This window comes from Dromiciops gliroides, chromosome 2 (assembly GCF_019393635.1).
Source record: "Dromiciops gliroides isolate mDroGli1 chromosome 2, mDroGli1.pri, whole genome shotgun sequence".
NCBI classification, from domain to species: Eukaryota; Metazoa; Chordata; class Mammalia; order Microbiotheria; family Microbiotheriidae; genus Dromiciops; species Dromiciops gliroides.
Genome location: NC_057862.1, coordinates 33018623 through 33306980, shown reverse-complemented (window position 1 = coordinate 33306980; position 288358 = coordinate 33018623). Strand labels below are relative to the sequence as shown.

General features: G+C 47.0%; 5 protein-coding genes across 5 annotated transcripts in view; 2 read left to right on the top strand and 3 right to left on the bottom strand.

The window, feature by feature from the left end:
• The window catches only part of ADAMTS14 (ADAM metallopeptidase with thrombospondin type 1 motif 14), a 122896-nt gene extending 76824 nt beyond the window's left edge, over nt 1-46072 (bottom strand). Inside the window, exons 1-3 of the mRNA XM_043990175.1 lie at nt 45796-46072; nt 41604-42043; nt 1240-1384 (exon numbers count right to left, since the gene is read on the bottom strand). Coding sequence (XP_043846110.1) covers nt 1240-1384; nt 41604-42043; nt 45796-45877 — 667 coding nt within the window. The 5' untranslated portion in view covers nt 45878-46072. The remainder of the gene's footprint in view (nt 1-1239; nt 1385-41603; nt 42044-45795) is intronic.
• Nucleotides 46073-89284: 43212 nt separating this feature from the next.
• Nucleotides 89285-94861, top strand: PRF1 (perforin 1). The gene is made up of 2 exons (XM_043981117.1): nt 89285-89975; nt 91924-94861. Exons 1-2 carry the CDS (start codon nt 89407-89409, stop codon nt 93050-93052), a joined length of 1698 nt encoding a protein of 565 aa, XP_043837052.1. The 5' UTR covers nt 89285-89406; the 3' UTR covers nt 93053-94861.
• Nucleotides 94862-116281: 21420 nt separating this feature from the next.
• Nucleotides 116282-212981, bottom strand: PALD1 (phosphatase domain containing paladin 1). Its single transcript, XM_043985395.1, has 20 exons — nt 212470-212981; nt 175195-175415; nt 171627-171729; nt 169467-169646; nt 167622-167786; nt 166709-166869; nt 164281-164356; nt 163720-163871; nt 162489-162588; nt 162191-162292; nt 158173-158292; nt 156046-156180; nt 155476-155592; nt 155162-155344; nt 154618-154800; nt 150705-150845; nt 150209-150280; nt 146952-147092; nt 124316-124471; nt 116282-116558 (listed from the first exon to the last, which is right to left on the bottom strand). The coding sequence occupies exons 2-20, from the start codon at nt 175383-175385 to the stop codon at nt 116409-116411; spliced, it is 2628 nt and encodes an 875-aa protein (XP_043841330.1). The 5' UTR covers nt 175386-175415; nt 212470-212981; the 3' UTR covers nt 116282-116408.
• Nucleotides 212982-238705: 25724 nt separating this feature from the next.
• NODAL (nodal growth differentiation factor) lies at nt 238706-245026 on the top strand. The gene is made up of 3 exons (XM_043980271.1): nt 238706-238871; nt 242844-243559; nt 244874-245026. The coding sequence occupies exons 1-3, from the start codon at nt 238706-238708 to the stop codon at nt 245024-245026; spliced, it is 1035 nt and encodes a 344-aa protein (XP_043836206.1).
• A 3981-nt stretch (nt 245027-249007) lies between these two features.
• Nucleotides 249008-274009, bottom strand: EIF4EBP2 (eukaryotic translation initiation factor 4E binding protein 2). The gene is made up of 3 exons (XM_043981666.1): nt 273821-274009; nt 257006-257182; nt 249008-255598 (listed from the first exon to the last, which is right to left on the bottom strand). Exons 1-3 carry the CDS (start codon nt 273990-273992, stop codon nt 255567-255569), a joined length of 381 nt encoding a protein of 126 aa, XP_043837601.1. The 5' UTR covers nt 273993-274009; the 3' UTR covers nt 249008-255566.
• Nucleotides 274010-288358: the final 14349 nt, after the last annotated feature.

Here is a 288358-nt window from a genome sequence, read left to right as displayed (position 1 = left end):
ACTGGGCCACATCACCAGGATCTCAGCTTCCCTCTGCCTGAAGCAGATGATGGTTTGTCTTTTTAGACCAGAATGAGACTTAAACTGGTTTAGCCCCAGGAGGCAAACCACCAAGTCCCCTGTTTGGCTCTAAGCCTGCACGCCAACCTTCTGGAAAAATTTCAAAGTGAGCCACCCTGCCATCCCAAAGAGACAAGACCAGTCCGTGCAGGCTCCCCCTTCACCCACCAACTGGAAGGCCTTCCCCACAGTCTCCGAACTTTTCCCTCTTTTATTAGCAGCTCTTAAAGAGCAGCTGGTGTCTTGTGAAAAGCCTTCTATTTTGAGACAGCTGAGCCTTGGGGTTTCCATGAGTTTCCCAATCCCATCCTCAGCCACTCCCAAGCTACTGGTTTCAAGAAAGAGCATGCCTGTTCTAGAAGGCTACCAGCTCCCTATATAAATAAATCTTCACACCTTCTTCTGGCCCAAAGGCACCTCCTGGCCAGGTACAGTCAGGGGTGAGCATTTGGCCAACAGCCTCAGAGCAGGATCAAATCTAACTGACAGGACCAGTGAAATGGACAGCTCCCCAAGGGATCCCTTGAAGGATCTGTGAACTTGTTTAGCGGCATGACCAACTCTCACCTGCCAGGACTAAAGGGATCAAGGGACTGCAGAAGGAAGATGAGGAGAGGACCAAAGAACAAGAGTCCCTGAGGCAAATGGTGATGGGAAGGGGCAGCACATTCCCCAAAAACATGGAGCAGAACTAGATGAGAAGCAGGGCTTAACACAGGGCCTGGCACACAGTAAGCACTTAATAAATGCTTGGTGACTGACAAAACATTTATTGATGGATGATGGTAAGAAGGCTGGTCTAGAGTGGCAGCATGGAGGAGTAGAGAGCATACTAGACCTGAGTTCAAATCTTGCCTCTGATGCTTACTTGCTAAGGGATCATGAACAGGTCCCTAAATATTTCTGACCCTCGGTGCATTTCTGAAAAAAATGGAGCTATAGTTATTATAATATTTGTATCCTTGAGCCCTGAGCACATCACTCCACAGGGTCTCAGTTCGCTTTTCTGTTGAGTGAGAATAATACCACCGGCACCACCAACCTCCAGAGCTCTCATACAGATCAGACGAGCTGATTTCTATGAACCACTTTGGTGGTTCATGGAGCACAGCTGTGCCTAGAGCACAAGGGTCTGTTATTGCCACTGTCTCCCCTTGGGCTCTTCTCCCTGGCTCCTACCTTCATTGTGGAGGTCTCCTTCCTCCTGCCTGATGGCTGCCCGGTGGTAGACGATATGTGTCCTCCCGGTCTCCTCCTTCAACTGCTGACCCCTCTCCAGAGGTTCGATAAAGTACTCACTGCTGTCAGTACGGATTAGGCCGGCCTGAACACCATGGGGGAAAATCAGTGAGAGGAGAGAAAAAAATGAACATGTAAGTATGAAGCCTCAGCACATACACACACACACACACACACACACACACACACACACACATACACCTACACCTGTTATGTGGAACATAGACACATACAGGCATAGAGTAGCACCCCGGAAGCACAGTATTAGGATTAGAAATAGGACCCCTCCAACCAAGCCCTAGAAATGGGGCATTTACATGATGACACAGTCGAAGGGTTCCTTCGAGTCTTTTAAAACAACAACAGATGTTAAAGAAATAATCTTGGAGACAAAAGAGCAGGCATACCATAAGAAAGCCTCAGTAAGGGAACTAATAATGATCATTAGAAAAGGTAGTAAAAGGTCAGTCGGTTACTTGGAGGGTGTCCCACAGTCTTAGTGTAGTGCCAAGCTTTAGAAGAAAAAAGCTGTTTTAGATAGCTTTAAACTGCACAGAGATTTTTGGGACACCCTGTCTACAGTTTGACATGACTGGTATTGTCATGGGATGGGATGGGGCAATATGGCCACACATTGACTTAGAAAACCGCGGGTTAATACTAAATATGTTGTGCTGTATTTTGATTTATTTTTGTTAAACATTTCCCAAGGACAAATGTCCCGGTTGAGGCCTCCCTCACTGGGGTTGGCAGGCTCTCCTTTGAGGAAGGCAGCGAGTTGGACACCTCTAGCTAGAGAGCATGGTGAGTCAGTCTTGGAATCAAGAAGAATGAAAATAGCTAACATGCAAACAGCCCTTTGAGGAAAGTGTGCTACCTCATGAAGTAGGAACTAGGAAGAGGGAGCTTTAAGACTCTCTCTCGCACATATGGACTGTTTGATCTTGACCAATCTCACATGTTCCCAGGGTCCTATGGAAGATTATAGATCACAGTATAGCTTCTAAGCTGCCTTGATAAAGAGAGTTAGTTTCCTTACCCAGAGTTCCCGGCACTAATAAATCACAGGTCCAGTCAATAACAACAACAATAACGTGGGGCAGCAGAGCAGGAGCATGGAGAGCCCTGGACTTAGGACTGGAGATCTGGATCGATCATTTACCGCTGTGGGAGTCTGGGTAATTGATTTAACCTGAGCCTGAGGTGTGTGTGTGGGAGGGGGTGATGGGAAGATGGTGATAGTCGCTGCATTCCCTTTATAAAGCAGTGTGAACTAGGTGCCACAGTGGATAAAGCACCAGCCCTGGATTCAGAAGGACCTGAGTTCAAATCTGGCCTCAGATACTTGACACTCACTGTGTGACCCTGGGCAAGTCACTTAACCTTCATTGCCCCGGAAAAAAAAAAAAGAAAAGAAAAAAAAGTCACCAATTCAGAAAATAATATCAGAAGAAATGTTCCAACTGTGTTTCAGCATAGATAACTGGCTTTTAAAAGCTCTGGCATTTCCTCTCAAGAGTAATTCTATGTAAGCAAAACTTTTCAAGGTGGGGCAGGGTGTGCCAAATGCGTATGTGTATATATACATATGTTAATATATTACATATACATATACATGCATACACACATATAAATGATCTTTCTGAGTCTTCCCATCCTATGATTTCATGAACTCCAAAATTAGTTTCCAAACCCTACTTCGATGCAGGGCACCAAAATCAAATCTGTAAAAAACAGACCTAACCTAACATTTTGGGAAGAAACAATCGCAGTCTGTGACAAAATAAATACTGGTCAGTCTGGACAAATACCAACTAGTTGGCAACTGTAATTGTTCCTTTGTATCACACTCAACCCTGTGTGTAACGTGCAGAGCAGTAAACTATGCCCCACCCCCACTCCCAGAGCCTAGACAAGGCAAGCATTATACCCCGGGAAATTAAAGTCAATTACTGGGTTAGTCACCAGAAAAAAAGGGAAAGAATACTTCACATTTATGTAGTATTTTAAGGCTTGCAAAGTACTTTATAAACATTATCTCATTTGATCCTCACAAGAACACAATGAAGTAGATGCTATTATTAACCCCTTTTTACAGAAGTTGAGTGAATTGACCTGTGTCACATAACTGAAAAGTGTCTGATGCTAATCCACTGTTGGTGGAGTTGTGAACGGATCTATTCTGGAAAGCAATTTGGAATGATGCCCAAAAGGGTATAGAACTGTGTATATTCTTTGATCCAGCAATACTACTGCTAGGTTTATATCCCAGGGATATTCCCAAAAAGAGAAAAAGACCTATTTGTACAAAAATATTTATAGCAAGACTTTTTGTGGTGGCTAAGAATTGGAAATCAAAGGAATGTCCATCAATTGGGGAATTGATAAACAAGCTGTGGCACATGACTGTGATGGAATATGATTTTGCTATAAGAAATGACAAACAGGACAATTTCAGAAAGGTCTGTAAAGACTTATATGAACTGATATTATAGTGAAGTGAGCAGAACCAGTTAAACAATGACAATAATATTGTTTGATGAAGAACTGTGAAAAACTTAAACAATTCTCAGCAAAACAATGATCAAAGACAATCCCAAAGGACTAAGGATGAAGCACACTATCCACCTCCAAAGAAAGAACTGACATTGATGGAACACAGACTGAAGCATGCTGTTTTTCACTTTCTTTCATTTTATCCTTTATTCATTTTCTTATACAAAATGACCAATATAGCGATGTTTTACATAATTGCACATGTATAACCTCTATCTGATTGCTTACCACCTTAGGGAAGGGAGAGGAGAGGGAGGGAAGGAGGGACAAAATGTAGAACTCAAAACTTTAAATAAAAATTCTTATTAGCATTATTATTTTAAAAATAAAAAAAAATAAAGAGTAGACACTCAATAAATGTTTTTAAAAAGTGTCAATCAGAATTTGAACCCAGATCTTCCTGGAGTCAAGTCCAGTACTGTACCCAGCATGGCACCAACCTGCCTTTTCCAGAGCACACCGAGGTTGATTAATTGATCCATAAGCATGTATTAAGTCTCTACTGTGTGCATTAGGTACTGGAATTAGAAATATAATGGATGAAACTTTTCTGTCTCACAAGGAGTTCACATTCTAACTGAGGACAGATCCGATGGAAGTGAGGAGCTGAGGAAGATTCCAGAGGGTCAGTCAAAACCAGGAAGACCATGGTGTCCCTGCCTCCAGCCTCTCCAAAACTTTGACCTCAGCCAGAGCTGAGGTCAAGCTAGCCACCTGAGCTCCTCCTCACTATAAGTGTCCCCAGATAAATGGGAGCCAGGTGGAGAGATCAGGGAAAGAACCCCTTCTATACTGAAATCAAGAGATTTAGAGCTGGGAGGGACCTTACCAACATCTCGATGAGAGATTCTGAACCTAGAGATCAGAAATGTGTTTCTTTTAATTATTTTGATAACTGCATTTTAATGCAGTTGGTTTCCCTTATGATCCTAGGCATTTAATTTTATGCATTTAAAAAATATGATTCTGAGGAGTCCAATTTCCTTGTTTTACAGACAAGGAAACTGAGGCAGGTAGGAGTTAAGGGACTTGCCCAGAGTCATACAGCTAGTGTTTGTGAGGCAGGATTTGAAACCAGGTCTTCTTGAAGCCAAGTCTATCTCCTCATGCCCTACACCAGTAGGAGGAATACAGAAAACAAAAGAATTCTCCTCCCCAGGGGCCTTCAGACAGAGGCACCAGGACTACCCAGAGCAGAGAGAGCCAGCGGGCATAGAATTTCAAACTCAGAGAATGGCAGGGCTGGAAAAACTGGAAAGGATCTCCAAAAGGAAAATTCAGAATTCTGGGGGTAGATGGGCCAGCAGAACAGGGAATGCCAAGCCTGGAATGGATATCTGAACAAGACTGTCCCAGCTGGAAAAGGGCCTTAGAACATAGAACATCCCACCCAGAAAGGATGTTGGAACATGGATGGCCAGAGCAGGCAAGGATTCTTTATCAATCCAGCCAATCTGTTCATTTTATAGCCAAGGAAATGGAGGCTGAGAACGGTTAAGAGACTTGACCAAGGTCATGTAACTATGTTGTTTCCTCTACTCCCCACAATGTCCCATCTTGGCCCCAGCCACAGGCTCCCTATGAGAGCAGACTCTGGCCCAAATATGTCCCAGAAGCATCATCACAAGACTGGCCAGCTGTTCTCCAGACGGGCACGGAGCTCCTAGAAAACCCAGTAAGAAAAAGACTCTCTTGCTTACACAAAAAGGAGAAAAGAACCAGCTTCGTGGAGCTTCAGGGTCTGGGACAGAGAGGGAGTCACACACTGAAAGTGTTTCAAAATAGGCATTTTACAAGGGAGGAAACTGAGGCAGACAGAAGTTAAGTGGCTTGCCTAGGGTCACATGACTAGTGTCTAAGACTGGATTTGTATTCAAGTCTTCCCAAGTCTAAGGCTTTATATATTTATATATTTATATGTTCGTATTTATATTTTTATATGGGGCCATCAGCTAGCTGCTTCTGAATGGGAGCATGATTATTTCCATTTTACAGATGAGGAAACCAAAGTCTGTAGCATCGAAAAGGCTTTTGCTCACAGGTATGCAGGACAGAGGTGGTAGAGCTGAATTAGAACTCAATCCTCTTCCTGAGATTGCAGGATGGAATTCCAATGGATTCCAGAGCCAAGGTTCTTCCCACTCCACCCCATTGCCTCTTGACTCTGCTTCTTCCCACTGCTCTCCAAGGTGTCCCTTCCACTGTGGAAAGTCTACAAGTGTGTGGGTCTCACAGGTCTCATGCTTCCCAGGGCCTCTGATGAGTCCAATATGGCAGGCGGACACGCTTTTCCAGAGGACCCTGGAGACACGGGGGTGGAGAGCAAGACCCAGAGATGACCCCGCAGGGTTGTCCCTCCAGCTCCCGCCGGAGCCCTTTTGTCTCTGACTCCGTGACTAACTCGGTGGAAGTGACTTCATTGGCAAGCCAGCCCACCCACCTCGGAAACCTCCCAGCTGTGAGCCACTTTCTCACCCTGGACTCCCTGAAGCATCCATGCAGCAAACCCTTGGGGCTGGGGACGACCTAGGAGACCATGGAGCCCAGCCTCCTCCTTTACCAGCTGGGAAGACTCAGGGGCCGGAGAGGGGGACCGATTTTCCCAGGGTTACATAGCCAGTTAGTGAGTTAGTGGCAAAGCTGACATAAGAATCCAGGCTACAGACCATGCAATATCATTTCCAGTCCTGGCATCCGAGGTTCCCCCAGAGACGGTCATCCTGCTCTGTACTCAAATGTCATTTTAACAAGAGCTAGCTGAGTTGAACTGAAAAAGGCAAGCCAGAAGGAGACTTAGAACTTTGAACACAGAACATAAAACATCAGAGATGGAAGGGACTGAAGAACGTAGGAGTATAGAATGGCAGGGTTGGAAGAGGTCTTAGAAAATTGAGCAAAACATCATAGATGGAAAGGACCTTGGAACAGAACTGCAGAGCTAGGAGTAGACTTATAACTCAGAATGGAAAATGCTGGAGCTGGAGAGGACCTTAGAACAGAAAATATAGAACGTCAGAACTGAAAGGGGCCTTAGAACTGAGAGCATAGAATGCTGGGACAGGAAGAGATCATGGAATATGGAACATGGGATTTCAGAGTTGGAATGGGTCTTAGAACTTGGAATGGAAGAGCTGGAAGGGACTTCGGGACTAGGAATAGAACATGTCAGGGCTGGAAGTATAGAATTTTGGATTTGGAAAGCACCTTAGAACACAGAATGTCAGAGCTAGAAGGAATCTTCAAACTTAGAATGCAGAATGTCATCGGTAGAAGAGGGCACAGAACATAGAACATGGGATGGCAGAACTGAAAGGAGCCTTAGAACTTAGAACAAAAAGATCTCCCACCTGGAAAGGACCTTACAGGCCATCTTGTTCAACCTCTTTATTTTAAAGATAAGGAAACTGAGGCCCAGAGAGAGGGTGTAACATTTCCTATATCCTATTCTTGAAACCAAATAAGTGCTGGGTTTTTTGACTTCTCATCTTAGAAAGGTGGACCATGCTCAGAGAAAGGCAGCCAGCATGCTGAGGGCTCCAGAGACTGTGCCAAATGGCCTGTCGAAGAAACTAGGAATGGTTTAAAGCCAAGAAGAGAAGGGGATGAGGAGAGGAGGGAAAGGACATCACTTTCTTTAAGCATTTGCAGGGCTCTCCTCTTAATTGAAGAAGTAGAAGGAGGAGGAGGAAGAGGAGGAAGAATTTGGGGTAGCTAGTTGGTGCAGTGGATAGAGTGCCAGGCCTGGAGTCAGGAAGACCTGAGTTCAAGTGCAGTCTCAGACATTTAGTAGCTGTGTGACCCTGGGCAAATCACTTCACCCTGTTTGCCTCCATTTCCTCATCTGTAAAATGGGCTGGAGAAGGAAATGGCCAACCCCTCCGGTGTCTCTACCAAGAAAACCACCAAATGGGTCACAGACTGAAAAACAACAGCAACAAAATAACAACAGTGGCTAATACTTACATATGCTACATTCCGGGCACTGTTGTAAATGCTTTACAATTATTATCTCATCTGACCAATTGGATTGAACAATGAAGAAGCGAGAACACTGGAGAAAGAACTAGACTTGCTCCACTTGGAGCCATTGGGCAGAACTGGGAGCAATCAATGGGTGGAAGTTATAGAGAGGCAGATTTCAGCCTGATGGAAAGGGAAAACTTCCCAACAATCAGAGCCATCCCAAAGTCGAAATGGGCTGCCTTGGGAGGTAGTGAGCTGCCCTTCACGGGAGGTCTTCAAAGACAAGTAGGGTGACCATTTGTTGCTGATGCTGGACATGGATCAAATAGGAATGGGTTGGACCAGCAGACTTCCAAGCTCCTTCTAACTTGGCCTTCTTGGTTTCTGGGATTCTAAATTGCTGGGTTGGGATGAGACTCCAGATCTGGCTCCTGGGTCAGGACTCCTTCCACTAGCACAAGAGCTGGAGCTGAAATGAACCTCAGAGAACATCTGGTCCAAAGCCTCCCTGGGAAAACAGAGACCACAGAAAGGAGGCAACTTGCCCAAGGTCACATGGAGATTAGGCAGCTGAGGCAGGATTCAAACCCAGGTCCCCTGACTCCAGTCCAGTGCTCTTGCCACCTACCCATGCCGCCTCTTTTCTGTGATCCAAATACTGTTCTGACGGAGAGGAGAAGGGGGAGAGAAAGGTAATGATGGATGACGAGAGCAAAGACAAGTCCCTCATTGTTGCGCTCGATGTTGTAAGTTCTTGGATTTCCTCCTTAAGCCTCTGTTGTTAAGTCCTAACTTGGAAAACTTACAAAGGAAAATCCAAGGACATGGTGGGAGCTGTTCATGACAGGAGGTGGCAGGCAGGCCCCCACAGAAGCAGCCATCAGCATGGCTCAATCGGGTGAAAGCCAGGGATTCTGGAATGGAATGAGTCAAACCTCACGTAGGTGGCCAGAGGTCACTGGAGCTGCAGGGGCTTGTCAGATCTGCCAGGGCACCAATCCAAGCCCCAAGAGAGCCCACGGCCCCTTATACCCCTTATACCCCTTATATGGGGGTTGCGGGGGAGAAAGGGAAGACAAGGCTGCTGACCCGTTTTTCCAGGACCAACACAGAATCACTGAATCTCAGGTACTGGAGGAGGATGGTGAGTGAAATTCAGATGCCTGACCCAGAACCCCCAATGCCAGGAGCATTCCAAGGAGACATCTCTGGAACCCTAGGTGTCATGCAAAGGCTGATTCCCCCCACCCAAAAAAAGATAATAGTAATGACAATCACTCCCATTTAAGATAGCTGTGAGTGGTGGGAAGTGCTGGATTTGGAACCTGAGGTCTTGGATTCAAATCCTGATCTACCACTTATTAGCTGTGGTCAAATACTTCACTTCTTACTTCCTCATCTGAAAATGAAGGAGGGGTCAGCTAGGCGGCACAGTGGATAAAGCAGCGGCCCTGCATTCAGGAGGGCCTGATTTCAAATCTTGCCTCAGACACTTGACACTTACTAGCTGTGTGACCCTGGGCAAGTCACTTAGCCCTCATTGCCCCTACCCCAAAAAGAAGAAGGGGCTGGACTAGATGGCCTCTGAGATCCTTTCCAGCTCTAAAGGATGATCCTCTTTCTTCTATAACCCCTTAAGGTTTATAAATCATATTCCTCACAACAACCCTGTGAGATAGGTAAGGCAAGGATTGTGTCTTTTATTTTTTAAGAGGCAAACTAAAAGACTGGGAAAGCATCCTATAACACAGACCACTGGTATTTTTGGCTATAAAAGTTCCTTGATTTTTTTTTCTGTCGAACTCCAGTGCTCAACAACTTTCAACGGCTCCCAATTGCCTGCCAGGTCAAGTTCAAACTTCTTTGCCTGGAAAGGGTAACTAGGTTGTCTATATCCTTTGACCCAGAGATCCCACTATGGATCATAGATCCCAAGGAGATCAAAAACAGGAAGGTCCCACACTCCACAAAACATTCACAGCAGGATTTTTTGTGGTAGAAAAGAATTGGAAACAAGGCAGGCATCCATTGGCTGAGCAGCAGATAAACAAAGTTTAGTAAATAAATATGATGGATTATTACTGTGCCATTAAGGAATGATGACTACACTGAATTCAGGGAAGTCAAGGAAAAACTTAGCTGTATTCATACATGATAACAAAAGCAGAATCAGGACAATAAGCTATACAATGAGTACAAAGTTATAAATGAAAAGACACAAAAAGCCCTGTGAAACTTGTAAAATTAGAATGAGCAAGCTCGGCTCCAAAGAGGAGATGAGGGACTGTGGGTAGGAAATATTATAAACACAGTGAGATTGATCTGATAAGCGGATTGCTTTGTTTTATCTTTTGTTTTTATTTTTGTTACAAGGGATAACCCAATGAGGAGAGAAGTGAGGAGGGATATATTTGGAAACTACAGTGATGCCCAAATAAAAGTTATAAATAGGAATTAGATTTTTTTAAAAGAAAGTGAAAAGTGGAAGAAAAGTCCCATCCCTCTTCTCTAGGACAGTCTTTCACATAGTATGGAGGTGACCTGAGTTTTCCAAGGCTGTGCCAACTGACTATAGCATGAGGGTGGGTTAAAGGGCAGCTCTGATGACAGGCTGGTGCATCTCAAGCCTTTAGATGGCGTTTTAAAGTTTTACAGGATTTTATAGACATCGCCTCCTTTGATCCTCACAACAAACCTGGCAGGTAAGTGCTATTATTATCCCATTTTCCAGTTGGGGAAACTGAGGCAGGTAGAGGTTAAGTGACTTGCTCAGGGTCACACAACGACCAAGTGTCTGAGGCAGTGTTTGAACTTCTTGACTCTAGGCTCAGAGCTCTATCCACTGAGCTACCCAGCCTCCTTAAGGATTCATCCCCCTCAAGAGTCAGCAGCACATCAAAGAAAGAAACCCCGACTTGGATTTGGTAGATCGGGAGCTGCGTGACCCTGGTTAAGTCTCATTGCTTTTAAATAGAAATGGGATCCCCAGAGACCCATAGTGACTTGGAACACCACAAATTAACATCACTGCCCATTAGCATTTGATTATATATTGATTTTAAATATTTATTTGTTTTATTACATAATTTGGTTTCCTGTATTTCTATTTATTTTGGTAAATATTCCCTGGTGACATCTGACTCTCGTCTGGGCCTCAAGGAGCCGGCCCAAAGGGTGTTTGTCACCTCTGCTCTAAAACACCCTCTAAGAATATAGAGGCAGAGAAGGTTACAGAGCCGTCCTTATCCCCATCTTAAGGCACACACTGCCTACCTTATGGCATTGTTGCAATGATCGGATCAAATGAGACCAAGCTCTGGCTGGAGACATCTTGGCTAATATTAGTAATATTGTTGCAAGGAAAACACTATAGAAAGAGGAGCTGTTGTTATCATTTTTTCCTGCCCCTCCCCCATTCCCAATAGAGAAATTTAAGAATGAGATCCTTTCCTCAAAGCCCAGAGTCATGTCAGCAGCCCAAACGCCAGCAATAATTAGGCCTTGTCTGCCCAAAGTATCTCAGGCTCTTTGGAATTTTGCTTTCTCTCAGGGGCTCCCCAGTGCCTGCAGAAAACCCTAAGCCTTGTGCCCAGCCTGGACACAAAGACTAGACCTTGCCTCTCCTGGGGCAGCCCCAAGATTTTGTTTGTGCCGGCTGTGGGCCTTAATTCTCTGGAACCTTTTCTCCGTTGTAATGGTCCCAGGCTGTGGGGCTCAGGGCCAAGCCCACTGGCTGGCACAGAATCCTAGCAATCACTGCCCGCCTCAGGACAAGGAGACAGGAAGTAGCAGTGGGATGCCAAGAGTCTGCATCAGCTGCCAGGCCCTTCATCTGAGCTGGAGTCCTACTACCCAGGCACTGAGGCCTCCACCCAAGGCTGGTGACTACTGTGGCAAAGGTAGAAGGACCCTGAGCCCGGAGGCAGTGTGGACCCCAGCCTTGACTCCAGTCGCCTGGCTGGGTGTCCTTGAGCAAGCTGCCTCATCTCTCTGAGCCTCAGCTCTCTCCTAGGTAAAAGGCAGGCAATATTCCTCGTTGTAGATAGGAGTGCAGATTACAACCCATCTACAACTTAGTCAGAGAAGCTACTCAAGAGTTGCTGTGGCAAAAACAACAACAAACAAAATCTCATCACTCCCTCTATGGCTAATATAGCAATGGGCCTCAGAAGAGTTGTCTGGGCCAATGATCATACAGCAGGCACACCATCTATCATTGGGCTCCACACCTGAACATGTTTAGCCTGACAGAATCTGTCTGAGCCTTTGCTCCATTGGCACCGCCTTTGAGATGCCAAGGCCACCTGGAGCCCAAAGCAGGACTTGAGTGGGTGTCAATGTGAGCTTAAGGGAAAGGATGAAAGGAGAGGGGCAAAGTAAACAGAAATGTTGGGGAAGGGGGAGAAGTGAAGGCAAAGGAAAAGCAATGGAAGAAGGGGAGAGGAAGAGGAGGGGACATGGAAGAGGAGAAGAAAGGGGAGAGAGAAAAGGTTTTTAGGTTGGAAGAAAGCCATCCGCAATGGCGTCTGATAGCATCAGGTGCCGCCTCTTTCTGGGTTAGGGCACTTTTCCCTTAAAGAGATAGCTGCGGGGGCAGCTAGGTGGTACAGTGGATAGAGCACCGGCCCTGGATTCAGGAGGACCTGAGTTCAAATCTGACCTTGACACTTACTAGCTGTGTGACCTTGGGCAAGTCACTTAACACCAATTGCCTCACTTTAAAAAAAGAGAGAGAGATAGCTGCGACATAGAAAGAGCCCAGGACCCAGATTCAGAGGATCTGGGTTCAAATCTTGGCTCTGTCACTTACTACCAGAGTGACCTTGGGCAAGCCTCCTCCTCCTCCTCCTCCTCCTCCTCCTCCCCTTCCTCTTCATCACCACAGTAATAATAACAACTCCTCCTATTTACATGGGGGCAGCTAGGTGGCGAAGCAAATACGATGCCTGGTCTGTTGTCAGGAAGACCTGAGTTCAAATCTGACCTCAGTGTGACCCTGAGAAAGTCACCTCACCCTGTCTGGCTCAGTTTTCTCATCTGTAGAATGAGCTGAAGAAGGAAATAGGAAGCCACTCTAGTATCTCTGCCAAGAAAACCCCAAATGGGGTCACAGAGTCAGACACGACTGAAAGGGCTCAATAGCAACATTTATATGGTGCTTAGGGGCTTTTACACACATTGTCGGATTGGTCCTCAAAAGAGGCTAAGGGAGAGAATGTAAAAATAATTATCCCAACATTTTACAGTTAAGGAAACTGAGGCATAGAGCAGTTAATCAAATCCAACAAGATCGGGTTTTGTAAGGATGCACGGGCTGTCTTGCATTCAAACTGGAAAAGCAATCTCACACATACAAACTGAGGGAAGTATAGCTTGCTCACAGATGGGCTGGAAGAGATCAGTGGTGTAATGTGAGGACCAAGGAAGCTAAGACAAGTTCTGGCTGCACTGGGGGGTCAGGATTCCGCTGCCCGGGGCCCTGGGCAACTGCCCAGAAGAGTGTGTCCATTGTGAATATCACATTTTGGAAAGAATGCCCAGGAGCAGCAGCAGCAAATTCCAAGGAGGGAAAGGAGGATGCTGAAGGGTCTCCAGAGCACATCCTGTGAGGATCAGTTCCTGATGAAGCATTTATTAAATGCCTCTGAGGGTCAGGTATCGCGCTAAGCACCAGGGAAATGAAGAAAAAACAAACATGGTCCCTGCTTCCTAGTAGCTCATGATCTGATGGAAGAAAGGATGTTTAACCTGGGGGAACCTGAGAGCAGTCTTCAGGACCCCAGATTATAAGCTCTCCTAGCTCAGAGGTGTCCAAAGAGCCATATACAAACCACTTCTGGGCCCCTTTCAGAGACACAGGCTGGCTCAACATACGCGGCTGCTGGGTTTTCATGTGTTCCCACCATCTCCCTCCCCTGTTGTAAGAAAAAGGTATAGATAGAGTCAAACTGAGTCAATTTGGGATCCAGTCTTGACTCCAGCCCCCACTTCCTGTGGGGTCTGGGATAGGATCCTAGGACCTCAAGCTGAGAAGACCCTTAGAAGTCATCTGGTCCAAACTCCCTTAGAGAAGCTAGGTGGTGCCATAGTGCATAGAGCACAAGGAAAGTTCAAATCCAGCCTTAGACTAGCTGTATGACCCTGGGCAAGTCACTTACCCCTGTTTTCCTCGGTTTCCTAGCTGGAGAAGGAAATGGCAAACTGTTCTAGTATCTTTGCCAAGAAAGCCCCAAATGGGGCCATGAAGAGTCAGACAAGGCTATAATTACAGAACGACAACAAAGTCCAAACTGTTCCCTTTACCAATGAGGAAATGGAGGCCCAGAGAAGGGAAGGAGCTTGCTTGGGGTCAACCAAAAAAGACTGCTTGTGAAACCCAACCTGAACTTGAATCCCCTTTATATGTGACATCCCAAACAAGTCATCGACCAGTGACTTGAATACTTCCAGTGATGGGGAACTCACTACCTACTCTGAGGCGTTTGAGGCAGTTGGACAGTTCTGGTGAAATTTTCCTTGCATTGAACAAAAACTTACCCCTCTGCAACTTCTGCTCATTGCTACTAGATCTGATTAGCAGGACCAAGCAGAACAAGCCCAATTCCTCCCCCTCCATATCACGGCCTTCCAAATGCACTGACTTACTTGCTGTTCCTTGCACATCACTTTGCATCTCCCATCTCCATACCTTTGCAATGTCTGTCCTCACTACCTGAAGTGCCATCCTTCCTCATCTCTGCCTCTTCACTTCCTTGGCTTCCCTCAAGACTGGGCTCAATTCCTCCCTTCTGTAGGAGGCCTTCCTTGGTCCCTCCAGCTGCTGCTTTCCTCCCATCCACTTTATGTACCTGGTTATGGATTAGACTGTGAGCTCCTTGGGGGCAGGGACCATATTTTTGCCTTTCTTCATATTTCCAGTGCTCAGCACTGCACCTGGAATGTAGTGAGTGCTTAATAAATGCTTGTCAATTGATTGACTGACTTGAAGACAGAAAGTACATCTCTTCTCTCTTAAGTCTTCTCTCCTCTAGGCTAAATGTCCCCCAGTTCCTTCAACTAACCCTCCTGGGCAAGGTCCCCAGTCCTTGGAGTATGGTGCTGAAGAAAGCAGCCAGCATCTTTACTCTCCCACCTGCAGAGAAGGGATAATGCCTATTTCCTCAGGTCAAATAAGGGGGTTGGGCTTGATGGCCCCTGTGATGCTATGAGACTCTGACTCAGGCTTTGGGTCTGTTACTCCAGAGAGCAAATCACTGCATCCTTTGGGGCAGGAGGAGCAGAATCAGGCCGACTGACTGGAATAAAAATAAAGCATCCCAAACTCCACCACAAAGAAGTTGTACAGTAAAGACTTGAAAGATTTTGGGTTTTCCACTGGAAAAATAAGAAGGACAAGTCACAAGATTCAGGGATCTGCTGAGTTGAGTTGTCTGTAGATGGTCAGCTCGCCTTAGGGAGAAAAGACCACAGCATCCCAGCTGCAACACAGCCCTGAAGATCCAGTCATGGTTTGGATGTTGAGCAAGGACACCTTTCCACTCACATCCTTTTAGTTCTTCACAAGCTAACACCTTCGGATCGAGCTGTGATTAATAATAAGAATGATAACTTAATAAGAAGAATTCACTTTTTCAGTTGCCCCATCACATTGCTGATTCACATTGAGCTTGCAGTCCACTAAAACCCACAGATCTTTTTCAAACTGCTCTCTAGCCACACTTTCCCCATCTTGCATTTGTGAAGTCAGTTCTTTCAATGCGAGTGCTTATGCAACACATTTATCTATTAATTCTAACCTCGTTTCCTCTGACCTAATCCTACGTGAACACATTTCCTAATGTTGGGAAAAGAATATATGCTGGCCTCTCTTCAGGCTTAATTAGATAACATTTGTAAATCACTGAATAATTTCAAGATTATCAAAGCACTTTCCAGACACCCCATTAATCCAGTTCTGCAGATGAGGAAATGGGGGCTCAGAGAAATTGTCACTTGTTAGTCTGTGTCAGAGGCAGGACCTGAACCCAAGCTCCTGATTCCTACACCAGAGCTTCTTAAACTTTTTTCATCCTTGACCCCTTTTCACCCAAGAAATTTTTACGGGACCCTGGGTATATAGATATATAAAATAGGTATACATAACTTTTTAATGTTACCAAATTTTTCACAACCCCCATTCAATTTTTCAACCCCATATGGGGTCACTTAAGAAGCTAGGCTCTACACCAAACTGCCTTTAATAGAACGCCCCTCTATAATAAACAATGTTCTGGTGAGGATAGACTAGACTTTACCCAAAGGTCCCACCCTGGTAAGGTTTAGCCTGGCTAAAGAATGCAGTATTAAGTTCCAAAATATTAAAGTATCAACATGCTTTTGTTTTGATATGAAACATTGTAAGACGCCCTCCCTTCCTCCCCACCTTCCCCCCCCCCCCCCAACCAGGGTTGGAAGCACTAGTTGGGAAGATTCCAGAGATTCTGGGCTGACTGAGACAGAGCAAATCGGTACTGTAAAACAAAAGGATACATCCAGCCAACTTACACAACTTACACAAAGACAACTTTTAAATACTGGGATTTATAGTTAACTAGAAAGGTGTTCATTGCAAATGATTCTTAATCAAATCTTGAGAGGATTTTCCCCTGCCTCTGGTTCAGCCAGTAGTGTTGTTGTATTAGCATTTTTTAAAAAATCCAGACCAGTGATTTCAAAGATGAGGGGGAGCTCCCAGTATGGATAGTCCCTTCTCCGATGCAGATGAGTCCTTGTGTAATCTTAGAAAGTGACCAGGGGTACAGAGTGGTTAAGTGACTTGCCCTTGGTCACACAGCAGTGAGACAAGTCTTGAGCCCACATCTTTCTGAGGCCAGCCCGCTGTCCTCTATACACCACCCCTTATCAGTAACAGGAATAGCCTAATATCCTTTAAAGGTGTTCTCTACCTTTAGCTGAGTCTATAAACATCCTCCAAATGTTCTGAAAGGGAAAGAGAATCCTAGAGAGAGAGTGTGGGGGCCAAGGTGGAGAAAGCCCCAGACTGAAAGTCAGGAGAACTGCTTTCTCTTCCTGGCTCAGTGTCTGTCTGTGGCTTTGGGCAAGCTTTGACTTCTTGGAGCCTCCTTCTTCTTCGGTCAAATGAAAGTCTTAGTTAGACCAGATGGTCGATCTCTAGGGCCTTCCAAAGCCAGGGACCACTCTTCCTCCCCAGGTTTGTCTCAGATTATACTCCCTCATAACTTCTACCCCACAGTTATTATTCTTTATCCCCTCAAAGACAATACTATTATCTCCAGCCCCTAAGCCTTTACTTCAACTATATCCCCTGCCTGAAATGCCCTTCTTTATTGTTGTCATTGAGTTATTTCAGTTGTGTCTGACTCTTCATGACCCCATTTGGGCTTTTGGGGGCAAAGGTGCTGGAGTAGTCTGCCATTTCCTTCTCCAACTCATTTTGTAGATGGGGAAACTGAGGCAAACAGGGTTAAGTGACTTGCCCAAGGCAGCTAGGTGGTGCCCTGGATTCAGGAGGACCTGAGTTCAAATCTGACCTCAGACACTGGACACTGACTAGCTGTGTGACCCTGGGCAAGTCACTTAACCCCAATTGCCTCACATTCCCCCCCAAAAATCTGTTAATCTTAAGTGACTTGCCCAGGGTGATACAGATAGTAAGTATCTAAGGTCAGATTTGAACTCAGGAAGATGAGTCTTCCTAATTCCAAGCCCAGTGAACTATCTACTGCATTACCTAGTTCACCTGACTTTTTTTCCTACCTGTCCTTCAAAGCCCTGTTCAAAGTGCCACGCCACTTCCAGAAAACCCTGCCTGATTCCCGCTCACCCCAGGGACAATTTTCCTCTCCAGACCTCCCATAACATTTCTATTGGCATTTCTCTATCATGTTTTCATCGAGCAGCTAGGTGTTGCAGTGGATAGAGCAGTGGGCTGAGAATCAGAAAGACTCATCTCCCTGAGTTCAAATCTGACCTCATCCACTAGCTGTGTGACCCTGGGCAAGTCACTTCACCCTGGTTGCCCCAATTCCATATCTAGTTTTCTCATTCTATGACTCTAAGATGGATCCCACGCCCACTGCCATTTGAAAACGCCACATTCCATAGGAAGCCTTCCCCAGCTCCTCTTAATCCTGGTGTCTTCCCTCCGTTAATTACTTCCTATTTATGCTGTCTATTGCCTTGTGTGTAGATTTGTTTGCACTTCGGTTTCCCCATATGATTATAAATTCCTTGAGGACAAGGAACTGTACTTTGCCTCTCTTTGGGATCCCCATTGCTTGACACATAGTGGGAGCTCAGTAGATTTTTCTTTTTTTTTTTTTTTTTTTTGCGGGGCAATGGGGGTTAAGTGACTTGCCCAGGGTCACACAGCTACTAAGTGTCAAGTGTCTGAGGCCGGATTTGAACTCAGGTCCTCCTGAATCCAGGGCCGGTGCTTTATCCACTGCACCATCTAGCTGCCCCCTCAATAGATGTTTCTTGATTGATTTATTGATTCATCCCCACTGCCAAGTCCCAGTCTCGGGGAATGAACAAAGCTCTGATACTCTAGGAATGAGCACACGTGGTCACCAGCATTGCTCAGTAATAATGAGCAAGTCCTGTTTCCACCTTTATAAAATGGGAAGAATACACACATACACACTCACACCTTTGCTTTATGGAGATGGTTGGAAAACGAATGAGGTCATGTTTACAGTGGGTTCCTCTGGGCATGCTTCGGAGCAAGGTGCTGTGTAAATATTATGTTTGCAGACTTTGAAAAGCAAAAGCCACAGATGTTGAAACCCGAAGGCACCACACAGAACTGGCAGCTATTCGAAGCTTTCCACTGAGGAGTCCAAGGAACGCAGAACCCCCCCTACCCCCATGAAGGCTCTCGTCAATCTCCTTCCTTGAACTTGACAGAGTTGCCAGGAAGCTGAGACAAGGGCGGGACTGTCCTTGTTTCTCCCTCTCACAGCTAATATCTCTCTGAGTGCCCAGACCAAGTGCCTTCCAGCTGGGCACCATGGACCAGGGGAGGCAGAGAGCATCCTTGGGACCACCTACCCAGCTCACTCCTTCTTGCCACCAAAAAAATTAGGAAAAAACCTTCCCTGGAATTAACGGGATGACTGGCACTATGCTGGATGAGACACCAGTGAGGTGATGTCTGGAGATTATTATATAGCATAAATAAGTAATTAATTCAGAGCAGAAACCAGGACAGACATTGTCCATGCACAAACATTCAGTCTCATCACTCGGGCCACCTTGGAAACCGTGGAGAACCTCAAGTAGCCCTCAGAGCCCCTGGGCACTGCCACCTTCGAGATTCCACTAGAAACAGAAGCATAGGCACAACAGACACCTTTCTTCTCCTTTACAGAGCAAAGAGGAAGATGGACTGAGAAGCAACCACAGAATCAGGAGACATGGGCCTTACTTCTCTATGCCTCAGTTTCTTACTGTGTCAGATGAGGACAACAATCTAGCTTAACCCTTTCATTTCACAGAAACTGAGCCCCAGAGAAAGAAATCTGTCCCGTGTCACACAGCTAACCCTGGGCCAGACTGGGACTAGAACCCAGGTCTCCTAGGTACCAGTGAAGGGTTTTCTTCACTTCATCTCTCTGTATCAAGGTTTAGGGTTAGATTTTGAATTTCCTAAAAGTGTTGCGCTATTGTTAGTAGCAGACAATCAATGTTTGTTGCAATTGTGCCTTGAGCAAATGGGTACTGGGAAGGTGATGCCATGTCTATATGGGGATCAATCAAAAGCACTAGGGATGCTCAGTCTGGAGAGGAGAGGGCTGGGGGCAGGGGGAGGGTTACAGCTGTCTTCAGTCTTTGAAGGGTTTGTCATATGGAGGGGGCTTAGACTCAGTCCTCTTGAAACTAGAGGGGCATTGGGGCAGCTAGGTGGTGCAGTGGATAAAGCACCAGCCCTGGATTCAGGCAGACCTGAGTTCAAATCCAGCCTCAGACACTTGACACTTACTAGCTGTGTGACCCTGGGAAAGTCACTTAACCCTCATTACCCCACCAAGAAAGAAAGAAAGGAAGGAAGGAAGGAAGGAAGGAAGGAAGGAAGGAAGGAAGGAAGGAAGAAAGAAAGAAAGAAAGAAAGAAAGAAAGAAAGAAAGAAAGAAAGAAAGAAAGAAAGAAAGAAAGAAAGAAAGAAAGAAAGAAAGAAAGAAAGAAACTAGAGGGGCAGACCAGGGCTGGATGGAAGTAAAATAACACCTTAACACCACAATACTAGCAATCCACATGTCAATGGGCCTGTCCAGAGAGGTGGCAGTTCCCTGGAGGTCTTTTCCATGCAATTCAGTTTGATTCAACCAGAAAGAAGCATGAAAGCATGGTTTTGGAGTCAGGGGACTTGGGTTCCTATCCCTCTTGGCCAAGTCCACTCCCTGGGCCTCAGTTTCCTTATCTATAAGATGTTAGGATTGGACTAAATCCTAGCTTCTTTTTTTGTGTATGGGGCAATGGGGGTTAAGTGACTTGCCCAGGGTCACACAGCTAGTAAGTGTCAAGTGTCTGAGGCCGGATTTGAACTCAGGTACTCCTGAATCCAGGGCCAGTGCTTTATCCACTGCACCACCTAGCTGCCCCTAGATCCTAGCTTCTTAAACTGTGGGTCAAGACTCCATATGGGGCCACAAACTGAATGTGGGGTCATGAAATATTTGGCAACAATAAAAGGTTATATATACCTATACATCCCAGGGGTCTCATACAAATTTCCCCGGGTGGAAAGGGGTTGTGAGTGAGAAAAGTTTAAGAAACACTGGACTAGATGCCCTTGGGAGGTCCCTCTGAAGAAGAATGATTAAGTGGTTATTATGTGCTTGGCACTAGGGATAGAAAAACAAAAAGTGAAAGTCTCTGCCCTCTATTGAAGAGGCTGCATGCACACAGATAAATCTATACAAAATAAAGGATAAAACAGAGCTTTGCAAACCCTAAGATATTTTATACTTATCAGATATGATATCAGATTTAGAGCCTGTAAGCAACCTCAAAAGCCAGCAAGTCCAATCCCCTCATTTTACAAATAAGGAAACTGAGGCATGGGGAGGATAAGCCCAGAATCTCACAGCTGCTAAGCATCTGAAGAAAGATTTGAACTGACGTCCTCTTAACTCCAAGTCCAGAAGTCTATAGCTATACAGAGTCTAAGAAGAACCTTGCCCTGACTGGAAAGCAAACAGCTCATTCTGAAATTCCTAGTTGGCAGCTGACTAAGAGAAAGACCAGGTAGGATCTAGGGTAGGAAAGGGTTAGTGGAGGTGGGAAGATGTCGAAATTGGGCTCAGGACTGATTGATTGTTCTCCCAAGAATAAAAGGTTTACTCCATCTATAATCCCTCTTCTCCCTAATCTTCTTCATTCTCTCCCTCTCTGCTGGCTGCTTCCCTTCTGCTTACAGGCACGCTCACGTAGCGCTATCCTTTAAAAAGCAAGCAAACAAAACCTGAACCTCAGTGGGTCTACATGTCCCTGCTCTCCCTCCTACCCTCCCTTGGCTAACGTCCATAAGAAAGCTTTCCACATTGGGCGCCCCTGCTTACTCTCATCTCTTTGAGACCCTCCACAGGCTGGCTTCCGATCATCATTCAGCTGAGGCGGCTCTTTCCAGAGTGACCAGCGACCTCAGAGTTGCCAGATCCAAAGACCCGTTCTCAGCCCTCAGTCTCTTAACCTTTCCATAGGATTGGACGCCATTGATCACCTTCTCCTGCGAGCTCCTCTGCTCTCTAGTTTTCTGACACACTTTCTCCAGGTTCTCCTTCTGCCTGTCTGATGCTACTTCTCAGCTTCCTCTCCTGGACCTTCCTTCAGTCAAAGCCCAGTGACCCTGAACATCCTGGGACCTCTTCTCTTCTCCCTCTACACTATTTCTCTTGGTGGTCTCATCAGCTCCCTTGGGTATTTCTATGCAGATGATTCCCAGATCCATGGATCCATCCCTAATTTCTATCCTGAGCCCTGTTCCCACCACCATCTTCCCAGTCTTTTAGGCTCCCCACCTGGGTATCATCCTTCCTCCCTCATTCGTGCTCACCCCTCCTAGAGCCAACCTGTGGCCAACCATGCTATTTCTACCTTCACGACATCTCTCAATCATCACTGCCCTACACACATGTGTGTGCATACACACTTATACACATACGTGTGCACATATACACACACTCACACACACATATACACACATACTTTCTACCACCTGCTCTGAGCACAGTAATCCAGGCAACAGAACCAAAGGTTCTAGAAGGAGTGGGACAGCCATGGGCTGCCCTTGGTTCCACTGTCCCTGGGACCCTCCAGGGTAAAACTCCTTCCCTGACCAGGACCCCTCTAGGTGTGTTGCCTCCTCACTACAAAAGACAAGGATGACTTTGCTTTGGTCTTTGTATTCCCAGCACTGATCATGATGCCCGGCAGATCGTAAAGTACCTGATCATTTTTTTCTTTTTCATTTATCATTCCTCTAGTCCAACCCCTCATTTTACTGAAGGGACTGAAGCCTGGAGAGTTGAAGTGATTTGTCTAAGGTTATAGAGGTAATGAGCATCGGAGAGATAATTCAAATTCAGAACCAACATTCTTTCAACTGTCTCACAGCTTGTTACATACACAGTGAGGGACACTTTTTTTAAAAAAATGAAAAACAAAGAAATCCCTGATCAAGTAACTCACAGTTTAATAGTATCTAATATCACATATTAGATATTGCAATATCTAATAGGATCTAACATCTAATTGCAGCTATACAAACCATTATGACGCAGGATAAAGAAAAAGAAGATTTTAAAGAAACTGGCCTAAGAAATTTGAGAAAGGCATGATTGATCACCCAAAACTTGGAGAAAGGGGGAAGGGGGAGTCAGGCAGAGAGTGACAAGTCAGGGAGGTCTTCCTGGAGCAGGGGGCCTGGAAGGAACAATAGAGTCTTTATCCTGCCTCCATCTTTTTGCCTGCAATGTCTTCCCTTCTTCCTCTTTGTTGGTTAAATCCCTACCCAACTCAGACTGTTACCTCTTCCAGGAAGCCCTTCTGGTTCCCTATCAAACTCACACCTCGCTCCTCAGTCCTTAGTATGTAATGCTGTGCATTAGTCATCTGTGCATGGATATTACCCATCTATTAGATGGGGAAGTTCCATGAGGAGCTGTGTATCCTCACACACACAAGTGCCTAGAGCAAGAGCTCTACACATAGTAGAACATTTGTTGAATGGATGGATGGATAAACAGGAGAAAAGAGGATTGAATGCATTTCAAACACAAAAGGGTCTCCCCAAGGAAACAGCCAGAGGTCCCTAAATTAATCAGTCAACAAGCACTTATTAAGCACCTACTATGTGCCCAGCACTGCCCTTAGTGCCAGGGACACAACGAAAGGCAAAACCATCCCTGGCTCTCCAGAAGCTCCCATGTTGCCTCTCTCCCACTTCTGGCCAAGGAATCCTCTGCTTGGCGTTTTTAGCAAGCAGGAGCCAGGCTCTTCTCTTTTCTTACAGAGGAGGAGACTGGATTTCCCTGGGTCACGTGGGAGTCGATCCCCTTGCTCCAGGGAGGACAGAACAGACATTTATGAAAGGAAAAGATTTGTTGGAGCTCAGCACATAGAGCCTGAGCCAAACCCTCTGCCTCCTCTTGGGAAAGGCCAGCTTCCTGCCAACTGGGTGAAGCTCACTGTCCTGGCTGATTCATCAGGAGATAGAGGAAAGACACAGATATGTCTCCATGCAAGTTCCCTCTCTGTCAGAAAGGACTCTCTCGAGTAAGGCGGGTGCTCCCCCCTCCCGCCTCAGTTTCCTCATCTGTAAATTGAGGGGCTGGACTAGATGACATCTGAGTTCCCTTCCACCTTTGGCCTGAGATCCTGGGATTTTTGCTATAGGGCCCTATTTGTACCAAGTGCCACCCAGGGTTGGGAGAACAGGATAAATGGTGAACTGAGCGTTGACCTGCCATTTTGTTGTTATTATTATTGGTGGCCCTTGGGTTGTTTTGGGGCTTTATTATCTTGGAAGTGGGGGGGGACAGGGGGAGGTTAGGCAAGAGCTGAGTCAGCCCGGCTTCCAAGGAATTGAATGACTGTGTCTACAGCCCACCTTGCTCCCCTCCCTCAGCTTGAAGACAGGCCCAGGGAGAGGGAGAGGAGGCAGTCAGTGACCCCGGTGAAGTGCTTCCAACTTTAAGTCAGTAAAGGTCCTCCCTTCAGGACCTGACACCCAGAAACCTTTCTAGACATCCCCACTCATCCCTCATATGAATTTTGCAATCTGGCTCAACCGGTCCGCTCTCTGTCCCCAGAAAAGGCCTTGTGCTCCTCCCCTCTGCCAGTGACCACCCTGAACAAATCACTTCACTTTCTGGTTTCCCCATATAGTAAACTGAGGCCTCAGAGGTCCCTTTCAGCTCAGAATCTATGATCATTCTATTATTACTGGAAATAATAATAACAATAACTGACATTTATGTACCATAGGAATTTGGGCTATGAGAGCTTGGACAGGACCTCCACATTCTGCTACTCCAATCGTCTCATTTTACAAATGAGTCATTTCCAGCACAGAATGGGGGAGTGATTTGCCAATGGTCACACAGCAATAAATGGTAGGGCTGGGTCTCCAACATATGTAGATCTTTTGACAAGTCCTGGTACCACTCTCATCACCCATACTGTCTATACCCTCCAGTCAGTATTAACCAGCCTAGTTTTATTGGTTAGCTTTTGTGTGTGTGTGTGTGTGTGTGTGTATTTCTACAAGTTACTTTCTCTCTGAGCCTCGGTTTTGCTCAACTATAAAGTAGGGATGATAATTTTTACATGATCTAGCCCTGGGAGTCATTGAAGGGAAAGTACTTCTTCATTAACTTAGTCAACCCTCAAAGCATTAAAGAAATATGGGTTGAATGCATAGTCCGGGCCAGGGTCACACTGTGATCTCAATAACAGCCCCTCTCACATTCCTGTGACGCCTTAAAAATTACAAATCAGTTTCCCTTAAGTCAAGCCCTTCGATTCTTGTTATTCCCATTTCAGAGATCAGGAAACTGAGGCTCAGAGAGATGCTGATGAAGAATGTAGCCAGCCTGGGAGTTGGCGAACCTCTCCTGCTACTCTCTTTGTGACCTTGGGCAAGTCACAAAACCTCAACTGGGCCTCAGTTTCTTCACTCGTAAAATGAGGAAGACCTCTAAGGTCCCCTCCAGTTCTAAAGCCATGATTTGGTGATTTAGCCAAGGTTCCACAGTTGGTAAATATCTTATCCAGACGTAGAACCCAGTTCTCCTAGTTGCCCGTTCAATGATCTTTCCATCACATCCTCTCTAGCAACAAATATTTATGGATTAACTGAGCCCTGAAAGAGGAGGGAAGGAAAGGGACAGAAGAGTCATCAGTGGGAAGAAAGGTGTTGGTGGGGCTGACTCACCACTCGTCTGTCCACTCCAACAGCCTTTTCCATTCTCAATCTATGGGCTCCCCCGGGACTAGTAGTTAAATGGAGGAAGGCGTGAAGGAATCAGACTCATAGCTTCCATCCCTCCATGGACCTAACTGGCCTTACATGGACTCGCCACCCCTTGGCCCTGGGCTGCATCCCTGACCCCAACCAGAGCCACCCAGAGGCATGCCACTGTCACAAGAGGGACCAGGTGAGAGTGTGTGGGGGACCCTTCCCCACTCCCAAGAAAGCCACAGGAAGCACAAGATGCTAGACCGGTGAAAGAAAGAATGCGGCCAGAGTCAGCAGGGCCCGGTTCTTGTCTTCTTTCTGCCAATTAATATCTGGGTGACTATTGGCAAGCCATTTGCCCTCTCTAGGCTTCAGTTTCCTCCTCTGTAAAATGGAAATAATGAGGGGGCAGCTAGGTGGTGCAGTAGATAAAGCACCAGCCCTGGATTCAGGAGAACCTGATTTCAAATCCAACCTCAGACACTTGACACTTACTAGCTGTGTGACCCTGGGCAAGTCACTTAACCCTCATTGCCCTGCCCCCCCCAAAAAAAAGTGGAAATGATACTTTGAGTATCTCACAAAGTTTGTTATAAGGATCAAATAAAATAGAAGGCTTTGTAAATGACAATAGAAGTATATAGAATGTAATAGAAATGCTATAGAAATGTAAAGACCTCCTGCAGAAGGTACGATTTGAACTGAATCTTGAAAGGAAGCCAAAAGGTTGAGGTGAGGAGGGAGGGCATGTCAGGCAGGAGGCACAACAAGTGCAAAGACCCAGAGGTGGGAGGTGAAGGATCATGTGGGAGAAAAATGTCCTCTAGTTCAACTCCCTTTGTTTTACAAATAAGCAAATTTTGGCCCAGAGGAGTCCAGGACCAATGTCACACAGCTAATATCAGAGATAAGCGTGGGATCTCAGGGTCTCTGTCTCTAAAGTCAGTCCCCTTTGCACTGTTAATTAGGAAATGTGGCATTTCGTAGTCCCTGCTCTGAATGGGAGCTACCATTATGCTGGGGGGGGGGGGGATGGGTCATTGCCAAGGAAGCTTTTGACTCATCTCCCATATGATAGTCCAGAAACCCCATTCCCTGGAAAATGTTGCAAACTAAGTATTCTCAGGGTTTGTTTGTTTTTAATCCAAGAGACTCTCAGAACTGGAAGGAACCTCAGGGGTCATGTCATGCAACTTCTTCATTTTGCAGATGAGGAAATAGAGGCCTAGAGAAATGACTAGTCCAAGGTCATACATCTAGTAGTAATGATAATAGTTAACATTTTATCTGTCACCTACAACGTGCCAGGGACTGTGCTAAGCACTTTACAAAGATCATCTCATTTGATCTTCCCAACAACCCAGGGAGGTACCATTTTACAAAGGAGGAAACTGAGGCATACAGAGATTAAATGACTTATCTAAGGTCTCACTGTATCTGAGGCGACATTTGAACTCAGGTCTTCCAAATGCTCTATCCACTGAGCCAGCCACCTGGTGAATAGCAGAGCTAGAATTTACACGTAGACTCTCCAAGTCTAGATCCAGCATTTTTTCCATCATACTAAGTCCAAATCCCTAGGGACCAGAGAGGGAAGGGACTGACCCAAGCTCACACAGTAACTCAGTAGCTGAGCCAAAACTAGAGTCCGAATCATGTCCTGATTCAGGGGTTCCCAGTTGAGGCTCTGTGGAGAGATTCTGGAGGCTCATGAACTAGGATGGGGGGAAATTACCTCTTTACTTTCATGAGCCCTGTGCCGCATTGTAGCATTTCTTTTGCTTCCTGAGGAGGAGGTGTCAGCAGACTGACTGCCCAAGGGGCCCAGGACCTAAAACAGGTCCCCCCAAACCCTGTTTTAACCAATCTCAATTAGGGTCTTGGTGGATAACTGTGGCCCTCCAGAGGGCTGTGCATTTTCAGGGACTCATGCAGGAGACAGAAGTCTCCACCTGGAAGAGGAAAGGAGATACTGCCCCCCTGGTCAACCTCACACTTTCTTCCCCAAAAGGAGAGAGAGGAAAGACCGGGGAATTTTGCTTTCAGGCAGCTGCCAAACCCTTAACTGAGTCAGTTCTGTCCAAAGCCTTCAAGAAAGACCTAGCCTTTGGAACAGACCTGCCTGTCTCTTCGTGTGCCAGGGCCGGCAGCCTGAGGCAGGGGAAGCAGGGCCACTGTTCTTGGCAGGGACTGAGGACCAAGGGAGAGCCCGGCAGAGTTGGAAGGGATCTAAGAGCTGAGCACAGAGAAGGTCAGGTCTGGGAGGGCCCTCAGGACACCGACTGTTGGGACAAGGAGCACCTCCTCAGAACAAAGAACGTTCAGGCCAAACAGGGCTGCAGAAGCCGCATGGATGGGGCTGAGAGCACTGGCTTCTGCGTCAGTCAGAGCACAGGGTGCCAGGTCTACTGCTTCTGGGAAGAAAGAAGCTTTAAAGTCCAATGAATCACAACGGGGTAAAGAAAGCCTGGCAGCTATTGAGAGAGACAAGGAGAGATAGAGGAAAGAGACAAGAGAGAGGGAGATGAAAGGGGAGTGAAGAGAGGAGAGGAGAGGAAGGGAGGGGGGAGGGGAGGAGAGGGGAGGGAAGGGGAGCGAAGGGGAGGGGAGGGGAAGGGAGGGGAGGGGAGAGGAGGGGAGGGGAGAGGAGGGAAGGGGAGAGGAGGAGAGGGGAGGGGAGGGGAGGGAAGGGGAGCGAAGGGGAAGGAAGGGGAAGGGAGGGGAAGGGAGGGGAAGGGAGGGGAGGAGAGAGAGGGGAGGGAGAGGAGGAGAGGGGAGGGGAGAGGAGGGGTTGGGGAGGGGAGGGGAGGGAAGGGAAGAGTAGGGGAGGAGAGGGGAGGAGAGAGGGGCAAAAAGAGTTCATCTTTCCTGCAGAGAAACCTTTGTTTTATCAACTGCTGTGGGACAACCATTGACTATCAAAGTCCCAACAAAGAAGCTGGGCCTCTTCTCCATGTGACATATATGCCCTCTGCATGACAACAGGGTTCATACACAACAGTGCAGCTGTAAAGAAGTCCAACCCCCTCATTTGAGAGCTACGGAAGCCTAGGCCCAGAGGGGGGAGCTATCATCTCTCTAGAATACCTGTGTATAAACTCTAAGCCCCTTTAAGTGAGTTAGAGAGCATCGGACATAGGTTTGGCCGCCAAGGTCGCTTCCAACTCTCCATTTCTCTAGCTCTGTAATTGACTCAGCCGGGCTATATGAGAAAAGTCCATTGGGATCCACTGAAGTCCCCCCTGATGACTCACTGTGATCTACAAGGATCAGACTTAAAGCCCAAAAAGACCCCCAAGGAAATCTAGTCTCAGTCTCTCAGTCTGACAGAGGGGTGGTGATTGGCCATTTATGAGCTGAATGACCTTAGACAAGTTCCTTCCCCTCACCGGGGCTCAGTTCCCTTACCTGTAAAATGGGAAGGATGGACTAGCTGACCTCTGAGGTCAAGGACACAGAATGATTATTTGTTCACATTCATGGGGAATGTCAGCAAGAGTGTGGGATTCGGGGGAGAGTCAGTCAGTCAAGAAGTATGGTGCCAGACACCATAGCAAGCACTGGGGACCCAAAGAAGAGCAAAAACCACCCCTGCCCTCAGGAAGCTTACACTCTAACTAGGGAGACACTAGCTAAAGAACAATGCGCATACGTGCAATACAGGGTAAATGGGGCAGGGGCGGGGCGGTAAACAATCACAGAAGGGAGGGAACTAGCAATAAGGGGGATCAGGAAAGGCTTCTTGCACAAGATGTCATTATAGCTGACACCTGAAGAAAGCTGAGTTTGCATCATCAGTGTGGTACTGTGGGAAAAGCACCAAATGTGGAGTTATGGGACCTGGGTTCAAATGCTGCCAATACCACTTCGTAGCTATGTGAACTCCACAAGTACCTCAGTTCTCCGGGCCTCGCCTTCTACAATCCTGCCTCTTCAGCTACTACTTATGTGGTCTTGGGTAAGCAGAAGGTGAGCTCCCAGGGAGCCAGGATGGTTATGTTTTTGTCTCTTACTCCCCAGGGACCTATAATAGATATGATAACTGGCATCTCTATGTATCAATCGATAAACATTTATTATGTGTCTACTATGTGCTAAGCACTGAGGATACAAAAAGAGGCAAAAGACGTCCCTGCCCTCAAGGAGCTCACAGTCTAATGGGGGAGAGAACATGCCCACAAATATATACAAACCAAGCCAAGGTTTGCAAAGCACTTTACACGTGTTAACTCATTTGATCTTCACAACAATCCTGTGAGGAAGGTGCTATCATTATCCCTACTTTATAGATGAGAAAACTGAGACTGACAGAAGTTAAGCAAGTGACTTGCCCAGGGTCATGCAGCTTATTTCTGAGGCAACATTCAGACTCAGGTCTTCTTGACTCCAGGTGCAGAGCTCTACCCGTTGAGCCATCTAGCTGCCTCTAGAGCACTGTCTGGCACACAGTAGGCACTTAACAAATGTGTGTTGATCAGTTTTCCTCTTTAAGAAACATTCTTTGTTATAAGAATTATCTCCTTAGAGGGGGATGCGGGAGGAAATGTAGGGCACATAAAATCAAAAGAGAGCAATAAAAATTGGTTGAATTGAACTGAATGGAACTTAGCCCCCAATCAATCTGTTTCCTCCTCTATGAAATGAGTAGGTTGGAAATAACCTTGAAGTTCCTCATAGCTCAGTGCAATCCTAGGCATCCCATGATGGCTAACAAGTTGCTTCCCTTACTACAGCCTGCGAAGTGTATGATCCAGACTCTGCCCATTTTAAGGATGAAGAAACTGAGGTTCTTTAATAATGTTCAGCTAGTAATGTTCACAGTCCCACGGCTGGTGGGTGTCAGGGCCAGGCCTCAAACCCAGTTCTCTTTGCACTTCCTGCACCCCTCCACCACCCCTAAAGCAAGACAACTGGAAAGGCAGGAAGATTTGTTCCAAAGGAGAAGGAGCTTGAGCAAAATGAAGGCCACATGTCTGCATTAATGTGCTAGGCATCTGAGAAAGTGATGCTTCCCCAGACACTCACCCCCATCTCTCAGAGCCTGCGCAGTCGGTTGTGAAGGACAGCAGACTGTAACAGAGGCCTAGAGGCCAGTACTCAGAAAGATGGTGGGTGCCTATCTCCTCGTAGCCTGGTCTGAGCAGGCCCCTCCTTCCCCACCCCATCCATCCCCTTGGGTCTGCCCTCTCCACCAGCCCCTCTTCTTACATACCAGAGTTCCCAGCTCAGTTGTAGGGACCCAGGCCTCTGATTCCTCCATAGGCACAGGCCTTGCTTCCCCAGGGACACCATGAACATCCTACTCCTCCTTCCAAACCCATATAAATGGCCACCTCCTACGTGAAGCCCTTCCTCGCTGCCTTGATCAGACATGACATTTCCTTCCTGGGACCTTCTATCGCACTGGGTCAGTTTTGTACCATGATTGTCTTCATCATAACTCCCTCTACCTAGGAGCTCCATGAGGAGAGGAAATGTGGGAAGCATTCCTTCCTGCTTGCCACAAGGACCAACCACCATACCCTAAAAGACTTAATCCCTTCAGGTCCAGAATTCTGAGAGTGAGCCCTTGGGGCAGCCCAGATGGATGAAAGCTGCATGTGGATCGCCATATTTATTCACAATGGATCCAGCCACCTACTCCTCAGTCCCCTCGCCACTGCAGTTGTACTGTTTTCTGAAACTATAATCAAATCCAGACTGCTAGCGCCATTAGAAAGGGTGGGTGTCAAGATTCGCCACTCCCTGACTCTGTAACTGTCCAGACCAAAAGGCCCTTTCTGGCTACCACTAATGCCCCTATTTACTTTGTCTCTCCATATTATTTTTTTTAGTGAGGCAATTGGGGTTAAGTGACTTGCCCAGGGTCACACAGCTAGTAAGTGTCAAGTGTCTGAGGCTGGATTTGAACTCAGGTCCTCCTGAATCCAGGGCCAGTGCTCTGTTGAGCCAACTAGCTGTCCCCCTCCTCATATTATTTTAACAAGTATTTATTAAGTGCCTATTATCTGCTGAGTGCTTTATAAATATCATCTTTTTTAATAATAATCATAATGTTGTTGTTGCCAAGCACTGTGCTGAGTACTTTACAATTATTACCTCATTTGATCCTCACAATGTGCTATCATGATCCCCACTATGATCCCTAATAATAATAATAATTATTATTATTATTAAACTAGCTAACATTTATGCAGCACCTTAAGGTTTGCCAAGCATTTGATAAATATTATCTCATTTGATCCTCAGAGCACTCTGGGAGGTATAGGTACTATTATTATCCCCATTTTACAGTTGACAAAACTGAGGCAGAGGTGAAGTGACTTGACCAGGGTCATACAGCTAGTAATTAGTATCCCAGGTCAGGGTATCCTGATTCTAAGAACCCTGCTGCTCCTTATCCTATAGTAACAACCCCTCCCTGAGTGCTGAAGGTCTGGGGACACATCTACCAAATTCCTGTTGCCTTAATAGCCAGTCAGTTAGCCTTTATCAAGCACCTACTATGTGCCAGATACTGTTCTAAGTGGCAGGTATCCAAAAAGAGGCAAAAGACAGGCGTTGTTCCCAAGGAGCTCATAAACTAAATATCAGGAGTCTCTAAGGAACCTCCATGAAACATGGCACTATTATGCTGGAGCTGGCTCTGAAAGAAGCCAACTGTGTGTGAGCACTTAAACCTCAGAAGCTGGCAAATGCTCCTACAAAATAAGGGCCTAATTTATTGTTTTGTTAATTGTCTAGACTTAAGAAAGTGATGGAGAATTTTTTTTTCAGAGAGCCATTTGTTAAAAATCAACTACCACACCCCAGAGGCATGGCCAGCTTTCCAACTAAAGCTGATATGCTCAAGCACCATTAAGATATACTATGGGGGGCAGCTAGATGGCGCAGTGGTTAAAGCGCTGGCCCTGGATTCAGGAGGACCTGAGTTCAAATCCAGCCTCAGACACTTAACACTTACTAGCTGTGTGACCCTGGGCAAGTCACTTAACCCCCATTGCCCTGCCAAAAAAAAAAAAAGAGATATACTATGTAGGATGAAGGATAAATCGGACAATATATAATGTTAGAGTTGGCAAGGCACTTAGAACATAGAATATTATAGCTGGGGCAGCTAGGTGGCGCAGTGGATAAAGCACCAGCCCTGGATTCAGGAGTACCTGAGTTCAAATCCAGCCTCAGACACTTAACACTTACTAGCTGTGTGACCCTGGGCAAGTCACTTAACCCCCATTGCCCCGCAAAAAAAAAAAAAAAGATATACTATGTAGGATGAAGGATAAATCGGACAATACATAATGTTAGAGTTGGCAAGGCACTTAGAACATAGAATATTATAGCTGGGGCAGCTAGGTGGTGCAGTGGATAAAGCACCGGCCCTGGATTCAGGAGTCCCTGAGTTCAAATCCGGCCTCAGACACTTAACACTTACTAGCTTTGTGACCCTGGGCAAGTCACTTAACCCTCATTGCCCTACCCAAAAAAAAAAAAGAATATTATAGCTGTGTGACCCTGGGCAAGACACTTAATCCTCATTGTCCCACAAAAAAATAAATAAATACATAAAATATTAGCATGGAAAAAATGCCGAGAGATCATCCAGTGAAGTCCAATCCCCTCATTTTACAAGGGAGAAAATTAAGGCTCGGAGAGGTCTGTCTACACCTTCACATGCAGCAATGTGCTCCGGAAAGGAGCAGAGGGGAATTTTCCTCACTGTGTCTATGGGGAAGCTGAAGCCCTGGAGAACTCAAGGACTCTGTAAATCTGTCCTGGTAGCTGGCAAAGAGATGAGAGCAAATGCTGGCCACAAGGCTTATACCAAAATAAGAAAGAGGACCCAGAAGTTAGCACAACGCCATTGAACAGGTCTAAAGAAACTAAATTGAGTCACACAGGAACGGAAATTACCAGGCGGGTCTAGACCCATAGATCGTATGTTCCTGAAGAGTTCTATCTAAATTTAAATTGTGTAAAGCGAGTTTCCTCTTCTGTAAAATGAGTAGGTTTCTTCTTCCTCTGCCACTATGACAATGTGAGTCGTCATTTAAATAAATGACATTTAAAGAGAGCTTGACAATAAAAGGAAACCTGTGGTGAGTGCCTTTTTTTTTTTTACTCCGAGATTTTTCAGTTCTTTTGAGTAGTACTTCCCTTTCTATTATTTCCTCCTATATTCTTTCATTATGTAGAAATGATGCTGATTTTGTGGGTTTATTTTGTATTCTCAGGTTACTGAAGTTTCTGTAGCAACTAATTTTCTTCACAGATTCTCTAAATCTTTTCTACATAAAACAGCGTGTCGTCAGCAAATAAAGATTTTTTTTTTCCTTTTTGCCTACATTTCTGTCTTTAATTCCTTTCTCTTAATGCTATTGCTAGTATTTCTAGCATTAGGTCAAATAGCAGTAGGGAAAGGTGAAAACTTTGCTTTGCTCTTGTATTTGCTGTGAAAGTTTCTATTATTTCTCTGTTGCATATAATATGAACTTTTGTTTTTATCATATTAAAAAAGATCCTCTTGTGCCTTTATTTTGTAGGGTTTTTAGCATAAATAAGAACTGTGTTTTGTCAAATGCTTTGTCAAATGTAATCATGTAAGTGGGATTCTTTTTTGTTTTGTTTTGTTTTGGTTTTGTTTTGTTTTGTTTTGTTTTAGTGAGGCAACTGGGGTTAAGTGACTTGCCCAGGGTCACACAGCTAGTAAGTGTTAAGTGTCTGAGGCCGGATTTGAACTCAGGTACTCCTGACTCCAGGGCCAGTGCTCTATCCACTGTGCTATCTAGCTGCCCCTCTTTTTTGTTTTTAATATAATTAATCATTTTAATTATAGGGAAATTCTTTGTAAAAGTGAAAATTTTCTCCCTGATTGATATGGTTTCTAATTTGTATTTTCAAATATTGGGATTCTTAAAAGTTTTATCTCTAAATATTTATCCATCTCTGCACCTATCTGGTTTTTTTTTGTTTGTTTGTTTGGTTTGGTTTGGTTTGTTTGTTTTTTTTGGTGGGGCAATGGGGGTTAAATGACTTGCCCAGGGTCACACAGCTAGTAAGTGTCAAGTGTCTGAGGCTGGATTTGAACTCAGGTCCTCCTGAATCCAGGGCCAGCGCTTTAACCACTGCGCCATCTAGCTGCCCCCTATCTGTTTTTTAAATGAACATTTAGATAGCATAAACTATGATTAAAATAAACATTTTTGTTGTTGTTCAGTCTTTTCAGTTGTTTCTGACTCTTTGCAACCCCATTTGGGGGTTTTCTTGGGAAAGAGTGGTTTGCCATTTCCTTCTCCATCTCATTTTACAGATGAGGATCAAAGGCAGACAGAGTTGCATGACTTGCCCAAGGCCACCTAACCAGTAAGTGTCTAAGGCCAGATTTGAACTCAGGAAGACTCATCTTTCTGATTCCAAACCCACTATACTACCTACCGGTCCAAAATAAACATAGGTCATCCCAATTATTCCAAGTGCCCTATCAATGTCTAACTTAAAAAATTCCTTTGCTTTTCTTCCTGGCTATTCTCTCCTCCCTAGTTTTGTTTTGGTTTTTTTTTTTGTTGTTGTTGTTGTTGTTTTTTATGACACTGCTCATTCCTGATTATCCTCTTACCTATCTGACCAATTTTTTTCTGTCCCCTTTGCTGGGCCATCATCCGTGGCCTACCTTCAACATGTGGGTATACCATAAGGTTATCTCCTGAGTCCCTTTCTCTTATCTATCTAATTTTCTCCCTCTTAATGATCTCTCCTGCTCTCTTGGGTTCAACCATCATCTCTATGAACATGATTCCCAAATCTATATGTCTAGCCCTCAGATATCCAGTCCCATATCTCTGACTTTGAGATCACCATCTGGATAGCCTATAGGCACCTCAAACTCAGTAAATCCAAAACAAAGCACATTATCTCTAATTATCTTTGTATCTCTTTTCCTAAACCCACCCTTTCTCCTAACTTCCCAATTCCTTTAGTGAGCACTTCCATTCTTCCAGTTACTCAAGTTTGAAACCTGGGAGTCATCACCGACTTTCTCATATAACCACATATACAATCAGTTGCCAAATTTTGTCTCAGCTTCCTCTGTATCTCTCCAATCTGCCCCCTTCTCTCTATTAATGCCATACCACAACCATTTCCATTGCTTCTCATCTGGACAATTGCAATAGCAATCATCTACAGTTCAGCCAAACTGACTTAATTCCCACACAAGACATTCCATCTCCATGACTTTGCACAGGCTGTCCTCACCTCCTCCCTCCTTTTACTGCCACTTTTTGGGATCAAAAATTCCCTTCACAGGTTATTTCAAGCAATACCTCCTAAAATACTTTTTCCTGATTCAATCAATCAATAAGCATTTATTAAGCACCTACTATGTGCCAGGCTAAGCACTGCTTCCCCCAGTTGTTTGAATTCCTCATTGAATACTTTTTTTTTTTTTGGTTTTGGTTTGTTTTGTTTTTTAGTGAGGCAATTGGGGTTAAGTGACTTGCCCAGGGTCACACAGCTAGTAAGTGTTAAGTGTCTGAGGCCAGATTTGAACTCAGGTACTCCTGACTCCAGGGCGGGTGCTCTATCCACTGCGCCACCTAGCTGCCCCTTCATTGAATACTTTGTATCTATTTTGTATCCACTTATCTACACACATGTTGCTTAGACTGCAATTGAGTTCCATTTTTCTCTTTATGTCCCTAATACCTACTAGAGCCTTGCATATAGTAGATACTTCATAAATATTTGTTGGAACAAAATGAATAGATTGAATTCAAATGAATATATATATAGAAAGCCCCTGAGAATATCAGTCACTGAGAGTAGTAGTACACCTCTGTGAAGAGCACTGCATTGGAGCTGAATCCTGGATCTATTTAAAGTGCGTATGACCATAGGCAAAGTCACTCTCCTTCTCTGGACCTAAATTTCCTCATCTGTAATTGCAAAACCCTGTGACCTCCACTGCACAATTCTACCACAAAGCAGCCTCACCCAGTTCTCTTACTTGCCCTCTTTCCAAGCATACAGCTTTGCCCCTGTAATAAGATGAGCCAGTCTACAGTAAACAGAATCCCTTGGGACAGCAGGGGATGTGTTCTATTCTTCATAGAGCAGACTCTGACCTAGCATTCAGTGGGCACTCAGTGTCTGGGTTTTGGTCCCAATTCTATATTATTAATTCCTGCATGACCTTGAACCCCTCTCTTACTCTGGGGCTTCAATATCCTTATCTGCAAAAACTGCATGATTGCTTTTTTTTCTGTTTGGACTTTTTATTTTAACAGTAAAGAAATTCCTATCACTACAGATTGGCAACTTTGCTGCCAAGTTATGGTGTTAGAGAGTTATATCAGGCACTGCAAAGTTAATGACTAACCCAGGGTCACACGGCCAGTGTATATCCTAAGAAAATCAGGCAAGACTTCTTGGAGGAGGCAGCGCTTGGGCTGATGATAACAAATAGAAAGACTATATAACAGCAAGTGAAATAAATAGCAATGCTTCTTCAAGGTTGTTTTTATTGTACGAATTATTCTCCTGTTTTTACTCACATCACTCTGCATCAGTTCATAGAAGTCTTCTAGGATTTTTAAAAACCATTCCCTTCCTCATTTCTTTAAGAACAATAGAATTCCATCCTATTCATATTCTGATGTGGCCCCAATTCCAACTTCTGGAATCAGCCAATTCAGAGCTGGAAGAAAACTTCAAGGCCCCCTGGTTTGATCCCCCTCCCCCTTATTGTACAGAAGGGGAAATCATGATCCAGAAAGGGAAATATCTTTCCCAAGGTGAAACAAACAACAGGGTTAAGAGGCTAGGATCACAGAGTTAGATCAGAAAAGGACCGTGGAGATCATTAGGTCTAACCTCTTCATTTTACAGATGGGGAAACTGAGGGCCACAGAGGTGAATGACTCACTTGGGGTCATAGAGCCAGTAAGTGTCTGAGGCAAGATTCTAGGTAAGGACAAATGTTAGAAAAGGGAATTATTAGTATCCTGCAGCTACTGGATAAATTAGATTCCTCCTCCAATACTTTGTCAGAACATGAAACTGCCCTGAGGTTCTTTTTTTAATTACTCAAAAGTGATCATTTTAAGGGCTACTACAGATCAAATGAGATCTCTGACTTCCCCTTTCTTTCCCCTCACTACATATGCCAAGTTCTAGGGGAGATGCACAGATGTTTAACATACATCTCTTACCTTCCCACCTAAAAAAAAAAGAGAGAGAGAAAACACAGATACTCAACATTGAAGTAACAAAGGTATAATAGAATCTTAGAGTTATAAGTGACCTTCAGGCTCTCTGGTCCAAATTCCCTCCAAAAGAGAAATATTTAAGGTCCTAATAGAGGGTCTCACATCATGCAGTATGATGCAATGGTCCTAAATTGGCAATCACTGGACATGACTCTGCCACTAAATTCCTATGTGACTGTGGGCAAATTATGTAACTTCTCTTTACCTCAGTTTCCCCATCTGTAAAATAAGGGATTTGGACTAGATGACCTCTGAGGTCCTTTTCAGCTCTGAATTTATGATCACATGATCCTAAGTAAGGGTTGATTACCAAGCTCTGATCTGAAGACACCAATGAAATTGAGACTCTATAAAGAATGAAATAACAGGGTAGGTGGGGCAGCTAGGTAGCACAATGGATAGAGCACCAGCCCTGGAGTCAGGAGTACCTGAGTTCAAGTCCGGCCTCAGACACTTAACACTTACTAGCTGTGTGACCCTGGGCAAGTCACTTAACCCCAATTGCCTCACTAAAAAAGAAAAAAAAAAGAAAAGAAAAGAAATAACAGGGTAGGACTCATCCTTCCCTTGGAATCTGGGTTGGGTTCTCACCTTCATGAGATCATAAAATCATAGATTTAGATCTGGAAGAAAGCCTAAACAACATCAAGTCCAAACCCCTTTTTTATAGATGAACAGAGGAAGCCCAGAGCTGTCGGGCAACCTGCCCAGAGTCACACAGCTAGTAAGTATCTGAGATGGAATTTGAACCCAGGTCTTCCTGACTCCAAGTCCAGTGCTCTATCCATTATACCACATGGCCTCTTAGTCAACTCCAACGTGAAGGTGTTGGTCTTTTCAGGGATGAAACTATTTTTTTTTTTTAGTGAGGCAATTGGGGTTAAGTGACTTGCCCAGGGTCACACAGCTAGTAAGTGTCAAGTGTCTGAGGCTGGATTTGAACTCAGGTAATCCTGACTCCAGGGCCATTGCTTTATCCACTGCGCCACCTAGCCGCCCCAAAACTATTTGTTTTGACCAACATTAACTGCCAGGTCTGAAGAGTAAAGAAATCACTGACCAAAGGCATTGTCTGTCTTACCATTCATTTTCTGTATGCCTCAACCCCACTCTTGGAGAAAGGGGATGGAAGAATATGGGAGCCTCTCCTTATCATCTGTCTGGTGTCCTTGGTCAGTGCAGTCCCAGGGTAAAGTAAAAACAAGAGAACAGTGCACCCACAACTCAAGAGTGCTGGGCAAGCTCTCAGAGGGAGTGACACAAAGTACAACTGAGTAAGGAGGCTAATGAGAGTCAGGGCAGGTCCTGAGACAGACAGAGAGTTAGAAGAGAGACAGAGAGACAGAGAGACAGAAAAAAGAGAAGAGGAGAAAGAAAGAGAGAGAGACAGGGAGAGTCTGACACATGGCATTTCAATCTCCCAAAATGGAGCCAGAAAGTAAGCAGCTATTCCCAGTGCCTGGAGGGGAAACATTTCCAGGACAGTAGATCTGGGGATGGTTCTGGAGACACAGAGACTGAGGGAGGGGAATGAGAAATAAGGATGATTTGGGTTCAAATTCTGCCTCAGACACTTATAGGCCATATGACCTTGAGTGAGTCACTTAATCCTTCTCAGATTTAGTCTCCTGATCTGTAAAATGGAAGCAATAACAGTGCCTCTCTCCCATGGTCATTATGGGAGCAAATGAGATCATTTATGTAAAACCTTTTGCAACAATTCAAATTGCTAAATAAATGTTAGTTATTGTTATTCACTTGAGGGGTTTTTTGGGTGAAGTGACTTGCCCAGGGTCACACAGCTAGTAAGTGTCAAGTGTCTGAAGCCAGATTTGAGCTCAGGTCCTCCTGAATCCAGGGCCAGTGCTTTATCCACTGTGCCACCTAACTGCCCCTTCAGTTGAGATTTTTCTAGATGTCTCCACTTGCTAATCGCATCAAATCCCAGAACCTTCTAGGCTCTCTACAAGGGGAGCCACAGGCACTCAATCCTAGCAATTGGCCTAGGAAAAGGCAAGTAGATAAAGAACACAGACACCGTGGCACTGGATGAGTAGATACATTTCTATATCCAGCTTGGACCAACTTCTCTAAAAGACAATGGGGTGTAGCGGGGAGGCCAGGCTCAGGAGTTGGGAGGATTGAATTTCATACCCCTCTTCTGATTCTTACAAGGTAAAGGACCATGGAAAAGTCACACAGAAACACAAGAGTTAAATCAAGCAAGCACAGAGCTCCCATACACACACAAGGGGAAATGCTCACCTTCATTTACCCAGGGAAAGGCAGCTGGGGGCACAGTGGATGGAGAACCAGGCCTGGAGACAGGAAGACTTCAGCTCAAATATGGCCTCAGTCACTTACTGAGTATGACCCCAAGTAAGTTACTTAACCTCTGCTGCCTGTTTCTTCATCTATAAAGTGGGCATAATAACAACCACCCCTCCCAGGGTTGTTGTAAGGATCAAATGAGATTAAAATTGTAAAGCATTTAGCACAGTGCCTGAAACATAGTAGGTGCTTACTAAATACTTGTTTCCTTCCAGCAACCTGAAGACCTCCAAGGACCCTCCCAAAACAGCATGTTCCATATCTGGACACTACTTATGAGGAAGTTTTTGGTTTTCTTTCTGACATCAAGTCTAACGTTGCCTCTTTGTAACTATCCTTTTGACCCCCATTAGATCACTTAACATCTATCTCTCTGTGCCTCAGTTTGTTCCTCTGCAAAATGGGGGAAATTCCCACTGAATTTACCTCCCAGGGTTGTTGTGGATCTCAGATGACATAATGTTTGTAAAACAATGTGAAAACTCCATCGAACCATAGAGGGCATCCCAAAGTTGTCCTGCAGTTTTAAGCTTTAATTACTATTAATTATTATCGGTCAGGTGCTACTGGGGACACTGAGTCAGGCTCAGAATTGGAGAATGATGATAAATTACCTTTCTCTAGCTTAGCGGTTTTCAAACTTTCTGCACTCAGGAACCCTTTACACCATCAAGAATTATTGAGAACCCCCCACCAAGAGCTTTTGTTTATGTGAGTTGTGTTTATCAATATTTACTATATTTGTGCTTGCCTTCTCAATAAGTGGAGAGGGGAGGGATGGAGAGAATTTGGAATTCAACATTTAAAAAAACAAATGTCAAAAATTGTTTTATGTGTATTTAGGGAACAAATAAAATATTAAATAAATATCAAAAAAAGAACTGTCAAGAATATTTACTATATTAGACATTAGTATTATTGTGAAAATAGTTTGAGCTTTCAAGAGACCCCCTGTCAGGGTCTCGGGGATTCCAAAGAGAATCACATTTTAAGAAACTCTACTGGAAGTCTTTGACATTTTACAAATGACATTTCCTCAAAGCAACCCTAGGAGAGAAATAGTGGGAACACCGCTGTGCCCATTTTACAAATGAGGAAAATGAGACTCACTGAGATAAAGGAATTCAGGGTCACACAGCTAGCTAGTCAGGGTCCCTGGTGAAGGTTCAAAACCAGTGTTCTTTCTTCTTGCTAGGATCAGAGGCCATAGACCTATAGCTGAAAAGGACCTCAGAGGCCACCTCAAATAACCTCATTATTTTATAGAGAAGGAAACTGAGGCTGACACAGCCGAAGTGACTTGCTCAGGGTTACATAGATAGTAAGTGCCTAAGGCAAAGTTTGGACCCAGGTCTCCCTGACTCCTCTCTATCCACTCTGCCACAAACTAAATAAACTCGAAGGCCCAACTTGCTCCAAATTCTGTAGGTCTGTGAGCAGGTCTAATGGGGGGATGGAAAATGATAGAGGGATCACAGTCCCTGCCCTTTCCCTTCCCATCGAGTTGGAAGTTGAATCTGGCAGCCATCGAAGAGCCAGTCTCCCTGGAAGCAGCCCCAGCCCCGGCTTTGGCCCAGGATGGAGGACAGAACCCACAGGAATGCCTGAGCCAGGGAAGCCCAAGAAACCGGCAGGAGTCGGTCCGGGAGAGCCAGGCGGGCGCAGCGGGGAGGCGCAGAAGATGAGGGAGTGAGTCCCTTCCTTACCAATCCGTCACAGTTGCTGATGGCCACGGCGGTGGCCGGCATGCCGGTGATGCTGCCAGTGAAGACACACTCCTGATGGAGCGGCTTCCGAGAAACCTCCCGGAAGTCCTCCTGCCACTGGGTGAAGGCTCCGGGGACCACCAGCCGCCGCTTGGGCTTCAGGCTCAAATGGAACTCCTTCCCGAAGAGGGTGACGTTGAAATAAATGGAATACTTCCCCTCCGGACGCGGGCCAGCCGGCTCTCCGGCGGAGATGGAAGGGCTCCGGGCCACCCGGTGCCGGCTGGAGGCGAGGGGTGGTGGCAAAGGAGGTCCGCCAAACGCACCGTTCCCAGAGGCAGCGGGTCCGGACACCACGTGCGAGAGGAACCGGCCTTGCTGATCGGCACTGAACGGAACGAACACGCCATATTCACTTAACTTTCCAGACAAGAGCAGCTCTGTTGGAACATAGAGACAGAAACGCTTGAGGACTCGCAGGGCAAAGGCCAAGGGGACGGAGGGGACAGTGATCCAATGGCCGTTAGCCACCCTCATTTGGTCCATAAGGCCAGCAACCCTGGACCCCCAGAGCCCAAGTCTCTTTGCTCAAATCAAGTCCATGGTTGAAAGAGACCTCAAAGGCCATTCAATCCAACCCCCTCATTTTACAGATGAAGAAACTGAGGAAGAGGGTGCCCAAGGTCACACAACTAAATGTCACAGACAGAATTCCCCAGCCCTCCAACTCCTGTCAGTATTCCTTCTCTTACCTCCCTAGGTCAAGCTGAGCCTGTTTCCCCATCCGTAAAATGGGAATAAATAATACCTTGTAAGTCCCTACCTCACTGGGATGTTGTGAGGCTCAAACAAATAATATCTGTAAATCACTTTGGAAACCTTCATATGGCAGCGAATGTGTTGTATAGTAACTAGCTGGCACAGTGTTTAGAGCTCTGGGCCTGGAGTCAGAAAGACCTGAGTTCAAATTCGGCCTCAGACCCTTCCTAGCTGGAGGTCCCTGGGGGGGTTACTCAGCCTCTGGTGGCCTCAATTTTCTCATCTGTAAAATGGGGATAATAACAGCAGGAACCAATGAGCTAATGCATTTACTTATATGCTATGTAAATGGTAAATATTAAATCAGTGGTGTCCATGGTACTGATGAGCTCAAGCCTCCAATACCTCTTAGCTTTGTCAGCTTAGGAGAGATCAGAGGCAGATCAGAGCCAGAAGGGACTCCAGAGGTCATCTAATCTAGTCCCTTTGTTTTACAAATGAAGAAACAGAGGCCTCAGGAGGGGAAATAAGAAAATAGAGGGTAGGTGACAGAGCCCGGGTTCAATATAGGCCCTCTAGCATGCAATCCTGACCACTCTCCTTTGTACCCCAGTACCTCTCTGGCTTTTACTACACTATAAGCCTCAGTTTCCTTTTCTGGAAAATGGGGATAATAATGGTGTCTCTACTTGCCTCTTAGGGTCATTATGGGAAAAGTCCTTCATAAACCTCAAAGCACCAAGTACATTCAAATTACCGTCATCATTTTGTTATATGTCCTCACATCTTCCGGTGTTCCACACTTGGGGAATAATGGTCAAGTACTGTGCAGACACCAACATTCCAAACAAAACAATACCTCAATCTCTGGGCCCCCATCAACCCTAGCAGAAAAAATGACTCCCGACAGAGCTTTCGACTCTTTACAAGCCAGCTAGCAACAAGCATGTGAACTATGCATTCCCTGCCCAGTGAGGTCCCCCTCCCTGGGCAGTCAGTCATCCCACCAGGGACAGGAGCCAGGAGGCCACCGTCTGGAGACAGGTCAGAGAGAGCCCTGTGGCCAGAGCAACAGTGGGATGGAGGGCTGCACTGGTGAAACACCCAACCTGCTCCACCTGCCTATCCCAGCCTATGGGATTGCCCGGAGCAGCCAATTGCATAAAAATGCAGAAAAATACACCTGTCAAAACAAACACCTAGCAACCCCAAATATAATCCACCATTCCAAGAAAGAGAAAGTGCTAAAGGAGAAGAGAGAGGACAAGAGAGATGGAAGGAAGGGATGGAGGGAGGGAGAAAAGGAGGGAAGGAAGAGAGAGAGCAAGGAAGGGAGGGAAGGAGGAGGAAGAAAAGGAGGGAAGGAAGAAAGAAAGGAAAGGAAAGGAAAGGAAAGGAAAGGAAAGGAAAGGAAAGGAAAGGAAAGGAAAGGAAAGGAAAGGAAAGGAAAGGAAAGGAAAGGAAAGGAAAGGAAAGGAAAGGAAAGGAAAGGAAAGGAAAGGAAAGGAAAGGAAAGGAAAGGAAAGGAAAGGAAAGGAAAGGAAAGGAAAGGAAAGGAAAGGAAGGGAGTAAGCAGGAAGGGAGGAGAAGGAGGGAGGAAAAGAAAGGGAAGGGAAAAAGGGAGGGAGGGAAAGCAGAGAATAGTGATAAGAGCACTGAACCTGGAATCAGAGACCTGAGTTTGAACCCCAGCTCTGACACTAGCTTAAATCCTAGGCAAGTCCTTTACCTCTCTGGGCCTCAGTTTATGCATCTGTAAAATGAGGGGAGCTGACTCAATAACTTCTGGGATCCCTTCCAGTTCTAAATCTACAGCCCTATGGCTCTATGATCTAAGATCCTTGCATTCTCTACCTTACCAGGTTGTGGAGGGGAAAGCACTTTGGAAATCAATTGCAATATGAATGGAAGCTATTATTAGAAAGGAAGAGAACAGTTCCAAGTTTAGAAAGGCAACTTTTTAAAGTGACAGAGTGACTAAGAATTTACAAGGCCCAAACCCAGGCTAAGTAAATACAGCTAAGGAAAAAAAGAAAGAAAAGAAAAGGCAGGCCTTGCCCCGGTGACATGCGTGCTCCCAGCCTGCAGCAAGCCTGAGGTCAAAGCCCGAAGTGTCAGGCCACTGGCCCAGGCATCAGGCATCCCAAAGTCTCCAGCCCTCCTGCTCTGGCACTGTCAGGATTGCCAGTGACAGTTCCTTGGCTTCCAAGTGGGATGATTCATGGGCCAGAGCTTGAGGAAGAATTCTCCTTTCTACACATCCAGCTCTATCTGTGGCCCCTCCCCCTCACCTCCCTGGCCTGATAAAATCCAGAAATGATGTGTCCCTAAATATCCTTTCCCCTCTGGGGCAATTAAGAGAGGAGGGGAAGAAATGCTCACTTTCCTCTGATTTTGCTAAGCAAAGCAGGAGGGATGGCTACAGACAGGCACCTATTAGGGTATGCCTTTCAAAGCATGCTACACATGTGGCAATTCTGTGCAATGACTGCACACTCTGTGTACACACTGACTTGCACTGGGGGCGTGGTCCTGGCTAAGGACAGAAGTCATGTGTGTATGTGCTTCTGTATGTTTCCAGACACCTCTATTTGATGAACTAGAAGGAGGGAATCTTTGTGCTCTGCCTTTCCCGCCCTTTGTGAAGGTGTGTTTGTACACACCTGTGAGAGAGGTAGGAGCACGTTTGTGTGTTTATGCAGGCAGATGTGTGTGTTGCTTGTGTGCACAAGCACCTGACGCTGCCCACCACCCAGACCCAAGGCATGCCTGGTGGGACCCTTGGCCATGCCTGGTGGGACCGCGGGCTGTCCAAGGCAGGAAGACATGCTGGTAGTGCATAGGCTTTCTCCTTCTCCTAGAGGCAGAAGAATAGACATACAGAGACAGAAAGCCACAGGAGAGATGCAAGAAACATACAAGAATTAGAGAGAGGGGGAAGGAAAAAATGAGAGCTTGGGATGAGAGAAAGGGAAAGAAGAGGAAATAGTGGAGAAAGATGGAGAGCCAGGAGGAACGAGTAAAAGAATGAGAAGAGAGAGATTGGAGAGAGAAGAGAGAAAGAGGGAAGAAACAAGCAAACGGAGAGTGAGGTGTGAGAAAGGAAGCCCAGAGGAAGAAAAAGAAAAGGAAAAAGAAAAGCGAGAAAGGAGAGGTTGGAGAGGAGCTATGCAGAAGAGAAAGTACAGGACACAGTGGAGAGATGAATAGCTCAGCCCAAAGTCTGCACACACACCAAGGCACGCACACATCTCTCTCTCGCTCTCTCTCGTTCTCTCTCGCTATCTTGCTCTCTTACTTTCGCTCGCTCTCTTCCTGCTCTTACACACACACACGTGCGCACACCACACACACACACACACACACACACACACACACACACACACACACACACTCGCTCGCGCTCCCTGGCTCTCCCTCCCGCCAGCCTTACCTTGGGTCCTGGTGGCCGCGACAGCCGAGAGCCAGCAGTTGAGAGGGAACCAGCAAGAGACCATGACACTGAGATACTCCATCTGGAGCGGGAGGCAGCGGGAGCCCGGGGCCTCGCTCGCTGGCTCGTTCGCACACCGGCCGGCCAGAATCTGCCTCGGGGCTCGGGCTAAGCGGAGGAAGTGGACTGAGGGATGCAGAGCGCCGCCAGCTTTCCTGGCTCTGCAGACGCCCGGGACCCTGCGAGACCGATTCCTCAGCTCCTCCTTCTTGCAGCCTGCCCCGGCCCCAGCCCCGGCCCCGGCCCCAGCCTCGGCCCCAGCCCCGGCCCCGGCCCTCGCTCCCGCCCCCCTCTCCCGGAGTGCGCGGCTGTGCAGCCGCCACCACCAGGACCCGCTGCCCCCGGAGCTCAAGAGGCACCCGGGGAAGGGCGGGCGGGAGCCGGGCAGGGAGGAGGAGGGGAGGGGAGGAGCGGACAAGGGAGGGGAGGAGAGGGGAGGGGAGAAGAGGGGAGGGGAGCGAGCGGGAGAGCAGGAGAGGAGAGATGTAACTGACCCAGAGACAGAAACAGACAGAGAAACCAAGGGACAGAAGGAGAGGCAGGGGAGACAGCGAAACAGAGACACAAGAGCCTGAGACCGAGACACAGCAAGAGAGGGAGACTAGGAAACAGAGAGAAACAGAGCCGGGGAGAGAGAGACACACTGACAGAGATAGGGAGAATCCGAGACAGAGACAGCGTGAGTTTGGAGTCAGGGCAGAACAGTGGAATGGGGTTGGGGGTAGGGGTCAAGCTCTTCCCGGGGAGACTAGATACTCCCGAGCCGACGTGGGCACGTGGTGTCCAAATCCCGGCAGATACTGGTCGCTGGGGGTCAGCGCTGGGTAGGTAAGGGAGAGTCTGGGCCGCATGATCCCCATCCCGCTGGCGGACCAGCCCACCTGCGCTCCAAGTTCTCCCATCCCCTCTGCCCTCCTTGAGTTTTGGCCTCCCCGCCTGGCCCAGACCCTTCCTGGGAAAGGGTCTCGCAGCCCCGTCAGGCCAGTGCTAGGCTTCCCTTCCCTCAGAAGGCTGCCAGAGTATAAAAGCTTCTGAGCTGGCTAGACTCCATCTAGTCCTAGCTTCTTAAACTATGGATCGTATAACTGAATGTGGGATCGCGAAAATTTTGGCAACAGTAAAAGGTTATGTGTGAGGGGCAGCTAGGTGGCTCAGTGGATAGAGCACCGGCCCTGGAGTCAGGAGGACCTGAGTTCAAATCCGGCCTCAGACACTTAACACTTACTAGCTGTGTGACCCTGGGCAAGTCACTTAACCCCAACTGCCTCACTAAAAAAAAAAAAAAAAAAGGTTATGTGTGCCTATTGTAGATACCTAATACCCGGGGTCTTGTAAACATTTCTCGAGAGGAAAAGGGTCGCGAGTGGAAAAAAAGTTTCAGAAGCCATGATCTAGTCCACATCCTCCCTCATTTTCCAGAAGGGGAAGCTGAGGCCTCCAAAAGTTGAGTGATTTACTACTCAGTTATAAGCGGGTTATAAGTAGCTGAACCTGGAGTTCCGCCTCCCCGCCCTTCTCCGCTTTGAGCTCGCTGTCCCCAGGGTCTCCTCCTGACCGCCCATGCTTTGCTCCACTACCACAACCATTTTCCTAAGGCACAGGTCTGACTGGGTAAGGTCCCTGCTCGCTTAATGGGGGGGGGGGGTCCCTTTAAAAATAATAAACTCCAAATGCCTTAGCTTGGGCTCACTGCCCTCTACCAATGTGGCTCCAAACTGCCCTCCCAGACTTATTCACAGGACTCTTTCCTGATCAGGAGTTCTCTGTCTCGGCCACACCAGACTAGAGCAGACCCAGTCCTCCCGGGCTGGGCCTTCCTCCTGCACTGGCCTTTGGGCCAGGAATGTGTTCCCGGTGCATCTCCACCAATAGAAATCCACGTCGTCCTTCAAGGACCACCTCAGAGGCCGCCTCTTTCACGAAGCCTTTCCTGATTCCTCCCCAAATAAAAGCACTCTCTTCCCCCTCCACTTCTCTTTGTCTGGGGCCTTGCTTGGTCCTCACTGCATCCTATGCATTCCTGCATATGGAATAAAACGTCAGTTAGAGTGTGGGCAACTTGGGCTCAGGGAAATAAGGCTGGATTTGGAATCAAAAGACCTGGCTTCGAGGGCCGACTCCTCTCAATGACTGTGCGACTTGAGGCAAGTTCCTTCACTTTCCTGAGCCTCGGTTTCTTCGTGGGTAAAATGGGGGAGGAGAAGGTTCTAGGTGGCTCATAAAGCTCCTTCGGGCTCTCAATCTATGATTCAATGATCTTTGTATTCAAGCTCCCAACTCAATAACCCCAAATACCAGGAGCACTTAATGCTTATTGACTTGAACTGGGCCTTTAAGAGAGTCACCAAGATACCCAACTCCTGGCACAATGGTGATGGACTAATATGCAGAAGGAGACACATTTTGGATACGGCAAACCAAGACATTTGTTTTGCTTGACTATGGTCCTTTGTTACAGGAGCTAGTTTTCTTATTTTTCCCCAGTGGGGGGAAAGAGAGGGGAGGAAGAAAAAAATAAATGCTTGATAATTGGGGAAAAAATACATTTTAAGTGAGACAGAACAGTATAGTGAGTCCTGGAACCTTCTTAGCTATGTGGCTCTGTGAGTCAACCTCTCTAGCCTGGGTTTACTCATCTGAGAAAGGAGGAAGCTGGTCATCAAACTTCTAAACTCTAAATCTTTGAGCCTGTGCCCTAGAATCACCTACAATGTTGGGATTAAGTCAAGGAACAAAGGGGAGGGAGGGGGCATATGTATGAGATAGAACATGCATCTGGGTCAGGAGTGTGCTGGAATCTGACCAGACTGGCTTGTAAGAGCCCAGCTTTGAAACTTTGAGTGTGAGTCTTTACACCTTAGAAATCAGTGATCTCCATACACCGCAGGCTTTGAGCAATTGTTTTCCGGATTGTCAGGACTGAAGAAAGGGATGGAGAAAATGTTAATGTAGATGAAACTTCAAAGTGTGTCATGCATACATTTCTTTTTCAAAGAGCTGATCTGCCAAACACTTAGCAACCCAAATTCTGCTTTGGACTAATAAGGGTTATGGGGGGATGATCAAGAGGACATGAAGGGTGAAAGACAAACAAGCTGAAACCCCCTGTTTTCATTCATGTCAGAGTTGGGACAGTCAGAATTTTAAATCAATCAACTAATATTTATTGATTTCCTATCATGTTCCAAGCACTGTGCTAGGGGCTGGAGATAATAACAATAGCTAACATTAATATGATGCCTACTATGTGCCAGGCACCGTGCTAAATTCTTATCTTTTTTGATCCTCACCACAGTCCTGAGAGGTTGGTGTTAATAGCCCCATTTTACAGATGAGGAAACTGAGGTTAAGTGACTTGCCTAAGGTCACATAGCTATCAAGTATCTGAGGCTACATTTGACCTCAGGGCTTCCTGACTCCAGGCCCAGGGCTCAGTCAGCTGTGTCATGTGGCTGCGTACAAAGACTATGGTCCCTGCCCTTGGGGAGTTAACAGTCTAATCAGGGGGACAACATGGAAACATAAATAGATATAAAATCATTGGGAGGGCACTAGCAGCTGCAAAGAGCTGGAAAGACCCATGTAAAAGGTAGCGCCCAATGGACACTAAAGGGAACTCGGGGTTTGGAGCGACAGAGGTGAGGAGGGAGAGCATCTAAGGATTGGGAGACAACCAGGACCAAGGCACAGTTGTGGATATTAAGAGAAGTAAGGGCAGTTTGACTGGATTCTAAGGCATGTAAAGGGGAATTATGGGTAAGAAGATTGGAAAGGTACTTTGGGGCCAGCTTGTGAAGGGCTTTAAATGTCATGAGTTTCTATTCACTCCTAGAGGTGATAGGGAACCACTAGAGTTAGTAGGTAAAGGGAGTGACATACTCGTGTGTCTTTTCCACCTCAGTTTCTCCAGCTGCAAAGTAGGGTGAGGGGCTTTAAAGAGAAAAGGAAATCCTACAACTCACTTCCCCATTAGGGACTTCAGTTTCCTTCTCTGGATAAGGAGAGGTTGTCCTATATGACCTCTGTAAGGTACTTTCCAGTTTTAAATCCTGTGATCCTTACTCAGCCTTCCATCATTGGCTCCTCCTCAATTTACCTTTCTTCTGGGGGGAAGCCTAGAGAGGGAAGTGAAGGAAATACAGTCGCCATGAAGAACACCCTACGTTTGAATCACCGAGGTCTCAGCTGGGGCCCCTTCCAAGATGGCTTGGCACAAGCAGGCAGAGTTAGAAACCTCCACCCTGGTTTTCTGGCACGCAAAAATCCCCTTCCTGGGGCTACAATGACCACTCTTGTTGCCTGGTGTCAAATGTCCGGTGTGCTTTCCCAATGAGGGAACCTTTGTTAAAGAAAAGACTGCTCCCCTCTTCTTGGACTATCAAAATTCTGCCTGTGCCCATGAGGACTAAGGAGAGAGGGGACCCAGCAAGTTTAACCCTGGGCCAGAGAGACCAGAGTCTTAGGTCAGGGAGAATACAACTAGTCCATTTTTGAAGTGACCTGAAATCAGCAAAGTGGGACAGAGAGAAGGGTAAAAGGAGCAAAGGAATGGCTGGTAGAAAGCTGATAAATGAAGTGTTTCTCTAACCGTCTGTCAATCAGATGTCATGACTGGAAGAGACCTTAGGGCATAGAATATTAACATTTGACATAGAATGTCAGAGTTGAAAGAGATGTCAAGACATAGAACCCAAAGCTATATGAGGGACCTCAGACGTCATAATACAACTTTCTTATTGGATAAATGAGGAAACTGAGGCACAGAAAACAGAAGTGATTTGTCCAAGGTCAGTGAGCTATTCAAATGGTAAGCCAAGATTTGAACCTCTGGATCAATGAGTGAACAAATGAATGGCTGAATTAGTATTTATTAAGCCCCTAATATGTGCCTAGCACTATGCTAGGCAATATGGGTATGACTACAAAAGTGAGACTGTCCCAGCCCTCACAGAACTTAGGTTCTAACAGGGGAAGAAGCAATGTATAAAGGAGAAGCAAAGACATGCCCAATTCACATTGTAGTTGGGAGACGAGAGAGAGAGAGAGAGAGAGAGAGAGAGAGAGAGAGAGAGAGAGAGAGAGAGAGAGAGAGAGAGAGAGAGAGAAACACTGAATAACAGAACAGGAGTTCACAAGATCAAAGAACCATGGGATTTGGAACTTGGAAAAGACTCAGAAAGATCATCTAGTCCAATCCCTTTCATTTTCAAAAAAGGAAACTGAGGGAAACAGACCCAGAAAGGGAAAGACCCCCAGTCAAACTCAGACAGACAAGAACAGGATAAGTCAGAATGGTCTTACATAACACAAAAGGATAACAAAACAAAGTAGTGAATGGTAAGTACTCCAGGGAATGGATGAGTCCCTGCTGACAAGACATCTTAAGCTTTACAAAGGAAGGAAACACACATTTGTTAAGTCCCTACTATGTGCCAGGCACTGTGTCAAGCACTTTATAAATACATCTCATTTGGTCTTCACAACAACCGTGGGAGGTAGGTGTCACTGTTGCCCCCATTTTACAATTGAGAAAACTGATACAGACAGAAGTTAAATTGAAAGCAAGTGAGGCTGTATTTGAACTTGGGTCTTCTCCACTTCAGGCCCATCATCTCATTTAATCCTCACAGTACTAGTGTGAGGTTGGTTTAAGTGTATTAATCATTGTTGTTGTTCACTTATTTCAGTCACATCTAACTCTTCCTGACCCTATTTGCAGTTTTCTTGGAGAAGATAATAGAGTGGTTTGCTATTTCCTTCTCTAGCTTAATATACAGATGAGGACACTGAGGTAAATGGGGTCAAGCGATTTGCCCAGGATCACACAGCTAGTAAATGTTTGAAGCCAGATTTGAACTCAGGAAGACGAGTCTTTGTGACTTCAGGTCCGGTCCTCTATCTACTTGCTCTATCTAGCTGCCCTATATTAATCATTATTATACCCTAAATGACTTGCCCAAAGACATAGGACTGATGAGTGGCAGAGTCTGAACTAGAGAGCTAGGTCCTCTGTCTTTCACTCAGTGCTCTTTCCCCTTCCTACAACAGGCTGGCTCTAAAGGTCAGAGGATGACCCACAGACTCACACCACTCAACAAGGAGAAAGAGACCAAAGCTCTGGAACTCTACCAGATGCATCCCTTCTCCCTCAAGATACAGAGGAAGCAGCACATCTCATTGGAAAGAATAACCAACTTGGATTCACAGGCCCATCCCCTGTGTGATCTTGGGCAATAATAATAACAGCTAATGTTTCTATAATACTTTAAGGTTTGCAAAGCACTTACATAAGACATCTCATTTCATCTTCACAACACCGTGAGGAAGGTGCTATTATGATTATTCCCGTTTTACAATTGAAGAAACCGAGTCTTCCAAGGTCAGTAAATGTCAGAGGCAAGATTTGCCTTCCTGACTCCACACCCAGTGCTTGCTCCCGATGCCACCTGCTGACCTCAGCTGCTCTGGGCCTCAGTTTGTTTCCTCTGTAACATGGAGGGGTTGGTCTGCATGACCTAGTTTCAAAGCTATTTGCCTCTGCTCCTTCCTCCCTCACCACCATTACTTAGGGCAGCTTGAGTCCCTAGGCTACCTGTGTCCCACCAGCCATGGGGGCTTCCCACACATCTTCAACTAAGAGGCCCTTTTGTACTATTTGCTCCAGGTAACCCTTGCCCCAGGTGCAAAAGTTCCCTGATCTGGCTCTGCCAAGCCCCTCCACCAAAAACAGGGAGACACAATTCTATGCCTGACTCTGGAGATTATGGGTGTGGGGTGAAAAGTCCCCTGAGGAGCCCATGGCCAGGTACAAAGTGGGTGCTTCGAGGGAAAGAGCTGTCTCAGCAAGACCCAAGGCCTAGGGTGGGAATTTTTAAGCAAGCTTCCCACCTCCAGAGGCTCAAAGGGAAGGAGGAGAGTCCCTGCTTCCTCAAAAGCTCCCACTCCCTTGGAAGCACCAAATGTTTGAACTGGAAAGGCGCTCACAGACCTGCTAGCCCAACTTCCCTTTTCAGATGGGAGGACTGATTTCCTTCTCCCAAAACTGAGGTGAACAGGGGGAAGTGACTTGCCCAGGTCACACAACCAGTACAGTATCTGAGGCTGGATTTGAACTCAGGTCTCCTTGACTCCAGGCTGGTGCTCTGTCCTGGGGAACAAGTTATAATTGGTTAAAAGACCCTTACATCAGAAATAACAAAATCACTATGACCGGTTACAGAGCCAAAGTGTGTGGACAATATGATTGGCTGGAAATTGGAAAAGAGGGGCTAGCAACACCCACCTCCTTCCCTCCTGTGACTAAGAAATGTTCACTGTCTGAGACCACCTGCTAGCCTAGAGATAGTGGACCAGATGGACCTCTTTGGGCAACAAACCAGACATGGTCAGGGATAGCTTGGTGGTGTAAAGATACTAGTTCCTGGTGTCCATCTGCATCCCTCAAGGATAACAGATTTTCCTTGAGGCAAGAATAGAACCATGATTAATAAGAAAACTGGATTTCTAAATTTAACCCATTATAGGTCAACAGGATCTCTGAACTATGTTCAAAGACAAAGAACCGTGACTTGGGCAGGTACAGGACAAAAATCAATCAACTTTAAATAGAATCAATGAAAAGCTGATACAGAATCAATCTGATTGTTTCCACCATAAGATGCAGTCGTTCTGTTTTTTAATTTTGCTCAACAGTTAAAAAGGAAGATTCAGTGAATATTCTGAAGAATCAGTGAAGTTTCAGGAAGATTCATCTCTTCCATCAAGGGGATGAAACCGTAATATCAGGACAAGATATTTTGGCACAAGAAACAAAATGCTTCAATAAAAGGATCTGCTGTTTGTCTTCTGGAGGAGAAGACTCTAATATTATTATAAGATTATGATGAGATTCTTTCTCCTCTGCCTGCCCAGCTCACTCCTACCCATAATCATCTCTTTGGCCTCCTAGAACACTGTCTTTGTGACTTACTAGCCACAATTTTATGCTGCCATATAACTTTCTATATAATTTACCATATATATGTGTGTGTGTGTGTGTGTGTACACATATACATATACATGTATAAATATACACATACACGTACTTTATATATAATATAATATATAATATAAAGTAATCCAGGCTCTGAGGGTGGACGGCCAGGGAAAAGACACACCTATGCAGTGTCCATCCAATCCTCGGAGCCTGGACTACTTTTTCCCTAGCTTCCTATGTGATTCTCATCCACACACTCCCAAATTCCCCACAGAGGGTCTTCCCCTTGTACTTTTTTTTTAATTTTTTTTGTTTTGGGGTTTTTTTTGAGAGGCAATGGGGGTTAAGTGACTTGCCTAGGGTCACACAGCTAGTAAGTGTTAAGTGTCTGAGGCTGGCTTTGAACTCAGGTCCTCCTGAATCCAGGGCCAGTGCTTTATCCACTGTGCCATCTAGCTGCCCCCTTCCCCTTGTACTAATGGCTTTCCTCCATTCCTCCTGAACAGTAGAGCACTCGACTGTCCCCCTAGCATCCTTGATCTTGCCTTGTGACCAGCCTCTCATCCTTCCCTCAATGACACCCTGTATACCTCTGTTTCTTAAATACCTTGATAACTGTATTTCCATATGATTGGTTTCATCAGTAATCCTATGCATTTTATTTTACACATTTAAATACTTTAATCCAAGAAAGGGTCCAGAGACTCCCCCAGAGTGCCCATGGGGGGGTATTTTTTTTTAACTCAAAAATCCCTTTCCTAAGGAAATCATGGTTGGGCAACAGTTGGTACAGAAGACCTGAGGTTTGAGTTGGTGGTTGGGCTTTTTTTTTCCACTGTAAGTCCAAGATGAGTCAGCTCTGTATGACATGGAAGCTAAAAAAACGAATTCCATCATAGACTGAATCAAGAGGGCAGAATGTCCAGGACTAGGGAGGTGATAATCCTCCCGGAAAAGAGGAGACAGATGGCAGGGGGCATGAAGTCTTGAAGCATGTGGATGACTGTCCTATGGGACGGGGATTAAAGCTGTCCCACTGGGCTTCAGAGGGAGGGAGGGAGGGAGAGGAAGATGTTGGCTCCATATGAGGAAAAAACCTTCTAATGGAACTGTATGAACATGCAATGAGCTGCTCTTCTCCAACGGGAAGGAGGCAGCATATGGTGTGGTGGAAAGAACACCAGCTCCAGAGGAGAATAATCTGTGTTCAGATCCTGCCTCTGACGCTGACTATCTGTATGACCATGGCAAATCCCTGCAGCTCCAGGGCCTTGGGCTCAGAGCATATGGCCTCTGACCCTCCCGCCTCCAGACAAAGTCTTTCAAGGGCAGGCGAGATGATCCCTTCCCAGCAACCTCCCTAAAGTACTCAGGCTCCCCTGACTCATCCCTGAGGAGGAACGTGTTTCCTAAATGTCTGCACCCAGGAAAATCCCAAACATTCTCCAACTAGACCACTAGTTCTCCTAAGGCAGGGACTGACTGTGTCAAAAAACCCTTTGGAGCCCCACAGGGCCTGCTGCATTCCCTTTCTATGGAGTAAGGGCTCAGGAAATAGCCTCGAAGTGATTGGTTGGCTGCAGGCAGATCCAAAGCCCTGCTCATGCAAAACATGCACAGTAAAGCAGAGACTGCCCAAGCTGGCAGTGATCTCAAAATTGGGACAGACCTTAAATACAGGACTAGATAGAGTATGAGACTATGTAGAATATAGGAGATATAGGACTACATAGAGTATAGGAGATATAGGACTACATAGAGTATAGGACTACCTAGAATATAGGAGATATAGGACTACATAGAATATAGGAGATATAGGACTACATAGAGTATAGGACTACATAGAGTATAGGAGATACAGGACTACACAGTATAAGACTACATAGAATATAGTAGATATAAAACTACACAGAGTATAGGACTACATAGAATATAGGAGATACAGTACTAGATAGAGTATAGGACTACATAGAATATGCAGAAAAACAAAATGCCAGAGATGGAAGAGAGCTTAGAGGCTGTGTTTAATCTCCTCATTTGGCAGAGGGGGAAGATGAGGTCCAGCTAGGTAGCCAGTGGATGAGCCTGAGCCTGGAATCCAGGAGACCTGAGTCCGAATCCTGCCTCTGGCACTTGCTAGCTACATGACCCTGAGCAAGGCACTTCCCTCTCTCAGGCTCAGTTTCCTCATCTGTAAAATGGTGATAATAATCACACCTACCTCCCAGTGTCCTTATGAGGATCAAATGAGCTAAAAGATCCTTAACACTCTGGAAACCTTGAAGGGCTATATAAATGTTAGCTATTATTGTCCAGAGAAATTAAGTGACTGACCCCAAGTCTCACAGAAGTTTTGTGAGAAATCAGAATTCGATCCCAGGTCCACCGACTCCCACGCCATTCTTCCTTATTTTGCACACCGCCACCTGAAGCTGGTAACATTGGTGGAAATAGCCCCCTAACACTGACTTAAAAGACCCAGGGTCTGGCTCTGTTTTCGTTCCTCGTTGTCTATCTGGCTTTCCTCTTTTTGCGCCTCAGTTTCCTCATCTGTAAAATAAAAGGGTGGGCCTAGAACGTTTAGGAGGCCCCTTCTGTCTCTAAATCCTGTGACCCGGACAGTTCATCCTGCCCTCCAGCGACACCCTTAAGCGCAGCCCTCTGCCAAACTTCTTTTAGTCCTTGACTCCTCGTTCTCTCTCCCCACACATCCAGTCTGCAGTCAAATCGCATCTTCCTACCTCCCTAATAGCTCTCTCGGTATCCCCTTCTCTCCGCTCAGTGGCCCCACCTTAGTTCAAGCCTTCATCACTTCTCACCTTGACTACTGCCATAGCCTGCCACTCTTCTCCACGCCAGTCTCTCGCCCTCTCCAATCCATCCGTCACGGCTGCCAAATGATGTTCCCAAAACGCCGGTCTGACCACGATTCCCTTACCCCATAAACAGCAGGGGCTCCCTATCCCTTATAGGATCAAATACAAAGCCTTATCTCCGATATAAAGCTCTCTGCAACCTGGTCTCATCTGACCTTTCCAACCTTTTTGCACATTATTCCACTTTGCTAGACCTTCCCCAGGCACCTACTGTTCCTCACATAATTATCTCTCCTCCTGCCTCCTTGTCTTTGCATTGGCTGTGCCCCACACAGGACATTCCCTCCCTCCTCTCATTCATTCATCATCCCTAACTTCCTTCTGTCACCTTCTAAATTACATTCTTCCCGATCGCCCCCCCTCAAAAAAATTATCTTTTACCTACTTAGGACATCCCAAAAATCTTAGCAAGCTTTAATAACTTAAAATAATAACCTAATAATTTTAATAACTTAAAAAGGCACTAAAACCTGTGTTTTGTATCTACCCCCTTCATTGTAAACTGTTTGTGGGTAAGGACAGTTTTAATTTTTGTTCTTGTAAACCCTATCCCTAGCACAGTGCATGGCACACATAGGACAATTAATAAATGTTTGTTCATTGATTTTTTCTTTTTTCTTTTGTTCATTGATTTTTAAGGACTTTAAAATCTTGTTTTACAGAAAATGTTGGATGTTGGAGGGGATGTGAGAAAGCTGGGACGCTAATCCACTGTTGGTGGAGCTGTGAAAAGATCCAACCGTTCTGGAGAGTAATTTGGAACTATGCCCAAAGGGCTATAGAACTGTGCATACCCTTTGATCCAGCAATACCACTACTAGGTTTATTATTTTTATTTATTTATGTATTTATTTATTTATTTTAGTGAGGCAATTGGGGTTAAGTGACTTGCCCAGGGTCACACAGCTAGTAAGTGTTAAGTGTCTGAGGCCAGATTTGAACTCAGGTACTCCTGACTCCAGGGCTGGGTGCTCTATCCACTGCGCCACCTAGCTGCCCCCACTACTAGGTTTATATCCAAAGACATCCTCAAAAAGAGAAAAATACCTATTTGTACAACAATATTTATAGCAGCTCTTTTTGTGGTGGCTAAGAATTGGAAATCAAAGGAATAACCATCAATTGGGGAATGGCTAAACATGTTGTGGTATATGATGGTGATGGAATATTATTGTGTTATAAGAAATGACAAATAGGACAATTTCAGAAAGACCTGGAAAGATTTGTATGAACTGATGTATAGTGAAGAAAGCAGAACCAAGAGAATGTTGTACACAGAGGCAGCAACATTGTTTAATGAAGAATTGTAAATGATTTAACTATTCTCAGCAATACAATGATCCAAGACAATCCCAAAGAACTAAGAATGAAGCATACTATCTGCCTCCAAAGAAAGAACTGATATCGATGGAACACAAACTGAAGAATGCTATTTTTTCACTTTCTTTCATTGTTTTTTACTTTTATTCAAGTTTTTGTACACAAAATTACTAATATGGTAATGTTTTACATAATCATACATGTATAGCCTATATCTGATTGTTTGCCGCCTCTGGGAGGAGAGGCGGGGGAGAGGGAAGGAAGGAGGAATAAAAATTAGAACCCCAAACTATAAATAAAAATGTTTATTACTTTTAAAAATTTTTTTGTTTTCGACTTCCATTGCTTTCCCATCTTTCTATTTCTGGATGAAAGTAAAGTGACGTCTGAGGAGGGCAATCCTGCAAGGGACCTAGAGGTCAGGGAGCTCAAAGGAGAGAGTGAACAATGAGCCTGGGGGGAGGTTAGATTGGCCCCCTGGGAGGAAGTGAGATTCCACCCTAAAGAGATAGGAGGAACAAAGCCCAGTCCAGAGGAGGTATTAATTGACAAAGCTGAATAGACCCAGTTACCAAAGCTCTTGCAGAAAGTGGCGCAAACTCTGCCAGAACTTGATTCTCCCCCTTTGAGAGGGGGTGAAAACTCAACCACAGGGAGAAATGTGGGTTGTCAACACATGCGAATTACCCCTGGGGTCTTCTAGTCTTACACCAGCTTGGACCGGCCCAACAGCCCCCTTAACAAAGATCTGGGCGTGGGGTGCCAGTGGACCAAAGTAACAGGAGTCAGCAACGAGGGGGAGCAGTCAAGAAGGCTAATGGGATGCTGGGCTACAGTGAAAGGCAGTGTTTAGAACCAGGAAGAGGAGAGTCCTCTTGCTCTCTGCCCCGGGGCAGACCGCATCATATTCCATTCTGGGCACCATATTGTAGAGAGGGCATTGGCAAACTTGGAAAAAAGCCCAAGGCTTAAGAGCAGGAAGGGACCTCAGAGGCCATCCAGTCCGATCCCCTCGTTTGACAAAGGAGGAAAGAAAAGACAGAGGCCAGAAAGAGTAAGTCATTTGCCCATGGCCACATAGGTAGTAAATATGAGGGGTAGGATTTGAACACGGGGCCTCTGTCTCCAGCCAGAGCTTTTTTATACTGTATTGCATTGCTTTTCTTGGGGGATGAAAACCTAAGCCATTGGAGGATCAGTTGAAAGATACCAGAAGTCCAGGTTCCATTGACAGTGCCAGTTCTGGGTGACCTCACCAGGAGAGAATGAAGGAAAATAAGCTGGCTTCTTCTTCGTACTATTCCCACCAGCAAGCACCACCTAGCTGTCACCTCCTACCTGCCTGTTGACTTAGAGAAATGCCAGGTAAAGCCTGAGGTCAACTGAGAGAAACAGAGGGACAGAGAGACAGACACAGACACAGACAGAGAGACAGACACTCACAGACACAGACAGACACAGACAGACACAGAGACAGACAGACAGAGAAAGAGAAAGAGACAGACAGAGACAGAGGGATAGAGAGACAGAGAGTGACAGAAACAGAGACAGAGGGACAGAGAGACAGAGAGAGACAGAAACAGAGACAGAGACAGACAAAGAGACAGAGAGACAGAGACAGACAGAGACAGACAGATAGAGAGAACCAGAGAAGTAGAGAGAGAGATAAAGACAGAGAGAGCACAGGGCCAAGTTAAGCCTGTGGAATACAAATAGAAGTAAAAAGTAAACCAAGTCCTACCCTCGAGGAGCTTTCATTCCAATGGCAAAAGACAACACATAAAAGGGAGCTGGGGGTGGGGGGGGCAGGGCACCTAAACAGGCAAAGTCCAGAAGAATTTTGGGAGTAAGCATGATTGCTGAGAACCCTTCCTGGGACTGAGGTTCAAGGACAGAGGCCCAGGTGATGTCAGCTTGAAGATTATGGCTAGGATGGAGGTCCAGAAGGAAGATAGGGAGTCACAGGATGAACCAGGTTTGGGGTGAGCATGGGATGGGGAGCTGAGGGGCTGACTCACTCCAAAATTTAGATGGATCCATTTCCTCAACTGTTTGGATGCTCTTAATACCAGTACAGATTACAAGTTCTCCATGGCCCCGCCACTTGGGTGTATTGTCCTCACCTCTCCATAAATCATCTCTCTTCTCTTCTCTTCTCTTCTCTTCTCTTCTCTTCTCTTCTCTTCTCTTCTCTTCTCTTCTCTTCTCTTCTCTTCTCTTCTCTTCTCTTCTCTTCTCTTCTCTTCTCTTCTCTTCTCTTCTCTTCTCTTCTCTCCTCTCCTCTCCTCTCCTCTCCTCTCCTCTCCTCTCCTCTCCTCTCCTCTCCTCTCCTCTCCTCTCCTCTCCTCCTTTCCTCTTTTCTCTCCTCTCTACATTCTCATTTGTTTATTTCGTCACCTCCCAAGGGTTTTAGTCACATTCTCCCACCAATGTTCTATGTCGGGGGTGGGGAGGGAGAGAGTGGGCACACACAGAAACTGGATGGGGAGGCCCATGAAGGAGGAAAACTCACGTTCTCGGGGTTACTCAGGCTTTGACATCCCTGGTCCATTCAGGAACATCTGCAACACACAAAATGACCATCCTGCTAGCTGCCTAGCTTCTGGAGCTCACTTATCATATTCCAGCTGAGCGAATCCTCTTTTCTTATATTCTGGAACTGATCGAGCATGAAAAAGCTCTTTGAATTTACAATCACCATTAACAAGGCATTGGAAAGTGATGCCTCTTAATTTGGTTAACAGTCCCCTTTAAACTGGAGGACTGCATCACTCACGAGGCTGGCTATCTCAGCAATACTGAGCAGCCCTATCAGCTATTCCTTTACTAGGATGCTGGGTTGTCCAACAAAATCGTAGCAAACAAACAGGTCGGGTTGACTTTCTGGGCAAGACAAATCAACTTAGCCAGCTCTTCACTCACCAACATCCTTCATTGTCCCATAGACCTTAACATACTTTCCTATCAAATAAAGCAGCTTCATAACCTGTCTTTCCCCTTTCCTCCTTTCCCTTTTAAACCAGAGGGGACCAAAAAAAGGGACCAGCATTTCTAAGAGGCATCATCTGTCCTAAGCTCTGGGGGGCCCCCTACAGTCCAGCCAAATTGGCCTTCTTGCTCTTCACAGAGAACACCCCATCTTCAGTGTAAGGAATCAACATGCATTTATTAAGTGCCTGGTATCTGCCAAGTGCTGCGTTAGGCTGTGGAGATATAAAAACAATATAAAAATAGGCCCAGTCCTCAAGGAATTTACATTCTATTGGGGCTGGGGAGGAGGGGAGGGTACAACACACACATTAAAAAAATATATGCAGAGTCATTATGTCCAGACTCAATATATGGAATAAGCACAAGCGATTATGTTCAATAAGCATTAATGTAGGTAGTTATTAACTGCTTGCTCACATTCCCAGTGCCTCTGGGTATACTTCTCAGCCATGTGGCCCCAGAAGAAGGAAATCAGGTGGCTGGGTGGTAGGAGGTCCCAAACCCCAACTTCCTGAATAGAAGGCTTGTAGAGACTTCTAGCAGTGACCTTTCTAGGGTGGGGTGCTCTGGGGCAAGTTTCCAGATGGAATCATCCTTAGGGGTACCCCTGGAGCAATCCCAGGTTTAAGAGTTATGGAGAGGGGCAGCTAGATGGCGCAGTGGTTAAAGCACCGGCCCTGGATTCAGGAGTACCTGAGTTCAAATCCGGCCTCAGACACTTGACACTTACTAGCTGTGTGACCCTGGGCAAGTCACTTAACCCCAATTGCCTCACTAAAAAAAAAAAAAGAGTTATGGAGCTCAGTATTTTAGAGAGAGAAAGGGGTGGGGGAAGAATGGACAGCACCAGGCTTTTAAAGAAATGAGGATCCCAGGACCCAGCCTCCTAGGGAGAGAATAGGGAGTTGCTGTGCAGAGCCTGACTTTGGGGGAGAAGGGAATTGTGGCATTTGGCCCCATAGATAGAGGAGCCACAATACAAGGGGAGCAAAAGACCTGGGCTTTGTCCTCAAATAATATCATAGTTACCTGGACAGAACAAGTCCAATGGGCAGGGGCTGTTTCTATAGAAATCTCAAGTTCCCTTGCCTTCCCCCTGGAGACCAGGCTTTTAGGGTAGCACTGTAAGACTGAGGGCCTATGGCATCGCTTGGGTAGGCATGGGGCTCCTCAGAATTGGGAGGAGCTGCCCCTCTATCAAGCCCAAGTTAGTTTCTCTTCTGAGGAGAATCTGGACCACAAAGTGACCTTATAAGTTTTAGAGATAACAAAGGGCTCTGGGAGGAAGGTGGGACTCACTGAAGATGGCAGAGGATTGGATCGGGGTTTTTTGTGTGTGTTTTTTTTTTACGAACTGCCTTGGGTCCAAGTGGGTTGTCCTGTAGTCCAAATGTTTAGTTTCCTTGCACAAGGAAAAGAACTAGGGAGGCCCGTGAACTCACTTCTGTGGAGACCTAGATATAAGCTATGTTCAAGTGAAGCTCTGAGCAGGGGCAAAATGAGCCAGAGTTGTTACTGTTTAGATTTATTGTTTGAAGTTCCCAATATTGAACCTGGACTACATAATCCCAGATTTTCTGGGCCATGGGTTACCCTTGACAACATTTCAACACAGACAGGGACCTCTGAAATCATCCCTCATTTTGCTTATGATGAGACTGGCCAAGGGAAGTGACTTATCCAAGGTCACACAGTGAGTAGTGGCACCAGTGGGACTCAAACCCAGTCCAGTATTCTTTCCACCTCCCCCATGCTGCCTCTGAGCTATAACTCTTCATGCTCCCCACCCCCATTTCCTCCTTTTTCTTTCTATTCAGTGTTCCATCCACATATTTTTGGCAAGTGTCTAACAATCGTAGCCAAGAGATCCTGATGGGTTAAGCTAACCACAGAGATTTGTCATCTGGTAAGAAACAGCTGATACCCCATGGGAACGACTGAAAAAAATGAAATCAGCTAGAAACAATTCTGTTTGCATGCTGTGTGTAGACATTGCGTGGTTAGGAGCAAAAGTGGGGTTTGGGTTTTTTGTTGCTTTTTTGTGGGGTGTTTTAAAAAAAAGACATTTTATTATCACAGACACTAGCAAGTCCAGCTGCTCCTCTGATTCATCTCTTGCAGCCATTCCCTTCCCACCTAAAACCATAATTTTCTACCTAAAACCTCAGTAACCTCCTGTCTGTTGGAACATTCCAAAGAAAGGAGTCGAAACCAAGGTGGAAAAGATGTCATTCAAGGGACAGTCGAGGAAGGGTTTCTGTTCTGGCAGGGGTAAAGTTAATGTCTTCTGAGGTCCTTTTTGTAGCTCTAAAATTCTGGGATCCCACGTGCAGAAGGGACAGATCAATAGCCAAAGAAATCCATCAACCTGGGTGACTCACACGATGAACAAAGCCTCCTCCAGTAATCTGGATGTTGAGTCAAGTTCTAAGGAAGGATCCCCATACCACCATGGATAGCATGATCAGTTTAGAGTCAGAAAGACCAGAGGTAACACTTGTCCTCCGATCGTGCAGCCCTGAGAACCCAGGGCAACTGACAGTTTCTCTGAAGCTCAGTTTTCTCTCTTCCGCAAAATAAAGAAAAATAATAGCCTGTCTTCCCCCACCCCCACCGCGCCACACACACACACACACACACACACACACACACACACACACACACGATGTCCTGATCAGTTATTGACTTTCCGTGTGGCCTTGGATGAACCACTTGACTTCCATGGGTTTTCATCTATAAAAGGGACTGGACATGATGGCGTCTGAGATCCCTCTCAGATATCTGTGATTAGCAATTTGCTTTATTTGGGCATCCATGTTTCAAAGATCTATGATTTCCTTGGTGCAGGGGCTCCCTCCATTCTAGAAGATGTAATGTTGTGGCCAAACTGTTCTTGAACTCAGCACCCTAACCCCTACCCCCATATGTCTGCAGATCCAGTCCACCATGTCTGGAAGAAACTCTCTTTTCTTCATTGCCTTTCAGAATCCTCCTTCTTTAACCACCAATTTCTGGGGTGATTCCTGGGTTAAATCCTGTGCTCACTCTGGTGGTTTGTATATTCCCCTCTGGGCATGGTGGGGGGTGAGGGGGAGGCAACAAGGCAATTCAGTGGATAGAGCACTGTTCCTGGAGTCAGGAAGACCCGAGTTCAAATCCATCCCCAGTCACTAGCTAAGTGACTCTGTGCAAGTCACTTAACTTCTGTTTGTCTTGATCCACTGGAGAAGGAAATGACAAATCGCTCCAGTATCTTTGCCAAGAAAACCCCATGGACGATGGCGATGGCAATCCCTAACCCTAACCCACTGGGTCATGATGAGTCAGAGACAACTGAACAACTCTGGGAAGAAGCACTAGGTAAGCCACAACTTTCTGTGGTTTGCGTAGAATCAGTCACCTTCTGTGGAGCCATGTATGAATTTGTGCATCTTCCCTATTAGAATTTCCCATTTAAATCTGTGAGCCCCCATCCCATTAGCTAAATCACATTTCCATTGTGAACCTCCTATATTTCAGTAAGCCCTACTCATAATGGAGTTGATCTACAGATCTACATGTTTGAATGACACATACAAGCTGGTTTTTTTACTCTTATCATGAATTGCATAAGCAAATAAATGGAACTTAAATAAATAGTACTTAATAATACACATTGAAGCAATATTCCTAGACCCCAGGAGTCTCCTAGACATAGGACTAATATTAAGAAAACTTAAAGACTTCTAGGAAATGTCCAGTTGAATTTTTTTTAGTTTCCCATCGCAACCCACTTACAAGAAGACAATGGAGTCCCCATTTGATGATTACCTCACTAGAGGAAAAGGCAGAATCTATGATCCTGGGGAACCATGGCATATGGAATGGTCTCAGAATCCAGGTAGGCTCAGGAGAAGACAGAAGCTCCCACATCAGGTGACATTCTCCACTTAGTTAACTTGTCCTGTAAGGGACCTCCAGTCTCATCTGATCATAGCTAGTTCTTCATAGTCCAAGGAAGGTAGCCCCAGCAAGAAGCCTCACCACCTACCACCTTTGGTCCTAGAATCCCTTTCTACCTTCCACCCAGCTTCCCTGTACCAGAGATGCATCTCTCTCCTCACAACCAGCTGCCACCTCCAGCCAATCCCCCCTCCAACTCCTGAGTAACAGAATGGAAGAGAGACAAGATGAGAAAGATGGGTGGGTGCTATATTTCAAAATTCAGCTCAACTGCCATTTCTACCATAAAGTCTTCTCTGGTGGTCCTTATTATATCTGCACTCTCTTCCTCAAATTATTTTTTCTTCATTTGTTTGTTTTTATTTATTCATTCATCCTTCTGTTTATCTGTTCATTTGTTTGCTTATTGTCTTTCCCCAACAGAGTGTAAAAACCTTGAAGGCAGGGATTATTATTTTATTTTTGTCTTTCCCTGGCACTTAAGTGAAGCACCTGGCATACAGAAGGTGCTTAATAAACATCTGTTTAATAGAACTGAACACCTGCATGCCTTAGTAGATAGTTTAATAAGTTGCTGTGGCTGAAAAACCCACCCATCATGGGGTAGCTCACCCTCACCAAACTTAGCTAGTCTGGTCCTCAGGCAAGAGATGACACCCCAGCTTCAGCTAGGGCCATCTTGAAGTATTTCCAGATTGGTAGGACCTACTAGAGCTTGTTTTTCACTAGCTTAGTCTCTGATGTTCTGAACATCATGATGGGGCAAGACAGAAGGCAGACTATGGAGAGCTCATTCACTTACAAATAATAGCAGTTGACATTTTTATATCATTTTATGGTTCACAAAATGCTTTCCAGACATCCTCTCATTTCAACCTCATGTAATACCCAATCTGGATTCACTCTCCCAAACCTAAATGGACTAACAGGTTAAAGTTCTCAGATGACAATGAAGATTTAGCCTCCTCAGGGTTCTAGGGTTAACCCTGAGGGGCTGAGGTTTCTAGTACTGTCTTTTTTTTTTTTTTGGCGGGGGAATGAGGGTTAAGTGACTTGTCCAGGGTCACACAGCTAGGAAGTGTCAAGTGTCTCAGGCCGGATTTGAACTCAGGTCCTCCTGAATCCAGGGCCAGTGCGTCATCCACTTCACCACCTAGCTGCCCCTCTAGTACTATCTTTTAAAGCCCCCATTCAGTGTGCTCTCCAATATCAACCAACCAGTTGACATTAATGTACTTTTATAGGAGAGTATAACCTCACGTAGGGGGCAGCTAGGTGGTGAAATATAGAGTACTGGGCATGGAGTCAGGAAGACTCATCTTGAATTGTTGGAGTTGTGGACCGATCCAGCCATTCTGAAGAGCAATTTGGAACAATGCCAAAAGGGTTATGGAGCTGTGCATACCCTTTGATCCAGTAATACCACTACTAAGTCTGTATCCCAAAAAGATCATAAAAAGGGAAAAGGACCCACATGTACAAAAATATTTGTAGCAGGAAGATTCATCTCCCCGAGTTCAAACCTGGACTCAGGCACTTACTAACAGTATAACCCTGGCCAAGTCATTTAAACATGCTTGCCTCAGTTTCTTCATCTGTAAAATGAGCTGGAGAAGGAAATGGCAAACCACTCCAGTATCTTTGCCAAGAAAACCCCAAATGGGATCACAAGAAGTTGGACACGACTGAAAAATGATTGAACAGCGACAAATACACCACCTCAGAGGTAGAAAGTGCAAGTGTTGATACCCCCATTTGACAAATGAAAGAGGTCTAGAGAAATGAAATGACTTACTCGGGGTTATCCAAGTGGAAGTTGTAAGAGCCAGGAGTCAAACTCATCTCTCCTGACTGCAGAGCCTGTGTTCTCATTGCTCATTACAATTGATCTCTGCTGATGTCTTGGAGGATGGCATCTCACGCATGTGTTCCAGCCATCTGGGTGTCTGTGGGGCCCCTCACCATCTCCAGCCTGGGTGAGAGGCTCTGAAAATGCTGCGGGAGAGCCGGGCCTCAGCTCTCATGGAATGAGCATGACCTCATCCCCCAGATGTGCAGTTTTAAATGAGGCCAGAAAGCTCCAACAGCCTGCAGACCTGCTCCAGGCACAGGAAAGTCCCAGAAAACACACACAACCAGTTTGAGAAAACTTACCCTGGGAAAAAAAATAGACAAGGTGTGAGGGAGGAGCTCCATAGTTTTCATGCATTCAACAAGAGGTGAGAAATCCCCCAAAGGGCAGTCTTATGAGACAGAACTTAGATTGTATGAAGAAGGTATCTTATAATACAGGACCTGGGTTCAAATCCCAGCTCTGTTCCTTAGGCAATTCTTAGCGTCAGTTTCCCCACCTGCACAAGGAGGGATTTGGACAATATGACTTCTATGACCTCTTCCTGCTCTAAACCTATGATCTTATTACTGTAGAGAATGATGAGCACCTTAGACATATCACTTTCTCTTCTCTGGTCTTCATCAGGAAAATGAGATTAAACTAGGTGATCTTGTAAACTGCAGAGGGTCGAAATTTGAGGGTGATGGAAAATGCCACAGTAACAAGAGCCGTGATATTCTAGCAAAAAGAATTTTATTAGAGTGATAGGAAAAATAAGTGAGGGGGAATTTATGATTCTAACAGTAGGTGGCAGTCCCAAAAACATCTCTTCAAAGGAGGTTGACTATACACCAAGTTCCCAGAATCATGGGTTTGGTCTAAGGAGAGGCTTCATTGAGATAGGCCAAAGAGGTACTTAAAGAAGTATTTTTTAAAATACATTTTTATTAATATCTTTGCTTTTGACCTCACAAGAATTTTTCCTTAGATCCCTCTACTTCTCCCCTTCCAGAGTTATCTTGTATAAGAAAGATTCCTTTAAAAAAAAAAAGAAGAACAGGGGAAGAAATTTAGCAAAACCATTGGATACATCAAAAAAGTCTAAAATCGTATGCAATGTACCACCCCCTGTGGACCTCCATCCTCTGCAGAGGACTGAGATGAGTTATCTTCTCTCCTCTCTTCTCTGGGGCCATGTTTGTTCTTTGTAATTTTGCAGTGTGCCTTTATGATAGATTTGTGGTCATTCTTTCCATTGATATTGTTGCAGTCATTGTGTGTATCATTTTCTTGGCTCTTCTGATTTTACTATGCATCAAATTGTATAAATCTTTCCACACTTCTCTGCTTTTCTCTGCATTTATCACATCTGTCATTTCTTATAGCCCAGTAATATTCCATTACATTCACAAACCACAATCTGTGTAACCCTTCCCTCCATCAACAGATTCATCTCTACTTTGTTTCCAGTTCTTTGCAACCACAGAAAGTACTGCTGTCTATGTCTTGATGTATATGGGGCTTCTTCTTATCAACAACCTCCTTGGGGCATAAGCCTGGTGGTAGAGTCTTTGAGTCAAATGGTTTGGACATTTGAGTTCTTCTGTTGAAAGAATCACCATCTTTCCAGTCTCCCGGGTTTGGAACCTCAGCATTACCCTCCACTCTGCACTCTCTCTCATGCCACAGTTCCAACCAATTACCAGATCTTTCTGTTCCTGTATCTGTAATATCCCTCACATCTGACTCCTTCTCTCCTCTCACATAGCTCCCACCTTAGTTGGGGATCTCATCACCTGTCACCTGAGTTATTGTAGTAGTCCCCAAATGAGTCCCCCCAGCCTCAATTCACTCACCATTCTAGTCCTTCCCCCACACAGTAATTTTCTTTCATCACAAACCTGGCCACATAATTCCCCCTACTCAATCAACTTCAGTGGTTTCCTATTGCCCCTAGGAGAAAATAGAAATTCCTGTCTTTAACCTTTTTTTTAACTTTTTTTTTTGGTGAGGCAGTTGGGATTAAGTGACTTACCCAGGGTCACACAGCTAGTAAGTGTCAAGTATCTGAGGCCGGATTTGAACTCAGGTACTCTTAACTCCAGGGCCAGTGCTCTACCCCCTGTGCCACCTAGCTGCCCCCTGTCTTTAACTTTTAAAGCCTAAAATGACCCAGCCCCAACCTACCTCTTGGCCTCTTTAGACATTCCTGCCCTTCCCACACTGTATGTATAATGCCCCCCAAACAGGCGTTCTTTCTGTTCCTTACTCATGGCTGTCTAGCTCCCATCTCCATGTGTTCACATTAGCCATTCTGCATACCTGGGATGCATTATCTAATTCCCTCTGTCTCGTGGTCCCTCTCTTCCTTGGAGATACAGCATAAGTCCTATGTTGGGAAGAAGATGAGTGTATTCAAGCATTTAAAGGACTATCATATGGAAGAGGAAAATAGCTGGTTTATTTTGGCCATGGGGGAGGGGCAGAACCAGAATCCACGGATGAAAGGTACAAAGGAGCAAATTTAGATGTGTCAGGAGAACTGACACCTAGAGCTATCCAACAATGAAATGGGCTGTTTTACGAGGTATTTAGTCCCCCCTCACTAGACATCTTCAGACAGAGAATGAATGACCATTTGTCAGGTATACTGTAGTAAAGATAGGCTGAGCTAGATGGCTTCTGGGGTCCCTCCCAATTCTGAAATTCTGTGTTTTTCTCAATGTGAATTCCTTCTCTAAAGGATCATCAAGTTGACATGTTACTAGATCAACTTACTCATATAAGTGGGGTCATGCTCACTATAAATAAAAACAAAAGATCTAAGAATGTTGGACAGACAGTTTGAGAATCAAAGGACTTGACATAGTTGGTTTCACTGTTGGCACCAAAGCCACAACAAAACCCCACATCTTTTCATAGGATACTTGGTAATTTCTCCTTGCAGTGCTTGTGGTACAGAGCATAAATAAGCAAAAAGACCACCATGAAAGTAATTACAGCTTATATAGCAATATATGCCATAGAGGATGAAGAAATTTAAAAAAACTATGAGGAAATCAGCAATATCCTCTAAACCAAATCAACATATCCATTCAAAATGGGTGAATTCTATGAAAAGGTGGGTAGAGGAGACAATGGCACAAAGGAGTAGAAAGTAATGATCTGGATAAAGAAATGTCAGGCGTCAGTGGCTTAAAAATCAGAGGTATCAAATATGGTGGCCCAAACCAGACTAAAATGTAAATAGGAAGGGCATCGAGGCAATAAAGTGGATAGAGCACCGGCCCTAGATTCAGGAGGACCTGAGTTCAAATTCGACCTCAGACACTTGACACTTACTAGCTGTGTGACCCTGGGCAAGTCACTTAACCCCAACTGCCTCACCAAAAAAATGTAAATGGGAAATATTTAATGAAATAAATAAAAATTACAATAGGATATAGATAATGTTAATGTGGTTTTCTAAGTCAACATGACACCTACAGAGATCCTCATATGTGGTTTAATGGCTCTTGTTCCTATTTTACTTTGACACCACTATTGTAGACTACTCAGATGATGATAATGACAGTTAACATTTACATAGAATTTTCTGTGTGCCAGTCACTGTGCCAAGTGCTTTATAAATATTATCTCATTTGATCTTCATTAACAATACTGGGAGGCAGATGCTATTATTACCCCCATTTTACAGATGAAGAAACTGACTTGCTCAAGATTATATAGTAAATACAGGATGGATTTGAACTCAGGTCTTCTTAACCCTAGGCCTAGTGACCTATTCACTGTACCATCCAGTTGCCTCATGCCTTTATCAATCAATCAATCAAAAAGAATTTATTGGACACCTGTTATGTATCAAGCACTATTACAGGTGCTAGTAGTTACAAGTAAGTAGTACTAGTAGTAAGTACTAGTAGTAGAAGTAAGTTAGAAGAAATTGGACATAATAAGTACTAAAACACATTAAAAATAAAACAGATTATATCTTAACTGACAGGAAATCATTGGTCACTTATCAGAGTAATTTCTGAATTAGCAGTCTGTGAGTAGCCAGATCAACTATCTGGAGTGAAGGTCAAAATCATCACCAGTCTAGAAGAAATGATAGAGGATGAGTGGAAAAAACACTGAAGGAAATTAAAAGTTTCAACCTCAGCTATTGAAAATCATCTATATATGCCAACAAGTGATAACTGGGGGGAAAAAGAAAAAGGCACTGGTATTGACAATCAACATAAATCCATCACCATAAAAAAGAGGCCAAATGATTCTAGAAATTAAATTGCCTTATTCAGCAATACTCAAGCCCATCACCAAACAGAGAGACATGATGGTCATGGAAAACATTATAACATCAATTCATTCATAAAATATTATGGAGGAGGAAGATAGACAATTACAAGTAATATTACTTCACAGTACTATAAAAAGCAACAGAAGGGAAACTGAATCAGCAGAAGGACTGATGTGAGATCCAACTCACTCCTAGATCATCCCACTATTATTTATAAATTAAAATAGGAGAAAAAGATGAAAAATGGTACAAATCTGCCAACATTGCTCTAGTGACCTATTTTTATTATCTGTGACCATAGAATCACCACATTTGGACCCTGGTGCTTCAGTCTAAACATGTTAAATGAGGAAGCATAGATAACTCTTTAGAAAATTAAATCAGTGTGGTGGCTAAGAATTGGAAATTAAAGGAATGCCCATCAATTGGGTAATGGCTAAACAAACTGTGGTATATGATGGTGATGGAATATTATTGTGCTATAAGAAATGACAAGCAGGACGACTTCAGAAAAGCCTAGAAAGACATGTATGAAATGATATATAGTGAAATGAGCAAAACGAAGAGAATATTGTGCACAGAGACAGCAATATTGTTTGATGAAGAACTGTGAATGACTTGACTTTTGTCAACAATACAATGATACAAGACAATCCCAAAGGACTATTGATGAAACATACTATCTACCTCCAAAGAATGAACTGATATTGATGGAACAGACTGGATCATGCTGTTTTTCACTTTCATTTTTTTCTTTTAATCAAGTTTGCTTGTACAAAATGACAAATATGGTAATACTTTGTATAATCATACATGCATAGCCCATATCTGATAGCTTGCTGCCTCAGGGAGTGGGGAGGGGAGAGAAGGAGGGATAAAAATTGGAAACCAAAAATATAAATAAAAATGTTTATTACCCAAAAAATCACAACCTTCATAATAAACAAAAATAGTCAAGGAAAGAAAAGAAAATTAAGTCAGGAAGATCCACTTAACTATACTTTAAAAGAAATCTATTTTGGTGATGACCTATTTTTGAAAGCATTGAGATACCAGTTTTCTAGGTACTTAAGAAGAAGGAACATGCCAAATAGTTATTCTAACAGGAACAACAAAATTAATAAAGAATATTTTTTTCAGTTCTGAAGAATGGTTTTTCACCCTGTCTCTGAGATGAATGGACAGACTATAGATATATATCAACAATACATACATATATCTTTGACAGGCAAGGCAAGTGGGCATTAAGCGGGGCACAGAACTTAATAACAGGAAGAGAGTGGTTTGAATTGCCTTTGGGAAATGATGTGGTGCTTTAAACAACTGTAAATTATTCCCTATCTGAAAAAACACATCTTTTAAATACCAATAGTCTTCTGGTAATGCTATGTGGCTGAAAAATTATACATACACACACACACACATAAGATCTTTGGGAGCCTTAAGACAAAAATTATGCAAATATGAGATATTATCATTAATAATACACTTATTAGGGGCAGCTAGGTGGCGCAGTGGATAGAGCACCGTCCCTAGAATCAGGAGGACCTGAGTTCAAATCCGGCCTCAGACACTTAACACTTACTGGCTGTGTGACCTTGGGCAAGTCACTTAACCCTCATTGCCCAACCAAAAACCAAAAACCAAAACAAACAAATAATACATTTATTAAATCATGGAATACCATAATCTCTAAAAACTCAGATTATGGATGACCAAAGGAAAGTAGATAAATGTATGTTAGGTGTAATCAGAATGTTGTCGACTACCAATGGTGATTCACACAAGAAGTGGTATCGAGATATCACACAATAAATCTATAATCATAAAAGGATGTGGGTCTGTCATGAAGCAAGATCTAGGAGATCAATAACCTGAAGGCTGCACTGGTACTCACACACTGTTATAAAATCGAATGCTAGAGGAAGGCGTCTAATGCCTCATAAAGATGCTCCATGGAGGACTTCTGGAAGGACATAGACAAGAATCTCCTGGGATGATCATGAGAATGAAATCATGGTTCCACTGAAGAACAGAAAAAAGGAAACAAGAGGAGTGAAAAAAGCAGAAGGAGGAAGAAACAAAGAAAGGGAAGAATGAAGCAGAGATGTAAGGATAGATGTGGGGTTAAAGAAGGGGCTTCCTGTGCCCTGCCTCCTTTTGGAGTGTTAGAGTGATAGGCAGCTGTAGCGTACAGCCTACAGAACGCTGTCACAGAGTAGGTGGGATAAGGGATTCAGTCAGCCCACCCTCCCACCCCCACCCCCCAAAAATAACTAACCTCATTTCAATTAGGGAACACATTTGGCCTGCCCAACAACAAAGCCAACTTGGCCCACTTCAGCCATGACCAGTCCCCATTCTAGTGCATGCATCCCAACACAAAGATCTACAACACCTCCACCACTAACTACAAAGGTTACAGAGATGGACAGTCACCCCATGTAAATGAGGCAAATGCCATCAGGCCAGATTTAGAGAAAGGCTCAGTTCTGAGGTCTCGAAGGCACCTCTCCCCTCTCCCTGCCCTCACACTCAAAAGCTAACTTCATCTCCAAAATGAAAGCCTTAAGTTTAGCCTTTGAGCTCAAAGCCTTAGAAAAGATCACATCATGACAAAAAGTAAAGGTATAAGAAGTTAGGAGACGGGCAAGTAGGTGACACAATGGATAGAGCACCAGCCCCGGAGTCAGGAGGACCTGAGTTTAAATCTGGTTTTGCTCCCTTATTAACTATGTGACCCTGGGCAAATCACATAACCCCAATTGCCTCCCCAAAATTAATTTTTTTCAAAAAGCAGTTGGGGGCAGCTAGGTGGCACAGTGGATAAAGCACCAGCCCTGGATTCAGGAGGACTTGAGTTCAAATCCAGCCTCAGACACTTCACACTTACTAGCTATGTGACCCTGGGCAACTCACTTAATCCTCATTGCCCCACAAAAAAAGGGGGAGCAGCTAGGTGATGCAATGGATAAAGCATTGGCCCTAGATTCAGGAGGACCTGAGTTCAAATCCACCCTCGAACACTTGACACTTACTAGCTGTGTGACCGTGGGCAAGTCACTTAACCCTCATCGCCCTGCCCCACCAAAATTAAATAAATACAATAAGTTATGGGAACAGTTGAAAGAGTAACTGGCCTCAGCTGAGAAGAATGCAACTGGGGAGAAAAAGGAGAAAAACTGCCTAGAAAGCTCTTATCTGTCTGCTCGGGGCCAGTAGCCTCATACACGGGATCCTAGATTCAGAGGTGGCAGGGATCTTGGAGATGACTAATACAACTCATTTTTAAAATGAGAAAACAAAGACCCAGAAAGGTCAAGTGACTTGCCTGAGGTCACAAGAGGCAGAGTTGCTAATCGAACCACAGAATTACTGAACTTCACAGAGCAAAGGGAAGTTGGTGGCCATCTTGTCCAATCCCTGTCTGAAAAAGAGCCCTCACCATAACATGCCCCAAATGGTCTTGCTGCCTCTCTGCTTGAAGGGGCCCAGGAAGGCAGAAGCTACCAGCTCCTAAGGCAGCCCCTTCCACTGCTGGACAGCTAATTGTGAGCAAATTGGGTTTCCTTGTTTTTTCCTGACATCAAGTTTCAATTGGCTTCTTGACAACTTCTGCCCATTGCTCCTACTTCAATCCCTACTTCACAGGGCATGAATGCAAGGACCTTTCAGATCCTCCTTGTCTTCTTTGGGTTTTTCTCCAGTGTTTTCCCCTTGTTGACATACAATGAGCCAACAGCCCCAGACATGAGCATCACACTCAGTTATGATCAGGAAGTTGGGTGGGAGTAACCATAATCTTACCTTATGAATGCCCCCAATTTCCTGACCAAGAAGACAGTCCTCTTTTTTCACAATAAGCTATTGGTTGGAGGAGGGAAAGAAGGAGGGGAGCATCAGCGATTCTTGTCCTGCTTGTCATGTTTCCCCAACTGCGAAACTGCCGTGACCCAAAGTGACAATAGCACGTGCAAGGCAGAGACCAATTAAATTGGGTAGGGAGTTGACTATGAACAACCATGAAGAACATCCAAAATAATATATTTGGATAGGACTGGACATGTCTCCTAAACCAGGAACAAAGCCCTAGCAGCTCTACAGATTTAGAACAGGAACAGACCTCTCAGATCACTCAGTCAAAAGGTTCTTTTGTGGACCTGGGGTCCACTGACACATTTCAGGTTGTCCAAGAACTTGGAATGGAGTGGGGGAAGGGAGTTTTTTACTTTCACTAACCTCTAACTGAATTTTGTTGTTGTTGTTGTTTTGTTTTTTGCAGGGCAATGAGCGTTAAGTGACTTTCCCAGGGTCACACAGCTAGTAAGTGTCTGAGGCCAGATCTGAACTTAGGCCCTCCTGACTCCAGGTAAGGTGCTCCATGTATGGCACCACCCAGCTGCCTAAGTCCCACAGAATATGGCAGGTCTGAGATCTGAACCCAAGTTTTCTGACTCTAAATCTAGGGCTAAAGCAGAAAACATATGAAGCTGAAGGGTAGTCTGGAATTGTTTTCACTGCCTCAGAATGTTAAAGTCACTAAAAGAAACAGTGTTGCTGCCTCTCACTCCCTCTCACTCATGGACTGGGGGCTCAGTGCTACTCCAGCACTGAGCTGATCGATACACAAGAACAGGCTTCCTTCGCGCTCATAGTTCAGCCTCATGTTTCCCTGCTATCAAACTGGGTAAGGAGGTATTCAGAGTATCAGGTCTAAAGCTGGAAGAGACCTTGGAGATGACCTAGTTCTAAGGTTGCTCACTTTTCAGATGAGGAAACTAAGGCACAAAAAGATTAAAGGACTTGTCCAAGGTCACAGTTAATATGGAGTGGCAAAGGGAGGATTGGAACCCAGGCTTCAAATCCCAGTGCTCTTACCATCACTCCACCATGGAACCCACTTAGTCTTTCACATCTTCCTGGGTTCAAGCCTGACCATCCCAGGCATCTTTGGGGTGATTCCTCCCCTCTCTCGATCCCTCACAACCCCTTAGCCACCAAGTCCTGACGATTCTTCTTTTGCAATATCTCCCTGCGTCCTTTCCTCTTATCAACTTCCACAGCCATAACACCCTAGTTCAGGTGTTATTTCCTCATGCCAAGGTTCTGACCCCGGTTGGGTGAGAAGGGGACCCAAAATGGAGGTTTGGACTGGGTAGGGTTGAAGGTCCCTTCAAGACCAGATGTTCTACAGTTGAGGTTCCTTGCCCTTCCCCACCCCCCACTTAATTCATACTTTATTGTTTCTGGTCATTTCCTTTCCTATTCAGGAAATTCCCCCTTGTCCCCAATTCTTTACATGGAGAAACTCTGACCACTCATCAAGGCGCATCTCAGGGGCAAACTTCTCTCGGCAGCCATCCCTGACCTGTCCTCCACACACTTGAAGGGAATCTCTCTCTCCTTTGGGCTCTTCTTCCTGACTGTAACTCTCTTAGCAATGATGTTCACATCGACCTTTGTACTCTCAATCTCCATTGAGACACATCAAGGTGGAATGTAAGGACCACTAGAAATCTGGATTTCATCCTTGGCTCTATCACTTACTAGCTATTTGACCTTGGACAAAGGTCAGCTTCAAGGCCCACAGTGGCTTCAATCTTCCCAACGGTGTCCTATTCTATCCCAGTTTCCTCATCTGTGAAATGGGCATGATAACCCTCACACCCCCTGCTTCTCAAGGTTTTTGTGAAGGAAAAAAATTAAGGATCATAGGCTCTTACAGCTCAAAGAGACCTCAGAAGCCATGTAGTCCAACCCTCTCATTTTACAGATGAAAAAACTGAGGCATGGAAAGGTGATGACCTGCCGAAGGGTCACAGAAGTAGCAAGCATCACAGACTATAATCTGAACCCAGGTCCTCTGACCCTGAAGCCCTGGAGCAATCCTACACTGTCTCCCCTCTTGAAAACCTCAAAGTTCTTGAGAAATGTGTGGCAGCTCTCTCGTGTCTATAGCTCTGTAAGAGAAGGGTCCGTGCTTTACTCATATTGGTATTGCTCCTCCACCTCCCCCCCTGCCCCTCAAAATGACCAGAATCCAAAGTAGAAGAAGCAGCCCCTCACCGACCACATCAGTAAGAACTCCTGTATGTCATCACTGTGATGTCACACTCATTCCTCCCAAGTCCCATCCAAGGTGGCACATCATTTAAAGAGGGGAGGGGTTCCTAGCCTTTTTGATGTCCCAAACCTTTTGGTGGATTCCTTCTCAGAATCATGTTTTCAAATGCATAAAATAAAATACACAGGATTGTGAAAAAACCAATTACATTGAATTATTATCAAAAAAAAAATTTTAAGGTCATGGACCCTGAGTTAAGAACCCTGGTTTTAAAAAATGCTATTTCATGACAGCCCAGTCAGAGATTCTAACCAGTAAATACCTTCTAAGGAAAACTCCACTCAGGCTGCTCACATCCCACTCAATTGGCAACAACCTGCTTTGGAAAGAGTAGCACATTTGGAATTAGTGGACCCAGGTTCAAATGCCAATTCTCTTTCTCATGGGCTTTGTGTGACCTTGAGCAAGTCATTTCCCTCATTTGGGCTTCAGTTTGCTCCTCTGTGAAATGAGGGGGTGGGACGAGATGACCTCTAAAGATCCTATCCAGTTCTAAAATTCAGGCTCAGTGGGTGTTTGTGAAACCCATGAATAATTTTGTCCCCCTGCCTGGGGCTAGCCCTCCTGGTTTGACTGTGAGAGTGAAAAGGGAACCTCAAGAGGTGAAGGTTCCAGCTGACCAGTGGAAAGGATCAGTCGAACTCTTTTTTTCTAAACTCATTGTCTGGTTTATTCCTTGGTTGTTGTTGGGTTGTTGTTTTTTTTCCATTCAGGTATAGGTTTCTGTTTCACAAGATTCACAACCCTATTTAGATGCAAGTTGTGGTCATTTCTACTAATACTGTTTAAAGAAGATGTAGATTGGGGCAGCTAGGTGGTCCTGGATTCAGGAGTACCTGAGTTCAAATCCGGCCTCAGACACTTGACACTAGCTGTGTGACCCTGGGCAAGTCACTTAACCCCCATTGCCCCACAAAAAAAAAATAAGATGCAGATTAAATCTCTCTCAGGTAATTGCTTTTATTGGTGGAAAGAAATTATTGGCATCAAAGACCTCAGTAGAGATGTGACCAAAGAATATGAACAAGCATTTCTTTTTTTGAAAAAAATGTGAATTATTAAAATACACGTGAAAAAATGTTCCCAATCACTCAAAATAAAAGGAACAAAAGCCAAGCAGCTATGACATATCATCTCTCAGCTAGCAAATTGGCAAAGATGACAAAAGATGAGAATGCTCAATATTAGAGTGGTTGTGATATGACGGGCACACAGAGGCTTCCCATCACTGTCCTAAATGACACCCTCAGATCAGCTGGTGGCAATGTCTGCATCATTGGGAGCCTGGGACAAACTGGACTTGCAGCTCTCCAAGGGGCTCAGAAGAGAGACTAAACTATCCCTGAGGAAAACTTCTTGAGCACCCCACAAATGGGAGAAAAAGATTTCCAGCAACCAGGAACCAGGAAGTTACCTCTTGACCATATGTGCTTTCTAAAATTGAGTCTTCTTTCCCCTAGACTGTATTTGTGGGAGAGGGTACCACAGACAGGGTGGGGCTGGAGGGGGCGGGTTAGACCAAATGTTATTAGTGTACCACCTTAGTAAATGCATTTTTAAACAAATGTTAGTTAAGGCTGGCTAACTTAATGACTCTCAGTTAGTCATCTTCAGGGGGGAAGCACACCAGTGACAGTTCAAGCCAAACCATGAGGAAAAGTCACTTATTGCCCCTTGGGATACTCCTAGCACCCTGAGGACTAGATGTAGCCAGCCTAGCTCTGGGAGTCTAGTCATCCATGAGAATGGGAGTTGGGATAAGGAAGCTTTACATGGGCTACAACTGGATGCGAATTGTTTAAATCAGGAACAAGTCTTCCTCTCAGGTGACTCCCAGCCCTTCAGGGTATTAATGGATCTGTCATCCCATCAGTGGGAACACTCCTCAGTCACAGTCTATCCATCCCAATTCACCCTGGGAGATTCTTTCCATAGTTAGTAGACCAGAACCAGCTGCAGAACATCTGGGAATTTCTACTACATAGCATGCCTTTCTGGAAGCCGGCTCCCCAGCCTCTTCCACGAAGGGCATTGCATCAGGTCCCCTCCTTAAACTCATTTACGATAGAACCACAGAGCATGACAGAACATTAGTTTAATGCCTTTGGTTGTGCCGATTCAGAAGAGATGCTCTCGCCTAACAAAGTTCTCAGGACTAGAGTATCTAGTTAGGTTTTTGAGGCAGGATGAGATTATTGATGGATTGACTCGACCAACCCCCATTATACTCTGATGAGTATGAAATCAGATCAAGCCATCCTTTCGTGGATGTCCTTTCATGGACAGAGGCCCAGAGAAGGGAGGTTACTTGCCCCAAGTCACACAGCTAGTGGAAGAACCCGAATTCAAACCCAGATCTCTTGATTGCCCATCTTTCTGGCACACCACATCGAGTTGAACAGTTGAGGTTCCAGGTGAACCACACAATTCTCAGAAGAGCATAGAACATGGGGGAGGGCAGATTTGGTCAGGGGATGGGGTGGGAAACCAGTGGTTAGGAGGACAAAGCAGCCCACCACATCACATGTGGTCATAAGCCTCAGAGTTGTTTGTTCCTGTCATGGACTCACAGAGAGAATAAGGTGTGAAGACAGCCCTCCATTTGTGACTAGTCCCCTTATGAACCCAAACACCCCACTTAGAACCAGGTGCATTCTCCCAGGGAAATGTTGAAGGGAAATAATTATCTATATCTGTGATTCACCCCACCCCTGATCTCAGTCACGTATTAACAAGCACCTCTTCACCTCCTGCCTCTCCCTTCCTTGGTAGACCATATAACCACTCACCTCCCGTTTTCCTGGACACTTGAAGGTTTATAAAACATTCTTTCCACAACTCTGTGAAGTAGGCACCATATAGATTATCATTCACATTCTCAAGATGAGAAGAAACGTGCTCAGAAAGCATGGTGATATGCAGCTAGTGAGCATCAGGATCTCAATCCACTTGCCTCCCTCTAAATCCATTGCTTACACTGCTATGTCATCCATATCTGTCCTTCCCAAACCTCTGCTTGAAAACCTCCCAGGAGAGAGAACCTACCAACTTCTCCTTGGGGATAGCTTTGACCATTGGGAAGCCTTCCCTAACATCGTGCTTCAATTCGCCTCTCTGCTTCTTCCCCTCACTGCTCCAGGTTCTGCCCTCTGGGGGCCAAAGGAACAAATCTTACCCCCTAGTCCATGTCACGCAGCCCTCCAGAGCCTTGGAGGCAGCCATCACATCACCCCCTGTGTCTTCTCTTCTCCACGAAAAAAATCTCTCGATCCTTCTACTGGTAGTTGTAGGACATGGACTTGAGACCCTTCCCTATCTGGGTGGCTCTTCCTTGGCCCCTCTCCAACATAATGATCATTGACCTTTTTTAACACCATACTCCAGATGTGGTTTGAGCCAGACAGAGAGCAAAGAGGCTGCCAATCTCCCTGTAATCAGAAAGCTGGACCTCTCATTGCATCCCATTGGCTTTTCTGGCCAATTCGTTCATCCTGAGCTTGCCATCCACTGATAGAGCCTCAGGTCACTTTCAGACAAACTGCTGCCTAATTACACCTCCTCATCTGATATTTGAAGAGTTGATTTTTTAAACACAAGTGAGGGTAAGACTTTACATTTATCTCTGTCAGATTTCACCTTCTGAGATTCAGCCATTCATTGCTCTAACCAGCCAAGACCCTCTTGGATCGTAACTCTGTCCTCCTGTGGGCGAGCCAGCCCTCCCAGCTTAGTGTTGTCTGCAAATGTGAGCAGCATGCCATCTCTGCCTGTATCTGAGTCATTTTATAAAAATGTTAAACAACTCACGGTAAAAAAGAAAAGGAGGGCCTTTCTGATGTGATCCTCAATTTCCTCATCTATAAAATGGGGCTAAGACTATCAGAGCTGTACTATATATCTCAGAAAATGTTAGAGCTGGAATTAGTTTGAGATCCTCTAGCCTAGCAGTTCTCAAAGTGTTATCTGAGGACCACAGGGTGGAGAGTAGGGGAGAAGATCCTTTCAAGGGGGTTTGTAAGGTCAAAATTATTTTCATAATAAGACATTTTGATTTTTAATACCATAAATACCATAGCTATAACACATATGAACAAAAACTCTATGAGGTCTTCCATCATTTTTAGGAATACTGAGACCAGAGGGCCAAGTAGGTGGCACAGTGGATAGAGCAGTGGCCCTGGAGTGAGGAGGACCTGAGTTTAAATCTGGCCTCAGACACTTGATACTTACTAGCTGTGTGACCCTGGACAAAAGAAAAAAGAATGCTGAGACCAGGGGCCAAGATGGCAGATTAGAGGCAGCCAGCCAGATGACCTCTCTCAACATTCCCCTCCAAACAACTTTAAAATAACTGCTCAAATCAAATTTTGGAGCAGCAGAGCCAACAAAAGGTCAAAGTGAGATTTTTTCCAGCCAAAGACAACTTAGGAGGTCAGCGGGAGAAATCTTTGGCACAAGAAGTTGAAGTCAGCCTAGAGCACATTAGCAGCAGTTTTGAGAGTTCTCAGCTCAGAGGGGACCAGATCCCACCCCAGTAAGGTGATCAGAAGACTGGTCAGACTACAGGAGACCCTTTGCTGGCACTGGGAGCAGTTGGTACCAATTAGAAATTCTATTGACCATATGCAGTTCCATGATGGAGAGGAGCACTATTGCCTGTGGCTTCAAGGAGAGTGAGGAAGCTGTTCACATTCCAGAGCCAACAAGAGCACAAATGCTTTTAGCTACAGAGGACCAGAGCTCAGACAAGGAGATCAGAGCCCACATTTTTCCTCAGATCACACCACCTTTGAAGCACTGAAAACTCCTTAAGAACTCAGCAGAGTAGGCCAAATGGTCAAAAGAAGAAAATAATTCCTTAAAGATTAGAACTGGATAAGTGGAAGCAAGTGATTCCCTGATGCATCAAGAAACAACAAAACAAAGTCAAAAGAATGAAGAAAAGGGAGAAATGTGAAGTATCTCATTGGAAAAATAACTGACCTAGAAAACAGATCAAGGAGAGATAGTTTAAGAATTATTGAACTACCTGAAAATCATGATCATAAAAAATAGCATAGACATCATATTCTGAGAACTTATCAAGGAAAACCCCAATACTTTAGATATACAGGGTAAAATAGGAATTGAAAGAATCTGCTGATCACCTCCTGAAAGAGATCCCAAAATGAAAACTCCTAGAAATATCATAGCCAAATTCCAGAGTTCCCAGTTAAGGAGTCAGAAAGAAACAATTCAGATATTGTGGAGCCACAGTCAGGATCACACTAGATTTAACAGCTTCCATGTTAAAGGAGTGGCAAGCTTGAAATTGATATTCTGGAAGGCAAAGGAGCTAGTATTACTACTAAGAATAACATACCCAGAAAAACTGAGTTTGATCCTTGGGAAGGTAAGTGGAGAGGGGAATGGACATTTAATAAAATTAAGGACTTCTAAACATTCCTGATGAAAAGACATGAGTTGAATAGAAAATTTGACATTCAAACATAAGACTCAAGAGAAGCATAAAAAAGTAAACATGAAAGACTAATCATAAAGGCCTTGATAAAGTTAAATTGTTTTCATTCCTATATGGGAAGGTAATGCATGTAACTCCTGAAAACTTTATCATTAGTAGAGCAGTTAGAAGGAGTCTACATAGACAGAGGGCACAGATGTGAGTCAATCATGTTGGAATGATCTCTTTAAAGGGGGGAGGGGAGAAAAGGGATGCACAGGAAGAAGGGGGAAAGGAGAAGTAGAATGGGGAAATTTTCTCGTATTAAAGAGGTATGCAAGGAAGAATTTTTATAGTGAAGGTGAAAATGGAGGGGTGGCAGACAATGCTTAAACCTCACTCTCATCAGAATTGGTTCAAAGAGGGAAAATATATATATAGATACACACTCAGCTGGGTATAAAAAATCTATTTTACCCAATAGGGAAATAGGAGGGGAAGAAGAAAAGAGATTTGGAGGGGGACAAAAGGGAGGGCAGATTAAAGGAACCAGTGGTCACAAGCAAAACAGATTTTGGAGGAGGGACAGAATAAAAAAGAAAGAAATGGATAAACAGAAGACAATATGATGGAAGGAAATAGACAGTTAATAAACACAACTGACTATGAATGGGATGAGCTCACCCATAAAATAGAAACAGATAGCAGAATGGATTAGAAACCAGAATCCAACAATATGTTGTTTACAAGAGAAATACTTTGAAACAGAAAGACACACAGAGTCACAAAGGGCTAAAGTAGATTCTTATGTTTCAACTGAAGTAAAAAAGACAGGAATAGCAATCGTGATCTCAGACACAGCAAAAACAAAAACAGGCCTAATTAAAAAGAGATAATCAGGGAAACTAGGTTTTGCTAAAAGTTACCATAGACAATAAAGTAATATCAATAGACAATAAAGACAGTAAAATACAATAGGAAATAAAGTAATATCAAAGATTTCTCTGATAAAAGCTTTATTTCTCAAATATAGAGAGAGCTGAGTCAAACTTATAAGAGCCATTCCCGAAGTGATAAATGGTCAAAAGAAATTAACAAGCAATTTTCAGAAGAAGAAATTAAAGCTATCTTTAGCTATATGAAAAAATGCTCCAAATCACTGTTGATTAGAGAGATGCAAAGTAAAACAACTCTGACATATCACCTCATATCTGTCAGAAATGACAAATGCTAGCTGGGATGAAGGAAAATCAATACACTAATAAACTGTTGGTAGAGTTGTGAACTGGTCCAATCATTCTGGAAAACAATTTGGAATTATTCCCAAAGAGCTATAAAATTATTTATACCCTTTGACCGAGCAATACCCCAAAGACTAGGTCTGTAGCCCAAAGACATCAAAGAAACAAGACCTACACGTACAAAAATATTTATAGCTGCTCTTTTTGTGCTGGCAAAGAATTGGAAACTGAAGGGATGCTCATCAACTGGAGAATGGCTAAACAAGTTGTGGTGTATGATCATGATGAAGTACTGCCATTCTGTAAGAAATTATGAGAGAGGAGTTAGGAAAAACATGGCAATGCCTATAAGAACTGATGCAAAATGAAGTGAGAAGAACCTGAATATCATTGTGCACAGCAGCAGCAATGTTGTAATGATGATCAACTGTGAATGACTTGACTTCTCTGATCAATACAATGATCCAAGACAATTCCAAAGGACCCATGATAAAAAAAAAGTGCTATACACCTCCAGAGAGCTAATGAACTCTGAGTGAAAATGGAAATATAATTTTCTCACTTTTCAGGGTCATCTCCTATTAGAGTCAGGGGTCAGTGGCACCCACAGTGGAGGAAACTTCACTTAAAAATGGAAACAGCCGGTATTTCTTGGTTCATTTCCTCTTGGGCTAAAGACAGCCCCAGTTAACAGTGTTTTTGGACAGGAGGTGGGGTTGTGAAGGGAGAAAGGCGGGGAGGAAAGGGAAGACCAACCACAGCCCCAAAGTGAGTAGAAGAACGAGAAATGATGGGTCTGGTTACCTGGGTGACACAGTCTGTGGTAAGCCTCTCTACAGGGGTGGGATGGGAACGTGATGTCATTGAAGCACCATTTGAAGAGGCCCTGTCAGAGAGACAGGGGGTACTCTGCAGTCCAGGATCAGAAGCAGTCCAGGTAAGATATGGGGAGACAGGAGCCTGAGGCACAAGGGTAATGGGATTTGGGAACTGGTCACTGAGGTTCATGGTGTCCCATTGGAGACCCAGTTCCTTCTGAGAAGGCACAGTATAATCAGAGCTGGAATCCCAGCTGTGCCTCTTACTAATTAGGTGGGGCATCTTGGGCAAGTCTCTTCATTTCCCTGGGCCTCAGATGAAAACATCGACAGAAAAAGGAGATTGGGCTGGATGATTTCTTGGGTCTCTTTGAACTCCGAGTCTGGGATCCTCTTAAGGTTCCATGTCAGTTCTTGAGCCAGTGATCCTAGGAGTCACCCCGTTTGGAGTAATCTAACAAGGCTCCCTAGGGGTTGATCCCCAGCTCCCTCTATAGGGTGACTAAGGGCTCAGCCACCAGCCCCAGCCCCAAACCAATCTCTATCACTTCCAAACCTCCCTTCCCTATTAGCCAAACACAGGAACTGCATTTCCATCACTAGGGTGAACAACACCAGAGGTCCTTTTAGAATACAGGAGTTACTCTTACGGTTGTTTTTGTTACTGTAGCAAGGTAGTATTATATACTAAATCATTGTATACTGTATAGCCTTGAAATCAGAAGCTCTGGGTTCAAACTCTTGTGCTGTTAATTACTAGCTGTTCCTGAGTAGTAGTAGTAGTAGTAGTAGTAGTAGTAGTAGTAGTAGTAGTAGTAGTAGTAGCAGCAGCAGCAGAAGTAGTAGTAGAAGCAGGCAGATTTCAGAAAAACCTGGAAAGACTTAAGTGGACTGATGCTGAATGAAGTGAGCAGAACCAGGAGAACATTGTACACAGTAATAGCAACATTGTGTGATGATCAACTGTGATAGACTTAACTCTTCTCAGTGATTCAAGACAAATTCCAAAGAACTCATGATGGAAAATGTTCTCCACATCCAGAAAAAAAGAACTGTGGATTCTAAATGCAGATTGAACCAAAATGTTTCTACTTTGGGGGGTTTTTTTGAGGTTTTTCCCTTTTGTTCTGATTCTTCTTTCACAACATGACTAATGCAGAAATATGCTTAATGTAATTGTACATATATAACCTATATTATATTGCTTTCTGTCTTGGGGAGGGGGGAGGAAAGGGGGGAGGGAGAAAATTTTGGAACTAAAAATCTTGGAACAAATGTTGAAAACTATCTTCACACGTAACTGGAAAATAATAAAATACTTTTATGATTTAAAAAAAAGAAGTAGTAGTAGAAGTAGAAGTAGTAGTAGTAGCAGCAGCAGCAGAAGTAGTAGTAGTAGAAGCAGTAGTAGCAGCAGCAGCAGCAGAAGTAGTAGTAGTAGAAGCAGTAGTAGTAGTAGAAGAAGTTGAAGTAGTAGCAGTAGCAGCAGCAGAAACAGCAGTAGCCTCCATAGCAAGAATTAATAGTATTTATAGATTGCTTTAATGTTTTGCAAAGGGCTTTTGCATATATTTTCTCATCTGATCCTCATAAAAACCCTGTGAGGTAGATGCTATTATTAACTCCATTATACAGATGAGGAAACTGAGACAGGGTAGTTGAGTGATTTGTCCAGGACCACACAGCTAGGTAAATATCAAAGGCAGAATTTGAACTCAGATCTTCTTGACCCCCAAACCAGCACTCTATTCACTTGTTACCCAAGACAAGAGTCTCCCATTTCTATTTATGAAAGGAAAAAAATTGAACTCAACTGATAGGAAGGAGAAGGTTCTGTGAAACAAATCTCAAAGCCTGCAGAAATGGGAGTGACTTGTATTCTTTATTTCTAATGGGGACTCCCATGGAAGGCAACACCTGTGTGGCATCCCCATGGCCTCTATCACCCAGCAGGGCCCAAGGGTATGGCTCTAGGATATGTCTGGAGAAAAGGCAGTGGGCTGGGCAGCTGAGGACACCAGGGCCAGACCAGACACATATGAGAGCTATGCACAGAGAAAACCCGCCTTATCTCATATTCCTGCCCTCGCTCAACTCTGTGGATCAAATAGGCAGTCATTTGTTTGGCACCCGGGGTTCTTCCCATCTTCCCCCTTCCTATTTTCCCAACCTTCTCACACATTGCCCCCCACAATGAGTTCTCACAATCCAGCCTCACCAACTTGCTGGTTTGGAAATGTGACCCATGTCCCATCTATCTCTCAGTCTTTGCAGTAGCTGCTCCACACCCCTGGGATGCTCTCCCTGCTCAGCTCTGCTTCTTCCCTTCCCTTCTGCAGGAGACCTTTCCCACTCCGACAACTGTTAGTGTCTGCTCTAAGACATTACTACCTTCCACATGCTCTGCATCTATCTTGTACCTAGGCAGTGTCTTCCCCATTAGAAGGTAAGCTTCCTGAGGGCAGGGACAGTGATGTTTTGGTTTGGGTTTGGGGGAGTTTGGTTTTTTGTTGTTGTTGTCGTCATTTGCTTTTCCTTGTATCTACAAGCTTGGCACAATTCCTGGCAAAAAAAGTAAGTGCTTAAATACTTGCCGACCCACTGACTAAACTTCTCAGTGGCCTCCAGCAGTTTTCTAAGACTAGAGAGTTAGAGCACCGCAGCGTTCTCTGAGATCGCATTGCAGGACATTTGCCAATCTGTCTGATTAGAGGGAGTTTGTTTACCAGGTCGGTGGTAGAAAGGGGTTTCTTTTTTTTTTAATTTAATTTAATTTTTTTGTGGGGCAATAAGGGTTAAGTGACTTGCCCAGGGTCACACAGCTAGTAAGTGTCAAGTGTCTGAGGCTGGATTTGAACTCAGGTCCTCCTGAATCTAGGGCTGGTTATTTATCCACTGTGCCACCTAGCTGCCCCCGAGAGGGGTTTCTTACTACTCCCTACACTTAGGAAATCACGGGTTCAGTCCCCACTAAAAAGTACTTATCATATAATATACTGTGTTGTAGGGATTTGTGTTTGAATCTTATTCCCTTCCTAGACCATAAACTCCTTGAGGACAGGAGATTGAGTCTTGGCTAAGCCTTCGTGGGATCAAAAGCTTTGGAGATGAAAGGGATCTTCAAGATCATCTGGTCTAGTCCTAAAGGAAATCAAGGGAGTGATCAAGGCTCAGATCATTCAGGCAGCAGAAGCACAGTCAGTCTTAGAACCCCTTTCCCTTGACTCCACTTTCTCTCCCCCAGGGCCAGGGTCAGTAGTCAGAAAATAGGAAGCACTTAATAAGGGTCTAATGAATTAATGAACTGTGCCATAAATTTCCTTGAGGATGGTCCTACCTGTGTTATCTATGAGTTGTTGTCTTAGTCAGACATGTGTTAGACTAGGTCGGATCTCTGGTTCCTTGCAGCTCTGAGGTTCTAGGATTCCATAAAACTGCTCTTACCCATTCTGGATCCCCAAGTCAAGAGGCATTCCCTTATGTGTCATTTCCACAAGCCTCTGCCTCCCTCCCAGGGCCATACCTAGGGTGGGACAAGTAGGGATTTGTATTAGGGCATCAAAATGTAAAGAGTTTGAAAACTTTAACAGACTCGCCTCGAATAGCTGGAAGTCACTATAGTAACTAAATTCCCCTCTCACTCCCCTCAATTTGTCTTAGTTACTTCTTATATTATTTTCACTTCATGAATTACAAGATTGGCCAGATGGCCCAATTCATGCTGTTTGCCCCAGCTAGGGTATGCTTTGAGCTGCTAGTCCTTGGTGCCAAAATTACTATTTAAGACTGTTTCCTTTCCAAAGCGTTGGCTTTCCCCATTTGCCCAGGCCCCTTCCCAAAACAAAGTCCCTTCTCATAAAATCATGAAATCTCAGCATTGGACTTTGAAGATTTCCAGCCACTTCTTGAGACAATCTGATCCATTCAGGGACAACTCCAACTGTTAGAAATCTAGCCCTTCCTTATATGGAGCTGAAATATGTTTCATCACACCTTCTACACATTGTTCCCAGTTCTGCCAGCTGGGATCAATGAGAACCTGTCACAAATTCATTGGATGATAAGAGCTGGCAATGATAGAGTCTATCAAGGCTAATTCCTTCATTTGATAGAGATGGGAAACTGAGGCCGAGAAAGGTAAAGTTACTTGCCAAGGTCAAAAGCAAGGGCCAGAATTAGGACTTTAACCCATCTTTTGACTTCAAGCCCAGGGCTCTTTCTAAACCCTCTTCTTTGTGACACCCTCCGCATGTTTGGAAGGTCCCCATCCATGTTTGAATCCCCTAGGCAGCAGCCATGATTTCAGCACTCCATCTGCCTTAAGGGCTGGAGACAGTTACCCAAAGCCATTTGGCTGATTCCCCAAGCAGCTGACAGCTCTGTTGAGCTGTGAGAACAGGGGTATAAGCAGAGCGGGGAGCAAAGGTCTGATTGCCAAATGTCATTTACACACACGGGCACCAGTACTGATCTCATTTCAGAGTTTTACATTATGCAATTACAAAGTAACAAAGCACCTGACTTTCCCATGTTCCCACCGCAGGTTCCCATCCCACAGACCAAAAAGCTCATCCCTCCAGATGGAACCTCTGGTCATGAGCTAGCTGTCCTCACACAGCAGACAAAAGAGCCACTCCCACACCCCTGGATTTCTAGCTTCTTCACAGCCTCATTCCTATCTGAAGCCAAGATGGCCTGGTCCTCTTCCTCCTCTGCCTCCTCCCTCCTCGTCCTCCTCTTTCGTCTGCTCACCCTCTTCCAGCTGCCCCAGCCCACACCGGCCCCCTGCCGGACGGCCACCCGTTCGGAGTGCCGCCAACAACAGGACTTTGTGCCAGGCTGGAATCTGGCCGGGGAGGGTGTGGATGTCACCACCCTCCGCCGAACGGGCTACTTCCCTGTGAATACCCACAGATTTGAGCGTCCGGATGGCACCTGTACCCTGTGCCACAATGATCTTCAGGAGGGCAAGCTCCAGCGTCTTCCCTTGGCCATCACGGACTGGCACAGCCAGGGTGCTGAGTGCAATCGGGACATAGCCAAGAACGAGGCCACCTCTGTTGTGGAAGTGGCTGCTGAGGCGGCCAAGAAGATCCAGAATGACTGGAAGGTGGGCCTGGAAGTCGTGCCCAAGCCAGGCGTCAATGTCCAAATGTCTGTGGCTGGGGCCCATTCTGAGGCAGCGAACTTTGCAGCCGCAAAGACCCACAAGGACAAGTATAGCTTCACCATCGAATCGGTGCGGTGTCTTTACTACAGGTAGGAGGGTTGGGAGAAGGAGAGGGACAGGCTGCTCAGGGGAGAAGCCACGGAGTAAAAGGAACAAGGACCACTAAGCACAGGCCAGGGAACATCTTCAAAATGAGAGCCAGCAGCTGCCACTCAAACAGATAGCCTTTGGATGTTTGACACAAGGAAGCAGGGAAGGTGGGAGGGAGGGAGAGAGAGAGGGAGGGAAGGAAGGAGGGAGGAAGGAAGGACAATTTTTGAAGTACCATATGCCAAGCAGAGGGCTAAGTCAGTCAATAAGCATTTATTAAATAGTTACTATGTGCACTGAGGGTGCAAAGAAAGGAGAAGGCAGTCCAGGTTCTCAATGCGCTCATAGTCTACTGAAGGAAACAAAATACAGCTGTTGATCCTGGAGGTGGGAGGGGAGGAATTTTAGCAATTCCATTCAGCAGAGAAATTCAAGAGTGGAAACAGTAAGATGAGCCCCCAGAGCTAAAGTTTGCAAGATCCCCCTTTTCTCCCCATGTTCCTCCTTTGAGATCTTTGACTCTATGATATCATGGGCTGTGTCAAATAGCTCTGCATTTCCCCGATGCCCGGTACGGACCCCTACATGTAACGAATGTCTGTTGAATTGAATTGAATAGTAAGAGGCATGTGTGTATAGCAGTTTCAGTAACTTCGAGTCAGGAAGACCTGCATTGAAACTCCTCCTCAGATACTTAACTGTGTGACCCTGGCCAGTCACAACCTCTGTGAAGCTAGAAATTCTCTCTCCAATAAAGGGGTGGGACTCGATAGCATCTAAGGTCCTTCCCAGCTCTAAATCAATGACCCTATGACATGGCAGCCTCAAAAAGCTAGTTAGATTTGAGACCGCATTGGTGTCCAGAATAGAGAAGGAAATGGCAAAGCACTCCAGTATCTTTGCCAAGAAAACCCCTAATGGGGACACAGACAGTTGGACACAACTGAAAAATGTCTGAACATCAACAAAGTGTCCAGAAAAATGGAAGTGATAATGCTATTGTCCTCTACCCTGGTCAGATCTCATCTACTGCTATTCTAGATACCACATCTTAGAGAGGACAGTGACAAACTGGAAAATACCCAGAAAAAGACAACCAGGATGGGAAGGCCCACAAACGATGAAAAGAAAACAGTTGAAAAAAGTGATTTTCTTTTTAATCTGGAGAAAAGAAGATTTCCCATAGTCACCATTTCCAAGTATTTGAAGAGTCGTATAAAAACCATGTGAATAGAGGGAATATGTTTGTTCTATTTAGACCCACAGGGAAAACCTAGAAAAGTAAAGGGGCAGAGAAGTTATAGGAATGTGATATTGTCTCAATGTAAACCAAAACCCAAACCCTCCTAACAATTGGAGCTGTCCAAAAGGGGTATGAATTTCACAGAGGAATAATGAGTTCCCCACCCTCATGGTGACCCAGCAGGGGCCAATGGACCATTTGGGGGCATCCTAGAATCGCAAGGTGATTCAGAACTGGAAGGAACCTTAGAGACAATGTAGTCCAGCTTCATCGTTTAATAAATGAGGAAAGGAGGCTCAGAGGGGAGAAATAACTTTCCCAAAGACTCACTGGTAACTAAAATATCAAAGTAGGAATTTGAACCCAGGTTCTCTGCTCTAAGTCCAGTGCTACTTGGCCCACACCAGAGGGGACTATACGAGCAGGAAGAGAAGACCTTTAAGCATGGACTAGTAGAAGGAGCTCTGAACCTGGATTGAGGACCAGAGTTGGAATCCTGCCCTGCCAATTACTACATGTGTGACCTTGGATAAACTATTTCTCTACTCTGGGGCTCAGTTTCCTCATCTATAAAAAGGAGAAGGGAATTTGGTTTGATGACGATTGAGGTCCCTTCTTAGTTCTAGCTCTATGAGACTATGTTATGCAATCCCCTGGTCATTTCTATATCCAAGATTCCCTGATGGTTTTCTTTCCACTCACAGATTCCACCTGGTAGAGAAACCCCCCCTGAATCAAGAGTTCCTTCAGGCTGTTAAGGCTCTGCCCCACAAGTTCAACACATCCACTAGTGCCGACTACCATCGGTTCATCTCCAATTACGGCACCCACTTTCTCAAGTCCGTGAAGCTAGGGGGGAGGGCCACAGATATCACTGCCCTTCGTACCTGCGAGTTGGCTCTGGATGGGCTCAAGGCCAACGACGTGAGCACCTGCCTCCAAGTGGAGGCAGCCGTGACTGTGGGTAAGGCCATTGCCTCTTCAGATGTCAAGAAGTGTGAGGAGGAGATGAAGAAACACAACATTCGGGGCTCCTTCCACAACACCTACAGCGAACGCAAAGTGGAGGTGGAAGGAGGGAGTGTGAGCGGGGGCACATCTGAACTGCTCTTCTCAGATCAGGATGGGGTTGAGAAGTTCTCAGAATGGATGAACACACTCCCCAGTAAGCCCGGACTGTTGGCCTATACCCTGGAGCCCCTGCACTTCCTCCTGGTACCCAAGAATCCCTGGAGGGAGGAGCTAAGGCAGGCTGTGAGCCACTATGTGAACAGCAGGGCGAGGTGGCAGAATTGTAACAAGCCGTGCCCTCCAGGGCAGAAGAAAAACCCCAAGGATCCGTGCCACTGTGTGTGCCAAGCATCCACCTTCACCAATGGTGACTGCTGTCCCAGGGAGAGGGGGCTGGCCCATCTAGAGGTAACTAACATCAGTGCCAGGCACCTGGGGGGAGATTACATCACAGCCACTGATGCCTACATCAAGGCCTTCTTTGGAAACAAGGAGCTGAGGACCCCTGTGGTGTGGAACAACAACAATCCCACGTGGAAGATGAAGCTGGACTTTGGGACCATGCAGCTGACGACTGGGGGACCCTTGAGGATACAGGTGTGGGATGCAGACCACGGCTGGGATGATGACCTTCTGGGCTCTTGTGACCATTCACCAGTGGCAGGAGGACAATGGGAGAATTGTCACTTCAATCATGGTGCCCTGAGGTTCCATTACCAAGTGACGTGCTCTCCCCATCTCACAGGGAACAAATGTCTGGACTATGCCCCTCGTGGAGCTCTTGGGGAGCCAGCAGGAAATCGGAGTGGAGCTGTGTGGTAAAAGACCCAAGAAGAGGGTAAATGGCAGGGAGAGGGTTGTTTTCCAGCCATAATAGACTAGAAAGCTGTGTGGTACAATGGGGGAGGAGTGAGTCTGGAGTGAGAGGAGACCTGGGTTCACAGGTTCTTTTCCTTACTACTTGAGTTACTTTGAACAAATCACTTAACCTCTCTGAGTCTGAGTTTCCTCATTTTTGGAATGAGTGTGTTGGACCAGATGATTTCTAAGGTCCTATACAGCCTTGCATTCAGTATTTTACTTCTTTAATAATCCTAATCATCTATTTTAACATAAAATTTTATCCTCCAATTAAGCCTCATCCAATCCAGATCCTGGTAGGATGGCAATGGGGGGGGGCAGGTCTTCCTTTGAGAGAGCAGCAAAATAGATTCTACTGGAATGGGTAATCCCCATTGGAAAGGGGTGAGCTTATGCTAAGACCAGAACCCTGCACATTTGGGTTAGAAAATAGGAGGAAGGGGCAGCTAGGTGGCACAGTGGATAAAGCACCAGCCCTGGATTCAGGAGGACCTGAGTTCAAATCTGGCCTCAGATACTTGACACTTACTAGCTGTGTGACCCTGGGCAAGTCACTTAACCCCAATTGCCTCACAAAAAAAAATAGGAGGAAGATCAAATGCTCATTCAGAGCCATACCTAGGAATTTTTGTGCCCAGAGCAAGCCCCAGAAAGTATGACTTCATTCAATGGGGCACTGCATACCCATGGAGCAGAATGGGGAGCAGGGAGGGTGCTCGCTACCTAGTATCTTCCTGTTTTAGTGAATTATTCTAGCTAACTGGACACTAAGCACCGTTGCTTTTAAGGCTAAAGGACATCAAGGGCTTTCTGCATTCTTTAAAGTTGCGGTCCTTGGCCAATGCTCCAGTTACCCTGCTCTGATTATAGCTGATATCTATTTGGCTCATTACTTTTTTGGCCTTGAATAATTAATTAGCCACTCCATTGAATGTAAGTTTCTCAAGATCAGGGACTGTTTTATTTTTTGTCTCTGTGTACCCAGCTCCTAAAACAATGCCTAGCACAGAGTAGGTGCTTTAAAATGTTTTTGACCCATTGATTGACTTGCCTGAACACACCCAAAACAATAGCATTGTCACAGTTTCTGATTCCTCTGCTTTCAAGAGACATTCCGTTCAATCAACATTTTTTTCAGTACCTACTAAGTGCACCAAAACAGTGCCTGCTCCAGAAAAAAACAAAACTCACTGGCATTGAGAGGTCATACATGCAACCCCCCTGCCTCCACACCTAAACCATTTCAAGCGATTGCATATCAGAGATTACCAGCACCGGAAATGGACTCCTAGACCATCTAATCCAAAGCATGTCTCACAACATTCCTGAAAATCGGGCATTCATCCTTTGCTTAAAAACCTCCAGTGAGACAATCATGAAAATCTAAACAAGAATAAACTAACTGCTTCTGCTCTAATATGAGGAGATGATCCACATGTCCCTTCTAAGCCCTATTATCACCAGGGGTCACAGAGGGAATCCATTTAGACAGAAAGACTGGGAATAGTTCTACCGTGCCTTGATAAACTTCAAAGAAGAGTGGAAAGGGAGGGAAAGGGAAAGGCAGGTTAGGGAGAATCATCTTCCATTATCAAGAGTGAGAAAGTAGAAGTTCATAGAAACAAAACGGAGGAGAGGCTGATAACTTGAATCTCACTGCATCTGAACGGACCGCAAGAGGAAAGATTGATATGTTTTCCTTATGTTAAAGCAAGCCTGCATTCTTCATGTAAATCCCACTTGTTCACCACATATAATCTCTGTGCTATATTATTGTAGTTTCCTGGCTACTATTTTATTTAGAATTATTGCATCCATATTAATTAATGAAATTGGTCAATAATTTTCTTTCTCTTTTTGCTCTTCCTGGTTTGGGTATCAGCACCATATTTATTTCATAAAAGGAGTTTGGTAGGACTCCTTCTTTGCCTACTATTCCACATAATTTAATATTGGAATAAGTTGGGGGAGAATTAACTCGTCTGTCTATCTGGTCTTGATTTTTTTTCCTTAGGAAGCTAATTTATGATATGTTCAATTTCTTTTTCTAAAATAGGATTATTTAGATATTCTATTTCCTATTCTGTTAACCTAAACAGTTTATATTTTTGTAAATATTCTTCCATTTCACTTAAATAGTTACATTTATTGGCATATAGTTGGGCAAAATAACTCCAAATAATTGCTTTGGTTTCATCTTTATTAGTGATATATTCACTTTTTTTATTTTTGATGCTAGTAATTTGGTTTTCTTTTCTCTTTTTAAAAATCATATTAACCAATAATAGTTCATCTATTTTATTGATTTTTCATTAAATCAACTTCTAGTTTTATTTATTAATTCAATTGTTTTCTTACATTCAGTTTTATTAATCTCACCTTCAATTGTTAATATTTCCAATTTGGAGTTTAATTGGGTCGTGCTTTATCCACTGTACCACCTAGCTGTCAGGAGGACCTGAGTTCAAATGTGGCCTCAGACACTTGACACTTACTAGCTGTGTGACCCTGGGCAAGTCACTTAATCCTCATTTCCCCAAAAGAAAAAAAAAAGGTTATTTAGTCTTTAATTAATTTTTTTTTTCAGAGTGATGAGGGTTAAGTGATCTGAGGCTGGAATAATAATAATAACAACAACACATGTATATGGTACTTTCTAGTTTGAAAAGTACTTTCCAGACATGGTTTCATTTTTAGCCTTATCACAACCCTGGGAAGTATAAACTAGTAGTAATGAGAATAATAGAGAAGCAATCAGAGTGACTTGGATTCAGACTGGGCCTCTGACACATAATGGCTGTGCAGCCTTAAACAAGTCACTTAACCCCAAAATGCTAAGTTGCAGGACAGTCTCTGATCTGCTCTGGTTGGAGGGAATTTCCTACACCAGTGAAATCACAGATCTTTCCCAAAAAACAAAAAACCCAACCCTATGAGGCAATTATCATCACTTATTATTATCACTATTTTACAAATATTTTTCTTTACCTTTTTTTAATATCATTTGATTCTTACAACAATCCTGGGAAGTAGATGCTATTATTATCCCCCATTCCCAGTCTTTCTGTCTAAATGGACTCCTTCTGTGACCCCTGGTGATAATAGGGCTTAGAAGGGACATGTGGATCATCTCCCCATTAGATGAAGAAACTGAGGCTCAGATGGGAGAAGGGACTTGCCAAGGGTCACATAGCTAGTGAATGTTAGTCCTGGGACTCCAACCCCAGGCTCTTGACTCCAAATCCATCATCCCCCTGTCACAAGCTCCAGACAAGTTTCTTTAAGAACACAAAAAATGTACTCATTCACACACACACACACACACACACACACACACACATGCCCCTGATCCAATTATTATTTTTTTCAAAGCTTATGGATGGTGGTGACCTATGGGTTCTGATCTAACTTCCTCAGGAGTTCCCTCTCTCATCAGACAGCCCAGTGGGACTCCAAGCCCCCACCGGTGGAGCTCACAATTACTCCCTCTATTGAGGTTAAACCAGATGATCACTGCGGTCTCTTTGAAGCTCTTAGAGCAAGTGGTTCCACCATCTTAGACATCTGAGGGTCTGTGGCCACAACAACAAACCATTGGTCTCCCTGCCTCTAGTCTCTCCCCTTTCCAATCCATCCTCCACTAAGATGACAAGTTAATATTTCTGAAATGGAGCTATGCCACATCACTCCCCAGCTCAAGAAGCTACAGGGGCTCCTTCTTGCTCCCCCAAAAATATCAGTTTCTCTGTTTGATGTTTAAAGCCCTTCATAGACTTTCCCTCACTAACCCTGCCAGGCTTACTGCACATTGCACTCCTTCACATGTAACAGATGCCATCCCCATCTGCTACTTCTTGTGCACACAGGCCGCCTACCCACTCTTGGAATACATTCATCTCATCCCCACCTCCATCTCTTGGAATCCCTAGATTCACTGATGCTCTAAAGTCTGTGACTCTCTATCTTGATTGAGTTCAAACCTTTCTCCACAAATGTTCTCCCCCATGATCTCATAAGAGTTAGCACCTGGAGAGGTCTTGGAACATCAAGTGCCAGAGTCGGGAAGGACCTCAGGTCACCTTCTCCAATCGTCTCATTTTACAAGTGATCTCTCATTTCTCCCTTCAAGTATTAACTGAGTGTGAGCTTTGCCTCTCCAAAAATAAAAGCCCCAGACCCCTCTATCACCCTGGATTGTGGGTGAAAGATCCCAAGTGACCAGCTCTGGAGACCAAAGTCTGCCTATGGGCTGGGCCTCACTGCCCTCAGCCAAGTGCTCCCATGGAGCTGGCTAGGGTGGGGCAAGGTGGTCAGGGCTCTCAGGCTCCTGCCCTGATTATGGTGCTTGGATCCGAGCAAGCAAGCAAGGATGCTTTATATGCACACTTGTCTACTAATAGCAACCTAGAGCCCAGCCCTGATCTTCAAAGCATTTCTGGGACAGCCCATCAGACCTGGTGAGACCAGAGGAGCCAGATAGGGTCTGAGCTAAAGGAGACAATGGTTCAGTGCCCGAGGCCTGCTCCGGTGGGAGCAGGATCAGCGCTGGAGCCAGAGACAATTAGGTCTCCAAAGCTCTAGCTCGGCCCATGCCAGCTCAGAGACAGGCAATACCCACACTGAGAAGGAAAAGTTTTGACTGCAAGTAAATTCTCCCCTGCACATCATCTCCACCCTTTGACCTAGGAAAGACCTAGGAGATAAGAGTGTTGGGCCTATAGTTAGGAGGAAGACCAGAGTTCAAATCTGACTTCAGACAACTGACTAGCTTTGTGACCCTGGACAAGTCACTTAACATCTGTCTGCCTCAGTTTCCTCATCTGTAAACTGAGGATAATAATAGTACCTACTTCCTAGGGTTATTATAAGGATCGAATGAGACAGTATTTGTAAAGCACTTTGCAAATTGCTCTATAAATGTTAACTATTATTATTGTTAAGAGTAGGGACCTGGGGCAGCTAGGTGGCACAGTGGATAAAGCACCGGCCCTGGAGTCAGGAGGACCTGAGTTCAAATCCTGCTTCAGATACTTGACACTTACTAGCTGTGTGACTCTGGGCAAGTCACTTAACCTCCATTGCCCCGCAAAAAAAAAAAAAAAAAAAGAGTAGGGACCTGCTCAATTTCCTGTTTGTATCCTGAGAGCTTAACACAGTTCTAAGAGCAAGACCTCAATAAATGCTTTTTCATTGATCCGTTCATCTATGCCTGAGGCCCAGGGGAATTTTCTCCGCGCCACCCCCCCACAATCCTTACTAAGAACAGGTTATCTTGGGAAGCAGGGAAGGCTTGGTTAAAGGAAAGGTCAGAGGAGGAAGCAGAAGGAGGCAGCAGATGGAAATGAGGCATTGACTGATGTTCTTCTGTCTGAGCAGAGCTCACCTGTAATATTAGTCCGCATCTACCTTAACTCATTTGAGCCTTACAACAGGCCCAGGTGCCATTGTTATCTCCACTTTACAGATGAGAACACCAAAGCTGGGAGATGAAAGTGTCTGGGAGGGACTTTGACCTCAGGGCTTCCTGATTCCAAGGTCTTTCCGGATCTTCCCTCCCTGACCTATTAATGACTGGACTTAAAACCAGCCTACCACCCAGAGGCCTGCTCACCCTGGAGTATCACCCCCACTTTTTCTTATGGTTGAGTCCCATGAGAAGCCTCCATTTGATAGAGGGGCCCAGTCTGGCCTGCCTTCATTCCCCTCCCTGACCTTTCCCAGATGTTCTGGACTTCAAAACCTTCCCCCACCCTGGTGTCCCCACAATTCTTCTCCCTTTGGGGTGCTGCATTCTGTAAGCTCCTTGAGGGCAGGACCTGTCTTTGTTTGTATTGCATTTCTGGAACTTAGTGCACAGTCAGTGCCTAATAAATGCTTGTTTATTTCCTTCGTTCCAAGGCCAGTATTTTATAGATTGCACCAAGCTGCCACCCCCACTCCCAGGCAGAACATCCCTCCTCCTCCCCCCTCCCCATGACAGGCCTCTGAACCCTGGGAATGTTCCCCTTTTCTCTCCACTCCAGCCTTATCTTCCCCAGCTTACAACATTCCCAGGGCCTTCAGACATTCCTTGTAAGGCATGATTGTGAGGCCACTGGGGTAGCAGTCCTTTGGATGCACTCCAGCTCATTAATGTTCTTCCTAAAAGGAGAAGCTCAGAGCTGAACCTAATCCTCCGGTTGTGGTCTGACCCCAGAACAGAGGGACCATCGCCTCCTCCTTGTTCCCGGCCACGCTCCAAGCCAAGCCAGGATGACAGTAGCTTCTGGTCCGCCAAATCACACCGGTGACTCACGCCGAGCTTACACAATCCACACAAACCCCTCCAGGGCTAAGTCAGATAAGCGAATGTCCAGCTCCGCTTCTCCCATTGCCTCCTTCCCGAGCTGACTTTGAAGCCAGGGAGCATGAATGACTGAACAAATGAATGATGCATTTAAAGAGCACCTACTATTGCCAGACACTGAAGATGTAAAAAGTCACATGGTCCCAAATGTTAAAAAGCTCATATTCTAAAAAATAAAATCAAATAAAATAAAAATCAAAAAAACAAAAAAACAAAAACAAAAAAGCTCATATTCTAATGAGGAAGGCTTCGGCTACAAGTCAGATGGAAAAGTCCCATGGTCCTTAGGGGGCAGCAGCAAAACCAATGACAGAACACCAGAAGAAGATGGGTATTAAAAAGATGAGTCTTTGTGGTAAGGAGCAGTTATTATCATAATAATCATAACCATAATGGGGAATGGTAAAAATGATGTATTCTCTGGGTTCAGCTCAGTTCAAGACACTAGCCCTATACCCCCATGTGGAGGGTCAATTTCCTTTAAGAAATAAAACAAATTATATCATTTACAACATAAAATATGAAATATGATTTAGTGATGCTTTTGGGGGAGACTTTAGTTATTTAAATCCATTCCTCTGCACCACCCCCTTCCAGGTGAGACCCTCCCCTGTGACAAATAAAACCTGGCTAAGGGTCAGGGGCTAAGTTTGGGGGTGGGCTCAGTTTTCTTCTTGGGATCAAGGTTTTATCTGTGAGCGAGATTATGACTCATTCAGTGGCCAGAGTCAAGACTTGGCTTGGGCAAGGGGTAGAGTTGTTCAGAGACAGATTTAGGCTCACTATCAGGAAGAAATTCCTAATGATCAGAGCCTTCCCTGGGTGGGATGGGCCATCTCAAGAGGTCAGGGGTTCTCCCCTCACTGAGGTCTTCAAACAGGGACAGGATGACCATGTGTTGGGGAAATTGTCGGGGAGTCCTTGGTCCCTTACAAGTTGGACTAGGATGGTCTTCCTGACTCTGAGGTTCTTCGAATCTGAAATTCATGGAAGCATCACCACCAACTGGCAGCCAGGCATCAGGAGAGGGCCTGAGCCAAGACCCTCCTGTCCATGGTGTGTTCTTCTCCCAGCAGACCTTAGGAGGCATAAAATACTAGTGTTTCCCCATTTACAGATAAGGAAGCTGGGACCCAGACAGTTGAAGGAACTAGCCTATGGTCACAGCTTCTGCACATCAGAATGAATGGAAAGTGAACCAAACTTAGAAAAGGGGGACCTGAGTTCAATCCTGACTCCAGCATTTACTAGCCAAATGACCTTGAGTAAATCATTGTACCTCTCTGGACCTCAGTTTCTTCATCTGTAAACCAAAGGGATTTAAACAGACGATCTCTAAGGTCTCTCTTATACCACACCACCCAGGCCCCTATGCCTCCCATTCTATTTGGACTGTCTGATTAATCACAAAGACAATGAGATAACCTCTCCAGGCTTCTACACCCACCATGAGCTTCCCCCACCTCCTCTCAAAGACTCTGTGCCAAGGAGGGGAGTCCAGGAATGGAATGTTCATTCCTTTCTTCCTTTCTAGGGGAGCAGCTGGGAATATTCCCTTTCCCCAGCCAAGGCTTTGAGGTAAGGTCTAGACAAACCACACAGATACCAGAAATTGAGTTGGTTATGCTCACTGACCTGAGGTTCTACTCTGTAGGACTCACTGAGAGACAAATTTGGGCGACTCAGAATTAGGGGAGGGAAAGAAACAAAACACTGGCCCAAATCATCAAGTATCACAGCTAGAAGGGACCTTAGAAAACGTTGAGTTCCCTCATTTTCCAGCTAGGGCAACTGAAGACCTAGAAGGGGAAATGCTTTACCCAAGGTCACACAGAGCAGAGATGGGACTAGAATCCTGGTCCCAACTCCCAGCACAGTTAGCTGTCTTCATCATCATCCAACATTTAGAGACACAGAACGTCAGGTCTGCAGGAAACCTTAGGACATAGCATGTTACAGTTGGAGGGAACCTTAGAGCATAGGATGTCAGAGCTAGAAGAAACCTTAGGACATATAATGTTACAGCTGGAGAGAAGCTTAGAACATAAAATGTTACAGCTAGAGGGAACCTTAGAGCACAGGATGTCAGAGCTAGAAGAAACCTTAGGACATATAATGTTACAGCTGGAGAGAAGCTTAGAACATAAAATGTTACAGCTAGAGGGAACCTTAGAACATAGGATGTCAGAGCTAGAAGAAACCTTAGGACATATAATGTTACAGCTGGAGAGAAGCTTAGAACATAAAATGTTACAGCTAGAGGGAACCTTAGAACATAGGATGTCAGAGCTAGAGGAAACCTTAGGACATATAATGTTACAGCTGGAGAGAAGCTTAGAACATAAAATGTTACAGCTAGAGGGAACCTTAGAACATAGGATGTCAGAGACGAATGACACATTAGAATATACATAAAATGTCAGAGCTGAAGGGAACCTTAGAATGTGGAATATTACAGCTAAAAGAAACCTTAGAACATATCTAGAATGTCAAAGCTGTAAGGAACCTAAGACATGAAATGTTGATGCTGGAAAGAAGCCTAGAAAATAGAACACAGAACGCTAAAGTGCAAATGGAGAACATTAAAGCAGAAGTATCTTTAGAATACATAGAATATTATGAGCATGAGAAAGACCCCAGATCATCCAGTCCAGGGTTCTTAACCAGACTTGTGTGGGTCAGCTTTAGGAGGCCAGTAAACATGCATTGGAAAGACAGTCTGCTAACTGTAGCCCAGTTCATTGGCTTCCTTTGTAGTCCCAAGTGTTTGGTGTTGTGCATTTCAAGACATGATTGTAAAAAGGGACCTGTGGGATTCTGAAGACTGCCCAGGGGGTCTGGGACACACACACAAAAAATGGTTAACAGCCCCTTGTCTAGTCCAACCCCTTCAATTTCTTTTAATTTTTTTTTCAGTTAACGAGCATTTCTCTTCCTTCCACCCCATCCCATTTGGAAAAGGGGGAAAAACACAGTCAAGCAATTAAATCCCCACATTTTCCATGTGCAAGAATATATGTCTCACTCGGCATCTTGAATCCATCATGTCTCTCATCAGGTGGGTCACGTGCTTCATCACTGATCTTCTGAAAGGGTGCCAGCCTTCCCTCTCCTTTTATAGCCCAGGAGGTGGAGAAGCAGATTGAAGGGCCTTGCCCAAGGTCCCATGGCTAGTAAGAAGCCTGGGAGTTAAACCCAGGGCCCCTGATTTAAAATCCATGCTTTTTCCACTCTCAAGGAACCAACCATCCTATAAGCACCCGCTAGGAAGGGCGGCTGAAAAACACCTTTCCAGATTACCCAGAGGGCCTGTCTTTGCCCATCCAGTTCTCCACAGGGACTCCCAGCACGGCCTGGCCCTCTCATCCACTGCCAGGAAGGCCGGGGACAAGAGGCAGGGATGGAGTGGGATGGGCCTACGTGGATGTCCAAGCATCCAAGTCCACTTCCAGAGAGCCCATCAAAGGACTGAGTCTCCCCCAGGGCCCAATGGGATTGTGCAGATCTGGGCAGTTGTCTTTAATTAGACCTAGTCAAGGACTCTCTCCCCTCCTCCTGTTCCTGCCTCCCTGTTCTTCAAGAGACACATACACCCACCACTACTACCATTAACTCCTACTCAGCCAGTCCCAGAAGATCCGTGAAGGCCAGATCTACTGCTGGTGGATAGAGGAGATCCAAGATGGGCCCAACAGTGCTTGTCTGGAGGAGGCTTGAAGACTTTTCGTGGTTTTTTAGTCATTTCAGTCATGTCTGACTCTTTGTGGCTCCATTTGGGGTTTTCTTGGCAAAGATACTGGAGTGGTTTGCCATTTCCTTCTCCAGCTCATTTGACAGATGAGGAAACTGAGGCAAACAGGGTGAAGTGACTTACCCAGGGTCACATAACTAGTAAGTGCCTGTGGCCAGATTTGAACTGAGATCCTCCTGACTCTGGGCCCCAAGTTCTATCTACTGTGTCACCCAACTGCCCTGAGCTTGAAGAGAACTCCCTCCAAATCAGATAGGGGAGGCAAAGGGAAGGATTAAAAGAAGCTTTCAGCTTGGCCTCAGAAGACCTGGGTTTGGTTCCTGGCTCTGACACCGATCAGAACTCACGGCTCTCTGATTTCATCCTGCCTCTTCCTGCTGTTGTGAGGTCATCCAGTCTGTCCCCATCTGCCTGGACTGCAGCCCCTTCCTCCTCACCTCTGCCTCTTCACGGGAGCCTTGATTCAGAGCTAAAACATTCCTTCGAGCTCTGAGTATCTTCCTGTCCCTTCAAGAAGCATCTTGAAAAAATAGACAGGCCCGAGGAGGTCCGCTGGCCCTGCCTCCCGCTGAAGTACTGAGCTCTACAAAAGGCCCAGCTGGTAATCATTCAGCCAGCTCTTGAAGACCTCTAGAGACAGGGAGCTCATTACCTCATGAGGCAACATATTCCATTTCCAGGCTGCTTAAAGAATTAGGAAGCTCTTCATTAGACTGGATTAAAATGTGCCTCCCTGGAAATGACACAATCCCCTTTTAAACAGTGATCTGACGCTGAACGCGGTCTCTAGAACAAGCTATTACTGTCCCTACAGCTTCTCTAGAGCTTAGGGAACGACGTCCATATTTAAAATCAGTGCTTAAAAATCAGTCCTCCCCTGGCCTCAGTTTCCTCATCTATAAAATGAGGGGTTTGCCATCTAAGGTCCCTACCTGTTCTCTCTATGAACCAAGAATTTTTGTGCTAGGAACAAGGAACACAAACTGCACCTGGAGCAACAGGCACCTTCAACAGAGAAAAGCAAAATGTAAGACCTAAGGACAGGGAATGAAGGCAGGGGAGTAGATTGATGCCACCACTTGGAAAACTGGTCCATGGTGGGGAAGAGGGTGAGGGGAATGGGTAGGAAGCTCCTGCTCAAGTCCAGCCCCCTGAGACAAAGGCCCAGTCGCCCCTCCCTGGTTACAGCTCTGCATATTCTCCCTTGTATCTTTATCTGTGGACACATTGTAATTACCCCTATGATACTGTAAGCTTCTGGAGGGGAGGGTCTATGTTACCCCTGTTATTCAGCACCAGATCTTTGGGCTGACTTTCTACTATATACATTTAGTCTTTTTTTTTCAGTTGTGATCAACTCTTCACGACCCCATTTGGGTTTTCTTGGCAGAGATACTGGAGTAGTTTTGCCATTTCGTTCTCCAGCTCATTTTTTTTGTTTTTGTTTTTGTTTTTGTTTTTTGCGGGGCAGTGGGGGTTAAGTGACTTGCCCAAGGTCACACAGCTAGTAAGTGTCAAGTGTCTGAGGCCAGATTTGAACTCAGGAACTCCTGAATCCAGGGCCGGTGCTTTATCCACTGTGCCACCTAGCCACCCCCCCTCCAGCTCATTTTACAGATGAGAAAACTGAGGCAAATAGGGGTTAAGTGACTTGCCCAGGGTCACATAGCTAGTAAGTATCAAGTGTCTGAGGCCAGATTTGAACTCAGGTACTCCTGAATCCAGGGCTGGTGCTTTATCCACTGTGCCACCTAGATTCCCCAGGAGGCCAGATTTTAACTCAGGTCTTCCTGACTCCAGGCCCAGTGCCACCTACCTATCCCACACATATACATAGACTCTCAATATAGAGTGATAGTGTGTTACAATGAAAAGAATGCTTGCTTTGGAATCAAAGGACCTGGATTCAAATCTCAACTCTGCTGCCTCTTAGCTATGTGACCTTGGGCAAGTCATCATACCTCTCTAGCCTTAGTTTCCTCATCTGTAAGATCTGGCCATTGGAGAAGGCACTAATAATGTCAAGACCCCTTCCAGCTCGGGATCTATGATTCCTTCTGTTGATTCCCTTTGATACAGGCCACAGCCTGTGACACTGACTCCCCTCTGGGTAAACCGTCCCCAGGATAGCCCCAGATGGGGGCAGGGAGCTACACACTCACCCTCTGCCAAGAAAGCTGCCAGCCTCCCTTTGGAAAAAGTTCAGCCAGCTAGAGCTGGGGCTCAGGCACATTGGGGAGAGGAGAAAAGAAACAGGAAACAGCCTAGCGGGATGGGGGACAGAGCAGTCCACGCCTCGACCTCTGCCACAATCCAGACATTCCCCTCTCTTCCCAGGCTGAGCTGTATGCCTGGGTTGTAAGTGGTCCAAGGCCCCTGGGAGTGAGGGCAGGGACAGACTGCAGGATCGCGGGATCCGGGGTCCAGAGCTTTGTTTGGCCCATCTGTAGCCCCATACACCCATCCCAGGTCATTGGGCCAAGAAAAGGGACCTGATTGACTCATACAGGCTCATGGGGATTTGAACACAAGCCTTGGGACTTCCAGTCCATCAATGGTTCTTCCTTTTGTTGGCACCCCAGTGCCTAACAAAATACCTTGCACACAGAAGGTGTTTAATCAATGCTTCTTGGGTTGGAGATATTAGGGTACAGTGGAAAAAGTAGAAAGAATAGGGTTCAAATCCCAACTCTGACACTAATACTAGCTATGTGACATGTAGCTATGATACTTGTATCCCTTACAAATGTTTGGAAGGTACTTGGAAGACCTTAAGGCCTTCCTGGAATACAGTAGGTGGTTAATAAGTGCTTGTTGAGTGACCATGTTTTATGCCATAACAAAGGACTGCTTTTCAACTTCTTTTTTATGTTTAGTTATATTCCTTCCACATCTGGGGGAGGGGGGAGGGGTGCAGCATCTCCACAAGCTAGAAAATCCATGCAAAGTTTTTGGCCTCCCTTTGTGCCAGAAAAGAAATTGTGTATAATTATGGCATTAAAAGATAAAACATGTTGGCATTATGTAACACTATACAGATCTCTTCTGCATTTCTAAGTTTCTAAACTTTTTCTGTGCCACCTATGGCTTCCACAAACTCCCCAAATATTCCCATTTAATTTTTTATCCCAACCTGAGATTTATCAGAAACTATGACTGGGAAAGTCATGATGTGCAAGGGATAACTGCTTTCTTTCCATTGGAATGTAAGCTCTTTAAGGGTAGGCACTGTCTTTCTGCCTTGGCACTGTCAGCATTGAACAAATGTTGTTGACTTGATTTTGCTAGTGACTTTCTCTATAAAGAAAAAAAAAATGGGGCAGCTAGGTGGCGCAGTGGATAAAGCACCGGCCCTGGAGTCAGGAGTACCTGAGTTCAAATCCGGCCTCAGACACTTAACACTTACTAGCTGTGTGACCCTGGGCAAGTCACTTAACCCCCATTGCCTCACTAAAAAAAAAAAAAAAAGAAGTGGGGGTGGGGGAGGAAGAAGGAACTAGACCTCTGGGTTCATTGGTGAAGCAGTATAGTTTCAGCACGGCTCTAACTCCAGGCTTAGAGAGTCACTATGGGCACAGAGCAATAGAGGGACTTGCCCAGGGTCACACAGCTAGTGTCAGGTATCTGAGTTCAGATTTGAACTCAGGTCCTCCTGAATCAAGGCCCGTTCTTTATCCACTGCACCACCTAGCTGCCCCTCCAACTCCCAGTCTTAGAGAGTCACTAGGGGCAAAGAGAAGTTGAAGCACTTGCCCAGGGTCATACAGTGACTTCCTTCAAGGCCTGCAATGAAGCCTAAGTCTTCTGAAGGGCTCCTCCCAGGCCCATGCACCAGAGCTCATTCACTCACAATGGGGAGATGCTGAATTACAAAGGGAATGAAGGGAGAAGAGGAGCAGGCAAAGAAGAGCAAAGAGATGACGTGGCAAAGTGAAACTGAATGGACCCGGCCAAGAGATAACTGCTTGACGTGACTCACAGGAAATTCATGTTTCTTGTGGGCTTGGGGGTGTGCCTTAAGAGAAGACGGGGATCTGAATCCATCAGAGGCAGAAAACTACAAGCCCTTCATCATCATCATCGGGGATTCCCCTGTTTGGGTTTAGGGCTGGCTCTATTTCTCAGGCTGGGGGAGCAAGAAGAACCTGGCCAAAGGGAGAGCTTTTCATCCAGCTGAGGTCACTGTGTCCTGGGAGATGCATACTTCCCATGTCCATCTCCCAGTCAGAGCAGAGAATGTCAGGGGATGGAATTTAGAACATGCAATAAAGAACATCATAGCTGGGAGAGCCCTTAAAACCTAGAACACATGAAAAGCCTTGGGAAAAATGAGCACACCAGTGCTAATGATGGAGCTGGGAACTGGCCCAGCCAATCTGGGAAGCAACTTGGAGGTAGGCCCCAAAAGGCACTAACCTGTGCACACCCATTGACCCAACAATACCAATGCTAGACCTATACCCCAAAGGGATCAAAGGAAGGTTAAAATGACTGATAGGGGCAGCTAGGTGGCGCAGTGGTTAAAGCACCGGCCCTGGATTCAGGAGGACCTGAGTTCAAATCCGGCCTCAGACACTTGACACTTACTAGCTGTGTGACTGTGGGCAAGTCACTTAACCCCCATTGCCTAAAAAAAAAAAAAAAAAAAGACCGATAACCAGAAAAATATTTATCACAACTCTTCATCATAGAAAAAAGCTCTTGCTATAAAGAAATTGATTTCTTCTGTGAGCTTTAGCCCACATTGGTGATGGCTTCTGACAGTTATAATCTTTCTGTTGGTGCTACATTTCTGTAATATTTTCCTCATAGACTAGGTATGTAGTGACACTAAATGATTACTTGGAGGGTACGGCAGCTAGGTGGCACAGTGGTTAGAGTGCTGAGCCTGGAGTCAGGAAGACAAGTTCAAATCCAGCATCAGACACTAGCTGTGTGACCCTGGGCAAGTCACTTCATCCAGTTTGCCTCAGTTTCCTCATCCATAAGATGAGCTAGAGAAGGAAATGGAAAACCACTCCAGTATCTTTGCCAAGAAAACTCCAAATGAGGTCACAAAGAGTCAAACATGACTGAAAAATGACCGAACAAGGACCAAGTAAAAGTGCTCCTTACCACTGGCCAGGAATATGACATTTATTGGAACCCTACCTGGTTTCAGAGGCCTTGGATTAGGACTCTAGCTAAGCAGCCCTGTGCCGGTCACTTTAACAAGGTCACAAGCCTTCAGTTCCCTCATCTGTGAAAGGAAGGTTGTTGGGTTCAAGGATCTCTAAGCATCTCCTGGTTCTAAATCCTAGGATCATCCAAGGAAGATTGAGAAGGAAAAGGAGGGAGCAGAAGGAAAAGAGAGCAGGAGGGATGGGCCAAGGAGCGATGGGATCATTCTTCCCATTTCTCCAGTGACAAAGCGGCCACCGAGAGGTCAGGAGACTTGACCTGGATCATACAGGGCAGCCAGCTGCACCAGAACCAGGCACTAAGCAGACTGACTCACCCATTCCTGAGCAAATGAATAGCAGTGTGCTTTGGAGAGGGGCATAGTGGGCAGATCCAAGTAGTCCTTGGAAACCCAGCAGCAGGGCCGCCACTTTAAAAAAAACCCTGGGCTCTGCTCTACAGGTGACGGTCTGGTGGGGTGGGGAAGCAGTGCCAAGCACAGCAGAACACTCTCCCAGATGCTGGTTTCCTTGGAAAAAGAAGGCAGGTCAACAAGCCCTCTCCCTTCCCAGCATCGTAAAAATCACCCCAGCTGTTTGGCAAATGGTGAGGGGCTGAATCACTCACCAAGTCGCTCCTGTGCTCAGAATGCCTCGGTTGGTTCACAGGATCCTTGGACCTCAGTTAGAAGAACTTCAGAATCCACCTGGCCCAAGGCCAACCTGTCTGAAAATCCCTTCCACCGCACAGGTGGCCACCCAGTCATTGCTCGAAGACCTCCCATAGAGGGGGCTACCCCTCGGCCTCCCAAGAGATGTTCTATTTGGGGGCACCTCTAAATTATGCTGAAATCTGCCATTCTGTCCTGTAGGGATGAGCACAACCAGGCTAAGCCCTCTACCACAAGGCTGCCTGTATGTCCCCCACCCCAGTCCACCCCCCACTAAGTTTTCCTTCTCCAGTTACTTCAATGATCCTCCAAGGGCATGATCGTGAGGCTCCATCCCACCCTGGCTGCCCTCTCTCCAGATGCTCTCCACTTTGGCCATTATCCAGGCATGTGGTACACACAATTGAACACCCTGGTCAAGGTGTGTTTTTACACAGACAGTCTACAGCAGGGTTCTCACCTCCCTCGATGTCAGGGCATTTCTGTTAGGCCACATTCACTTTTTCACTGGCCATATCATGGGAGACTTTCAGACTGGCTGAGTTGGAAGGGATCCCCAAGGCCATTCAATCCCCTCCCTACCTGTCCCTGTGTTCCCTCTATAATGCCTCCAACAAGTGGTCAAATAGCCTCTCCTAGGAGAAACCCCCTGCCTCCTGAAGCAGTCTATTCTACTTGGAGACAGCTGTAGTTGTTAAAAAATGTTTCCTTAACTTATGAAAAATGCAATCCGTCTACAGAGAAAGAACTGATGCTATCTAAATACACATTGAAGCATAATTTTTGTTAGTTCCTTTTTCTAAAGTTTTTTTGTCTGTTTTCCTTCATAACCTGACTAATGCGGAAATGTTTTGCATGACTGCACATGTATAACTTATATTGAATTGCTTGAGTTCTTAAGGGGGGGTGTGGGTGTGGTAAAAAACAGACATATATCCAATTTTAAATCTCACATGGGGAAGGAGAGAGGCAGAGAATTTGGAACACAAAGTTTTAAAAATCAATATTAAAATTTGTTTTTACATGTAATTTGGGAAAAATAAAATTCTAAATACAATTTTTAAAATAAAATAAAAATAAATATTTCCTTATACAAAGCCTCAGTTGACTTCTCTGCTATTTCCACCCATTGCTCCTGCTTCTACCCTCTGGAGCCAAACAAAACAAATCTAATCCTTCTTCCCCATAATAGTCCTTCAAATACTTGAAGACCACCATCCATGCTGCTAAACAAAGAATCGTGGGATCCTAGACCTGCAACCCAAGGAAACTGAGTGAAGCCCAGAGAGGCTGTGACCTACCCAAGGTCACAAAGGCAGTGAACATCAGAGGCAGGACTTGAACCTGGCTCTCTGATTCCACTGCCCTTCACTACGAGCCCCTTCAACAGATCCCCCTCCATCAAGGTTTCCAGTCCCAGTATCATGCTGCCACCCTTCTTCTGGATGGGCTAAGGTTTGTCAATGTCCTTCCTGAAAAGAGAACCCCAAAATGGTGGGGACCCCAAGGTTCTGGATGTGGTCTGATAAGGACAAAGGAACTTTGAAGTGCCCCTGAGAGGGAGAGCTGTATCCAGAATGGTGGCAGAGGGCACCCCAGCCCTCTCCTAAAGTCATCCACACCAGAGTCACCCACCCCAGATCATCAGCTCCCTGGGGGCATCTTCTGGGTGTGCCTTCTCTGACTCTAAATCTCCTTGCCTGTAACTGTTTCTGTGTAAAGGAACAGGGCACAATGACAATGGCTGGCCTAGGAATTAGGAAGACCTGAGTTCAAATCCCTGTGACCCTGAGCAAGTCACTTCTTTAGCCTCCTAGTATCCCCAGGATACTCTAAGACTATGAGTTCTAGATAAAGGATTGCATCAGTGGGGGGTCTGACCCACAGTTTAAGAAGCTAGGTTTATGATGATCCAATGGCGTGAAACACATAAAGCCTTCTGCAAACCTTAAAACTTATATATAAAAAGGGGCAGTGCCTCTAGTTCAAGTCTTGTCTCTGATACATTATAGCCATGCAGCCCTGGGCAAATCACTTAACTTCTCAATATCCCCAGGGCAACGAAGAGCATAGGCTTCTGAGAAGGTGCCAACCTGCCCTGGCAGAGGGAGTTTCTTCACTTCACCCAAGAATGCCCTGTATCAACAGGTCCCATCCTTATCCCCCATGTGGCCGACTGTGTTGTTGAGTCATTGTTCAGTCATGTCCGACTGTTTGGGACCCCTTTGGGGATTTTCTTGGCAAAGATACTAGAATGGTTTGCCATTTCCTTCTCCAGCTTATTTTACAGATGAAGAAACTGAGGCAAACAGGGCAAAGTGGCTTGCCCACAGTCAGACAGTGTCTGAGGCTGGATTTGAACCCAAGTCTTTCTGCTTCCAGAGCCCATGCTCCAACCACTGAGCCACCCAGCTGCCCTACATGGGTGTGATATATTCATGTATGGAAGCGCAGGCTCATGGGAAAGGGAATATGGAACAGGGATTTAAGCTGCCAACCTCTGAATGTCATGTCAGGGTCTAAGGAAGGAGAGAAGCACCAGGGCAGGGGCTTGAGACAATGACGGGCCCATTTGGCCATCAGTTAGAAGGACAGTGACTTGCCTAGGGTCACACAGCTAGTAAGTGTAGGGGCAGCTATGTGGCACAGTGGATAGAGCACGGCCCTGAAGTCAGAAGGACATGAGTTCAAATCTGACCTCAGACACTTAGTAGCTGTGTGACCCTGGGCAAGTCACTTAACTCCAATTGCCTTAAACCTCCGAGGCCATCTCCAGTCATCCTGATTTATGCCTTGCCACTGGACCCAGATGTCTCTGGAGGAGAGAGTGAGGCTGGTGACCTTGCACAGCCCTCCCTCATTTAAATGCAATCCAGAGCAAGTCATGACATCACCTCAGGATGTCATGGTCCTCTTCGAGAATGAAGGACAAACAACAACAGAAAGTCAGCACCATGTCATGGTCTTGGATTCAGAAATAATAGGGGGAGGGGTCTCCAGCACTGATGGTGTGATCTCGGTTTCCTCGGCTGTAGAATGGGATATTCGCAAAGACTGGAGAAATGGAAGCTATTTACACCAGGCCCGAGGCCCAAGGGGGCTCCAGCCTCCTTCCCCACCTCCCCTCCCTGGCCTTTGGCCTTTTGAATTAGGGTTCACTTAGGATGCCATCTCTGAACCCCAGGGCCTAAGATGGATCTTTTACTTGGCAGGTGCTCAGTCAAGGCCCAGCTGACATGAAAACCCAGAACCTGGAGCTGACTTATTTTCAGTTTTCTGACTCTCAGAGCTCACAGTCAAATGTATTTGGTTTACAAGCGCAGAGTGTTTACACTCCAATGGGGCCTGGCTCTGCTGTGATCTGAATTTCCATCCAAGGATGAAAGCCGAGCCTCTGCCTCCCACCCTCCTTCAGGCCCCTGGGATCTGAGCCCACCCCTTGGTGTTGAACAGCACTCGCTGGAGGGGGCTGAAGAGGCTGCAGATACCACGGGGCTGGGGAGAGAGGCCCAGCCTGTCCCCATTTGAGGAGTATTCTGTCCCACGGGGCCGCAATTCTCAAGGGGTCATTGGTATTTTTGGTCTTTGGGGACCTTTACAATCTTCCAAGTTCCTGAAGACCCCAAAGAGCTTCCGTTTCTCTGTGTTAGATCCATCAATATTTACTGTATTCAAAATGAAAGCATCTTACTATTATTGTGAAAACTGTTTTGACCTCGAGGACCCCTTGACAGAGTCTACCCTTTTCACATCTGTGCTTGATTTGGCAGGAGGAAGGCCTGGGTTCAAAATCTCCCCGATAATTCATACAAACTGTATAATGGCCCTAGGCAAGTCACTTAATTTTTCTGAACCTCAGTTTCTTCATCTGCAAAATCAGAATGATGGTACTGACCTCACAGAGTTGGCGGGACGTACTCAGAAAGGGCTTTGCCTCTTAAATCCCTACAGAAATATTAGTTATTTTTAAATATAAGGTGTCATTATTATTGCTGTCCTTGAGATAAGCAGAATTTTGTCTAAGTTCTTAACTTAGAGCTGGGGTTAGGATGTGACCTCCAGGAAGTCCCCTGGCCTCTGGCCCCAAAAACAGCATCACTCCCCTAGCCTGCTGCCCCCCCCCCCCCTTCCAGGGCCTGCCACACCACCTGAAACCCAGTGTCCTCTGGGGCCTTCCCTTTGAAAAATCAACACTAGAAGCCTCTATTAACCTGTAGTAAATGGGTCTATTCATTCGGTAATGAAGGGGTCTAAGAGGGAAAGGGAGAATGGAAGGAGGGAAAGATGAGGCAGATCTTTGGCTTTTCACACTAAAGGGACCCTAAAAGTCTAAGGTCATCCAGTTCCCTCTTTACATACGAGAATCCGCAGCTCTGCGAGTTAGGAGGCCCACATGACCACAGGAAACTGAGGCTCAGGGAGGAGATCTGCCCAAGATCACAGAGTTCAGAGATGAGACTGAATCAGGTCCTCTGATTCCAGAGTCATCTGGACCCGTTACACGTTCAAAAGTCCAAACCCAAACCACAAGCAAACGGATCCTCACAACACTCCCTGTGGTGTGGGCAAGTATTATTTTATAAATAGGGAAACTGAGGCAATGAGGTGACGTAGACTGGGTGCTGAAGGCCCCAGCACAGCAGCAGGGCCAAGGTTTGCAGGAGAATCCGGAGAGATGCTGACCCCCGTCCCTTCACTCAAACTTTGCTTGGACAGATAAAAAGACATTGAAAGACGAATCCTTAGAATCATCATTTTGCAAAATGAACTTAGCAAAGCCGCCCGAAATCTGCAAGGCCAAGTCCAGGGAAGTGATTGCCCATCCTCCCTTCCTAATGCTCCCCAAAGACACACGCACCTATTTTGTGGAGCACACAGAGAGCAGGTTTGGGATGTACCCCTCCACAAAAGCCCATGGGAGAAGGGTCCCTCCTGGGCCTCCAGATCCTCCTCAGCCCTTCCCGTCCTCCCTCCCGCTGCTCCCACTGCAGGAGCCTTCCTTCTCTACCCCATCCCATGCCCTTTGAGGCCCAGCTCATCCCAGACAGTTCTCTCCCTCCCCTGGTTATCCCCCCCAACTAAGGCCCAAATTGGACCAACTCCACCAGGAAGCCCCTGCTGACCTCCCCTCCCCCTTCTCCCAGCCCGTCACGATGACCTTGCCCACCTCTAAGTTCCTACTGAGCCCACTAGGCCAAGTGCTCTTACACAAGGGGCAGCCTTTGCCACCTCCCTGACACATCTGGGCACCTCCCCCCCATTAGCCTGTAAGCTTCTTGAGGGCAGGAGACAAGTGGAACCAGTCATTTCATGTCGCAGCCTCCCATGGGAGGCCCAGGAGCTCAGGAAATGCGCCTTCCCTGGCCAGACTGTGCTGAAGTTCTCCATAGAGCAGAGGGAAGCCCCTGGTCCAAGCCAAGCAGGGAACTCCGTCTCCTGTGTCCCATCTCCCATCGTCGTGCCCCCCAAGCTTGGAGGCTCTGCCCCATCCCCTCCATCTGTAGGCTCCGCTCAACTCCCCCCCATCTACAGGAGCCCACATGCCCACGCACACACACGTACATACCACACATGCACATCAAACATGCACACACATATGTACACACCACACATACACACATTGTGTGTGCACTATGCCCACACACACGTACACATCACACATACATACCACACACATTTACATGCTGCACACATATACACCACACACTCATCACACGTGTCCATGTACACAATACACTCATCACATGTGCCCATGTACACGCACATGTACACACACCACACATATACACACATCACACACACACATGCACACAGCTAATGTTTTCCCTCTGAGATTCTCCCCTTTACACCTAATAGATCTTGTACATACATGGCTGTTTGTATGTGGTCCTCCCCCATTAAATGGGAAGCTCTTTGAGGGCAGGGCCCACACTTCCTCTTCCTTGGGATCCCCAGGGCTTAGCCCCCTGCCTGGCACGCAGGAGGCTCTGTGTAAATGCCCATGCCCTGCCCCCTCCTCCCCATAAGAGCCTTTGGCCAGCAGGGGCCCCATCAGTTTTTTGAAGACATGGGGTCGGGTTCTGCTGGGCAGGACAGTGGGGGTACCCCCTGGAGCACTGCCTCCAGTGTCGCCCCCACCCTGCCGCTCCCCAATCCGCACTGGCAGATTGAAGCTCTCTGGCAGGCCCACAGATGCCACAGCATGGGGAAGAGGAGAGCAGGAAAGAAGTCTGTTATTCCTCCTTCCTGAGGGGTTTTCCTCCATGTTTTCAATCCTCTCACACCAAGCCTGGCTTCTCATCTGGTTCTCCAAGCTCTCTGCTTGACTGCTCCCTTTCAGTGGAAGATACAAACTGCCATAGCTCACAGCTACACAGCAGTTTAAAGTATTTCATCTGAATCTTCACAGAATAAGGCTTTGAATGCATAAAATAACATGCAGGTCTCAAATTGTGTTTCAATAAAACAGTTCCTGGACTCCAGGCTGCCCCTGGCTGCCTCTACAAGAGAGTCGGTCTCCCTGTCTCATCCCCTGCTCCCCACACACACACTGCAGTGGCACCTTCTCTGGTGGCTGCACTTTGGACATTTCCTCCACCTCCAACAACAGGCTTGTTGCTGCTTTCTGACACCCAAGACCAGTGTCCTTGCCGTCCTCTGACAGGACCATGGAGAAGTCAGAGGCCCTGAGTCCAAAGCATGCCTGCTACTCATTCTGCCAGCTACTTCCCCTCTCTGAGCCTCAGTTTATTCATCTGTAAAATGAGAAGGTTGGACTAGAGGACCACTGGGTGTGTATTCCTGTGCTTCCATGGCCACTCCTGGCCTTTGCACACAGTAGGTCTGCACACAGTGTCTGCAGCCCCGAGTTCAATGAAGGCCACACGGGAGGACTCCTCCCTCTTGAGGCTTCTTCTAGCACTGAAGTTGGGGGTCAGGGCAAGCCTGGGGACATCAAAGGCACCGAACTAAATAGAGACTCAGAGCTGGAGCCAAGTACACGGGGTACTTAAGAACACGCGTCATTTGGGCAGCGTGCTGACAGACAGATGGACGGACAGCGAGCAAGGCCCAGCCAGGCCGGATCCTCCAGTGAGCACACAGCACAGGCCATTCCACAGGGCACCCATCCAAGGGGACTCCTCTCATTTACAATATGGTTTATTGTGTCAAAAATGGTCCCTCTCAAAGCTTCCTTTATAAGTAAGGCAGGTTCCCCCCTCCCCCCCAGCACACTCCCCACCCGGCCCTCCTGGAAAGAGACAGGCCTGTTCCTTCAGGCCAGGGCCCATCCCCCCACTCCTGTTCAAACAGGGAGAAGAGGGAAGGAGACCATCACCAGGCCCGGAGTCACCGCCCAGAGGGCATGGTTGGTGCCGGTTGCTCCCTTCTAGAGGAAGTCCCCCAGGAAGGGCCCAGGGCTGAGGGTCTGTTCCTGCCATCGGTAGCGTAACCTCGACAGGGGCTTGTCTTCGATGGCCTCCAGCTCGGGGAAGCCCAGCTGGTTGAGGATCTCGTAGACACCGGCTTTGGCGGCCACCTGAGAAGAAAGAAAATAGGGTGGGAGGGAGGCTATAGGAGACCACGGGGCAGCCACTAACAAGGAGCTTGGGAGGGCCATGGGGAAAGCAGAAAGTCTTTGATTCTCAAGAGCCAACAGTAGAACCGGAAGACAAAAGAGTGTTGGATAGCTGGAAGCCCACAAGTTACAACGTTCCTGAAGAAGCAACCGGCCTCTCACAAACCTCCTCCATCGGCATCTCCATCCAATGGCGCCATATTTGTAAAGTGGCTTAGCACAGTGCCTGCACATAGTAGGCACTTGATAAATGCTTGTTCCCCTTCCTCCTCCTCCCTTCTGGGCTGGAAGGAAGGGGAGTCCACACATTAGTGAGGGGTCAGTTACTCTGATCAAATTCCCTTTCTCTAGAATGAAGAACTGAGGCACAGGCCTAGGTGAATCCTGAGAACAGCATCTTAGTCCTGAGTTCAGGAAGAAGAAGGATGGGGGAGATTAGACCTTCAACTTCAGCACAGACCCCACCCCACACACCCCAGAGGAGGCTCTCCAAAGCGGCTCTTTGGGAAAGAGCCACCTTGGAGAGCAGGGTGTGATGGGAGGAAAAGGCAAGAAGTAAGAAGACCCGGGTTCAGGTTCCAGTCCCACCACTGACTAGCTGGATGACCCCAGGAGAAACATAGCTGCCAATTCTCTAAAATACAAAGCACATTCCCCGCCACAACCCTGCAAGGGGATATCTCAAGCATCCTCTTTATTTTTTTTTCCTCTTTCTCCCCCTCCCTCCCTCCCTCCCTCCCTCCCCCTCTCTCTCTCTCTCTCTCTCTCTCTCTCTCTCTCTCTCTCTCTCTCTCTCTCTCTCTCTCTCTCTCTCTCTCTCTCTCTCGTTTTTGGCATGGCAATGAGGGTTGAGTGAATTGCCCACAGTCACACAGCTAGTAAGTGTCAAGTGTCTGAGGCCAGATTTGAACTCAGGTCTTCCTGAATCCAAGACTGATGCTTTACCCGCTGTGCCACCTAGCTGCCCCCAAGCATCCTTATTTTATAGCCAAGGAAACAGACTCAAGGAGACTTAGGATGAGACCACAGTGACATACACAATTATAGAGTCCCTGGAAAAGCTGTGAGTCTATCCTGGCTCCAAGTGAGATGGCCTTTGAAAAATAAATCAGTGACTTCTTGTTAAAAGTTTTATAGATGCCTTTTGTTTAGATGGTTTATATAGATGGTTTCATGAGGTTATATAGATTTGTTCATAAGAAGCCTTTTGTTTTCCATATATGTGGTGGTGGGTGTGTGTGTGTCACAGTGATTCTGGATCTACCCTCCCCCCCCCCAACATTCCCTTTGTAACAAAGGAAAATAAAAAACAGGTGAGTAAAACCAGCTGATTGTGTTGGCATCTGGGAACAGACACAACCCTCCACACCCACAGTCCCCCACCTTGCCATGGAAGGAGGGAGGGGCTGGAGCTTTTTCTACAGCACCATTCAGCAAACAGCTCACCTCTCTCAGCCTCAGTCTCCTCTCTTCTAAAACATGGTTAGATCACTGACCTAGCCAACTTTCCAGGCGTAGCTTGTGGAACAGAGCTCCAGAAAATATCACACACAGAGGAGTAAACTGAGTCACTTAATGCTGTGTTTAGGAGTCACACAGAGAATCACTGTTTGCAGATCTGTGTATGTCCATATGCATAAGTAAGATAATAGCTAATAATAATGATGACAATAATCATAGCAAGCATTTATGTGAACACTTTTTAAGTTTTGCAAAGCGCTTTGCAAATAAGATCTCATTCGATCCTCACAACCCTGGAAGATGGGTGCTATTATTATCTCCATTTTATAACTGAGGAAACTGTCAAAGATTAAGTGATTTGAACTCAGGGCTTCCTGACTCCACAACCAGCGCTGTGGCGCCACCTAGCTATACTGATCGGTACAGTAGTGTCTTGGAAAGACCTAAGGTAAGATTTAGTGCCTGATCTGACTCTCACCCAGCTAGCTCGCTACCCTTCCTGGGCTTCAGGTTTCTCATCTATAAAATGAAAGGGGTTGGCCCTTTTTTGTCGTGGCCCCCTCGGGCAGTCTGGTGAAGCCTATGGGCCCCTCCTCAGAATCATGTTTTAAATATATAAAATATATAAAATAAAGATTTCAAAAGGAGCCCATCTTATTAAAATATAGTTGTCAGAATGTTTCCTATCCAGGTTCAAAGACCCCGCCCCCCCCAACATCAGCCTGTGATTTCTAAGGTCCCTCCTGGCTCTAAAAACCTAATTCAATGTGTGTTTTTAAACACAGCATCATCCCTGCCCCTGCCGCTCCTGCCTCCATCCCCCTCACACACTCCTCACCCCTTCCTCCTCCTCCTCTCTCCTGTCCCCCCCCCCCCGCCCCCATCCTCTCTCTCCTCCCCTTCCTATAGACTATCAAAAGGCCTGGCTGTCCCCTCAGAACTCCAAGGTGGGGGGGAGCAGAGCAGGAAAGGGCTCAGGTCTCTTCCTCTACCCCATCTGGTTCTAACAGCCCTTCCTGGCCCTCCTGTACCTGCTGGAGTGAGCCTGGGCCTGTTAGCTTTGGCACTACCCTCCCCGCTCACAATGTGGCCTTGTCTCAGCTGGATGGCTGGGGTGGCCCACAAGCTCGGGCCCCTTCTCTCCACCCCCACCCTGGGAGATCAGGAGGGGCTGGGGGAGTGAGGGGAAGTGGACCAACCCCCTCACACACACGCGCTTGTTTTTAAAAGCAGGACAGAGAACAGAGGGGGTTTCAAGCCCTCAGCCGGCCCAACGCCTCCCCTTGGGGCCCCAGGATGAACTCATTACTCCAGGGGCTAATAACAGCTCCACCCCAACCCCACTCCTGACCTTCTTCCAGGGAAAGGGAGAGAGCTGCCTGAACCGCAGAGGCAGGGACTGAAGGGGGAAGGGCAGGGCCATCTGCTTCTGGCCTTGCTGACTGGCCTGAGGCAGAAAGAGGTCAGCGATGCCCCTTCCGTTCCACCCCAATGCCTGCCTGGACCTTTAGGAGAGAGGGGGAAGGCTGGGCAGGGAAGGTGACCACCTCCCCAAGACAAGAGAGTATCGGGCCTGTCCAAGGGGGACCAGGTCCAGAGGGGGCACTGGTGCTCATGGCCGGGCCTTGCCTGCTTCTGAGTTTGCATCTTCTCTCCATTTTGCATCATGTGGCAGAAGAGAGGGCCGAGTTTGGGGCCACAGGACTGAGGTCCACACCCACTCTGGCCACTTCAAGTCAAATGGATCCAACAGCGCTGATGAAGCGCCTACTATGTGCAAGACGCCGCACTGGGAGATGGAGACCCCGAGACACCACCGTGTGCAGAAAAGGAAACACGAGGTGTCCCAAAAGTCTTAGTGCTGCTTGAACCGCCTAAAACTTCAAACTGCGCTAAGACAAGAGTCGATAGTCAGGCTCTGAGGACACCGGAGGCTAGGGAGTCTGAGGAGGCAAAGTAGACTTGGGCTTCGCAGAGGAGTTGGCAGCACCAGAGCTATGTCTTGAAGGTAGAGGAAGAGTCTAAGAGTGAGCAGGGAGGGCATTTTAGGGAGGGGACCCAGCCGGGGCAAAGGCCCAGAGATGGTCAATGGGTTTGTAATGATTGGAATGACGCCACCTACTGGAGACTTTTTGTTTGTTTGGTGAGGCAATTGGGGTTAAATGACTTGCCCAGGGTCACACAGCTAGTAAGTTGTCAACTGTCTGAGGCCGGATTTGAACTCAGGTCCTCCTGACTCCAGGGCCGGTGCTCTATCCACTGCGCCACCTAGCTGCCTCACCAAACAAACAAAAAGTCTCCAGTAGGTGGCGTCATTCCAATCATTACAGGCTCTTGCCACCTGAATGACCTTGGTCAAGCCACACACTCTCTGCAGACGGATGGGTGATCTCTCCTCCACAGCCCCTCCTCCGCACTCACAAGCAAGCACATCCCTGCTTCTGGGCCTCAGCCCCGGATGAGTCTCACTAAGACGGCTGAAGCAGCTTTCTCATTGTTCTCCATCAGAAGATCAATTGGGTTAACGAGTCTCAGCTTCCCCTCACTCCACTCTATCCTCCACTGAGCCACCAGAGACCTTCCTCAGTCCAAGGTCTGAGGAGGCACCTCCCTACTCAGTTGACTGCAATGGTTCCCCATGACCTCCAGGATCGAATATAAAATACTCATTGAGTCACTTAAGGGTCTGCATAACCCAGCTCCTCCTACTCTCGGGCCTCTCTTTGCTGCTTTTCCATCTAAGCAAGGTCACTTCCTAAGGATGCCTTCTTTCTACCCCATGCATACCTATGTATTTGTAGGTCATCTCCCCCATCCAGACGTAAGTCCTGAGGGCGGGGATTGTTTTGGGGATGGGGGGGCAGGTTTTGCCTTTCTCTGTATCCCTGATTGTCCAGCACATTCTAGGATTCCCCCAAGGGCTTGCCCAGAGCTCTCTGTATATAGTAGGTGCTTAATAAATGTTGGTTAATCCCTGAAACCACCATACTTTGTTTATGCCCAGGACCCGGCCTTTGAACTCTGGTCTGAAGACCTCCCTTCAAGAACTGAGGGCACTTTTAGGCAATGCTGTGACAAATCTGTGCCCCAAGAGCTGACGTGTCCTATGTGGCCACACTGACCACACCCTCCCCATGGCCTGGTCTCAATTTATCCCTGGTACCTGGGCCTCCAAGGAAGGGCACGGCCAGCATACTGACACCCCCCCCCCACGGGGAAGGCCTTTGCTTTTTTCCTCTAGATCCTACTCTCGGTGACGCCCTCTTTCCTGCTCATCCCAAGGTCCTCGACCTGGGCTGGCCAAAGCTAATTCCAGCTCTGGGACGTAAGCCAAGGGTGGCAGGAGCTTGGGAAGTGGGGGTAGGGTGACCGACCTTCCTGCCGACAGGCCCGGCCCCAGGGCAGCCACATTATAGGGTATGAGGATCATTCCGGGAGGCCAGGGCCCCTAGGGACCTCCTGCTCCCCACAATGTGGCTATTTGAGTGGCTGCTGCGGCTCTGGAGGAAACCAAGGGCCCGGAAGCCTGTCTCCCCACCTAATTTAGAGTCAGAAGCCTTGCCCTTCTGGAGAATCTGGGTTCTATTTCTCACTGGGCAACCTCAGAGTAGTTTCTTCCCCTCCCGAGGCCTCGGTTTCCTTGTGTGTGAAAAGAAAGGGCTGAATTAAGGGATGGCTAAGATCCCTGTCCGCTCTGAAATCCTAGCTATAGCAGGCCATCATGGGAAGGCCATGTATACATGGGTCCAAATCCCGGCTCAGAGAAGCACTAGCCGTGTGACCCTGGGCACATCCCTTGATGTCCCTGAGCCTCAGTTTCCTCATCTGTAAAATGGGGATAATGATCATTGCAAAGCAGTCGTAAGGAAAGTTCTTAGAAAACCTCAAGGTGACACAGCCGTGTTCCAAGGACCCGTGAGAGATTCTGTCAAATGCTTGGGTGAAACAGAAATCAGGCAGTACGGTACAATGGTGAGAGCGCTGGATTGGGGCATCTGGGTTCGAATCCCAGTTCTCCCTTTTGCCATTCTGTGACCTTGGGTAAGTCATCTGATGCCTCTGGGTCTCAGTTTTTTCAAATGTAAAATGGGGGATGGGGGCAGGGGACAGACTAGATGACCTCTAGAGTCCCATGGTTAGCATTCCTGGCTCTAAATCCCTGACCCTCCGTGCCCACTTTTTTTTTTTTTTTTTTTTTGTGAGGCAATCGGGGTTAAGTGACTTGCCCAGGGTCACACAGCTAGTAAGTGTCAAGGGTCTGAGGCCGGATTTGAACTCAGGTCCTCCTGAATCCAGGGCCGGTGCTCTATCCACTGCGCCACCTAGCTGCCCCTCGTGCCCACTTTTAGACACCATGTAGGTATCGAGGGGATCCACCCCAGAAGACAGCAGCCCAGGAGCAGAACACCCCGAGGGTAAACTGAGGCAAGCACTACAGAAGGCACTGTTGGTATCGGCAGGAATGAGGTCCCTCCTGGCCCAGGTCCACAAAACTCCATCTGAGGAAGTGCCCATGATGTGCCACCCTGCACTCAGCACCAGGGACAAAGGGGCAGCTTGACATCTAACAGAGAGAGGACCCAGGCACAAGTGAGGATGATGAAAGGGGATGCAGAGAAGTACCGGGAAGAGGACCAGCGGGGCTGTTTAGAGGGAGAGAGCAAGGTGAGCAACAAGCAGGAGGAGCAAGAGGCACCCCCGCTATCGGGGATGGGCAGGAGCCAGGGATGCTGTCTTATGGAGGAAAGAAAACTCCGGGACATGATGGCTACTTTCAAGTACTTAGCTGTAGGGCTGTCACCTGGGAGAGTTTTTCTATTTAGCTCCATAAGGAAGAACCAGAAAAGGCTCTGACCTTGGGAGGCTGAAGTTGGGAGTCACGAGACCTGATTCGAATCCCAACTCTGGCATTTTCTACCTGTGTCAACTGCAATTCTGACCATCCTAGCCATGAGATTCTTGGGTGAATCACTAAGACCCCATTTTCTTCATCTGTAAAATGGAAACAATAACACTTTCTACTCGCTACCTCCCAAGGCTATTATGAGGAAAGTAGGTTGGAGACTTTGAAGTGTTCCAGGTTGCACTGTGTGTGGAGGATGGCCTTGGGAGTCAAGAAGCCCTGAGTTTGAATCCTACCTACAGATACTAGCTATGGGACCCTGGGCAAGTCACCTCTCTGTGCCTCAGTTTTCTCTTGGCAAAATGGGATAATAAAAATGCCTACCTCCCAGGGTTGTCTTGAGGAACAAATGAGATTAACAAGTGATCCAGTGGATAGAGTGCCAGGCTTGGAGTCAGGAGGACCTGAGTTCAAATCCGGCCTCAGACACTTAGTAAACTGTGTGACCCTCTGAGCAAGTCACTTTACTCTGTTGCCTCAGTTTCCTTATCTGTCAAATGAGCTGGAAAAGGAAATGGCAAACGACGCCAGTGTCTTTGATAAGAAAATGCTAAATGGGGTCATGAAGAACCAGATATACCAGTAAAACAACTGAACAGCAACAACAAACCTTAAAGTGATATATATATATATAAAGTGATATATATATATATATCACTTAACCCCAATTGCCTCACCTATATATATATATATATATATATATATATATAGGTGAGGCAATTGGGGTTAAGTGACTTGCCCAGGGTCACACAGCTAGTAAGTGTCAAGTGTCTGAGGTCAGATTTGAACTCAGGTCCTCCTGACTCCAGGGCCAGTGCTCTATCTACTAAGCCACCTAGCTGCCCCAGTGCTATATATTTTTATATATTATATATTTATACATTATATATAAATATATGTATATATTTATATTCTATATGCATATATAATAGTCATGCAAATTTATATATAAATATATTATATGTTCATATATAATATAGTCATATCAATTTATATTTTTGTATATTTTATAGATTATATATAAATATATGTATGTATTATATAGTCATATATAATACAGTCATGTAGATTTATAGTTATATATTATATTAATCTATGTACATATTTATATTCTATATACATATATAATATAGTCATGTAAATTTATATTTGTATATAATATTTATATATGGATTTTATATATAAATGTTATCTATTATTATTCAACATCAAAGATGGATACGAGCAGGCAGCTCTTCCTTAAGGAGTTGCTACGTCATCTAAGCAAGCAGAGCTCAGTGGGTGCCCAGCTCCAGCAGAGAGAGTTCCCCGGGTCCCCAAAGCTACACGTATAACTTACAGGTCAATAACTCACCTGCAGCATCCAGACACTGAAGGGCCGGTGCCAGGAGTCTGTCTTCTCTAGGTGAAGGTAGGCGTTGAAAAGGATCAGGAAGACATATCGCTCCAGGTACTGTAGGCTTCTGAGATGCAGTGTCCGGGCCTCTAGCTCTTCCTTAGCTGTTTTTCCCTGGAAGAAGGAAATGACAAGTTCTGGAGTGGAATTGGACAAGAGGGAGAGTGGGGGAGGAAGTGGTCTATGAGGACCCTTCTGTGCCCTCCAATCTGCCTCTATCTTCTGAAGGTTCAGGAAGGCAACCTGGAATGATGGGAAGAGTTGGTTATTATTTCTGGAGAGTCACAGTGCAGGAAAATGGGCGCTGGGTTTGGAGTGAGAAGAGCCAGGTTCAGATCCCAGAGGGCCCCTGCCCACCTAAATCAAGAGAGAGCTAGACTTCAGAGACGGAGATGGTCTGAGTTTAAGTCCCAGTTTTTCCATTCACTAGCTGTGTGACCTTGGACAAGTCACTGCTCTAGTTTCCTCAACCATAAAATGAAGGTGTTTTTGTACTACCTACTCTGGGAGGCTGTTGTGAACAAAATGCTTTTTTGTGCTTTAAAGCAAGAGGTGAAAGTTGCTATTATTATCAAGATCCACGCCAAACAGCAGAGAAAGCAGAGCACCATCCTCGAAGCCAAAAAGACCCATATTTGCTCGTAAAGTGGGTCCTCCCTGGGAGCTCACTAAACTGATCCAACCAGAGGGCCAGGTCCCTTCCTAAAATGAATAAGCCAGGGTAGCTAAGAGCATCCTGACCCGGACAAACCAACCTGGGCAGCTGTAGGAAGATGGAACAAAGGCTCATTAGGGCAGGGAAAACCTCACTAGGTGATTGGTTAAAACAGACACAATCCCCTCCCCCAACAGGTGATGCCTAGCCCTTCCAGGCTTAGGTGATTGCCACTCTATCCTCAGGCAGAGACCCACCATGCCCAGGGGAGAAGGGACACCAACCCTCCTAGAATCAAAGACTTAGTGTGGGAGGGGTCACTGGGGCCAACTAGTCCAATCCCTTTCGTTCTATGGTCATGCCAGTGGTATGTGGCAGCACCCTTATTCAAACTCAGGGCCCCGACTCCAAGATCAGCCCTTGTTCTAATTCACCACCTCTCTAAGAGTCACTCCCTCAGAGTAATGGCCTGTAGTGGAGGGAAGCACCCCCTTCACCCTCTTCCTCCTGCCCAACACAAATACATACGCACGACAGCACCAGAGGCGTGTTCTTCAGGAACAGAGAGGCCTTGGCTCTCAGTCTCAGTCCCCAGGGCCCACCAAGAAACATCTATTAAGGAACAGCAGGCTCGCTGGCTCTGAAAGTCAGGGAGGGGTGGTCTCCTCCAACAGCTGGGCTGCAGCTGGAAGCCTTCTGAGCACATTCTGTTTCTCCCACTTGGCTTCTGTATGAAGGCTTCTTGCTTCCCACACCCCACTCCATCCCACCTCCTTCCTACCCCCAAAGAGATAAGACCTTAGAGCAGAAAGAGACCGTGGCATTCTAGACCAACTCCTGCATTTCACAGATGGAGAAACTGTAGTCTTGGGAACCCTGGCAAGGACCCACAAGCAATGAAACAGCTGGGTCACTTCACAGTGTCCATAACAGCTGCTTCATCCCTCGGGCATCAGATGTACCCTGGGATTAGCCAATCATTCCTCTACCTCACTCTGAACTCTCTCCGGCTGTTAACAAGGCAGAAAGACCAGTCCCTGCCCCGAGGAGTAAGCCAGGGCATGGAAGGTGAGGCTCGGCCCCCCAAGGCCCTCGGGGACTACAGAGACCATCTGGGAGGGGACAGAACCTCCCAACCACGGCACGGAGGAATCGGGGAGAAGGAGCCAGACCATTCTCCAACTCCCCCCCAAAAGCAAAGAAATCCTGAGCTTGGTTTGGCTTGGTTTGGGTCTCTTGAACAGGTTTAAATAGAAACTGAGCTGGGGAGGCAAGGGGAGGCATCTTGGCAGAAACTCGACCTCTCCCCCCAGCTCCACTCTGTTCTGGTACATTCTTCCCACAGACCCCCGAAGCGCAAAGCTCTGCCCTTGAGGACCTTAGCATTCCTCACTGTCCCCTCCTCACTAACATGCACCCAGGGCCTGGTGGCTTCTAAACCCCTTATAACTGTACAGCCCAGAAGAATCCATGGTCCATGAATCTAAAGGGATACTGAGGGTTATCTAACGCACTGTGTTACTTTTATGTATAAGAGAACTGAGTCCAAAGAAGAAGGGATCAATGCCCATTCTCTCCAACAAGCACTTATTAGCACCCACTGTGGAGATGCAAAGAGTGACACAGTCCTTGCCCTCAGGAAGCTCATAGTCTATCAGGGCAGACCACCCAGGCGACCACTTCTGCCTGCCCTCCAAAGGCCAAGTCAGATGCCTCGTCCTCACTGTGGCCTTCCAGGTTCTCTGCGGGAAAATCAATTTGACCCTCTTTCAATTTCTCGGACCACCCAGCCTGGGCCTCTTGTTTATCCCATTCTTCTTCGGGGTCCTAATTATCTGGGAGCTTGTTCTCGGTAATCTACTGGAAGGCAGGGGCTGGCTTGTACCAAAGGCAAGCACAGGATCCCCATTTACTGCATTTGTTGAACTGAACTGACCCACCCAATAGCCTACAGGCAGGAAAGGACAGAGGGGGAATTCAAAGACTCTCACTCCAGATCCAGGGCTCAGAGAAGGCAGGTTCAAACCTCACGCCGACACTTGTTACCTGAGTCACCCTGGGCAAGTCACAAGCTCCCGAGGCCTCAGTTTCCTGCTCCATAAAACAAGGGGCCGGACCTCATTAGCCTCTACAATTCATGCATGCATTCTGAAATTGCCTGGGCTCAGGGTTAGCCTCCCCCCAACTCCCACCACATTCCTACCCCATGAACATCAAGCCCATGACCACATGTGCCAACCCTACCCCCTGGATGGCCCCGTTCCCGCCATCACATTCCTCAGCCCCCTGACACGGGGGGAGCAGGAGATGGCCAGGACAACATCTGGATTGCTTTGACCCGACCCGCAAGGCTGCAATTCACTTCTAAATTCAGGATATGGTTTAAAATCGGATGGTTTCATTTTTATCTCTCTTTTTTTAGCGTAGTCGGGATGGCTCAGCACACACACATCCTCTTATTGGAGGTAAAAAGGCAATGACCTTTTCTTCCTAAAGGTGGTCTTTGGTTCCTTAAACTTCACCCAGGCTGACATAGCTTAGAGGACAGGGGGGCAAGGCCTGGCCTGCTGCTGATGATAAAAATAACCCGGCTGCTTTTATTCAGCTGTCCTGGCACTGGCTTGGCTGGGTGGTCACTCAATAACCAAGGCTGGGACGGAGTAATATTTAGAACCTTGGGGATCCTCGAGTCCGACCCTGTTGTTTTTCAGAGGGGAAACGGAAGCCCACAGTGGTTAAGCGACTTGCCCAAGGTCACACGTCACACGGCAAAAGGCAGAAGCAAAGGCAGGACTAAGGTAGCCAGCCTGGCACAGGGAAAGAAGCCCTAGGCTCTGGGGTCCCAGGATGCCCGGGCAAATCCCATTTGGAGACCCACACATTCATGCTACTTCATCTCACTATAGTAAGCCGATTCTCCACATCTCCCCAATTGATTCGCTAGCCCCCTCTTCACCGTGGCTTTTCCAAAGCCCTCTTCTCCTCAAACCTCCCACAGCCTGTCTCCCTCTACCCTCCTCCCACCTCGTACTTCAACAAACACATTTACCCTGACCCTGACTCTCACCTCCCATCTTCCCTTGTCTCACACCATTCAGACATCCTGCCCTGCTATCTCCTTCATTTGTCATGCATGAAGAGAGACGGTGTTGGCCAAGGCAAAGGCCCCTCCAGCCAGCCCCAATCCCATCCCCCTGCCCTCCCCAGCAGAGGGCTCGCCCCCATCATTCCCTCCCCCATTAGACCATCTCCTGGCTCCTAACTGATGTCTACAAGTACAGTTGCATCTGGCTCACCCTTAGAAATCTTTCTCTTAGAGCAGCTAGATGGCGCAGTGGATAGAGCACCAGCCCTGGAGTCAGGAGGACCTGAGTTCAAATCTGACCTCAGACACTTGACACTTACTAACTGTGTGACCCTGGGCAAGTCACTTAACCCCAATTGCCTCACCAAAAAAAACAAAAAGAAAAAGAAATCTTTCTCTTGCACTGTCCATCCCCGTCACCCAACCTCCTGCATCTTCCCCATCAAATCCTCAAGAAATACACTGGCTAAAATCACTTTCTTTCCTTCCATTTTCTTCTAAACCCCCTATAACCTGGCTTCAGGCCTCACCCTTCAGGTGCAGCCACCCTCTTCCAAGCTAACAATGAACTCTACTTCCACATCGGAAGCCTTTCCTCAATCACCCTTCCTCATCTCTCCTCTGCAGCATCTGACCCTGTGCGTCACCCTCTTCTGGATATCCTTTCCCCTGGGTCTGCGAACAGGGACCAGAAGTTAGCTTGAACCTGAAAATCACAACCTTGAGACTAACAATGATATTTAATGGAGCAGATGGATCTCGATCTAAGCCAAAACCCTCTCTCCAAGGAGAGCAGTGGTGGCCTCTGGCGTAATCTCCAGCTTCCCCCACCCCCACACAAATTAGTCTCCTTTGGAGAGGGGTGGGGGGACAAGAGGCTAGAGAAGTCTATTCTTGTATCTATCTGAGCTGCACAATCACAGCCCCATGCCACATGTGGGAGATAGACCTCAACACCACCACCACCACCACCATCATCAAACTGGCTTTGGAGTCAGGGGTCCCGGGTTCAAATTCTGCCTCTGCCGTTTAACTTCTCAACCTCAGTTTCTTCAAAGGTAAAAAAGAGGGCTGGGGAGCAGCTAGGTGGCGTAGTGGATAAAGCACCAGCCCTGGATTCAGGAGGACCTGAGTTTAAATCCGGCCTCAGACACTTGACACTTACTAGCTGTGTGACCCCAGGTAAGTCACTTAACCCTCATTGCCCCACAAAAAAAAAAGAGGGCTGGACTAGATCTAAAGAGACAATCCTGTGTCTCTAGGGAGCTGCCAGTGTACACCATTAGCTCCAAGGACTGAGCTCGCCAACCGCCCAGGAACACCACAGGGAAATCTGTAAAGTGCTTTGTAAACATTAATGTGCTTTATTATTATTATCATTAATTATTATTATTGGTCAAGAACTTTGGGGTAGGGGAGGAGGAGACCTGCCATGGGGAAGCCCTTCCCCCCATGAGTTCCCACCCCCAGCCACCTGTCCGCCTTGCAGCAGGCCAACCCACTGCATCTATTTGGGGCTGGGTGTTAGATGGTTTTGGAATATACTACTTCCCTTCCATCGTTTTTATGTGACAGCTCACCACATTCCAGGGCTGCCCTAATTACACACTGCCTTCAAGACACATTACCTGCTGGAGTGAGGTCCTGCTTGAGGAAGAGGCGGCCAGGGGCTGAGGCCGAGTTCATCATATTTAATTTCTATCTTTTTAGAGAAACCCTCCACTGACATCCTCTTTTGATGCCTCCTGAGGACACAGGGAGGGGGCGGGGATGTTGGGGTCACAGTATTGTACAATCACAAATTTAGAACTAGCCTGGATCTTGGAGACTGTCAAAGCCAATCCCTTCATTTTAGAAATGAAAGAAACAAACCAGGGAGGTTTAAGTGAATTGTCCTGAGTCACACTGCTAGTAAGTATCTGAGACAGGATTCAAACTCAATACCCTCTCTACTACACCATACATACACACAAGAACAGGAGGTTCTAATTTGAGCAGGCTTGGAATATAGACCAAGTGACAGACCAATGATCCCACACAAGGCCCAACCCAGCTTACTGTGGATGGGCTCATCCTAAGAATTGGCCAGGAAGTCATGGATTTCCTTGACCAAACAACCCACAAAGCCTACCTGCTAAAGCAGGAAGGGGTCACAATCTGGTGCCTCACTGGGGTGATAATCCATGAAGAAGAAATCAAGGACCCTTGGTTCACAGATGTAAAGAAATCTCATGAGTCCTTGGTGAGCTGCTCTGTGATCCTTCACGTTGGCACAATAAGCACTTATTAAGCACCTCCTCTATGCTAGTAACTGCTCAAGGCACTACTGATACAGATACAAAAATGGGACATTCCCTAGCCTCGCAGAGCTTATCTTCCTTCTAGATAACAATAGCTGACACTTCTATATGGGGCTTTAAGGTTTGCAAAACAACTTTACAAACATTTTCTCATTTGATCCTAAACCCACCCTGGGAGGTAAGTGCCATGATTTTTTCCTCATTTTACAGTTGAGGCTAGAAACTTGTCCAGGGTCACACAGCTAGAAAATGAATGAAGGGGGGCAGCTAGGTGGCACAGCGGATAAAGCACCAACCCTGGATTCAAGAGGACCTGAGTTCAAATCCAGCCTCAGACGCTTGACACTTAACTAGCTGTGTGACCCTGGGCAAATCACTTAACCCTCATTGCCCTGTCCCCCAAAAAATGAAGGATTTGAATCCAGGTCTTTCTCAGTCAATGACATTTATTAAGCACCACTATTCTATGTGTACTAGTCAGGAGTCAGGAGCTGGGTGCAAGTCAGTGCCTCTCTCCCTTCTTGGTTCTCTTCAGTCTGGCTTCCAATGTCATCATTCAACTAAAATGGCTTCCTCCAAATTTACCAGTGATCGCCAAACAAAGGTCTTTTCTTGATCCTTGTCCTTCTTGACCGCTCTGACCTGTGACACTACCCAGCACCATCTTCTCCCGAATACTCTCTTCTCTCTAGGTTTTCAGGACATCAGTATCGCCTGGTTCTCCTCCTACTTGTCTGACCGTTCCTTATCAGTCTCCTTTGCTAGACCTTCCCCAGGTCATGCCCTTTAACCTTGGACCAATGACCCAGAATCCCCAGGCTCCATCCAGAGTCCCCTTCTCTTCTCCCTCTGTCCTATTCCGCTCCCATGGATCCATCTCTTTGCTGGTGATTCTCAGACCTAATCACTGAGCCAAACCTCTCTTCATCTCCAGCTGCCTGTTGGACATCAAAGCCCTTCCCACCTTCCCAGTCTTCTCACTCCTTCCTTCCTTCCCTCCACCTGCCCTGAGATCCAGCAGCAATGCCCTGCTTGCCGCTCCTTGCAAAAAATCCTCACCTTCCAAACCCTGCATTTTCCCCAGCAGCTGCCCTCACACCTGGACATCTCCCTCCTCCTCTCTGTCTCCTGACATCTTCTCATCAGTCCTAGCTACAATCTGCCTTTTCTGATCCCCTTCAATACTGGTACCTTCTTTCTGCAACTGTCTCCACTCCATGCTCTGTGTAGATTGTTTTTACATAATTGTTTCCATATTATCCCCACCCCCCTCATCCTGACCTTAGACTGTGAGCCCCTTGATGGCAGGGGCTGGTTTTTGCCTTTCTTTTTCACCTGCAAGGCTTAGCACAGTACCTGGAACATAGTAGGTGCTTAATAAATGTTGACTGACAGACTGATCCTGGGTTTGTCATTCCACTTTTCTTGGCTTCAGTTTCCTCATTTGTAAAATGGGAATGAAAATAGCATTTACTTTGAAAGGTGGGCAGCTAGGTGGCTCAGTGGACCTAGAGTCAGGAGGACTTGAGTTCAAATCCAGCCTCAGACACTTATTAGCTGTGTGACCCTTGGCAAGTCACTTCACCCTGTTTGCCTCAGTTTTCTCATCTGTAAAATGAGCTGGAAAAAGAAATAGCAAACCACTCCAGTATCTCTACCAAGAAAACCCCAAATGGGGTCAAGAAGAATCAGACACAACTGAAAAGACTCAACCACAACAACCCAAAAGGTGGTTCTCAGGCTCAAATGTGATCACATATTTCATTAGCAAATGGAACTCCCAGGTGAGCACAAATTCCTAACAATGCAGGTCAGCTTCTGCACCTAAAGAGTCTTAAACAGCTTCCCCAAGCAGTATGAGATGAAGCGGCTTGCTCAGCTTCATACCGGCAGTGTGTGTCAGAGGCACACCTTGAACCCAGGTCTTTCTGGTTTAGAAACCAAGTCTCTCGATACATTCAAAGTGCTTTGCAAACATTCCCATTAATAAGATTAACTGGCTGGGGCTCCCAACCCAGTGCAGAGAAGCCCCATCCCCCCTAGGGGCAGGGTCCACTGAATGCTGACTCATCAGCAGCTCAACCAAAGGGAGAAGCAGCGGTGCTGATTTCAAGCTTGGCCAAGGATTTGTCCTTGATGAGGAATGAGGTCACCCCTGGACAAGCCAGAAAGGCCTGATCAGAAGCTGTTCTCGACCCGGGGTTTGTCAGGCCACACTTTATCAGAGCATTCTGGGACATGGGCAGGAGGGAGCATGTTTAACTCACAGAAGGCTGAGGGGAACGTGACTAACGCGCCCTGGCTCAGCTGTGTCCCTCACACCCACCAATGGGGCCCAGGGATGCCTTGATGACCAAACCAGCTGGGCATGTGGCTCCTTGAGAGTCTGCAGGCCTGCCTGGCAGCTGGAAAAAAGGGAGGGGAGGGGAAATCCCATCCCCTGTTTTCTCCTACCCTGAGACCTCGATTAGAAAGGGTAGGGCAGGGGGCAGCTAGGTGGCGCAGTGGATAAGGCACGGGCCCTGGATTCAGGAGTACTTGAGTTCAAATCCAGCCTCAGACACTTGACAATTACTAGCTGTGTGACCCTGGGCAAGTCACTTAACCCCCACTGCCCCACAAAAAAAAGAAAGAAAGTGTAGGGCAGCTAGGTGGCACCATAGCACACAGAGCATCCGGCCTGGAGTCAGGAAGACTCAGCTCTGTGAGCTCAAATCCTTTACTGGCTGGGTGACTGTGGGCAAGACCCAAGTGGGATTTTAACTCGGGTCCTCAGGTTTCCAACCGGGTCCCCTTCCACAGCAACATGCTGCTGGGCTTGCCCAGGGTCACCCAGCTGGTGTCTTGATGCAAACGCCAGGCTTTCCTGAGGGCCAAGTAAGCACTCAGTGGGAATATTCATTGACTGAAGAGATCATTTTCAGTTTGGAACACTTATTTTTCATGTCTTCTAGAATAGGTAATCTCCCTGGTGTGGGTGCTCCCTCCCCTACTGCAGATCTCAATCCTTCTATGCCTTAATGGATGGTCTTTGAGAAGAGTCAGGGTCCCCTCCCCACCCCACCCCCACCATTCACTCTGTGATGGCCGGTGCTCTGGAACTCTGGAAATGAACCTCTTCACGCTTACTAGGAGGCTGGTCCTCAGAGAGACAGAGTCCAGTGCGGGCCCTCTCCTCAAATCTTTCTAACCTGGCAGGCCCTGACACAGCTTCCAAGGGCTTCTGAAAACCCCCAGTGACAGGCATACCATGATGAGGTATCAGAAAGCGTCAGTGGGCCTTAGAAACCTCTTTAGTTGTATTTGTGTATGTGTGTTTTCCCAAGAAAACAAAACAAGTACTAGAAGTGAGATCATTTGAATTTCATCCATCCATCCATCCATCCATCCATCCATCCATCCATCCATTCACTCATCCATTCACTCATCCATTCACTCATCCATCCATCCATCCATCCATCCATCCATCCATCCATCCATCCATTCATTCATTCATTTATTGTCTAGACCTATGATTTTCCTTTGTATGGGGATCTCCTCATATGGAAACACCCTCCCTCAATGTCAATTCACAGATGGATTTGTAATTTACAGTCTTGGAAGTTAAGTGACTTGCTTAGGGTCATATAGTTACTATGTGTAAAAGGCAAGCTTTGAATGCAAGTGTTTCTGACTCCAAGGCCTAAGTGGAGTGCTGGCTTTGGAGTCAGGAAGACCTGAGTTCAAATCCTGCCTCAGGCACTTAGTAGTTTGGTGACCCTATGCAAGTCATTAAACCTGGGTCACCCTCAGTTTCCTCATCTGTAAAATGGGGACAATAATATCCCCTACCTCAAAGGATTGTTGTTAGGTTATTTATAAAGTATTTCACAAACCTTAAAGCACTATGAAAATTGTTATTGTTCTTAACAAATGTTTTTGAGCCTTGGATTTTTTTTAATGTGCTTTCATTGAGTTTCCAAAGGAAAATCTAGCCTTCCGACACTGTCCCAGTTGGGATATGTTCTGGTGGGACTGGACAGATGCTCTTGTCCTGCAGTTAGTGAGCTCAAGGGATTCACTGGAAGTGGGAGGGAGGGCATTCCCAGTGAGAAGAACCCAGTGAGCAAATGCATGGAAGCATTAACCTCAAAGGCCTCAAAATGTTCACAAAGCAAAGGTTCTCTTTTTTTTTTTTAAGTGAGGCAATTGGGGTTAAGTGACTTGCCCAGGGTCACACAGCCAGTAAGTGTTAAGTGTCCGAGGCCGGATTTGAACTCAGGTACTCCTGACTCCAGGGCCGGTGCTCTATCCACTGCGCCACCTAGCTGCCCCTAAAGCAAAGGTTCTCAAACCCTTCTCTGTATATTGACCTCTTTGGCAATCTGGTGAATTTGGTGAAAGAAACCTCTTCTCGAGAATTTTGTTGTTATTGTTCAGTTGTTTCAATCATGTCTGATGCTTCAGACCCCATTTGGGGTTTTCTTGACAAAGATTCTGGAGTGCTTTGCCATTTGCCAGCTCACTTTACATATGAGGAGCTGAGGCAAACAGGGTGAAGTGACTTACCCAGGGTCACACAGCTAGAGGGTATCTGAGACTGGATTTGAACTTCTTGACTCCAGGCCCAGTGCTCTATCTACTGTACTGTGCTTTATAAATGTCATTATCATTATTAAAATTACTCAATACTTGTGTGCAGTCTTGAGCAAGTGACTTCCTTTTTCTGGGTTGCTTTCCTTCTCTGTAAAATGGGGTTGGATTAAATGGGGGTTTCTTCCCCTTTTTATATCAAGGACTCCTGGGGCAATCTGGGGAAGCCTATGGACCCATTCTCAGAATAAGATTTTGGGGGGGGGGTGGGGGGGGGGAGCGGCGCAGGGCAATGAGGGTTAAGTGACTTGCCCAAGGTCACACAGCTAGTAAGTGTCAAGTGTCTGAGGCCGAATTTGAACTCAGGTCCTCCTGAATCCAGGCCAGTGCTTTATCCACTGTACCACCTAGCTGTGCCCCAGAATAAGAATTTTTAATGCATAAGATAAAATATATAAGATTACAAAAGAAACCAATTCTATTGAAATAATTTAAATGATTTTAAAAATGCAATTTACAGATTTCAGGTTAGGAACTCCTAGACTAGCTGGCCCCAAAGTCACTTCCGGCTATTATCTTACAATTGCCTGTCTGCCCTGAAGGGCCCCTGAGCCCAGCCAACGGCAGGAAGAGGTTTTTCTCCTGCCTAACTGAGTTACACAATGTGACAGCTCCAGAAATTAGCCAGCCCCAGCCCAACTCTCCTGGATGAAGCATCATTTCCTGAAGAATTCCAGAGGTGCTTTCCTGATTTATGGCAGAGCAGAGACCTCCAGAAAGCTCCGGCGCTTTCTTACCGACAACCTCAGAATATTCTTGATGCTGGAGGGAGGAAAAACCCTGAATCCCAGGGAGTGTTTCTTCCCTAATTGCTTATTATTAAAGCATGATTTGACTGCCAGTTGTGGACAGGGGCCAAGCACAATGGAATTAAGAACCGTATGGCAGAGGGGAAGAGCCTGGTGGGGAGAAGGGAAGCCGGGGAGCCGGCCCAGGAGAAAATGTTGTTATCATTAACTGCACCTGCCAAGAAATTAACAAGTGCTGGTACATTTCAAAATCCAGCCCTCGTGGAAGGAAACTCTCAGACAAGCGGAATGTGGAGCTCGGATCAGGACATTCCTGGCCAAACGGGGAGGATGGGAGCTGAAGGAGAAGGTGGCGGCAGATCCCAGACCAAGACTGCCTCGGCCCACCAGGGGTCCTGGGAGCTCGGGCCAAATAGCCTGGGGCCATCGGTCTAGGCAAACAGCCTCCCCCGGCCTCCCCTGCCCTGAAAAGAACAAGTCAGAATCATACCGGGTGCCACTCTGATAAGGCCTTTAAGTTTGCATAGATCTCGCCTGGAGGACAGTGGATAGAGCACCGGCCCTGGAGTCAGGAGGACCCGAGTTCAAGTCTGGCCTCAGACACTTGACACTTACTAGCTGCTTGACCCTGGGCAAGTCACTTAACCCCAATTGCCTCAAACATCCAGACCCATCTCCAGTTGTTCTGATATATATCTCACCACTGGACCCAGATAGCTCTGGAGAGTGAGGCAGGTGACCTTGCACATCCCTCCCTCACTTAAATCCAATTCAGTGCAAGTGATGACATCACCCTGGTGTCATGGTCCTATTCGAGAATGAAGGACAGGGGCAACTAGGTGGCACAGTGGATAGAGCACCAGCCCTGGAGTCAGGAGGACCTGAGTTCAAATACGGCCTCAGACACTTAACACTTACTACCTGTGTGACCCTGGGCAAGTCACTTAACACCAATTGCCTCACCAAAAAAAAAAAGAGAGAGAGAGAGAGAATGAAGGACAAACAAGAAGATCTCTCCTGACAACAACCTTGCTAGTGCCCCTGAAACACAGAATCACCTTGGATTCATTTTGTGTGTATGTATATATGTATGTATGTATATATCTATCTATCATCTATCTATCTATTGTTAATATGAATGTATGGATCACCTGGATTTGATGGAGGTGCCTTATTATCCAAAAGTATTTTTATGAAACCCTAGGTTAATAGGAGCAAAATGGCCTTCAACTGAACTCCAAACTAAACCCAGGTAGCTTGCTGATACAAGTCCCTACCTGGTGCCTTTTTTCCTCAAGATAGTTAAGTCCCTATCTTATGGGGAAATCTGGGCATCCTCATTCTTGCCAAACCCTTTTTATGGAATCCTGTAGTCTCATCATGATGCTTCTGTATTTCCTCCATACTTGTTATAACTGAAATTGTTAAACTGCTTTGCTTCTGGGTTGATTTATACTATTGAAACTGATAACACTGTAACCAGTGGACCAAAAACCTCATATACTCCCTTCTTTGGAAGGGTCTCCAACATGATCATGTTATATTTCTTCTTGGGACAAAAATAAATTGGTATTATGTTTTCCTGTCTGTCTTTGATCTGGTTTATCCTGTAGGGGACATTATGTTCTCTGATCTGGTTTTGTTCTGTGGAAGACATGTCTCTGTTTTTATTATTATTATTATTATTAATAATAATTTTTGTTGGAGATAATATAAAATTAATTTCTCTGATCTGGTTATTTTTTTTGCAGGGCAATGAGGGTTAAGTGACTTGCCCAGGGTCACACAGCTAATAAGTGTCAAGTGTCTGAGGTCAGATTTGAACTCAGGTCCTCCTGAATCTAGGGCTGGTGCTTTATCCACTGTGCCACCTAGCTGCCTCCTGGTTATTACTTTTAAAGGAGACAGGCAGATAAAAACCATATTTCATGTTTAACACTATCCGTATGTATGTATGTAACAAAATCACTTTTATGTTTTGTGTGTATATAAGTATGTATGTGTTTATATATATACACAAAAATCACCTTGTTATTTGTTTCACATATATATATAGACACATACTCATACAATCACCTTGTATCCATTTTGTTTGTATATGTATGTGTGTATGTATCAATGTATTTATGTATGTATCTATATATGTAACAAAATCATCTTTATATGTTTTGTGTGAATATATGTATGTGTGTGTATACACACACACACACACAAATCACCTTATCTGTTTTGCATATATATAGACACAGTCACTCACACAATCACCTTGGATCCATTTTGTATATACATAGATACCCCCTACAGCTCCTTAGGGATAGGGACTACATCATTTTGTCTTTGCACCTAAGGGTGCGATGCCTGGCACACTAATGAATGCTGACTGACGGATACAAAGATGGACGTGTATGTGTTGTCATTCCAGATAGAACACCATCTCCTTGAGGGCAGGAATTGTTTTGCCTCCCCAGCCTGGCACACAGTAGACACTTGTTGAAGGACCGCATCAGTCAACAATCTAAGCATTTACTGGGGATACGAAGGAAGGCCAAAAATAGGATCCCACTCTAATGGAAGAGGGTAGAGAAGAAGCCACATAGCAGACAGCAGAAATGATCATTACAGCCCTTTTTCAGGTGAGGAAACTGAGGCTCAGTGCTCTTCCCTGAAATCCTGCAGTTAAGTATCCACGTGGGAAGTTGAGCCAAGGCCCTTGCTGACTCCTCTCACCAGATTGCCCTCCCTCTGGGTCCCCATTCTTTCCACCACGCAGAGCAGGTCAAAGCTGTCTACTTTGCATAGCCCAGAAACCGGTCATGGGAGGGCAAGGATTTAAGTAAGCCTCCAGACACAGCAGGCAAGGAAGCTCTACCGAGTCCCAGGGGACTCAATTAGGGAGCCAGAATGGAGGAGGAAGCCTGCTGTGCCATTCCCAGGACTGCCCCCCTCCCCGGAAATGCCATTCTCCCACACTTGGAATCACTCGAGACTGACATCCAATTTAACTCAACAGCCATTATTAAGCTTCTCCCCCGCCCCAAGGGCTAGACGTTGTGCTACAGGCTTCAGACATAGACCCACCATCATCTGAGATGACCCCATGTATGGATGTGAAATTCTCAGCCCCTCCCTTCCCTCATCAATAGGAAAACTTACCACTGCAGCCCTTCCCCAGGTCAGCTGGAGGTGCAGGCTGGTGCAGGGATGAAGAAAAGGGATGGATGCCAGGAACCCGGGGTCCAAGTGACACTGGCCAGGTCTGTGTCCATTGGCAAGTGCGTGGGGTGACGGGGGTCTGCCTTCCAGTACCATCTGAGCCCCTTCCTGGCTCTGTCATGGAGGGTGCTGAGCCAGGTGACCTCTAGGGTCACCTATAGCTCTGACCCTCTCTGACCCTGGGACCAGAACCAACCCTCTTCCGCTTGCACTTTCAATTCCATACCCAAGAATTTCACCGTTCACAAGGGCTGGGGAACATCAAAGCTGAAAGGGTCTTCTGGGCCCCAGTTTCCTTATCGGTAAAATGAGGGGTTTAGGTTAGATGGCTTCTAAGGTCCCTTATAGCTCCTGATCTAGGACCCTATGAATAAAATATCGAGAACCTAAGAACATAGAACATGGAATGTCAGAACTGGAAAGCACCTTAGAACACCGAACCTAGCATGTCAGAGCTGGAAGGGATCTCTGAACATTGAACCTAAAATTCAGAATTGGAAGGGACCTCAGAACCTAGAACCTTAGAACCTGAAGGGACCTTGGAACACAAGGCATACAATTCTGAAACTGGAAAGGCCCTCAGAACCTAGAACATCAGAACTATAAGGGACCTCAGAACATAGAACTTAGGGGCTGGAAGGGACCTTAGAACCTAGAACGTCAAAACTGGAAGGAGCCAGACAAGGTCTCCTGGCAAGTTGCAGCAACACTGGGAGTAGGACCCCTGTCCCCTGACTCCCTTTTACCATTCGATGGCTCGGCTATCTCTCCTCCAGCAATCTTTTTTTAAAAAATGTCTAAAGTACAACAGTTTTCGATGACGTGGGATCTGTCCTTTCTTTGGGGTGTCTGGATACGAGGGAGATGATGGCCCCCGAAGGCCTTCAGGCACCCAGTGTAGAGGCCTGAGCTGCTCACCCCATGCATGCCCCCAGGTCCCTCCCCCCTCCGGCATCCCCAGCCAAGGACCCTCTGGGCACAGACAGCTGGGGAAACCAAATTGCACGGTGGGTTTGCCGAGCACATAATAATAACCCAGCGCCCCAGCCAACTCTGCCCAGGGTACCTCCTCCCGAGCTCTAAATGGATTTAAACACAGGGGCCCAAGGGCAAGGATAAGCAAGTTCTGCTGTCCGGGGGCCCTGCCCATGTTTCCCACACAGACCCTCCACATCTGACGCCCAAATTGGCTGCAGCCCAGCTGGTTGTTCGGCTCTCAGAACCAGAAGGCCCAGCCCCCTCCTTTGATGGAGGAGGAAACCCAGACCCAGAGAGCCCAGATGACTTGCTAGTAAGTGGCAAAGCCAGGAGTGCACATCAAGCTCCCCTAACACCAAACCCAGGGCTCCTTCCATGGGGCCTCCTTAACTCTCTACCCAGCTCACAGGAACACAGGTTCAGAGTTCAGAGGGCCCTTGGAAGCCATCTAGTCTAACATCCTCATGTTCAAGATGAGGAAATGGAGACCCAGAGGCAAGTGACTTGCCCAAGGTCACACAGCTAGTCAGTAGCATGCGTAGTGCTCAGGAGAGCCTTAGGGCTCAGTCCTCCAGTGAAGCTCAGTGGCAGCTATAATCTGCCTCCCCTTTCTCCCCCTCCTTCAGCTCGCTCTTCCTCCAAACCTTTGGGGATCCAGGCATTGGCCCTCACATCAAATCCAAAGCCAAACTAAGCTCAGAGTAACTTTGGAGCCCACCCTTCTATGAACTGGAAGCACCTCACACAGTCTAAAAAATTGGTTGAAAGGGTCGGAGGATATTTGCTCAAACCAGAGAGGTCACAGACGCTGGCCCAAGAAAGAGGCATTAGGCCTGTCCTGCTGGGCTCCAGAGATCAGAAGCAGTCCCACCAGGGGAAGCTGCCGAGAGGCAGAGTTAGGTTCAATATCATAAGGAAAAAAAGTCCTAACAATTAAAGGGGAACAGCAATGGAATTGTTGTTTGTCCTTCATTCTGGAAGAAGACCAATGATGTCATGGGGTGATGTCTTGACTCGTGGGTGAATAGGATTGAGGTGAGGCCGAGTCGTCAACCTCATTCTCTCCTTCAGAGTCGCTGAAGTCCAGGGGCAGGACAAAAGTCAGGATGGCTGGCAACGGGCCGAGACGTCGAAGATGACCTGAGTGTCTTTAACATCTGACCAAGCTCTCAGCCTTCCACAGCAGCAGCTTCAACCACCTTCATGGCCGCCGGCACACATTGTTCTCATCCACCCATTCTGCCAGGGGCAGCCTTCCCATGCTTGGGGTGGACACCCCGCTAACTCACGGCAATGGAAAAGACTGCCTGGGGAGGCAGTAGGTTCATCCACCAGCAGCGGTCTTCTAATGAAGCCTGCACGACCACTTGCCAGCCCACTGACCAGAGGAAGCTTGTTTACCCAGAACAGCCTCAGGGGTCACTTCCGGCTCAGAGAGTACATGAGGATATATGTATGTCAGTCACAGGGCATACAGCCCCAGAGGGACACGTACTCAGATGACAAAAACTAAGCTCTCTGGCAGGAGACAGGGAGGTGATAAGGACTAGAACCCAAGCTGAGCTGGAGCCCCGGCCTACCCCAGCCAGGATCTCTGCCCCCACCCTGCTATGAATTAGCTATGAGACCTTGTTCAAATCCTTTCCCTCTCTGGGCTTTAGTTAACTCTGTTCACTAATGAAGATGCCCTCAGGCCTCTCTGAGCGCTGAGCATCCCTGTCCATCCCTGGATCCTTCCTCCTGACCCAACCCAAACTTTGCCCCAGACAAACCACCTCTAGCAGTACCCACATGAAACTCTGCCGGCCACCAGGCCTCCTCTTTCCCTCAGAACGGTCCCTCTGTCTCGAGACTTTTTTAGAGACACAGGGAACCCCAGGCCCTGGTAAAATCATTTTCTCCCCTTAAATTAAATATTTAGTGCCCTCTTAAAACGTGCTTTGTTTTTACAAGGATAATAAACTCCAGGCGCTCCGTAGTTAAACCCTGCTCATGGGGACTTGCCATCTCCCTGGGGCAACAGCCTTGGTCCTGGACTTTGCCATGTCTGTGGGGGTAGGCGGGGATGGCTGAGGCTGCAGCCACGGAAAGAGGAAGAGGGACAAGTCAGGAAGGGCTCGGGATGTAGCCGGTCACTCCAGAAAAGCAATAAATCACAGCCTGTTATGAGAATGTGGGGACCTTAATAACAACCTAACCCTCCTCCCCGACCCACACACACACACATTTAACAGATGATGAAGCTGGGAAGTGACTCGGCCAAGGTCACTGAACTAGTTACCAGCAGAGCTGAGGCCAGGACCCAGGTATCCCGACTCCCAGTCCGACAAGAGTAAAAGCAGCTGACAACGTGTAAACAAAGCATCACCTCCGGAGTCTGAGGAGGTGGGCTCAGATACTGACTCTGGTGATAACTGGCTGGGTGACCCTGGGTAACTCACATGACTCTCAGGCTCAGTTTCCCCATCTGTAAAATGAGGAAATTGAACTTGCTGGTCCCTTATAGCTCTAAAGTAATGGTCCTATGGCCCAGCCCTACAGGGCTTTATAGTTTACAAAGAATTTCCTCAGAAACAACCATGGAAATCTGGGAATACATGGGCTCCCCCCATTATAAAGACAGAGAAACTGAGGCTTGGAGGCATGAAATCATAGAGTGACAGATGGAGGACTGAAACCCAAGTCTAATGCTCTTTCCACTGCTCTGGAAATGCCAGATTCTCACACTGAACCCAGGGCCAGGGCTGAGAATGGAAAGTTCCCTGGGGCAGGGGGTGTCAAGGAGGGGCATTCTCCTCCCCTTCTTTTCCCCCTTCCCCCAACCCCTATCACCGGGGGCAGGGGAGGGGGGGGGGACAGTTCAGGAAGGCCAGGCCTCTCTTGTGAGTTAAGAGGGGATCCTCCCAGAAGCAGAGGCATGTGTTATCAATTAGAGTAGAGACGCAGAGGGGTGTGCAGGGAGCCAAGGGGCCCAGGCGGAGAGCCGCTGGACAGATCACGGGGGAAGAATCCTCTTTGGGGTGTAGGTGGTGGCGATGGCGTGCTCCAACTCCAACCGCTTCCTCACGAAGCCTGGCCTCGGCCACCAGTGCCAAACGGCCGGCTGGGCTCGAAGGACCCTCCTGGGCATCTGCCCGGCAAAGGCGCCCATCACCAGGACAGGAACGGAAGTAAAAGCTTCCCTCCGGGCCAGGGTGTCAAATGCCAAGAGGCAGCAGCTTCTTGTGGGTCACAGGACAGGGCAGAAGAGTCCTGGACCTGGGGCGGAGGCCCTGGGGTACGCGCCAGCTCCGCTGCCTGATACCTGTGTGACCCTGAACAAGTCACTTCCCTCCCCGGCCTCAGCTCCCTCATTTCCTAAAATGAGGTTAGCCTAAGGAGATGATCTCTAAGAACCCTCCCAGCTTCGACCCTCTGTATTCTAAGCAAGATGCCGGCAGCTCCAAGGTCCAAAACCCCAAGGCCCCAGACAACTCGGACATGCTAGAATCCATGTGGTACGGTAGAAGGTTGGATTTGAATCAGAAAGACCTGGGTTCAAATCCTGTGTGACCTTCCCATGCCACTTAAACTCCAAAGGACCTTGGTTTCTTTGTTTGTAAAATGGGGGGGGTGGATTCAGTGACATCTAAGACCCCTTCCCATACACCCATAATCCTACATTTTATGTTCCAAGGGCCCTCCAGCTCTGACGTTCTGTGACTCCATGAATTCTGCTAACCCAAGGACCTTAAGACACAGGTGTGCACACCAGACCCCCAGGGGGTGGGGAGTTAAGCCCAGGTTTGCTCATCTGCAGCAGAGTCTGCACCTCCACGCCCCCTCCCCCATTTAAGCATCCCCTAGAAACCAACAAGAACGAACAGTATTACAAATCACTTTGATGCCCAAGCCCACCCCCTATGCCTGGGCCATTCAGAAATGTCTCTCTCCACCCCTCCCAGCCCCCTCCCCTGCTGAGCTCCAAAGAACCACAGAGCCCAGAGCGCTCTTCAGAGGGATGGGGATAGCAGCTACCAGCCTCCAAGGGCCTAGCAGGCCATGAGTGGAGAAACTGAACCTTTTCTGGCAAGGGAAGTGGGGAGGGGGCTCAAACCACCCTTAGACAGGAAGATCAATAGTGTACCCAGTGAGGCAGAGGCATCCCTGAGATGGAGAAGCACTGTCCTGGAAAGGGCGCACATGACCTCCCAATCAGCACTTAGTAAGCACGTACCCTGTGCCAGGCACTGTGCCGTTTTACAGTGTTCAGCCCTCACAACAACCACCCTGGGAGGTCGGTACTGTTATTTTATAGCTGAGGAAACTGAAGCAGATGAGGTGAAGTGACTTGCCCAGGGTCACACAGCTAATAAGTGTCTGAGTGTGGATTTGAACCCAAGTCTTCCTGGCTCCAGGCCCAGCATTCTATCCACTGTGCCACCAGCCGCCTCCGAGGTTATGATTTCCCTGAGGTCAGATGGCGGAGAAGCAGCAGAGACAGGAGTCAAAACCAGACCAGCTCAGACTCCATGTTTCTAGAAAAATGTAGCTGTCAGTACAGCAAGGTGGTCTTGTTGGGGTGTGGGCAAGGACTGGGGTAGCTAAGGGGCCCTAACCTAACGGAACAAGCTAGAGTCTGGGCCAGCAGCAAGGGTTGGGGTCTAGGTGCCTTCTGAGCTTGGAGGCCTCGACTTCACAGATGTCTCATAGGCAAAAATGGTTTCCTAGGTGGGAGGGCAGAAGGAAGGGAGGGGGTGAGCTCCCCAGGCCCCTTGGCTCCTTTCCCCAAGGCCCTCTGAGGGCCAGGAGATGACTTTTCAAGGCCAGATCTGGAAAAAGCTCAACCCCAGACTTAGAATGGGGAAGGAGCTGAATTCCTCGGCTTTATTAAAAATCATTACGGGCAGGCAGAGGGTATGCTGTGTGGGCGTGCATATGTGTGTGTGTATGCACGTGTGTCTGTGGGGGGGGTACATGTGTGTGAGGGAAAGGAAGCTAGGCATCCCAGCCAGCAGGAGGGAGCTCCGGGAAGCCCCTCCCCACGCAGCCTTCAGCGCCATCATCTGCTAAAATCATCGCTCCGTTACTATCCTCCCCTCCCCATGTACCAAGGGACCAGGGACTCGGGCTTGGCCATCGCCACCACCTACACCCCAAAGAGGATTCTTCCCCCGTGATCTGTCCTGGATTGCCTGTAGTTCCCGTGGAGGGTGGTGGAGGGACAAGCAGCAGCCCAGAACATCTGCTCAAAAACTGCCCCTTGCCAGCCGGGGCGGAGCCCAGAAATCTGTACCCGCAAAGTCACTCCCTGCGCTATCAAAAGGCCACTGTTAGGAACAGATCGGCCTTCCTTCCTTCCTTCCCTTTGCTATCTGTACATCAGCGGGTAGCTTAGGGGACCTCTGTGGTCAGCCAGGGGCTGGTAAACCCAGCAATGAAGAGCACAGTTAGTTTCCATTTGGCATTTAAGGGTCAGCCCAACCTAGCTAAAGCGCACTAGGGAGCCCCCTTGTGGCAGACAGATAGGAAGACACGGCCAGCTGTGGATGAAGGGAATGGGATCCCCATCAATGGTGAGGGAATTCCCATGCCCATCGGAGGACCAGAAGAGGCCTAGGGATTTCCTGCCTTTCAAAAACACCTCAGTTTGGAGGAAAGGCAGGAGTAAATAACTGGGGGTTATCCCCACCATTTGACAAATCTGCAGAATTGGAGAATGGGAAGGAACCTGGGGGCCACCTGGTTCCAAGCCGTATGCTAGAGGAATCCCGCCCCCCCCCCCGTATCAGACCCGACAAGGGGTCATCCGGTCTCGGCCTGAAGAGCTCCAAGGAAGGGTGACCCACTGCCTCTCAAGAAGGCCCCTTCCGCTCTGGGTCAGCACTCACTGTTAAGAAGTTCTCCCCAGGGGCAGCTAGGTGGCACAGTGGATAGAGCACCAGCCCCGGAGTCAGGAGTACCTGAGTTCAAATGCAGCCTCAGACACTTAACAATTACTAGCTGTGTGAGCCTGGGCAAGTCACTTAACCCTGATTGCCTCACCAAAAAAAAAAAAAAAAAGTTCTCCCCAACATCCAAGTGAAATTAACCCCTTGACAAATTCCACCCATTATTCCTTGTCCTCCCCCCAAAGCCCAACCAAACAGGCTGAAGCTTTACTCCAAATGACGGCCCTGCAAACACTTGCAGAGAAGGATCACATCTCCTGCCAGTGTCCTCTGCTCCAGCTCCTTCGACTGACCTGCAAACATCTTGGACTCAGGGCTTGTGATCCTGGGTGCCTTCCTGGGGTACTCTCTAGGCTATCAGCATCCTTCTTTTTTTTAATTTTTTTTTGGGGGGGTGAGGCAATTAGGGTTAAGTGACTTGCCCAGGGTCACACAGCTAGTCAGTGTTAAGTGTCTGAGGCCAGATTTGAACTCAGGTCCTCCTGACTCCAGGGCCGGTGCTCTATCCACTATGCCACCTAGCTGCCCCCAGCTGGGACTCTCTTAATGCAGCACAAGACGACCTTAGCTTTTCTGGACACTGCTGACTCCTAGTGAGGCTGCAGCCACCTAAAACCTCAGTCTTTTTTCAGAACAACCACTCTCTATCCAAGCATCCACCATCTTGTTCTTCGGAGGTCGATTTATTTTTTGACCCAAATGTAGAACTTGACCGATATCCCTAGTGAATTTCATCTCACTCAATTCAGTCCAAGGCTCTTGCCTGGAAAAATCTTTTTGGGTCCTGACATGTCCTCAGGAGTCCTAAGGACTGTCCTTGCCAGTTAACCTGGCATCAGCTGCCAATCGGATGAGCCTGCCACCCATGCCTTTACCTAAGAGTGTGAGGCGGCACTGGGCCAAGCCGAGGTCATTTCAGATCATTGAAAGCCAGCCCATCTGCCCCATGTTTTGGGCTCATATACACACATAGTGTCATTCATTCCCCACCAAAGCTGAATTCTGTAAGAGCCCAGCCCCGCGCAAGGGACCGAGAGGCAGAGGAGGCTCACCTGGCGATAGGTGCAGATGATGATCTCCCTCAGGTGGTAGTGCATCGGCGTCATGGTCTCGCTCACCATGTCCAGAGCCACGTCCACTTCCTTCTTCACCCGGTGCCCGTCTGGCAGCAGCTGGACGACCTTCATTACCACCTGGGGTAGAGGGAAAGATGGGCAATGGAGGAGCAGCCCAGGAAAGTAGGCAACCTCACACCCACCAGACCGTCCATAAAGCCCGCCCCCCCAACACACACACACACACACACAACACACACACACACACACATACTTCTATGTGCATTGCCCGCAATGGGTAGAAGGGAGATAACAGTCACAGCAACAGCTCACAAATCTACTGTGCTTTGGAAGGTTTTGCTGTCCATGATCTCACTTGATTCTCTCAATAGAGAACTGGGGCCACCAGGTGGCGCCATAGTGCACAGAGCGCTGGGCCTGGAGTCCGGAAGACTCGAGTTCTTGAGTTCAAATGTGGCCTCAGCCACTTACTGACCCTGGGCAAGTCACTTCACCCTGTTTGCCTCAGTTCCTCATGTGTAAAATGAGGTGGAGAAGGAAATGGCAAACCACTTCAGTATCTTTGCCAAGAAAACCCCTAATGGGGTCATGAAGAGCTGGACATAACTGAAATGACTCAACTATAACAACAATTTTGTGAAACAAATACCATCATTATTCCCATTTAGCAGATGAGAAAACTTAAGTCCAGAGAAGATGAATTACTTGCCCAGGGTACAGATATAAGTGTCAGAAGCAAGATTTGAACCCAGGTCTTCATTTTTTTTTTTAGTGAGGCAATGGGGGTTAAGTGACTTGCCCAGGGTCACACAGCTAGTAAGTGTTAAGTGTCTGAGGCCAGATTTGAACTCAGGTACTCCTGACTCCAGGGCCGGTGCTCTATCCAATGTGCCACCTAGCTGCCCCAAACCCAGGTCTTCTTGACACCAAGTCTGGGTCCCAATCCTCAATAACCCCCTCCTCTCTAGGTTTAATTATCATTTTTATGCTAAAGACTCCCAGACTTATACAGATTCTGGTCTGCTTTATCTCCTGATCTCTGGTCCTACTTAATCTGACTACCAAACATTTCTTTGCTTTTCTTTTCTTTTTCTTTTTTTGGTGAGGCAATTGGGGCTAAGTGACTAGCCCAGGGTCACACAGCTAGTAACTGTTAAGTGTCTGAGGCTGAATTTGAACTCAGGTCCTCCTGACTCCAGGGCCAGTGCTTTATCCACTGCACCACCTAGCTGCCCCCATTACCACTGAACATTTCAAACTGGATGCCTCCAATAGGTATCTAAAATTCAACCTGTATAAAACAGACGCCTTTCTCTTTATTCCAAACCTACCCTCCAGGTTTATGACACCAAACTCCCCTTCACTCAGTTCAGTCAGACTGGACTTCTTAATGTTCCTCATCCACAACATTGCATCTCCCACCTACGAACTCTTGCCTTGGCAGTGCCTCCCTCCTGGGATGCTTTCCTTTCTCACCTTTTCCTCTTAGAATCAATCCCTAGTTTTCTCCAAGGCTCAGCTCCAATGCCACCTCCTACATGAGGTCTTTCTTGAAGTCTTCAGTTCTAAGTGATTTCTCGCCAAAATTCCCTTGCATTCATTTTATATATAAATATGTGTAAATATATACATTTGACTTACATATGCATACATAAATGTACACAATATAATATATTAATATATCTTTTTGTTTATATTATACATGCATTGTTGCATGTAAAGATGTTCTTTTTATTTATATACATGTGTATAAATACATGTACTCTGCATATCAATGTATATATCAATACATACATTTTATTTCTCACACATGTACATAAATATAAATATCCATTTTATATGTGTGTATATGTATGTATGTATATATAGAAACACACACACACACACACACACACGTGTGTGTGTGTGTTTCCTCTGTGTCAGAAGGTAAGCTGCCTGGGGGCAGGACTGTTACACCAAATCTGCCTCTTGTAGCACACAGGCTGATTCAAGACTTGCTGAAGGTCACACAGATGATGAGCAGCAGAGGCAGCCCTGCAGCTTAGATCTCCTGATTCCAAACAGTAAATGAGGCAGTGGTGCAGTGGAAAGAGAGTAGACTTGGAGTCAGGAAGAATTGGTTCACGTCCTGACTCTCAATGAATGAAAAAACACTTTAAAAGCACCTTATTGTTATTTAGTTGTTTCAGGCGGTCATGCCCGACTCTGTGACCCCATTTGGGGTTTTCTTGGCAAAGATACTGGAGTGGTTTTGCCATTTCCTTCTCCAGCTCATTTGACAGATGAGGAAACTGAGGCAAACAGGAGGAAGTGACTTGCCCAGGGTCACACAGCTAGTAAGTGTCTGAGGCCGGATTGGGACTCAGGAAGAGAAGTGTTCATGACTTCAGGCCTCACTCTATCCACTTCGACTTTGACACTTAGCTGCCCTTTATTAAGCACCTACTATATACAAAGCACTGTGCTCGTTCCCCATGGCAGTCATTTAAGCCCTTTGGCCCCGCTGCATTGTGGGAGCAGCTTCCAGGAAGAAGGAAGTGACCATGCCACTGCCCTGGTCAGACCAGCTTGGGGGATGGGCATCACATGTGAGGGGAGGACACAGATAAACTGAAGAATGTCCTTGAGTCTGTGCCTTATAAAATGTCGGCTAAAGGAACTGAGGATGTCTGGCCTGGAGAAGACCAAGGGGGCACAGAACAGAACCATGGGAAGCAATGGGGCAGGGGGGGTCGGATTTGGCCTTGATGTTTTAAAGGAAAAGCTTCCTCTAACTACCAGAGCTCTCCCCACAAGGACGGCTGCCCCCCACATAGAAGGGGCTCCTCCCTCGGTGGGCGGCTTCTGGCCAAGGACAGAGGACCACATGCTGAGGGTCATGGGAGATTCTCTTGTGGGCATAGGTTGAACTAGACTTTAGCAGAATTCTCTCCCCATTCTGAAATGAATGGCCAGCTTCATTCCTGGAGCCCCCAGACTTTGGGAAGAGAGCCCCCACACACACAGGCCCAGGGACCTTTGTCCCTGGCCTCTCTACCTTGTTGGCTTCTGTTTACGCTTCATCTTCTCCCTTGAATGTAAGCTTCTTGAGGGCAGGGCCTGTCTTTCTTTCTGCTCGTATTTATATGCCCAGCCCTTGGCACAGTGTGTGACATACAGTCACTTGCTGACCTGACTGGGAGGCCAGTCACAAGAGACTGGGCTCCTCTTGGGAGCTTAGAGGGATCACTCACTTCAAACTCTCCCTTGGTGTACTTGGCATCAGGCACGCTCACGATCTCCTCCTCCCCCATCTCGGGGAAGCCCTTGGGGAGCACAGAAAAGAACCGGGATTAGACCTTTCACCCAGCCTGGATGTGTCAGAAGCGAGACTTGAACCCAAGTCTTCTTGGTTTTGCAGCCTATCCCAAAACGCCAGGCTCACTGCCTCTCTGGCACGTTGGCGTGATTTAATCGTTGTTGAACTACACATGAGGATTGTTGACTCTGAGTTGGCTGACCATCCCAACAGACTCTCCTCCCATCCGCTTCTGCTGCCCAGCCACACCCTGGCGGGGTCCTCCCAAGCTGCCTCCCTCTCCCCATGCCAGAGACGCAGGCAGCTAAGGACCCCGGAGCCCCACCCCAGACCCCAAGTATCCTGGACCCTTCCAGCCCTGCCCCAGGCCCCAAGCATGCTGGACCCTCCTGGCCACCCCAGAGCCAACCCCAGACCAAGGCGATACCCACGTTGAGGTGCCACAGGGTGAGGACAGCCACCACCATGGCCGTCGTTGTCCGACCCTGGCCACTCAGGCAGCTGAACACGAAGCTGGTGCTGGGGTCCTTGGCCAGTGCCCCCCTCATCACCTCCAGGAGCCGGTCAAAATCCTGGGGAGAAAACAGACAACAAACTGAGTTGGGACAGGGGGCAGGGGGTCACAGCCTGTGCCTGGACTGTCTTAGATAAGACCCTGAATGCCCAGTCCCCATCCCACCACACACACACACACACACACACACACACACACTCATACACACATATATACACCCACACAAATACATACTTACATTCACACACACATAAACACACACTCATACACACATACCACACATATACACACTCTCACACAAATACACACACACTCACAGGAAGGGAAAGAGTGGAACAAGTACTGGGCTTAGACCCAGGAGGCCGGGGTTCAATCCTCAGCCTTGACAGTGTGAGCCAATTAACCTCTCTGGGACTCACTTTCCACCTCTACAGGGTGAAGACAATCACATTTGTACTTAGTCTCAGAGGGCTATTGGGAGGGAAATGCATTGTCAAGTCTAAAGTGCTTGCTAGAGATGAGTTACTCATCTGGAAAATGGGTAGGAAAGTCTTTGGACAACTAACTGCCTATAAAGTTGTCACAAGGAAAGCTCCGTCAGTTCAATTCAATTCACTTCAAGGAGCACAGATTATTGGGCAGCTAGGTGGCGCAGTGGATAAAGCACCGGCCCTGGATTCAGGAGGACCTGAGTTCAAATCTAACCTCAGACACTTGACACTTACTAGCTATGTGACCCTGGGCAAGTCACTTAACCCTCACTGCCCCGCCAAAAAAAAAAAAAAAAAAAAAAAAAAAAAAAAAAAAAAAAAGCAGAGATTATTAAGGGCACTAGAATGACAAAACCAACAATGGCAGCAGACCTGGCCCTCCAAGAGCCTGCATTCTACAGGAAACCTTAAAAGGTATGGAACTGTGGGTTGCCAGAGCAGGAGACCTGGGTTCAAATCCCAGCTATAAAAGGTATTAGCTCAAGTCTCCTCTCCTCTCTGGGCTCTGGCATCTTCATCCACTCTCAGGGCTGTTGGGAGGGAATCACTTTGTAAACCTTAAAGGGACAAGGAGAGAGATGGGGGCTGGGATTTCAATGGAATAGGGAACTCCTAGGGGAGGAAACTCCCTCTCCCAAAGCAGGTAGACACCCTTTTCTTCCATTTATGTTCTCAGAGAGGTGCTTGGGGCCCTGAGAGATCAAGTGATTTGTCCAGGACTTGTCAAAGGTGGAACTTGAACCCAAATCCTCCTGACTTCAAGGCTGCCTCTCTAACCACTACACCACGCTCTCACCCCGCCCCATGCTGTTCTTATCGTTCAGTCGTTTCAGTCATGTTAGACTCTCCATGACCCCATTTGGGGTTTTCTTGGCAGAGTTACTGGAATAGTTTGTCACTTCCTTCTCCAGCTCATTTTACAGTTGAGGAAACTGAAGCAAACCAGGTGAAGTGACTTGCCCAGGGTCACACAGCTAGTAATTGTCTGAGGTTGGATTTGAACTCAGGTCTTTCTGACTCCAAGCCCAGCACTCTATGCACTGGGCCACCCAGCTGTCCCAAAAGTACCCCTTAAATCTGAGTTATTCTTATTATGCCCGTACATTCACACCTATGCATGTAAAAAAGGACACCAAGGCAGAGAATCATGGGATTTATGAGGGTTAGGGACCTTGGGTTGTGTGTGACCACATAATGTGCATCTGTGAGCACTCACACACACATACACACATACACACACACCACGTGTACATACACAGATAAACACAGGTACATACACTCATCTAAACCCTGCCCCTATGCCAGAGGGTGCAATGCTGTCTCCCCCAGAGGCACGGGCACCCTCCGTCAGTGTCCTCAGGGCCAAAAGGGGAGCAGTGATCTTCCCCAGCCCGGGGCCCCATCACTGGTTCAACTAGCTCCAGCCTCAGTAGGGTCCTTTCCATAGACTGACCTCAGACTATCATTACAGCAAGTGTACAGAAGGTGGCAGTAAACACACAAGGGAAAAAAGGAAAGTGGGGAAGAGGAGATTCTGTATAATCCTAGGACCCAGAGCAGGTCTCCAACTGCCTCTTTTTACTATAGGGACAGGGGCTGGACCTTCTATTTTAACAGTAGAGGGAACTCCCACACAAGGAAACTCCCTCCACTGGAGCAGGTTAGGCCCTTTTCTAGAGTGTGTCAAACTCAGAAATGGAGGCCACCAAACGGAACGTGCACAGGGGTCTCCGCAGAGTGGTAGCAAGGAGAGTCAGCTGAGCTCATCACCTAAACACAGCACAGACAGGTGGACCCCCAACCTCAGCACCTGGCCATAACACCCTCCACATCCCACTCCAGAGATTTGGAAGGAAAGTGAGGACCAGAAAAGTCAGATGCAGGGATGTGCTGGCAAATAAATGTTTAACAACAGCTTCTTCAGGGGGAGAGGGCGTGGGAAATGGACACCCTTTTAAGTTTAATCCACTGAAAATTTAACAATCGGCTCTCAAGTGCTCACCTGGTTAAGTGATTTACCCAACACAGGTAAAAAATAGCAGAACTGGGATTTCAACCCAGGCGCTCTGACTCCAATGCCAACATCTCCCCCCTGTACCATGGCACCTAGGGCAGCTGGGTGGCACAGTGGATAGAGCACCAGGCACAATCAGGAAGACTCTTTGTAAGTTTAGATCTGGCCTCAGACACTTACTAGCTGGGTGACCCTGGGCGAGTCACTTCACCCTGTTTGCCTCAATCTCCTCATCTGTAAAATGAGCTGGAGAAGGAAATGGCAAACCTCTCAAGTATCTTTGCCAAGAAAACCCCAAACGAACACTAATGCATTGTTGGTGGAGCTGTGAACTGATCCAACCATTCTGGAGAGAAATCTAGAATTATGCCCAAAGGGCTATAAAGCTGTGCATACCCTTTGACCCAGCAATACCACTTTGGGGTCTTTTTCCCAAAGAGATCATGGAAAGGGGAGAGGGACCCACATGTACAAAAATATTTATAGCTGCTCTTTATGTGGTGGAAAGGAATTGGAAGTTGAGGGGGTGCCCATCAATTGGGGAATGGCTGGACAAGTTGTGGTATATGAATGTAATGGAATACTATTGTGCTGTAAGAAACGATGAGCAGGAGGAGTTCAGAGAAACCTGGAGGGTCTTGCATGGGATGATGATGAGTGAGATGAGCAGAACCAGAAGAACATTGTACACAGTATCATCAACACTGAGTATTGATCTACTGTGATGGACTATATTCTTCTCACCAATGCAATGGTACAGAAGAGTTCCAGGGGACTCATGATAGAAGAGGATCTCCAAATCCAGGGGAAAAAAAACAACTGTGGAGTATAGATGCTGAATGAACCATACTATTTCTTTTGTCTTTGGTGCTGTTGTTTTTCTATTTTGAGGTTTTTCATCATGTCTCTGATTTTTCTCTTATAACATGACTAATGCAGAAATATGTTTAATGTTATTATGTATGTGTGTGTGTGTATATATATATATATAAAACCTATATCAGATTACCTGCTGTCTAGGGGAGGGGGGAGGGAGAAAAATCTGAAATAGGAAAGCTTGTATAATCAAAAGTTAAGAACTATCTTTACATGTAATGGGAAAAAATAAAATACTTTATTACAAAAAAATAAAGAAATGCCGCAGAAAATAAAAATGTTGGCTTTGACCTTGAAGAAAAAAGAAAGAAAGAAAATCCCAAATGGTTCCAGGAAGAGTCAGACTCGATTGAACAAGTAATAGAGCCCAGACTCAAAACCGAGCCTCTTCTCCCTACACCACAGCCGACCCTTCCCAGCTCCCCCTGCCCAGGCCCCACCCTCATTACCTGCTCCCTCGGGGCACAGAAGTCTGGGATGGGAAGCCTGTGATAGGAGAGGTCCCGCTTCTGGCTGAAAATGTCCTGCATGGTCAGGCACGTCTGGAATGGCTTCTGCTTTTCCCGACCTGGGTGCGACTCTATGCGCTCAGGGGAAGTCAGCACCCTGGACTTCAGCTGGGACTCCAATTTCTGCACGGGAAGGAGGGACACCAAGGGGATTCAGGCAGGAGTTACAGGATCCCAAAGAGACTGGAGCTGAAAAGGGCTTTAGAGATCATCAAGAACAACATCTTCATTTTACAGGAAGGGAAACTGAGGAAGGGGGAGGATGAGGGACTTACCCATGATCACGCAGCTATTAAATCAGGGGAGTCAGTCAGTCAGTCAACAAGCATTTGTTACTGTGTTGGAATTGGAACCCAGGCCTTGTGCCTCTGGGTTCAGTTTTCTTTGCAGTGTTCCTGGATGCCTGCCTCTCTGGGTGGGCGAAGGGCAAGGCTGGCAGGGTTGTAGGGAGGAGGCAAGGCCAGCGCAGGACAGGACAGCTCACCTCCAGCTGCTCAGGGGAGAATGCAGCAGGCCCAGGAACAGGCTCCTTCCGGTTTCCCTGCTCCCGCAGCGTGTAGGTCTGCCCGTCGCACTCCAAGACCGCCTCTTCCCGAAGGTTGATCCAGCTCACCTGCCGGTGCTTCCGCTTGGAGTCAGTCAGGTAAGCCAGGATGCTTCCCATGGCCTGGGGGAGGGAGGGGCCAGGAGTAGGCAGGGAACCTCGGGGCCCCTCCAGGGAGCTGTGTCGAGGGGGTCGGCCCATTCTTATCTGCCACCCAAAGGGGATCCCCTTCCCTCCCAGGCCCGAGCAGTCACCTTGGCGTTGGGCTGGGCCATGCCGTAGATGGGCATCTTGGCTACCCTGCGGAAGTTGGCCACGTTCATCTCTCGGGCGGTGCTGAGCACGTCAGGGGAGAAGGGCTCGTCCGCCACCTGGAAAGACACACGCTCAGGGATCTGCCCTCTTTGTCCCCATTTTACGTATGGCGAATGCGAAGGCCCAAGGATATCCCACATTGCCAGCATCCAGTAAAACAGCTTTGGCTTCTGGCCCACGGCTTTTCCCACGGGGTCCTGCTGGCTGCCTTGGGATATGGAACAGGACGGGGGCTCCTCGGGGAGGGGGGGCGCACAGGGGTCAGAGGATTCTAGATCTTGAGCTAGAAGGGACCTCAGAGGTATCTAGTCCAGCCCCATCAAGCTACGGATGAGAAAACTGAGGCCCAGCAAGGTCAGGTCCAAGGTCACACAGTGGGGGCAGAGCCAACGCACCCAAGCAAGATACGGGAAAGGGAGCCAGGAGGTGCCCTAGAGGAAGGAGGGACCTTCTAGGGAAGGGAGAAAGGAAGAGGAGATGAGGAGCAGGCCAACAGAGAGGCGTCTCACCAGTGCCCACGCTTCCTTGGCAGACAGCTCCCCAGAAACCACCTGCTCCATCCGGTTCACCTTCACCTGCAGCCGATACAGCTCCGGGTGCCCACACATCCAGCGGCTGAAACTGAGGGCAAAAGCCAGGGGGTACTGGCGTCCACAAGACAGAGAGACACTGCGTTCAGGGATGAGGTGAGCGGGCACTGAGCCTAGTCGGACCCGCTCCACTTGGGGTAGCCCCACAGTCAGCTCCCACCCCACCCCAGTACCCCCAGAGACAGAAGGGGTCTTAAGAGGACATCTGGTCCAACCTCATTTTACAAGCTAGAAACTGAGACCTGAAGTGACTTAGGCCACCCACATTAACACCTCAAAAAGCCCAGATCCAACCAAGCCTCTGAGGCCACATGGAAAGTATTCCTCCCAGGGCATCCTGTGGCCTCGGATGCAGCTCACCATCCATCTGTCCACATCTCCCACCCTGCACTGGGGCTCCATCCCGACCCTTCCAACAACTGGCCAACCAAGAGCTGGGAAGACTCCCCACCCCTCCCTCTTCAACACCAAGGTACCCCATGTCAGCTGGCACCAACAAGAAGGAGACAGTGGACAAATAAAAACGGGCAGAGGCGGACCTTGGGTCTGTTCCTCTAGCAGAGTCACAGAGAAGTGACAGATTGGCGAAGCGGGCCCAGGGCCCCATTTCTAGAACCTTTTCAGTATAGAACACACAAACTTTCTAGGACTTGCCCCAGGGGGGTGACAACCCTGCTCTCCCCCACCCTCCCTGTCTAGCTGGCAGCCCCTTAGCTATCTGTCCACTATGCCCCCATCCCCAAACCAGAGCTGGGACAAGCACTGGAGCAGACTGAATAGCTGTGAGAACAGGAGCCCCCTCCCTCCTCTGGTCCAGTCCCATACATGGATTCACATGGACAAAAAACGTCAGCACCTCCCCACTCCTCCAAGGGCATGTCGCACCCTGGGCAATGACCCAGCTTGCCTACCCATAGTCCCAGCTCTGCCCCCATCTCCACTGTAGACATACACTCCCATCGCCCAAACACAGGTCCAAAGGACCTAGCACTGAGAGGGCCCTTCGATGTCATCCAGCCGCCCCCTCTCCTGGGTCCCCACCAGAAGCACCTTCCCCGCTAAAGCTACTTTGTATAAATGTCACATATTTGTCGTGTACATTCATGTTGGCTCTTCATTAGGGCGTAAGCTCCCTGAGGTCAGGGAGCAGTTCTGCTTTTGCTGGCTACACTCAGTGCTCACACACGAGCAAGCACTTACTAAACGCCTCTAACTGCCCACTTGGCAGACGAGGAAGCCAAGGCTCATAAATGATCTGCCCAAGGTCATGGAGCCCGTCCAAGGATCTGCGCCCTCATCTGATGGGGAATATTCCACGTGGCAACTTCTTCCACCAACACAGACGATAACCAGTCTCTGCGTGAGCGCCGAGGATAAGAGGACCCGGGTTCAAGTCCAGACTCGGCCATTTACTGTATGGCCTTGGAAAAGTCACTTTAACTCTCTGGACCTCAGCCTACTCTCCACTATAAAATGAGTGGGTGGACTAGAGGAGCCCAGAGGGTCCTCCCCACTCTCCATCTATGATCCTGTGACTCTAAGGAGTTTCCTAGAACCTGTGGTCTCCAAGCTGGGAATGGCAGAGACAGGATTGGAACCCAGGACTTCCCTAAGTCCAAGCCCAGCACCCGTTCCACTACAACACCCTATCTCTATTCCGTGCCCACACACAGGCTCAAAGGCCACTGGGTCCAACTTCTTCGTTTTAGGCATAAGCAAACTGAGGCTCAGGATAGTGAAGGGAGCCTCCGAAGCAGAATCTGGCCAGAGTACACCACTGACCCACACTGTCCTGGGAGGGAGAGGGCAGAGAAGATTAGGCCCATTTCAAAGGTGGGGAGCCTCAGGCTCCCCAAGGAGAGGTGGGCCGTCTATAATCAGCAGCCAAGCTGGCCTCCCCCCACCTGCACACACCCTCGCACCCAAGACCCGCCCAGCCAGTCCGCCTTCTAGCTGTCCTCCCTCAGGTCCTTCGGGCACCAGGGCCAAGCCTGAACAGAGCTGGTGCCCGAGGGAGGACAGCAGGGGTCCCAAAGGCTCGCTCACCTGCTCATGCAGATAGTAGTTGAAGGCAATCAGGTAGAAGTAGCGTTCCAAGCTCTGCAGAGTCTGCTGCTGCTGCTGCTGCTGCTGCTGCTGCTGCTGCAATTCTTGGCCATCCTTTCCCTGGAGGGGAAGAGAACTAAAGGGAATTAAGTGGCAGTCATGGCGTCACCGAATATCGGGCCTGCAAGGGCCCTTAGAACAAGGAACATCAGGGCCGGGAGGAACCTAGGGACACAGAACATCAGAGCTGGGAGGAGACCTAGAACACAGAACATTGGGGTTGGGAGGGACCGAATAACACAGAGCTGAAAAGGGTTTTAAAGGCCTTTCATTGGCTCCCTGTGGTCTCTAAGATAAACAAAGAAGCTCCTCTGTTTGACACCTTTCCAGGCTCCTACACATCAGAGCCCATCTCACAGTCCCCATTCTAGCCCAATCAGCCTCTTTACTATCCCCCAGGTGCAATCTTCCATTTCCTGATTCTGTTTCTTTGCACGAGCTGTTCCTCATGTCCACAATGCCCTTCTTCCTCAGTTCCTCCTCACAGAAAGCCCAGCTTCCTTCCAAACTCAGATCAAACACCAATTCCACCAGGCAGCCCACCCTGATCTCCGAGTTGCTAAGACCCACCCACCCCAGCCCCAGTGGATGGGGGAAGTGGGACTTCTTCAGATCCACTTTGCAACCTCCAATCCCTTCCCAGGGATCCTCCAACCACCACCTGCAAAGCCCCAGTGACAGGAAGCTGACTCCAGTTGCAAAGGTGGTCCCCAACCCTTTCTCTAAAAGCAAAGTGGGGAGGGGGGAGAGAAGGGCAGAAACCACAGAGAATTTAATGTTTAGAGGGCCTGCGTTCAAATCTCTGCTCTGCAATTTACAGCCCATCTGAAAATGGACAAAACGTTTAACCTAAGCCTCAGTTTCCCCATGTGTAAAAGGAGAGGCTAGGCTAAGTGATCTCCGAGGGGCCCTTACATTTTTAATCCTACAATGATCAGAAATGAAAAATCAAAGGAATTTGGAGAAACGAAGGAAGATTTCTAGAAACTGATGCAGACAGAAGAGAACAGGACCAAGCCAGTGATAGACACAATGAAGTCAAGGCTGTAGGTGAAGCCCCAGAAAACAAGGGCTCCTAGCTTCCTGTTCCCTCTTCTCCTCCATGAGCCTGGGGACCATGAGTGCAACGTTGCAGAGACCCTCAGCCCGGGTCACCCGATCCATGGCTTTTGTTGAGCCACTTTTCTTTGTTAAAATGGAAGGTTCCATTCCTGGCCAGGGGATGGGGAAGAAGGGGAGGCAAGATCACAGAGAGACCATTTTCCAGTGTTTCTCTGACCGCGGTCATGTAAACAAAGAGCGTGACACCAACAAAACCCCGGAAATGGAATCTGGAGAAAGTGGAATGAGCTGCCCTGGCTGCAAAGAAGTGATACTGGAAGGTGGTCTCCCTACCCACCCCCTCACGTCTTTGCAGAGACAGGAGACTATGAATACAGATAGTGGCATATAATATCAGACTTTTTGCTGAACTATTTTCCCTTTTTTATTCTTAGGCAACAGGCATTTATTAAGTGCCTACTATGCGCCAGGCATTGTGCCAAGTCCTGGGGGGGGAAGACTCTTTAGGAGGGAAAGCAGGAAGGGATACATTGATAAAAACACAAGAGACCATCAGACATCTGAAAACAGAAGCCATCAATGAAACTTATTTTTTAAATAGGGGTAAGGTAAGGGATTCCCAGGTGAGGAATTCATACAGGTTGGTACCATCTCTACAACTTACTCAGAGCGATCGGGAGCAACTCAGACACGGGGCCACTACCTGTGCAGGATCCCTGCAGGTTACATTTTAACTTAGAAAACAACACATTAATATTATCTATGTTTTACTGCCCTTTTGTTTGTTTTGTTACGCATTTCCCAATGACACTGTAATCTGGTTCGGGCCACAGCCGGAGGGTTGTGGGCTGCCTGCCACCCACAGGCCCCGTGTCTGGAGATTAAGGGGCACGCCCAGGATCACACAGCCTGTATGTGTCAGAGATGGGATTGGAACTCGGGTCTCCCTAGCTTTGAGAATAAGTCCCAATATGCTACTCCCTACAATGCCAATCTTTATGTTCAAATAAATAAGAATAAGTCCTTTGATGTCCATCTGGGCCATCCGTTTGGCCAGCAAAGTTATGAGACCCACATTGGGAAACCGCTAAGGCTTCTAGCACCAACCCTGACTGGTTGGGGGCCCGGAACGGGTGGGAGGGCAGAGAAGCAAGAGAGGGCCTGGGCTCTGTCCAGGAAGGGTCTGGATTTTGACACCGTCCAGCAGAGCCGGCTGCCTGTCCCACTTTCTCCCTTTCCCTGAGCTTTGGGATACCTTCTTCTATCCTGTTTATGTCAGGAGGCCTGAAGACCCGGTTGGGAAAAATAAACTTCCCTCTCTTCATCCGCCCTCTCCTGTCCTTGTTCCTGCCCTTCCTCCAGGACCTGCTAGTATCCGTGCTGTCAAAAGAGCAACCACTGACGGGAGGCAGGGGGACGGAGATCGGCCCCTCCCCCACGTACCAGAGCCCAGGCAGAAGCCTCTTCAACAACCAGCGACAGACCAGGGAGATGTGAAATGAACTTCCACCTCTCTTCCTCTCGCTTGGGTTTTTGCCAGGGAGTCAAGTCTAGATGGGGACAATGCCGACCCCAAGTCCAAACAGCCTCTATAGACCGAGAGCTGAAAGGGACCTCAGAACCCAACTGGTCCAGCTCTCCCATTTTACAGATGAAGAAACTGAGACCCAGGGAGGCTAACTGACTTGTCTTGGATCTCGCAAGGAGTGTGAGAGACTGGATTTAAGCTCAGGTCCTCCGGATCCAGATCCGACCCTCTTTTCACCGAACCGTACTGCCTCACAGAATGAGACAGCCTCAGATCTAAAAGGAACCTTCGGACATAAAATATCTGAGCTAGAACATAGGACGCCAGACCCAGAGAAGGAGCTTTCTAAAAATAGACCACAGGACATGTAAGCTAGAAGAAACCCTAGAACACAGAATGTCAGACTTGGCAGGGACCTTAGAACACAGAATATCTGCACTAGAAGGAGCTTGTAAAACTAGACCATAGAACATGCGAGCTAGAAGAAACTCTAGAACATAGAACATCCGACTTGGGAGGGACCTTAGAACATCGAATGTCAGGGCTAGAAGGAGCTTGTAAAACTAAACCACAGAACATGTGAGCTAGAAGAAACTCTAGAACATAGAATATCCGACTTGGGAGGGACCTTAGAACATCAAATGTCAGGGCTAGAAGGAGCCTGTAAAACTAAACCACAGAACATGTGATCTAGAAGAAACTAGAACATAGAACATCAGACTTGGTGGGGCCCTTAGAACACAGAATGTCAGAGCTAGAAGGAGCTTGGTAAAAACAGACCATAGAACATGTGAGCCAGAACACAGAACATCAGACTTGGTAAAGACCCTAGAACACAGAATGTCAGAAGAAGAAGGAGCCTTGCTGGCCATCTAATCCAACCCCTTCACTTGGCAGAGCAGAATGTGGCTCAACAGAAGTGTTAGCCTCATAACCCAAAGGTCAACAGATTGGAATAACTCTCTACCGATCAGTATTGCCTTAATGTCACACGGAGTCCCCTCTGGAGCCTTGAAGACTTGGTCAGTGAGTGAGCGGCTCCCAAGACTCGGCCTGGACCTCTCCCAAGCTGCCCAGGCTTGGCTGCGGGCCTAGCGATGGCCTTTGCAGCATCTCCAAAGCAGCAGCCCTGCTCAGCTGAGACAGAGGAGTGGCCAACGAGGGATGCGTTTCTAGGATCACACAGCCTGTCTTCAAAGGCACCTGGGAGTTAGGCGGTTAGTGGGGAGTTTCCATGTCACGCTGCTGAATGTTCCCCCTAGGAGCAAGCTCCCAACCTTGTTGTGAGCTCCTTTCCTGCCAGACTTCCTGCTGCTCCACACAGGGAGGGCCCAACCTTTCTGAAGAGTGATCCCGTCATGCCCTCACCTGCACCTGATCCCGGCTGAGCCCTTCCAACTTCTTCTGGTTTTCAAGGATGGCATCCTTCAGGTTGTACAATTCTGAGCAGGCCGCCAAGGTGTGGTCCACCTAGAAAGGAAAGGGTAGGGGGAAGATAGGGAGGACAGAAGCATTGAGGCACACAGAAAGAAGACATTGAGGGGGAGAGAAGGGGGAAGGAAGAGCCACTCCCCACCCCCATGTGGCCAGTTGGGAGGCCAAGACCCCACCTCCCATGGTCCAGGGTCCACACTCATTCCCTCCTGTGCCCTCGGGGCTCCCTCACCTCCTCCACAATCTGCCTCCCCTTGGGGACCATGAGGATGAAGCTCTGTACCACCTCTAAGTGCTCCGGAGGCTGTGAGTCAGTTTGTGGGGGTGCTGCCCTGCCGGGGGAGGGGAAAAGACAAGGAGATAGATAGACAGCAGAGCCCTTCATTGGCGCCCTGCCCAATTCCTCCCTTTCGGGTCCTGAAGGGGTAGAAGCCCAACTCCTTGATCCTGAGGCCTCCTAACAACACCAAAGTGATCCCAACCCTCAGACAATGACTGTGCAGGGGACAATCTGGTCCGTGGTCCCCCAAGCAGGAAAAGGCAACTCACAAAGCCACCTACCCACAAGCCACCTAGTGCCACAAATACTGAACTGCCCCAGATAGCAGGAGTATTTCCCCTAAATATGGCTTCTACAAGACCTTAGTACTGTCTCCAATCACTACCCCTTTTCCAGAGCACAAATTACATAGTGTACACACACATACACACACACAGCAGCTAGGTGGTGCAGTGGATAGAGCACTGGGCCTAGGGTCAGGAAGACCTACGTTCAAATCCACCCTCAGCCACTTTCTAGCTGTGTGACCCTGAGCAAGTCACTTAACTGCTCTCTGCCTCAGTTTCCTCATCTGTAAAATGAAGATAATAATAGCAGCTACCTCCCAGGGTTGTTGTGAGGATCCATGAGATTTAAAAAATTTGTGAAGCCCTTAGAACAGTGTTTGGCATGTAGTAGGTGCTATAAATGTTAGCCATTATTAGCTATTATCATGTATTTTATATATATATATATATATATATACACACATATACACATATATATGTCGCCTTCCAAAGGTTAACCATGTGACATATTCCAGGGGCAGTCTATATTTAGGCCAGCATGATGAGATTTGATTATATACATATAATATCGAGGTTGTCCCAAAAGTCTTAGTGCAGTTTTAAGCCATTAAAGCTCGGGCTTCTCTCTTGCTTCCCAGCCTGAGCTCCCACCTTGGCCCACAGGGCTGAGAGCCAGGAGGGACTTTAGAGATCCTCTAGTGTCATCCTCTCTCTCAGGTAGGTGGTGGTAGAGCCAGAGCTCAGGCCCCACCCTCAGACCCTGATCCAATGCCCTCTCTCCACACTTCCTCTGCCAGCCCCCCCTCCACTCAGGCAGCCCCCACCCCTGCCCTACCCTCATCCCCCCACCCCACCCCGCCCTCATCCCACGGGTCCTCTGGGACTCGCCCACGTACTCTGGATTCTCGGTCGTCCTCCTGCAGTGAGACAACACTAAGGCGCCCAGGACCATACCCAAGTTGGTCCTGCCAATTCCGGTCTGGCAGCTGAAGAGAAGGGCTGGGGGTGGCCCCAAGGGGTCCCGAAGCGGCAGCAGGCTGGGGCTCTCCTGGAGGTAAGACACTGTCAATCATGCCACACCATGGGCTGAGCAGCCCAGGGAAGCAGGACCCGCCCTGGGCTTGATGGGTCAGAGGATCAAACTATTAACAGCCATCCTTCATAACAGTGGGAGGAGGCCTGAGCTATGGCCTGGCTAGCCAGGGCTGTCCACACCCTCTCCCTGGTCTGCCTCAGTAGGAAAGGTATGAATTTGGGGAAAAGTTGGCCATGATCAGAAATCAGCCTGTGGCCAGGGGTGGGCTCTACTTGTGGCCAAAACCAGATGGGGTCAAGCCACGGCACCCACCCCAACTTTTCACAGAGAAATAGAGCCTTGAGGAGTGGCTTCTGGGGTTCAGACTCCCAGAAATGGCTGCTCCCCTGCCCTCTCATACTTCCCACCATTCCCTGCTTACCCGGAGGAACCCTATGAAAGCATCAAACTGGGCTTCCAGGGGCGCCCCATCCTCTGGTAGGGGCAGTCGATGGTACCTGCCAAGGAAACAATGGCTCATCACTGGGAGGCCACAAGGGGGTGAGAAAAGAGCTCAAGGTGGAGATCCCCATTGAGGAGAGGGGACCAAAAGACCTCTCCAGGTGAGGAGAGGGGGCCAAGATCCACCTCGTGAAGAGAGGGGACAGAGACCCCCTAGTGAGGAGAGGGGACCAAGAGATCCCCTGGTAAGAAAAGGGGACTGAGAGACCCCCCAGGAGGGGAGGGGGCCAAGATCATGTAGAGCTGGAGATCAGAGGAATTAGGGACTAACAGAACCTCAGAAATCATCAAGTCTAACCGCCCCCCATTTTACAAAGGAGAAAACTGAAACCCAGGGAAGGTGAGTAATGTGTCCAAGGTCACACAGCAACCAGGCGGCTGGTGTTTGAACTCAAATCCTGTGGCTCCCCGTCCAGTTCTCTGGGTTATCCCAAGATCTCCCAAAGGAGCTAAGCCCATCCCCTAAATAAGAGGTCTGGCTTTCCCATCGTTAGACAGGCTGGGCCAGTGGGTACGGAAGAAGCAAGGCCACCAACATCTTTCCCAAAGCCTTCGGGAAACTCAGCGAATGGGAAGAGGAGCTCGCTGGGGTTGGGTCATACCCAGATTAACCCTGAAGGGGCAGACACACACACACAGTCAACACACTTGTTTCTGCTGAACTAATTTTCTTTCTCATTCTTTTAGTGTAAGAGATTGCCCAGTGGGGAGGGAAGTGGAGACATCTTCCAAAAGGCGAGGAGTCACTTGGTGGGAGAAAGGAGGATAGATAGGTTGGGAAATGAATGCATTAAAAATCTTTCCGGGCAGCTAGGTGGCACAGTGGATAGAGCATCGGCCCTGGAGTGAGGAGGACCTGAGTTCAAATCCGGCCTCAGACACTTAACACTTACTAGCTGTGTGACCCTGGGCAAGTCACTTAACCCCAATTGCCTCACTTTAAAAAAAAAAAAGAAAGAAATCTTTCCAAAATCTTAAAGCATCAGGCGCCATGGGATATTAGATTTTCTGTATCTGTCTTATCCCCCTACAAGACTTTAAGCTTCCGAAGGCAGATACGATGTTTTATCTCAACTGCATACACCCCCCAGTGCCATAGAGAAAGCAGGTACTTAATAAAGGCTTGTTTAATGGAAAAGAAAAGAAATGAATCCCTATCAAAATAAAAGACATCCATAAAAATCTTCTTTTTAAAATAGAGAAGAATTTTATGTTGTTTCTCACTCTTATCTCTTTCTACTATTACCTTTAGAAATGTTAAATGTTACCCATTTACTAAGGCAAATTCCATCACTAAAGATTTTGTGACCCTCGAAGTTACATAAAATAGAGTGATTGGCAAAATGCCTCCTCACAATTTTCTGCCAGAAGGTCACATCTTACCGAGATCAACCATTGGGGGGGGGGCAGGAAGGGATGTCTAGACCTGTGACCTAATTGGTGTAGGGAACTCTAGAAAATGAATGCAACTTATAGCCTCCTAGTGTTTGAGAAGTTAAATGACTTGTCCAGGGTCACAAACACACTGTCAGTGGTCGAATTTAAACCCAAGGACTCCTGATTCAGAAGCTGACTCACTCTCTACTATAATGTAATGAATGTCTCATTGAAAATTTGAAAAAGAGCTATTACAAAGTAGCTAAGTACTTCTTTCTAATTTTATTGAGAACTCTTCAAACAATGAAATAGAATTCAATTGATGGCTTTATAAATCTCCCTCCCTTTTTGAAGATGGATATGATTCTATTGGTTTGATTATCATCTCTTTTTTTTTTTTGCAGGCAATGGGGGTTAAGTGACTTGCCCAGGGTCACACAGCTAGTAAGTGTCAAGTGTCTGAGGCTAGATTTGAACTCAGGTCCTCCTGAATCCAGGGCCGGTGCTTTAACCACTGCGACATCTAGCTGCCCCCTATCATCTCTTTTTTTAATAAAAATATTTTTAAAGGGGGCAGCTAGGTGGCGCAGTAGATAAAGCACCGGACCTGCATTCAGGAGGACCTGAGTTCAAATCCGACCTCAGACATTTGACACTTACTAGCTGTGTGACCCTCGTTACCCCACAAAAAAACAAAGAGACAAAAATATTTTTTAAAGAAAGAGACAGATAAGGAGGAGAGGGGAAAGACACAAACAATCCCCCATATGGCTAGGGTATCTTAGATATGACTCATATGCATATCCAAACTACAGTAAAGAAGAGGATGGAAATAAATCAGCCCATTATACAGGTAGGAAAATCAAGGTCTTGGGTGAAAAAAGGCCTCCGTGAATCAAGTAGAACTCAGGGAGGGAATCAAGTGGGGCTGAGAGCCCAGCCTTGGGGCAGTGACCACTGGGGCTTGTTACCTGTAGGATGGCAGCAGAAAGATGGGGCGCTTGTACACCTCCTCCGTCACATGGACGTCTTCCTCATTCTGGACCTGCACCGAGTGCGGCTCTTCCCGAAAGTGCTCGATGTCGTGGTAAACATGGTACGTGTTCTCACTCAGCCGGGCAAAGTCATGAATCTGGGCCAGAAAAGGATCAGAGAATCATGGAAGGGACCTTCGTGGCTGGCTTGGAGACAGCTGCTAGCACAGCGGACAGAACTCTAAGCAGGAAGATCTAAGTTCAAATCAACCTCTGCTGGTCTGTTTCATCAACTATAAAATGGAGACAATAATAGCACCCATCTCTAAGGATTGTCGTGAGAGTCAAATAAGATAATATTTGTAAAAAAGCACTTGTCGGGGGGCAGCTAGGTGGCACAGTGGATAAAGCACCAGCCCTGGATTCAGGAGTACCTGAGTTCAAATCCAGCCTCAGACACTTGACATTTACTAGCTGTGTGACCCTGGGCAAGTCACTTAACCCCCATTGCCCCGCAAAAAAAAAAAAAAAAAAAAAAAAAAACACTTGTCAGGGCAGCTAGGTGGCACAGTGGATAAAGCACCAGTCCTGGATTCAGGAGGACCTGAGTTCAAATCCGACCTCAGACACTTGACACTCACTAGCTGTGTGACCCTGGGCGAGTCACTTAACCCTCATTGCCCCACCAAAAAAAAAAAAAAAAAAGCACTTGTCACAGTGCCTGGCACAGAGCTGCTACTGAATAAATGTTTATTCCCGATGAAGTCCAACCTCCTCTGATGTCACAGATGAGGAAACTCATGCATGGCTCAGAAAAGTTAAGAGACTTGCCCAGGGTCACACAACTTGCAGCCACCACACACACACACACACACACACACACACATCCTCCCCCTCTCCCCACCATCACCTCTTTCTGAATGGCCAGCTCCAAGTTCTCCACCCGGACACCTGGACTCGGGCTGCGGAGATTCTCACAAAGGTTCTGCTTGTCCCGAGGCGTGTAAGACACAAAATCATCACCCATGTGCAAAAACAAGACGGGCTCCTCACGTACGCAGAAGAAGATGCACTCCTGCGGAGAGCCCAAGAGGATGGCACCTATCACCACCACTATCATAACCGTCACCCTACATGGCGGCCCTCACCCCAGCATCCTATCACTGTGGGCATCACCCCTGCCTTTGCCCCATCACCAGCATCATCGACACCATCCTCACACTCATCATCCCACCCCCATCAGTGCTGTTATCATCACGATCTTCCTCCCATCGACACCATCACCACAAATGTCCCACCACCATCCCCGTCACCAGCTCAGCCACTGCCCAGCTACACAGTACTACCATAAGACTCTCCTTGTGCTATAGAACTGGGAGTACCCTTTGATCCAGCAATCCCACTGCTAGGGTTATATCCCAAAGACATTCCCAAAAAGAAAAAAAAGACCTATCGGTGCAAAATATTTACAGCAGCTCTTTTTGTGGTGGCTAAGAACTGGAAATCAAGGGAATGCCCATCCATTGGGGAATGGCTAAACAAGCTGTGGTGTGTGATGGTGATGGAATATTCTTGTACTATAGGAAACAATAAGCAGGATGATTTCAAAAAGGCCTGGAAAGACATGTATGAACTGATGTATAGTGAAGTGAGCAGAACCAAGAGAACACTGTGCACAGAGACAGCAATACTGTTTGATGAAGAACTGTGAATGGCGTGCCTATTCTCAACAATACAATGATCCAAGACAATCCCAAAGGACTATTAATGAAAGATACTAACCACCTCCAAAGAAAGAACTGCTATTGATGGAACAGACTGAAGCATGCTATTTTTCACTCTTTCATTTTTTCTTTCATTCAAGTTTCCTTACACAAAATGACTAATATTGTAATGGTTTACATAATCATACATGTACAACCCATATCTGATTGCATCCCACTTCAGGGAGGGTAGAGGGGAGGGAGGGAAGGAGGGATAAAAATTGGAACCCAAAATTATAAATAAAAATGTTTATTACTTTAAGAAAAGACTATCCTTGACCATCACTGGCCTTGTTATTTATCTGTTAAAAATTTTTGACTGAACACCCATTAAATGCAAGGCTCTATACTATGGGGGAGTCTAAATATGGATGAGCTACAATCTGCCTCCAGAAGCCAATAGCCTAACTGGGGAGATGAGGCAGAGCCATCCCACAGATCTGAAATCTATCCCCATCCCCGATTCCCCGCCTTCCCCTTGGGATCTCAAGCTCCCTTCTTTCTCCTTCCTTCCCAGTCCCTATCATGTTTCCTCTCTAATACATGGGTTCTTCACGTCAGGGCCACCCACTGAGCCCTGCACACGTGTCCAGTACAATTCCTGCTCATGTGTAGAAAACACTATTGACACAGTGGTGTCACTTAATAAACACTGAGCATCTCCTGTGTTTAGACAGCTATGCTGGGAATTAGGGGTGATGAAGGAGACAGGCCCCCTGCCTTCTGGGTGCTTACAATCTAGCGAGGTTCTACGGTATTCCATCATCAAGCAGTCAAAGCTTGGCTTCTGAGGTCTTCCACAACCTGCCCTTTCTACCTCTCCGACCTCACCACCGCCACTACCATCATCGCTGCCCTCATCCCCTTCATGCCACCCACTCATTCCTGCTCCGCAAATATGTCTCCATCCTTCCCTCTTCTCGGCTCTCTCGTCAGCCCCGAGCCTGACAAGTCAGTTTCTTATGCGGAATAAGGGAGTTGGCCCCACCCACCTTATGGCCATCGCTCTGAAGTTTCTGGAGAACCCTCTTGAAGCCCTCAAGGCTGGGCTGCCCCATGCCAAACACGGCATGCCCACCTTTGGCCTGGCGGAAGTTGGGGGCCCCGCAGCTCCCCGTGGTGTTCAAGATGTCCATTTTCCCTGAGACGTCCCGGACCATGAAGTAGCGTCCCTGGGAAAATAAGAGGGAGGGGGTAGAGCCTTGGGGGATGTGGCAGGGTCCCCTTCATCCCACCCCCACAGCCATCCATTTATCTCAGGACACAAATTTCATTCGGGTCACCAAATGCTGGCCATGAGTTGTTTCCTTCTAGCCTTGGGGGGCAGCTGGCTCTGGGGAACCCGAGAGATCATGTAGTCCAACCTCCCCAGTTTACAGATGAGGCCCAGAGAGGCAAATGACTTGACCACAGTCACTCAGCTTATAAGTGTAAGAACCAGGATTTGTACCTGGGACAAACGCTTGGGAGATAACAAATGGGTGCTGAATTCTTGTTAAGCAGGACACCATGTACTGGGGATACAGAGGGGGAAAAAACCAACAACCAAACCTGCCCTCAGAAAGCTTCCACTCTAATCAAGGGAATGGAGCACATATACAAATAGACATAATACAGAGCAGAGTGTAAGGGGAGAGGGGGGAATCTGACTTAAGAGAAAACACTTCAGCTAAGCGGGGAGTGGAGGGTAGAGTCTGGGGTGGGAGTGGGTTAGAGAAGAGAGCACGGGGAAGATGGCATCAGAATTGGCCTTGAAATCAGGAGGTATTTCAAGAGGCAGAGATAAGAAAGGATTGTGTTCAGACGTGGGAGATGACAGAGTCTAATTCATCGAGACAGGAAAGGGCAGGACATGATCAGGGAGCGGTGGACAGTCCAAGTTGGGTGGGAACTAGAATTAGTGAGGGCGGGAAGAGAGAAACAAAGGGCCAGAGAGGGAGGCTGGATCATAACACAGACTGGAAAAGGAGGACTGAGCTCTCCCAGAGGGTCTGCGTGGGCAGGGCAGGATGGAATGTGCCCTGTTTGTCCTTTCCCCACCAGCAGGGATACATTCTCCTCAGGTGGATGGGCACTCTCACAGGAAGATGGGCAGCGAGCCAAGGAACAGAGGAAAGAGACAGAGGACATTCAGCTGGCTTAACCTCTGCTTGAGGACCCCCCCCCCCAGCACCCTGGGAATATTAGATAATTCTCAGGCTGGAGGAGACCTTCAGAGGTTATCTCCTCCATCTCCCTGCCTGGTGGCAGAACAGACACCTACGCCAGATGGATGAACAAACTTGTTCCTTTCCAGGCCCCCATGAGGGTAAAAGGTTAGGAAAATTCCCAACTGTGCTCGTTTAAAAAATCAACAGACCCAGCTAAGCCAGAGAGAACGGAACCAGAAGGACAGCTGGACAGTGAGATTCTCCAGACGCCTGAAGACGAGAAAGGCCTGGGTGCAGAGGGAGTGAAAAGACGGGGAAGAAAAAAGTCCAAATGCATCTCCCTAGGTCTACATATGGCTGGTCTCAGGTCGGCCACTGCATAGCTGTGTGATCTTTGGCAGATAGCCTGACTTCTCTGTGCCCAACTATGATCATCTATAAAAAGGTTCTGATTCAAAGGTTTTTAAGGTCCTTTTTGGGTCTCCAACGTCTGTTAAATGGTCTCTGATCCTGCTTAGTCTAGAGGGATTGGGTCAGAAGGTAGAAATGAGCAAATAAGTGGCCCAATGGTTAGCTCCCTGGGACAATGTAGGGCCCAATATAGAACATGCCCATGAGAAGTTGGGGATGCCAGACAGCTCAGGTGAGCCATCCAAGGGGAAGCAGCTGCAGGGCCCTAGAAGAAAAAGAGGGGAAGGGAAAGAAAAAGAACGCGGGAAGAGGGAAAAAGAGAGAGGAGACGGCGAGAAGACAACAGTGCCCATTGCTAGGGGGCTCTTAAAGGGGGTAGAAGAAGAGGGAAGAGAGAGAAAGAGAAGAAAAAGTCAGCAGAATGAAGGGAGGACAAGAAATAGAGCAGAAAAGAGGCAAAGAGAGAAGGAAAAAGAGAAGGAGGAGGAAGAGGATGAGGGGAAAGAGAAGGGGAAAGAAGGGGAAAGGGAGAGAAGAAGAAAGATGAAAGGAGGGAGAAAGGTGAGGGGCAGATGATGGGGAGGTGCTCACCTGGATCAGGTAATGCTCCTGCGTGGCCTCAGAGATCCGGCCCACTGTGTAATGAGCCTTGAGCACTTCATCATGGATCTGGAATTCTTCCTTACAGTTGTACCTGTCTCAGGGAGCAGTGAGAGTCAGGGGCAAGGTCACCCACTGCGCCATTCCTGGGAGTCCATGAGCCCCTGATACTCACCCCTCCCCTCTTCTCTCTCCTCCAGCCCTCTGGGCTCCCTCCTTAACTTATCAATATGGAAGCCCTAGAGCAGGGACATTGTTTCCTAATCTGTAAAATGAGTCTTACAAAGCCTGGCTCCCCACCTCAGGAGGCCTCTTGGGGATGGGTGGCAGAAGTCCTTTGCAAGCTCTAAAAGCTCAGTGGAAATGGAAGATCAGAGGGACAGCTAGATGGTGCAGTGGATAGAGCACCGGCTCTGGACTCAGGAGGACCTGAGTTCAAATCCGACCTCAGACACTTGACACTTAGTAGCTGTGTGACCCTGGGCAAGTCACTTAACCCTCATTGCCCCACACAAAAAAATAAAATAAAATAAAAAAGAAATGGAAGATCAACCATCCCACAAATATTTATGAAGGGATTACTTCTGGACCAGGCACTGTGTTAAGTGCTAGGGATACAAAGAAAAGAAAAATCAGAAATGATCCCTACCCTCAAGGAGCTTCCATTCTTTTGGGGGGAGGGGGCAATGAGGGTTAAGTGACTTGCCCAGGGTCACACAGCTAGTAAGTGTCAAGTGTCTGAGGCTGAATTTGAACTCAGGTCCTCCTGAATCCAGGGCCGGTGCTTTATCCACTGTGCCACCTAGCTGCCCCCTGAGCTTACATTCTAATGGCACATCTTTGACCTCCTCACAGAGAGGTGATGGATTCGAGCTTCAGAATGAGACCCTCATTTTTGGACATGGTCAAAATGGACTTTAGTTTGCTTGATTCTGAATATTTGTTACAAGGGTTTTCTTTTTCAACAGGAGGTGGGGGTGAGAAGGAAGTAAAAAAATGAAAGCTTGTTAAAAATAAAATTCAATTTTTAATTGAAAAATTAATTTAATGTACAGAAATAGGTATACACAAGATGTATACAAGTAGATGGAAGATAAGGTTAGAAGGAAAAGCACTAGCAGCTGAGGACAGAGAAAGGCCCCCTCACAAGGTAGGATTGGAGCTATTGTCATTATCGTCACCATCACCACCACTACCCTGCTTCGGCCCCTCACTCACTGTATGACAGCAGGAGGGTTTCTCACACTCTCCAGCCCTCAATTTCCCCATCCATCTAAAGGTCTTACCAAGACCTCCCCTTGACCAACCTCAAACAAGTGTTGTAACAGTAAGGAGACAAACAAACCCAGATGGATGAGCAGCCAGGCGTGGCAGCAGCTCCATACAGAAGGGGCTTGGGCACCTGGCCCACCAGCCCCCTGCTGAGGGCCTCCTCCCCCTCCAGTGCTTCAGTGGGACCCTGAGCTAAGGGGTCCCTGGCTCTCAAAGGCTCTACTGACCCAAAGGTTGCTGTGAGGGGCCTCCCCGTTGATGGAATGCAGGTACAGAGGATGATGTCTGCTGCTCTTCCAAAGACAAGCCTAGCCCACTTCATGGAGTTCATCCAGCGCCAGCCTGCCCATAGGCATATGACTGTTGGGCCACAGCATTCAGGAAGCCAAATCTCAAGGCTTGGCGAGCCGGAGGCAGCCTCCCTCACGACTGGTTTCACAAATCTTACAAAGCTCTGAGGCTACTGACCGCCCACCACCACCAACTGTGGAAAAGGCCATTCTGATTCTCCCACAGGTGCAGATGAGTTAGCCAAGAACCCTGGAGCTCCACCCTCCTCCTCCCTATTCTTGCTCCTGCTGGGGCCCCCGGCAAGGAAATGTCCTGGAGCCAGGGACTCCTCAGACTGCCCAGAACCACTCCCTCTAAGACCCATGCCCCTTACTCCCCTGCCCACATAGATTGGCTTTCCCGCTTTCTTCTGACTTTCCAGAGATGCCGCCCAAGGGTGGCGAGTTAGCACGGCCAACAGGTCTCCGAGGTCCATTCTCCTCATTCCTGTGCTTGGGGTGGGGAGTAGGGGTCTGGGGGGCAGCCTTCTCCATCCCTCCTTCCCTCATCCAGGGAAGGAACAGACTCTCCCTTCTGACCTAGCTTCTGTCCAAATCAGTGACACCATCACATGACCACAACAGGCTCCCTTTGGCCAGTCTACTTCCCTCTTCCCGAGAACCATCCTAAGATCATGGGATCTAGGGCTGAAAGGGCCCTTAGAGATTTTCTAGTACAATCCCTTCCATTGAAATCTGGAAAAATCTGCCCATGATCCACAACTGGTAAAGAGCCAAACAGACACTCAAGAACAATAACTTGCACTGTTTATGTAGTGTTTTGATTTTTGCAAGGTACAACTAGGTGGCTCAGTGGATAGAGCAGCTGGCCTGGAGTCAGGAAGACCCGAGTTCAAATCCAACCTCAGACACTTACTAGCTATGTCCGCTTGGGTAAAGTCATTTAACCTCTGCCTGCCTCAGTTTCCCCATCTGTAAAAAGGAGATAAGAATAGTACCTCCCTCACAGAATTGTTGTGAGGATCAAGTAAAAATGTCTGAACAGCACTTAGCGCAGTACCTAGCATAGAATGGATGCTTAATAAATGCTTGTTCCAGGCAGCTAGGTGGCGCAGTGGATAAAGCACCAGCCTTGGATTCAGAAGGACCTGAGTTCAAATCCGGCCTCAAACACTTGACACTTACAACAAGTCACTTAATCCTCATTGCCCCACCCAAAAATAAATAAATAGATAGATAGATAGATAAATAAATAGATAGATAAATAGATAGATAGATAAATAGATAGATAGATAGATAGATAAATAAATGAATGAATATGCTTGTTCCCCCTCCCCCATATATGCTATCTCATTTGATCTTTATAATAACCCTGTGAGGGAGGTACTATTATCATCATCTCCAATTTACAGATAAGGAAACTTAGTCTTAGAAAGGTTGAGACTTACCCAGGGTCTCCTGGCTACTAAGTGTCTGAAAGAGGATTTGAAATCAGGTCCTCATGAATTCGAGCCTTGCACTCTAACTACTATGGTAGCTAGCTCTACCTTAAACACAGAAAACGTTTCCTGGCAGATCCAAAGCTTTAATTTCCTATCTGAAAGTGGCAAAAACTTAGATTATGATGACTACGGTAGAGGCCCAGAGAAAGGAACTGGTGCAAGGTGAATCAGCCCCAGGCACTGTGGAAATCTTGCCCTATTTACCTCTCATAGGACCCCGGGATTTTAGAATTCAGGCAGACCTTAAAGATCATCTAATCAACCACCTCCACTTTACAGAGGAGGAAACTGAGGCCCAGAGACAGGGCGTGACCTGCCCAAGGATAGGTCACTCAGGTGCCAGGTTCAGCTGCCTGGGGCTGGGGGCTTCACATTGACTGTCCCCTCTCACACTGAGGCATGTTCAGAGACTTCTATCTGAGCCTCCACTGGCTCATCTGCTCAGGCTGTTGGGGACACGCACCCCTGGGCTATGGGGCGAGGGGGGTCACTCACGTGATCACAACCGGGGCCACCTTGTTGGTGATGATGGACTTGGCCCGGCTGTTATGAGGGCCGGCTGTCTGGAAGGAGTGAATGCTGAGTGAGTGGTGGTCATCCATGCCGCCACAGCCCTGGAGGCCCTCAAAGGAGGGGCCTGTGACCGCTGACACCGTCTGTTGGGCAGTGCTAGCCGTTGTACCCATAGTCCAGGGACAGCAGCCTCAAGATGTGATCTGTGGAAGAGGAAAAAGAAAGGGAGATGGAGACAGAGAAAACCAATGGTCTGAAGTTCAATGGAACTTAGCATCAAATGCTTTGCAGCTGAACAAGGCCTTCGTGTCATATATGAAGAAACCAAGGTTGGAGGGGGTGGGGTAAGAGACCCATCCAAGGTCACACACAGAAGTGTCTGAGTAGGGATTTGAATTCAGGTCTAGTCTAGTCCTCTTCTGACACCAAGCTGCAGCCTTATGGGATCCAGGACCAGAAGGAACCCAATAATAATGATGACCTATTTGTCTCAGAAAGTTTCCCAGAGTCATTCGGCTTGTCTGTCAGAGGAAGGCCTCCCGGCCTCTAAAGTCGGCCACCTGTCCACTCCCCAGAGATAAGTGGCCCACACAGGAATCAAACCCAAGAGCTTGGCCTCCTTTCCAGAGCTCTCTAAGCCCAGACTCATCCAGACTCTGGGTTCCAATATTGCCAAAGTCTGCTTTGGCCAAAGGCAGGCCAGCATGACTGTGACCATCTGCCTTCCTCCCGCCAGCCTCTTCTGGTCTGGAATCCCTTCTTCCTCTCTGCCTTGGGGCCCTGTCTTAGCTGACAGCTCCCAGACGCTCTCCTAAGACAGCTATATTAACACACACACCTTGTGTTTACAAGGGTCCTCTCTCCAAACCCCAGCCAAGTTCTCTTTTTTGGTCGAAGACAGGAGGGATGAGACTCCAGGGGCACAAATGGAAGAACAAGAAGCACAGGGGAGCTAGAATGGGGCAGCCATGGCACACTGGGAAAGGAGAACAGCAGAAGGCTTGGGTTTGATGCTAGAACGGCCCCTCACTAGGGTCATCAGCCTCAGTTTCCTCATCTGCAAAACAAAGGGCCGTTCCAACACTGAACCAGACGGTCCTATAAAAGTCACCCCAGAATCAGAGAATGTCAGTGACTAAAGGACCCAAGAGGCCACCCAAGTGTAACTACACCTAAACAAGGATCCCCTCAGTGACGGCTCATCTGGTCCCTGCTCAAAGCCCCCAGTGAGGGGGAACTCACTACCTGCAGAGACCACACATTCTAGCCTGGGACTCACCCTTTGCAGCCCCTCTCCCCTCCCCACCACTGCTGCTTGTGCCGTCTGGGTCAGACGGAACCAGGATCCACGAAGGACCACCTAGTCTGACCCTGGGGAGCCCTAGAATGCCTCAGAGACAGCCACTGCGGCTCCCCACCCCCAGCCCCTTGTTCTCCAGACTAAACATCTGCGACCCTTTCCCCTGGGAAATGACCCTCCCAGCCGCCCACCAGCCTGTCTCTGCCTGCGCAAGGTGACCGAGCTGCACAAACACCAAGTCCCCCCAGCATCCCAGGTCAGGCTCTAGTAGCATCAATAGCACCAATCATCTACCTCCTTGGGCCTCCAGCCCCCCAACACATGGACTGCACCCAAAGGGAAGGAGACCTGGAGAGAAGAGGCTGCTGGACAGAGGGCTGAGAACTCAGAGGAATGAGAGAGGGTCCCAGAGGAAAGCTTCAGCGCCACAGGGCTGGAGGGGAAGGGGAGGGATGGAGGGGGGAGGGGAGGGGAGGACCATGGGGGGGGCTCATGGAAAGAACAGCTGGCCACAGCTGCTCCCAGGCAGGCTCAAACTCATTCCACTAACTAGGAGAGAAGGGTCTGCCGCCTCTCCCACCCCCCCACCACCTGCCTCCTCTGCTGAGCCTTGGCTGTCCCCCCACAGCTGGCAGGCTGCCACTCTGAGGGGGAACCCAGATGTTTGCAGCTGCAGACCCAAGGCTGGCTTGGAGAAATCAGACCCATTTGGGAGTCAGTCCCTGCATCAAATGGCTCTGCAATGCCCTGAGCCTGACCCCAAGGTCCCGGTGCCCTCTCTTTGGAAGGAAACCAAATTCCTTTCCTGAAACCTCTCAGTCACTCCTCTTCTTCCTCCTCCTCCTCCTCCCCCTCCCCCTCCCCCTCTTCTGCCCTCCTCCCCCCTCCCCTCCCCTTCCCTCCTCCCCTTCTCCCTCCCCCTTCCCTCCTCCCCCTCCTCCTCATTCTCTGCAGGGGAGCCCACTCTCAGGGCCTCCAGGGCCCCCCATCAATGGTTTCATCCTCTTCCAGACCCCACCGAACAATCCTGCTGACAACTCCCATTTCTTTTGTGCTTTATGGTCCAGAAAGATTGCCTCATAGCAGCCCCAGGCAGCAAACAGGGGGGAATCATCACTCAGCAGCACAGCATCTGAGAGATGGGGAGACCTCAGTTGCTATCTCATCCAACCCACCCAAACACACAGAAGGAAATACCACGATGAGATACCATCATATTATATGTATACACATAGATCCATACAGTTGTTGTTGTTAGTCATTTCAGTTGTGTTCGACCCTTCATAACCCCATTTGGGATTCTCTTGGCAAAAATATTACAGCGGTTGCCATTTCCTTTTCCGGGAATCTACTGTGTCTGGTGATTGGAGGTTAAGTGACTTACCCAGGGCCACACAGCTAGAATGTATCTCTGCCTAGATTTGAACTCAGATCTTTCTAACTTTAGACCCAGCGCTCAGTGGATAAAATGCCACCAGCTGCTTCTGTCTGTACAAACACACACACACATTTACATAAGCCCATGTTACAGGTAAGGAAAACAAATCTCAGAGACCCACATTTTAGGAAGGGCAGTAATTAGCTCACAAGCATCCAACCACGGGAGAACTGGCTGAAGACAATGAAGACGTCCATTCTGGAGAAGAGACCACTTTGGAGGGGGGAGGGTCCGATCCCCGCATCCAGCATTTGAAGGGCTGAGGAAGACTCGACCCAGCTCTGCTTGGTCCTCCTTGGGCTAAAGAAGGACAAAGCTTGCCAGCTAGAGACCCCCACCCTAGCCGGAGCTGATGGGGAGGGTCAGCGGAGGGAATGGCCCAGGCAGTCAGAAGGTCCGGCTCATGAGATCACGGACAAGGCACTCGGCTTCTCTCTGAGTCTGTTTCTTCATCTGCAAAACAGGAACTGGGGCTGACCAGACTGTGTCAATTCTAGCTTCTGATAATTTTATAAATCTCCCCCCAAACTCTCTCCTTCCTGAGATTCCCAAGGTTTCTTCCTGTTCTTCAGCTTGTTCTGCAAATGAACTTGAGACTGTGAGACACTCACTCTTCCCAGAAGCAATGGGTCAGTCTCTCTGTTCTGCGATGCTGTTCCCATCTTTGGGTATTCCTAGCACTGCTATGCGATCCTCTGAGTCATAACCAATCCGCCTTGACTGATGACCTTCATTTTGTTATATTGATCGTTTTAACAATAATAATATATAGGGGCAGCTAGGTGGTGCAGTGGATAGAGCACCAGCCCTGGATTCAGAAGGACCTGAGTTCAAATCCAGCCTCAAACACTTAACACTTACTAGCTGTGTGACCTTAGGCAAGTCACTTAACCCCAATTGCTTCACTTAAAAATAATAATAATAATAATATGGTACAAAATCAGCCCTCTCCATTCTCTACCATCCTTCCTTCCCTAATGAGCTGTGAAAAAGACCCCAAATCTAGGCAGTCTAAGGCCCTAAGCATAGGAAACAGTGGAAAGAAATCTGGATTTGAAGTTGAAGGACCTATTCTGTCACTACTGAGTGACCATAGGCATCAGCCAGAGTCACTGGGCCTCAGCCTCTTCCCCTGTAAACCAAGGGCTGGGAGGGATTGGACCAGACCACCCAAGGCTCCTTCCCGTTCTGATCTAGGACACTCCACACCTATGGTCTGCAGAGGCCAAAGTCCTGGATAATCTACTCCAGAATAAGTGACGCTGGGCTGTGGAATGGGCCATGGGCCTGTCATGACCTCATGGCAGGCTCCCAGTTCCCGGATGGTCCCTGGTTCTGATTAGTCTGCAGAGAACAATAGGACTGCTCCCCGGGGCCCAATGGGCAGCTGCTCTGGATCACAAGCCCCCCCCCGGCCCCCCACACTGCTCACACTGGTGTAATCCCAGAATGTTTGGTACACTATTGCCAGGCCGAGGTTCAGGGGAAGCTCCTTGGCTTGGACCGGGATCCCTGCTCAGACCCTGGCCCTCAGACTCATCACCCAGAAGAACTGAGGGCCACCGTAGATAAGAATCAGAAAGACCCAAGATCACATCATGCCTCAGACATATACCAGCCTCTGTGAAATAAGGGGCCCCTTCAGCTCTCAATGGATGAGTCTGTGATCCCCCAGACGAGCCTATTCAAGGCCTAGGACTGCAGGGCCAGTGAGACTTAGCTCCCAGGTCCAACGCCCAAGCAGCCCGGTCTGCTTAGCTCTGTCTGTTCCCTGGCGGCTGGCCAAACCTCTGCTGCCAGTCCACTAGGCTGAGAAGAGAGACAGCTCAATACAAAGCCGTAAGAGTGAGAAGATCAGGGTTCAGGTCCTAGAGATAACTCTGAGCTGTGTGACTTGGGCTGTAAGACTGTTTTATGAGCAGCTAAGGTGGTGCAATGGACAGAGCACCAGCCCTACAGTCAGAAGGACCTGAGTTCAAATCTGGACCCAGGCACTTACTAGCTGTGTGACCCTGGGCAAGTCACTGATTGCCTTCAAAAAAACTAAAAACTCAGTTTCCTCGGTTGTAAAATGGGGTAAAACAGGGAACTATACTGACCTTAGAGAGGCCCCATAGGAAAAAAGGAACTTTATAAACCTTAAAATGCAATAAAATTATTATTCATAAGAGATTATTATTATTTATAACTGCATTCCTATATTTTAGGTATGTGGAAACAGAGGCCCACAGAGGAAGTGAAATGACCAACCCAAGGCCATACAGGTACAGGTTAAGGGATCAGAACCAGCTCCCCTGGCTCCAGATTCTGAACCTTGTCTTTCTCTTGGCAGACACTGTGTTTCAGTCTGAAGGGGACCCTCCATCCCCTCCCACCCCCAGCTCTCCTGTCACTCGGGAAAGGAAGGGAAGGGAAGACTGGGGAAGAAGGAGAAGGAGGGAGCAGGAAGAGAGAAGAGTGAGAGGGGAAGGGAGAGGGGGAGGAGAATACATTTGCATAAGAAAAAGGGCAGTGAGGAAAAGAGCAGAGGCCCCAGGCAGAGAAGGGAAGGGGCCCCCAGGCTCTGGGGGAAACCTGGAGAGAGTGCCCCATCCTCTGAGGACCAGGCAAGCCTCCAGCTCAACCTGCGGGGCCCAGGATGATGAGTGAAAAGAATGGCTCAGCTGTCCTGGTCCCTCCATCCATCCCCCCTCCCACCCATGGAATTCCTGAAGATAAAGCAACCATGTCAAGAGAAAGCCCCCACCCCCTCCGCCTCCTCCGACTCCAGCCCCATCCCTTGCCAACCTGTCAACCCCGCTGCTTCTCCTTCTCCGGGGACACCAAGGAGGCGGAGGCGGGGATGTGCCTGGCCTGCAGATGAGGGTGGGGGTGGGGGCTGGCAGGGAGCCAGGCACCCTGAGGGGGGCCAGCCAGATGGCACCTGGCAGGCCCCCGAAATCCCTGGGCAGTGTGGGAACTGAATCTGAAACTTGTAGCGTTCCAGAACGCCAGACAGAAGCTAGAGATGGGTAGAGTCGCAGAATTCTAACAAATACCTAGCGCTTGTTGAGGGCTTTACAAATGTTCTCTTATTTGATCCTCACAACAATCCTAGGAAATAGGCGCTCCTCTCACACCCATTCTACAGATGAGCAAACCGAGGCAAGGCTATATACACACAGACAGGAGGTGTCAGAAGTGGCCTTAAACCCAGCTCCTCTGATGCCCTTCCCACCACACCCCACTGGGCAGGTGCCTAATAAATGATTGCTGACTGACTGAGTGAGCGAGCCATGTCAGATGGGAGCTCAGGGTCTCACCAGGCAGGGCAGAGCAGGGCAGAATCCTCATCTTTCTCTTGGTGGACACTGTGTTTCAGTCTGAAGGGGACCCTCCGTCCCCTCCCACCCCCAGCTTTCCTGTCAGGCTGACAACTCGATGAGGGAGTCAGAATTAGGACCACCCCCTCCTTCCCAGGTCAGGGTTCACCCTGGTAGACTGCAGTGCACCACAGTCAACTCTAAGCCCCAAGCAGAGAGACCGGGATGAGTTTGGGAAGGGGTTAGTGGGAAGGCAGGACAATCCCCGTATTCCTTCATATCCTTCCGTAAGGACTCCAAGGAAAGACTTCTATGAGTTTCTATGAGCGGGGAAACGGCGTCACAGAATGTCAGAGCTGGAAGGACCCCCAGATCACCTGGTCCTACCCCCTCACTAGAGGAGGGGGAACATCCCAGCGGGGACAAAGGCAGGATTCTCCCGACTCACGGTGCCTGGCACACAGCAGGCTCACGTTAACGCCCCTTGACAGCTGAGCCCAGAGCTACTTGGCACTGCCCAAGACAACGATGTGCAAAACCACAAATCTCAATCCTCTTTGCCAGGACAGGAAGGTCAGCAGCAGGAGCCACCTAAGTGGAGGTGATGGGAATGGGATGCTGCTCTTTCCTGGGATCTCCCAAAGAGAAAAGACATCACAGGGGAGCTGGGAAGGAATCTTGATTCACCATAGCCTGCCTTACCTTTCCCTAGCTGTAGCCTAGTCTCTGATCTCCAGCACCAAGGGCAGGGCCTGGCACACAATAGGTGCACAATCTTACTGAACCTAGTGCAGGGCCTGGCACACAGTAGGTACACAATGCTTACTGACACTTTAAAATTCACAAGATACTTTATCTCATTTAATTCTCTCAATAACTCTGGGAAGGAGATGCGATTATCATTCCCTTTTCACAGATGAGGAAACTGAGGCTGAGAGGGAGTTAAGTGACTTGCCCAGGGTCCTCCTGATTCCAAGGCCAGTGCTCTGTCCAATGCGCTGCCTCATTTGCATCATCCTTTATGATTTACCGGCCTGTTCCTCACCACAGGCCTGTGAGGTGCTAGGAAAAATATTACTATCCCCGATTTTACGGAGAAGGAAAATGAGCTTGGCAAACAGACAAAATCCCTTGCCCAAGGGCACAGCAAATGCAGTGTTCTTCACCTTCCCTGTGCTGCCAACTCCCTTCTTTTACAGATAAGGGCTGAGGCTCAGAGATGGAACTCGGACCAGGGTCACACAGGGCCAGGGCCACACAGGCGAGGGCCTGGGCTCAGATTCTGTCCTCTGGACTTCCGGGCCAGTGTTCTTTCCATTACACTTTTTCCTTAGCCTCCCCTTTGACTCCAAATTCAGGACCGCCCAGGAAGAAACTTCCCAGCTCCTAAAATTGGGGAATTGGCAAGAGGGAGGGAGGGAAATCTCCCGGGCCAAGCCCAATGCAGGCCACCCCCACCTCCGGGCCTTCTCTCAGGCCTCATTTGCATGCCCCTCATGGGCAGGGGGAAAGCCAGGATGGCCGGGTGCCCAGGGCCCCTTAACAATAGGGCTAAATATAGGGCAGAGTGTCAGCCCGGGAGCCAGGAGAGGAAGAGGTCCCCAGCCGCAGGATACATCTGTCTTGGGCAGCCACCAATTAAGAGGAAACACAGGCATGCTTGGTTCCACTATTGTGCTGCTGGGAGGGCTATAAACCTTTCTGAGCCTGCACCCCATGGTGGGAGGTAAGACCGGCCCCTCGATGTCCCCAGACAAAAGTGTTCTCTACCCTCCTAATGGCTAACACTCACTCCTAGAGCCCTTGGAGGCTTACAAAGCCCTTTTTACCTGTTATCTCAATTTCCTCCTCACAACGACCCAGCAAGGAGGGTGTTATTGCTATGCCCACCTTACAGATGGAGAAACTGAGAGTCAGGAAGGCCCAGGGTTACACAGTTAGTAAATGTCTGAGGCGAGATTCAAACTTGGGCATTTCTGACTCCAAGTCCAGGCTGGAACTAAATGATCTAACCCAGATCCTTAATTTTATGGATGGAGAAACTGAGGCCCAGAGAGGGGATGCTGCTTGCCCAGGATCACACAGCTAGTAAGCATGTGCCCCCTCCTTTTTCTGTTGTCTCTACTCCCCAAAAGGCAGCAAACATTCCTAGAGACCTCTGATGCATAACAGCTGTTGGTCATTTGGTTGGTGTTGGTTGGTTGGGTGGGTGATTGATCACTCATCCTTTCTCCTTCGAAGAGGACCAATGACATCACAAAGGTGACTGTATTTAAGTGAGGCCCTTGGCTGGGAATGAGCATAAAATAGCAATTGTCAATAGCTGTAGGGTGGCAAGGGCCCCCAGGGCCTGGAGAGAAGAGGTGGCTCAGGGCAAGTGTCCACAAGCAATCACAACGTCAGGAGACACGTGTAAAAACCAGGTTTGTTACAAGAGAAATGAACGTGTGTGGGAACTCAACTGGCTTGAAGTTTTTACAGAAGTTTACACTTTTTGTAACAGCAGGACAAGGGAGGAGGGGACACCAGGAAGGAGCGAAACATGGGAGGGGGAACAGTGTGTCAAAGGCAGGACGCCAAAACCACCCCCCACAGGGAGGAACAGGGTGATGGCCAAAGTCCCATTCATTTCCCTTGGGAACAGCTAAACTATGAAGACAGGAGGGTCCCCTTCTCAGCAGAAGACCCCAGCTGCACAAGCAGCGTCCCAGCCTGGCATAGGTGGCTGGCTCCAGTCTGGCCTCCCGAGGGCACCCAGGGAGCCAAGCTTAGGGCACGACAACAGGGGGGGCGCTTCACCCTTGACATGTTCAGGGCCTCCTGCATACTCTGAGTCTGGCACTTCTGGGAAATATGGCAACTCAAAAAGACAAGTTCAGGGGATCCTCTTAACAGCCCTCGACAGAAGGATTTACACACTCAGAGGCCACTTCTTCCTTCCTGTTAAGAGAATCCCAGAGAGGTCAAGCCCAATGCTGGGCAGGGGCAGCAGAAAGCCCTGGGTTCCAATCTCGTTTCTGCCTTGACCTTGAGCCGGGGCCCCAAGTTCTGAAGGGTCCTCTCCAGCCTAAGGGCCCAGCAGTGGTCTGGCTCTAAGCCATTCACAGGTGCTTTAAGATTTGCAAAGCAAACACAGGAGTACTAGAACCCATGCTCTCACCCATAGAACAGCCCAGCTAAGCTGAAGAGGGTCATTCACCCCCTCCCGGAGACCATCTCCAGTAGCGCAAAGGGACTTGTCCCAGGCTCAGTGGACAGAGCCCGAAGGCTCTGCCCCTCCCAGCCCCAGCTACCTCCAACACATGCCCCCTTCCAGGCTCGGCTCAATACCCAGCCCTCCTACACGAAGTCTTTCCTGGCCCCATTCCTTGTTAATGCCATCCCCCAACCAAAAAAATTACTTTGTATTTAGGCAGAAACATTCTGGACAGAAATCTGGCCTGGGAGGCCAGAAGACTCCAGAAGTTCAAGGCTGGCTGAGGACGTGTCCTAGCTGTGTGACACCCGGCAAGCCACTGAACCCCAGGCAACTCCCTAACCCGAGAAAATGCCAGGCAGTGGGGACTCTGCAGTGGCTGAAGCAGCCTCCCGCCCAGATTTCCCCTTCACCAAAGATATCATCGGTCTGGCACCAATAGATGTCTGAGAATCCATTGCTCTAGCTCTCAAAGGCCACTCAGTCCAATCCTCCCGATTTATAGATAAGGAAACTGAGGCCCGATTCAGCCACTTGCCCAAAGACATCCAGGTAGTAATTGTCAAAGGTGGGATTTGTCTCCTCTCTGTACCACTTACTTATCTTCCTGGCATACAGTCGGAACTTAAGGTTAACAATACCCTCGTTTTACGAATGAGGACACCGAGGCCCCAGGGAAGTTAAATGACTTTCTCAGGGTCACACAGCTGGTGTCTGATGTGACTCCAACCCAGGTCCTCCTGACTGCAAGTATTAGCATCCTATCCTTTATCCCACACTGACTCTCCATGACTAATTCTAAAAATGCTTAAAGAGGATTCAAAGGCAAATAGAGAAAATCTGTATTTAGGAAGATTTTTTTTAAAAGAGAATCAACTCAGCTTCTTCACTGATCTGCCTAGAGGCAGGGGACTGGGTGAGATGACCTTCAAATTCTAAGACCCCTGAGATGTTTGCTCAGTCCCTCCCAACTATGCCAAAGCATTGGACAGCTGTGTAGATAACCCACAGCGGCTGGAAAGAGGCCAGGAGTGGAGAGACCTTTCCTCTCTATCACCTCCTTCTGAGGGGGGAAGCCCTGAGCCCCTGAGCTTTAGGGGCAGGGAGGAGGAGAACCTCTGAGTGGGCTGTTGAGCTAAGAATAGCAGCTACATCCACACCCCACAGCTGCATATGGGCGACAGATGGATGTCCACCCAGCTCCTTCCTCACCCCGCAATGGAAAGCACTTGCTGCAGCTAGGTGGACTGTGAGTGACAACACCAGCTCCTGGAGCACGCTGGACCTCACAGACTCTGGGTCTAAACCAGGGCTTCTTCCCTTTTTTGTGTCCCAGCCCCCCTGGGCAGTGTCTGATGAAGCCCATGGACGTGTTCTCACAGCCGTGCTTGTAAATGCACAACACAAAATACAGAGGAGTACAAGGAAATACGATTGTTAAAATATTTTTTAAATGTTCAAGGACACCAAGTCAAGAACTCCTGGGCTAAACCACACAGCACAAGGTGCACACCATCCCTTTCTCCGCACAGAGCTCAGATCATGAAAAACTCCAGAATGGCAAAACTAAGAGATGATCAGAGCTGGATGGATCTTTAGATGTAGGATCCTCACGATACAAAATGTCCGAGCTGAAAAGGGCTATAAAACGCAAGTGTTATGGCTGGGAGGGACTTTAGAACAAAGAATCCAGTTTGTAAATACTATTCATGCATCTAGGAATACACAGAAACAAATGTCACTATGCCCTTGGGGACCCTCCATTCTCTTGAGGGGAGGGTAGCAGGGGGAGAGACGGAACAAGGCATGTGTCCAGAAAAGAAATACAGTGTAAGAAAAAACCTTGTTAAAATGATGGGGGCAAAGGGGGACATCCCAGCAAAATGCTCTAGGAATACTTGAGAAGAGAGAGGCATTTAGCCAAGCTCACAGAGGAAGTGATCCACAAGCTGTCGCCTGGGAGAAGTAGCCAGGTTCTGAAAGGAAGAGGTGAGGAGAGCTTGCGTCGCAAATACGGGAAAACTCCCGGGGCAAAAATAGGAAAGCAAAGGTGGGGCATTGAGGATGATGAGGGGACAACCAGAAGAACCCTGATTCTGAGCAAACAAAGTGACATGAAAGACAGAAAGGCAGCGTGGAACCAGCCTGGGAAGACTCTTAAAAGCCAGGCTAAGGAATCTGTATTATGTCCTATAGGAGCTATGGACAGCCATAGACAGTGTTTGAGGAGGAGAGTGACATTCCTTACAATCCCAGAATTTGAGATCTGGAAGTGATCTCAGCAGCCATCCAGTCCAACAACCTCATACAACAAAAAGAATCCCCATTATAACAGAACCGTGAGAGTGCTAGTAAACATTTAACAACCAGCTCTTTTAAGTTTAATCTGCAGGGACAGCTAGGTGGCGCAGTGGATAAAGCACCAGCCCTGGATTCAGGAGTTCCTGAGTTCAAATCCGGCTTCAGACACTTAACACTTACTAGCTGTGTGACCCTGGGCAAGTCACTTAACCTTCATTGCCCTGCAAAAAAAAAAAGTTTAATCTGCATCATGAACATTTTTCCATCACCTTCTCAAATATAGACAATCAATAAAACAATAAGTCAAGCCCTGATCCAGAGGGTTGTTTGTTTGGGGCGGGGGGGGGGACGGTATTTAAGAGGTAGAAATGCTCACATTGAAATTTTAACAATCATCCAGCTAGTATGAGCAGGCTCCAGCACAGCCCTGGAATTGACAAGAGGTGATCCAGACCGTGGTTAGATCTGTGCCTTACTTTGGCAGCTGTGTGGAGGATGGATTGGAGATTTGAGAGACTAGAGCAGGAGATCAGGTGACAGGTGTCAGTTTTGGACATGGACGTCTAGGCAGAGAAGCCTAGTGGTTAGCACAGTACTTGAAACATAGTAGGTGCTTAATAAATGCTTCTGACTGTCTGGTTGACTGCCTGGAGTCTAGAGTTCAGAATAAACAATAAGTGAGCCTGTCAGTTAGGGGCACCAGATGTGTGATGCTCCAGCAAGGGAAGCTCTTAACATAAGAGAGACAGAAAGCGAATTAAGAGAGAAAAGCCCTTGGGCAGTTAGGTGGCACAGTGGATAAAGCACCGGACCTGGATTCAGGAAGACCTGAGTTCAAATCCGACCTCAGACACTTGCCACTTACTAGCTGTGTGATCCTGGGCAAGTCACTTAACCCCCATTGCCCCACCAAAAAGAGAGAGAGAGAAAGAGAGAGAAACAGCCCTACAGAAGCTTGGGGGGAATGCTTCCAGACAGATGAGTGTAGCCAATGGAGTAGAAACTGCAGAGAGGTCCAGGAGAATGAGGACTGAGAAAAGGCCATTGGATTAACGATCCAATTAAGAGGTCACTCACTGACAAGCATCAGTGGAGCAGTGGGGTCAGAAGCCGAGCCGCAAAGGGCAGAGTGAGCAGGGGGTGGTCAGGAAGCAGAATACAACTTTTCCCAAGAGTCTGGCAGCATCTGGGAGGAGAGATGTAGGAAGGCAGTTTGAGGGGATGGCAAAGTCAGGGGGAGATTGTTTTTAGGGCATGTTGGTAGGTAGTAAGGAAGCAGCCAGGACAGAGGGAAGCCCAGAAGATTGTGGGAAGGGGAATGGTTGAAGAAGTAAGTTCACCGCACAGACAGTCAGAGCTGAAAGGGGCCTGAGAACGTGAAACATCTGCCTGATATGGACAGACGGAGCCAGAGTCAAAGGCCAAGAATCTCAGTTACAGAGAAAACTGGCTCAGAGAAGAAGCCACTTATTTCCCCACAGTCACACAGCCAGCACATGCTGGATATCTCCTGACTTCAAGCCTACGATTCTTCTCTGGCACTGAAGGGCACCGAGTCATAAACCACTTTCCCATTCATGACTGCGTGTGATTTTCAAGGTAGGAGGTAAAATATAATTATGTCCATCGAACAAATGGGAAAACTGAGACTCAGAAAAGTAGGTGAAGGGACTCAGTTGGTAACAAACAGGGTCATGATCCTTCCCTTACTCTTCTAACACCTTGTTCACTATTCCCATGAGGCTGCCATATTTTAATATTAATGTTTAATATTTAGCCTTACATTAATATGATGTCCATTTTATATTAATTTAATTTCTATCACATCTATGGTATATTCATTTAGATACTATTTCTAGGGGCAGCTAGGTGGCACAGTGAATAGAGCACCGGCCCTGGATTCAGGAGGACCTGAGTTCAAATACAGCATCAGACACTTATCACTTACTAGCTCTTTGACCCTAGGCAAGTCACTTAACCCCAATTGCCTCACCAAAATAATAATAATAATAATTAGATACTATTTCTATTGTATATTAATTATTCTTATATTATTTCTAATTTATATTAATATTTAATATTAAGGTGAAACTTAATTGAGCACCAACAAAAAAGATTTTATTAGTGCATTTTGGTTTTCACATCACATTTCCATCCTGTTAACCTCACGGACCACTCCCAGAGAACATCTCTTTATGAAAGAAAAACTAAACCAAATATTAGAGTCCCCAGGGCGACTGAAGATATCCCATTCTGCCTCTGCGGTCTACCCTATCCCGCTGAGAGGGAGATGCTGTGACCCAGCATCAGGCATATGGACCTAATATCTATCACTGCATCCAGTCAGAATCCTCGTCTTTAGCACTGCTTTCGTTTGTGTCGTTGTGCTGATCTCTCCACCCTGCATCCCCCTTTACTAGATGATTAGGGGTGTGATGTTTAAAATCTAAATTGTGGTCACCTTAAATTAGAAGCTTTAGCACCAGTCCTTGGGCATTAAACATTTATTAAAGCATACAGATATTCCCATGGAGTTCAGAAAGTTAAGAAAAAAGCCTATTTAGCCTAGAGTTCCAGCCTGGTCTGGTTCTTCCTCAAGTCCTCTGCCACGAGCCTGCTTCAATCACGAACTCTCTAGCAAACTGATTGTGGAAGCTTTTTATAGGTCTGGAACAGAGGCGGTCCTTACACACTGCTTCAAGCTGATTGGCTGGCATCCTCCAAACCACTAAGGGCTAGCCAGGTGTGATTACCATCCAGTTAACTTTGAAGTAGGCGAATCAGCAGTCAGTCCCTCTCACTTGATCCAATCAGTCTAGATTAATCTCCAGGTGGGTCTTTGAGTATCTGCTAAATCCCATTATTTTAGAATTAAAAAGCATCTCAGAGGCAATTTAGTTCAGCCTCTTATCACAGGGGGACAGTAGCTAGTGCACAAGTCAGGAAAACTTGACACCTACTAGACTGTGTGAGCCTAGGCAAGTCACTGGAACTGTCTGCCCCTACCTCCAGGGTCACTGTGAGAATCAAAGGAGTTCACACATGAAGCGCCACGTGAATGAATTCCAGCTATTGTTACTATTGCTATTATTTCATATCATATGTCTTCCCATGTTTTCCACGATATTTAGTAACATCAATCCTCAGGACAATCGGCCCAGACCATAAGAAAGGCTTTTTGTAGATCTTAAAGGACCCTAGAAACAAGGGCTATTGTTACTCCTTAAAGACAGCTGCTGCTACACGCACGGGTAAATATGGGCCAATTCTCAGCTGCTGAGCCAGGGCCGAGGCCCAGACAGCAGCAGGGAGGGAGGGCTGCCTGTGGATTGCAGGCTCTGGCCAAAGCCGAGTGACCATCCTGGCTCTAAGCTTCCTGCTCCAGCCAAGTGGGCCAGGCCCGGTGGTCCCACAGCTCACTGTGGAGTCCAAAACAATAGGAGGGTCAAAGCTGGAAGACTCCACACAGATCCTTTATGTCGGGGAGACCCAATCTGTGGGAGAGACTGGCCTTATGCAAGAGCAAAGAAGGGGGCCAGACCACCCCAAATCATTTACCCACCCGCCCCTCTCCATATCTTCCAGGTCTGTTCTTTAATACAGAACAGTGCCTTTCATTCTATAAGGACAGAGAAGGCACCGACTGCAAGTCTCCCTGGGAGGGATAACCCACTGACATGGATGGAGTCACCCACATCCCTGCCCCATTCGGTCCACAGTTAACCTGAGAGCCAGGCTGAACCAGGGGCCCCCAGGCTACTCCACCCCGAAGACAGTCCCTAAGACAATCACAGTCCTATCCTACCACAGGCCAGGCAGCTGGAGTTAAAAGGGGAAAAAAAAAAGCCTCAGTCTGGGAATCCCAAAATCTGGATTTGGGTTCTAACTCTGGTTAAAACAACACTAGGTCTCTGGGGGCAGCTAGGTGGCACAGTGAATAAAGCACTGGCCTTGGATTCAAGAGGACCTGAGTGCAAATCCAGCCTCAGACAGTTGACACTTAACTAGCTGTGTGACCCTGGGCAAGTCACTTAACCCTCATTGCCCTGCAAACAACAACAACAACAACAACAACACTAGGTCTCAATTTTCTGCTCTGTAAAGGGAAGATGTTGCACTAAATGTCCCCCAGGGTCCCTCCCAGCTATGTCCTGGTGATCCAATAAGTGCCTCCATGGGTAGAGCTAGGCCTGGAGTCAGGAAGACTGACCTCAGACACTTACTGGCCACATGACCCTGGGCAAGTCACCTAACCGCTGTCTGCTGCCTCAGTTCCCTCATCTGTAAAATGGAGATGACAGCAGCACCTACCTCCCAAGGTTGTTGTGAGGATCAAATGAGATAATAGCTGTAAAGCACTCTGCAACCCTGAGAGTGTAATACAAACGATCTTCTTGTTATCTTCCAATCCTTCCTAAGGGTCTAACATGCCTAAGGGAGTCATAGGCAAGTCTCTGTCGGCCTTCATGCCTCCTTCTATCAGCTGTCCCTCCCCAAAGGAGGCCCAGAGAGGGCAAACAGCTTCGCCAGTGTCACACACCATGCCTGAGTCCAAGGCTTCCCAGTCTCTGACTCTTCTGCTGGCCTGGTTTTCCTCTGTATCCCCTCACAGTCCTTGGCACCTTCAGAGTCACCACACCTGGACCCTACCTAATCCAATCTCCTTCCCCCACACCCCCAGTGAAGGAACTCAGCAGGAAGCGCAGGAGGGTTTGGGGAAGGCTTGCCCAGCAGGAAGCCAGCTCAAGGGGCAGACAAAGCGACATTCCATCAGGAGCCACCCAACTGCCGATGACCCCTGGGGTCATGGGAGACTAGCAAGGGCAGGGGCAGGGGGACGACCTCAGGGTCCGGCGGAAGCCGGATTTATTGTGGAAACTGAGGAGCTGCTGGCAGACCTGGGAGGGAAGTGACTTCACCTCACATTCTGTCCTGGACTGTTTCCTCCCTAGCTTCCTACGCGAGAAGCGATTAACCCTGTGGAGGCTGCTTCCAAGTATGTATACTGGCTTAATCACTGGGCAGAGAGAGAGGAGTCTGAGGCAGCCTAGGATGCAGCTGAACCCAGTTCTCCTAACTTGGGATCTAGTGCTCCATCCACTGCATCACTTGGCCTCTCTAAGGATAATCTGTCTGGCTGGGGACACTTGGATAAAATAATAATAATAATAATAATAATAATAATAATAATAATAATAATAATAATAATAATAATAATAATAATAATATTTACGGGGCAGCTAGGTGGTGTAGTAGATAAAGCACCAGCCCTAGATTCAGGATGACCTGAGTTCAAATCCAGTCTCAGACACTTGACACTTACTAGCTGTGTGACCCTGGGCAAGTCACTTAACCCTTATTGCTCTGCTAATAATAATAATCACAATCAGAATCTCTCCTTCATAAAACATATTGGGAGATCCCCAAGGATGGAAACAGATTAGGACTCTTTGCTCTGAAGAGCCTCTTAGGGCCCTCCCCAAGCCCCAGCTACTGTTTAAGGTAGCTACTAGCTTAATGGAGAGAGCACTGGGTTTGGAGTCAGGAAGACTTAAGTGGAATTCTGCCTCACTTACTGTGAGACCCAGGGTATGTCAGTTAACCTCTGCCAATCTCAGCTTCCTCTTCTGAAAAATGGGGGGGGGAGGCAAATAGCATCTGTGTTCCAGGGTTTTTGTGAGGATCAAATACTATGCAAACAAGTATTGTGTATGTGTGTGTATACAAACATATATGTATAAAGTTGAAGCTTTAAAGCATCATAAATACTAGCTATTATCGTTGCTGTTAGTTTAGACCTTACGTAAAGGAACAATTTTTCTTAAGAACAGGTGATGAAACAGAAGCGAAATGCCCACCTTTGCTGATAATTCATTCCATTGGCCAGAGCCCACAGAGATGCTTGAGCCTCTCCCTCATCAGCAAGAGTGAGAAGAGATGTGGCATCAAAGCAGTTGGCCCTCCTGCCCCACCCAGTCGCTGCAAACCAAATTCACTTTTCTCATTTAGAGAAAACCCTGGCCGACCTCGGCTTGGCAGTGAGGACTTCAAGGACGCTTCCTGGCAGGGAGGGAGGTGGGGGGTGGGGGGGCCTTTTCCAGCATTCCCAACCTCAAAGTGGTGAAGGGAAGAAGGAGTCTTAGGAACAGGAAAATCAACTGCTTGAAGTTTTTCCCTCTTCCTGTTTGTCTCTCAAGTTGCTCCAGAAGCTCATGGTGACTGTTTGCTAAGGGGCCAAGCCAGGCCAAGGGAGCCATCCACGGCGGCAAGCCCACCCCCAAGTCCTGTGCCTCCTCGGCACAGCTCCTGGCCCAGGGGGGCTTCTGCCACATAAAGGGGACTATTCATCAGGGCCCGGGCAGCGTCGGGGGGGGGGGGGTAGGGGGGGAAGGGAGGGCTGGGCAACCTCTTCAAACACACTGGCTGAGTTAAATTCCTGATCAGGATGGGGATCCATCACCAACCAACAAATGGATGGGGCTTTGTCCAGTCAGAGATGCCTGGGCACCTTTGTGTCAGGGTGCCACCCACCCCACCCCGACCCCAGGCCTTCCCTCTCCTACACCAAGCCCTCCAGCAGTCTATGGGTTCATTCCCCTCACCCCAACCGAAGGAAGCCAAATCCGTCCCCTCCCTCTGCCATCCACCTCTAAGAGGTGTAGGAATTGTGAACACTTTCCAGAAAATAATCAAGGGTTCAAAAGATCCACCCCCACTCGAAGAGGAGCTCCCCCACTTCCCACACTAAGCCTCTGGCCACGTGTGTTATACAGGGCCACCGCAGCAGAAATCTGAATAGGATGCAGTGTCAAGTCCCAGAGATGCCACCTGAGTGACTGTGAGAAAGAAACAACATCTCAGCCTCAGTTTTCCCAACTTTGAAATGGGGCTATTACTTCTTGCTTGTGAGTACCAACCTAATTCAATTCAACAAGTGTTTATCTGGTGCTTCGTCTGTGCCAGGCACTGTGCAAGGCCCTGGGGAGCATGAAGACAAAATAAATGCCCTCATATGGCTTACATTACACAGAGAAGGTTGCCCGAAGTATGTCCCAAATGAAGACAAAACCATTTCAGCACAAACTACTGGAGAAAAAAATGGGTCATCCTCTTGTGGGTGTCATGGCTTGAGCTAAGCCCCCAAGGGAGGGAGGGGTTCCAAGAGGCAGAGGTGAGGAAGGAATGGACCCCAGGCGCAGCCACTATCAGTGGGCAAATCACTTAACCTCTCCCCCCTCAGTTTCCCCCTCTGTAAAATAGAGTTTGGACTAGATCGGGGCTCCTTAAACTTTTTCCACTCATGACCCCTTTTTGTCCAAGAAAATTTTACAGGACCCCGGGTACATAGGTATATAAAATAGGTATACATAGCCTTTTACTGCTGCCAAGTTTTTTGGGACCCCCACATTTAAGAAGCCTTCCAGTCCTAAATGTATAATCCCATCCATGTTGATCGGGTAATGCTGTAAAATACAAGTACCTATTAGTATAAAGGATGTCCCAAAAGTCTTAGTGAAGTTTTAAGTGTGAACAGGCTTTAGTAAGATGCATATTATACAATAGGGGTGATAAAGTCACTTTGGGTTTTAGTTTTTGGACCAGACCTTCAGTTACATTTGTGCAGAAAACTTCAGTTGGGAAAAGAGGTACAAGTCGGTACCTTCTCTGCAACTAACCTCTTAGAAGGTCACCAGATGGGGCGGCTAGGTGACACAGTGGATAGAGCACCGGCCCTGGATTCAGGAGGACTTGAGTTCAAATCCGGCCTCGGACACTTGATCTTTACTAGCTGTGTGACCCTGGGCAAGTCACTTAACCCCAATTGCCACACACACACACACACAAAGAAGGTCACCAGATAACTGATCGGTTAAATAACCTACCCAGGGTCACACAGCTAGCACAAGATTTAGCATCAGGGCCTTCCTGGTCAGTTCTCTATCTACTTTGCCTCTCAAAGGAACAATGCATATGGCTAATAGTTATTATATGAGAGCTAGTGTGGCCAAGCAAATAGAAAGCTGGCATTGGGGCCAGGAAGACCTGGGTTCAAATCCTGTCTGTGACACATGCTGGCTGTGTGCACCAGGACAAATCAGTCAACCTTTCAGTGCCAGAGCCCAGAGGTGTCAAACACAAGGCTGATGACATAAACCAGACTAAATTGTAATTAGGAGAATTTAACCAATATAAATAAAAAGATAATAAAACCTAGATAATATTAACATGCCATTTTCTAAACTAATACGCAGCAGCAGCAGGGATTCTTATGTCTGGTTCTATTGGAATTGGACACCAACGCTCTAGGCAACTATCCTAAAACAGGGATTCTTTTTTTTTTTTCTTAGAATAGAATTTTATTTTCCAAAATATATGTAAAAACAAATTTTAACATCAATTAAAAAAAAATGTTCCAACTTCTCTTCCTCCTCTATTCCCACCCCCACCCACTAGAACTCAAGCATGTCAAAATAAATTATACATGAGTAGTCATGGAAAACATTCCCTGGAAACAGGGATTCTTAATGTGGGGCCTATAGATTCCACGAAGTCAGTGAACTTGGGGAGAAAATTCCATCTCTATTTTCACTCACTTTTGGTTTCCTTTGTAATCCTATTTATTTTATTCTATGCATGTAAATTGATTCTTTGAGTAAGAGGTCTGTGGGCTTCACCAGACTTCCAAAGAGAGCCAGGAAACAGCAAAGATGAGGAACCCCTGCTTCTAAGACTACAATTGACAGAAAAGATGCTCACTGGCATTGGGAGAGGATTTTCCTCACCTTGGAAGCTCCCTATCATAATGAATCACAGGTACAATCCTTCTCCCCACCTCAATATCCTTGACTGCGTAAATAATAGGTTCTAAAAAGGACCTTACATCGATAAGAGCAACTTAGAAAACACTTTCCAACCATTATCTCATAAATCCTCATAGCCATCCTGTGAGGTAGGCATAATAATAATAACATAAAGATAATTAACAACTATCTGGCTATTTGCCTTAACCTGGGGTAAGCCATTTTCCTTAATAAAGTTAGATTTATCCATCTGCAAAATGGAGATAATAATTGCTATTGTACCCACCTCACCAAGTTGTATGTTTTTAAGCCTTAAAGTATAATCAAAATATGACCACTTGGGATTCCTGGTTTTAGAAGAATTCATAACTAGGTAAGACTAGGTAAGAAACAGAGACCAGGATTACATAGGATTGAAAAATACAGGCAGCTAGGTGGCGCAGTGGCTAAAGCACTGGCCCTGGATTCAGGAGTTCCTGAGTTCAAATCCGACTTCAGACACTTGACACTTACTAGCTGTGTGACCCTGGGCAAGTCACTTAACCCTCATTGCCCCGCAAAAAAAAACAAAAAAAACAAACCACAACAACACACAAAAAGGGGCAGCTAGATGGCGCAGTGGATGGAGCACCAGCCCTGGAGTCAGGAGGACCTGAGTTCAAATCCAGCCTCAGACACTTAACACTTACTAGCTGTGTGACCCTGGGCAAGTCACTTAACCCCCATTGCCTCACTAAAAAAAAAAAGAAAAAAGAAAAAAAAGAAAGAAAAATACAAAGAAAATTAAATCAGGAACAGATGAGAAACAATTCATTGGAGTAAAGCTTTTGTAGCAATTTCTCTGATCAAAGTCTGGTATCTGAGACACAGGAAATTGATACAAATATATAAGAACAAGAGACATTCCCCAATAGATAAATGATGAGAGGATATGACTAGGCAGTACTCAAAAAAAATTCAAGCTATCAAGAAGCATATGGAAAAAAGCTCCAAATACTTAATAATAACCAATCAACAAGTATTTATTAAGGGACTACATAGTACCAAGCACTGATCTAGACCGCGAGGATAAAGTACAAAGAATTAAAACTCCCCTTCCAGACAGGAGCAAGCATTCTAATAAGAAGAAAAATGTAAACTGAAATAAGTCTGAGGTCCTATCTCACACCCATCAGATAGATAGATAAAGACTGTAAAAGAGGAAAATGGCCATTGCTGGAGGGGTAGGGGGAGGACAGGCACACTAATTGGGCATTGCTGGTGGAGCTAGGGAGCAGTTCTGTCATTCTGGAAAGTAAAATAATCATCATCATCATCATCATCATCATCATCACAAAATTGTGCACACCTTTTGACACAGCAATACCACTCCTAAGATTATACTCCAACAGCGGCAGAAACAAAGGGAAAGGACCTATGAGTGCAAAAATATTCACAGGACAACTTTTGGTCCTAGCAAAGAACTGGAAACTAAAGGAGTGCCCTTCAACCGGGCAACACCTGAACAGACGGTCGCATGTGCATAGAACGGAATATTGCTGTGCAGTAAGAAACTATTCAGAGAAACCCGAGAAGACTTGTATGAACTGATTCAGAGTGACATGAGCATATCCAGAAGAAGAATTTCTAATTTTGCTTTTGCAATTTATTTTACAATAATGTAAAAGAAAATAAACTTCAAAGACTTCAGATCTCTGAGAAACACAATGACCAACTGTGACTTCCAAATGCCTCGTGAGGAAGCAGGCTTTTGGCAGAGAGGAGACGGACTGGAGGTACAGAATGACCCGATGGCCAGTGTGTTGATTTATTTGCTTAACCATACTCATCTAAAGGGAGCAACTTCTATGGGAAAAGGGAGGAGGGAGGAAGAGAAGGAAGAGAAGGAAGGAAGGAAGGAAGGAAGGAAGGAAGGAAGGAAGGAAGGAAGGAAGGAAGGAAGGAAGGAAGGAAGGAAGGAAGGAAGGAAGGAAGGAAGGAAGGGAGGGAGGGAGGGAGGGAGGGAAGGAGGAGAGAGAGAGAGAGAGAGAGAGAGAGAGAGAGAGAGAGAGAGAGAGAGAGAGAAATCATTGAAGCATTTTTTTACATTCCTAAGTGAGCCGAAGAAAGGGAAGTCTGGAAAGACACAGATATAATGGTAATTGTGTTACTACCTTGTTAAATTTAATGTACACTTTTAAAAACTACATATAACAGGGGGCGGCTAGATAGCACAGCGGATAAAGCACCAGCCCTGCATTCAGAAGTACCTGAGTTCAAATCCGGCCTTGGACACTTGACCCTTACTGGCTGTGTGACCCTGGGCAAGTCACTTAACCCCCATTGCCCCGCCAAAAAAAAAAAAAAAACTACATATAACAGAGGTTTGAAGGTTCATAAACCCCTTTGGGGTTTTTTTAATATTGAAATGTGTTGATAGCTATATTTATAAAATGAAAGAAAATTATAAAAATCTTTTAATAAATAATTTTTTTAAAAAGAGTCCCTGGGTCCTTGGCTCCCCAATCACTTTCTTCTTGACTTTCTAACACTTTCTCTCTACTTTCTATCACTTTCCAGACCCCCAGGCTGCTCCCTTGTCTTTATTTTGCAAATATTTCTATGAGTATGTAATTGTGTCCCCAACAGAAAGGAAGCCCTAGAGGGCAGGGAGCCTCTTGGTATTCTCGGTGCCTATCCAGGGCCAGAGACGCAGAAAATATTAAACAAATGATTGTCAATTGATTAATATGATCATTCAGTCAAAGGTTAAAAAGCAAGAGAGCATCACTGTGAGTGTAAAGGGTGTGTGTGTCTGTGTCTGTGTCTAGCTCTCCCTTCCCCTTCCCCTCCCCCACCTCCACCATCACCCAAATCAGCCCAACCCCAACCTGCTCAACCACCTTCCTTTCCCAGGCTGCCTAGAGCTGAGACAGCCCTCAACAGGATCCCACAATGCCACAGGGGGAAAGCCAGGGAACAATAGCATCTTGTGTCTCTCTTGCAGCCATAGAGCACAAACTGTCTCCTGGGCATCGACTCAACCACCCTTCCCAGGAGCTCTGAGAAGAACGTAGGCTCAGGCTCTACCTGCACCAGAGAAGAGAAGCAAGAAGCCTAGGCTCCCCAGCATCTGAGGGAAAGCCAAGGTCACAGAAGGTCAGAGCCAGAAGGGACCTTGATGACCACATGTCCAGGGTTAGGACTGACAGGGGCCTTGAAGGTCATCCCAGAGTCCAACTCTCCCCTTTAAAGACTCAGTAATTGAAAACCAGAAAGAAAAGTGATTTACCTACAGTCACAGCCAGTAATTAAGAGAACCATCATTTGAACTCAAGTCCTCAGATTTCAAATTCAATTTCCTCACTAATGTTTTTGTAGTTATTTATTTATTCATAGAATGGTAGACTTAGAGGTAGCAGGGACTTCAGAAACCATCTTCTCCAATAGCTTCATTTTACATGTGAGGAAACTGAGGCTGAGAGGTTAAGCCATATGCCCAGGGTCATACTGCTATTAAGCATCTGAGACAGCAATCAAGCTGTCTCTTCCATTCTGTTGGTCCTACTTTCTTCCACCTACATCAGTTCATACAAGTCTTCCCATGTTTTTCTGCCCTATATACTAGCACCAACACATATACTCAGCATACTGCTGTTCCAAAGCAGGGCTCGAATCCACGTTCCCCCGAAGCATAGGTAGTAAAAGGAAGGGAGGGAGGGAAGGAGAAAGGAGAGGAAGGAAGGAAATAATGAGAAAGAAGAAAGAGAGAGGAAGAAAGAAAGGAAAAGAGGAAAGGAGGAGAGGGGAGGGCAGGGGGCAGGGGGCAGGGGGCAGGGGAGAGGTCACTAAAGCATTTTCCAATGCACAGAAGAGAACAGGAGGCCAGAAAGATTCCAGACAAGCAGAACAGCTTGGTAAGTTATACTGAATTTACAATTTACAGGGTGTCCCAAAAGTCTTATGTAGTTTTAAACTGTTAAAGCTTAAATAAAACAAATTTCAATTCAATTCAATTAGAACTTTGAGCTACCAAAGCAGTGTATCACAAGGTGATACAGGAAACTTAATACAGAGAAATATCAAGTCTTTGTTTGCAAACTGTAAGTCTTGGGCTCAGAAGCGAACGCCCTCCATGGCAGAGGATGGAACAGGAGGTGAGGCGTGCTAGCAGCCTAGCTGACAAAGACTCAGAAGGCCCATTATCCTCTGTCTCCCCGACCTCCTCGGGAATACTGCATTCATTTTAGGAGCCATAATTTAGACAGGACATGGACCAACTGGAGAGAATTGAGTGGAAGGTGACAAGCACATCGAGAAGACAGGACAAAGCCCTCCTAGAATCAATGGAAGGACTTCGGAAGGCTTAGACTGGAGAGGACCACGGGGCATGTGAATGCTGTTTTCAGGTATATGCCAGGCTATCTATACTGAGCAAGAGAGGGTTAAGTCACTCTTCTTGAATAGCACGAGGACTAATGGGTAGAAGTTGCAGAGAGGTGAGTTTCTGTTCAAATGTTTTTTAATTCAACAATTAGAGCTGTTAGAAATGGGAGGGTTACCCTGTGTGGTAGTGAGTTCCCCATCACCGGAACATTCAATCAGAGACTAAACAAAAGGGATGCCTGCCCAAGCACAGGTTGGACTAAATGACTTCAGGGATCCCTTCCAATTTAGCCTCCACCATGAGAGATGCCAAGAAGGGGAGAAGACAAGAGATGCTGGGGCTTGCTTGGTGACCATGATTTTGGCCAAGGCCTCCCCCTCCCCACTGCCCACCAAAAATTCTCTCCACTAACTCCTGGCCATTGGGGAGGGGGGAAAGATTTGACTCGGATCTTTCAAATCCAAGCTGAGGTCACGGGATGGGTGGATGGGTAGGAGACCTTGCTCTGCCCTGGGGCCAATGAGTCGGCTTCCTCATGAAAGCAGGAGGTCCCTCCAAATAACCCAGACATAAGAGATATCAGTTCCTCCAAGGACAAGCTGACAGCTGGGCTTCAGGTACTTATGCAGGCACTCCCCCCTCTACTCACAAACAACAGGACTTCCCTTTCTTTCTCCTTCCCAAAAGAGAACTAGATTTGGTATGGGAGGACCTGAGTTCAAATTCTACCTCTGACACTATCTATGTAACCTTTTACAAGTAAGTCATTGCCTTCCTCATCCCAAAATGAGAAGGCTGGACCAGATCATTTCTGAGGGCCCTTCCAGCTCTTGCCTTAGCATCCTGCTTCTATTTTATTCTATATGGGTCAGGAATTCAGAGGAAAACTGAAGAATCATGGAAGTTTGTCTTAGGGGACCAGCAAATATTAGGGGAGCCCCTCATGGAGTCAACCCTTTACCAAGCCTCATGGGGAGACACGTAAAGCAAAAGATTCAATGATGCCTTTGAGCCGGCCGGGGACCTGAGAAACAGCCCCAGACTACTTGGGGTCAGGGAACCTGGGCTCCAGTTGTATTACTTACTATCTGTGTAGCTTTGGGAAAGTTGCTTCCCCTCTCTGCGTCTCAGTTTCCCCATTATGTCTAATATGGAGAGTTGAAGAAGATGGCCCAAGCTCCTTCCTGAACCCGCAGACCTGAGTCCAGTCCCTCCACAACCTCGGCCCTCACTGATTTTAACACTAACCCAACACCTACGGGACCAGTGCTTGGCCCTGCGGGCCCGGGCTCCCTGGGACTCCCTGTGCCTTGGTTCTCTCGTTTGTAAAGTGAAGGGGCTGGCCCTGATGGTTCCTCCCAACTCCAGATCTCTGCTCCTCTGAGTCAAAAAGGGGGGATGGAAGATCTGCTGGCTCAACCAAAAAGGAAAGGCTTTCCCCCTCCACCCCCTCCCCTTTCATTCCCAAAGACTTCAAAGCTTCTCCTGCTGGGCTCGGTTTCTCCTCTGGAGCTCAGGGCTGGGGAAATAGCCAAAGTCTGTGGCCGGGGATCAGGAATGTCTCTTGTCGCTCCCCACGCAGGTATTGCCCTGTTGGGTATAGAAAAGGGGGAGTGGAGGATAAGGGGCATCTCTTGGGTCCTTGTGCCCTCCCCAAGGGCTTGCTCCAGGTCACCTGAGGTAACAACCCCCCTCCTCCCCCTGGTTCCTTCCTCCCCTCCTGCCCACCGGCCACTGGGCCAGAGAACAAGGGGACGGAAAGGGAAAGAAATCTTTTTTCCACCAGGTGATGAGACCTTGATCTTTGGAGAGATCCAGCTGTAGAACAGGAATTCTGCCAGGATGCCCATTCTTTGATCTGCAATCACCCCAAACCTCTGGGAATCAGAGGATAATGGGAGCCGGGCCCAGGCCTTTTTCTCATTATTATTACAGTTGTTAATAAATAATAACCCACTCAAGTTCTTCAGTGCTTCCACACAGATGATGGCAAAGTAATCTTCCCATGGCACAAATCTGACCATGTCATTTTCTAAAACAATAACCTCCGGTGGCTCCCTATTACTCAGAGGATCAAATGCCAATATTTCTGTTTGGCACTGAAAGCTTTTCACAACCTGACCCAATTCCACCTTTTCAAGCCTTCTTGTTGTTCAGTCATGTTCAACTCTGTGACACAATTTGGGGTTTTCTTGGCAAAGGGACGAGTGGGTTTGCCATGTCCTTCTCCAGCTCATTTTATAGATGAGGAAACTGAGGCAAACAGGGGTAAGTGACTCGCCCAGGGTCACACAGCTACTAGGTGTCTGAGGCCGGATTTGAACTCAGGTCTTCCTGCCTCAAGACCCAGCACTCTATTCTCCTAAAGCACGGAGCTGCCCTGTTTTAGCCTTATTGCTGATTACTGATTACATTATTCCCCTTCACTTTCTCTACAGCCCAATCTTCCTGGACTATTCCTTCTACACGTTTTTCCATCTTCATCTCCATACCTTGGCCCTGGCCATTCTCCTTGCTCTCCTTCCCTCGGTTCACCTCTAAGAATTCCCTTCGAAGCTCAGCCCAAGCAATCCCTCTAGATGCTGTTGCCCTCTCCCCACCCACCCCCAAAAATGAACTTGTATTTATTTGTATACATTCTGCCCATATTTTCATGAGCACATGAGGTCTGGGATGGGCCTCGTATTGTCTCCCCCCTAGAATGGAAGCTTCCTGAGGGCAGGGAGGTTTGTTATACACCCAGTGCTTAGCACAGTAACCTGCCACATAGCACACTTAATAAATGCTTGTTTACTTGACTTTCCAGTCACTATGCTAGACTGTAGAGATACAGAGGCAAAAGTCAGACAGTCCTTGACCTCGAGAAGCTTACATTCTGCTAGAGAAGACAACATGAAAACATATAACTACATACAAGGTAAACAGTGGAAAAGGCACTAGCATCTGAAAAAGATCTGGGGGTGTTAGTAGGCCACAAGCTCGATGAGTCAAGAATTTGAGATAACAACCACCACCAAAAAAAAACAACAAACAAACAACTAATCAGATCCTCAGCTGTGTCAAGAGAGACACAAGAGGTGATAATTCTCTTTTTTTTTTCCTCTACCTTGGCTAGACTGCTTTACTGGAAGATCTTGTTCAATTGTGGGCACCACGTTGATAAGCTAGACAGCCTCCAAGGGAAAGCAACCAAAATGGCAAGAGGATCGGGCATGTTGAGAGAGGAGGTCTATATTCGGTCTAGGCTGGCCCAGATGGTCTCTGGGATCCCTTCTGTCAGGGAGATACTAATCCTGTGACTTCTGACCCAAGCCCATGGCTCCTTCTCTTACACAGGAAAGTCAGCCCTCATGTAGGCGACTGGTCAACACGAACGGTGTGAGCAAGCCCCCCAGCTGCCCCTGACTGTCCTACCACAGGCCCCAATATTCCACATTAGAAAGTCAGGATTGAATTAACCCCTTCATTTAATTAAGGGACCCGGGATTTAATTGACGGACCTAATTAACCCCTGAAAGTACATGAACTGAGTGAGAAGGAGGCCATGCCTGAAGAAAAGGGAAGAAGAAAAGGCCCAGAAAGCCAGGGCCAAATGAAGGGTCCAAGGTGGGGTTCTGAGGGAGCCACGGGAACAGGCCAGAGCGCCAAAAACCCCAGACTCAGAGGCAGGAGAAGCACCTCCTCTCCAAGGCTAAGCTCCCTCCAAAGGGAGGGGGATGGACAAGGGGGCTTCTCTGTTCTCTTCCAGCTTCAAATTCATTTAACTCTATGAAATGGGGGACCATAGGGGGGCTGTGGGTGCCTTAATGTGAGGCAAAGGGCAAAAAGAACCTCAAAGGGAAACCAAGGGGTCTGGACAATGCACCAGCTGTCGTCAGCTCTCAGCCCTCAGTGTGGGCCTCAGAGAGGCTGGGTAAAAGGCTGCCCAGTAAAGCAGTCTGGTCTAATGGTTTTGGAGTCCCAAGCTCTGAGTTCAAATCCCAGCTTTGTCATTTATTGCCTCTGTGACCTTGGGCCTCAATTCCTTCCTCTGAAATGAGGGCACAGCTGTGGCTGGGTGGGGAGAGTAATTCGATGATCTCTAAGTTCCCTTCAAGCTCTAAGACTTATGAGCCAACATGAAGCTCTCTGCTTTCAGAGGGGCAGCATCGCTGGGACTCATCCCCACCCACCACCCCCTGCTGATGGGGAAGGGTCTGTTTCTGCAGGCCTAAAGCACAGATCCATGAGGTCAGTCAAAGACTGGGCCCTGTCCTCTGTCACAGGGAGCACCCCAGTGCTATTGCCAGGCCTAAGGAAGTGACCAGGCCCAGCCCCAGCCCCAGAGCTAAGCGGCAGTTACAGCTGCTCCACTGAAGGGCTTGGCCAGGGCAAGAAGGAGGTGGGGAAGCCGGGCTCTGGCGAGGGCAGAGGCCACCCGTCCCAAGGCTGGAGCTATGATTTGGGGTCTATTCTTAGTAAACCTCTGGCTTCCCTCCCCAGGGCAGGCCTGCATTCCCACACCCCTGCCCCCAATGATCCGAGGCACTACCAAGGGAGTGGCACTATAGCCAGGGAGCCAGGCCAGGGATCCAAGAAGGAAGGAGGAACCTAGCTTCTTCTGAGGCCCAAATTCACACCGGTCACTCTGGCTCTGCTTCTAGCCACTGGTGGGAACTCGCAAGTTCCTCTACCTCCCTGAGCCTCAATTTCCTCATCTGTAAAATGGGGGTGGGGTAGGAAGAGATGACGTCTAAGATCCCTTCTGGTTCTGTGTCACCTCTTCTCTTTACTCAGTCCTTCCCCTCCTCTCCTATTCTCCAAATCACAACCATCCTTCCAGGCCTCCCAGAATCCCCCTGCATGCTCCTCTAAAGGGCCACAGCCCCGGGGACAGGGGCTGTGCTGTACGCCTCCATACTGGGAAAGTCAGGAGAACAAGGAGGAGGAAGAAGTCCTGAGTTCAAGTTCCAGGTCTAAAACTTTAAAGGAGCATATATTTAGAGTCGTTAGGGACTTCAGACCATCTACACCAACTGCCACATTTAAAGAGGGGGAAGCCGAGGCCCAGACTTGCATCCAAGGTGGGATTCAAACCCAGGTCCTCTTACTCCAAATGGGCCATGCTCTTCACCACACTGTGTTGCCTCTCAGAGGCTCTCTGCGGCAGGGGGTGGGGGGTGGGGGTGGGACTGAGGCTCAGGGAGAGAAAGGGTCTTGCCCAAGGCTCAAGGAGAAGAGCCCAGATCTGGACCCTGGTTGTCTGGTCCCAATCCACCCTCTTCCCACTGGAGCCTCAGAAGCAGCCTCTTCTCAGAACCCAGGGATCCTATGGGGAGCCAGAGAGCTGGAGCTGGGGACACACAGGCCACAGCAACCAAGAAAGAGATGCGGATGTGTGGGCCACGGCACACAAGCATCCAGCCCTGTGCCTGAATAGAGCAGGGTGCAAAGGAGAACAGCAAGAGGAGGCTTAGACGGCCCATGGGCCCTTAACCTCAGGCCCACGGGTACTGGAAGAGTCCATGGGCAGATTTTCAGGAAAGGCACACACACACACACACACACACACATACACAGAGACACACTCACACACACATAGACACACACACTCACACTCATACACACAGAGACATACTCATTCACTCACACACACACATACACACCCACTCTCCAAGCCTCCTCCCTAAGCTGCTCAGTTATCACTGTTATTCCACATGGCAGGAATTCCTGGAAACTCTTCCCCCCCCCTTTGGTGGTGGGGAGAGTATTTTTGTGGGACGGCCTCCTTTTCCTGGAATATCCATCTGGGGCCTGGAGAAAGGAGTGCAACAAATTTGTGGCCTCAGAGAGGGAGCAACTGTTTGTTGTAGCAGATGAAAGAAAACCCTAGATTTGGCATCTGGAGGCCTGAGTTCGAATCCAGATTCTCTCTGCCCCTGACTACAGGTGTGGCCTTGGATCATTCCCATCCCTGGGCCTCAGTTTCCTTCTCTATAAAATGAGGAAGACAGCCTAGAACAGAAGTTCTTGACCTTTGTCATATCATGGATCCCTTCTCAGAACAATATTATTAAATACTTAAAATACATGGAATTTCAAAGGAAACCAAATTCTACTGAAATACAGTTGTCAAAATATCTATTTTTAAACCAAGCTCACAGACCCTGGATTAAGGACTGCTGACTAGACAGTCTCCACATTCTTTGCCCGTTCTAAGCCCCATGACCCTGAGGGTTATTCTGTCTGCCCACCCTGCAGTGGGACAGAGTCTGAAGCTGCCCTTGGGCACCATAAGGTCTCACATTTCCCAAGACCCTCAGGACGACATGAGCACAGCAGCATTGTAGCCTGGACGGCAACTTTGTGGGGGCAGCTCTGGATCGAGGCTCCTGGTCAGTGGTGCTGGCCAAGGGCCCCCTCTGGGTCTCAGGACAGAGCCTGGCCAGTGTCAGAGATGATGAGGAAGGGCAGGAACAGAGCTGGTGAAGGGAGATGGCAAAACATTTCTGAAGAGCAGGAAACTACTTAAGGGCAGGAGGGAAGGAGGGGAGTGGTGAAGGGCCCAAGGCACAGCACCATCGACCCTCAGACCAAGACCAGGGCTGGGTACCACCTCCAAGCCACCACACAGAGACACCTAGGCCAGTCGCAAGCTCCATGGGAGCACAGCACTCAGACAACTGGGTCTGCCCTCACCGGAAACCGTCTAGAAGAAGGTTTCCCAGCTTTCCCCCACCCACCGCAGGCCAGCTCTTCAGAAAGGAAGTGAAGACTTCCTCACCACCTGCCCCAGAATCTCTCCTTGATGCTGAGAGCCACAGGAAGGCTCTGAGCAGCTGAGCCCTAGGCCTGAAGAAAATCAAGGGGCCCTCATAAAACAAGCAGCCTTCGGGCTATCAGCCACCAACAGGCCACTCACCGATCTCGGATACTGGCTTGGAAGCCAGAAGGGAAATGATTCTATGCTGGGCTTGGAGCTTCGACTAGCAGGCAGGCTGGTGGCTCTATCTGCAAGGACATTATTAAAAACAAAAAATCTGAACTCTCATTCCATTCAACATCAGTCTCTTTCACACCCTGTTGTTCTTGCATTCTCCCCTCGCTATGATCTGGGGATGTGTTTATGTCTTAACCCCCAAGCATATGGAGCGGTTTGAGTCAGAGCATCTGGGCTGCAAGCCCTCAGTTTCCTCATCAGTTAAAAATGAAAGGGTTTGAGTTCCCCTCAAGCTCTATGATCCTAAAGATACCAACTGAAATTCTGCCCATGCTTAGAGGTTTACAAATCACTTGGCTCACCACAACCCTGTGTGAAGCAGGGTGATTGAAGGTTATCAGCCCCATTTGACAGATGAAGAAACTGAGGTCCAGAGAGATGAAGTGACCAACGTTCATTGTTTTTCTTGGTTACAACAGAGAATTCAGGGAGGAGGAGGGGAGGGGGGAGATTTCTGATAAATGATCAGAAGGACAAAGTATCAATAAAAATGTGGTTTTTTAAATGAAGTGAACTTAGGCAAGGGGGCTTACATCTTAAACCTCTCTTTGTGCCAGGCCTGGCTGGACTGGCTAGCTGGGAAGTTGGTGCTCAGGAGTTCAGAGAGGGCCTCTCTAAGACGAGCACCAATATGGTATGTCCCGGGGCCGGGGGAGAGGGTCTGGGAAGCTTCCTAAGGAGGCACAAACCACCCCACGGCACAGAGCGAACAGCTCAAAGCTTCTGTGCTTATCAGTATTGGGCTGAGGCCCATGACTGATGGCAAAAGTACCAGCCTCCTCGACATAGTTTTTAAAAAATGCCAAAGCTGGGGCAGCTAGGTGGCGCAGTGGATAGAGCACCGGCCCTGGAGTCAGGAGGACCTGAGTTCAAATCCGGCCTCAGACACTTAACACGTACTAGCTGTGTGACCCTGGGCAAGTCACTTAACCCCCATTGCCTCACTAAAAAAAAAAAAAAAATGCCAAAGCTACATGGTGTATCGTCTCTTGTTCCGATATAGGCTCCTTGGAGCCAGGGATGGTCTTGTTTTAGTGTATTTGTGCCTAGCACACAAGAGGTGCTAAATAAATGCTTGCTAATTGATTGTTTATAACCTGAACAGTGTCTAACACAGGAATGAACCCAACAGTTACTGGGATTTGTTGATTTGACTTCAAACTCATCCAAGTAAAAAGTTTTGCTCCCTCTGAGTATGCAGTAACACACACCACCCCTATTTTTCTACAGTGACTCCAGCCTCCCCCCGATAACAACCCTTTGGGAAGGGAGTGAAAAGATTATGATCACAGTGGGGGCAGCTAGGTGGTGCAGTGGATAAAGCACTGGCCCTGGATTCAGGAGGACCTGAGTTCAAATCCGACCTCAGTCACTTGACACTAGCTGTGTGACCCTGGGCAAGTCACTTAACCCTCATTGCCCCACCCCCCCAAAAAAAGATTATGATCATAAATTGTAGGATGTTAGTTAGTCAATTACTACGTGCTGGCACTATACTAAGCACTTGGGATGCAAATAAAGGCAAAAGACAGTCCCTGCCTTCGAGGAGTTTACAATCTATTATTGAAACTGGAAGTCATCTATCTAGTCCAACTCCCTCATTTTACCGACGGGGAAACTGAGGCCCAGAGAAAGGACACACAGCTAGAAAGTGGTAAAGCTGAAACACTAGATCTTGTTCAAGGTCTCACCATCGCCATTTCAGAAACAAAGAAAAGGAAGACACAGCTGAGGGGAAAGAGAAACTCAAACTCAAAGCCAACTGTCAAGCCTTCAGCCCCAGCCCAACCTCCATGGAACCCCCCCCTGCCCTCCCCAAATCTCTCTTCCGTGGAATCACCTCCAAAATGGTATCTTACATAGGAGGCATCTCTCTGGAATGGAGGCCCACCCTGCTCCACTCAGGCAAGAAGAGAACCAGCCTAGGTCAAGAGACTCCATCCAAGCCTCAGCTCCAAGAGGCACCAACAGGTAGCAGAGTCCGTAAAGAACTTTACTTCCAAACTTCTTATCCAATAGAATGTAAACTCCTTGAGGGCAGGGTCTCTTTGGCTCTTACCTTGTTGCTCCTGGGCTCTGGTACAAGGTAGGTGATAATAAATACTTATGGGCCCAAACCAGCCCCAGCAGAGTGGTGGGGAGCCTCAAGGTTGGCTCAGAAGGGAGACTCATAGTATCAGAGCATCTTTGAGATTTGGAGCTTAGAGAGAAGAAAAGAGAAACCAAGCCCCCAAAACAGCTAGTAAGACTTCCAACTCACCCGTGATTGGAGTTCTGGAGGAGGAAGGGACCAGAAAAGAAATCTAGTCCACCCCCTTTATTGGGGGGGGGGGCAGGACAATGAGGGTTAAGTGACTTGCCCAGGGTCACACAGCTAGAAAGTGTCAAGTGTCTGAGGCTGCATTTGAACTCAGGTCCTCCTGAATCCAGGGCTGGTGTTTTATCCACTGCGCCACCTAGCTGCCTCAAGACCCCCTTTATTTTACAGAAAAGGACACTGAGGCACACAGACTTAGCTGGGAGCCAGCAGGAGAAAGGCAGGTCACAAGATTGGTCCACATCCTGTGACGTAGCCAGGTAGCAGCCCTCTGGCTGCTGTTCCCAGCAGGCTCCAGATCCCCAGGGCCCCGGCTTCCCAAAGAATGGAGTCAGCTTCAAGCCTGTCCAAGGGGAACCCCTAGAGCTGGAGGACCGTCCGGATCTGCTGTGAGCCAGGTGAGTGAGCAAAGTCTGCCAGAGAAGATTTCAAAACCCACTACTGGCAACATTCCTAAGGTCAATAGCCTTCCACTGATAGAGCATCTCCAGGTTTACAGCACACCATGTTCAAAAATGAAAACAACTAGGTTGGCACAGAGGATGGAAGCTGGAGGGAGGAAGACACGAGTTCAAATCCAGCCACAAACATTGACTCGCTGTGGGGCTTTGAGCAAGTCCCCTAACCTCCATCTGCCTCAGTTTCCTCATCTGCAAAATGGGGATAATAACAAACTAGGTCAAGTGCTTTGTAAATCTTAAAGCGATACACAAATGCTATTTTTATTTTTTAAAATGAAGAAACTGGGGCAGCTAGGAGGTGCAATGGATAAAGCACTGGCCCTGGATTCAGGAGGACCTGAGTTCAAATGCAGCCTCAGACACTTGACACTTACTAGCTGTGTGACCCTGGGCAAGTCACTTAACCCTCATTGCCCTGCCAAAAAAAAAAAAATGAAGAAACTGAGACTCAGGGGAGGGAAAGAGCTTTCCCAAAAAGGAATGGAGAGCTGAAAGTACAAGTCTTGTGATCCCCTTTGCCGTCCACCTCAATGCCTCTCCCCAAAACGTGGCAGGAGAGCCAGGAGAGAAAGGATGCTCAGCCCTGGGGCAAGGACGGTGGCCTCCTCCTCACTCCTTGTCTGAGCTTTTGGATCTCAGGCTTTTTTCCTTCTTTCCAGCTCCTCCCCCATCCCCTTTGTCGAGGAGAAACCACAAGGTACCTTAGAATAGAAGAGTCAGGTGAGAAGAGACAGGAAGGCATGACGAAAAGAGCTGGGCCTGGGAGGTGGGAGCCAGAGGACTCGGGCTGAAACATGGGCTGGGCTCTTTACTACCTGGTTCTGCATTTCTCCATCTCAGCTTCAGGTTCCTTATGTGTAAAATGCAGGGATGTGTGTGTGTGTGTGTGTGTGTGTGTGTGTGTGTGTGTGAGAGAGAGAGAGAGAGAGAGAGAGAGAGAGAGAGAGAGAGAGAGAGAGAGAGAGAGAGAGAGAGACTGGGTGTTCTCAAAGTTCCCACAGAGCTTCAGGACCCAATGAAAGCCCACTGAGGCAGCTGGAAGAAGATCTCAGAAGACCTGAGATCAAATCCTGCCCCTTACACTTATTTGTTTGTGGCTGTGTGTCTTTGAGCCAGTGACTTTACCCCTCTGTGCCTCACTTGCCTCGACTGTGAAATGAGGGGGTCGGACTCTAAGGCCTCCAAGATCCTGTCATCCCATGAGCCCAGACAGCCAGGTGTCAAAGGGAGTAGCAGACGCCCCTAGACCCTGGGAGACTTTCTGTAGTGACTTGGGACAAGGAGGATGGCACTTCAGCTTCCAGAGGAAGGCGCCCCAACTTTTTCTATCCCATTATGGGAAAGGAGCAAACTAGAAAGACAGAGAGTCTAGTGACCTGGTGAGAGACCAGAGAACTGACAAGCAAGCAGGGCGATGGTAACACCATCATATTAAATTGAACACGTACCAAAAGGAAGAAGCTGCGCATAACAGAGTCAAGCTTTCACAGACAATCAATCTTCTGGCCTTTTTATATGGAAATGTTCATATTGGTGACTTTCTCATAATAAGTTTTTTTTTTTTAAAGGGAGGGGGGGGGCGTGATGTTGGGTGGTGCAATGGATAAAGGACAGGCCCTGGATTCAGGAGGACCTGAGTTAAAAATCCAGCCTCAGACACTTGACACTTACTAGCTGTGTGACCCTGGGTAAGTCACTTAACCCCAACTGCCTCACCAAAAAGAAAGAAAGAAAGAAAATAATAATCCAAGGGTCCTGTGATTGATTTCCCTGTGGCTTCCTGGCCCTTGAAGGGTTTCCAGATCTTAAGAGAGCTACTAATCCAAAATCAGGCTGTGACAGGGATTTTCTGGGCTCAGAATGGAAGGGCAAAAAGGATTCACCTAGTCCCACCCCTGGCTCCACAGGAAGCCCACTCTACAGGGAGAGCCAACTGCCAAAATTTAATAACTCCTTTATTTTTTGTTTTTAATTTACAGTACCATGACATGACAGACAGCATATATAGGATATACATATGGTAAATAAAGAAAAAAGACTTTCCCGAAAGTGATTAAAACAGCAGACCCCTTTGTGACTTTTATCTGTACAATGTCCTGATCCTCACGTCTCTTCATAAAACCAGCAAAGGATGGGGGACCCACTGCCCCTTGAGAGAGCCCGTTTTACTCAGAGCTAGCTCTGGGAGCTCCCAAGTCTTTTCTGGTATCAAAGCAAAATCTGCCTCTTGGACTTCCCCCACCCCCAGCCCAAGGCTCCCAGGTCTGCCTTCTGCAGTCAAGTGGGACAAGGGAATCTCTCTTCCCTAGGAGAGCCATTCCAGTGACCGAAGGGTGCTCTCCAGTCCATTTTCCTCCCCCCTCCAAAGTCTTCTGCAAGCTAAACACCCCTACTTTCCTTCAATGGATCGTCATGTTGCAAAAGGAAAAGCAGGGAGGATGCAGAAATGATGGGAACACAGGATTTTTAAGACTGAAAGGGAAGCACCTTATTACACAGAAAAAGAAACTGAGGTCCATAGGGAAAGTAGTTTACTCGAAGTCACACAGATAGCCAGGTTTCAAAGCAGCCCATCCCCACCCCAGTTCACATCCAGGGAGGCCTTCCACTACAGTAAAATGGGGAAACTGAGGCTGGGGGAGAGGAGCTGGCCAGTCCACAGTCACCCAGGTGGCAGAGCCAGGAAGGCACTCTTTTCACTGGTCTTCACCCGAGGCACCCCGAGGCACCCCCGTTGGGGGGGGGGGATGGAGCTAGGGGAAGAGGCGCAGAGAGATTGCGGGGGAGGGTCCCTACCTGCCTCTCGGCGGCCCCAGGGCACATGGGCTCGGCTCCGCGCTGGAAGCAGCTCCTCCTGTGGAGGGACGGACCGACGGCTGGAAGGCTGGACTGATGGACTGACGGACAGTAGGACGCACGGCTAGGTGCAACCTTGCTCCCAGCGGGCTTCCCCGCCCGGAGTTAACAGCGGCCGCTCGGCCCCGGGGGCCCCCTCACGCTACCGGCCACTGCCCACTTCCCGGGGCCCTCCATGGGGCGGCGGCTGGCGGGCCGGGGCTGCCCCGCGTGCTGGGGGCGAGCGAGGGAGCCCGCGGAGCGCAGAGGAGCCGAGCGGCGCGGAGCGCACGGCCGAGCGAGCGCACGCCGCCCCGGGGCTGTTCCCCGGCTGTGGGCTCGGCTCCCCGCAGCCCTCCCGGCGCCTGGACTCTGGGCTCGGCCGGAGCTAGCAGGGGCCGCCCGAGCCGATCGGCGGCTCCTCCACGGAGCGCGGGCTGCGCGCAGGCAGAGGCAGGAGGGCAGACTGGCGGACGGGCGGGGATGTGGGGGCGGGCGGGCGGACCGACTCTCGCTGCTGCTGCCGCCGGCCTCGTCTGCCAATCACACCCTCCTGCCCGCCCGGGGACTCCTGGCAACGCAGAGCGGAGGGAGGGGTCAGTCCCCGGGCACCTCCAGTGCGCAAAGAGACGAGAGGGAGAGGCGGAGCAGAGGCGGGTCCGGGGAGCCCGGCCCGGCTAGAAAGAAGGAGGGGGCAGCGCCCAAGAGGGGGCGTCTCCACCCACTCCCCGCCCCCTGAACTGATCTCCCGCCCCACCTCTCCAGGGCCTGGGGGCTGGCTCGGGGTTGGGGAAATGCCCTCCCCTCATCCCTCCGCGTTCGGCTCTCATATCCGACCTCCTGCGCTTCGTCCTCTGGTCTCCATCTCCTCCAGGAGAGGAGAGAAAGAAGACTGGGTGAGGGAAGGAAGAGCAAGAGGGAGGAGAGGAGATGCATGGTCCGTAGTAGGGAGAAGAGGAGGAGGAAGTTGAAGGAGGCCAAGGGGAGGGGGAGGAGGAAGAGGAGGAGAAGGAAAAGGTTTTTGGTGAGGCTTGTTGCTTGGGATGGAGTTGTGGTTTTTTTAAAGACTGCCCAAGGTAAAGTGTGTCTGTATCTCCCTCCACCACCACCCCCCCCGCAAGTTGGCTACTCTGGAGTCTGCCCAAGTCACCAGACTCTGAATCTAGCCTACTTAGGAGACCAATAGGCAGAAGGAAATTTCTCTCAACACCAAGAGGGCCCGTCCCCATCCCCACCCCCCAACAGCCGTCCCATGCAGCAAAGTCTTTGGCCAAAAGGGGCTTGGGGGGAGGGGGTTAGGCAGGCCTCAGTTCTGCCCAGCTCCGTCCTCCAATTTCTTTTCTGGAAATCCAGATCCCCACCAGTTGGATTCAAAGGAGTCTGGCCCCAGCTCCACACCCTCTTCTCACACACACCACTCTCTGGCCCTCCGTCTCCCCGGCTCTCCAAAAGAAGATTGTATATGGGGGACCCTAATTATAAGAACTAAGGACTATCCAGAAAAGAAATATAGTTTGTTAAATGTGATTTGTGGAAGGAGGTATATTTGGCCTCAGTTTCCTTATCAATGAAATGGGGAGGGGAGGAGGGGACAAACATTTATTAAGTGCCGACTGAGTGCCAGCTATCAGGTTCAGTGCATTACAAATATTACCATATGATTGAAATAGGAGTAATAATATTTGCCCTAGTGGAAAGAGCCGGTGAATGTGAACCCGGAAGACTCGTCTTCAAATCCCAGCTCTCCTCCTTATTAACTACATGACAATGGACCAGTCACTCTCCTTCCCCGTTGTTTCCTCTGTTGAAGGAAGGAGCAATCTCGAAAGTCCCTTCCAGCTCTCTATGTGGCCCTCCTCCACAGTGTGGGTGGGGAAAGTCCTAGAGAAATGCAACTTTCTCCCTCTTGAAATTAGTTTGTATTATTTTTAAAATACTTTGTAGTTATTTATCTGTGCCTCTGTTATTTCCTCCCAAGAGAATATAAGGTCTTTGAGGGAAGGGACTTTTTTTGTACCCTTAGCACAGTTCCTGGCACATAGTGAACGCGTAATACAAGTTCACTGAATAGAAAAGGGAACAAGTCACTTTTTGTAGAAACAAAGTAGTTAGCATGGATTGGGAAACGACTAAGCAAATTAGGGTCTGTGGATGTGCTGAACATTCCTGGGCTGGATGATGAGGACGAATACAGAGATATATAGGAAGTCATATGTGATCCGATAAGATTCAAGTACAAGGAGAAAACCAACAAGATACTACGGCCCTGGGAAAGAACAAACAGAAACCTAAATGCTGTGTGTTTGTAATGATCGAGATTGTCAGACAGGAAGAGATGTGAGAAACACCGGGACATTCACACACACTCACATACACCCTTCTTTGCAGAGGTAAGAGAACGTGAGCATGGAATGCTTCCCATAACATTGGGTTTGCTTGATGTGTTGGTTGGTTTTACTGATTTTTTTATTTGTCATACTTTGTCATTAAGGATGGCTCACAGGAAGGGAATGTACATAGCCAGGGATATAGGAGAAAACAAAAGAGAATTTTTTTAATTTCAAGGAAAGAAATAGAAGTTCTTCTTACACTTATTTCACTGGTCCTACAAGAAATCCCTCAGCCCCAGAGGAAGAAGAGGAGCAGTGACAAAGAGAAGACATTCCTTCAATTCCGGAGATGGGGAGGGGGAAGCTGTCCCAACCCCCTTTGGCGAAGCACAGTCAGCCAAGGGCCAAGGGCTCCCAACAGCCGACAGGAACCTCCCTGGAGGAGAAGGCTACACATGGGGTTGGGGAACTTCCTCCATCTGTCTGCCTGCCCCAAACCAGACTAGGGTCAAAAATACAACAATGAACCCAATTTATCATCCGGTTTGCAATTTCCCTTCCCTTTTAGCACACGCTTGACACATCAGGGTCCTGGATATGGGGTCAGTGGGCTTAGATTCAAATCCAAACTCAGCTTGTTAGCTGAGTGACCCTAGGCAAGTCACCTTCCCTCTGTAGACCTCAAGGAAATGCTGGAGATGGACCAGATTATCTAAAACAGGGCTTCTTAAACTTTTTCCACTCACAACCCCTCTTCACCAGAGAAATTTTTACACGACCCTGGGTATATAGGTATATCAAATATGCATACATATTCTTTTACTGTTGCCAAATTTTTCTCAACCCTCCCACATTCAGTTACCTACAGTTTAAGAAGCTTTGCTCTAAAAGACCCTATAGTTCTAAAATATATGAATGAAGACTCCAAGAATTCAATCAATAAACATGTATTAGGTATCTACTCTGTGCCAAGCACTGTGCTAGGCCTTGGGGAAACAGAAAAAAAAATGCCATATCATACATGCACCACCCTTACACCTTTAGGAAGGTATGTACACACTAGGCACCCATGTGTGCACATGCATGGGTACATGTGTGTATTGAATAACGCGTGTGCACAATGCACACTGTACACATTTGCATGCGTTTGTATACATGTACACAAACAAATCATGTATGCACCCATTGGCACATGCCTGCAAACACACAATACATTCTTCTGCTCGTCTCTTTTTCCTGCTGTTTGATCTACAATAGAGATGATTTGGTTTTCGATCACTGAGTCACTTCCTGTACTTGTCCAGCCCTTCGCTGGAAATAGTTTCTCTCCTCGACCTGCTCCTAGCTTCACACCCCCTCCCCTCCCCCTCCCCCTCCCCACCTGGGCTGCTGGGGAAGCACATTGTGCCCAGTTATGATGTCCTGTTCTTTAGGGAGGATATGAACAATTCCCAGCATGTCCATGGGAGGAAAACCACAGGTGTAAGATCCTGTGACTCCCTGAGTTTGTGTTCTCCACACGGGAATATTCCAAATCTTTGAAGAGATACAGGACACCAGAGGAGGGAACTTCAGGTCAAATGCCATTATTCAAGCATTCAATCATCATTTATTAATTGCCTACTATGTGCTAGCACTGTGTGCTAAGAGCTGGGGATACAAAAAAGAGGCAAAAGATAGTTCCTGCCTTCAAGGAGCTTACCATCGAATCATCAACATAATGACCTCAACCGTCCATCCTTCTGTCCAAGACCAACCCTGAAATATCCAGCAGCCGAACACTCTTTCCTTTAAAGAATGGCTCCCTCACCTTCAAGCTTTGAGATCATTCTGGGGTCCTGGGACACTTGGGAGACTGGGATCCTCTCCAAGCAGTTTCAGGCAGGACCTTAAGGCAGATACATCTTAATTAACACCACCAATATTTCTACGATGCCTGCTATGAGCAAGACTTGTCCCTAGAGCAGGATGGGACAGAGAGGAGAACAGGGCTTTGCTCCTGCCTTCGGGGGGGGGGGGGAGAGGACAGGGTTAAGTGACTAGCCCAGGGTCACACAGCTAGTAAGTGTCAAGTGTCTGAGGCTGGATTTGAACTCAGGTCCCCCTGAATCCAGGGCTAGTGCTTTATCTACTGTACCACCTAGCTGCCCCCAAGAAACTTGCTTTTTAAGAGTATTTTGTTAACTATATTTCACTCTAATTTGTTTTCTTTGTAATCCTGTGTAGTTTATTTTATGCATTTAAAAACATGATTCTGAGAAAGGATCCCCAGAATGCCCAAGGGGTCCTCAACACACAGAAAGCCCTGGACCTCATGTTCTCCAAATTTATTCTCATGCCAAAGGCCTGTGAGGTTTTGTCAGCACAAAGAAAAAAAAGCAGCATATTTAGAATCAAGAGATGTGAGCCTATTCCAGCTCTGGCAATGACTGGCTGTGTGTGCCTGGGGAAGTCACCTAACTCGAGGTAGGCACATGGCCCTAGGAGGTCATCAACAAAAATGCACCAAAATATTTAGAGCAGCACTTTCTGGGTAGCAAAGAAGTGAAAACAAAGTAGAAGCCAGTCAGTGGGGGCACAGCTAAATGAGTTGTGGCAGATGAATGGACAGGTGAATACTTACTATTCTGCTATAAGAAATGATGAATTGAGGGCAGCTACATGGCGAAGTGAATAAAGCACCTGCCCGGATTCAGGAGGACCTGAGTTCAAATTCAACCTCAGACACTTGACTAGCTATGTGACCCTGGGCAAGTCACTTAACCCTCACTGCCCCAGAAAAAAACACAACAAAGAAATGATTAATGAGATGAAGGCAGAAAAGAATCCGTGGAAAGACTTGCACCAACTGATGCAGACTGGAGGAAGCAGAGCCAGGAAAACAATGTGGATTTCTTAGCGTGGTGATCCTGTTTATGATAACAACAACAACGGAAATGGAAAGAAAAACAACTAAAAGTGAATGCTACAAAATTACAAAGAACAGGCTTGTTTTGGAAGGAAAACCTGGAGAAGATACCCCCAGCACCAAGGGCAGGAGGGGAAGAGGTGAAGCTGCATCTGTAGCCAAATGTTTTCCATGCATGGGTTGGTTTTGCTTGTTTTTTCTTTTTTCTTTTTTTCTTTCTTCTTTAAAATTAATTTTGTTGGGGCCAGCTAGGTGGCACAGTGGATAAAGCACGGACCCTGGATTCAGGAGGACCTGAGTTCAAATCTGGCCTCAGACACTTGACACTTACTAGCTGTGTGACCCTGGGCAAGTCACTTAACCCCCATTGCCCGGCAAATAATAATAATAATAATAATTTTGTTATAAGGGAGGGTTTTCTGAAGCGGGAAGGGAGGAATACAGAGACATCTATAAACAAAAGACATCTATAAAAATGCATTTTGAAAAAGTAAATAAACAGGATTTGGCACATGGTGAGGCCTTCATAACTGTTTGTTGGTTAATTAATCAGTGTAATTTGGTGGGGGAGGAGCAGGAAGTCAGAGGAAGCTCAGAAGAGGCACAGCCAGAACTCCAGCATTCCAGGGGCTCCACACCCTAAGTCTAGCTCTAAGTCACCCTAGCTTACTTGTCCTCCAAAGCCTCCAGACTCCAGAGGACTGTCCCTGGGGAGGCACCTTGAGGCCGATGACATCCATTGTCCCACCCCACTGCCTCCTCCAGGGCAGACCCAAAGCGTCTAGGCCTAGGCCATAGGGAGGCACGGAGAGAAGAGGAAAAGGAATGCAAAGGTAGCCTGGGACTACCCAACATGGGCAGCCCAGTAGGCTAAGGTTCTTTCAAATAGTCAGGGGATGAGTGTCATGGAGAAAAGCCTGTTTTTCCCATAAGCCCAACCTGGAAAGCAGCAGGACTGTGGCCCCCAAGGATGTGAGTGACCTGAAAGATCATCCCATCCAACCTCCTAATTTTACAAAGGAGGAAATTGAGGCGCAGACAGAGGCAGCAACTTGCCAGGAATCTCACAATCCCTGAAGAGTAAAATCCAGATAAAAGACCAGGGCTTTTGATTGCAGGACCAGTTCTGGGCTCTCTTTTACTGTCTGGCCTCAGACAAGGTGATTCACCTCTCCAGGTCTCATCAGAAGAACACAGTAAGCATTTATTAAGAACCTACTATGTGCCTGGCACGGTGTTAAATGCTGTGGAGACAAAGAAAGGCAAAAGACAGTCCCTGCCCTCCAGCTTACAATCTAATTGTGAAGACAACAGGCAAACAGCGATGCACAAACCAGCTATGGACAGAAGAAACTGAAGATAATCAACAGGGGGGACAGCATTAAGGAGGCTCCAGGAAAACTCCTCAGAGAGCCTTGAGAGGAGCCAGAGAGTTGGACTCTTGAGTCTGTGAAGTTCATTCCAGCTCTGAAGTTCTGTGATTCTGAGAGCTGCAAGGACCACACAGCTACAGGCTCTATCTCATCTGGCTGGGGGGTAGATGAGCAACTCTCCTTTCAGAATACACAGTGGGAGCTTTTTTTAAAGGCTATGGGGGGAGATGAGAAACCTTTGACCCTCTGGCAATGAATCCTAGAATCTCAAAGCTGGAAAGGGCCTGAGAGGCTTCCCCCCTACACAGCATAGCCTGAAAGGTCACTAGCTGGGTGTCCCAGTGGTTAGAGCACTGGACCTGGAGTGAGGAAAACTGGAACTCAAATCTGGCTTCATTTTCTTGCCTCTGGACAAGTCAATCCGGTTTGCCTCAGTTTCCTCATCTGTAAAATGAGCTGGAGAAGGAAATGGCAAACTACTCTAGTTTCCTTGTCAAGAAAACTCCAAATGGGATCACTAATTAGACATGACTGAACAACTATATTATTTAGTTTCATCATCGGATCAGACCTTTTGAGTTGGGAAAGACCTTAGAGGTCATCGGCTTCAACCCCTTCATTTCATAGATGAGTAACCTGAGGCTGAAGAAGGTTAAGTGACTTGCCCAGAGGTCACATAGCTAGTAAATGAGGCAGAATTCAAATTCAGGTCTTCTGGACTCCACACCCAGACAGCTATTCACTGCACCCCCTCGTGACCTATTCAGGCAGATTCTCAGGAACAAGGAGCTTTCCAACAAGATTTTTTTCTTTCTCTTTAGGGAACAGCTCTGATAGGGCAGCCTTTCCCAAACTGAGCCCAAATCAATAAACAAACAATTATTAATTGCCTGCTATATGCCAGTGTTAGGCACTAGGGATACAAGAACAGAAATTAAAGTTCCTGCTCTCAAATAGTTTACATTCTATAGGGAGAGATAGCATGTGCACATTTAGGTATAACTAAGAAATAAAAGCAATTAGAATAAATAAAAATCCAGGGGGCAGCTAGGTGGCTCAGTGGATAAAGCACCAGCCCTGGATTCAGGAGGACCTGAGTTCAAATCCAGCCTCAGACACTTGACACTTACTAACTGTGTGACCCTGGGCAAGTCACTTAACCCTCATTGCCCTGCCAAAAAAAAGCAAAAACAAACAAAAAGAATAAATAAAAACCCTTTATTTTGTTAAGATAACAAGATAAATAAAGACAACTGGTCCCCTGAATCTCCCTGCTCTTGCCTCTCTCTCTCTGCCCACTGAACAACGCTTCAGATTTTTGAAGACAAATATCCTGCTCCAAGGCTTCTCTTCTCTTCATCTTCAGCTCAGACTAAATATCCCTGGTCCTTGCTCAGTCCCTGTGAAATCTCCCGGGACCCAAGAAGAGCTGAACCTTCATTCTACCTCGAGAAGAGACGGGACTTTCCCAAGCATCATCTGAAAGAGTCGGGGATGGTTAGCCTGCAGAAGGGAGGAGCCGGCTGAGGCACAGCATCTCTCTTCAAGTATTTGAGAGGCTTGGTCAGCTGGGCCCTAGAAGGGAGAACCGGAAGCAATTGGTGAAAGTTATAAGAAGGCAGATTTTAGGGGCAGCTAGGTGGCACAGTGGATAAAGCATCAGCCCTGGATTCAGGAGGACCTGAGTTCAAATCCGACCTCAGACACTTGACACTAGCTGTGTGACCCTGGGCAAGTCATTTAACCCTCATTGCTCCAAAAGAAGAAGGCAGATTTTGCTGTAATAAGAGGGGGAAAATTCCTAAGACTCAGACCTATCCAGAAGCAGAAGGGGCTATTTCTGGGGGTCTAAGTTCCCTACCACTAGAGATCTTTGGACATCACAGGATAACTGCTAATCCAAAAGTTGTGACGAGGATTCATGGAGAGCTAGGAATTGGACTGGCTGGTCTCTGAGGCCCCTTTAGACTCTGAGATTCCAAGGGGTCTGGAAAGAAAAAGAATGAGTCCCTTTTTTCTCTCCCCCCTGCCTCTCTCAACACATCTCAATAAGCCTTTCCCTCTTACTTCACACATTGCTTATTTTTCTCACACTAGAAACCTGTGAATGCCTCCTTCATCAACCCTTTCACTCACCTCCCAGGTAGAGCAGCCAAATCCATGAGGCTCTCCCCCCAGTTTGCTTCACACAGAATTCTCATGGAAAGTGAAATGGGGAACAAAACCTGGAGAGGGAAGAGATCTAGGTTGGAAAGCTGAGGGCTAGGAATTAAGAGAGATATAGAGACAGAGAGAGAGAGAGAAACCTTCAAGATCATGACTGGACACAGAAGGGGAAAATGTGAAGTCTTTGGCTTGTGAGCTCTGTGATTCATGGAGAATCATGTTTGAAATCCCATTTTCATCATCGCCCCTCGTGGAGATAGTGTAATAAATTTTTTTAAGACCTCATATTTAGGGGGCAGCTAGGTAGTGCAATGGATAAAGCACCAGCCCTGGATTCAGAAGGACCTGAGCTCAAATCCGACCTCAGACACTTGACATGTACTAGCTGTGTGACCCTGGGCTAGTCACTTAACCCTCATTGCACCGCCCCAAAACCAAAACCAAACCCTCATGTTTATGGCTCCCTCTGGTTTACAAAGCTCTTTTCTCAAATCATCCTGAGAGATAAGGTTCAAGTATATATTGTTATTAGCCCCTTTCTCTAGAGGAAGAAACTGTGTCTCTGGGAGGTTAAGTGATTGGTCCTGGGTCACAAATGTCTGAATCAGGATTCAAACTCAGATCTCTGTGCTAGGAGTCTAGCATTCTAGTCATTATAGCAGGCTGTTATAGAGTGGAAAGAGTGAGGTTGGGTGCCCATCTATCAGAAATGGATGAAAGACTATGATGGGAAGTCTAATGGAATATTGTTGGGCAGTTAGAAATGATGACCAGAAGGAATTCACAGAAACATGGAAGGAGCTTAATTAACAAATGCAGAACAAGGGCAGAAGAACCAAGAGAACAAAGGAAAGATACAGTCACTGAAACATCACTGAAAACCAATGATGTCTCGGAAACAGACCATGCTAACTCTCCCAGCTCCTGTAAGCAGGGAGATGGGGCAGGAAGCCCTCTGGCCTATGAGCGGATGTGCAGACCTGCTAAGACTCTCAGTGCTTCCATCCATGATTTTTTCTCGGTTGTTGTTTTTTTCTGTTGCCAGGAAGGATCAAGGGTATAAAGGGATAATTATGTGAGGGAAGGGGAGGAGGGAGAAGTAACATCTAGAAATGACAGTGATGTAAAAGCAAAATATGTTAATAAAACTGAGGTTTGGGGGAAAATCAGACTAAAGGATTTCCAAGGTCCATCAACCCTCAGATGGTCCTTTGTTCTCTCCCTCTTCCCATCCTTTGGAAGGAGGAGGACTTTCCCTCTCCCCTTCTTCCCTCCAAAGATCAACAGATAAAGTTCAAACATAGCAGGGACTAAGAAGATGCCAACTGGGGAATGACCCCTGTGTGGAATTAGAAAACCCCAAACAATCCCACGGGAGAATAGGAGAGCTCCATCCCTTCTCCCTGCATCTTCCTCTCCCACCTTCTTGTTTTTCAGACCTAACATGACCCTGATGGCATCCTGGCATCCTGTCAGCTAACCCTGTGCCCTCTAACTATGGAAGAGGTAGATGGTGGTAGCTTTGTCAAAGGTGAGCTACCAAGGCTCAGAAGTGTTTAGAGTGGGAAGCCTGGGTATCATATATCTCGGGTGGAAAGAACCCTTAGAAGTCAACTTATCAAGCCCCTCCTTTTACACATAAGGAAGCTGACACCCACGTAAGTTAAGTGACTTGCCCAAGCTCCCAGCATTGGAGGTAAAATTTGAACCCAGGTCCTCTGAATAGAGAGAATTATTTTTTCTACTTTGAGGCAGCTAAGGGGCCCTGCAGTGGATACAGCCCTGGGCCAGGAGTCAGGAAGGCCAGAGTTCACATCCTACCTCAGACACTCACTAGCTGTATTACTGTGGGCAAGTCACTTGACCTTTCTGGCTGTAGAATGGAAATCATAATATCACCTACCTCCCAGAGTAGTGAAGATCAAATTAAATGTTTGTAAAAGTGCTTAGCCCAGCGTCTGGCATACAGCAGGTGCTATATAAATGCTTATTTCCTCCCTCATTCTAGGGTGCTTTCCTGCTCAGTGCCTCTGTGCTTCTGTGATCTAGCCTCACTTTCCATTCAAATAATGGTTCCTCCTGGTCTGAATCTATGATCCTATAAGTTATTTAACCTCTATGGGCCCCAGTTTCTTCATTAGCCTCTAAATCTAATCATTCTACTAATCCTACTGGGATCTGTGTTGGCAAAGAAAGCACTGGCACAAGCAGAATTATGGATCCTTGAGAGAAAACTAATTCCCATTTTCAGAACATTTTAAAGTTTGCAAAGCACATTCTTCATAGTAACCTTGTGTGGCAGGGAATACAAGTATTATCATCCCCACTTTACAGAGGAAGAAACTGAGGCTCTGTGACTGTCCCATTCACATAAATGAATATGTTTATCCCTGAGATTTCTAGGGCTAGGACGTTAGTATTTTTCATCTGCCTGGCACCCAAATCCCTGTATTCAGTACCAACCTCTGGACATCTGGACACATGGGAAAGCAAGAGTGCCAGATGAGAATACACTGTGGCAAAATGTGATAGGTCTCTGTCTGGCGTGGGAGATAGTTCCATTCCTGTGTTGTGTGGCTCTAAGAAAACCATTGTGCACCGGGCCATGCTATAAGTTGCCTGAGATCTTAGGCACAAAGAACACCCAGGGCCTCCCTAGACCACGATAACTGGCTCAGGATCAAGGACAATACCTGCATTCTGAACAATGCACTCTGAACATTTCCCCGTTCTCTTGCTCCACTTGGGTCAGAGATCATGGGTCCCGGCAGTCACTGATTGGGGGACCGCCAAGGTGGACCCTATGGTTTGGTGGATGTCACCTCTGGTCATTGTGCAGTGGTTTGAATGAAGTGGGCATGCCTTGCAGTGATATCTATTGGTGGGGTTCCCAGATCCATTGATTTACACACACCTGCCACAAAACCAGAACAAGCACTCCCTCTGTGGACTTGATGCTTAAGGGAGGGGCAGTGAAAAAAAAAGCAAGTGAGTCACAGAATCATAGTTAGACCTGGAAGGGGCCTTAGAGTCGAACCATGTAGTCCAACCTTCTCATTTTACAGATCTGGAAACTGAGGCACTGAGATGAAGGGACTTGCCCAAGGTCACACAGGGGGTCCTGTCTTTGAAAGCATGGGGGTGACCATGAGCCAGTCCTTCCTTCACCCCTCTGAGCCTCAGTTTCCCTTTCTGCAAAAAATGAGGACTAGATAATTTCTGGAAGGCCCTTTTCAGCTCTGATCCCTGCTTCTCTGGCAGCCTTCCCAGCTTATTCAGTCTTTTGGCTTCTGCACTTTCCAGGATGGGGAAGAAAGAGAGACCCTGAGTCTGGGGGCAGCTTCTTTGCCTTCCGGAGGGGGCTCCGCTGTCCTATACTGCCACCTGCTGGACACATAGCACGAATACCCTGGTTCCCCCTCAAGAGGCAAGATTTCCTCCCTCACTTTGAGTTTCAACTTTAGGCCATTCCCTGTAAAGTGGGGATTATCGGCCCCATTTTGCAATTGGGAGAAACTGAGGTTCAGTGAGCAATCTATCCGAGGTCAGACAGGGAGCAAGATATAGTCTGTCAACAAAGATTTATGCTAAGGGATGGAAATATAAAGACAGGAAAAGACCAGGCTCCTGCCCTCAAGGTGCTTACATTTCCCATGAAGGGAAACATGTAAGTAACTGGGTACTTACAAGATCAATGAAAAATAAATGGAAGGTAATCTCAAGAGGGGAGGCACCAGCAAAAGGGACCAGAAAGCCTTCTTGCAGAAGATGGAATTTGGGCTGATCTTTGAAGGAAGCCAGTGGGGAGAGCATTCCAAACCCCTCCTTTTAGAGACAAGGAAAAAGGCCCAGAGCAGGGAAGGGACTCTGCCAAGGTCACACAAAGGATGGAAAAGCCAGAACTCAAGTCTTTGGACTCCAAAGCGAGGGCTCCATCTGCTACACCCCCCTGCCTTCCCCCTATCAACTCTAGGAGGAGCAGAAAGAGGGGTCAGGAGTTCTCCAGAGTTTTTTTATATTGGGGGACAGCCTCCAAGAAGGCCAAACCAAAGACCACTCCCAGAATCCTTCTTTCTGACTTATATGAACTGATACAAAGTGAAATAGGTAGAACCAGGAGAACACTATATATACTATCAACAACATTGTGCAATGATCAACAGTAATACAATGATCCCAGACAATTCCAAAAGACTCACGGTGGAAAACATTACCCACACCCAAAAAAGAACTATGGAGTTGGAATACAGATTGAAGCATGCTATTTTCACTTTATTTGTTGTTTTGGTTTTTCTTTCCTGTGGTCCTTCCCTTTTGTTCTGATTCTTCTTCACAACATGACTAATGTGGAAATGTTTGTCCTTCAGTCTCAAAGAGGACCATGACATTAGGGTGATGTCATGATTTACAGTGAATTGGAGGGCTGTGGGAAGTCACCAGCCTTACTCTCTCCTCCAGAGCCATCTGGGTCCAGTGGCAAGATCTAAGAGAGAGAGGGGGGGGGGGAGAGGGAGGTATATATAATCAGAATGAATGGAGGTGGACCCACATATTTTTTTGTTTAACCTTGACTTTTTTATTTTTTCTTGCAAATTTAATGTTTATTCTTTTTTTAAATAGTATTTTATTTTTTCCAATTACATGTAAACATAGTTCTTTTTTTTTTTTTTGGCAGGGCAATGAGGGTTATATGACTTGCCCAGGGTCACACAGCTAGTAAGTGTTAAGTGTCTGAGGCCGGATTTGAACTCAGGTCCTCCTGAATCCAGGGTTGGTGCTTTATCCACTATGCCAACTAGCTGCCCCACTTGTTCTTTTTTTTTTAATACAACTTAATGGATTTTTTTGTTCAGCAATTTGAAAATTGCCAAGTATCCTCTTTGCTCTAAACATAGTTTTTAATATTCATTTTTGTAAGATTTTGAATTCCAAATTTTCCTCCATCCCTCCCTTCCCTCCCCTTTCCTGAAGCCAGTAAACAATTTGATATAGGTTATACATTACAATCATCTTAAACATATTTCCACATTAGTCATGTTGTGAGAGAAGAATCAGAACAAAAGGGGGAAAAACCGCAAGAAATAAGAAACAAAAAGAAAGTGAAAATCTGCATTTAGATTCCATAGTTCTTTTCCTAGATGTGGAGAGGGTTTTCCAACATTAGTCTTTTGTCATTGTCTTAGATCATTGTATTGCTGAGAAGAGCCAAGTCTATCACAGTTGGCCATCACACAAAGTTGTTATTACTGTATACAATGTTCTCTTGGTTCTGCTCATTTCACTCAGCATCAGTTCATATAAGCCTTTCCAGGTTTTTCTGAAATCTGCCTGCTCATCATTTCTTACAACACAATAGTATTCCATTACGTTCATATACCCCAACTTGTCCAGCCATTCCCTAATGGATGGGCATCCTCTGAATTTCCAATTCTTTGACACCACAAAAAGAGTTCCTATAAATATTTTTGTACATGTGGGTCCTTTCTTTTTTATAATCTCTTCGGGATATAGACCTAATAGTGGTATTTCTGGGTCAAAAAGTATACAGTTTTATAGCCTTTTGTAGGTTAGATGTTTGTTTGGGTTTTTTAATTTTTTTTTTTTTTGGTAAGGCAATTTGGGTTAAGTGACTTGCCTGGGGTCACACAACTAGTAAGTGTCAAGTGTCTGAGGCCGGATTTGAACTCAGGTAGTCCTGAATCCAGGGCTGGTGCTCTATCCATTGTACTACCTAGATGCCCCAGGCCAGATGCTTTTTAAGGCAACTGAGATTAAGTGCCTTGCCCAGGGTGACACAGCTAGTGTCTGAGGTGAGATTTGAACTCAAGTCCTCCTAACTTCAGGGCCAATGTGATATCCACTACTCCACCTCACTTCCCCATTGTGGAACTATGCTTAACATGATTGTTCCTATATAACCTATATCAGATTGCTTGCTGTCTTGAGGAGGGGGAGAGAAAAGAGGGAGGGAGAAAAATTGGGAACTCAAAATCTTACAAAGATAAATGTTGAAAACTATCTTCACATGTAATTGGAAAAAATAAATACTATTAAGAAAAAAGAAAGAAATGGCATCTCCAAGGACCCTGAAGGCCTCAACCCAATTGCTATTATCTCCAGATGATTCGGTATCTCCCACCCAGATGGCTCTGGAAGAGAGAGTGAGACTGGTGACCTTGCACAGCCTCACTTAAATCGAATTCACTGCACGCCGTGACATTACCATCACCCGATGTCATGGTCCTCTTGGAGAGGACAAACAACAACCAACATGCTGTGAGTAACAGCTGTCCCACTGGGGACCCAGTTGGCCAGCTCCGTTTGGGCATCGGCAGCTCCTTTCTCCCCCTTCTTCCCCTCCCCCTCTCCACCGAAAGGAATACATTTGTTTGCCCAGACCCCACAAGGCGTCTTGGGGTTTACTCGCTAGATTTCTTCTAAGGACCTCTCCTTAAACCCAAATAATTGGTTCTCATTAATTGGCCAACAATAGGTCCCAGCCCAGGCCTCCTTTGGCCATTGTCTGGCCTCGGGGTGGCTCAGGGTGGGCATAAATAGCAGTTGTTTCTATTTTGGCCAGAAACCCTGAGCGTCTCTCTCTAGGGAAAGGGGCCAGCGGGAGGATCTATTTATCTATTTTCTTTTTTTTTCTTTTTTTTTTTTTTAGTGAGGCAATTGGAGTTAAGTGACTTGCCCAGGGTCACACAGCTAGTAAGTGTGTGTTAAGTGTCTGAGGCTGGATCTGAACTCAGGTACTCCTGACTCCAGGGCCAGTGCTCCATCCACTGCGCCACCTAGCTGCCCCTCTATTTTCTTTTTTAACTAAGTCCAAGAGGTCTTTCTTCGGCTCATTTCTCACCTAGCCTTAACCACTGAATGGGTGCTGCCTCAGGCAAACTGAGACCTGTGAAAGGTCTTAGCTTAAACAAGCCAGGCTCTCCCACAGCACTGGGGCCATTACAAGTTGTCCTGATATATATCTTGCCACTGGACCCAGATGGCTCTGGAGGAGAGAGTGAGGTTGGTGACCTTGAACAGCCCTCCCTCACTTATAATCCAGTTCCCTGCAAGTCGTGACATCCCCTCCCGATGTCATAGTCAAACAACCACATTTCCCACATGTTCCAGCCCGGACCTCCAGGCTATCCCCCATGCCTACAATGCACTCACTTCCACCTCTTCCTTCAAAGCTCAGGCCAAGCGCCGCCTCCTACAGGAAGCCTCCCCTGATCCCGGCAGGCCTCTCCACTCACTCACCAGGAGGTACAGGACAAGAGGTGGCTGCCACTCTGCCTCCAGGCCCTGCCCCTGTGCTCTGCCTCGGTCTCCCCAGATCTGCAGGTCAGGCTCCCAGACTCCACCTCTGGGACTCTCACAGCTGGGAGCGGCGTAGAGAGTGCCAGCACTGCCCCCCTTGTTTGCAGTCGTCCCATCCTAGCTCTAGAGGGGGAAGGGATCTCAGAGCCCATCTAAGCCACCCCCACCCCCACCCCCGCATAATTTGAACCCCAACTAATATTTCTTTATTAAGCTCCTACTATGTGCAAGGCTCTGAACAATGAAGACACAAGTAGTTAAGGGACACAGTATGTTCCCAGATGAGCATATACAGGATAAATTTAAAGGAAATACAGTGATGGGGGGGGGGCAGGGATAGGGGAAGAGAAGGGGCACTAAAGGGGGAGAAGGGGATTCAGGAAAGGCCACTCAGCGCATGAACTAAGCCTTAGAGGAAATGAGTTTCCTAGAAGCCAGAGAAAGGAAAAGGAGCAAGTCGGTCAAGGGAACAGGGGAACAGGGGACCAGCCTGCGCAAAGACAGGAGGCAAGATTTGGAGAAATAGTATACTATAAAGAGCCCTTGGAACTACTGCTGGGTGGTTCAGGGGGTAACGCACTGGTCCTGGAATCAGGAAGACCTGAGTTCAAATCCAGCCTCAGTTACTCACTTACTGTGGGACCCAGGGCAAGTCATTTAACCTCTGTTTGCCTTAATCTACTGGAAAAGAAAATAGCAAACCATTCCTGTATCTTGCCACGAAAACCCCTTCTGGAGTCACAAAGAGTAAGACATGACCGAATAACAAAGAGCCGTGGGCTTGGGGTCCTGGGGCTTGGTTCAAATCTCATCTCTGCTATTTTTAGCCTACGGGACCTTGGGCAATTCAATTTTCTCTCCCTGGGCCTCAGTTTCCTTTTCTGAGAAATAAGGGGGTTGGGTTTGATTTATGAAGGGCCTACTGTGTGCTGGGAATTCAAGTCTACAGAATAAAACAACCCCTACCACCCACCAAACTCTTGCATTCTGATGGAGGAGACAAGGACATATAAAACATACATCTGCACAGTAATGAATCCAACATGAGAGCCTGCTCGAGGCACTTTCCTCCTCTGAGCCTCAGTTTCTTCATGTGTAAAATAGGAATGGCGAATCTTCCACTACCTGCCACCAAAGGTTCTTGGCTTTAAGGCCGTGGAATGCAAAGTGGAAAAAAAAAAAGACCCAACAGGATCAGAAGAATGGACCACACACACACACACACACACACACACACACACACACACACACAACTATATAAAAGGAAAAGTGAATGAGTATGAATGAATGTTGGCCCTCAGAGGGAGGGATTGAGAAATGATATGTTTTATGCATTGATATTTATTCCCTTAAACTCAGAATTCTAAGCAATGCTAAACTGGTTGTACTGATATCCAGTGATAATCCTTTTAAAAATGTTTATTGACTATCTTTTGCTTTTCTATCACCTTCATTTCACAACAGATTCTCCCCTCCCCCAATAGCCACCGGCATTCATTTTTGGCTCGTTTGCTTTGTTCTTTCCATTTAAATGTTAATTTTTTCAATAAATTTTTTTAAAACACAAAAGAAAGATGAGGAATTATTATAATTTGCCACAATAATTACTTAGAATATAGTATATATTATTCTAATATACCATAATATTATATAATATACCCTAACATAATTATATGCTATTTGATATCAACACATTATGTTATATAATGATAATAGGTAGACTGCTAGCCCTGAAGTCAGAAAGAGCTGGGTTCAAATCTTACCTCTGACTCATTCATACTAGTTGTGTGACTCTGAGAAAGTCATCAGATCTCTCTACCTTCAAGTCTAAAATGGGAATAAGAAAATTGCCAATTACCTTCCAGGGCTGTTGAGAGGCTAGAATAAGGCAACGTGTAAAAAGCGCTTTGTTACTATTACTCTAAAGTTCCCACAAGGAGATGGGGCTGATAAATGAGGTGTTACATCTGTAAAATGAATACAAACTCAGAAATCTCCTGTGCTCTCTAGAGATTCTGCTGGCATCAGAGACGATGAAAGCCACTGAAAAATGTGTGTATGAAGTTTATTCCAAGCGACCTCAGCTTCTTACATAATTGGCAGGAGCTTCCTGCCCTCTCCAGCCCTGCTGGTTAATCATATTAGTCCTTGGGAACCCCCCCCCCACCATGGACACACAGGATGTGCTGGTTCCCTAGCAGCTTTGAAGTAGCCCCCTTGATGTGAAGGGGGGATATTGGCTCAGTTGCTCAATAAGCAGGCCCTGGAAGAAAGGGCATTGGAATTCTGAAGGCTAATCTATGCTTCACAGTCAGGAGGCCTGGATTGGAAGTCAGAGGACCTCTATTTGATCTTGATTAATATCGTATGACCTTGGATGGGTCACTTTTCTCCTTTGTAAGAAGAAGGGGTTGGACTTGACAGCCACCAAAACCCTCTAGTTAGGAAAGAGACTTGGGATGGACACCTGGGAACCTGGGAGCACGGGCAAAATTACAAGGAACTGGGGGCGGCTAGGTGGCGCAGTGGATAGAGCACCGGCCCTGGATTCAGGAGGACTTGAGTTCATATCTAACCTCAGACACTTGACACTTACTAGCTGTGTGACCCTGGGCAAGTCACTTAACCCTCATTGCCCCACCCAAAAAATTTTTTACAAGGAACTGACTGAGCTCAGATTTGTGGGAAAAGTCTTGGGTTAGAAGGTAGGAGACACTGAGTTGTGTGACCTGGGCACTCATGGGTGGGAAGGGAAACAGAATGATCTCTAAGGAGGCTATGAGTCTAAGAATCCAAAGGCCTAAGACAGGGGCAACTAGGTGGTGCAGTGGATAGAGCACTGGCCCTGGAGTCAGGAGGACCTGAGTTCAAATCCAACCTCAGACACTTGACACTTACTAGCTGTGTGACCCTAGGCAAGTCACTTAACCCTAATTGCCTCGACAAAAAAAAAAGCTTCATTGACACAAATGCCTCAGACAATGTCCATGATCAGGTGGGGCTAACCGAGGAAGGTTTACTAGAGACAGTGAAAATATGGATTCATGGGTGAAAGGGGTACGGTACATGGCCATTCATAAGTGAGAAATAACCGGAGGTACCTTCTTCCAGTTACACAGGATAGTAATATTTACTGGATGCTGGAAGACAGCGTCTAATTTAAGGGTTCTTAATCTGTAATCTGTTCTCTACAATCAGAATGATCTTGGCTAAGTGACATAACATTTGAGGGTCTCAATTGATTCCTCTGCTTAAGGAGAGAGTTGAATTGGCTGAGCGGATAGAGCCCTGGGCCTGGAGTCAGGAAGACCTGAGTTCAAATTCAGTCTCAGACACTTACTAGCTGTGTGATCTTGGGCAAGTCATTAAACCTCTCTTTGTTTGCCTTAACTCCCTGGAGAAGGAAATGGCAAAACATCCCATTATCTTTGCCAAGAAAATACCCTGAACAGTATTGTCATGCTATGGTCCAAAAGTCGGACACAACTGAACAACAGCAACTAAATCTATGATGCAATAACTACTATTCTATCTACTACCTTTCAGGGCTTGCTGGAAGAGGTAGTGAGTTCCCTGTCACCAGAGGGTCTCAAGCAGAGGCTGAGTTGGGCGTGCCAGAGAAAGGATCCCTACTCAGAGTTAAGCCTAGAAGGTCTTCAAAGGCCCTCTATAAGAGGAAGCCAGAAGAAAAGAAAAGCTTTATACCTATCCATATTCAACTAAATAATAATAAAAGTAATAATAGCTCTCATTTATAAAGTGCTTTAAAGTTTGCAAAGAGCTTTCCCTGATGTGGTCTCAGTTGATCTTATAAAGATCCAATCACTTTTAGTCTTAAGGAACTTTTGGAGAAATATCCCAGAAGCCACAGTCTTTGGCTGGCAGTCTCCTTTGATAACAAAAGCCTGGCCCCTTCACTGCCTGGGGTAGTTCAGCCAAAGAACAAGCTCTGAGCCTAAGGTTTGGGTGAAGAAGGAAGGGAGAGGAGAGAGCCCCCAACAGTGAACCCACAGGGAATCGGAGATGGTGCCTCAGAGTTGTTTTCATTTGCATTTCTCTAATCTATAGTGATTTAGATTAAGTGGGGTTAGTCCTGGGGAGGGCATTTAGGCACTCGGAAAAGGGATACGGTTTCACCTGCCCCAGGGAATATGTCCGGGATTAAACAAAGGACAGTCTCTCTCCCGGAGCTAGGCTCCTCCATCCTGCAGGTCTCTCCCAGTTCAGGTTAGAACGTGAACAAGGAAAGTTGTTCCGAACTGAATAGGAGAAACTGACCTTGTTTCGTTGCATTTCAATAAATACTTAAGCATCCATTGTGCAAGGCACTGGGCCAGGAATTAGGGGATACCAGGATACACATCCCCAGGCCTGCTCTTGAGGAGCTTGCAATCTCACCAGAGGGAAAAACATTCAAATATCCCACAGGATGGGGAATTTCAGCCATTAGGAATTTCCCACCAACAGTGAAGATCAAAACCCATGCTAGCCTTCGCAACTTGGCTTCCCCTAAGTGGAGGATCCATTCAGTGAGCTGAAAGGCTTCCTCAAGTTCTCCTGATATCTCCAGGGGGCAATGGGAACATTCTCGGGTCTTCCTGATCCCAGGACCAGAACTCTATCAGCTGTACCACTTCCTCCAGGTTACTTTCCCAGAGTCAGCAGATAGTAAGTAAATGTCTGAGATGAAATCAAGTCTTCTTAACTCAAAGTTCCACACTCTATCGAGTATGCCACCTGCTTCTTGATGCTAAACTTGGAGGCTCCGGACCACCTTCCCTTTTCAATATGCCCAGGGTATTCTTTTAAGAAATAAAAATTTAAAAATAAATTCTACCTCTTGGAATCCTAATGAGCCCTGTAGAGCACTGGTGGAAGGGGGAGCACCTACAAGCAGGAAACCTGCCTCCCCCCAATCTCTCCTCAAAATCCTTTTTCCTCAGTCAGATCTTGCTGGCATATTTTGAACCAGGTTTCCTAATTTTGTCGCCGTTCCATGTTCACGGTTTAGTAAACAGATCACTGGTATGGCTGCACAGGACCTGAGTTCAAGTTATGATTCAGACTATTAGCTAGCTATGGGGTCTGTTAACAAAGCCCCAGTTTCCGTATCCATAAAATAAAGGGGTTGACAGGCATGGAATGAGGCATGCACTTTCAGGCCTGGTCAACTACTTAATTCTGTCTCATTTTTGTTCAGCTTACAAGGGGTGTGCTGAAAATAGCCCAGATCAGCCCGTGAGAGCTGATTGTTAAATTCTCGGTCAGACCCCTCTGGCAATCAGGGGAAGCCCATGGCCCCCTTTCAGTCGGCTGTTTTAAATGCACAAAATACAAGGGATTCCAAGTGAAATCAGTTGTGTTGGGATATGAAATATTGAAATAAAACACTAAAGCAAAAACACATTCATGGCCCCCAAGTTAAGACTCCCTGTAGAAACTAGACTCTGTTTCCTAAGGGCTCCTCCGGCAAGGTCATCCAGCATTCTAAGTCCCCTGGGTACAACCAATTTCCTAAAGCTTCCCTTCAGTCTCAGCATTCTATAGTCTGTGGCCCCTTTCTGTGCTCTCTCAGCTAAGGGGCTGTCAGTTCTCACTGACATTCTGTGACTTCTAACACATGTTGGTTGGATCAATGTTTAACTCCCCCCAAACTGTCCACGTCTGTGGCCCTGGTGGCCACCCAGTCAATATTTGTCAAGTGAATGAATGAAGGACGTGGAGACCACACTTGGCCTCCTCAAACATCCTGCTCCCTAGAGCAGCTGACACCCCTACTCTAGGAGTGAGCCCTTGGGAACCACATCATTCCCAGCTCCCCACCCCAAGGCAAAAGGAAAAAAAATCTGAACATGAGGAGTACTGCTTTGGTCAAGACAGGAAGTAAATCAATGGAGGGAAGCCATGTGTGCCTTTGGTCAACTGCCCTGACTCTGTGCTGCTGGTGGCACTGGGCTAGAGGAGGAGATTAGATAGACAAACTAAGGATAACCAGTCAGCCAGTCAGCCAGTCAACCAGTCAGTCAGTCAGTCAGTCAGTCAGCCAGCAAGCCAGCCAGCCAGTCAGTCGTGGGGGCAGGGGGAGGGTTGGGGGCGGCGTGAAGTCTTAGGAACATGGCTCTGGGGTTGGAAGGGGCTTCAGAAGCCGTGCGGTCTCACCCCTTCATTTTATAAAGGAAGAATCCGAGCCCCAGAGAGTTAAAGTGATTTGCTCAAGCTCACCAAGACAGTAGTCTTAGGATCCTGCCATATAGGACTGGTTGAAGAAAATGGGAATGTTTGGCCTAAAGAAGTCAGTCAGTAGGGGGCAGCTAGGTGGCTCAGTGGATAAAGCACTGGCCCTGGATTCAGGAGGACCTGAGTTCAAATCCGGCCTCAGACACTTGACACTTACTAGCTGTGTGACCCTGGGCAAGTCACTTAAACCCCACTGCCCTGCAAAAAAGAATAAAAAAGTCAGTCACCAAGCCTTTATTAAGCACCTACTATGTGCTCAGATAGGGCGGTGCTAAGTGTTGGGGTAGTCTCTGTCCTCCCAGAGCTCACTATGGGGAGGACAACATGCCTACAGCCATGTCCGTATAATATACAGATACAGTGTCAATGAAAGGCAATCTCAGAGAGAAGGCCGGACTGGGAGGGACGACTAGCAAAGGCCTCTTCAGAAGGTGTACTAAGCCACAAGGCGCAGGTATGGGAACAAAACCACTCCAGGCATGGGGGACAGAAGAGAAGGACGTGATGGCTCTCTTCAGTGGGGTAAAGGGTTTTCCCAGGAGGAGGGTTAACCTTTTCTGCTTGACCCTAGTGGACAGACGAAGCGAATCTAGGCAAAGTACAGAGCCATCAACAAGTGGAATGGGGCACCTTGGGAAATAAGGGGTTCCCTGTCCCTGGAGGGGCCCAAGCCAGAAAATGATGAATGGGCAGGTTGTAGAGGGAGGCTGGCCCAGACCCAGGCTATGCGAGATGTGCTCCCAGACTTCTTTCCAGTGCTGAGATGTCCATGGTTGAAATCAGCCATACAAGCGTTAATCCAGCTCCCGACCATTCCCCAGCTCTCTCCTCTGTAAGGGATGGGTCCAGGAGTTCAGATCCAGGAAGCACTAGACCAGGTTTGGGTCACACCCAAGCAAGCTGGAAGACTCCCCCAAACGTCTAGCTCCTCCACGGTGCTTACAGGATTTTGGGTGGCCATCATTTCCCTTCCAACACCCCCTAACCCACCACAAAAGGGCAAGATACCCATGTTATCCTGTTGCTGCCTGGTAAATACTCCCTTCATTGTCCCTAGCTCACCCCCTCTACTCCCTTACCAGTCACATGCATGGGCCATTCCACTGACTTCTACGAACCTTTATCTGCCCCCCCCCCCCCGTATCCAGGGACAGTGCTGAGGGAGTCACCCAGATGAATGACCCACCTGATTTGTATCAGGGGCGTTTCAGTACGTCTCACATCCCTGTGCCTGGCTTGGCTACTTACCCTCTCTGGTCCCCTCTATGTGTTCAGAGATTCCTAAACTAGATGATCTCACGGCTCATCTAGTCCAGCCCTTCCATTTTACAGAGAAGGAACATGAGGCCCAGAGAGATTAAGGGACCTGACCAGGGTCATGTGGCTAATAAGTGTCTGAGGCAGAATTTGAACCCAGATCTTTCTGCCTCAAAGACCAGTCAATACCCTGCATTTTACTACACCATGCCGCCTCTGAGGGTGCCCGGGCCACGCGTTAGAGGCCAAAAGAATAAAAGGAAATCGAAATCCTAGTTTATTCTGATCATAAGTACAAAGAGCGATTATAAAATGAATGCCTAGTCAACAACTATTTATTAAGCACCTACTATGTACCGGGCACAAAGAAATGCAAAAGACAATGAATGGTCTTTGCCCTGAAGGGGCTCCAGTCTCATCACTTCATAGTGTCAAGTGTACAAAGACTGGAAAGGTAGGAGGGGGCCGGGGAGGGAGGGCTTTAAAAGTCCATGGGAGGGTTAGACACTATCTCTTTCTTTATATTCATACCTCCTCGTTACTCTTCTCAGTCTCGCCTCACACCTTCGATGGGGCTCTTGCCACATTCCTTTCTCACCTTCTCCCTTCAGGCCCTGCTGAGACCACACTCCACCCCCATCCAATGTCCAGGATACTCACGGTTAGCAGGGACATCTGGAAAGTGTCTGAGGGGGCAGAACCCACCCACAGTCACATTCCCATCCCTTTGTCTGACTTGGGGCAGCCGGTCCTTAGTCATAGGCTGGATCTTTGAGGGCCTGGGGAATCGATCTAATTCGAAACAGGCTGCCTCAGAAAAGAAAAGTCTGAAAAACGGGCAAATCAGAGGAGATGAGGCACAAGAAGATGGAGAGGAGAAATGGAAAGGGGAGGCTGGGGGTTAACAGAAAGGGCTTTGGGTTTGTACATTTGGATTGGGGAGTTTGAATGATAAAGGTTGGGTTTAGCTGCCCCCTGGTCCCATCCTGGTGTCTAGGATCCCAGGAGGGTGAGTCTTGGAGCACAAAAGCATCTCTGGGAGGAGTATGGACGCCTGGGTTCTCTCTGGGATTCTTATTTCTGAACCCTAGGCCCCCGGCCCCTCCCCAGGCTTGCCACCTTCCCTATGGTTATACTACATTGAAGACGCTGACCTTGTGTAAGAGAGAGGAGAGTGATTCCCTGCTTCATGTCACCTCTCCTCGTTTGGACACAGGTATAACACTTGGCACTTCAGACCTCACACACTTCTTTGAAGGCAACCCTTTAAACCCTGGGGGAAGTATTAGAGAAATCCAAGGATTATAGAAAACAACTTGGAGGTCAGATAGTCCAGGGGTCTTAACGGGGTGTCCTCAGACCTCCAAAGGATCCACAGAGAGATGTGGGGGGTGGCGTGAACTTGGGTGGGAAAACACTACATCTGTAACTTCTCATCGAATGGGAACATTCCCTTCAATTGTGAATGTAGACAACAAACCACAGTGGAATTAGGCTTCACCAGACACAAGAAAGGTTCTTCAGAGTCCCCTAATTTAGTCCAACTCCCCTTAGTTTACAGAGGAGAGAACTAAGGTCAGAGAAACGAAGTGACTTAAGTTGCTGTCAGCCCAAAGTTTTCTCATCTGTAAAATGGAGTAAGAAAAGTTCCTGCTTGCCAGGATGTCTGTGAAGACAATGGGAGGAGTTTATACATACATATACATACATACATTTTTGTATAAACATATTAAGTATATATAAAACACCTCATGTGTATAAAACATCCCTATATATATCACACATATACACAGTAATTCTCCAGTAATTATGGATGGCAGTGGGTGATAGATTAAGCAGAAATCAGTGCGATATCCTTCTCTGGGTCTGCCTCAGCTCTCTCCTTTGCAAAATTGCTTCCTTCCTTTGAGAGGGTTGGTGTGAATTGCTGCAAAGCTTTCAGATGTGGTTTGTCCATTAAGTTTTGCTTCACCTTATTCCATGTATGTATGTATGTATGTATGTAGATATACACGTATACACACTTATGTGTATATGTATGTATTGTAGATTTAGATATACACACATATACATATAGAACACTTCATAGTGATATGTATATACGTATATACGTCTATATAAATATATACATGTATCTATCATCTATCATCTGTCTATCCATCCATCCATCCATCCATCATCTATCGTGTATCTATCATCTATCTGTCCAGCCAGCCATCCACCCACCCACCCATCCATCCATCTATATGCATTACAAACCTTAAAGGCTACCTATATGCTAGCAATGATGATGGTGGTGGTAGAAGCATCAGAGGAGGAGGTGGGAGAGATCTTGGGCTCCACTGGGTGCTCTTATCTTGCAGAGAAGCAAAGGTCTGGTAAAGCCTCTATCTCTATTCTTGAAGCCTACAGTTCTGGGGCCTCCCCTTTGCTTTTCTCCCCTCCCTTCCCCATCCCTCCCTACCCTGAGAGTCTCCATCGTGCTCCGGTGACCTTCGCCCTGCCAAGAAGAAGAAAGGGAGGGAGGGAGGGCAGGAAAGGGCGGGTAAGGAGAGCATATAAGGGGGAGGGCCAGCAGGGTCTGAGCAGGGCTGAGCTAGTTCAGAAGGATGGGAGAGCTCCACTTTAGCCTCCTGCTGGTGGCCTGCGGGGCAGCTGTGACCGCAGTACCCCTGGTCCTGCCCTCGTCGCCTTCTCCCCTGGCATACATGCTAAGGCTCTACCACGGCCATGACCAGCCCCGCGCCCACATCGTCCGTAGCCTGCAGGCCCTGGGTAAGGGTGATTATCAACTTGGGTGGGACACCTGGGCGGGCTAGAGCTTGGAGAGGTGGCATGGGCTGGCTACCCTAGTGAGGGTGGGCTCCTGGGAGGGTGGCTCAGTCTTAGAGGAATCTCCCAGGGTTTTGTTTTGGTTTTTTTTGGGGGGGGGGACTCTACCATTCCAAGTGTTTCATCGTCCTTGGCATCTTGGGAAATGGGGGTGCTTGCTTAAGGAGTGTAGGGTCCTAGCATCTTAGGTGTCAGGTGGCGTTGGGGGAGGGTATCTTGAAGAGCTTCGGCATGAGGGGGTGTCTGTTTCAGGGACGTTCCAGGAGTGTGGGTGTCCTGGAATTTGAGGGTATCCTCAGTGTTGGAAGAGTCCCAGGGCTTAGACTGCCAGCATTGAGGGAGCTCTGGAATTTGGGGGTGGTTGTTTCTTTGGGGTTCTGGGGTTGGGAGTGTCTCGGGTTTTGAGTGGGACCTTTCGTTAGGGGCATTCCACAGTATGGCGTAGCTCAGTGTCAGGGTGTCCTAAGGTTAGGGCTACCCTAAGATTTGTGGGGAACGTTCCAGCGGCTGCTGCACGATTTGGGGAGCGTCACCGGGGGTGGAGGGGGCCAATGGTTGGGGTGCGGCGTGGCGGGCTATGGGTTCAGGGGTCAGGCCCTTCCAGAAGAGCACATACCTAGCACCTCCTGCCACCTCTGGTCCTGTGAAGGCTACCCCCATTCCTGTGACAAGTGATGGCGAGAGACAGGGATCGGGGAGTTTTCTCGGCCCCGCGATCCCAATCCACATCCCGCCGCCGCTAGGGGCGGGGCGCTAAGGGCCCTCCCCTTCCCCTCCGGCTTTCCCTGCGGCCAGACTGCAGCCGCCCCCGGAGGCTTCTCCTCAATCCACATCCCTTAATCAGTAAGATACCGGGTCTTGCGGTCACGGGCCCCCAGCCCGGCTGTTTGTCGACAAGGCCTGAAAAGGGGGAGGGGGAGAAGGTGAGAAAAAAAACCTTTCCTCTCCCCTGTCGTCCTCCTCCCCGGGTCAGAGAAATCCCGAGACCTCGCCCCGCGAAGGTCACATATTTGCCACCAAATACAGGGGAAGAGAGACTGGCCCCTTAGGGAACCCTCCAGCCACCTCGGAGCTCGCTAGTGCTTCCCACCCAACCCGTGAAGCCGCCTGCCTCGTCTGTCCCCACGGAACCTCAGCATTCCTGCTCTAGCCGACCCTCGGGGCTGGCAGGAGGGCGAGGGAAGGCTGGCTGGGAGCCTGTCTCTAACTTGCTGTTTGACCTTGGTGCAAGACATCTGGCCCCGCTGAGACTCGATCTGTAAAACTAAAGCGCAGGGCTGAACCTCGCTTCTGTCAGTAGTCTCCCGACTCCACACGCACATATATCTATATCAACCCTCCCTCACTTAAATCCAATTCTCTGCATGTCATGACATCAACCCGATGTCATGGTCCTCTTCAAGAACGAAGGACAAACAATATACATCTACATACACATGCATACATGTGTGCATAGGTAGGTGTGTATGTATCGTAAGTGTGGGTGTATGTATGTATACATACATGCGCGCACACATGCACATACACATGTATGCATGCAGACAAAGCCAGCCTAAGGGGGCAGAGTGGTAAGGTAGAAAGCCCATTGGCCCTGGAACCAGAGAACTTGGGTGTGATGCTTACCACCTTGGGCCTCAGTTGCCTCATTCGGAGGTTGGACAAGTCCGTCTCTGTGGTCCCTTCCAGCTGTAGTGTATATTCCAAGATCTGTTTCTATGGCCAGCCCTGAACTAGCATAGTCAGTCAACAAACATTCATTAAGTGCCTACTGTGTGCCAGGTACTCTCTTGAGCAACTGGGATACAAAGAATGGCATCATCCCCCTCCAGAAGCTGAGTAATTTTCGACTAATTATGAATGGAAATAGGTGAAGGGTTAAGCAGAAGTCAGGGAGATGCCCTTCTCTGGACCAGCCTCCAATCTCTCCTTTGCAAAATTGCTTCCTTCCTTTGAGAAGGTCGGTGTGAATTGCTGCAAACCTTTCAGACGTGGTTTGTCAGTTAAGTTTTGCTTCACATTCCCCTTTCCTCTTTGTTACAAAGAAAGGTTTATTGGGTAGGGGGCGGAGATGGGGATGTTTGGAAATATATGATGCAAAAACAAAAGGCATCAATATAACTTAAAAAGAAAGGAACAGAAATGAAAAAAAAAATGGTGGCATGGCACTGTACTTTAAGGTGGCTCGGCACTGTACCTTAAGGTGGCTCCTAGCTCTGGACAGTCCCCATTCCTTCCACGTGCTGAGGTCCCCTCCAACAGTGACGTTCTATTTTCAAATGTCCCCTTAGAGCTCTAAAATTCTATGACTATCTAATTCAACTAATTTAACTAACCATTTCTGTCACCTCTTCTGAGTAGCTCCCCAGGCACTAAAATCTTTATTGCTCCTGAAGGTGCTAAGGAGGGAAAAGTGATTAAGTGAAAGGGGACTCATGGTTTGGGGTGGGGATGGGGGAGGAGGAGCAGCTATCTGTCAGAAGAATGATAGGAAGAGAATTCAGAGCTCCATTTCCCTAATCAATTTATCTCACTCCCTGAGGAGAATCTGGTCTGGGGAAGGGCTGCCTAGGTTTCTTCTGCAGGGGGAAAGAGGGTCCCAAGCAGTAAGCAAAGTTAGAAGAAGGAAATGACCCGATTCTGAGATCCCTTTCCTTCCTGAGCCCAATCCAAGAGCAAGACCAGTGACCTGGGTCCCAAGCAGTAAGCAAAGTTAGAAGAAGGAAATGACCCGATTCTGAGATCCCTTTCCTTCCTGAGCCCAATCCAAGAGCAAGACCAGTGACCTGGATGCAAAGTCCTGATTGTCACACTGGAGTGCCTCTGGGGAAGATTGGGGATTGGGAGTCCTTGGTTCAAATCCTAGCTAGAACAACTTTCCCAATTTTAAAAACAAAAAGAACTGGAGTAGATTATCATCTGAGGACACTTTCCAGTTCTGACATCCTATGAATATAATCCGTATAATAGCCAAGATGTAAATAGTGCTTGGTTTACAAACAGTTCGACACATATTATCTCATTTGATACTCCCAACAACCCTAGGAGGCAGGTGCCCATTTTACAGATGAGAGGCTGTCACTTGCTTTAGGTCACACAGCAAGTAAGGATCTGAGGCAGGATTGGATCCCAAGTCTCCTAACTCATACCTGGTTTTGTGCTCTATAATAACTCACATTCCTCTAGCATTTTAAGTCCTGCAAATCCATGTCTGAAGGCTAAGAGGCCTTGGAGTGGGTCAAAGGACCCGAGTTCAAATGCTGTCTCTGTCACTTATTACCAGTGGTACATAGGTACCAGAGAGGAATGAGTTACCCATGTGACTGGGCAGGTACATTCCCCCATCTGTAAAATTAGGGTGTTGGAATAGATGGTCTTTGAGGTCAATTATGGCTCTGAATCTATGAACCTGGGGAGGCAGTGCAAGCCTACTTTTAAAAAGAAGAAACTGAGGGGCAGCTAGATGGTGCAGTGGTTAAAGCACCAGCCCTAGAGTCAGGAGTACCTGAGTTCAAATCCGGCCTCAGACACTTGACACTTACTAGCTGTGTGACCCTGGGAAAGTCACTTAACCCCCATTGCCTGCAAAAAAAAGAAAGAAAAAAGAAGAAGAAACTGAGGCAGAGAAGGGGCCATGACTTGCCTAAAATGATGCAATCAGCGGAACCAAGATTCAAAACCATCAATCCTCCAACCCCAAATCCACTGGGGGTTTTCCCCTCTAAGCAGAGGAGAAGGAGGAGGTGGGATTCCTTCTTGCCCCATTATGCCACAGCTGCCCCTATGCACACACCTAGTTATACGACCTGAAGTATTTGGGAAGGAAGAGCATGGATTGGCCCATCGAGTGTTGCTCCTCCAGCCTGGAGGACACCTCCCACTCACCCCATCCCCTTCTGCGTTTGCTTTTCTGTCTAGATGTGTTGATGGTGGGACAGCACTGGACGTTTGCCTTTGATTTTTCCTTCCTGAACCAAGAGGAGGATCTGGAAGGTGCCGAGCTGCGGATCCAACTCTCCCCCTTGGGGGAGCCTCCGGCAGAGGCACCGATCTTGGTAGAGATCTTTCACCAGCCCAAGTGGGAGGAGAGCGACTCCCCGGCCTGCCTGGAGCGCCGTCGGCTGGCTCTGTTTGTCGTCACTGACTCCCAAGTCGCCTTCTCCTCGGACGGCATGGTGCTGCAGGTGACGGAGCTCCTCAACAAGTCACTCAGGCCCCTGAGCAGCCAGGAGGAGATGCTGGCCTCGACCCTGGCAGGGGCAGATGGAGCAGGCAAGGAGTGCAAGCGCCGGCCCCCCCAGTCTCCCGTCTCTGAGGTGCTGCTCATGCTCTACTCCAACATCACCAAGGAACAGAGGCGCCTGGGGGGCTCCACGTTGCTGTGGGAGGCAGAGAGCTCATGGAGGGCCAGGGAGGGCAGGATCTCACAGGAGAAGGTCAAGAGGTACCCTCGACACAGGCACGGGGTGGAAAACCAGCCGTGTAGGAGGGTCAGGTTTCAAGTGGACTTCAACCAGCTAGGCTGGGGCTCCTGGATCATCTACCCCAAGCAGTACGAAGCCTTTCGCTGTGAAGGAGAATGTCCCAACCCCATGGACGAGAAGTTTCACCCGACCAACCACGCCTACATACAGGTACAACCCCCGAGGGAGGGTGCCTGTGTGTGGTGGGGTGAGAGGAGAGGGCTAAGGAACCCCAGGTGGGAGGCCGCCGCTTGAAACCTCATTCGTTCCTTTACCTTCCTAAGTTGTGGGTCATCGGTCCATTGACTTTGGAGTCATTGGCCACTTAGCCGCTCTCTAAATCATGGTGGGGAGAGAATAGAACAGAGTAGGTAAAGGAGTGTTAGGAAAGATGAAGAAGAAAAGGGATGAATTTGGTTTTGCTTTGTTTTAGTAATTTTCAGTCATGGAGTTTTCTTGGCAAAGATACTGGAGTGCTTTGCCATTTCCTTCTCCAGTTCATGTTTACAGATGAGGAAACTGTGGCAAACAGGGTTAAGTGACTTGCCCAGGATCACACAGCTAGTAAGTGTCTGAGGCCACATTTGAACTTGGGTGTCCCTGACTCCAGGCCCAGCACTCGATCCACTGAACCACCTAGTTGCCCCATGAATATGGTCACCCTGCCCTAATCTATCAAGTCAATTGGGATCACTTGTTTTTACATAAGCATTAAAAAAAATTGTGTGTGTGTGTGTGAGGGGCAATGGGGGTTAAGCCCAGGGTCATACAGCTAGTGAGTGTCAAGTGTCTGAGGTCGGATTTGAACTCAGGTACTCCTGAATCCAGGGCCGGTGCTTTATCCACTGTGCCACCCAGCTGCCCCAGGATTTTTTTTTAACACATCCTTGCTCTAAGAGGCCGTGTGGAACAAAGAATAGACAGCTAGTTAGCCTCAGAGCTGGGAAGACCACGGACACATGCTGGTTGTGTGACTTGGGTGAGTCCCTGAACTTCTCCGCATGACTCTAAGACCATGAGATGGAGAAGTGGTGCTGATACACATTGGAAGAGGGACCTTTTCTCAATCGGGAATCCCTAATGTGGCTAGAATCACAGGATCAGACTCTGGCCTTCATTCTCACATCTGGGATAAACAAGTCTCTTCCAATTCTGACATACACTGAACCTATAAATAAAATCAAAGTTATTTCTTAAAACATGAACACCAAAGTCCAGGAGCTTTGAAAATGTATGAGCTATCGCTATAGTCAGCATTAGGTGCCGATCCATTCCTGCAGTCTAGACTGTCGGCCCCTTCCTGCTCCAAGGACAAGTGACATCTGGTAACTAATTAAAAAACGTTCCTAGCTTGATCCATTTCTCTCCTTAGAAACCTTCACTTTGGTTCTGTTTGGTCTAACGTACTGATCAGTCATTCTGTCTTACCGCCGGTGAGAACAGTATCATTCTGACCTGCCCTTCTCTCCTTCTCTCCCTCTGTAGAGTTTACTGAAGTTCTACCAGCCCACGCAAGTGCCCTCCACGTGCTGCGCTCCTGTGAAGACCAAGGCCCTCAGCATGCTGTACTTGGAGAAAGGCAATGTCCTGCTGGAACATCACAAGGACATGATCGTGGAGGAGTGTGGGTGCCGCTGAGGAAACCATGCAGAGACATGAGGTTTATCAGTCATCAATTCAAAGTCCAACTCTCTTCTGTTGGTGGAGAGGGACGAAAAAGATTCAAGGCCCACCAGAGCCGAGGTCATCTGAATCTGACCTGAGAGACAATTTCTGGAGGGAAAGGAGTGTCTAAGCTCCAGCTGGGGGGCTTGCCCCGTTTCTTCTTCAGAGAATGGGTCTGTTCTTATCTCTGAGGCTGGTACCCCAGAATGATGCCAGGTGGGCAGGTGCGTGAGCAGGGCTGGTCTCTGCTAATGAACTGTACATATCAATAAAACTATTGAGCTTTTTTTCCAGGTCGTTTTGGCCTTTTAAGGGAAGGATAAGAATCTCCTCTAGGAGGTTTGGGTGTAGACGACTTTGGAAGATGGTGGTCAGGGTCCTGCCGCCATATTCACTGTGCTGAGGCTGCTAGGGAAACACAATCCATGCCTATCCAAGGGCAACAGTGTAGGTATTTCTCAATGTATCCTTTAAGTATGGTTCCCAAGTTTCCTCACCAACTGTGGAATGATGGATGAGGTCCTGAAGAGCTGTGTTCCACTGGCTCTACCCCCCCACCCTCGCTAGCCACGGTATCAGACTCATTTTCCTTTACAGGCCTCAGCTGCCTTATCTGTGAAATGATGGGACGACACTAAATTATTTCCAAAATTTTTTCCAGTGCTGTGGTCTAAAGTGGTGACGTTTACAGTTCAGGGCTGGAAGGGATATTACAGACAAAGGACTACAATCCCCTCTATTTAACTATGTGGAGAGAAGCTGAGGCCCAATGTTATAGAGCTAATAAATGTCAGAAGTGTGCTCTAGTGTCCAGCTGAAATAAGCCGAGGGGAGGGAGGGAAAGAGGGATAAAATTTGGGACTCAAAACTATAAATAAAAAGGTTCATTATTTTTAAAACAACTTACTAAAAAATAAAAATAATTAATAAAAAATAAAGTAAGCCGAGGACACCGAGCCACCTTGCCTCATGGGTGTCTGATAACGTGCGTTTCCATAGGACCTAAGGGTTTACAAACTGCTCTTTCTTCACATCCATCGGGGCACGTATATAGATGAAGCATCACGCCCACTTTAGAGAGGAAGAGGTGAAGGTTCAGAGGTGAGGGACATTGTCAGGACACTGCCCCAGATCCCCTGACTTCCCGAGGTTATGTCTCCTGCCGACAGCAGGTCGATTTTATCTTGGGCTTCGAGGCTTGCACTGTTCCTTCGATGCTTCCCTTGGGAGGTAGGTGTTTGTAAGGCCAACTTGCCGTGGCTCCTGCCCCCACCTCTCCCCCACTCTCGCTGCTGCCAGGTCACAGCTCGTCTCCGTTTGGGCTATGGCTCCCAACACAAGGTCCCAATCCTCCCACTAGATTCTCCAATGCCATTCTCTTTTATCCTTCCGTGGAAGGACAGACGCCCATTTGGGGGATGATTGAGCTTCCATAAACCCTCTGCATGAGGATGCAGGACCTGCCATTAATCTAACTGCAGAATAAACTGATCAGTTCTCCCGGCTGGCATCACTAGGTGTTGGTCCCTGTGGGAACGGTCCAGAGGAGAAGCAGCTCTAGCTAAGCAGGGCCTAGAAGGAGACTGGATTGGCATCTGTCTGGCTGGAGTGAACTCAATACCGCAAGTCATCACCAGATCTGATCCAGCCAGCCACCACCTGGACCAGATGGAGATGGTGGCCAAAGCCAGAAAGGATTTTGTATTTGACACCACCCATCTCACAGGGCAGCCTTACTCCCTGCTTTGGCTTAGCCTGCGGTCTAGAATGCAGGCATCTGGATTATTCTCACAAATAATAGACCAAATTATACATTTGAACTCATTCAAAGGAAACACTGGCCTAAGAAAGAATTCCACTCCAAAAGCTTTCACAACTCACAGGGCCTTCCGAGAAGCACAAGGTCCTAGAGAGTTTAGCAGCTCTTCCATGGCTACAACAGAAATTAAAGGTCAGTCTACGTGTGGCCGCAACGAGGAACGCTGACAGCAGATCTGCTCCCCAGGGGGACTCAGAGCCTTGATGACAAGACACACCTGTGTATCAAGTCAAGACCCCCAGCTGAAGGTGACTGCCCCACATAAAATGTCCAGCAGACTGACCATTGAAGGTCAACTATGTTCTGATCTAGAGTGAAATGATCAGGCAGGGAGAGAGTCCATGTCAGCCTAGGAAAAAATCTCCTCTTCCCAGCAAAGCTGTCCTTCTACAAGTCCCTGCATCAGGCTCCTTCTCAAAGGATCTGTAATGGGGGAGGGTTAGGGTGTGCCTCAAAAAGCCACCTTGTGTCTTCCCTGAGCAGCTAGAGGCTCAAAATGAAATCTGAAACAAAAAGGCCACTGGCCACGGAGCAAAGCCAAGCCACTCACTAGAACTAGCAAAGTCCTGGAGGTAATCAGCCACAGTCTTGGTTCCACGTGCCACCAGTGGGGCCAAGCAATATCTCAGAGTGCTTATTGGCAAGCCTACAGCATGGGCAAGGAGAGATGGGCCCAGAAAAGGGATATAGGAGAAAGGGTACCCCAGGTGAGGAGCGATAACACTCCATTCTGCACCGGGACCACGGGTAATGTGACTCCTCTACAGAAAGCTCACACTGGCTGTGCCACCTTCCTTTGAGTGCAATCCGCTGCTGAGGGCTGTGAACTTCAGTGAGGTAGTAAGAGATGACACAATGTGTTAAAGCACTCCACAAATGTCAGGGTGCTAAGGAAAGGTTCACGTCAGCCTGGGGAGCATGACAGATTTGAGGTAAAATCCCACCCTCGCTACCATGTGATTTGGGGCAAATTAACGTGACCTCCCCGGACCTGTCTCTTCCTCTGTAAAAAAAGAGATGGGACAGAAGATGCCTCAGGTCCCTTTTCTGCCTCTAAACCTGATGCAGGTTTAATGATTATTTCCATGGTGATTCTAAGGTTTACAAAGCACTTGATGCCCAACCCGATGAGGCAGGTAGTGACAGAATCAGCCTCCTTTACAGATGAGGGGGCAGAAGTTCCTAGAAACAAAATAAATCCCCCTGTGATAGAGCCCAGATTCAAATCCAGGTCTCCAGACTACCATGTCCAAGGCACCAAAAGACCCCTCAGTTTGCTGAGTTTCACAGCCAGGGTTGGAACAAAGATCTGAACCCAGCTCCACCCCATACTCTTCCCACTACTACACTATAATGTTACTTATGGCACACTAGGGTGAAACAACCGTGTTGCCCATCATTGAGAATTCTCAGAAATCAGGGCAATGCTGCAGGCCTTTTACTGGAAAAGGACTCTCTAAACCCATGGGATCGTTTGGACTTATCTCCTCCAAGAAAACGAAAAATCTCATTGGCAAAGAGCCTCATTCCCAATACCAATGTCATGAGATATGACAATACTGAGTCCGGTCTTGAAGGCAATTCCAGAGGGGTAATGTGGGGCCCTCATCCAGGCAATGCTTATTACCAGACATGACACAAGTCATCAAGCAGACACTTGTGAGGTTAACACTTGTTAACCCTAAGGCAGGCTCCAGCCTTTAGTTGTTGGGATGAAGAACACCTGCAGTAAGGAAGCACTGACCTCTCATAAAAGATCACACTTTAAATTTCACAAGGTATTTTCCCTCACAATACTGGAATGTAGGATCCCCATTTTACAAAGGAGAACACCAAGGCTCAGCGATAAAGGGATCTGTTCATTTGTGAGCACACAGATCCTAAGTTCTGATGAGCTGATTCTTGAACCCAGGGCTCCTGACCCCAAAGGCTAGTGATTTTTTCTCCAATACCGGCCTGCCTCTCTGGAGCCACACCCCAACTTTAAGGGCTCCACAGATGCATCAGTCTTGAGTGTTAGGCTCAAAGAAGATTGTTTCCTTTCCCAAAACACCTTCCCCATTCTAATGAAGGTTCCCAAATGCTAACAACTGATATAGTGTGAAGGAGGAAAACAAAAACAATCCAAAGCCAAGTTTTTAGTCAAGATCTTTATTGATCTAACTAACAGCAACCATTGGTGAGAATTGTCCTATGTTTCCAAATACCTGTTGGTTTTGAAGAACAATTAAAATAAAAACCAAAGCAAAAACAAAAGAAAAAATCCCACAAAACCCATGGAATTATACAGAAGTGCCTAAAGGCCTTGGCTGGCAGCCTCTGATTTCCATCCAGAATGATAATGAAAAGGAAGGGAGTGGAAAGATGAGTGGGTAAGGAAGTGGTCTCGGCACAATTTCTGGCTAGCCGTAGCCTTTTTATTCAAAATGGCGCTGAAAGGAAAGGGGCAAGAGGACAAGGGAGTCAGCTGCACAGGACAAGGGGAATGAGCATTTTCTTTATAAAAGATTATTAAAAAGAAGCTTAAAACGGACACCCAACATGCAAGTGTCCTTTGGTTTCTCCGAGACACCTTCAAGGACTACCTCACCCCCCTCAGGAAGAGGGCGGCTTCACCAAGGTAGAAATAGATGGATTCCATCTTGAGGTGAAGGAAAGGCACTGGACCACCAATGCCCGGTGAGACTAACACAGACATGGGGAAGTTAGTAAGTGGGATGGACCATTCATCCTGCTCATCTAATCTGATCTCTATCCTATATATAGGATGGGGCTAGTCGTGTGGTTTCAAGTAAATTAGCCTTGGCACAGATAGGTTGTTTTGTTTTTAAGATCAGGACTAAAGAGTAGGGAAGGAACACGGAGCTAGAATGGGCATGCCACACTTGCTTGATTCATGGAGTCTTCCAAGCCTGGGATGTGGAGTAACTTCATTTTCAAGAACCAATGCTCTCCAATGCTGAAGAGGAGACTTCCCTTTCAAGTACCCCATTTGGCCAGATGATTACCAAGCTTCCAAGCAGCTCTCCACCTGCTCCAATTGTTAGGCAGGGGCAAGGTAAAAGTTTTCACACCTTAGGGAACTTGTTTTACCTTAGTCACATTCCCCCCAAACCTCAGGTTTTCCATTCTGGCATCCCAGATATAAAATGCAGTCTGCCAGGTCTGCAGAGTTTAAGCAAAGGGGAAGTGTAGTAAGATTAACATGAGAACCTAAAGACCTTTCCTGTATTTGAGTTTCAACAAAAGGGATCAACTTCCAGGACCAGCCCATAGGAAGCAGTTAATATTCCCCAAAGGGATAAATGGGAAAATAAATAATCCGTGTATCAACTAAATCCTTGTAGTTTTAAGGGGGAAAAGTAAAAATTTGACTTGGTCTCCAATCTAACATTAAAAGAACCTTAATCCCAAAACAATTACCATGAGCAAAACAGTGACAAGACTTCAGTCCCTGGGAACTGTGGCCCACCTTCTCTTGGCTCTGAGTCCATCTTCATTTGGGGAAAATGAAAAGCAACAAATTATAGGGATGGTCAAAGCTCATCAAAATCCAGAATCCAAAGAGATGCCTAAGAATGAAGCACTCATTCCAATGGAATCCCTTCTACCCTCTCCACTGTGATTGGGTTACGCAGATTAATAAAGAGCCCACCGACTGTCCACAGACCTATGGTCCAGAGATGTGCAAAGTGGGGAAAGCTCTGACCCAGTGAGAAGGGGGCAGGGGAGGGCTTTACTTTACTCTGTAGAGTGATTGCCAAAGGAAGGGGAAATTGATTCCAACTCTGCTTTAGGGGTAAGACACTGCCCTCTGCAGGCCAAATACAGACAACAGGAGGCAAAGATTCTCTCCTAATGCTATGATTTCTGTAGTTAAGAGCACAAGGCAGAGCCAATAAAGGGTTTAAGTACAAGGAACCCCAAAGCAATTGCTCCCACAGCTCAGCATCCAACCTGGGAAGAAAAGGGAAGGGACTTGAAAGAGGATTCCCCTCTGAATAATCAGACACAGCTACCTGAAGCACCTTGGAACTGAAAATGAGTGCAACTCTTGCACACAGCAGACACTCGATAAATAAAGATTTGGGTAAATGACTGACAGACCCTGGGGACAGAAATCAGGCGACTGACTGCAGCAGGCGGGCACAGCTTCAACGTCCAAAGGAATGCTGATTTGGCACAGCTGCGCTGCTGGGACAAGAGAGGGGATGGGGGCTCAGGTCCAGTGAAAGGATCCTCTTTTAAAGCGCCAATAGCCAACATTAAGGGGCCACTGGGCACAATGGAGTTGACATTATTAAGTCCTACTTTCTCACAAATGGCACTAGAGCTGATTACTGACAATGAAGAAGAGAAAGCAAAGAATAATTAGAAATCATGGAACACCTGCTCAACTCTAGCAATCCGATAAATGCTGACAACCAAACATTTTTAATGCAGGAATCGCTAAAACCCATGAGGGGAGAACAATGTCTACTGAGAAAAGCAAGTACCTCATAAAGTCCGACCTAGGTAAAGAGGCTGGTCTTATGTTAAAAAGACACTGGATCAAAATAAAGTAGGTGTTTTAACTGGAAAACCAGGGTTAGCTAGAAGAGGACTTCAGGTGTAGCCAAGCAGATAGGGCCTCTGCTCTCTTCTCAGCTGACATAGCTCTTCTGCCCCAAACCCTACCCTAGGTTTGCCTAAAGCCTAGTCGGGTGCTTCTCTGATCTCTGCTCATTCTCATTTCTGATATTCTTGCCTTGGGCTTGGTAAACCAACCAATCCTTTATGTTTCTGACATGGCTGCTTGTTTACCATGCCTGCTTCTGCTCAGATTCTGATCTCTGTTAATCATATCACATCTCCCAAATGGGGTCATCGCTTACAGACTCTGGTTTGACCCTGCAGTGTACCCTCAATCCAATTAATCCTGCCACAGCTCCTCAGAAGAAATGCCCTGAATCCCTTGACCTGGCAATTCCTGAGTCATGGTCATGAGCTCTAGAACTGGAAGGGACATTAGAGGTCATTGGGTCTAATTCGTTCTTCTTTTACAGATGAGAAAACTGAGGCGAAGAAAAGTTAAGTGACTTTCTGAAGGTTAAGAAAGAAAATCCTAAGCTAGTCATCAGAAATGAAAACCTGGTATTTGGGATAATGAAGAAGAAAATGGGAGACAACCATAAGCTTCTATGACTAGCATAGGGCAAAAAAGACCTTAGTTTGCTGAGGGTCAGGGAGGAATACAGACTTGTCTCTTTCTTAAAAGGGTAACCCCTCCTTACTCACCCATTCATTCATTCATTCAAAATGTTTGACACCAGTCTTTCTGTGGGGAAGAGACTCAGTTCTAAGACTTCAGAACTCTCTTCTCCTGGCTTAGTTTTTGGCAGAGACAATCATGTTTTCAGTAGCAATAAACCATAGAGATATAGTTTCAGCTCACTCCTTTAAGACTTTAATTTCATTCTTGATGGGGTGGAAAAAAAAAAAAAGAACAAGGTTCTTGATAGCAGATCGCTGCAAGGAAGGGCCCTTTCACTAAACCCTAGTGGTCTTCAGCATCTGAATCATCTACTCAATGAATGAGAACATTAAAACTACATTTTGGATACAGTGAAGCAGATTTGGAAGGACTCTGACTCTGACCTCCAGAAGCTGGGGCCAGAACTGGTAGGGAGAAGACCACAGCAAGAAAGACAGGTCATTTCTCAGTAAGACTAGGATTGTCTCCAGAAGCACAGAGGGAGGGGCTACACAGAAAGGAAAAGGCAAATTAAGGTCACCTAGATGGGTGGGTCCTCTGCCAACAAGTTTCTTAAACACTGCCTGAAGGACATGCACCCAAGGAACTTCCAGAAGAGGATACAGCAGTCCATAGCATCCAACCCCTGACCGCCCCTCCCCCCCAATTCTGATCTTGCCTGCAGCTGGGGGTTGAAGCTGGTGTCTTGGCCTTGTTTAATTTAAAATATTAAATGCCAGGGAGATCAGAAAACCTCTTGGGGTCAGCATCAGAAGAGCACTGCTTACAGCCTCATGTGGTTTGGGGGAGGCTTTCGGTCTCAAGGTGAGGGTGGGAGGGTTTAAAAGAGGGAAGAGAGGGCAGCTAGGTGGCGCTTTATCCTCTGATAAAGCACCAGCCCTGGAGTCAGGAGGACCTGAGTTCAGATCTGGCCTCAGACACTTGACACTTACTAGCTGTGTGACCTTAGGCAAGTCTCTTAACCCTCACTGCCCCGCCCAAAAAAAAAAAGGGGGGGAAGAGAATTTGGTTGTAACCTTCCCCTCAAGAGAAAACAAGTCACTAAAATGGCTCCTTCTTTCAAAAATTGTGTTTCTAATCAATATTTTTTGTTTAATGAAGCCATCAAGTTTTCCCACGTTAACGATGTAGCTCAAACTCATCAACAGATTGGCTGCCTGCTGTCATCCACTCAATGCCAATTTCTGGACTGGACGGCGCTCTCTCTTGGACCAATGAGGTCCCAATGGGCTAGTTCTGTCTGCAACATCAAGTTTTTGAAGAATGTGGACAGCAACACTTTGGAGCACCTGAATTCCAACCAAGGTTGGTAGGGATACTATCTTTTTTTTTTTTTTTTTGGTATGGCCACTTTTCTCATCTCCAAATTTTTCTACTCAAATGTTCCCTACACACTGCAGCCGCAGCTCATTCCTGAGAAATGCCAACAATTTCAAAAGGTTCTGTTCTTTTAACTATTCACATTTTATAGTAGAAAACAGAATCAAGTTCCTAAGAAATTCTTCTGCCTCACGTGAAAATGCATTCCCCATCAGAGTCTTTTTATAGCTCAGAAGGAAAACTAACAGCTTCCTAAAAAGCTTGCACAGACTTTCATCCAGGGAGCTAGAGCTCTCACTATCAGAGCCCAGGACACTAAGGAACTAACAGAAACTCCATCACACCATCCAAGATACCTGTGGAAGGATGGGCAAGGACAGCAACAGGCAGTAATCAGAGGAGCCTGGGATCCAACGGGACCCAACTGTTGTTTAGAGCCAAGGAAGAGGAGGAAAAGGGAAAGACGAGAAGGCTTTATTTAGCCTTTGGCAAAGCGCAAGGCAGAATGGTCTGATTATGCAGAATTACCCAACATAAACCCTAAACATGCACCCACACACGGTCATGGAGAAAGGAACAAAAACAGGAGATGGTGGCATGAGAACAGCAAGCCTGTTCCACAGAGACTTCTCACCTTCCTGATACTGGAAGATGTTTAATGAAAAAGTTGCTGTTCAGAATCTGACTGAAAACGTTTCTAGAAAATAGGTCTGTAGTCATCTTAAAAATAAAGGTTCGCTCAAGGAGCGTCAGATGTTATCAGATCCCAACTCAGATCAAGGTACCTTTGATGTCAGGCTGCAAAACAGACTGGCAGAGAAACAAGGAAATACAGGATAACAAGAGAATACAATGGGAAGGGCTGGGGCAGGGAGAGGGAGTAGAGGAAGACAGCAAGGGGGAAACTAAGCCCATGTTGATCTCCAATTCTACATCAGTCAGCCACAAAGGGCAGAACTACATCAGGAGGGAGAAAGTTTGGGTCAGTTCTGAGATCAGTCCCAAATTCTACTCCCAACTCTCCTTTGTCGAAGACAAGACTGAAGCTAGGGCAATAGACAGGATGGAAAGACCACTTGCCAACCTGAGAGAGAAGTTGACTGTTGAGACGAAGTCTCCAAATGTATCCCAAGCCAACAAGAGGTCATTTTTCAAGTTTAAGTCTAGAATCAAAGAAAGAACAACAATGTAAGCCATCCACAAGGTAGATGCCAACACTGCCCCTTTACCTTGGTACAGACCTGCTCTTGGTGCTGATGGAGTCCCTTAGACGTTTGAGAAGAACAAGGGAAATTAGTTTCTGAAAACAGGAATTTTAGGGGAAAGGAATAAGAGAAGAGGCACAGTAGCTGGGTACTAATGGCTCCCTCTAAGTACAAAGTTTTAAAAAGTTCTGTTCAAACGGGTAGGTGAGGGGAAAGGATGGCTAGGCAGGGGCGCATCCTGGGCAGAGGACATGCCTCCCCAAAGGAAAGAAGGCAGAGGAAAGGGATGGGAGTGAGGCAATGGAGCATTAGCAGACAAGCAGTCACAAGCTGGGGTTTCACAAAAGCATTTGAGAGAGCGTTCCTCCCTCAAGGGGCACCCAAGGTCAAGGTAACTAGCAACTCATTTCCCCTCCTACCCATGACAGCTCTCAAAGTCAAAATACAGGCAACCTGCCTTCTGACAGTACTGAAACACATGAGGGACAGAAGGCCAAAGGGGAAGGAAAATAGATAATGTTGAACCCAACAAACCCAACAAACCTACATCTGACTCCCGCCCCAGGATAGCTGGGAACTGGCATCTAGCTTGGCATGGAAGTGAGCGTTCCACCTTGACGGAAAGATGAGCAGGAGAGCAAAAAGTCAGCTCCCTTCCCATGTAGCTTTTTGCCTCTGCAGGAATACGCTAGGGGCCTTGATGTGGTCGAACTGGGGCAAGGGAAACTGGAGCAGAGAAGAGAAGTCAGTGAACGGGAGCTAGTCTTCTGATCCTTTGGCACCTGGAGGATGAAGTGGAGACTGCAATGGAGGGTGCTGCTACTGCCTCTTCTGTCTTTTCAGTTCTCAATCCTATTGGTCAAAGCAGGTACATGCAGGCATCGGAGCTGCTGCTTCCTGTCATCTGGAGACTGATCAGATGTCCATCTCAAACTGAGCATCATCCCCTGGTTCAGAACAAACCGAAAATCAAACACTCTACACTGGGCACACACAGCAATCAATCAGATGTTTCTGTTCCCAGCTACTTCAAATCAAGCATCAGATCTTTGTTAGGAAGTGATAAACTACAAATGAAGACTGGAAGAGCTGAACAAAAAGAGGGAAAGGAATAATAAGGCACACTGTCTTCGGGTCTTCCTAACCCGATCCTGTCACCATTCACCTGCTCTTCCTGTCTTAGTGTCTTCCTGCAAAACCAGCTGACTTGACTCCACAAATCTTTTGGCAGCTCCCCCTCCACCCCTTAACCACTCTGCTTTGCTTCTGGTGAAGGACTGATCAAGAGGTCACTCTACAGTGTGGGTCAGATAATGTCTTATCTCAACACCCCCCCAACCCCCCCTGCAGACCAGCAGCCAACTCATCCCACAGTGCGGAGCAAAAGCCCCAGACTTTCCTGGTGACCCTCTGTTCACAGGCTGGGAAAAAAGGCAGGCTCCCAGGGAGTACTGAGACATCTATCACATCAACAGGCTCCTCCTAAGGTCTGAACTCTATATTAAGTCTGTCCATTAACAACTGATCGGGAACCTCCAGAGTCAGAATGCTTGTGCAAGTGCAGGGGTCGCCAGCTCGAAGGACAGACAATCCTGCCACCGCAAGGACGGAGGCTTTTGTTTTGTTTTTAAACTAGAAAAAGAGTGAATTGAGAACCTCAGTCCAGCTGGAAAAAGGAAGAGCATAAGACTCACATTCCCTTCCCCACGACTTACAGAGTCAGTTCTCTGACACTGTTATTTCATCAGTATAGGTCCTCTCTCCCATAAGGAGGAAAACAATTCCTCTGTCACTCAGTAGAAAGACTTTGGCTGAAAAACTCATCGCTGTGCCAACCAGTGTGGTGATGACCCACTCCAAATGGAGATCAACTGGTTGTCAAACATCAGTCCTGCCCTGGGACCCTGTCCACAAGGCCTTTCTAGCTCTGTGGCACCTGCCAGAACTTTCTATAGATGCCCCACACAGCCTTCGAGAGCTCAGAGGGCTCCAAATCACAAGGAAACAACAGAGGATGATGTCAGTGCAAGAATAGGAGCTAAAAGAGAAGGGCTTCCCCCACCCCAAGGAAATATAGGTGAGGGTATGGTAAGGTCTGAGGCACAAAACAAGACAAGGCCATTGCAACTGACCATTCCTTTCTCTCCATGTCGCCCCCTTTTCTTTCTACTACTGGGTCTGATTTTGGGCTAAGAACTTCAAGAGGAAAAAACCTTCAAGATCATTTCCAAAACTCTGATAAAGATACAGCCAAATCTTTATTTAAATAAATTTTATTTTACTGCTCCCTAACATTTTAATTTCACTCTTAATCATATTACTCTTCCAACTGTCCCCCCAACCTTTTCTCTTACCCACAGCAGGTTTCCTGTCATGATTGTTCAAATTGTTCACTTCCACTTTGGAGTCTTCAATCAAGGCACCAGGACTGGTGACTCCTGGAATATTAGGGAGGTGGCAAGGTGGGGTCTGAGCCATGGGAGAATTTCGACGATCCAACAAGAATTTTCGGTCATAGATGATTCGGGTTCCTAAAAAACAGGAGGGTGAGGGAGGGAGGAAGTAAATTAAAGCACACTGTGTGTTTCTCAGCATATTGCCATAGCAGGTGAAAGGAACAAATACAATCCAGCCTTTATTCTCAAAAGCTTTCAAATCAAAGGTGAAGCCAGTAGGGATCTACCCTCAGGTTAACAGCTGCCAGAGAAACTTTAAGATAAAAATTTCTTCCTTGCCCTATTCACAAAAAGAATTGGATTTTCTCCTTCCTACAAAAAAGAAAAGAAAATTCCCCCAACAGTAACGAAGTCCAATTGTCCAAAAGGGTGACAAGGAACACATTTAAAAGAAAATTTGATGGAAGGCAAAGGAAATTCTGCACCCCTGGGATGTGGCTGTACAGCTTTCCCAAAGCCATCCTCCAAGGCCCCTGATGTTATACAAAAAGGGGTCACAAGAAGTTCCTGAAAGCTGTCAGTGTTTGTCCAGTCCTCTTTGCTCCATCTCTCCTGGATACTATACTTAGAAAGGAAGCCTATAGCTTAGGGTCTGACTCCAACTATATATGCTACTTCTCTTGCTAAGTAAACAACACAGACATCATTCATTACAGCATCAAGTGACATAACATTATGCATCGTACACTTAAAACATTAGACTTTCACACTGGAAATAACTATTATTTAATCATCCAAAAAAGCATTTGCTCCAACCTCTGCTCTGCTTCACCCCACCAGAAGTGGAAGCAGAAAACTGGCTCAACAGGAAAGAGGGAAATCAGAGTCATGGAATACAGCTCTATATTCCAGAGCTACTCCAAGAGCTTATCCTCAAACTTCCATGCCTCACTGTCTGGAAGGCGAAAGAGGTCCTGGCAGTAGAACAAAGGAAAAAGTTTGGCCACAATGAATTTGAAGGGCTATGTAGCTAACCTAAGATTAGGATAACCTGATAGAAAAATCAAATATTATTAAAAACAAAGCAGGTGACTTAAGAAGGTTGTAAAGAGCTTTATCATTCTCAAGGTCAAAAAAGATGAAATCTATCAGGAATGTAAACAAAATTTGGTTCAGCCAGATTCCTTCAGATGACGTGTGCAAAGGCAAGAAAGCACAACTGTAAAGTACACAGGAAGTTAGGTAGCCAATCGTAAGGCATTTATTAGGGGAGGAAATGGAAACTGTAGACTCTGAAAGGCAAAAAGAAAAACAGAAACCAAAGTCCAAACCACACAAACCATCCCAGGACCATATATTTGGAGCTAGAAAGGCACCTAAAGGCCATTCAAGTTGAACCCCCTCATTTTAGAGATGAAAAACCTGAGGCTGAGAAATGTGAAGTGACCTGCCAAGGAGCAGTAATTGAACTCAAGTCTTCCTGACAAGCCCAGCACTATTAACTGCATCACCCAGTTGCCTATACTAATTCAAGTAATCTGGAAGTGAACCCATCCAACATAAATTAAGCTGATGCTGTAATTTTATTTTTAAACAAATGCCAGTAAAATAGTTTTTGTTTGATTTTTTTAAAAGTTTATGCATCAGGAATTGGAAGTTGAGGGGGTGCCCATCAATTGGGGAATGGCTGGACAAGTTGTGGTACATGAATACAATGGAATACTATTGTACTGTAAGAAATGATGAGCAGGAGGAGTTCAGAGAAACCTGGAGGGTCTTACGTGAGCTGATGATGAGTGAGATGAGCAGAACCAGAAGAACACTGTACACAGTATCATCAACATTGTGTGTTGATCTACTGTGATGGACTAGATTCTTCTCACTAATGCAATGGTACAGAAGAGTTCCAGGGAACTCATGATAGAAGACGATCTCTAAATCCAGGAAAAAAAAAAAAAAAGAACTGTGGAGTATAGATGCTGAATGAACCATGCTATTTCTTTTGTTTTTGGTGCTGTTGGTTTTTTTTTGTTTTGGTTTGGTTTTTAGTGAGGCAGTTGGGGTTAAGTGACTTGCCCAGGGTCACACAGCTAGTAAGTGTTAAGTGTCTGAGGTCGGATTTGAACTCAGGTACTCCTGACTCCATGGCCAGTGCTTTATCCACTGTGCCACCTAGCTGCCCCATGGTGCTGTTGTTTTTCATTTTGAGGTTTTTCATCATTGCTCTGATTTTTCTCTTATAACATGACTAATGCAGAAATATGATTAATGTTATTATGTGTGTATATATATATATCCTATATCAGATTACCTGCTGTCTAGAGGAGGGGGGGAGAAAATTCTGAAATTGGAAGCTTGTATAAACAAAAGTTGAGAACTATCTTTACAGGTAATGAAAAAAATAAAATACTTTATTAATTTAAAATAAATAAATTAATTTTTAAAAAGTTTATGCATCTACTCTATACACAATTGGCAAGATGTTTAGATAATATGGGGGGTGGGGAAATAATGGGAGGTAGAACCAAATGAGGAAAGTCATTGGTAAGTTAATGACCTTTTTCAGACCCTACCAATGACAATGTTTTTGAAAATATTAAGAATTCAGTCAGGGGCGGCTAGGTGGCGCAGTGGATAAAGCACCGGCCCTGGATTCAGGAGTTCCTGAGTTCAAATCCGGCCTCAGACACTTGACACTTACTAGCTGTGTGACCCTGGGCAAGTCACTTAACCCCATTGCCCTGTAAAAAAAAAAAAAAAAAAAAAAAAAGAATTCAGTCAAATCAATACAAACGAATCCCCAAAGCACAGCTCCTACTTAAGAGTGAGGCATGCTGGGAAGCTAGGTGGTACAGTGGATAGAGCACCGGCCCTGGAGTCAGGAGGACCTGCGTTCAAATCCGGCCTCAGACACTTGACACTTACTAGCTGTGTGACCCTGGGCAAGTCACTTAACCCCAATTGCCTCACAAAAAACAAAACAAAAAACAAAAACAAGAGTGAGGCATGCTACTTTCATCCCCAAGCACAAGGGGTGTCTGGGAATATGAAGTCATCCAAGTTTATTTGGAGCCTAAAGTAGGTGGAAAGAATTGCTAGAACGCTGGGGCAGCAGCAGAACGAGGAGAGCCTCCAAAAGAGCAAAGGAATTAGACCTCATCGATTCCACTGACAACAGTGACCTCCAAAGGTCTTGACCAGATTCCATAAGGAAGACTATTCTGGCAGAAAGAACGAGGAGGACAAAGCAGAAGAAGGCCCCTGCAGTGCTCCAAGTGGATGGCACCCTGTCCCCAGGGAATCAGGAGACTCCAGGTCTACTTGGGGCCTTGGCTCTGATGGTTTACTTAAAGAAAACTAACCTGACCCCTATGGTCTTCAGTGTCCTCGTCTGTGAAATGACGGGGTTTGGGCTTGACCCAAAGGTTTCATGCAGAGTAATAGCTTACAATTCTGCAATCCACAGACACTGTCGAAGTAAGGAGGGCCAGGCTAATTCCATCTCTGCACCAAAAAATACAAGGCAGAGCAAAGAAAATCAAAACACACCCAGGCCAGTTTGGGCTGGAAAATTCACCTTATCTGAGAAACTTTCTTGAGGGCAAGAAATTCCTGGGCTCTGATTCCAAGAAAAGGCAGCCTCCAGTGGCCTCCTGGAACAGTCACACTTGGTCAGATTTCACAGATGAGGTGCTAGAGGCACTCTCAATCCCATTAATTATTAACAGTGAACATTAGGATTGGTGTGGAGAAGTAACTGCATAAAACTCTATTGCCATTTGCTTCTATCCTCAAGGAATTCTCTCATTCAGAGCTCTGTACTAACTTCACCTCTTTTTGTTTAGTAGTACTCCCTGTAAAAAGAAAAAAAACAGCCCTCTCAGGCCCCCCCACGCACATGCACCCCAAGGCCTTTTCCAGCATTTCCCTTGTAGCAAGAAGAACTGAACTTTGCTTGAACAGTTTTCCCTCCTCCCAAGGCCATGGCTGATACTCCCAGTAGTAACCCAACATCTCTGCAGCTCCAGTCACCCTGGGCTGCTCCCCACCTTTTACAAACCTTCATCCATGCTCAGCCTTCCATCTTTTTTTTTTTTAAATTTTTAATTTTTTTTTTTTGGTGAGACAATTGGGGTTAAGTGACTTGCCCAGGGTCACACAGCTAGTAAGTGTTAAGTGTCTGAGGCCAGATTTGAACTCAGGTCCTCCTGAATCCAGGGCGCCATCTAGCTGCCCCCAGCCTTCCTTCTTAACTAGAGTGTTCCTAAAGAGTCTCTGCCCTTGGCCTCTCTTCTCTTCCCCAAGTCCTCCTTTGGGAATCTCATCCATTAGTCTCCATTCCCAAACTATCTCCCTCTACCTTGTACCCTACCCTCTCCACCATCTATTCAGCTGCCTAAATCCTGTCTCTTTTTTTAGAATTGTTTTTTCACTTCCTCTCCACTGAGAAAAGAAAGAAACCTCTAGTAACAAATATGTGTAGTTAGGTTAAAACAAGTTCCCAAATTGGCTTTGTCCACAAAATATACGTCTTGATCTGCACCCCGTGTCTGTCACTTCTCTACAGGAAGTGGGCAGGATGTTTCATCATCGATCCTCTGAGAGTCTGGTTGGTTAGTACACTGATCAGAGCTAAGTCATCTGTCTTTGCAATGTCATTGTTATTGTATAAAGTGCTCTCCTGGTTCTGCTGACTTTTCTCAGTATCTCTCACATCCTACTGCAATCTTATTTCAGATCCTCTCTCATTTACACTACTATTATAACCTTCTGTGGGAATATCCCTATTCCTACTCCAAAACATCTTCACATGGATGTCCAAATAATGTCTCTCTTGTGCTGCGGTGATCATGTGATCTCCTTTACTCAAAACCTTCCCTGGCTCCCCCTTGTCTAATTAAGTCAAGGTGAACAAGTATTTGTTAAGTACTTACTACACTGCACTGAGCTAAGGACTGGGGACACAAACAAAGAGGGCAAAAATATTCTCTTCTCGAGGATCTTAAAATTGAATAGAGAGGGGCAGCTAGATGGCACAGTGGTTTAAAGTACCAGGACTGGATTCAGGAGTACCTGAGTTCAAATCTGACTCAGACACTTGACACTAGCTGTGTGACACTGGGCAAGTCACTTAACCCTCAGTGCCCTGCAAAAACAAAAAAAAAAAAAAACCTGAATAGAGACACAACATGCAAAACAACTATGTAGAAGATATTAAAAGATGAACCGGAGATAATTTCAGAGGGAAAAAAAGTACTAGCTTTATGGGAGACTGGGAACGGGATTTTAACGGCGTCCCTGAAGGAAGCCAAGGAAAGCCAGGAGGTGGAGATGAGAAGAGAGAGTTCCAAGCATGAGGAACAGCCAGTAAAAACATTCAGAGCCAGGAGATGGAGTGTTATGTTAGAGAAACAGCAAGGAGGGCATTGTCACTGGATCACAGAGTAGGTACATATAATGTGTATGAAAACTAGAAAAGGAGGCGGGGCCCAGGTTATGGTCTTCTGAAGCACCAGATTTTGTACTTGATCCTGGAGATATCAGGATGCTTCTGGAGGTTAACTGTTAAGGAGGAGAGAGTCCTGCTTCTTAGTGCCCAAGGGCCCTCTGTAATGTCTCCAACCTCCTATTTCTTCAGACTGATTTTATACTAACTCCCCCTTTACAAATTCTAGCCAACTGAGCAGTTCTCTGTCACCAATTTTAGTGCTGACCTTCCCAAGCACCATTTTCTCCAAGAAGCCTTCCTAATGTCTCTTCAATCCATCTCTCCTTCCCATTCTCACTGCCAATAGGCTAATTCAAGCCATTAGTATTTATTATCTGAACTACTACACTAGCCCAAACAGGTTTTCTTCTACTTCTGGTCTCTTGCTCCTTCCAATCTATCATTTGTCTATCCCCATGTGGATGATCTTCAATTCAACAAACATTTATAAGAACCCTACTATGTTCTGTTAGGTCTTCTTGGTACAGAGGTATGTATGGACTATGTCACTGAATGGCTTCCTACATTACTACAGAGTAAAGGACATTCAAGTTCCTAACCAACTTTCAAGGACTCTTACACTACACATGGATACTCCAACCAAAGTGGATTGCAAATGCATTCTATATATTACATCCCAGGGAACTGAAAGAATTGGCAGATGTGATTGGCGAATCATTGTCAATCATCACAAAATGTCCTGGAGAGGTGCACGTATTTTCCTGATTTTTCAAAGGAAATGGAAAGAGAATGGAGCCTGCAAACTACAGGTCCATAAACTTGACTTCTATCCCTGGTAAAATTCTAGAATACAAACTAAAGGGAATTAATATATTACTATAGTCTAATGCAAAAGAGCCTGTACTGGTTCATCAAGAATGGAGCCTTTCAAATAACCTTATTTCTTTTTTAAACCTGGTAATTCAGAGGAATTTGATAAGCTATGGATTAGTTTGCTCAGATTTGGGCAAAGCATTTCACAACACCTCTCCTGCTGTTCTCTGTAAACAGATTAGAGAGATGTGACCTAGAAGTCAATAGAGTTGGGTGAACTGAGAAGTGGATACATGTCTGGTCCTGAAGAGTAGCATTAATTAATGGTGGTCACCCTGAAAGGTTATCCCACAAGAAAGCTGTTTCATACCTTATTGCTGAAACTTATCATTGAGTCCTGAAACCCAACTGTATGAAACCAGCAGCCCTTGCACCATCCCTTCTGTAACACTGATTATGCTTGCACAAAATCAATTGCCAATGTTGGACCAGATATAACTGTGCTTGCGATTCTTCTTTTCTTTTTTTTTAGTGAGGCAATTGGGGTTAAGTGACTTGCCAGGGTCACACAGCTAGTAAGTGTTAAGTGTCTGAGGCTGGATTTTAACTCAGGTACTCCTGACTCCAAGGCGGTGCTCTATCCCACTGCGCCACCTAGCCACCCACTTGAACATTCTTCTTAGACTATTCCTGGTGCTCAGACACTCTTCCCACATCTAGCACATACGCCCTATCTGCCTGTCGATAACTTATGAACTCTTCAAGGTGGACCTCAGACGCCCTCTCTTCCCCAAATTTTCCCTGACCTCCTAGGCTTATCACTTAATACTCGTCACCTGGACTATGGTTAACATAGTCTAATCTGCAGTAGACTCATCTGCATACAACATAGTTCTCCATATCATTGGCTCCCAAGGTATATTTAATAGTCCATAACAGAGTTCACCTAAGTCCTTAATAGAAACAGTCAAACACATATTTAGAGTCTGCTGTGTGCCAGGCACTATGCTGGGACCCTGAGGCTATGAAGACAAAATAAACCAATCCCTGCACCTAAGGAAACTTATGATCTGTCAGGCAATGACAACTTAGGACACAAAATATCTACACGGGCCTATTAATGACTGTCCTGGCATAGCTAGAGAAGCAACGTAGGTATGTGGGAGAGAAGACTAGATTAGAGCATCCGACATTACCCCTCAACTCACTGCTTTACACCTGTGTGACTTTGTACAAGTCACCACATATCCATATTCACCCTCTATAAAAACAAGATGACCTCTTTGCACCTTTCCAGCTCTCAGCTATGATTCTATGATCATATAGATAGTATATAATTCTATCACACTGGAGGGTTTTCCCCATTATATCATATTTCCTCAAACATCAATTGCAAACATTTATTGTGGTTAAAGGATATGAACAAAACAGTTCTCAAAAGCATGGAAACTGGGGCAGCTAGGTGGCGCAGTGATAAGCATCGGCCTTGGATCAGGGTACTGAGTTCACATCTGGCCTCAGACACTTGACACTTACTAGCTGTGTGACCCTGGGCAAGTCACTTAACCCCCATTGCCCCGCAAAAAAAAAAAAAAAAGCACTGGAAACTCTTAACAACCACATAAAAGAAGGCTCCAAATCACTAATAACAAGAGAAATGCACAATGAAAACAACCCCAGCAAACTGGCAGAGATGGCAATGATGGGAACAGTCAAAGCTGGCGGGGTGGGGATGGGGGTGGTGGGAGATAGACACACTGGTGCACTGGTGGTGAAGCTGAGAATCACTACAACCATTCTGGAACTCAATTTGAAATTTTGCTAATCAAGTGGACTCAACTATCCATACCCTTTGGACCCAGAGATTTTCCTAGTAGGCTTATACCCTAGGAGGCCACCATTAAGAAGAAAGTCTTCATGTGCATCAAAATATTTATAGCAACACTTTTTATGACAACACTGGAGGAATGGCTAAACAAACTGAGGTTCATGATTGTAATGGAATATTTCTTTGCTGTTATGATGAATACAGAGAAGCATGAAAAGAGTTACATGATCTGATGCAGAATGAAGAAGTAAGCAGTGCCAAGAAAACAATATACAATTAACTACAATAATGTAAATGGAAAGAATAACAAAACAATCAAAAGTGAAATAATGCAAAATTTAAAATAACAGGAGACCCCAAAGAAGAGATATAAGAAGATATTCCCTACCCTACTCCTTAGCAGAGGAAAGGGGTCCATAGGTATGGTACTCTGCATATATATTCAGACTGTTCAGATTCGGGGAAGGGAAAAATAATTTATTAAGCACCTACTATATACCAGGAACAGTGCTAAGCACTTTACAATTATCATTTGATCCTCACAAGAACTAAGAGGCAGTTGCTGTTATTATTCCTAGCTGAGGAAATGAAGCAAAGAAAAGTTATGTGACTTGCCAGAGTCACAAAGCTTATAAGTGTCTGAAGCCTAACCTGAACTTAGATCATGCTAATTCCAGGTCCAGTGCTATATCCACTGTGCCACCTAGCTGCCAATGTTTTGCTGGTGTTTTTTAAATCTCGTCCTCCTTTCCTTTCTTTTTTTTTTTCTTTTTTTTTTGTTGCGGTGGGCAATGAGGGTTAAGTGACTTGCCCAGGGTCACACAGCTAGTAAGTGTCAGTGTCTTGAGGGCTGGATTTGAACTCAGGTACTCTGATTCCAGGGCTGGTGCTTTATCCACTATACCACCTAGCTGCCCCCCTCCTTTTCTTTAAAAAATATTTTGCAAGATAAAAAGTCTTCATATACACCAGAATATTTTTTTGTGTGATAGCAAAGAATTGGAAACCAAAACAGAAGCTAACTGTGAGAAGCTAACAAATTGTGGTAATTATTGTATGGAATATTGCTGAACTGTAAGAAAATTATGTATGTGATGAATATTGAGAAGCACAGGAAAATCTCTATGAAACTAATGTAAAAGGGAAGTCAGCAGAGCCAAGAAAAGAAACATGCGGGGCAGCTAGGTGGCGAAGTGGATAGAGCACTGGCCCTGGAGTCAGGAGTACCTGAGTTCAAATCCAGCCTCAGACACTTAACACTTACTAGCTGTGTGACCCTGGGCAAGTCACTTAACCCCAATTGCCTCATCAAAAAAAAAAAAAAAAAAAAAAAGAACAACACAGTGACTGCAACAATGTAAATGTCAACACCACACCAAAAAATCCAAAGTAAAATGGAAACAAGATTTGTATAAAGATTCAGCAAGACTCAAATGAAGAGATATGAGAGTAGACCGGTGGCGAGGGCCATAGGTATTATATATAATACATGTTTTCAGACTTTCTATGTATCAATTTTCCTTTCTATAAAATGTTATTTGTTATACTAGACGGCTCGCTCTCAGAGAGGGAGGGAAAGTGAAGAATACCTGGCTTAACTACGATGAAGTAAGAAACGAAAGATATTAAAAAAAACATTTAAAATATTTTGTTATATGGCATGGCTCTCGGGTAACGGAAGGGGTGGGGACCCCTGGGAGAAATTCTAGTGCTACCGGAAAAAAGATTTCAAGAACAATCATTTATTAATTGCCTAATCTTTGCCAGACACTCAATCAAAGGCCCCAAAAATTCCAAGCCCCTGCCCTTCGAGGCACTTACATTCCACTGAAGGTCAACAATGTATACACAAAAAATAGCAAAAATATACAATTTCTGGAGCAGGGAACAGCAATTGAGATCGGTTGGCACCTGGGCTGAGTCCTGTGGAAGGCAAGAACTCCATCAGGCAGAGGTTGAGAGAAATTGCATTCAGGAACTGGCGAGAAAGCTTGTGCAAAGGTGCACAGGTGGGAAATGAAACAGTGTTTATAAAGAACAGTGACCTCACACCCCAACCAGGACCTCAAAAAGCTCACCAAAAGGAGGTAATATAACCTAACCTAAGGAAAAGACCTGGCAGTTAATCCAAGGCAATTTAAGGGGAGGTACAACCAAATTCCTTTCTGTTGTGGTTTATCCCTCAGGCATTTCTTATACATGGAAATGAAGTCCTTTGTCAAGACAGGAGAGCAGTAAGACAAGTAATTCCTTGGCTCTGGAAGAGTGGTTGGCAAATACAAACTCAGACTAAGTGACTTTGCCAAGGTCACACAGAAACTTCATGGTTGGGCAAGGAAATGGCCTGTTTTTCCTTCTCACCACCAAAAAAACCCTTCTCTCCCAGGAAAGGAACTAACTCAAAACAGACCCCACAAAAAGCTCATGGCTTAAACCTTTCTGTTCCTCTATGCCAGAGCTGTTTTCAGTGCCTTGCACACATAGAGTGTGTGTGTAATAAATGTCTGTGCAGCTGAATTGTCTGTCATGTCTTTATTCTGATGTCATGCAATTTCCTCTCCTTATTAGACCTACACAGAATCACTGCCCACTCCAGGTGGGACAAATAGCAAAGGAAGGGCTTTTAAATATTGTTTGTGGGACAGCTAGGTGGCGTAGTGGAGTGGATAAGCACCAGCCTTGGATTCAGGAGTACCTGAGTTGAAATCTGGCCTCAGACACTTGACACTAGCTGTGTGACTCTGAGTAAGTCACTTAACCCCTCATTTGCACTACCAAAAAAAAAATATATTGGTTTGGCCTGGGAAACACAAACAGGAACTCAGCAGTACTATAAGTGGAAAAGAACATGGTAATATGGAAAATCTGCCCTCAGATCTGAAGTCAGAAAGCTGGGTTAGAGTGCAGTGCTGTTGTTTATATTCTGTAACCCAGAACAATCACTTAAAACTCTCTGAGGTTTAGTTTCCAAATCTGTGAAATGAACTATGAATACATGGCTGAGGGAACTAAGAAAGAATAGAACACTGGGTGACCAGTGAAGCACTGTATATAGAAAGAACAGTTGTTATTATGATATGAAGAGAGGAAAATGGGGGGGATGGGGGTGGAGGGAAAGAAGCCTATAAAATTGTAGTCAGTCCTTATACACCTTTCAAAAATAAGAGGGCTTTGAGATTCTCTAAAGATACTACCTCCAGAGCAAAAAGGAACAAGCAAAATGAAGAAAATAAGTCTTTTAAATGGAATGGCAGCTATTATTTAAAGTCAAAGGACTTGGGTTCAGATTTCAACTTGCTACTTACCCAGGATGATCTTGGCACTTAGCCTCCCTTTCGGACCTAAATTTCTTCCTCTGTAAATTGAAGGAAGGGCTAGCCTGGATGATATTTGAGATAATTTTAAGAATAAGGGCATATTTTTTTACAGCCTCACTTTCCAATTTAGAAATAAAGGCTCCATCCTATTCTTCTCAGGGAAGGAAACAACCTAGCAAAGAACTGGAAATAGAATTGTGGTACATAAATCCAAAGGAATACTACTACTCCATAAGAAACAACAAAATATGAAGAGGTCTGAGAAGAATGGGAAGGACTTCCATGAACTGATGCAGAGGGAAGTACAACCAGTACATCAGAACTACAACAAATGTAACTGCAAAGAATAAACACAGAAACAATGTTGTAATCATAATGACCAAGCATGACCCTACGGCAAGAGATGAGAAAACATAGCGCTCTTCTTCCTTTGCAGCTTGGAATAAACACTATGTTGACTGATTTTGCTAAACTGCTTCGTTTTCTCTCCCTTCTGTTCTCCTTTATATCTGGAATAATTAGCTGGGGAGGGGCAGGGAAGGGATATATTTAGAAATGAAGGCAATTATTTTTTAAAATATATCAATTTAAAAATTTTTTTAAAGGAACCAAACATCTTTACAAAATCAAGTAGATACTACATGGTAATCCTTTCTTCACAGTGTGTAAGGGTGTATATCAAGTTAAACATAAGGTTTTGAGTAGCAGATGTTTGACAACCCTTCCTCTTCCCAATTCCTACAGGGGTAATTTTGTGTAACTTTACCAAAATAGGATATTACACTTTGATCACTGGCATATTAAGGCTCCCCAAGAAAAAAAATTACATACATACATACATATTACATATATATAAATATATAAAAAATTAACACACTAAGCTGTGAATACTCTTGCCTTGCCTGGTTTTTTTGGCAAATCAGAGCTCATCGATTCTCATTTTGATGTTCTCTGCAATCTGTAGACCTCATGACATTTCTCAGGTGTAAACAGCAAATTCATCCCTTTCATTCCACTAACTTGTTATTTTCAGAAAAATCCAACAGATCAGTCACTTTTATGAATTCCTAACTTTGCCCTTGATTTATTTGTTTTTCTAGTAAATGTTATCTCCTCAAGATTATACATTTTTCCCCTTTCTAGGTTGTGTACACTGTGCTATGTGTACACAGAAGACACTCAATGAGTAGTGACTTGAATTCAACTTGGGAGTAGAGGGGTAGGGCAGGGAAGCAGCAGAAGAAAGATAACAGGAAGAATAAAGAAGCTGAAGGAAATCTCCAGAGATATTAACATTCTTTTTACAAAGTACACAAAATAGCCATGCTACTTCAAAACTATCTTCTACCATTAACATACTGGACAAGAAAAATAAATGAATATGTTATTTCCTTTAATCAAGAGGAGAACAATAGTATCCAAGTCTCCAGTTTAGCTCTCTAATCTAAGGAAAATAACATCTATAAGTATTTACTTCCACGTGTTTGATTCACTGTGCTAATTGAAGTAAAAAGGCTCTCTAGATTACATCCAGTCTGAGTGAGTGACTCTTATGAATACAACTTATTCATAGAGTATAGCCAACCCTACCCACTCTGCTGATCTCCAGTTTTAACATTTCCAACTCTCTATTGAACATCTGTGAACTGGATATCCTTGGAGACATCTTAAGCTCAACCTGTCCAAAAACGACCTCTTTATTTTTCCTCCCTCAAACCCTTTGCCCCTTCCAAACTTCCCTATTACTGCTGGCAGTTATCACCATCCTCCCATTGACCCAGGCTCAAAACCTAGGTATCATCTCTCTAACTCCTCACTCTTTCTCACCCCTCACATCCAATCTGTGGCCAAGGCCTGTTCATTTTACATTTCGGACACATAACCTCTCTTCTCCTGATCCTGCCCTGGTGCAAGCCCTTATCCCCTCACACCTGGCCTACTCCAACAGCCTTCTGGTTAGTCTGTCTGCCTCAAATTCTTTCTACTCCGGTCCATTCTTCCCTCAGTTGTCAAAGTGACAGATGTAAAGTGCAGGTTTGACCATGTCACTCCCCCTACTCCGTCAGCAAGATCAAATACAGCAACCTGTTTGATATCCAAAACCTTTTGTAACCTGACCCTCCACATTTTCCAGTCTTCTTACACCTTCCTACCCATACTCCTCCATCCGATGGCACTGACCTTGCAGCTCCTCCCCACTCCAGACATTTTCACTGACTGTCCTCCAGAAACGGAACAATCTCCTTCCTCATCTTTGTTTCTACCTCTCCTGGCTTCCTCCAAATCCCAGCTAAAGTCCGGGTTAGTCTTAATCCTAGTGCTTTCCATCTATTGATCATTTCCAATCTATCCTGTATTCTTCTTTATTCATAACCATTTGCATGTTGTCTCCCCCATTAGATTGTTGAGAACTGTCTTTTTTTAAATTTTAACTTTTCTTTGTATCCCTAGCCCTCACACAGTGCCTTGGACAGAGCAGGCACTAATAAATATTTATTGACTATTTATTAACTTTCATTAACACCCAAGATCTTCATAGGGATTACAGATTTTAGAGCTTAAGTTTAATAGCCTTAAAGGGCTATTAAATACAACCTCCTCATTTTACAGATGAGGGAACCAAGGCACAAATAAGTTAATGTCCACGATCACACAGCTAATAAGTTGTCTGGGGCAGGAGTTGGACCTACAATATTCCCAATTCCAAGTTCAGTGCTCTCATCACAACTCTCAATTTCTTTGTCAAAAATACAGAAGTGTTAAGACACTAAGAAATAGCTGACCCTGAAGCAGAAAATAGTTGTAGTATATGTGAAATACAGGTAATGTCATGGAAAGAACCTTGGAGCCAAAAATGCAAATCCCTGCTATGCAATTTATGATTTGTGTGACCTTAGGCAGAGAATCAGCAAGCCACGATTTACTCATCTGTAACATGAACGGGTTCGAATTCATCCCCCAAATCCCTTCCAATTCTAAATCTATCATCTTAACTCAAACCTGAGTTTGATGAATTTTAGGAACAATGAACATCTTTGAAAGCCAGTGTTCTGGGGTATTTAAAGACAAAGTAACTTGACTGGTAAGATGACTTCCTGCTTTGTTCTATTAGTCCTCCTCTTCACTCCCAATGGAACGATGGTCAGTATGGAGCCATGCAATTTTGCTCTCTACCCAAATGAATGACCATATCATACAGTAATAATTATAATGTCTGTACCTCTATATTTAAAGGAACATATCAGAAAGACAGTAACATGAAAAGGAAATTGTAAAATCAAGGTCAAGCTTTCAAAATCAATATCTATTGTTTAACAGATATTGGATCAAGTTTGGTGGGAAATAACCCTAATTTCTAAGGATTCCTGGTTTGCAAAAATTTTGACAAAAGACAATTCAGCCAATAGGCAGGTCTTGTACTGATTAGGTAGGAGCTAAGCCTGGTAAACAACTTGGCTTCCCTTCCTGTGTAGCTCAAAGTAAGCACTTCCTCAACTCCAGCACTCAACACAGGCAAATGAATTTCTAAGGCCTAGGACATCTTAAACTCTTGGAGGCTGTGGGCTCTCCCCAAAGCCAAGATCCTCTGTAGAGACTGCAATTCAACATCCTACTGCTCAATCAGTGCCCCTGCCCCACACTCCCCAGATCCTGCAATTGTGTAGCCAGTTAGAAGAAAATACATGGAGCTTAGAGTGTGTAAAGTTTTACAAACCTGAGTGCAGCACATAAAATACTTGAAATGTTTGTTATTCAGATCTGAAATGTTAGTTAGATTGGACCCATGATCCAGCCTCACCCACCCAGCTGGAGTACAAAGAAACAGTGCCAGGGCCTGGGCACATAGGAATGCTGGAGACTGTTAGAATGGGGGCTCAAATCTTCCCCTTCTGCTTCAAGTAACTCCAAGACACACTACAGGGTCTGGCAGGAATCTCTATTCATCATTTATAAATTCACAAAGACAAAAACACAGGCACCTCCCTCCCTAGTAAAGGCATTCGGCACCTCAGCAACCAACCCAGACAGAAGTATCCTTTCAAACAGTCAACCTAGCAAGACCTAACCTCTACTCCAAACTCCAAAGCTGAGGCCATCAATCGCCATTCTCAAGCCTCACCCCATTTGTTATCTACCTTGTGATTGGCTGTGGTACACAGATAAACAAGATCAGTATGGATCCCAGGACTCCTGCTTGCCACCTGCCCCAACCAATGAGGACACTTCCAGGCAATGTAAACAATGGCACCGCCAAACAGGGTGGAGGCTCTCCAGCCCACCCCAAACCCAAGCTTAAGAGCTTCGCTTTGAGATTAATAAACAGCTGAACTAAGCAGCTTCTGTGGCCCCGGAGTAAATGACCCCAAAGAGCAGAGCTCTCCCTTCAAACACGTCCCAAGAGGAAGCTCTAAATCAATAATAGTAATTTATGGGGGGGGGGGGGCAATAGGGAAGAAAACAATGTAAACAAATTATCTTCTCCATGAAGTTTCAGGAGATCTTGGAAAGGGGCGAAGCCGAATACGCTGTAAAAAGGAAGGGACTGGGCAGGGGAACAGTGAAGAATGGAGGACAGTTGCATTTCAAGGGACTGTTAAGCCCACAAGTCACGGGTTTTGTTTTTGTTTGGTTGGCATCTTTTTGGGGGGTGGGAGGCACAGAGAAGTGGCTGGATACAAATTAAATGGAGGGCAGCCCCAATCGCACCCAGACATCCGCCAAGTGAATGTTAGGGGGTCCAAAACTAGTGGCTTTTGAAGATGAGCGTGGCAGAGCACGGAAGTGTGGAAAAGACGACTAGAATTTGCCGGGTTTAAAAGTGGGAGCGAAGATGGGGGAGACCACGCAGGAGCTCGGGAGCTGGACCGGGTCTGGGCAGGGGGCGGGACCCGGTCCTAAGGCCCGGGGAAACCGAGGCAGCAGCCCAAGCTGAGCCAGCTTCGGCAAATAAAGGGGCAGAGGTCTGACTCCGAACCCCGAAGCCTCCCGGCTGCAGGAGCCCCAAGTGAAGGGTGGGACGCCGCGTAGACGCGTCCGGAGAAGCTGCAAGGATCAGCAAGCTTTTATGCGGCACTCGCCGCACCCGGTGCCGAGCTCAGCGCTTGAGGACACCAAGAGGCGCACAAGAGGTGCCTGCCGGGGGTGGGGGGTCTCCTCGGGGGCTTCAGGAAGTTGTCTGAAGGCGGGGGGGGGGGGGGTGCACAGGGGCCTGGGGGGACAGCGCAGAACCGGCAGGGGTTGGGGGAGGGGATGAGAGGGGCGGCGCCGCTAGTGGAGACCCCCGCCCGCCCCCGGGGCGGACACTCCCCTCAGCCCCCGGCCCCGCTGCAGCGCCCCCCCCCCCCCGCGCGGACGCCCCCGCTCACCCCCCGGCGTGGTGGAGAAGAGCGTCCCCCCGGGCGTGGTGCAGTAGTCGTGAGGTAGCTGCGCGGCGTCGCTGATGGGCACGGTGCGGGTGGGGATGGCCCGGCTCTGGCTCTGGCTGTGCTGGGGGCCGGGCCCGGGGCCGGGGCCGCTGCCCGAGGCCGAGGCGGACATGCTCGGGCCGGACCGGGCGGGCGGAGGGAGGCAGGCGGCGGCGGCGGCGGCGGGCTCGGGCTGGGTCGGGCCGGGGCCGGGGCGCGGCGGGGCGGGGCTGCCGCGTTCGCTCCGCTCACTCGCCGCTTCCCTCCCTCTCCCTCCGCCGCCGCCGCCGCCTCCCTCCGCCCGCCCGCCCGCCGGCTCCTCCCCGTCAGCCGCCGCCGCCGCCGCCGCCGCCCGATCCTCCGGCCTCCACCTCAGCCCCGCAGCAGCAGCAGCAGCGGCGACGACGACCGGAAGCGGGGAGGGGGAGAGGCGGGGTTGCCGGAAGTGACGTGTGATCAGAGGGCGGGGCCCGGAGGCGGGACCCGGAGCCGCGCGTTCCAGCGCGGAGCACTTAACTCTTTCCGGCCACGGTGCACTGCCTCATGCACCTGGGATTTCTTTCTTTTCTTAAATTTTAACTTTTTTATTTTCAGTTCCCCAACCACTGAGAAGGCGAGAAATATGATACCCACCGTACATGTGAAGTCATGCAAAACATTTCCTTATTAGCCATGTTGCAGGGGAAAAAATCAAGAAACATCGGGGTGGGCTTTCTAGCAAGGCAAAGCTGGAAGTGTGGAGATCTCGGCGTGCCCCCAGATTGCAGCCCCCCAGACTACGAGAGCGGAGAGGCGCCTGTTCGTCATCACATTATCCCCGCAACCCCCTTGTTTTATAGAAGAGGAAACTGAGCCGCAAAGAGCGGGGGTCAGTCCACCAAAAGTGAAGGTCGAGGATAGCCAAGCCTTCCCCCCACCCCCACCCCTCCCCCGGGAGCTTACAGTTTCACTTGTGAGGCGAGACTTAAGTGAAAAACAATTAGATCAGCATAATATACCGATAAACTCAAGTGCTAAATTGTGTGGAGTGGATAATTAGAGAACAGAATGGTATATAATGAAGGGTTAATGATGCGGCGCAAAAGATCATCAAAGAGCCAGGAAAGGAGGTGGGCGAGTGCATGGAGCAAGTGAAAGAGAGCGGATGGCCAACCAGTGTGGTCCCCTGGTAGACCCAGCTAGGTGTCACAGTGGATAGAATGCTGGACCTGGAGTCAGGAAGATCTGAGTTCAAATCCAGCCTGAGATACTATTTGTATGACCCTGGGCAAGTCATTTAACCTCTAGATGCCTTAGTTTCCTCATCTGTAAAATGGGGGTAAGGATAGCATCTACCTCCCAAGTACATGCTTCTGGTCCTTACCCTTTTCTTTGGGGATCAAATGAGAGAATATTTGTAAAGTGCTTTGTAAACCTTAATTTAAAGTGGTATCGAAATGATAGCTAACATAACTGTGTACCCACTGTCAGGAGCTAGGTGAAGGCCCCCAACACTTTTGGAAGATTTATGGAGAGTTGTGTAGGATGATAAAGCATGCAGAGATTGGGATCTGCACCACTGAAGGGAGTGTGGGATGGACGTATTGCTGATGAGGTAGAGATAATAACCACCATAGGAGTTAAAGAAGGGAGGGGTTATTGTAGACTGAGAAAACCTTGGGAAGGATCATTAGAGCACAGAAGGCCAGATTTGGGTGTATCTAAATTGGCAAAGTAAGGAGAATAGCAGGCATAGGGGAAAGAGCTCAGAGTTTGGTGATTTGGGTTCATATTTTGTCCTTGTACTTGCTGTGTGACCGTGGACGACCTCTCTGAACTTCAAGTATCAAAAAATCTCAACACTGCAAGAGACCTCAAAGGGCAGCTAATTTCACCCTCTCACAAGCAGATCTGTCCTCTAAGACATCTCTGACAAGTGTTTGTCTGTCCTCCAGGGACAGGAAAATTAATACTTTCCAAAGTGGAACAATCCACTTTGGGCCAATTCTGCAGGTTAGGAAGTCGTTCCTGGCCTGAAGCCTAAATTTTTCCCTTTGTAATTTCTACCTCTTCTCCTGGTTCTGCCATCTGGGCTGAGGCAGAAGGAATCCCCTTCGTGAGGACAATGCCATGTGCTCCCCAAGTCTTCTCGTCTTCAGTGGGAGGAACCCTCGTTCCTTCAAAGTTTCCTCATTCCTGCGTAACAATCTCCAGACCCGTCGATGCTCTTTTTCCCTCTTCTGGCCGCATTGTAGTTTTTCCACATCCTTCCTCATATGAGGTGCCCAGAACAGAACATCCCACCCCAACAAGAGCCTGGCCCGGATGGAGACTGAGATGGACTATCGCCTCCCTCCTCTGTCTCTCCTTTTACATCCTGATAGCACAGGAACATTGGGGGTGGTCAAACCTCACTGTCCACATAGCTTGCAGTCCACAAAAAACCCAAGACCTTTTTCACAAGAACTGTGATCTAGCCCCACGTCTAGAGTTTTGTCTGTCAGTCAAATAGCTTTCAGTTAGCCCCTGCCCTGTGCGCTGTCCAGCCAAAAGTTCTGGGGACTTTTGCCTGCTTTTGCTCCTGACACATGGTATGCAGGTGCTTAATGAATGTTTATTGAATTGAGCTCTCCAAGTACAAGACTGTGAGCTCTTGATGCCAAGGGCTGTGATTTTGCCTCTCTTTGTATCCCCAGCACTTAGCCCAGTGCCTAGAACATAGTGGGTGCTTAATAAATGCTCATCAATTGACTATTAGATTGCATCTTACTAAATTCCACCCAATGTTCTAGCCCATCAAGATCTTTTTGGATCCATCCAAATATTAGCTAGCACTGTGTCAACTGTAAATTTGGTCTGTATGCCATTTATGTCTTCATCCACATCACTGACAAGGGTGTAGAACAACATGGAGGTGTTTCCTTCCAGAAGGCAGACTCTGCTTCCTGGGGCTATTACCTGTGCCCACCCTCCACTCTCCCTGTTCTGGGTGGCTTTATCGGCCTCCCTTTCTCTGGCTCCTTCATCTTCGGCATCTTCTGTCAGGAGCTGGGTTCCTTGCTGAAATCTGACTTCAATCAGGAATCACTGGAAGGGTCTTTGCAGCTACTGGACGAATGTCTCCTTCTGAGGCACCCACTCCTTGGGTGAGTGGCTCTGATGTTAGCTGTCATGGCCAATGGATGAGTGGAGAGGATACAGAGATCCCCTACTCCCGGTTTCAGGGGATACACTCCACAAAGCAGCTCCCAGCCAAACGGACTCCAAGTCTCAAATTGTTCCCCCATCTTAAAGTACTGCAGAAGGAATTGGCAAATCTCAGCAGTGTCTTTGCCCAGCAAACCCCATGGATAGTATGGGTGTGCTGTAGTCATGGGGTCAAGAAGATTCCAACACAGCCAAACAACAGGTTTTCCTATTCCCTCCAGACTCAGTCAGAAAGGTATACGCACTTAAGAAAGGACTCACAGTGTGGACACCCTATTAACACAATAATACTTTATCATCTATGATTGCTCAGTGTATCTGTGTCTATACTGAATATCCCCTCCCTCAACAGTCGAAGGTGAGGTGTTTGGCCTGGTTTCAAGAAGGCTTAGGTTTTATAAAATGGCTTTCTTCAAGTATTTGAAAAGCTGTTACCTAAAAGAGCAATTAGCTGTGGCAATAGGTTTTGCATGACTTCATAGGTATAATGAGAATCATATTTCTTGCCTTCTCAATGGGTGGGGATGGAGCAGAGGGAGAGAGAGAAAGAACTTGGTACTGAAAATAAAAATTAAATTAAATTTTGTTTGAAAAGGGGGATTAAATGTGGTCTTCTTGGTCCCAAAGGACAGGACTGGAAACAATGGGTAGTTGCAAAGAGGAGAATTTAGGCTTTAACTCCCCAAAGTAGAATGCTATGCTTTGGAGTATGCAAATCCAGGCCTCCTGCTTGAGATTCCTCCATGACTAGAAGTCAAGTCTATCAATCAGCTGATCAATACACATTTATTTATTAAGGCCCTAGTATGCCTAGGCACTGTACTAAGCTCTGAGAGTACAGAAGAAAAGCCTTCAAGGAGCTTACAATCGAATTGGGGGGGGGGGGGGAGAAAGACAACATGCAAAGAAAGTAAGTTATGTGCAGGATACAAAGGAAATATTCAAAGAGGAAGAGCCCTGGAATCATCAAAGAGGTGGGAAGGCTTCCTGCTGCAGGGAGAATCTTAGTTGGGGCTGGAAGGGAGACAGGGAGGTTGGTCATCAAGTAGAGGCCATTTGTCGAGGGGCTAGTAGAGCAGATTCTTACTCAGGTAGGAGCTGGGCTAAAAGGCCTCTAAAGGCTCCTTCCTAAGAGGTGCCCCCGCAAAGGACCACCTCTGAAATCCTTCAGCTCCTTAGACTCTTGTAACGATTCTAACCACATCAGCCTCCATTCTGCTTGGGCCAGGGGCAAGAACAACAGGCACACTCATAAGTAAATACATACTCAAAATATTCAAAATCACTCAAAGAGATTTAAATGTAAAATGTGGGGAGACCAGAACCAGCCTCACAAAGCAAGTAGCACCTGAATTGTGTCTTTGTTTTTCCATTTCTTTAATAAAATGTTTGAGGGTGTTTTTTTTTACATATCTTACAAATATCGAGCCCCTTTTATAAGGAAACAGCCTGGGACAGTGAATGGAGCCCAGGATTCAGATTCAAAGAATCTCAGTTCAAATCCCAGCCCTACCACGGAACTCCATGTGTGACTTTATGCCAGTGACCTGACATCTCTGGGCCTCAGCTTTCTCATCTATAAATTGATAGGGTTGTGTTACATTACCCAGAAGGTCCCTTCCGACTTTAAATCTCTCATCCCACAAGACTGTGTGCTGAACTCTTTGTGGGGATACACAGATGGATAGGACCACTGCCCAAAAGGAGCTTTCAATCCAATTGGAGAGAGATGCCTTGTACACAAATAACTAGACTGTGATGGAGAACAAAGAAGATAATATAGGCAAAAGCATTTCCAAATCTGTAACTTAATATTTAATAAGGTATTATCATTATTATTGTTATTGGGGGGGACTTGGAGTCAGGAGGCCTGAACTGTAGTCTTAGCCTTAATGCCAGCTTTAAGCAAGTTACTCCATCTCTCTAAAGGTCAGTTTCCTCATCTGTAAGATGGAAATAACATTTATACCACCTACTTCCATGATTGTAGTAAGAAGCATGCTTTGGACACACTAATGTGCTGCAAAAAAAGGGGAGTTGCATACTTCTCAAACCTTTTTGTGTCAAGGGACTCTTGGACCCCTAGCACCATAGGCTTAGAGAGGAAGGTCATCTAGTCCAAGGACTAGTGACCTGAGGTGTGACAGACAAGGTGACAGGGCCAGGATTTGAACCCAGAGCCTCCAACTCCAAAGCTATGCCTTTCCTACTGTACAACACGGAGCTGAAATCCCCCCCCCCCATCAACAAGAAGCCTTCCTTGATCCCCTCTAATACTAGTGCCTCCCCTCAATGGGTTATTTCCAATTTGTCCCGTCTATAACTTGAATGGATCTAGTTGTCTGCGTGGCTCGTCCCTTCCAATAAACTGGGAACTCCTCAAGAGCGGGTGCTGTCTTTTGCCTATCTTTGTGTCTCCAGCACTTAGCCAGGGCCTGGCACATAGTAGGGCTTGATAAATGCTTATTGATTGAGCACAAGCTCTGTTGGGTGCCTCAAAGCCTGAGTACAAGCCAGGAAATGGCCGGCATGTTTGTCATCGAGGGACCTACCTTCTCGAGGGTAGGTAGAGCTGATTCATCCGCACAAGCCCGGCCACCAGAGCACGAGGGTTTTTGGCCACAGCAGCTCATAAAAGTGTCTACTAAGGTCTGGAGGTGTGGAGATAGGCATCGGTAATCCTTGATGTACCAGCATTTATCGTTATCGCCGTTATCGTGTTTTTTCTCATCTTTATTATGGTGATTATGATTATTATTTTCTTGGTGGAGATGTGATGATGATGATGGTACGGGTTGTACCCTGGTGGAAAGGGAGTTGCCCAGGCATGAGTATAGACACACCCAGGGGAGCTTTGAGGATTAACTACTGAATCACTGCCTATCCAAGTTAGGACAATGGAAATGATCTGGAAGGTCCCAGAGAGCAGCCAGGGAGAGAGGCCTGGGCCCTGGGGCCGTGGGAAGGGGTAGAATCGAGGGGGGTCGGGGCGGGGGGGGGGGGGGGCGGGGACTGGAAACGAGGAGGACTGCGGGGCACCAGGCGATCTGGGAGCTGTCCAGTCTGTGTTGCGCCAGCGAAAGGTGTGAACACTCAGAGCCTCCCACCTTTCTTCTTCTTCCTCAAACCCCCGCCCCAATACTAACAGGATGAAAACATCGCCGGAGGGGAGGAAGAGAGAGCTTCAGCTGCACTTTTTCCATGGCTGGAGCAAAGCCCTTTGCAAAAAGAAATGTCCCGTCATCATAACAGTGAATGACAGACCGCGCCCGATGCCGGTCTGTGCCCAAAGGCAGAGTACACCACGTACAGTGGTCTGGCCCCGAGAGCGGGTGGCTGCCAAGTGTAAAGCAGGGTCCTTGGGCCCGGCAACGGGAGGGAACACGACGCTGCCAAAGAGACTGGGGGAGGGGGGGGGGAAGAAAGGAGGGAAGGAAAGACCTGGCTCCTTTGTAGAGAATTCAGGTTCCAATCCCGCTTCCGATGCTTACCCATGTGACCTTGGAAAAATCACTTTAATTCCTTTGGGAGAATCATCATAGGTAACGTGTATTTAAAGCTGTACACCTACTATCTTACTGGTCCTCACAACAACCTTGTGTGGCAGCGCTATCATTCCCATTTTACAGGTGAAGAAACTGAGGCAGACAGAGGTTAGTGGTTTGCCTAGAGTTACACAGTTAGTAAGTACCTGAGGCAGGATTCAAACTCAGGTCTTCTCATAGGTTTACTTAGCTACTTCAGTTTGTGTTATTCAGTCTCATCTGTAAAATAAATGGGATTTGGACTAAGTGACCTCTGAGGTCCTGTCCAGCTCTACATCCATGACCTTTCCAATGATTCCCTTAGCAGTTAGGTGATGCAGTATATATAGAACTAGGCCTGGGGTTGGGAAGTCCTGAGTTCAAATCCAGCCTGAGACACTTTTACTAGCTGTGTGATCCTGGCCAAGTCACTGAACCTCTGCCTGCCTCAGTTTCCTCATCTGTATAATAAGAGCACCTACCTGCCAGGGTTGTTGTGAGCACCAAATGAGATAATGATGGCAAAGTGTTTAGCATAGTGTCTGGCACAGAATGAACACCATATAAATGTTAGCTATTATTATTCAATAAGACATAGATTCAGAAAAAGCTTTTGACAAAACATCCATTCCTGTTTTTAAAAACCCACTACATGGGGGCAGCTAGGTGGTGTAGTGGATAAAGCACTGGCCCTGGATGCAGGAGGACCTGCCTTCAAATCTGGCCTTGGACACTTGACACTTACTAGCTGTGTGGCCCTGGGCAAGTCACTTAACCCTCGTTGCCCTGCCCAAAAACAAAAACAAAAACAAAAACCCACTGCAATTTTGTAAAAATGAATGCTGAAAATTTAATTGTAATTGGAGAAAAAATACTATTAATATGGGGAAAACCCACTAGAAAGCAAAGGAATAAATGGAATTTTCCTTAAAATGATAAGTAGTATCTATTTAAAACCAAGAGAGTATTATCTCACTAATGGGGACCATAAGGAAAATTTTAATGAATTTTTTAAAGAAGAAAAACACCCCAAACCCCTCAAAGGTCATCCTACAATCTTCTGGGAGAGAGGTAGTTAGCCTTAATAACTCTGGGGAGAGGGCAGCTAGGTAGCACAGTGGATAGAGCACCGGCCCTGGATTCAGGAGAACCTGAGTTCAAATCTGGCTTCAGACACTTGACACTTACTAGCTGTGTGACCCTGGGTAAGTCACTTAACCCTCATTGCCCCACAAAATAAAATAAAATAAAATAAAAATAACTCTGGGAATTAGTCTCATCAGTACAAAGAGGAGTTGGGATCCGCATTTATCCTACATGTTCACCAATCTGTAAACATGAATCTCCCTGCAAGGACATAAGTTCCTTCAGAGCAGGGGGTGATTTGGGTTTATATCTATCTCCCTCATACAGAACAGTGCCAAGCACAGAGATGACTTATCCATCCTTCTTGAATTGCATTGGGCCATGCATGGAAAAGGCATGTGGTTTGCTCTAAGCCATGCTGCTAATTAAGTGGCCGAGCTAGGGTTGACCTCATGCACTAACACTGAGTCTGGTGCCCCTTTCCTAAGGCCATGGTCTGCTTGGGAGCCTCTGGTGTTTGGGTGCCTCTGATTTCCTCTCAGCACTGTCTGAACAATGGTGTTTCACATTCTAAGATGAAGAAGGATTGAGGAAAAAGAGCCAAGTTGTCACCTTCTTTGAAGTTGATGAATTGTCAAGTGACTTCCAAGTGCAAATAGATGGTGAGGTGATAGGCCATAGGGGAGCTTCTCAGGTATGGAGGAGGAGGAGGAGGAGGCTGAGGCTGATGGTGCCCCACCCTGGGAACGCCTCTGTTTGCAGGGAGAGGCCAACAAGCAACAACTACAAGTACAACAACAAAGCACATGGCTTCAGGGGAAAACCTGCTGTTGGCTGCTGAGATATCGACTTGTAAGAACAGAAAATGCTGCATTTGGAATCTGAGGCTGGGGGTGCCAGCCCAACTCGGGGGCTTCTTAGCTCTGCGCCTGTGGGCAAGCCTTCCAGGTTTCAGTTTTCTTGTCTGTAAGAGGAGAGAACTAGACATGAGGAAATATGGTCCAGTGGGTAGGGAGCCGAACTTGGAGATGGGAAGACCTAGGTCAAAATCCAGCTGCTTTTCTAGCTGTGATCCTGGCAGTCCTTGAGTTTCTTTCTCTCTAAAATGGGGATGATGCATTTACTGCATAGAGGTGTGAAGATAAGCTGTGAAGATGCTGTAAAAAGCTTCACAAACCTTAAACCCTCTACAAATGCTAGTTGTTGTTGTTGCTGTTATCTGTCTAATGAAGGGGCTGGATTCCAAAGCTCTGAGGTCTGTGGTCCTATGATTTGATGCCTGTGAGGTCTCCCAGTCCTAATCTACCATAGGGCTCACCCTCCTTTCCAAATTAGTCCTTTCCATTTGAGCCAGTTCTAATTGAAGGGAAATTTCCCCTCTGGGAAACTTCCATCCCTTACTCATAACCTTGCCCTTTAGGCAATGAACAATTCTCTAAACGTTTGTGCTGGGTTCCCAGTTCTGTTTAATCCTGATTTTTACCTAGGTGAGAGCCAGCAGCCACCAATTTTCCTGACATTTCCCTTCTTTTCCCTTCCCTTGTCCTTGTTCATCCTCCCGTTTTCAACAGACAAACCAATTGTTTCACTCTCCCAGTTCAGAACATTCAGGAGCAATGAAAGAGAGACAGAGAGAGACAGAGACAAAGAGACAGAGAGAGACAGAGAGAGAGATAGGGACAGAAACAAAGAGACAGAGAAAAACAGACAGTTAGTTGGTGCAGACGTGCCTTCAAGCACTAGCCTTACAACACATCTAGCCAAGTGCTCTGGGAATTAGACTCAAGTCCTGTTGTGTTCCACATCCCATTGTGGAATGGTCAGTGTCACTGTCCTAACAGGCTGGGTTGCAGTTACATAAAGTATCCCATTGCATAGATCGGATTAGAATGTAAGCTCCATGAGGGTAGGGACTACTTAATGTTTTGTTGACTTATCTCTACCAAGTTTATATTATTTGGTGATTCATTTGGCTAAGAATCATGAACTAGGCTAGTCTCTGAAGAGGTGAAGCTAGAGATCCCCAAAGGGCAATGAAGAGATATGAAGAGTCAGAGGATCTGGGTTTGAATTCTGGCCATGTTACTCCATGTGTGATTTGGGAAAGGCACTTAACCACTCCAGGACTCAGTTTTCTCATTTGTAAAAAGAGGGGGTTGGATTAGATAATCGTGAAGGTCCTGCCTAGCACCAAATCTGTGATCCTGTGAAATAGATAAGAGTGACATAAAGGATGTTAGAAGATGTAAGAAATGATGAAGAGGATGGTTTCAGAGAAACCTGGCAAGACTTGTATAAACTGATGCAAAGTCAAATGAGCAGAACCAGGAAACAATGTACACGATAACAATGTTATTTTAAAGATAATCAACTTTGAAAGATTTTTTGATCAACCGCAATGATGAAACTTTCTGCCTCCCTCCAGATAGATAATCAATGGACTCAAGAGTGGAGCTTGAGGCATATTTTCGTCTTTTATTGGGGGGGTGGGGTGTAGGGTGGAGTGAAGGGAGGGTGGGTGGGTAACAGGGTTAATATGGGAGTTTGTTTTGCATGACTCTACATATTTGTAATAGGTTTTGATTTCTTTGCCTTCTCAATGGCAAAGTGTGTGTGTGTGTGTGTGTGTGTGTGTGTGTGTGTGTGTGTGTGTGTGTCGGGGGAGAGAATTTGAAATTAAAAATAAAATACAACTGAACTTTAAAAAAAGAAGTCAGCAGAGAAGTCAAATGAGTATTTATCAAGCATTTGCTGTGTGTCCAGCATTAGGGATACAAAACCAGAAAGACATGTATTCTGCTCCTCACTGGGCTCCAATTTCCTACCTTGTAAAATGAGGAGGTTAGATTAGGTGGCCTGAGGTCCCTTTCAGTCCTAAATTTATGACCCGTGAGCTAATAATAGGCACTGAGTACGTGTTTACTGAGTGATTGCTCACTGAGGAGTTGGTCCAGGCTTCTTCCTTGGGGACCATTCATTTCAGTTTCAGCACCATACTCTCATCTCCTCACACAGTGCCTGGCACGGGCTCTTAAAAGACATTTGTTGAACTGAATTGACTCTCTCCTACAAGGGCTGAGGTCATCTGACTTCTGAGAATGCCCCACCTGGGGAAGCCCATCTTCTTCTCTTTTGGTCTAGTTCCCTCAATGCCATTTAAAAGTGGCCTGGGACAGACACACTTTTGGTGGACAATAACCAGAGGTAGTGGGCAACTGGGCCTGTGCCCAGGGCACCAAATTTATACCTCAGTTTCCCCATCTGTAAAATGGGGAAGATGGATGAAGTGACGTCTAAGTCTTTTTCAGTTATAAATAGATGTTTCTGTGACCAGCAGGATGGAAGAATTTGCTGGGTGTGGCATAGAGGGGGATTCTTGTTCAGCTGCACGTTAGATCTGATGGCCTCTGAGAAGTTAAAAAAAAAAAAGATTGAAATCTTATTTGAGCTTCGGAGAATCCTTCAGTGGGAAAGAACCCTTCTCTCTGGCATTGCTGTCTGGGCTGTCTCCAGCACACACTCAGGATTCCTTCCCACCCTGGTCCTATTGTTGAGACGGGGTCACATTTATAAAGGCCCTGAGGATGGAAGTGGGTGATGAAGGAACAGACAATGTCCAATAAATTCTTGTCTTGCTAGTCACAGAAGCAACTATTTATAGATTTTTATATCTATTTATATCTATTATCTATCATGTAATGATACAAAATATAATAATATATTAGTAATAATATAATTAGGATAATGATGCAAATATATCTTAATTACATAATTAATATAAAATGATAATTATATCATATATATTATATATAATTATAATTATATCATATATATTATATATATAATATATAATATATATCATATATATATCATATATAATGATATATATATATGTGACAAAGTAAAACCGAGACCCCCTGTTTTCCAGAGCTAAGGCCCAGCAAGCAAGCTGTGCCCTGAGCCTAGCAGGACAACAATCCTTTGCGATCACCCTCTGGATGATCTCACCCTGTGGGCTAATCACACAATTCACCAGGTGTTCTCTGATCAGAGACAAACACTGGACAAAGTTGAACATCCTGCAGTGAATCAAACTCGTCACATGCTTGCTGCTCTCTCATTGGTAGGGTTACAACTCACTGAGCCGCCACTAGTGTAAGGATTGAGACCTCCCCACACTGCCTTGGCCCCGCCCCCCCTAGAGGTGGGGTCCCAGCACAGGTGTCTATAGCTCCTCCTTGCTTGCAAGTCTTTTTCCTCACTTAGAAAATAAACTTCCTCTCTAATTCCTGACTCACCTGATTCTGGCCTATTCTGTACTGCTCCGGCCATACATACATACATCAGAAACCAGTTGACATATGATAATCTATTAATAATGTTCTATTCATATATATTTATAGACCTGGAAAAGACTGAGCCTTCGATTCATGCACAGAGCCTGTCATAAGACAATGCTGCCATCATCCAGTATGTCTCCTCTCTGTAGGGTGGCACACAGTAGGGGCTTTCAGGGACCGCGGGAGGCCTGGCGGCCAGCTTGGACAACTGCAAAGGGGTCTCCATGTCCTTGAGCAGCCTTGTGGCTGCAGGTCAAAAAGTCTAGCTGGTTTGCTGTTCCCAGGGAGACAGCCTCACAGGAGTCTTGGGTTGAGGGGACAGAGGGGTCTCTGGAAGGAAACGACCTCAGCTTCATTTCTCTACAGCCCTGCTGCTGAGCTTTGACACATCACCTTCAAAACCTAGGAAGTCAACGTCCTTTTTAGAAGCAGATCACAGCAAAGGAAATTCCAGGAAGTGGACGGCTCAGAGTCCCAGAATCTCAGAGCTGGAAAGCACCTTGGAGGCCACTGAAACAAACAATGACAAGAACAAGAACTGCACCCCCCCACCCAACACATACATATTTGACAAATCCTTTCTCACCCTTTGCTCCACAATGAACTCGTTTGACATAATATGGAACCAAGAGAAATCACTTCACTTTTTTTTTTTTAAGTGAGGCAATTGGGGTTAAGTGACTTGCCCAGGGTCACACAGCCAGTAAGTGTTAAGTGTCTGAGGCCAGATTTGAACTCAGGTACTCCTGACTCCAGGGCTGGGTGCTCTATCCACTGCGCCACCTAGCTGCCCCCCAAGGGACAGTCCATTTTTCTTTGGAATAGCTGCTACTGTTAGGAAGTTTTCCCTTATACCAAAAGACTAATAAACCAGATTTTTTGCCTGAACCTTTGATGTCATCAGCTTACTGGGAATTCCCTTTCCCACAGGGATTCTTTGCCTGAGGACCCTTAATTTATTTTTTTAAATATTCAGATAATTATATTTCAATATAGTTGATTTCCTTTGTAATTTTGTGTATTTTATGCATTAAAAACCTGATTCTGAGAAGGGACTTGTAGACTTCCCTAAACAGCCAAAGGAGATCATAACACACAGAAAGGTTAAGAACCTCTGCTTTTCCAAGAGGCAGATGGGCCACTCGCTTATAACTTAGTCTCAGAGAGCTGCAGAGGGTCTCCAAGTTGGGCTAAACTGGTCCTCAGCAGCAGGCCTATCCCTGGACCATCCTGATCACTCCCCCTGTTTGATAGGACCTGCCAGAGCTTTTACTCTGTGAGCATAGCCCTTGAAGACCCCGGACCATCCCTACCTTGCTATATACTACAGAAGTACCCAAGGTATGACTACTGTCAAATGCATAATGGGCACCTAGGAAACTTCCCTTATTTTTATACAACAAACGGTTATTAAGCATCCATTATGTACAAGGAACCACATTACTAGATAACCCATAAGGACCCTTCTGGCTCTTGATCTACGATTCTGTGTTACATATTCGGGACATGTTGAATGAAGGAAAGACAGAACTTGGTATTGAGGGGCTTACATTCCTTGGTAGGGGTGAAGACCAGAAAATCATGTACATGATCATTTAAAACTTTCTTCAATTAATAGAGAAGACAAAGGGTCTAAAAGGCAACAGTGAGGAGGAACTATAGGCCAGGAATGGAGGAAACCTGGCGCAAAGGTAAATAGTTCTAAGAATAGCAAAAAATTCAAGGAAGCCATAAGTAGGCCAGTTTGGCTGGATTCCAGAATGTGAGATTTGCTACTCCCAGGCCTTGTAGGGAGAGTGGGAATGGTTCAGTGTATAACCCTTACCCACTAAGAGAACAATCGCAACAAATCACACTCTTTGCTCTTTATTTAACTGGATTCTGGGTGGCAGAGTAGATAGAGAACAGTTCTTGAAGTCAAGAAGATCTGAGTTTAAACTCTGAAATTAACCTCTCCTCAGTTTCCTCGTCTGTAAAATGGTTATATTCATTGCACTTATATCACAGGATTGTTGTGAGGATCACATGAGATAACATGAGTTAAAGGCTTTGCAAACCTTAAAACATTCTATAAATGCAGCCATTATAACCACGCTAAGCCCTCAGCATCTCCATGAGTGGTCTCCCCCATTAGAGTGTCAGCTCCCGGAGAGCAGGGACTGGCTTGCTTTTCTTCTTGTATCTCGGCTTAGCACAGTACTCTACACATAAGAAAGCCCTCAATAGTGATCTCCTCCATCCATCCGTCTACCCAGCCACTTATCCTTCCTTCTCTCCCTCCCTCCACTCACCTCTCAATCCATTCACTCATCCCTTCCTCGACCCCTCTCTCCCTCCTTCTATCCATTTACCCATTCCTGCAT

Excerpts from the sequence above, each read along its gene's own strand:
- EIF4EBP2 (XM_043981666.1), bottom strand. The coding sequence starts at position 273,992 with ATGTCCGCCTCGGCCTCGGGCAGCGGCCCCGGCCCCGGGCCCGGCCCC. Across the intron at positions 257,183-273,820 it reads CTTCTCCACCACGCCGGGGG|GAACCCGAATCATCTATGAC; the intron begins GTGAGCGGGGGC and ends CCTGTTTTTTAG. Across the intron at positions 255,599-257,005 it reads TGACAGGAAACCTGCTGTGG|GGGATGATGCTCAGTTTGAG; the intron begins GTAAGAGAAAAG and ends GTTCTGAACCAG.
- NODAL (XM_043980271.1), top strand. The coding sequence starts at position 238,706 with ATGGGAGAGCTCCACTTTAGCCTCCTGCTGGTGGCCTGCGGGGCAGCT. Across the intron at positions 238,872-242,843 it reads CCGTAGCCTGCAGGCCCTGG|ATGTGTTGATGGTGGGACAG; the intron begins GTAAGGGTGATT and ends TTTTCTGTCTAG. Across the intron at positions 243,560-244,873 it reads CCAACCACGCCTACATACAG|AGTTTACTGAAGTTCTACCA; the intron begins GTACAACCCCCG and ends CTCCCTCTGTAG.
- PRF1 (XM_043981117.1), top strand. The coding sequence starts at position 89,407 with ATGGCCTGGTCCTCTTCCTCCTCTGCCTCCTCCCTCCTCGTCCTCCTC. Across the intron at positions 89,976-91,923 it reads GTGCGGTGTCTTTACTACAG|ATTCCACCTGGTAGAGAAAC; the intron begins GTAGGAGGGTTG and ends TTCCACTCACAG.
- PALD1 (XM_043985395.1), bottom strand. The coding sequence starts at position 175,385 with ATGGGTACAACGGCTAGCACTGCCCAACAGACGGTGTCAGCGGTCACA. Across the intron at positions 169,647-171,626 it reads AGGAGCATTACCTGATCCAG|GGACGCTACTTCATGGTCCG; the intron begins GTGAGCACCTCC and ends TTATTTTCCCAG. Across the intron at positions 155,345-155,475 it reads TGGCCCAGCCCAACGCCAAG|GCCATGGGAAGCATCCTGGC; the intron begins GTGACTGCTCGG and ends TCCCTCCCCCAG.